The 221,339-nt window shown below is 29.0% G+C and overlaps 65 protein-coding genes across 65 annotated transcripts; 38 read left to right on the top strand and 27 right to left on the bottom strand.

Annotated features, from left to right (window-relative positions):
- Window positions 1-951: 951 nt before the first annotated feature.
- Window positions 952-2,124, top strand: GO595_008765 (tyrosine-protein phosphatase non-receptor type 4-like; the record flags this gene model as incomplete). Its single annotated transcript, XM_067922375.1, has 1 exon — window positions 952-2,124. One exon carries the CDS (start codon window positions 952-954, stop codon window positions 2,122-2,124), a length of 1,173 nt encoding a protein of 390 aa, XP_067771004.1.
- A 56-nt stretch (window positions 2,125-2,180) lies between these two features.
- On the top strand, window positions 2,181-13,731 carry GO595_008766 (uncharacterized protein; the record flags this gene model as incomplete). Its single annotated transcript, XM_067922376.1, has 2 exons — window positions 2,181-3,060; window positions 4,367-13,731. 2 exons carry the CDS (start codon window positions 2,181-2,183, stop codon window positions 13,729-13,731), a joined length of 10,245 nt encoding a protein of 3,414 aa, XP_067771005.1.
- A 103-nt stretch (window positions 13,732-13,834) lies between these two features.
- Window positions 13,835-15,253, top strand: GO595_008767 (uncharacterized protein; the record flags this gene model as incomplete). Its single annotated transcript, XM_067922377.1, has 1 exon — window positions 13,835-15,253. The coding sequence occupies one exon, from the start codon at window positions 13,835-13,837 to the stop codon at window positions 15,251-15,253; it is 1,419 nt and encodes a 472-aa protein (XP_067771006.1).
- Window positions 15,254-16,468: 1,215 nt separating this feature from the next.
- Window positions 16,469-17,674, top strand: GO595_008768 (Carbohydrate binding domain-containing protein; the record flags this gene model as incomplete). The annotated part of the gene is made up of 1 exon (XM_067922379.1): window positions 16,469-17,674. One exon carries the CDS (start codon window positions 16,469-16,471, stop codon window positions 17,672-17,674), a length of 1,206 nt encoding a protein of 401 aa, XP_067771007.1.
- A 4,797-nt stretch (window positions 17,675-22,471) lies between these two features.
- GO595_008769 (tetratricopeptide repeat protein) lies at window positions 22,472-23,614 on the bottom strand (the record flags this gene model as incomplete). Its single annotated transcript, XM_067922380.1, has 1 exon — window positions 22,472-23,614. The coding sequence occupies one exon, from the start codon at window positions 23,612-23,614 to the stop codon at window positions 22,472-22,474; it is 1,143 nt and encodes a 380-aa protein (XP_067771008.1).
- A 4,247-nt stretch (window positions 23,615-27,861) lies between these two features.
- GO595_008770 (NEDD8) lies at window positions 27,862-28,095 on the top strand (the record flags this gene model as incomplete). Its single annotated transcript, XM_067922381.1, has 1 exon — window positions 27,862-28,095. The coding sequence occupies one exon, from the start codon at window positions 27,862-27,864 to the stop codon at window positions 28,093-28,095; it is 234 nt and encodes a 77-aa protein (XP_067771009.1).
- A 310-nt stretch (window positions 28,096-28,405) lies between these two features.
- GO595_008771 (U2 small nuclear ribonucleoprotein B'') lies at window positions 28,406-28,972 on the top strand (the record flags this gene model as incomplete). Its single annotated transcript, XM_067922382.1, has 1 exon — window positions 28,406-28,972. One exon carries the CDS (start codon window positions 28,406-28,408, stop codon window positions 28,970-28,972), a length of 567 nt encoding a protein of 188 aa, XP_067771010.1.
- Window positions 28,973-29,543: 571 nt separating this feature from the next.
- Window positions 29,544-30,872, top strand: GO595_008772 (AGC family protein kinase; the record flags this gene model as incomplete). Its single annotated transcript, XM_067922383.1, has 1 exon — window positions 29,544-30,872. One exon carries the CDS (start codon window positions 29,544-29,546, stop codon window positions 30,870-30,872), a length of 1,329 nt encoding a protein of 442 aa, XP_067771011.1.
- Window positions 30,873-31,136: 264 nt separating this feature from the next.
- On the bottom strand, window positions 31,137-32,333 carry GO595_008773 (TRNA binding domain containing protein; the record flags this gene model as incomplete). The annotated part of the gene is made up of 1 exon (XM_067922384.1): window positions 31,137-32,333. The coding sequence occupies one exon, from the start codon at window positions 32,331-32,333 to the stop codon at window positions 31,137-31,139; it is 1,197 nt and encodes a 398-aa protein (XP_067771012.1).
- Window positions 32,334-35,919: 3,586 nt separating this feature from the next.
- Window positions 35,920-37,131, bottom strand: GO595_008774 (AGC family protein kinase; the record flags this gene model as incomplete). The annotated part of the gene is made up of 1 exon (XM_067922385.1): window positions 35,920-37,131. One exon carries the CDS (start codon window positions 37,129-37,131, stop codon window positions 35,920-35,922), a length of 1,212 nt encoding a protein of 403 aa, XP_067771013.1.
- Window positions 37,132-37,627: 496 nt separating this feature from the next.
- GO595_008775 (pecanex-like protein 1) lies at window positions 37,628-42,393 on the bottom strand (the record flags this gene model as incomplete). The annotated part of the gene is made up of 2 exons (XM_067922386.1): window positions 37,628-40,644; window positions 41,628-42,393. The coding sequence occupies 2 exons, from the start codon at window positions 42,391-42,393 to the stop codon at window positions 37,628-37,630; spliced, it is 3,783 nt and encodes a 1,260-aa protein (XP_067771014.1).
- A 343-nt stretch (window positions 42,394-42,736) lies between these two features.
- Window positions 42,737-43,246, bottom strand: GO595_008776 (uncharacterized protein; the record flags this gene model as incomplete). Its single annotated transcript, XM_067922387.1, has 1 exon — window positions 42,737-43,246. One exon carries the CDS (start codon window positions 43,244-43,246, stop codon window positions 42,737-42,739), a length of 510 nt encoding a protein of 169 aa, XP_067771015.1.
- A 457-nt stretch (window positions 43,247-43,703) lies between these two features.
- On the top strand, window positions 43,704-44,540 carry GO595_008777 (scamp-domain-containing protein; the record flags this gene model as incomplete). Its single annotated transcript, XM_067922388.1, has 1 exon — window positions 43,704-44,540. One exon carries the CDS (start codon window positions 43,704-43,706, stop codon window positions 44,538-44,540), a length of 837 nt encoding a protein of 278 aa, XP_067771016.1.
- A 255-nt stretch (window positions 44,541-44,795) lies between these two features.
- On the top strand, window positions 44,796-45,476 carry GO595_008778 (uncharacterized protein; the record flags this gene model as incomplete). The annotated part of the gene is made up of 1 exon (XM_067922390.1): window positions 44,796-45,476. One exon carries the CDS (start codon window positions 44,796-44,798, stop codon window positions 45,474-45,476), a length of 681 nt encoding a protein of 226 aa, XP_067771017.1.
- Window positions 45,477-46,251: 775 nt separating this feature from the next.
- GO595_008779 (uncharacterized protein) lies at window positions 46,252-47,316 on the top strand (the record flags this gene model as incomplete). The annotated part of the gene is made up of 1 exon (XM_067922391.1): window positions 46,252-47,316. One exon carries the CDS (start codon window positions 46,252-46,254, stop codon window positions 47,314-47,316), a length of 1,065 nt encoding a protein of 354 aa, XP_067771018.1.
- A 2,822-nt stretch (window positions 47,317-50,138) lies between these two features.
- On the bottom strand, window positions 50,139-51,734 carry GO595_008780 (uncharacterized protein; the record flags this gene model as incomplete). The annotated part of the gene is made up of 1 exon (XM_067922392.1): window positions 50,139-51,734. One exon carries the CDS (start codon window positions 51,732-51,734, stop codon window positions 50,139-50,141), a length of 1,596 nt encoding a protein of 531 aa, XP_067771019.1.
- Window positions 51,735-51,835: 101 nt separating this feature from the next.
- On the top strand, window positions 51,836-53,578 carry GO595_008781 (uncharacterized protein; the record flags this gene model as incomplete). The annotated part of the gene is made up of 1 exon (XM_067922393.1): window positions 51,836-53,578. One exon carries the CDS (start codon window positions 51,836-51,838, stop codon window positions 53,576-53,578), a length of 1,743 nt encoding a protein of 580 aa, XP_067771020.1.
- A 2,920-nt stretch (window positions 53,579-56,498) lies between these two features.
- Window positions 56,499-58,331, top strand: GO595_008782 (NACHT LRR and PYD domains-containing protein 12-like; the record flags this gene model as incomplete). Its single annotated transcript, XM_067922394.1, has 1 exon — window positions 56,499-58,331. One exon carries the CDS (start codon window positions 56,499-56,501, stop codon window positions 58,329-58,331), a length of 1,833 nt encoding a protein of 610 aa, XP_067771021.1.
- A 2,813-nt stretch (window positions 58,332-61,144) lies between these two features.
- On the bottom strand, window positions 61,145-62,245 carry GO595_008783 (branched-chain-amino-acid aminotransferase, cytosolic; the record flags this gene model as incomplete). Its single annotated transcript, XM_067922395.1, has 1 exon — window positions 61,145-62,245. One exon carries the CDS (start codon window positions 62,243-62,245, stop codon window positions 61,145-61,147), a length of 1,101 nt encoding a protein of 366 aa, XP_067771022.1.
- Window positions 62,246-62,595: 350 nt separating this feature from the next.
- GO595_008784 (transcriptional regulator, Sir2 family protein) lies at window positions 62,596-63,516 on the top strand (the record flags this gene model as incomplete). Its single annotated transcript, XM_067922396.1, has 1 exon — window positions 62,596-63,516. The coding sequence occupies one exon, from the start codon at window positions 62,596-62,598 to the stop codon at window positions 63,514-63,516; it is 921 nt and encodes a 306-aa protein (XP_067771023.1).
- A 2,424-nt stretch (window positions 63,517-65,940) lies between these two features.
- Window positions 65,941-66,483, top strand: GO595_008785 (sel1 repeat family protein; the record flags this gene model as incomplete). Its single annotated transcript, XM_067922397.1, has 1 exon — window positions 65,941-66,483. The coding sequence occupies one exon, from the start codon at window positions 65,941-65,943 to the stop codon at window positions 66,481-66,483; it is 543 nt and encodes a 180-aa protein (XP_067771024.1).
- A 5,894-nt stretch (window positions 66,484-72,377) lies between these two features.
- Window positions 72,378-72,734, bottom strand: GO595_008786 (Carbohydrate binding domain protein; the record flags this gene model as incomplete). Its single annotated transcript, XM_067922398.1, has 1 exon — window positions 72,378-72,734. One exon carries the CDS (start codon window positions 72,732-72,734, stop codon window positions 72,378-72,380), a length of 357 nt encoding a protein of 118 aa, XP_067771025.1.
- A 1,747-nt stretch (window positions 72,735-74,481) lies between these two features.
- Window positions 74,482-75,420, bottom strand: GO595_008787 (uncharacterized protein; the record flags this gene model as incomplete). Its single annotated transcript, XM_067922399.1, has 1 exon — window positions 74,482-75,420. One exon carries the CDS (start codon window positions 75,418-75,420, stop codon window positions 74,482-74,484), a length of 939 nt encoding a protein of 312 aa, XP_067771026.1.
- A 52-nt stretch (window positions 75,421-75,472) lies between these two features.
- Window positions 75,473-76,576, bottom strand: GO595_008788 (uncharacterized protein; the record flags this gene model as incomplete). Its single annotated transcript, XM_067922402.1, has 1 exon — window positions 75,473-76,576. One exon carries the CDS (start codon window positions 76,574-76,576, stop codon window positions 75,473-75,475), a length of 1,104 nt encoding a protein of 367 aa, XP_067771027.1.
- A 3,969-nt stretch (window positions 76,577-80,545) lies between these two features.
- On the top strand, window positions 80,546-81,124 carry GO595_008789 (Myb-like DNA-binding domain containing protein; the record flags this gene model as incomplete). Its single annotated transcript, XM_067922403.1, has 1 exon — window positions 80,546-81,124. One exon carries the CDS (start codon window positions 80,546-80,548, stop codon window positions 81,122-81,124), a length of 579 nt encoding a protein of 192 aa, XP_067771028.1.
- A 4,406-nt stretch (window positions 81,125-85,530) lies between these two features.
- On the bottom strand, window positions 85,531-87,228 carry GO595_008790 (uncharacterized protein; the record flags this gene model as incomplete). Its single annotated transcript, XM_067922404.1, has 1 exon — window positions 85,531-87,228. The coding sequence occupies one exon, from the start codon at window positions 87,226-87,228 to the stop codon at window positions 85,531-85,533; it is 1,698 nt and encodes a 565-aa protein (XP_067771029.1).
- A 1,917-nt stretch (window positions 87,229-89,145) lies between these two features.
- GO595_008791 (inositol polyphosphate kinase family protein) lies at window positions 89,146-89,814 on the top strand (the record flags this gene model as incomplete). Its single annotated transcript, XM_067922405.1, has 1 exon — window positions 89,146-89,814. The coding sequence occupies one exon, from the start codon at window positions 89,146-89,148 to the stop codon at window positions 89,812-89,814; it is 669 nt and encodes a 222-aa protein (XP_067771030.1).
- A 7,030-nt stretch (window positions 89,815-96,844) lies between these two features.
- On the bottom strand, window positions 96,845-97,204 carry GO595_008792 (ubiquitin-like protein; the record flags this gene model as incomplete). The annotated part of the gene is made up of 1 exon (XM_067922406.1): window positions 96,845-97,204. The coding sequence occupies one exon, from the start codon at window positions 97,202-97,204 to the stop codon at window positions 96,845-96,847; it is 360 nt and encodes a 119-aa protein (XP_067771031.1).
- A 231-nt stretch (window positions 97,205-97,435) lies between these two features.
- GO595_008793 (Flavodoxin-like fold family protein) lies at window positions 97,436-98,170 on the bottom strand (the record flags this gene model as incomplete). Its single annotated transcript, XM_067922407.1, has 1 exon — window positions 97,436-98,170. One exon carries the CDS (start codon window positions 98,168-98,170, stop codon window positions 97,436-97,438), a length of 735 nt encoding a protein of 244 aa, XP_067771032.1.
- Window positions 98,171-99,149: 979 nt separating this feature from the next.
- GO595_008794 (Vesicle transport v-SNARE protein) lies at window positions 99,150-99,782 on the top strand (the record flags this gene model as incomplete). Its single annotated transcript, XM_067922408.1, has 1 exon — window positions 99,150-99,782. One exon carries the CDS (start codon window positions 99,150-99,152, stop codon window positions 99,780-99,782), a length of 633 nt encoding a protein of 210 aa, XP_067771033.1.
- An 8,623-nt stretch (window positions 99,783-108,405) lies between these two features.
- GO595_008795 (uncharacterized protein) lies at window positions 108,406-109,122 on the bottom strand (the record flags this gene model as incomplete). The annotated part of the gene is made up of 1 exon (XM_067922409.1): window positions 108,406-109,122. One exon carries the CDS (start codon window positions 109,120-109,122, stop codon window positions 108,406-108,408), a length of 717 nt encoding a protein of 238 aa, XP_067771034.1.
- Window positions 109,123-111,952: 2,830 nt separating this feature from the next.
- On the bottom strand, window positions 111,953-112,735 carry GO595_008796 (SNARE domain containing protein; the record flags this gene model as incomplete). Its single annotated transcript, XM_067922410.1, has 1 exon — window positions 111,953-112,735. The coding sequence occupies one exon, from the start codon at window positions 112,733-112,735 to the stop codon at window positions 111,953-111,955; it is 783 nt and encodes a 260-aa protein (XP_067771035.1).
- A 3,873-nt stretch (window positions 112,736-116,608) lies between these two features.
- GO595_008797 (uncharacterized protein) lies at window positions 116,609-117,352 on the bottom strand (the record flags this gene model as incomplete). The annotated part of the gene is made up of 1 exon (XM_067922411.1): window positions 116,609-117,352. The coding sequence occupies one exon, from the start codon at window positions 117,350-117,352 to the stop codon at window positions 116,609-116,611; it is 744 nt and encodes a 247-aa protein (XP_067771036.1).
- A 970-nt stretch (window positions 117,353-118,322) lies between these two features.
- On the top strand, window positions 118,323-118,844 carry GO595_008798 (uncharacterized protein; the record flags this gene model as incomplete). The annotated part of the gene is made up of 1 exon (XM_067922413.1): window positions 118,323-118,844. The coding sequence occupies one exon, from the start codon at window positions 118,323-118,325 to the stop codon at window positions 118,842-118,844; it is 522 nt and encodes a 173-aa protein (XP_067771037.1).
- A 2,783-nt stretch (window positions 118,845-121,627) lies between these two features.
- GO595_008799 (Dynein light chain Tctex-type 1) lies at window positions 121,628-121,954 on the bottom strand (the record flags this gene model as incomplete). Its single annotated transcript, XM_067922414.1, has 1 exon — window positions 121,628-121,954. One exon carries the CDS (start codon window positions 121,952-121,954, stop codon window positions 121,628-121,630), a length of 327 nt encoding a protein of 108 aa, XP_067771038.1.
- A 258-nt stretch (window positions 121,955-122,212) lies between these two features.
- GO595_008800 (Rhodanese-like domain containing protein) lies at window positions 122,213-122,938 on the bottom strand (the record flags this gene model as incomplete). Its single annotated transcript, XM_067922415.1, has 1 exon — window positions 122,213-122,938. One exon carries the CDS (start codon window positions 122,936-122,938, stop codon window positions 122,213-122,215), a length of 726 nt encoding a protein of 241 aa, XP_067771039.1.
- A 529-nt stretch (window positions 122,939-123,467) lies between these two features.
- Window positions 123,468-123,953, top strand: GO595_008801 (centrin; the record flags this gene model as incomplete). Its single annotated transcript, XM_067922416.1, has 1 exon — window positions 123,468-123,953. One exon carries the CDS (start codon window positions 123,468-123,470, stop codon window positions 123,951-123,953), a length of 486 nt encoding a protein of 161 aa, XP_067771040.1.
- A 171-nt stretch (window positions 123,954-124,124) lies between these two features.
- GO595_008802 (PHD-finger family protein) lies at window positions 124,125-126,164 on the top strand (the record flags this gene model as incomplete). Its single annotated transcript, XM_067922417.1, has 1 exon — window positions 124,125-126,164. One exon carries the CDS (start codon window positions 124,125-124,127, stop codon window positions 126,162-126,164), a length of 2,040 nt encoding a protein of 679 aa, XP_067771041.1.
- A 575-nt stretch (window positions 126,165-126,739) lies between these two features.
- Window positions 126,740-132,171, top strand: GO595_008803 (protein arginine N-methyltransferase 5-like; the record flags this gene model as incomplete). Its single annotated transcript, XM_067922418.1, has 2 exons — window positions 126,740-128,085; window positions 130,563-132,171. The coding sequence occupies 2 exons, from the start codon at window positions 126,740-126,742 to the stop codon at window positions 132,169-132,171; spliced, it is 2,955 nt and encodes a 984-aa protein (XP_067771042.1).
- Window positions 132,172-132,611: 440 nt separating this feature from the next.
- On the top strand, window positions 132,612-133,034 carry GO595_008804 (XYPPX repeat family protein; the record flags this gene model as incomplete). Its single annotated transcript, XM_067922419.1, has 1 exon — window positions 132,612-133,034. The coding sequence occupies one exon, from the start codon at window positions 132,612-132,614 to the stop codon at window positions 133,032-133,034; it is 423 nt and encodes a 140-aa protein (XP_067771043.1).
- Window positions 133,035-133,647: 613 nt separating this feature from the next.
- Window positions 133,648-134,271, top strand: GO595_008805 (XYPPX repeat family protein; the record flags this gene model as incomplete). The annotated part of the gene is made up of 1 exon (XM_067922420.1): window positions 133,648-134,271. The coding sequence occupies one exon, from the start codon at window positions 133,648-133,650 to the stop codon at window positions 134,269-134,271; it is 624 nt and encodes a 207-aa protein (XP_067771044.1).
- Window positions 134,272-134,870: 599 nt separating this feature from the next.
- GO595_008806 (uncharacterized protein) lies at window positions 134,871-136,451 on the bottom strand (the record flags this gene model as incomplete). The annotated part of the gene is made up of 1 exon (XM_067922421.1): window positions 134,871-136,451. The coding sequence occupies one exon, from the start codon at window positions 136,449-136,451 to the stop codon at window positions 134,871-134,873; it is 1,581 nt and encodes a 526-aa protein (XP_067771045.1).
- A 120-nt stretch (window positions 136,452-136,571) lies between these two features.
- GO595_008807 (SPRY domain containing protein) lies at window positions 136,572-137,333 on the top strand (the record flags this gene model as incomplete). The annotated part of the gene is made up of 1 exon (XM_067922422.1): window positions 136,572-137,333. One exon carries the CDS (start codon window positions 136,572-136,574, stop codon window positions 137,331-137,333), a length of 762 nt encoding a protein of 253 aa, XP_067771046.1.
- Window positions 137,334-137,846: 513 nt separating this feature from the next.
- Window positions 137,847-139,607, top strand: GO595_008808 (Sec23/Sec24 trunk domain containing protein; the record flags this gene model as incomplete). Its single annotated transcript, XM_067922424.1, has 1 exon — window positions 137,847-139,607. One exon carries the CDS (start codon window positions 137,847-137,849, stop codon window positions 139,605-139,607), a length of 1,761 nt encoding a protein of 586 aa, XP_067771047.1.
- Window positions 139,608-140,599: 992 nt separating this feature from the next.
- On the top strand, window positions 140,600-142,528 carry GO595_008809 (Endonuclease/Exonuclease/phosphatase family protein; the record flags this gene model as incomplete). The annotated part of the gene is made up of 1 exon (XM_067922425.1): window positions 140,600-142,528. One exon carries the CDS (start codon window positions 140,600-140,602, stop codon window positions 142,526-142,528), a length of 1,929 nt encoding a protein of 642 aa, XP_067771048.1.
- Window positions 142,529-146,181: 3,653 nt separating this feature from the next.
- Window positions 146,182-147,408, top strand: GO595_008810 (WD40 domain containing protein; the record flags this gene model as incomplete). The annotated part of the gene is made up of 1 exon (XM_067922426.1): window positions 146,182-147,408. One exon carries the CDS (start codon window positions 146,182-146,184, stop codon window positions 147,406-147,408), a length of 1,227 nt encoding a protein of 408 aa, XP_067771049.1.
- Window positions 147,409-149,179: 1,771 nt separating this feature from the next.
- Window positions 149,180-149,833, top strand: GO595_008811 (Proteasome subunit beta type-6; the record flags this gene model as incomplete). The annotated part of the gene is made up of 1 exon (XM_067922427.1): window positions 149,180-149,833. The coding sequence occupies one exon, from the start codon at window positions 149,180-149,182 to the stop codon at window positions 149,831-149,833; it is 654 nt and encodes a 217-aa protein (XP_067771050.1).
- Window positions 149,834-150,795: 962 nt separating this feature from the next.
- Window positions 150,796-151,224, bottom strand: GO595_008812 (cofilin/tropomyosin-type actin-binding protein; the record flags this gene model as incomplete). The annotated part of the gene is made up of 1 exon (XM_067922428.1): window positions 150,796-151,224. The coding sequence occupies one exon, from the start codon at window positions 151,222-151,224 to the stop codon at window positions 150,796-150,798; it is 429 nt and encodes a 142-aa protein (XP_067771051.1).
- Window positions 151,225-151,782: 558 nt separating this feature from the next.
- GO595_008813 (protein YIF1A-like) lies at window positions 151,783-152,622 on the bottom strand (the record flags this gene model as incomplete). The annotated part of the gene is made up of 1 exon (XM_067922429.1): window positions 151,783-152,622. One exon carries the CDS (start codon window positions 152,620-152,622, stop codon window positions 151,783-151,785), a length of 840 nt encoding a protein of 279 aa, XP_067771052.1.
- A 361-nt stretch (window positions 152,623-152,983) lies between these two features.
- Window positions 152,984-153,664, top strand: GO595_008814 (uncharacterized protein; the record flags this gene model as incomplete). The annotated part of the gene is made up of 1 exon (XM_067922430.1): window positions 152,984-153,664. The coding sequence occupies one exon, from the start codon at window positions 152,984-152,986 to the stop codon at window positions 153,662-153,664; it is 681 nt and encodes a 226-aa protein (XP_067771053.1).
- A 180-nt stretch (window positions 153,665-153,844) lies between these two features.
- GO595_008815 (putative splicing factor 3A subunit 1) lies at window positions 153,845-154,996 on the bottom strand (the record flags this gene model as incomplete). The annotated part of the gene is made up of 1 exon (XM_067922431.1): window positions 153,845-154,996. One exon carries the CDS (start codon window positions 154,994-154,996, stop codon window positions 153,845-153,847), a length of 1,152 nt encoding a protein of 383 aa, XP_067771054.1.
- Window positions 154,997-156,472: 1,476 nt separating this feature from the next.
- Window positions 156,473-157,570, top strand: GO595_008816 (NAD-dependent epimerase/dehydratase family protein; the record flags this gene model as incomplete). The annotated part of the gene is made up of 1 exon (XM_067922432.1): window positions 156,473-157,570. The coding sequence occupies one exon, from the start codon at window positions 156,473-156,475 to the stop codon at window positions 157,568-157,570; it is 1,098 nt and encodes a 365-aa protein (XP_067771055.1).
- Window positions 157,571-159,057: 1,487 nt separating this feature from the next.
- On the bottom strand, window positions 159,058-160,443 carry GO595_008817 (uncharacterized protein; the record flags this gene model as incomplete). Its single annotated transcript, XM_067922433.1, has 1 exon — window positions 159,058-160,443. The coding sequence occupies one exon, from the start codon at window positions 160,441-160,443 to the stop codon at window positions 159,058-159,060; it is 1,386 nt and encodes a 461-aa protein (XP_067771056.1).
- A 2,906-nt stretch (window positions 160,444-163,349) lies between these two features.
- Window positions 163,350-165,171, top strand: GO595_008818 (CAMK family protein kinase; the record flags this gene model as incomplete). Its single annotated transcript, XM_067922435.1, has 2 exons — window positions 163,350-163,961; window positions 164,263-165,171. 2 exons carry the CDS (start codon window positions 163,350-163,352, stop codon window positions 165,169-165,171), a joined length of 1,521 nt encoding a protein of 506 aa, XP_067771057.1.
- A 543-nt stretch (window positions 165,172-165,714) lies between these two features.
- GO595_008819 (uncharacterized protein) lies at window positions 165,715-171,021 on the top strand (the record flags this gene model as incomplete). The annotated part of the gene is made up of 2 exons (XM_067922436.1): window positions 165,715-169,177; window positions 170,039-171,021. The coding sequence occupies 2 exons, from the start codon at window positions 165,715-165,717 to the stop codon at window positions 171,019-171,021; spliced, it is 4,446 nt and encodes a 1,481-aa protein (XP_067771058.1).
- A 2,767-nt stretch (window positions 171,022-173,788) lies between these two features.
- Window positions 173,789-174,037, top strand: GO595_008820 (60S ribosomal protein L37-B; the record flags this gene model as incomplete). The annotated part of the gene is made up of 1 exon (XM_067922437.1): window positions 173,789-174,037. The coding sequence occupies one exon, from the start codon at window positions 173,789-173,791 to the stop codon at window positions 174,035-174,037; it is 249 nt and encodes an 82-aa protein (XP_067771059.1).
- Window positions 174,038-175,148: 1,111 nt separating this feature from the next.
- Window positions 175,149-179,363, top strand: GO595_008821 (WD40-repeat containing protein; the record flags this gene model as incomplete). Its single annotated transcript, XM_067922438.1, has 2 exons — window positions 175,149-177,314; window positions 178,482-179,363. The coding sequence occupies 2 exons, from the start codon at window positions 175,149-175,151 to the stop codon at window positions 179,361-179,363; spliced, it is 3,048 nt and encodes a 1,015-aa protein (XP_067771060.1).
- Window positions 179,364-179,779: 416 nt separating this feature from the next.
- On the top strand, window positions 179,780-180,334 carry GO595_008822 (nitroreductase family protein; the record flags this gene model as incomplete). The annotated part of the gene is made up of 1 exon (XM_067922439.1): window positions 179,780-180,334. The coding sequence occupies one exon, from the start codon at window positions 179,780-179,782 to the stop codon at window positions 180,332-180,334; it is 555 nt and encodes a 184-aa protein (XP_067771061.1).
- A 768-nt stretch (window positions 180,335-181,102) lies between these two features.
- GO595_008823 (Rab family GTPase) lies at window positions 181,103-182,047 on the top strand (the record flags this gene model as incomplete). Its single annotated transcript, XM_067922440.1, has 1 exon — window positions 181,103-182,047. The coding sequence occupies one exon, from the start codon at window positions 181,103-181,105 to the stop codon at window positions 182,045-182,047; it is 945 nt and encodes a 314-aa protein (XP_067771062.1).
- Window positions 182,048-182,285: 238 nt separating this feature from the next.
- GO595_008824 (C2 domain containing protein) lies at window positions 182,286-192,188 on the bottom strand (the record flags this gene model as incomplete). Its single annotated transcript, XM_067922441.1, has 2 exons — window positions 182,286-189,391; window positions 189,509-192,188. The coding sequence occupies 2 exons, from the start codon at window positions 192,186-192,188 to the stop codon at window positions 182,286-182,288; spliced, it is 9,786 nt and encodes a 3,261-aa protein (XP_067771063.1).
- A 2,406-nt stretch (window positions 192,189-194,594) lies between these two features.
- Window positions 194,595-195,791, top strand: GO595_008825 (CAMK family protein kinase; the record flags this gene model as incomplete). The annotated part of the gene is made up of 1 exon (XM_067922442.1): window positions 194,595-195,791. The coding sequence occupies one exon, from the start codon at window positions 194,595-194,597 to the stop codon at window positions 195,789-195,791; it is 1,197 nt and encodes a 398-aa protein (XP_067771064.1).
- Window positions 195,792-196,747: 956 nt separating this feature from the next.
- GO595_008826 (rho-related GTP-binding protein RhoG-like) lies at window positions 196,748-197,236 on the bottom strand (the record flags this gene model as incomplete). Its single annotated transcript, XM_067922443.1, has 1 exon — window positions 196,748-197,236. One exon carries the CDS (start codon window positions 197,234-197,236, stop codon window positions 196,748-196,750), a length of 489 nt encoding a protein of 162 aa, XP_067771065.1.
- An 876-nt stretch (window positions 197,237-198,112) lies between these two features.
- GO595_008827 (Adaptin N terminal region family protein) lies at window positions 198,113-201,363 on the bottom strand (the record flags this gene model as incomplete). The annotated part of the gene is made up of 2 exons (XM_067922444.1): window positions 198,113-198,857; window positions 198,962-201,363. The coding sequence occupies 2 exons, from the start codon at window positions 201,361-201,363 to the stop codon at window positions 198,113-198,115; spliced, it is 3,147 nt and encodes a 1,048-aa protein (XP_067771066.1).
- Window positions 201,364-210,312: 8,949 nt separating this feature from the next.
- On the bottom strand, window positions 210,313-214,168 carry GO595_008828 (Sec23/Sec24 trunk domain containing protein; the record flags this gene model as incomplete). The annotated part of the gene is made up of 2 exons (XM_067922446.1): window positions 210,313-210,779; window positions 212,767-214,168. The coding sequence occupies 2 exons, from the start codon at window positions 214,166-214,168 to the stop codon at window positions 210,313-210,315; spliced, it is 1,869 nt and encodes a 622-aa protein (XP_067771067.1).
- A 311-nt stretch (window positions 214,169-214,479) lies between these two features.
- Window positions 214,480-216,543, top strand: GO595_008829 (uncharacterized protein; the record flags this gene model as incomplete). Its single annotated transcript, XM_067922447.1, has 1 exon — window positions 214,480-216,543. One exon carries the CDS (start codon window positions 214,480-214,482, stop codon window positions 216,541-216,543), a length of 2,064 nt encoding a protein of 687 aa, XP_067771068.1.
- Between the last annotated feature and the right edge of the window lie 4,796 nt (window positions 216,544-221,339).

The raw sequence follows: 221,339 nt of genomic DNA on the forward strand, positions 1-221,339 counted from the left end.
ACAAACGACCAATGAGAATCTTATTCACAGATGGTAGTACTAAAACATTATTATTAGATATTACTAAGAAAATTGAAGAAATTACACCAATACTTTTCGAAAAATTAGCATTACCTAATATTGCAGGTTATACACTTTATTCATTAGAAGATGAAAAGAATCCTCGACCATTAGATACAAGATTCTCTATCCCTGAACAATGTACAACTTATGATCAATTATTATTCAAACGTAGATTTTATATTTTATCTGGTGAAGTACTTCAAACTTCTAAAGCTATTTTTACTACACTTAATGATTGTCGAGAAAAATTAATAGATCCAAATGGACTTGTTAGAATTAGTGAAGAACAAGCAATTGAATTAGCAATTCTCTTTTTATATGGTACAGCTAAAGATCCAAATGAAATTAAACAAAGAAAAGTATTTGAATTTGATCAATTAATACCTCCATATATTAAAGTTGATAAGAAATTTGAAGCTAAATTTAAGAAATCATTTGAACAATATCCTCCAACAGAAAGAATTATTGCTGCTAAACTTTATTTAGGTATGGTACGTAAATTACCAGGTTTTGGTGAAGAAAGATTCCAAGGTTTAATGACAGAAGTTACACAAGGAGTAAATTCTCGAACTTATGGTGCAACATTAGCTATAGGTCCAATGACAATTTATATTATATTAGCAAATCAAAAAAGAACCACTTTATGCTATTACTTATAGATTTATTGTAGGGTTTTCAATCAATGGGTCATAAACTTGTATTAAAATTTGTTAATTCTAAGACATCAAAGATTATATCAATTGAATTCAAATTAAGAGAAATTGATACAGTATTAATGTTATTAAATTATAACATTAAAATTATTCGTGATTTAATGCTTGCTAAACAAAGAGAACAAAGAAAAGAACAAGAAGATACAATTAAAAAGATTACGTGGTGGATTTGTTGATGAAAACGGTATTGTTCGTCAAGCAATGCTTGATTTTTTATGTTTCTTCTGATTTAGAAAAGAGAGTTAATTTACCAAAGGTTTGGTTAGAAACTATTCGAACAGGTAAAGAAGTAGCAGATACACTTGTACCAATTATGAAACTTGATCCTAAGATTGAATATGCAATATTATTATGGATATTAAAGGAATCTTATAAATGGGTATTAAATGATCAAACTTTAGCATCTGCTAATCCTTATCGTGGTACAATATTATTTGTAATTGAAGCATTTCCAAGAATTAAAATTTATTTCTCAATGGGTAAAACTAAAGTAATGATATTACCAATTGTTAAAAAAGTTGAAGAACTTATTCCAATCGTAGCTAAAGGTAATGGTTTAGCACATTATTTAGGTTTTACCTTATATTTACCTTCTAAAGATGGACAACCACCTAAACCTTTAGATACAAATATCTCAATACCTGAACAAGCTACACGTTATTCTGAATTAGAATTTAGAAGAAGATTTTTCATTATTACAAAATCCGAACTTGAAGATCCAGTATCATTATATCAAGCATTTTGTGATGTTCGTGAATTAATATTATCAGGTAGATTAGCATTAAGTCAAGATAATGCATTAGAATTAATGTATTATGCTTTAGTAGCTGATGGTCCTACAGTATTAACACCTACAACTATACCAAATGAAAATAGTTTTCCAGCATATTTACCTGTTAATATGAAAGTTAATTATAAGACAGGTAAAAATAAGATCAATGAATTCTTAAATACTATACCAGTTGAAGGTAAAATTAATGCAATGATTAAATATATACAAAAGGCTCGTTCATTACCACAATTTGGTTGTGAAGAATTTCAAGTTATTCTTGTTGAAGAAAAGAATGGACATACTACAAGAACTAATGTTATCCTATTTTGTGGACCTTATAAAGTATTTGTTATGGATGAAAATAGAAAGAATGTATTAGTTAATGTGCCATATCAAAAATTCATTAAACTTGAAACATTTGGTATTGAATTATCAATTAAATATTGTACAGAAGAATTTACAGCAGGTTATTGTAACATTGAATCTGAACGAGCAGAAGAAATTGCTTCATTAATTTTAAGTTATTTGAATCTTCAAAAAAAAAATATTAATGCAAAAGATTCAAGATATCGATGAAAATCCAGGTGCACATGGAGGAGAAGTGATTACAGGCGTTTGTCAAGACTGTGATAATGCACAAAGACATCGTTATGATAAAAGAGATACAGGTAAAGAAGTTATACGTAAAAGCTTGTCAATTCTTAGGATTAGATCCAACAGGTCAATATTCAGCATTACTTAGAATTTCGGATGATGATTTCCGTTGGGTTACAGATGATGTAGTATTAGGTGCATTAAATCCATTTGATGGAGTTACAATTCATTTATATTATACTTATATGCCAGTTCAAATTCATACAGATACATTTGATCGTGAAATGTTAATTAATGTTGAGAAAACTGTATATCAATTAATTAATGAAATTGCTTTTAAGATGTATGTTGATTTCCCATTAGGTTATACATTATATGCTAGAGATGAAACTGGTGAATTCCCATTAGATTTAGCTTTAACAGTACCAGAACAAGTTTTAGATTTCGATAAGATGACATTTAGAAGAAGAGCTTTATTATTCACTAAAGATGATATTATTTCACCTTATACATCAGAACAATTATATCCTGATGTAGTTAGAAGTGTATTAAGTGGTATACCAGATGTTAATGATAATAATGCTATTGAATTAGCTGTTTATCATGCATTAACACTTTATCCTTCACCAGAAGAAGCTGCTAATATACAAATTGATAATATTGCTGAACTTTTACCATCAAATTATAAACTTAAACATAAAATATTTAATAAGATTAAAGAACTTATTACAAGTTATTCAGGTCAATTCTTACAACATCAAGCAATTATGAAATATATCTTTACTGCTCGAATGTTAAATCATTTTGGTTGTGAAATTTATTCTGGTAAACTTGAAGAAAAATCTGAGGTTGATTCAAAATCTGCTAAAAAACAAAAGAAATTATTACGTGTAAATATTGCAATAGGACCCTTTAGGTGTACATATTTATGATCCAAGTACTCAAACTGATTATGCTAAAATAGATTATAAGAATGTAGTTAGTGCAACACTAATTAAAAATAAATTATTCCTTCATGTTACTGAAGAAGGTGGTTCAACTCAAACATTAATAATTGAATCTCAAAGTTCAATTAAAATTAGTTAAATTATTAGATTCTTATAAGAAATTCTGGCTTCCAGGTTTAGAACGAACATGATATGATACAAAAAAATCTAGAAGTAGTGCAGAAATGTATAGTAGTATTAGAAAAAGAATCAAAATAATGCAATGCCAATTTATGTTGAAAGACAATTAGATCATCCATCTCCAAATATATATCAAATTTCTAAAGATTTAACTCCAGTTGAACTTGCTAAAAGTAGGTTTATATGATTTAACAATTCAACATAAGAAAGCTTATATATTAATGGTAGCAAATCAAAGAAAGAAATTTGAAAAAAGATAATGATTATAAATTTGATTGAACAGTGATCAAACATTAGCATCAGTTTCACCTGTAAATGAAGCACATTTATTTGTAGTAGAATATAGCACCAGTTGTTCAAGTAATTACTACAATTCATAGAGTAGCAGAACTTGAATTAGAAATTAAAGTTGATATCTTTACACAATGTCAAAGGTTAGCAAATTATTTCAATTTGGGTTCACATTTAGCTTATACATTATATGAAGTATGAAGAGGTGAAAGAAGACCATTAGATTTCAAATATAATATACTTTTAACTACACCAAATTATGTAGAAGTATTACTTAAACGTAGATTCTTATTATTCTCAATGAATTTATTACGTAATTATCAAACATTATTAAATGGTTATAAAGATGTTAAACAAATGGCTTTATCAGGTATAATGACAATGACTGAAGAACAAGCATTTGAATTAGCTATATTAAGTTTATATGCAGAATCTTCTCAACAATCAGAAGTATCAATTCAAGCAAATAAAATGACAATTGAAGAATTAACACAATTATTACCAAAGAATATTACATGTTCATGATGATACATTACGAAGATTTAAAGCAGCAGCAAATTCAGTTGTACCAATGTTACCAATTAATTCTATGGTTCGTTATATTATATTAGCTAATAATTTAGTAGGTTATGGATCAGAAACTTATAAATGTTATTATACTGATATTATTAATGTCAACAAGAAAGCTAGAAGAGAATGTACTATATCATTATCACCTTATAATATTACTATTAATGGAGTACAAAAACAAAAACAATATTGTATTATTTATTGGCCTAAATTAAATTCTTATCTTAGACATGAAGATACTGTTGAATTAACATTTAATGATGAAAATGGTATTTATTGTGATATTGAAATAGAATCAGAAGAACATTCACGAGAAATTTATTCATTTATTAATGATTTAATAGAATTACTTAATATGCCAGAATTTAGAGATTTCCCTAATTTCTTAGATATAGCATTAGATGATATTAATGAAGGTTATGATGATATATTAAATATGTTAGATCGTAATGCTTTATTAAATGATACTGATGTAAATCCAGCAGATTCATTTGATGACTTAAATACACAATATGATGATAAATTATTTAATAAGAAAGAAGATAATATTGATTGGAGATTACTTTCTGATGCTTTAATGTATAAACGTGGTGATGGTTTATTAGATGCTTTATTAGATCAATTAAATATTATGAGTGATGGATTAAATACTTCTGATCCTAATGATTTATATGGTCAACTTAACTTTTTACATGATCAATTAAAACAATATTTAGATGGTTGTGATGATGAAACTAAACAAATCTTCTTACCTTTATTAGATTCACTTGATTCATTACGTAAAAGATTCCAAGATATAGCAGGTAATGATTTAGATATTACTCCTTATATAGGTGAAATTAGAAGTAAAATTAATGAACTTAAAGCTGCTATTGAACCAGCTAAAAAGAAATTAGAATTAGCTTTATCTTCATTAGATATTAAACTTAGGAATTCATTTGTTTCTACTGATGCAGGTTCAGTAATACCAGTAAGAGTTTCACCTTTAAGAGAAGATCAATGTTTAGCTAATGCATTATTAAATATTTCTGATTTACAAGAAATTTTAGTGACACAATTACAAAAGAATTATCCATTATATGCTAAATTCCTTGATAATCCTAATCAATTAACAAAACAATTATTAATGTCTTCTTCTACATTAACACAAATAGCTTCTAATTTATTAAAAGCTAATGGTAATCCAGAAATGATGCGTAAACATTTAATTCCTCAATTAAATGATATCTTAAAACAATTAAATGCAGTTGGTAATGTTATTACTAAAGCTAAAGAAAAAGGTATTAATATTCCAGAAATAGAAAACTTATATCATGATTTAATTGGAAAAATTGAATCATTATTAAAATCAGATGTATTAAATAATTATAAACAAGATAGAACTACACAATTCTATCAATTTTATCCAGGTGATCATCGATTATTAGAAAAGGCAATACAAATACTTCAAAATAATGTAATAACTTCATCACAATTAATGAATGATCAACAAATAGCTTCTAATAAATCGATAACTTCTTATTTACGTCCTAAAGTAGAAGAATTAGATCATGATTCTCAATCATTACAAATAGCATTTGAAAACTTAAATATCGATGCATTAAATGATGGTAATCGTACACAAGCAATTGAAGCATTACAAAATACATTACAAAATTATCAATTATTAGAACAACAATTTTCTAAAATGTCTAATGTCCCATTAGGTTTAACAAGTTTCATCCAAAAACTTCAACAAGATGTACCTGAATTAACTAAAATCTTATATTCATTAAGTACAGTTAATATTACACCACAAAATGTTCAACGTGTATCCGATGATTTAACTACAATTTGGAATCGTTATGCTTCATTACCACCAGAAATTATATTAAAACTTACAGATAATCAACGTACTTCATTAGGTCATTCAGTAGGAAAAATTAAAGATGTCTTAAATACTATTGATAAAATATTACCAAACTTTATGAATAATCCTACAAGTGGTCAATGTGTATATAGTGCACAACAATCAATATTAAAAGTTCATGATTTATTACCTGAAATTCATAGTTTTGTTAATCAATTAAGTGATATAACTAATGATCCTACTTATCCTGTTTTATATGAACGTTTAATTACTAATGTTAAATCTACTTTAAGTGAACAACCTTTATCAGAAGAATTTTCACATCTAAATCATTTAAAGAAATTCCAACAACTTCAAGGAGAAACTGCACGTGTACTTAATTTAATGGCTATTAGTTCTGAGAATCCTTATATTAAAATTAATAAAGAATTACATGAAAAACTTGAATTCCAAGCTACACAATTAAAGACAAATTATTTAACTCAAGTTCAAACTAGAGATGAATTACATGAAAGACCTTTTGCTAATGAAAATATTTTAAGTGCTGTAAATGTAGTAAATAAACTTCAACAAATTGTTGAACGTATTCAACCTACATCACGTAAAGTATCTGATTTAACTAATAATTTACAACTTGAACAAATGACTAATCATTTATTAACTTCGGCTATCGATGCATTAAATGCTATAAGAAAAGCTAAATGTGAACCATTTAGAAGATTACCTACACAAAATATGGTAAATGCATTAGAAAAAGCTTTAGATGGATTCCAACAATCATTACAAGAATTAGAGAAATTACCAGAAATATCACAAAATGAAAATTTGAAGAGTATCTTTGGTAAATATATTACATTAAATGATGAAATAGATAAAGAATTACGTGCTATGGCTACTAAACCTAATATGAATTTATATAAACTTGCATCTAAACTTGAAAAAGAACTTATTCAAATCACACCAACATTATCACAAGTTCAAGCATTTAAAGCTAATAAGAAACATCAAGATCGACTTAATGAATTATCTAATGTATTAGGTGAAACATTACAAGAAATTATTCCTACATTTGAAGATTGTAAGAATTTAATACGTAATTATGTCCCAATATTAAATGAATGTTCAAATGTATTTAAAGGACATTTAAATAATCCTAAAGTTAAACAAAATCAAATAGCTTCAACTATACTAAATGATTGGGTAGATAATGCTATAACTTCATATAATGTATTAATGGAACATTTGAATGATCCTAAATATGGTATTCAACATGCTACAGAAGATAAAAACATAATGTTAAAGTTATTAGATAAATATGCACAAATTCCTCCAGATCTTAGACAATGTTTAACACCTAAAGAAATTGAAGATTTAGCTAAATTATTAGGTCGATTAGCAGAATCTGCTCATAATGCTATTAATGGTATTAGACAATTACCAGGATTAAAGAGACCTAAGAGTGATCCATCACAATTTGCTAAGATTGAAGCTATTGAAGAATTATCAGAATCAATACCTAAACTTGGTAAACAAATTGAATCATTACGTCAATTCTATAAAGAATTAGTTGATACTAATACATTATATGATAGACCTAATGCACTTAAACTTACAACAGAAATTGAACAACAATTAGGTTTAGTTAAAATAGATCAATTTAAACCAGATGCAGATGAAAATCAATTAATGAAAACTTTATCAGACTTAAAAGAAAAAATGAATTTTGTAATATCTTCATCAGAATTAATTTCACCTATTATTCATGATCCTTATATCGGACGTAATACACGTATAGTTAATGATAATATTAATACTATATTACATATATTAGAAAATCCACATCTTAATCTTAATACTTCTAAAGAATTTGTTGATACAGTATTACCAATGCTTAAGAAGATTCAACCTCAATCACATGAATTTATTAAACGTCAAGATGTTCTATCTAATCAAGCATTATTAGATTATTCTAAAACTTTAGATACTACAATTGATAAATCTATAGTTATATTACCAGAATCAATTGATAAACCTCGTAAATTACAAATGACACTTGATGAATTATATCAATCTACTTCATTATTAATACCATTATTACAAGAAAATCCAGATCATGAAAGTTATTTACAAGCTGTTAATAAATTATTTGATTTATTAAATGATTATACTTCATTACAGAAAGTAGAAATTAGATATTCTGATGCTATTAAACTTAAGAAACCAATATTATCTGATAAACAAGTTAAAGAATTAGCAGATCAAACATTTAGTGCATTTGAATCTAGAAATAATGAAGTTGAACCAGAATTATTTGAAAATCTTACTGATAATTTAGGATTTATTAATGATCATCAAGAACAAGTTCCAGTATATATTTCTCATGCTGCTTTATTAATTACTCCTTCAATGCAAACTCATGAATTAGTTCGATTATCTGATTCTTTAAGAACAGTAATTTCTTGTTCTTCTGAAGGTTTAGCTAATGATCTTTATGAGAAATTAGCTGTTAAAACTTCTGTTAGAGCAGCATTACAATTAATACAATTAGAAAAATCATTAGAATTCTTAGAACAAAGAGTTGAACAATTTTCGAATATGTTTGATGATGAAACTAAGTTTTATTTAGCTAAATTACAAAATGCTATTAAACGTTCAGATACTTCATTAATATTACAATGCCAATCATTACCTACAGCAGTCTTTAATTATCAACCATTACATAATATTGATGATTCATTACAATTATTATTAAAGAAAGTTTCAAATATTGCTGCTATTAAACCTATTGTACAACCTTTACAAGATTGTGGTAAAGATTTTAGTGATTGGGTATTCCAAACAGATTTATCTATGATGGCTTATTTCCAAAATCATATAGATGATATAGTATCTAAAACAGAAGATTTAATATCTAAAGATAAATCTCATAAATTACCTGCTGCTTTATCTGGTTTTGTACGTCAAGCAGTATCAAATCTTAAGTTTAAAGAAAGAGGTATTTCTTATGATATGCCTACAATTAAACAATTATCTAATTTAATAATTAATTATCAATCAGATTTATATCCACAAATATTAAAAGCTTTACCAGAATCAGATGATACTAAACAACTTCAAAATCATATTCAAGCATTAGAAAAGATTAAACCAATTATTAAATATTGGCAAAGTCCAATACAAAATCTTACTAATCAAGGATTACGTTCTAATGTAATTTCTTCATTATGTACTTCTATTAAATCTACAAATAATATTAAGAATACTAATGAAAATAATCCTGAAGAAATACCTTTAGATTTTGCTTTAGGTAGTGCTAAAATTTCTTCTTTATTACAAAACTTAACTGATGCTATAGATAAGAATATACCAGTTAAAGAAGTTCATGAAAAATCTATTAAATCTTCAGAATTAGCTAAAAGTATTATTGATAGTAAAAATCCATCACAAACTAAAATAGATATTGAATCATTAATAAATTGTTTAACACAATCAGAAGAATTAATAAATAAAGTTATACCAATCGATTATAATAGTATTGATGAAATCGATAAAATATCAGATTTAGAATCATTATTTAGTATGATTTCTGATAAAGAAGCATTAAACTTAGTTAAAGAAGCAGCTAAATATTTAGAGAAATTAATAGCTTCAATACCTAAATTAAGTAATGAACAACGTTCTTCAGATACTAATAAATTTAATACTAAATTAGATATTAAATTATCAAATGGTAAAACAATGCAATTACCTAAACATTCACTTCATTCAAGTAATATTGATCAATCATTAAATGATCCAATAATATCAGTTGATCCTAAAGAATATGATGAATTATTAAATAAATTAGAAGATTTAATATATTTAACAGATGAACCTACTACTGATAAACAAAATTCTACAATAGCACAAATAGAACGTACAATGTTATCACAACGTATATCACAATTACAACAACAACAAATCTCAGAATTCCCAGATGTAGTTAAAAATATTTCATCAATTAATTCTAAAGTATTACCAATTACTAATATTACTTCAGATCAAGCAAGTTCTTCTATTAATTCTATTCAACAACAATTTGAAGCATTACAATCATCATCAGAATTACATAAATTACAATCACGTTTATCACCAGATCAAATATTATCACAACAATTATTATTAACACATAATTTAACTCAAGCTATCGATCGTAATGTTGATTTACCAATTCAATCACATGTCGAACAAACTAATGCTATTCAACAACAATTATTTAAATCTATAATGGATAAACTTCAAACAGGTAATTTACCAAATACTTCAATTAAATCTGATGATTTATCTGCTTCAATTCAAAGAGGTTATTCACAATTAGCATTAATTAATGAATTAATTACTATTCAACAACAATTATCAGTTAATATTCCAGATTTATTTAAATTTGTACAATCACCAGAAGGTTTACAATTACTTAGTTCACCAATTACACCACATCAATTATTAGAACAACAACAAAATATTCTTAAACAAGTTAATTTAGTATCTTCACCAGAATTATTAAATGCATTCCAAAAGAATTTATTACCAGAACAAATTATTATTCAACAAAGGATTTTACAACATTCATTAAAGTTATTAACTGGTGAATTTGGTCAATCTTTAATGTCATCTGAATCTGGTAAAGATGATGTATCTAAAACAGCTATTTTTGCTTCATTAAATTCTTTACAACAAGAAATTATTAAAGAAAATCCAGAAGTCTTAAAGTTAAATTATTATGTTAATCCTTCTGATATATTAGAAGCACAACAATTTTCTTATGATTTACTTAATAGATTAACTTGTATGCAAAAGATTTCTGATATTCAACAAAAACAATTAACTACAAATAAGAATGCAGCTCAAATTATACCTAAATTAAATCAACCTACTAATAGTAATATATTAAATGCTAGACAAATATCTATGCAAAGTAAATCATTAATTACACAATTTAATGATCCAACTAAAATATTACAACTTACTCAACAACTTTCAGCTCAAGAATTATTAGAACAACAACAAATATTATCAGCAATTAAATCTATTTTAACTAATCCAGAATTACTTAATAAATATTGTCCAGGTATTAATAAATCAATTGACTTAAATAGTAAAATGAATCAATTATTTAATCAATTACAAGATCAACAAAATAATTTACTTAGAAAGACTACTAAACCTTTAGATGGTATTAAACCACTTATCGATTCACAAATTATGAATGGTTATGAAAAGACTAATTCTAAATTAACTAATCTTAATCGTATTGAACAAGTTAAAACTTTACTTAAAACATTTAATACTATAACACCTGATTTATCGAAACAAATATTAACAGCTAAACCTACATTTTCATCAGAACAACTTGAAACTACACGAGCAATTTTAGAAAGATTAATTGAATTATCTTCTAGTAATTTATCTAATGTTACAGATTTAATTAATAATTTAACTAAAGATGATCAAAAACGTGTATATTCATTATTAGTTAAAGAAGTTTCTAAATTAAATAAATTCGATCCTTATATAGCAGAATTATTACAAAAACAATCACGTATATTTGATATGGCTGCAATCATTCAACGTCAACCAGGTATAGGTATAGTATCTGTGTCTACAAAAGATTTACCACAAATCGAAAAAGCAGATCAAATTGAAAAGAAAGTTAAATCACTTCAAGAAAATATTATAGTTAAAGGTGTTCAAAATAAACTTATTAAATTAATGGAAGCACGTAATGACTTAAATCCAATGTTAGCATCAATTACAGATGAAGATAAGAATAATGCACTTAAGAATATTACAGCTAATGATGTACCTAAGTTTAGTTCTTCTTTAATTCAACAAGTTAAAGTCTTAAATGATAATTCTAAATTAAATAATATTTTAGAACATACTAATAAAGATCAATTAATAGTAGAACAAGTAATGTTACAACAAATAATTACTGATGAATCTAAAGAAAGTAAAGATGCTAAATTAAATGGTATTAAATTAGTTAATGTTACAAATTCATTACAAACTACAATTATTAAATCTACTGAACAAGCTATAGAACATCAAAAGCCTACATTAGTATCTTCAATTCAAGTATTAACACCTATTAAACCTTTAACTAATACTAAAATTAAAACAGCATCTAAATTATCAGATGAACAATTTGCTCGTACTTGTTTAACAGAGAAATTAGAAAATATTAAATTAAAACAACTTAAAGGTATTAAAGGTTTAGATGAATTTGTTCATAATACTTCTACATATGAAACAGCTACATCAGATCCATTTACACAAGATGAAGTTATTGATTATCAAGATATGCTTAAGTCATTAATTACAATTGATGCTAAAGCAGAAGATGTTTTACAAACTTATCAAAAACAAACTAAAGAAACGAATACTAGAGGACTTACAGTATTAACTAATTTAACAGATACTATTACACCTAAAGATATTAATATAGTTACAGAATTAGAAAAAGATAATTTAACAGATGAACTTAAATCATTCTTTGATAAATCAATTAATTATGATGATTTAATTATTGGACAAGTAATGGATGTTAAAATCCCAAGTGAGAAACAAAATGCTTCAAGAGTAGCATCAGCTTATCAAGGATTAATTACTATAGTCCCTACAATGTATAATATTCCATCAGAAGAAGTTAAATCTATTTTAATAGCAGAAAATAAAGAAGCATTAAATATTGTTAATCAAATTTATGATTCTAAATCTACTTCTTATTCTAATCAAATCCGTAAATTAGTAGAAATTGCTCCACAACTTGTAGCTTCTTATTCTAGAGTTTCTTCATCACTTAAACCTCAAGTTAAATCTCAACTTAAATTAAATCCATTAAACATTATGTCATCAATTGAAGCATTACAAAACGCTTCTTGTGTTAAATCTACACAAGAAACAGCTTCTAACTTTAGGAAATTATTAGCAGATTTATATTCTACATTCCAAAATATTGATTCAGCTATAGTTGAAAATAAAGATGAAAATCCAATATCTTCAACAGTAAATTGTTTTGCTTCAATGGCTAAAGCTATACAAAATCAAGATATTGATTTAATGAACAAAGAAATTATTCAATTCAAAGGATTAAATATTCATTCATTATCATTTGGTACTAATGATTCATATCTTAAAGCTATGGAACCTAAAATTAATAAGATATTACCATTAGTTGAAAAATCTTATGCAATTCATGGTAAGATTAGTCCTGAATTATTAAAGTCATTAACAGAACTTCGAACAGATTTAATTACAATCATTAATAAAGAAACTAAGAATCCTTATGAATTAATTGAAAAACTTAAGACAGCTACAGATGTCCAAAAAGTTATTTCTAATTCTATGCAAAAGATTGGTGTATCTACAAAGAATTTAATTGAATCAGTCCAAAATAGAAATAAATCATCTAAAACTCAAGCAATTGCAGAAATCATTGAATATGTCTCTAATTCTATAGCAGCTATATTCCAAGGATTAAATGTTACATCATGTGAAAATGATTCGATTTATAATGATTGTATTAGAATATTCGATTCTTCTTTAATATCAGTACGTTCAATGATTGATATCCTTAAGACTTCTGCAGTTTCTTCTACTTCTATTCGTAGATCTACACGTTCATTTAATAGAATGTTTGATTCGATGCTTGATATTATGGAAGATACTAATATCCCAATTTATAAACAAAAAGCCTACATCAGATATCGGTAAATCTAAATTAGAATTCATGAGAATTGCTTCTGATGTAATTAAATCATTATCTTCAACTATTACAGCTAGAGCAGAATCTAAAATCCCCGAAACATTTGAAATAATGTTCAATTCACAAGTCGAAAAATTAGAGAAATCTATGAAAGAATTAGAAACTAAATCAACTAAATTATTACAATTAAATACTGATAAACAAGCAGAGAAAGAATTTAATAATTTATTTGTTACTATTAAAGAACAATTTGGACAATTCAAAGCTAATGCTAAAAATCCAACATTAAACAAACAAGATTCGGCATTATTTGATTTAACTCATGACTTCATTAACTTAAGTGATTCATTTGGTGGGTTAACACGTGTTATTAATAAGTTAACTGATGCTGTACCTATAGTACCTGATTTAGAAAATGCCGAAAAACTTAAGAAACGTTATGTAATGCCATCAGTACCTAAAGACACTGCTAATTTGAAAGTTATTGATTCAGTTAAGAAGTTAAATGAATATATTAATATTTATCAACAAAAGTCTAAAGCATTTTATGGATTATTCCCTAATGCAAAGAATGCACAATTAGCAGATTCAATGAACGAAGTATATACAGCTATAGATAATGTCGTATTACAAACATTAAGAGTTTCAGCTATATCGATGAACTTAGAATTGCAAAGTGGTTTAGCAACTACTTGTAGTAACATTGCAGTAAATTATGATTCATTACTTAAGGAATTACGTAGTAGATTCATGTTAAGTGGTGATTGGGATGGACAATCACCGAAATATAGAGAAAACATTAAGAACGCAATTGAAGAGACACAGAAAATCGCGCAAAAGGCATTAGAAATAGCCGAAGAAGAAGCTAAAGCACAAAATGCAGTTAACGCTAAGTTCACTAATGTATTAAATCCATTAACACAAGTTAAATCATCATTAGAAACTTATAATGATAAAGTCAAGACAATGAAGTCAAGTATCTCACGTGAATATGCTACAAACATGTTAGGAATTGGTATCACTTTATGCGACTCTGTAAATCATGTTGTGTTACATGCGAAGGCACATCCAAGTAGTGAAGAAAGCGTCGATAGTTATCTTTCATTAACTGAAGAAGTAACTGAACAAATGAAATTATTACTCGACGCGTCAACTAAAATTACTTCACAAGAAAAGAAAGTCGAAGAACCCGAAACTTTAGTCATCGACAGAATGAAAGGATTAAATGGAATCGGAGAGAAATTCGCAAAGCCGCATAACAATGAGTCACCTGAAGCAAAGGCACTGAGAGAAGGCGTAGTGGTAATATGTAAAGGTGCAAACGCATTAGCAAACTCCGCAGAAACTGCTTTGAACAATAAGAGAGAACAAAGGAAGAAACAAGAAGAAGCTGCAAAGAAGGGCGGCGCTGTCGTGAGAGTTGGAACAACAAAGGAAAGTTTGCTCAAGAGATTGGAGCTCGAGTCAAGAGTCATTAGAGCACGTATCATACTCGAGAAGTCTGAGAAGAATCTCGCTGAACTTGGATGAAATGAGGAGAAAATTTAACTAAAAAATTAATTAAAATTACTGTGATGTTTTATACAGAAGAATATGGAAACATTTGAAAAGATCGAATGCGTCCTCATGTAATTACTTCTTTAATATAAACTTCGCAAGCAAATATATTATTCTGGACATGAGTTTCCAAATATTTGGTGTGAAACTTGTATAATTTACATGGAGAAAAACGACAAAAAGTGCAAACGTTGTACAGTTGTGTAATGCTTTGAAATGATGCTGTAAACAGCTGCCGATGGATTTTTCTATAGAACGATAATGAATTTTTGAGTGAAAAAGTTTTCTTGCATTGAATTACCTTATTTACAGTTTGGACAATCCTGGTGTTTCTGTTTTTCTTCCTTTCTCTAACTGAAATTACTCGTTTCAGTACTTGGTGTAATGGCATTTCAACAGGAGATTGCGAAACTGAACTCCAACAAACAGATAATGAATTTTCTTTTTCACATATTGGTGAAAAAGATTATTCTGTTACATCACCTCGTATCTCATGGCATCCTGGTGATGAAGTAACTGTTACTGGCGATGTTTTTTATATAAAAGGAGATGCTAAATTTCAAATCATTCCATACGATTTTAATAATGAACCAGATTGGTCATTTCAATCTTATCCAGTTGTTGATTCACCTGGCGAATATACTACATATACTAGAAAATGGATTATTCCAGGAAATTCACGTAATTTCACATTTCGTTTTGTCGGAAGTAATATTACCAATTTTAAGTTTAAATCTATAAAGTGGGATATAACTGGTCACTACGATGCACCCACAATTCGAAATGTCGAACTTGAAAATTCAAACATCAAATTAACATATGATACTCTTTTATTAAATATGACAATTTATGATAAAACCACTCAACGAACTTGACTCAACGTAGACAAACTATTGGTGGCACTACAATAAATTTAAAAACGACCAGTAGTTCAATTTCTATTGATACAATTACACCCAGATAATCTTATTCACTTTAATATTGAACTTTTTAGAGGATGGATTTCGATCTACAGTTGCTCTTGATAACAATGACTCCGAAATTCTTCCACCAGATTATCCGTTTCCATTTATCTCTTCACTTGGAGATCGTATTGTACTTCCATACTGTGAAGGCATCACACTTCCTGTTGATTTAACCGAACTTCTTGGACGTGATGAATTTTATTATAGTATTTATAGTTTATCAATGGGATTTGTTGGTCAAACAAATGATCAAAGTTCAATGATAATAATATTTGAAACGCCTTATGATAGTTCAGTAGCCGTTGTCCGTTATAATGAAGAATATTTATATATTAAACCACGATTTAGTCTTGAGAAAGGCCGTTTTTCATATCCTCGAAAACTTCGTTATGTCTTTTTAGAAGGAAATCATGTTTCTATAGCCAAAAGATATCGAAAATATGCGCAAGAAAAAGGATATTTAGTACCATTTACAGAGAAAATTAAAACTCGTCCAAACGTTGATAAATTAATTGGCGCAGTTAATGTATGGACTGTTGGTAGTTTTAATATTAATAAAATCAAATTATATACCGAAATGCAATCGTTAGGAATCGAACGAATATTATCATCAGGTGGAGGATCAATCAGTGAAGTTAATTATATGAATAATAATATGACTAATATCCTTTCAAGTCGATATGATATTTATCAAGATCAAATGGATCCCGAAAATATTATCAAAGGTTATGTAAGTAATTCGACAGCATATTTTTATGATGCATTTCCTGATGATGTTATTGTTGATGAAAATAATCAAATAATTACTTCATGGTCAGTAAATAATTTATCATGTCCAGCAGGTTCAACACTTGAAGAATGTCCACGAGTTGGTTGTCCAGTATTATGTGACTTAAGAGCGCCTGAATATGCAAAGAAGAAACTTGATAAAGAAATTTCTTCTGGTTATAACTTCACAACACGATTTATTGATACGACATTTGCATCACCTTATCGTGAATGTTATCATCCAGATCATCCTATGACTCGAACAATGTCATTAGAAGCACGAATCGAACTTTTAAAGGAATATACAAATCGTGGATTTGTTGTAGGAACAGAGAATGGTAAAGAACAAGCTATACCTAATTGCGATTTCTTTGAAGGAATGATGAGTCCTGGCGAATATAGAGTACCTAACTCTGGAAGAGATTTAGAAACAGTGTTTACTTATGTTCCTGAAGAAACTCAATATATGGTTGATGAAACTTTACGAATTCCTTTGTTCGAACTTGTTTATCATGATTGTGTTATAAGTTATTGGTATTGGGGAGATCATAATTCGAAAGTAATTCCTCAATGGGATAAAAGAGATTTGTTTAATCGATTATATGGAACTCCGCCAATGTTTTTGTTTAATCAAACAATTTGGGAAAGATATAAAAAATAGATTCGTTCAATCTTATAAAACTGCAGAAGAAATTTCTTATTTAACTGGATATTATGAAATGACTGATCATAAATATTTGTCTGATGATTGGAAAGTACAACAAACAGTGTTCGGTAATAATAGGGTTATTGTCACCGTAAATTTCGGTGATAAAAAATTCGGAGGTATTGAACCAATGAGTAGTACTGTCGTCGTTTATACAGATGCACCTCCTTGGGCAATTGCTGTAATTGTAATTGCTGCTGTGGTAATTGATGGAATAACTTTTCTTAAAAAAAGACTCCAATGAAGATTAAAAATAATGTGACTTAAATAAATATTAATATAAATGATGGAAATTTCTGTATTTAACAGATCACATTAATATAAAACATACTTTCCACTGGTTTTCTGGTGTCTTTATTCCTGTATTTTATAATCTTCTATGTGTTACATATTTTCCTTGATTTACCTCGTACGATTTCAAACATTGGTTGGGGCTATAGTCTTCTTTTTTTATTTTATTACCACATGTGTTTCCATTGGAACACTTACAAGTATTTGTGTTATTGCCACTAATGGAGAAATGAAAGAAGGCGGATGTTATTATTTATTATCACGTACACTTGGTCCCGAAATTGGGGCTGCCATTGGTATTACTATTGTTATAGCGCATTCTACCTCTGTATCTCTTCGATTACATTATGTTTCTCTTCTTATCACAAATTTTTTATACATCAAAACCACTTTTGTCGTCACTTTATTGGGATCGCGTTTTATGGCAATTTCTTTTAATTAGCCCCTTTTTCATTTAGTAATTTAACTATTTCTGTATGACCATTTGAAGATGCACAAATAAGTGCTGTATCAAATAATTTATATAATTTCCAAATATTATTTTGAAATATCAAATTATTAAAAATAAATATTAAATAAAACAAATAAATAGATTTAGCATTAATATCAATTCCTTCTTGTTCAAGAAGTAATTTAACTATTTCTGTATGACCATTTGAAGATGCACAAATAAGTGCTGTTCTAAATAATTTATATAATTTCCAAATATTATTTTGAAATATTAAATTATTAAAATAAATATTAAATAAAACAAATAAATATCCTGAGCATTAATATCAATTCCTTTTTGTTCAAGAAGTAACTTAACTATTTCTGTACGACCATTATAAGATGCATAAATAAGTGCTGTTCTAAATAATTTAAATAATTTCCAAATATTATTTGTAAATATAAAATTATTAAAATAAATATTAAATAAAACAAATAAATATTTTTAGCATTAATATCAATTCCTTTTTGTTCAAGAAGTAATTTAACTATTTCTGTATGACTATTCCAAGATGCAAAAATAAGTGCTGAACTATTTAATTTAAATAATTTCCAAATATTATTTTAAAATCGAAAATTATTAAAATAAATTTCAAATAAAATAAAAAAATATTTTTAGCATTAATATCATTTCCTTCTTGTTCAAGAAGTAATTTAACTATTTCGGCGTAACCAAATTCAGATGCACAAATAAGTGCTGTATAAATTAATTTACATAATTTCCAGATATTATTTTAAATTATCAAATTATTGAAATTAATATCAAACAAAATAAATAAATATCTTTAACATTAATATCAATTCCTTCTTGATTTAAAAGATATTCTACGAGTTCAATGTTCCCTAATTCGGGAGAGTATGCAAAAATATTTTTTGGAATTGGATTTTCTTTCAGAAAATACTTAATGAGATAAAGATTTCCAATTTTTACCATATTATTGAGAATATTTTCATTTATTTTCATTCCATTTTTCTGTAAAAACATAAAAACTTCAATGTTCCAAAACATAATACATAGAGAGCCTAATTTTTCTATATCATCAATTTCGATAATTTTATTTTCATAAAGATAATTAAAAATATCATTTCGATGAAATTTAATTGCTGTTTCATATGCATTTTTAAATGATGAATGATTTTGTTCACATAAATGAATAATTTCAATGTTTCCACCTGCAATTGCATATTTACCTGTGTTTTCTACATTTGCACCATTCATAAGTAAATGTTTAAAACATTTAATTGAAGAAAAAAATGCTGCATAATCAATTAATGAAACATTTTCTTCATTAATAAATGAACATCTTTCATAAACTGATGGTTCAATTATTTGATTAAAATCAAATTTTGGTTGTGATGTTATTTCTTGAAGTTTTTCTATTTCATCATTTCGAATTATTTTTGCAATTTCATTTGGATTATGTCCTTCTTTGATTAATTTCTTATGAAGTTCCCAATCATTCTTTGATAATTCTTCATAATTAGCAATGATTTGGTTAAAAGAGCTAAAATTTTTTTGTTTATAAATTTCTTCTTTAGACATATAATGGATAAAATATGGATTTTTCTCATCTTTCAATATTTTTTAGATCAAGAATATTATTTTCATACATTTTCAAAAGTGGATAATATAATTTTTGCTTGTAAATTCCTGTGTAATTTGGATCGAGGTCAATAAATTTTGCAAAAAGAAGGAAATTAGTAAAAACATCAAAAATTTTAGATTTGACTTTATTGGTTTCTTGAAATTTTTCAATTTCTTTCATAAAATTCAAATATATATCGAAATCATTCTTTTCAATAAAAACACAGATAATAACATAATGACTCATAACAATATTAAATGAATATGGATAACTATAATCAAATATGGAAATAATTGATTGAGCTGCTTGAGAAATATTTTCTTTATTTAAACCAAATATGATTTGTTGAATTGATTTAATGATTTTCATTTCTTTTGTTCCTGGTTTTTGATTGTTTTCTTGTAAGTTACTCTTTTTCTCCAACATGAAACAAAAAAAAATGTCAGTTTTAACTCCCCTCAAATCAATTTGCCACACATCATCTCATATAAATAGATTTTATCAAAGGGCTATGAAATGTAAAGGGAAATAGGCTGAGAAAAAAATTATTACGTTTACAAGCTATCATTTATTTATGGTAATCTTTAATTAAAAATTTCTTGAGTGTAAAAGAATAGATCTTTAATAAATAATAAAACTTTTATTGAGGAGTTACAAGATTTATAACAAAATAAATAATATTACGACAAAAATGTCACTCATAAAAAAAAGTAAATACAATAAGCGATGGTTTACATAGCAACATATTAAAAGTTAATTTATCTTCATAATTTTTTATATGTTACGCTGAAAGTTGTTTTTCTTTATCCTGAGGACAACTACAAAACGGACACAAAATAAGAATTACATCCAGTACAAATGAAATGACATATAAATAAAAGAACGCTTCGATGCTTGAGTGATATTTATTACATGTTTCTTTATCAAATCGCAATGCTTGTGTTTGGATATTTCTGATGCTTGAACACTTATTTGGTGCTGAATAAGCAAAACAGCATATATCTGATGATAAATTGAATAATAGAATTAAAAAATAATATAATTAAATAAATGTGGTATATCCTACCAGGGATTTTTTGACGGATTTTGATTGGAATAATCAAGAAAATTATAATAAAAAAGGCAAGAACAATTGGTGACACCCATGAAATAGTAGTCATAACATATAAAATATACAAGTTGTAACTAATGTTTTCAGAATCTATTGAGTAATCATATCTAATTTTACTCCAATGTATTCCAGACAAAAATAGTAAATGCAATGCAACAAATGATAATTACTAAAATAAGTATAAAAATAATAACAAAATATGAAAGAAAAATAGCGCTTTCAGTAGGTGAAAATGTAATACTCATTTCGAAAAAAAACTTTGAAAATATCTGAAGAAATCACTTTTCATGTCAAACAAACTTTATCAAAAAAAATTGATAGTAGGCTTATGTTAAGCAATGAACACAAATTCCAAGGATTTGTAAAACATGAGTCCTATTATGCTTTGTTGCAAAAAATTCTTATCAAAAGTATTTTTTTTTATCATAATATCCAATATGAATATCAAGAATAAATGTTTTAAAACAAAATAATTTTTAAATCTCATTTTGAAATACTGTCAATATTTTAAATTCACTAAGCAATTTTATATCAAGGAAAATGTTAGTGAATATTTATTTTGTCATGAACTCCAAGTGTGTTATTTTCATCCATATTCAAAGTAATTTTTTACAGATGCTAAGAAAGAAGAAAAAATTGATCTTTTATTAAAACTTACTTACATATGCAAGTGTATATTTCGTCACTAAAACATATTCAACAAAAAATCAGAAATTTTATTTACCAAATCGTGCATTCAGGGGTCATATTAAGTTTTTTCCTGATAGAAATTCATCTTTTCTTCGGAAGGTGCCACTCCAAAATCGCCGTCTGAATACACTCTTATTAATTCTATCAAAGCGAATCGATCATTCTGCTTTTGCGCCATTTTCCAAAAATTTCCAAAATTCGTTCATTATTTGGTGGGTTTTCTTCTTTTAACAATTTTATAGCGACATCTAAAAATTGGAAATTTTGGTTATCGAACATAAATTGACATAACTCCAAAGCTCTTTTTTGGATTTTTGGCAACATTTCCTTTCCCATTTGCGTAAATTTTAATTAAAGTATCAATAACTTTATAGTAATTCATTTTAATTAATTCTTCACATATATCGACAGCTTTTTTGTACATTTTGTTCTATTCCATTACCATTTAAATATATTAATGCCATGTTATGCATTGCCATTGTGTCCCCCTTTCTTTCTTGCCATTTCGAAATATTCTAAAGCTTTCGGAATATTTTTTCATTTCTTCATCTTGTGAATAAAGTACACCTAAATTATAAATTGCATTTAAATGTCTTTTTTAGCAGCAGCTTCATAATACTCGGATGCTTTATTTAAATCCTTTTCGACTCCTTTTCCATAATGATACATAACACCTAAATTAGTTAATGCTTGAACATGGTTATTACTTGCTGCTTTTTGATATAATTCTAAAGATTTCTTTTTATTTTTAGGTATTCCTTCACCTTTTTGATACATTAAAGCTAAGTTATAAGTACAATCATCATCACCTAATTCAGAACCTTTTTCATAATAATATAATGATTTATAAGGATCTTTTTCCCTATAAATTTCAGCTAATTTTTTCATCGAATTTAAATCACCTAATTCAGAAGCTTTCGTTAAAAGTTCGATTGATCTTTTCGGATTACGTGGCACAAAATGTCCTGGTGTATTAACTAGTAAATTTGCTAAGTTATACATTGAACGTGTATGATTTTTTAAGATTGCTTCTTCATAACATTCAACAGACCTTTGAATAAGACTCGTGTTCTTCCCAATATATTCATAATATTCTCCTAATGAACATAATGCATCAGGATTCTTAGTTTTGGCTGATTCAACTAAAATTCTTCCACATTTCCCTAAATCTGGTGGAATCTCTTTGTAACCATCGCGATAAAGCATCGCAAGTCTTATTGTGCAATTAAAATACCCTTTTTCTGATCCTGTTTCTAATAATTCAATTGCTTTTTGACAATCATAGGGAACATTTTCTCCACTTAAATATTGTAATGCAAGATTATATATAGAATGAACAAAACCCTTTTGTGCTGATGTTTCGAGTAACTCAATACCACGTGGAATATTTTTTGGAACCCCATTACCTACAATATAAATCATCGCTAAATTAAACATAGCTGTAAGATCGTCATTTAAGACACATTTCTCATATAAGTTGACGGCTTTTGGGATATCAATTGGATTACCTCCCAAACCGATATGATAAATTTGTGCAAGATTAAATGATGCATCATTTATTCCTGCATCAGACCCTTTTTGGAAATATTCAATCGCTTTATTGATATCATGTTCAATACCTTCTCCTCTTAAGAATAAATTACCAAGCTCAATATATATTTGTGGATTTTCTTTTGCTTGTTCTTCAATTTGGGATAAGTTCTCTTTAATTTTAGAAAAATCAGTCATAAAATTTTGTTTGGCAAATCTTTTTTTATTAAATAGTTTATATATAGGATTTCAGAATGTTGTGTGATGTGATGTGATGCTTGAACTGCTTCAAAATCTACTCAAACCGTTAAAAACAATGAAAAAGCCGATACATACCGTTAGTAAAGACGGACCATAAATAAAATAAAGAAGCAAAAACTATTAAATGATATCGAAATTCATCAATCAATCATGCAAACCCTCTTTAGGTTGGCTAAAACAAATATTATAGAATCAGCAAATTCAATAATTGACATTTTTGATGAAAATCATCCTATTTCATTCAATTTTATATTAGCCCAAACAATATACACAATTTCCATGTTTAGAATGAATGACTTTGATATTTATTCAAAATTTTTAAAACAAATTGAAATATTTGAAGAAAACAACAAAATTAATTCAAAAATTTTTGATGTATTTGAAGGTGTACTTCTTTCTAAATATTCAGAAGAATCAAAGTATATTCTTTATTATCTTTTTGAAAATAAATTTCTTCAGAGTCCAAAGGTTGATTATAAAAGAACCAATGAATGTCTTGCACATCACATGACGCAAGAAGAAATTAATGAATATTATTGCTATGGAATTAAACAGTATATAAAAAAACATTATGAAGAACTTTCAAAGAATGATTGGGAACTTCATAAGAAATATATTGAAGAAGGACATAATCCAAATGAAATAACAAAAATAATTCGAAACGATGAAATTGAAAAACTTCAAGAAATATCATCACAAAATGATTTTGATTTTAATCAAATAATTGAACCATCAGTTTATGAAAGATGTGATTTTATTAATCAATATCGGATTACATTAATTGAATATGCAGCATTTTTTTCTTCAATTAAATGTTTTAAATATTTACTTATGAATGGTGCAAAAGTGGAAAACACAGGTAAATATGCAATTGCAGGTGGAAACATTGAAATTATTCATTTATGTGAACAAAATCATTCATCATTTAAAAATGCATATGAAACAGCAATTAAATTTCATTGTAATGATATCTTTAAATATCTTTATGAAAACAAATTAGAAGATATCAAAAATTTGGAATTTTTAGGAAAGAAATGTATCAAATGGAACAACTATGAACTCTTTACATATTTGCAAAAAGAAGGAATGGAAATTAACGATGATATTATTAATGCAGCTGCAAGAATTGGAAATATATATCTCACAAAATATTTTATGAAAGAGCATCACACTCCAAAAGATATTTTAGGTTATTCATCTAAATCAGGAAATATTGAACTTGTAAAATACATTTTAGATCAAGAAGGAATTGATATTAATGCTAAAGATATTTATTTTAATAATTTAATATTTCAAAATAATATTTGGAAATTATTGAAATTATTTGATACAGCACTTATGTTAGCATCTTTTAATGGTTATACAGAAATAGTTAAATTACTTCTTGAACAAGAAGGAAATGATATTAATGCTAAAAATATTTTTTTATTTTATTTGAAATTCATTTTAATAATTTTCGATTTTAAAATAATATTTGGAAATTATTTAAATTAAATAGTTCAGCACTTATTTTTGCATCTTGGAATAGTCATACAGAAATAGTTAAATTACTTCTTGAACAAAAAGGAATTGATATTAATGCTAAAGATATTTATTTGTTTTATTTAAAATTTATTTTAATAATTTGATATTTCAAAATAATATTTGATAATTATTGAAATTATTTGAAACAGCACTTATGAAAGCATATTTAAATGGTCAATTAGAAATTAAATTACTTCTTGAACAAGAAGGAATTGATATTAATGTTAAAGATATTTATTTGTTTTATTTAAAATTTATTTTAATAATTTGATATTTCAAAATAATATTTGGAAATTATTTAAATTATTTTGGACAGCACTTATTTTAGCATCTTGGAAAGGTTATACAGAAATAGTTAAATTACTTCTTGAACAAGAAGGAATTGATATTAATGCTAAATCTATTTATTTGTTTTATTTAAAATTTATTTTAATAATTTGATATTTCAAAATAATATTTGGAAATTATATAAATTATTTTTTACAGCACTTATGATTGCATCTAGAAATGGTCATACAGAAATAGTTAAATTACTTCTTGAACAAGAAGGAATTGATATTAATGCCAGGGATATTTATTTGTTTTATTTAAAATTTATTTTAATAATTTTATATTTCAAAATAATATTTGGAAATTATTTAAATTATTTGATACAGCACTTATTTGTGCATCTTCAAATGGTCATACAGAAATAGTTAAATTACTAAATGAAAAAGGGGCTAATTAAAAGAAATTGCCATAAAGCGCGATCCCAATAAAGTGATGACAAAGTGGGCAATCTAATTAGATTTGTTCCAATCACACGAGGATAATTTAGATTTGAAGAAAAAGAAAATAATCATTAAATAAAAAATTTTGAAAAATATGTTTTATAGGAAATTTGTATCATCAATCAATAATGAAAATGAAGTCTTTTTATTACACTTTTTGATAATCAATTAAATTATTTACAAATGAATTTCATTAAATTCGTCAGTCCATCCTAAAGCATCAATTATTTGTTTGCATATTTCTTCGCAATCGCCCTGAAGGAAAATATCTCTTCGATTTGTAACATGACCGAACTTAAACAGTTCTTTATGACTATTCTCAGCTAAATCGACCAAAACATTTCGTCTTTCGTCGACGCTGACTTTTTCTTCATATGTCGCAACAGGTTCTTTATTAATCAAAACTCGAAGACAATCTTTTTCGACAATATCCAGGAAGTAATGAGCATGGAGTAACTTTCAGTGACGTACCAATAACAATAAGAAGGTCCGCAGATGCAAAGTCATTTGGATAAAGATGATAAAATCGCTTTGGAAGTGATTCACCAAATAATACGGAATCAGGTTTAACAACCCCTATCCCACATTTTTTGCAATAAACAACTTTGCCTGTCTTGAGCTCTTCGAGGTAATCTTCGTGTTTAGATTTATCGCCACAATTTCGACATGTATTGGTGGAATAAGTTCCATGACATTCAACTAATTAGTTTGTAAAAAAGTTGAAAATTATGATTAATTTAAAGAAGTCTGGAATTATAACTACACAGAAGAATCAATATCTCCTAGAAAAAGCACAAAAATGGAGATGGATAAACAAACAATTTTTTTTTTTTTTTTGCAAAATTTCAGAAAAAATTTGATGGTGAATTATTAATCAATTGATAATATAAATCCAAAATTTGAAATTAAACATTTAAAATTAATACAAAAGCAAATTATACAAAATGAAATAAATTTGATTTCTTTGTTTAGTAAAATAAAAAATGATTTATTTAATTCTTTTAATGTTATTAAGGAAATAATTGTTAAAACATTTGAAGAAATAAAAAATGAAAACGAAATAAAAATAAATTTTTGTGATTTTGTTCAAAGTATTTCACAAAATAAAAATTTTTGATTGTAAAAATGAAGTAAATTTAATGGATTTAGAAAATGAAAATGTTTTCGATGAATATATCGAAGTCATATTTAAAAAATTGGAAATGTTTTGTAACATTTCATTAAACGAAACCCGAAACGAAATAATTCAACAGTTTTCAAATCTTTTACAAAAATTTATACAAAAAGAATTTGAATTAAGATACGAACAATGTTTGGATAAAATGAAGCAAACTTATAAAAACCAAATACAAAATGACATCAATTAATTAATTTTTTAATTTTCAATTAAACAAATTATGTGATAGAAAATAGCATTTTAAATTCTAAAATGATATAAATTATATACAGTATAATATATTTAAGCCAATTATTGATGAAAATATTCAATATATTTCGAGAAGTTTTTATTTTTTTCTTTCAATTTAAGCATTTGAATAAAAAACCGTCATAACCACTTAATTAACAGAACTTTATGTTGACAATTTTGTATCATCTATCTAACAATCCACAACCATTGTTTGCCATGACTTTCAACTCCAAATAACAAAATCCAAGTTGATGATTCGTAAAAAAAGTTCATTTTATTAAGAAAAAATAAAAATTGGTACCTGTGGGGTTCGAACCCACGCACCTCTCGGTATTGGGGCTTAAATCCAACGCCTTAGACCACTCGGCCAAAGTACCAACAATTTTGTATAAAAATAATAATATCTAATGTGATTTGATTCAATGGTGAATCAACATTTTCAAATCACATGTCAAAGGCAATAAACAATACCACTTTTCAAAATGCTCATCCAAGTTCACACTGTATCTGGAAGAAAGCACCAAATTGATGTTGAACCAGGAATGACAATTGCTGCAATAAAAGAGGAGCTTCAACAACGCGAAGGTATTTCCGTTCAACAACAAAGACTTTTATTCCGTGGTCAAAATTTGAACGATCAAGCAACTATTGAATCATCACATATCAATGCAGGCGAAGTTCTCCATATGGTTCTTGCCCTTCGTGCAGGTTTTTAAACAATAAATTTTAATTTGATCAATTTTCATTTCTTTTTAAACCTAACGTTAAATGGCCTTTTTGGTAGCTCTCCTTTTTTTTCGTGTTGCTTACATGTGAATTTGATTTCATAAGGAAATTTAAAAAACTCAAAACTTTGGAAAATCAAATCATCTAAAATGACACAAGATTGCAGGGCCATTTGTTCTCTTTCATATCATTCTTTATAAGAAAGATTATTATTCAATAATACTGTATTATGTGTCAGTATTGCAAAAAAAACAAAGAGAAAAAGATCGATTAAAATAGGGGTATCCCAAATTTGGTTGGATGTCTCTCCCAATTGCTCCTAGCCAAACTCTCTATCTCAACAACTTGAATGACAAAATTTCAATTCCAGAGCTTAAGAGGGAAATATATTGCCTTTTCTCTTCAGTTGCCCCCGTTGTTGAAATTGAGGCTCGAAAAGGATCAAAAACAAGAGGCCAAGCATGGGTTTCTTTTTCTAGTGTTGAAATTGCTAATGTTGTCATGCAGCGACTTCAAGGATTTAATTTGCTTGGAAAAGATCTTCATATTGAATACGCCAAAAATAATTCTAAAGTAATTGCAGAATTTTACCAGCCAAGAGGTGAGACAGAGGAACAACAACCAGAGCCTGAACCAGAAACAAAGGAAACAAATAGAATTCTTAAGGTCACAGGATATCCACCAAAGGCTGATTCTCGTCTTTTATCCGTCATTTTCAGACAAACTCCTGGGTTCCAAAAGACCGAGATGATGGATGGCTTTGCTCATGTGTATTATAATGATGAAACACAAGCAGCCGATGCACTGAACAAATTTAACTCATTCAAAATTGTTGATGGATATAATCTTAAAATCGAATTCTTATAAAATATTTTTCACACAATTTTCATTGAAAATGCATTTAATGAAGAGATAAAATTATGAATCATTTTTACATAGGAATTTTTTAAATTTGAATTTGACTTGATTTTTTCCACAAATTCGATAGCACTATCAGAAAAAATAAATTGCAATTTGTTGGAATGAAATAACACTTTTAATTCAAAACAAACCTAAAGGAAATATTGTGTGTGAAATGATCGGTCAGCGTTAAAATATTCTGAGGATTTTACCTCAGAAATCGGTAATGAAAAGTGTTATACAACAATTCAAATTTCCCCTCGTTGTCAGTTTGTTTTTAACAAATTTTAAGTTTCTGCCGGTTTGAAATTGATGTTTTTTTCTGATGGATTTTTCCAAAAAATGACGCTGACGAAACGTTGATGAAAAATTTGAGTTGGGGTTGGTCATAATTAGAAACTTTGAAAAACCTCAAAGGATATCTCCATTGAGAAATAAAATCTGGACCAATTACTTAATTCAAACCTTTATCTAATTTTTGATAAGAATTTATTTTTTGAATAGAAAACAACATGTTGTTAAAAATCATTCTGATTTAATGGCGAACCAAGAATGCTTATCGAAGCAAGGCTTTGCATACAAGCCCGGCGGCATCTTCAAGACATGGCAAAAGCGATGGTTTGTACTTGATGGAAATGTTTTAAACTACAGTAAAAAACCAGGGCAGAAAAGCTTCAAGACAATCAATATGAAAGAAGCTGAAGAAATTACGCTTGATTTAAAGAACAAACGAAAAAATGTTGTCTTTATTCGTACTGATAAAAAGAAACTTTATCTTCAATTCAAGTCCGAGAAAGAAACTCAAGAATGGATGAAAGAATTAGCGCAAGCTAAACAAGGTAGAAAGAAAGTCACCATCCAAATCACTGACTTTACTGTTCTAAAAGTCATTGGGCGTGGTTCATATGGTAAAGTTCAATTAGTTAAACATAAAAGTGATGGTCAATTATATGCATTAAAATCATTATCCAAAAGGTTCTTAGCCGATTATAATCTCATCGGGAAGACCTTAACAGAAAGAAACGCATTACTCAAAGCTAATCATCCATTTCTGACATCAGCTCGTTATTCATTTCAATCACCAACAAAATTATTCTTAGCATTAGAGTATGTTCCTGGCGGAGAATTATTTACTCGTCTATGTAAAGAAAGGAAGTTTTCAGAAGATCGTGTAAAGTTATATGTTGCACAGTTAGTTCTCGCGCTTTGTTATCTTCACTCTATTGGAATTGTACATCGCGATCTTAAACTTGAAAACATATTAGTCGACGAAGATGGATATATTAAACTGACCGATTTCGGTCTCGCTAAAGAAAAAATGGATAATGAAGGTGACAGAGCATCAACGTTTTGCGGTACGCCAGATTATGTTGCTCCCGAAATGCTCTTGTCGAAACCATATGATAAAGCTGTAGATTGGTGGTCGCTCGGCATTTTAACATATGAAATGCTTTATGGTCGTTCGCCATTTTATAATTCTGATACAAATGTTATGTTTCGCTCAATAGTTTATGACCCTGTCGAGTTTCCTGTTGGAGGATCAAATGAAGTAATTGATTTCATATCAAAATTGTTGGAAAAAGATCCTGCAAAAAGACTTGGATCTGGTCCAAATGAAATCGATGATGTGCAAAATCATCCATTCTTTGAAGGCGTTGATTGGGAAGGCTTATTGTTAAAGACAGTGCCTATGGAGTGGAAGCCTAATTTATGTAGTGATACTGATACTTCCCAATTTGATAAGCAGTTCACAAATGAAAATCCTGTGTTTTCGTATGAAAACCCTGAACTAATAAGTGCTGAAACGCAAGAAATGCTTCAGGGATTCACCATGGAAAATGCTTGTTTCATAGATACACTTGTTTAACAAACTTATGATTTATAAATCACTTGTTATAATAACTTTTTCTTTTCATCAAAATCTTTGATATTCAAAAAGTTATATCGTTTTTTGCAGGCGCGTTTGGTCTTTCTCAAGCATTCAACTTATTCTCATCTTTTATCAATAGAAATACTTTAGTTTGCAATTAACATATGTCGTTCATTCAGTTTATTTAAAGAAATTTATTTATTATTTTTTTTTTCTTGGAATTAATGATATCATTAATCAAATTTTGTATTTTTGTTTTATTTAATGGAATTCACAGTTGGTAAGGGTGGCGACTGTAATGTTACCTTGTGGGACACGAAGCGGTACTCCTTTGTAACATGCTTGTCCATCAGCATTGATTGTCAATTGATTGTTTGCGCTCACAGCTTTCCACCACTTTCCTTTGCTATCAACTGATGGCTTAATTTCAGGATTTACGAAGTCTCCGCAGAGAACGCGAGTTCCAACCGGTGTATCGGCGGGAGGTGTCAAAAGTTCCACTTTCGAATGGTCAGCGTTCGAGCCGGCGAAAACCATAGCCTCTGACGGCTGGCCTCTTATCTTTCCAGGTTTGATGTTAGTGAAGACAACAACAAGGCGATTTTCCATTTCCTCAATTGGAATGTAATTACGAACACCTGTAATAACCCTCTTGATAACACCATCACCAATATCAATTTCTTCGCAGTAGAGAGTATCGGCATCGGGATGTGGCCAAATTTTTACAATTCGTGAAACACGAACATCAATCATTTGGAATGGATCACATTCTGGTTCTTTAGGAGCTGCTGGCTGCTTGGGCTTAGCTTGCTTCTTGGCTTTCCTGCCGCCTTGTGGTAATTGTTGGTCATTGTTATTATTTTTGTGAGATTGATTGTTGCCTTTTTGTTGAGAGGCTTTTGTACCCTTGTTCTTGGAATGGTATTCTCCCTTTTGAACTTCAATTGGTTGGAATGGATTTCCAAGTTGGGAATTAATAAAGAGCATCCAACGAACAACATCGGCAAAATCTGATTTCTTTTCCTGATCAGAAAGATCTTTGGCAGATGGGTAAAGAGCCAAAAACATGAGAATATCAGCCATTGTTAATGTATCAGAAACCAAATAAGTCATTGTCTTAATGTGTGACTGGATTTGACCAATAACAGCCTTTACATCTGATTTACTTGTTTCGTTAAATATTGAATCGGCAATTGATGTGAATTGTTCAATCAAAGCTGAATTTTGAGCATCGCCATCTGCAAGTAAACGCTTGCTCACAAGCTTCCCTCCAACCTTCGTAGTACGAGCCATTTCATTTGCAATTGAAACAAATCCGCAAATTTCTTTTTCTCCAACCTTAAGTGTTGGAATTGTAATTTCTGTATCTTCATTAAAATCTGCATTAAAACCAATGTACTTTGCCACAATTTCAAGGGAAGTTTTATATTGGTATCCAGCTGGAACCTTAATAGACATTCAAGTGGTCGGATCCATTGAACTGCAGGCCAATTTTGAATTCAATTTTTGTGAGCACAAACAAATCATTTTTAAATGGAAAATGACTTTGCCAGTAAATTTTGATCAAAACTACAATTTGACAAATAAAAAATTTTTGCTTGAGAACAATTCTTTTTTTAAATATTTTTACTTTTACACTTTGTTTCCTAGTGTAATAAAATTTTGCAAAATTGCAATAATATTAATATTTCACTGTTCAATGAAAATAGAAAATTTAATTACTTTCACTTTTAACACTATTCTGGATTTTATTGTTTTTTTAATTAATTTCAAAAAAATTTTTTTAAAATTAGCCCATTTGTTGTTTGGAAGGTTTGAAGTTTTAGTTCTGAATTTTGTCAAAATGATGTATTTAAAAAGTGGTATTTTGAAAGAAGGAGTTCTTCTACCTCCATCACTTCATTTCATGATAGTTCCAATAAATTCTCTTCCACAATACAAGGTTTCGCTTCTTCTTTCTTCAACTTCTTATCCGCCATTGTATGTTTCAGTTGAAGGATTTCGTTTTAATGAATCAATCAATACATATGAATACTTAATTGAAATAGGAATTTCAAACGGGAACACAGTAGATGTTAGATATTTCAATAAGAGATATTCCACGTTGTTTAAATTTGCCTCACTTGTAAAAAATTATGTTCTTACTTTTCAACCTAACTTGGAATTTTCCCAATAGAAAATATTTGGAAAGAATGACCGAAAATTTGTAACAGAGAGATGTCAAGGCCTTCAATTATATTTTGAGAATGATCAAAATTCCTGGGGTTTGCAATTTGACAATATTCAAAAATACTTTCTAAATTTATCCTAATATAAAATGCTTCACGTGATTGTTTTCATTAACACAGAATAGTTCACATATCACTTATGTTGAATTTTTTGGTTTTCATTAAAATTTATTTAAGCTTCGATTTTTTTGAATGATTGAATGAAAAGTGTTAATTTTTTTATGAGTCAAAATAAAAATTTGGAAATTAAACAACTTCAAAAAATCTATCAATATATTTACGAAGCAAAACTAGAAAATTTAAATTCAGTAGTTCAAACAATAATCAAATATTTTGATAAAAATTTTCCTTATTCCTTCAATTCTTTGCTTTGTAAATTTGTATATTCTTCTTTTATTTCACATGGAAAGGGAATTAATAAATATATTCAATTCCTTAAATTATTAGAAACCATTGAAGAACAAATTTTCACACAAAATCCACAAATTTTTCAAATTTTATATGAAATAATTGTTAATTATTGTACAAATGATTCTCACTACATTATTGCTCATTTACTTGAAGAGAATTTAATTTCTGCTGAACTTGTTAAAAAACATAAACATTATGATGATACAAATAATCCATATTTTATGCATTTAATTAGTTTAAATGATGATATAGAAAATTATGTTCATTTAAGAAACATCAAATTTCCTTTTCCCATTGAAGAACTTTCAAATAATGATTTTGCACTTCATAAGAAACTTGTTCATGAAGGACATAATCCGAATGAAATCTTAAAAATAATTCGAAATGATGAAGTAGAAAAACTTCAAGAAATAACATCACAAAATGATTTTGATTTTAATCAATACATTGAACCATCAATTTATGAGCGATATGATTTTATTAATGGTTATAATGTTACATTAATTGATTATGCAGCATTTTTTGGTTCGGTTAAATGTTTTAAATATTTACTTATGAATGGTTCCAATGTAAATGAAACAAGTAAATATGCTGTTGTAGGTGGAAATACAGAGATAATTCTTTTATGTAAACAAAATCATTCATCATTTGAAGGTGCATATGAAGCAGCAATTAAATTTCATCGAAATGATATCTTTAAATATTTATATGAGAATAAAATTGTTGAAAATATTAACTTAGAATATCTCGGAATTAAATGTATTTTATATCATAATTATGATATTTTTTTATATTTACAAGATGAAGGATTAGAAATTAATGATGAAATAATCAGTGAAGCAACAACTGATGGAAATTTATTTTTTATTATGTGCTTCCTTCATAATATTAAAGATATAAATAAAATATTTTTCAAATCTGTAAGATCAAATAACTTTGAGCTTGTTCAATTTCTTCTTAAACAAGGGGGAATTGATATTAATAGAAGAGATATTGATTTACATTATTGAACACTTGTTTTAATAATTTTTTGTATATTTTTTACTTTTGGAATTTTACGAAATTATTTGGAACAGCATTTATGAATGCAGTTGATAGTCGTAATATTGATATTGTTAAATTACTTCTTGAACAAAAAGATATTGATATCAATGCTAAAGATATTTTTTTGTATCGTAAAATGTTTTTTTGAAAGAATATCATGTTTAATAATTAAATTTGGCATTTATTTAACTTATTTTGGGCAGCACTTATTATATCTGTACAAAATAATGATTATGAAATGGTTAAATTACTTCTTGATCAAAATGGTATTGATATTAATTCACAAGATATATATTACTTTATAATGATGCTTATTATAGCAAATTGATGATTCATTCCAAAAGTTGGAACTTGTTTTAAGTTTTTATAACTCCACTTTTAGTTGCATGTGAACAAGGTCATAATACAATTTTGAAATTACTTCTTGAACAAAAAGGAATTATTATAAGTCAAAATATTTTTTTAAATTATTTAAATTTTTTTCTAATAATAACATATTCCAATATAATATTTGGTGTTTTTGTGCATGACTTTTTTCTCCGCTTATGGGTGCTGCATGCTATTCTAATACTGAAACTGTTAAAATACTTCTTGGACATGGAGAAATTGATATTAATGCTAAAGATATTTAATTGTTTTATTTGCAGTTCATATAAAAAATTTGATGTTCAAAAATATGATTTGGAAATTATTTAATTTATTTCAAACAGCATTAACATTAGCAATTATTAGTGGTAAAATAGATACAGTTAAATTACTTCTTGATCAAGAAGGAATCGACATCACTGTTGAGGATATTTCTTTATATATTTTAATGTTTGTTTTAGTAATTTGAAATTAAACAATTTTATTTGGAAATTATTCAAATTATTTAATACATTACTTATGTTGGCATCTAAATATGGTTTTAGTGATGTAGTTGAATTACTTGAAGAAAAATCTAATGCTAAGTCAATTTAATAATCATCTAAAGCTAAGATTTGTAAGGAAAAAGTTGTGTAAATTTTTATAATTTATAATTCTTTTATTCACTACTAGTATTTATAATATCTATATTTAAACATTAAATGATATTTTACTTAATTTTTCACAAACGATTTAGTATTCAAAATACCTTTTTTTTGCAGTTTCAATATATATTGGAACATTTTTTTTTTATTATTAATTTCTTTATTCATTATACAAATTTATAAAGAACTTCATAATATGAATCTAACTATGTAATTTCTTTTCGAATGTAAAATTTTATTAATTTGTATATTATGAAACCAAAAAAATATATTTTAAAGAATCTGATAAATGAATATTTCATAAAAAAAGTGAATTTAATTTCATTTATGTATAAATTTTTAATAAGATTTTTATGGTTTGATTGATTCCCTCATTATTGATGCTGCCCACATTCCGCCAGTTCCATCATTTGATCTAAATGTTTGCGTTTGGCCTTTTCCCCAAGTGATTGTCCATTCTTTCCCATCTTGTGCAACATTCACTTTGACTCCATTCGTTAATGCTATTGCCATCTTAAACTCGTGCGTTTTGTTGTTAAATAACAAAAGTCTCTTTTGATTAGTCAAAAATATCGAACGCTCTTTCCAACCAAATAATCGCTTTCTGTCGACAATACTATTCATTAGAATGGTCTCCCCTTCATTTAGCATGGAATCTGCAATGGTTGGTTGTTGTTCTTCTTCGAATTTGGTGAAAACAGGCATTTTGATATTTGACAAATTATTCCAATCAATGCCTTTGAAAAAGGCATGGTTACGAATGGAGGGATAGCCTTCTTTGGCTTCCCCGTATCCAATACGCTCGTGTGGATCAAGCTTAAGTAAGGATGTGATGAGATCTTTGGCGGTTTTCGGAAGTGTTTTAATGACTGGATTAAACTTAAGCTCAGTGATGTTGTTCATTAATTCAACTGTGTTTTGTCCACTAAAAGGTGCTGTGCCTGTAAGAAGATTGAATATGACACAACCAAATGACCACATATCAGAACTATAACAGATTTTTCCATCATTAAGGAGCTCTGGGGCAACAAAGGCTGGAGTTCCAACAATGGATGAACGATTTAATTCTTGACTATCAGATTTTTCAATTAGGGCTGTACCAAAATCTGAGAGAAGAACGTGGTTTTGCGAGTCGAGGAGAATGTTTTCTGGCTTGAGGTCACGATGGATAACATTTGCTTTATGACATACACAGATTGCTTCAAAAATTTGAGCAGAAAGAAGTTTAACTACATTAGTGTTAAGACTTCCAATATCCCCTACGGCTTCTGCAAGGTCACCATGTTCTGCTAATTCAAGTACAAAATACAAATTTGAATCATCCTTGAACGTTCCATATAAACGAACAACAAAAGTACTAGCACACTTAATTAGTGCATTTTTTTCTACAATTGGTAGGCTTTGTTTTTTCATCTTCATAAGACATCTTCTATTCATTGCTTTTAATGCATAAACTTTTCCAGTTCCAACTTCAACAGCTTTATAAATTTGACCGTATGCGCCTTGGCCTATTGGGGATTCAACAATAAAATCTTCAAGGCGAAATGCTGTCTGTTTCGACATTTTGCCTAATTTATATCCAAACGAACTCTTGTCAAATTTTTGTGTGGATACACAAAAGTGTACAATTTATTCTGTTCTGACATATTCAAATTTGAAAAGTTTATGCATTCAAAAAGTATTTTTCAAAAATTTTTGTGAAAAATCAGACCACCCCAATTCATCAGTTCCTTTTTATTTTCATATCGAAAATAAGATTAACAAAGTTTTTATATTAAAAAACCAAAGAAAAGAAACTATTTTATAAAAAAAAATATTTACCCAATTGAATATTCTTCTATTTTTTGCTATTATTCATCTTAAAAAATGGCAAACAAAGAATGCAACTACTACTTCAAGTTCTCCATCAACGAAAATTATCTTCAAAATCTTAATTTATATATTTCTAGCAATTGCAATTATTATAATATTTCTCATACTCTATTGTATTATCACACAAAACAAACATATCCATAAATAAATAAATAAATAAAATATTTTAAACGAAATAATTATTTATTTAAAAAAGATCGAAACATGTTGAATAAGAATTCAAAATCGGACTTACATACGCAGGATATCCCACTGGCAAATCACAAGATTGAATCACCAAATTATTCAATGCGCCTTGATTCGATTGTATTGAAGTTCTTTCCGACTCCGAATTCATATGATACATTAAGTCATGTTCTTCATATGCCCATAAACTTCTTACATGTTCGGAATTAATTTTGTACACAGACCATTCGAGTTTATCAGATACATTAAAGCGCAACAAAATTGGTTCATTATTCTGTTGTTTTGCCACTGTTAAAATTGTTCTTTCTTTTTCCAAAAATGCCTTTTGGAATTCTTCCGAATTTATAGGCACGACAACATAACTTTGTAAGAATTCATTCAAGAACGCAACAATTTCATCATGTGGATCTGTCGAACTATAACCTAAGCCATTTGAGTTCATATAATTTACGCCAACTCCTAAATATATTGCACGTAGTATAACATTATTTAATATTTTGTCCGAATTAAAGACCCAAGAGAATTGTTCATGTAAGACAACATCTCCTTTAAATACATTTGTAAGACTGATTTTGTTTAATGATCCGTCTTGATTATAGACAAGTTTACCAATGATATAGAACAAGATTAAATATTTGTGTAATGAATTGTCATCAAATTCGAATTGTGATTGCTCCAAAAATTGGCGCATTTTATTATCATATGCAAAATATGCTCGAGTTTCATGGTCTAAACTTTGAGGGATTTCTTGTATTTCATTTATATCAATATGTACTTTAGTTAATATATAACATAAACAATTTAAAAATCCCATTCGCATTTGTTCTTGATCAATACCTGAGAAAGAAGTACTTAAATCAGTTTTTGTCGTTTCATACATAGATATATTAAAACTTAAAAGTCTTAAATCAAATTGGAAAACAGAATCTACAAAAGCTGCATGGAAATTAGGTAATACTTCATAATCATCAATGATTCGTTTTAAGAAGTTAATCTCTGATTCATGACATGCAGTTTGTGCTGAATATTCTAAACCTCTCATTTGGATTTTAATACAATTTGGTTCGATAGAGATAACATGTACAATAGAAATAAAATTATTCGATATGAATATAAACATGTCACCAACATTAACATAACCTAATCGACCATTCCGTACATATTTAGCAAATGATTCTGTTAATCCATGTGACATTGAGAAATATACTGGCGTTTCAATTGGATGATCAATGATTTTCGTGGTAAATAATTCATTAATGTTCGGTTCAGTAGTTTTTGGATGATCATAAAAATAATATGGCCGTATTGGATGTGGTGTTAAGAAATATCCAATTCCTAAATATTTACCTGTGTTACCCCCTGTTATAAATGCCCAAATTAATGTTGGAACTTTCCAACAAAAATCAATTAATGGGAATATATCAATGAGTTTACCAATAACAAGAAATAGTGCTGTTAATATATTTTGTGTGTAATCAACAATTACTTCTGAAAATAACATAACTATATAACGACTCTTATATACATTTTCGACACTATGATAAAATGATTCAAGTTTCGTTGCAATGATTAATGATAAAAAGAAATTCGTTGAATGATCAGTCAAATCAAAATCATAATAAAACGTGACAATAGATAAGAAAATAGCTATTACTATGATATGTGGTTCTGTATATGATTTATAAACTGCATGTACTATTAAAAATGAAATATAAATCGGATCGAGTTTCGTATTAACTAATGTACATGAGATAAATATCGGGACAATAAATTGTGTAATTAATCCACGAATAAATCCAAAGATTTTAATATAGCGGAAAAAGATACAATGAAAGATAAAATATCGTTGACATGAGTCTAAAAATGGAAATACTATGTCGCTAGCAGCTAAAATACCAAAACAAACCCATTTAACAACAGAATATTTTGGTTTTGCAAAATGTGTAATAATATATGATATCAATAATGATATTGCTGCTGATATAAATGGTCCGAAGACTACTTTTTGCCAGATTTTCTTAAGCCCCTTATCAGGAATTGGTATTAAACTTAAAAATGTTGCTATCGCTATAGATGCTGCAATATGTAAATCATCAAGACTATCTTGTAACACTCCCCATACACATGCTACACTTATACATCCACGTACTAATTGAATAATCATATGTATTATACTTCCAACACCATTTTGACCAAACGCATAACGACAGACACTTTCAATGAACGATACAATAACCGAAATGGGGTGCCCCACCATTGGCGCTAAAACCCAAAATTGAAATAGAATCATTGCCCATTTAAAGACAATTGAAACGATTGGAGTAATAGTATTCCAATTAATTGTCATGTCATAAAATGGTAAAGTGCTGATACCGTAGTTTTCTTGAAGTTTTAAGAATGCAATCCAAAGTCCACAGATTATGGATATGGCTAATGCACGAGCTCCTCCACCCCAACAATCATTAATATTCATAAGAAAAGGATCATGTGACGGAGGATAAAATATCGTATAAACACTAGAACTAACTACAAAGGCCACCCACCATTTTTCACGATCTAGAAATTGATCTCGGACATATAAAGAAAGATATACACATGCAAATGTGACGATGAGTGTGAAAACAGTATAGCCAACTGTGTTATTCAAAGGAATAAAATTTTCAATGAATGACCTTTCAAATAAATTTCCAATTGGATGAAGTTTGCCGCAAAAATAAACCATATCTTCGGTTACAGTCTCTATCACAACAGGAGAAACTTGATTGTCTTTTAAGTAATCAACAAGATTAAAAATTTCATCACAATCATAACCATTTTGAATTAAATCATTAACAACTACATCAAGATTTGGTGATGGGTTTTTTAGTAAGTCTCTGACACTCCATACTTCTTCTGAAAATCCTTCGGGAATATCGCTCTGATTTGGTTCGTTTGTATTAGTAATTGTTGTTACAGAAGATAATAAAGAATTGATAACATGACCTGCGATTTTTGATAAAAAGAAAATTACTGCAAGAACTACGGCTAAACTAATAATTGCAACTTCCGTAATCCTATTTAAATAAAAATATAATTCAAATATAAGTAACAAGGCTAAGTAAAGAGCAATCCTGACAAAATTTGCGAGGCCAACAGAAGTAAATTTAATTCCAAAAAAAGATATGGGAAAGTTTACCCAATGAACCATCTGGGGAAATTTGTAAATCTATCAAAAACTGGGAGTTCGAACAAAACATTTTTTCAGTGTATTGAAACAAATTTTCATTGTTTTACAAAAAATTAACAGAATTTTCCTCAAACAAAAGAAAAGCTTTGAAAATTTTTATCATGATACGAAAATATTTAGCCAAGAGACAGGTTTGAGTTTTCAAGATGAAAACAAATTCATATTTTTAGTGAAGGATTCAATAGCTTCCTCTATGGCTTTTTGTTTAATGGGCGCACAGTTTTCTTGCCATTTTCCATGTGATCAAATAAAATTCCTTTGGCATAAATTTATGGCTTTCTTTTTGTTCTAAAATATATTTTATGAGCTGCTAATTTTTTAAAATTGCAGAAAAAAATGAAAAATATTTCCTAACAGTTTATTTCATAATATGATAATGTTAATTCCTTAATTTTCATTTTCCTAATGAAAAAATAAAATATTCATAATTTTGATGTTTAATACATTTTTCACATAAAACAAATCTAGATTTTACTGTTTATAATAAATTTTCTTTGCTTAAATCAAAAGAACATTGACTATAAATTCAAAAGGTATTTGTGTTTTTTATCCTTCTTTACGAGTGAAACGTTTTTGCACGCAGTAGGATACTTGTTGTGCAAAATGAAAACCGAAAAATCACCACAAAAAGTTACAAAAGAACGTTTGTGAACAACATAGCCGTTTAGTGTGGTTCAAGAAAACAACAAAACATTGTAGTACTAGCTTTATTATAGCTGTGCATCCCTATGATCATCATCCTCATTTTCTGAATCATCGGAGTTGCTTGAATCACTTGAAGATGAGCTATCACTAGAAGAACTATCGCTAGATGAGCTATCACTGGAATCATCAGAATCTTGGGTTTCTTTGAACTGTGAGTCTTCAACAAATATGCTCTCATTTGTTTCCAAACCATAATCCGAAATTATTTTATCGATGTCAGTTTTCTTCTTAAAGTCTTCAACGATTGTTTGAATCTCATCTTTTGACAAAAGATCAATAGATTTCTGGAGAACACCGTGGTTGAGGAGCTGTGTGTTATATTCAATAGGAAGTGTTTCATATACTTCTGCTTTTTCAGCGACTGCTGCAGCTGTGATTTCTTGGTTAGGTTGACCCCAGTTGTATTGTATAGATGTAATTGGTTCGGATATAACTGTTCGTGGATATTTGATATTAGTTGTCTTATAATAATAATAACTATTATTCCAACCGGAATTAGAATCATCATTTTCATTATCAACATCATCTGTTATCAAAGGTTTTGTTTGACGTAAAGGTGGATAAAAACCCATAACATACATATCTTCGTTAAAAGGAGTTGAAATTTCATGAATTAAGTTAGAAAGTTCCCACTTTTCGAGTTTATAAATTACTGGTGGAAAGAACTTTCTCTTTATCAACTCTTTTTGAAGAACTTCAATCGGAAGAGACATTAAATCATTGGCACCTTCTACCACCCCATTATCTATAGGTTCATTTTCTTCACCACTACCTTCTACTTCATATTCATCCTTCCCTGGTTTCTTTGGTTTCCTGCCACCGCTTCTGGTTCTCATAACTTGTGAAGTATGATTTGCTATTCATGTCACTTTTGCATATTTGGTGGGTGAGTAAAACATTGAAATTATCGGGCACCCCAATTCCAGTGTTGGTTTGTTATGTATGACACATGTTTTTTAAATTAAATTTCTCCATTTGTTTTTGTAAATTTAAACTAGTTTAAAAAAATGAAATATTTTGTGTACCTTAAAGGTTGTAGCCTTAGGTAGGTGGACGTTATAACGATAAATTTATTTTTGAATGAGATCTCTATCAAAATAATTTTTTTATTAAATTAAATAAAACAAGGATAAACACCAAAAGCAACCAAGCAGTGTAGGTAAGTGTATCAAAACATTTTTATTTTTGTTGATTTAAATCTGATATTTTCTTTCTATTGTCGTGATTAATAATAAGTTCTTTTTCATAGCAAGCAATAAGATGTGGCATTGACTTTCCAATGATTTGTTGGGTTTTAGCTTCCATTAATTCGATAGATTTTAAGAGAGATTCTCCTTGATCAGAAAAGAAGGATGAATATGCGTTAACCCTCGCTTTTGTTTCTTCTACCTCTTCATGGCTTAATGGTTGCCCATTATTAAGTTTTTCTAATCTTTTTTGAAGAGCATCAATTCTATTATTTGCTTGAATCATAAATTCAATTTGTGTAGGGTCAAAACATACATCAGTTTGAGTTGCTCTATAAAACTTTGAGATATCTTCTTTCATTTCTCTTTGGATTTTATTTCTTTCATCGATTTCTTCCAAAATCATTCTGTTTAAATATTCTTCAGTTTCAGTGCCTAACATTGGTATGTCGTTTGTAGGAAAGATTTCAGGAAGTGGTGCAAAATTTTTTTCTTCTTGCATTTGAAAACGGTTTTTTGCTTTGTGACAAATAACGTTCTCCTATTTAACGGTCTCATGAACCCATTTTTGAATACTTTAATCACAAAGTGACTTAATCAAATGCTATTACTTTATAATAAAAAGTGACATTGTTTGAAGAACGGTTTTCCTGGGTTTTTATTTCATATATACAAGAACTTCCGTATTACTTTGTTTGGATATAAAACTTGACTTTGCTGAAGTATTTGTGTAACAGAGATATAGCTAGGAAAAATAATTATAAATTTATTAATGCTTGAAATTTTGATTATACCTTTTTTATATAGCAGAAAATTGAATAAACAAATACTTTGGGAATGAGAAGTTAGCAAAGCTCATAAATTATTATCTTAATTAAGTTTCTTCCATTGGAAGAAAACTGTCCAACGAAAATCACCGGTAGTACCACTTTTTATGTACTTTACAAAACAAAATCGACATGAGCGAATACCTCGATAATTATTCACCATTCGAAGATAACGAAGAACCTTTAAAACCTGTGACAAACCCTGTTCCTCCAAGTCCAATAGCTACTCCAAAAATATCAAGCACAATAAACTCAAATGAAGTTACAGAAGAACAACTTGCACAATATGAGGAACAGTTAAATCTTTTAGAACACTCCCTTAACAAACAAGAACTTGAAATTACTCAAGCACGTCAAACCGGAAGTAATGATCCTGCTCCAAATTGGCCATATTGCTATCCAATTGTTCACTTTGATATCGAAGAAGTTGAACCTGCTAATCGTGGCATGGTTCATTCTGCATTTTTTTCATGGATTGTTATGGCAATATCATTTGCATTAAATTGGATTGGAACACTAACTTTACTTAGTGTCAAGGAAGGCGTCGATTCTCCAGGTTCAAAAATTGCACTTTCATCTCTTTATTTATTCATTGTTGTTCCATTAGCAATTGATTTGGATGCACTTTCTATTTACAAAGCACTTAGTACAAATGCAGGAACGTTTTCTTTCATTAAGATATTTTTATCTGTCGGTATAACATGCCTCTTTGAGACAATTTTAGCTATTGGATTAGATAGCAGTGGAAGTGTTGGCCTAATCACAACAATTAACCTGTTCACCAACAAAAATATTGGAACTGGCGTTTTTGGTGTCGCTGTTACCATATTTCTTGCTGCTTCAGCAATATTGCATTTCAGATTATTGACACAAATTTGGAACTACTATAGAGGAACCGAACAAGGAAACAATATGGAAACAGATGTTAAGCGCTCGGTTGCTAATTTTGTTGTCGAATCTCTAAAATGATTTAAATGAATGCTTTAATTTAGATAATTTTATGAAATGCTTAAACTTGTAAGTTCATTTATGTTATTAAAATTAAACCAATTTGAGACTTTGAGATCTAATTTGTTTTAGTTCCCAAAGATTAAAAAATACTTTTGCATTAAAGTATTTAATTTTAAATGAAAATTTTAAATAGTGAAAATGTGATGTGACTTAGCATTAAGCGATGACCGTTTATTTGGTATGCCGGTTATTTGAATACAAATTGTTTCATCAATGAACAACAACGAAATCCTTTCATATGTTGATTCACTAATTAACGAAGAAGAAAGCAAAAGCAAGAAGCTTCAAGTTCAACTAGATGCTTTGTCTCCATCTCAAAAAAGTGGGCAAAATGATGTTGTTTTTCGACAAGATATTAAATTCCATATTGGCGTTTCAAGATATGAACGTCACATTTCATCTAACTGTAACTACGAAGAGTTGTTCAAACAGGTTGCTGAAAAAGAAGGAAAAACGGCAGTCTTTGGATATGAAGATAAATCACGCTTCAAAATATGGATACGAAATGATCGTGATGTTATTTGTTGTTTCAGGGAATACTTTGGTAGTAATTTAGGTTCGATAAATTTCCTTATTCTTAAAAATGCAGAATTAAGTGGATTTACAAAACTTAATTTAATCGAAGAAATTCAAAAATCTGATGATACTTTTCAATTTAAACTTGCGCCTTATACACGCGACTATGCAATTTTCACATCACTACCAAAAGGAATTTCATACGAATCAGCAATTGAATATTTTAACAAACTTGCACCAAACTTCAAAAAGATCAGCGTTATGGACCTTGAGAATGACACAATTCAAATTACATCTGAGCTTGAATGGGGATACTTCCTCAATGAATGCGAAATGTTGTATCCAAAAGGAAAATATCCAATTTTATTGATTGAGTGAAATAAACATTTTTGAAAAAATATTTAAGAAGTATTTATAAATATTTGAGTAATGATAAATCAATTGAAAAAATAATGTAAAGTTCATTGAAGTTTCAGACAAAAAAAATTGAGTATCCTTTAAACCATATTATATTGTTTATCAATTTATTTGTATTTATTTTTAAGAGAGATGCTTAAACATATACAAATTTTTGTGCGACAAATTTGTTGAACATGCACTTAGAAATTTGCAAAAAAAATAAATCAAATACAACACTAAAAATCAAACACAAAGAAGGAAATTATGATTTCTAAAAAAAAATAATTCAATCAAATTTGATCGTTGCAAAACCGATATGCATGTCGGAATACAAAAATCATATGTAAAGTTTTTAAAATGAAGGTTCTAAACTATTATTGAATACTTTTCGATCGTTTTTGAGGGGGAAACATGCCGATAGATCCATATAAAAAATTAGGAATCCATGGATTTTAATTTCTCGCCAAAAAACTCAGTTAAAGTAATATCAAACTCAACAACATATTACCCATTGAACACACGAAATGAAGAAGGTTTGACACTTATTAATTCCAATGCTTTTCTTTTCCAAAATTTTGGCGAAAATGTAAATTCATTTCATGCTGGTGATAAATTGGTTGTTCTTAAGATGTGGAATGGGATTTTATTTTCTATTGTTTCAGAAGAAAATTATTCCGAAGAAGCTTTAGGTTTTCTTCTCAAGATAATTAAAGACACAGCTATTTTCCTTCTGGGCGCTCATTTCGAAAACTTCATGTCCAAAAACATTGTCGCTGCTTTTCGTGAGCTATATGCTCGTTACATTGAATTATTTTTCGAACTTTGTGTAAAAGATTACAAATTCCTATTAATGCTCCCTCCGTATTATAAAAACTTTCCAGACATAACTGATAAGATTCCAGTCCAACCATTATTTGAACCAATTCAAAGCGATCAAGGAAAATTAATTATTGAATTTATTGTATTTCGTGATCATCAAATAGTTGCTTGTTACACTAATCCCTCAGCATCACCACTCGAACCAGGGGATGTTTTCCAGATATCACTTTTTGAACGTATGGAAACTCGAACGACAACATTTGATGAAAACGCGCCCATAGAAGAGCCCACAGCTGACTCCATTGTTCACAGGGGTGGCAATGTTCACTTTGACCATAACGTTGAGCGATGTTTTCTTTCCAAGATACAATATGGCAAAAGTCCATATGTTCTTATTTTTGTGACCAAAGAAGAGAAACCAACACCTGAGCTTACGCATAAGATCCATACCGTATCTAAAGACTTTTGTGCCAAACTTAATCGATATCTATCAGATAAGCATAAGCCGAAGCCATCGATTTATATGACTGGCATAGTTCATTACATTCTCGTCAACCGTAGTAATGGTACATATCGTGAGCCGGAGAACATTGATCCACCGAAATCGAACAACGATATTGAAGCCAGGCAATATTACTTATGCGAAAAGATAAAGCGAAATATGGTTTCGTTTGGACTTAAAGCGTTCCAAAGTCGTTACATTGCAGCGCTTCGGAATGAAATACATTTCCAATATACATATGAAATTGTTGTGCGAAACACAAAAGGTCAAAACGTTGTTTTGGATAAAAGCGTTTTAAGTAAGTACAACAGTTCTGGCGAAACAGAGTCATACACAAAGTTCATAAAGTATTTACAGGGAAAGCTAAATGATAACGGAGTAGAAGTATACGAATTGTACACTGCTTACTTAGGTGTGATGCCGGCAAAGGATGTGATTAAGGCAAACGCAATGCTGTTGGATAAAATAATAGAAGGCAAACATAAAAATAAGCAGTAAAAATCTATTTAGAGATTCCACTATTAATTTTTGCATAAATTATAATGTTGTGATTTTTTTTATGAAACTTAATTGTAGCATTCGTCTGATTTAGATTTTTATTTAAGCAAGAATTTTAATTATTGAGAAAAAATTGAAAGTTTAACATGAAAATGCTTTTCATTCAAATGTTGCCTATAAATATGTTATTAATTTTATTTTAAGTTCAAAATATAATTTTTATAATTCTATGATAAATAATAATTAATTATGGTTTAAGTATTTGATCCAGCAAAAATTCTTCATATTGTTTTGATTACAATAACAATAAAAAAAGAAATACACAAAAATTATTTTCCTAATGCAATTTTATAGTATTAATAATTATGTAATGTAAGTTCATCTATTTTCTTTCTATTGCGTTTATTCAAACAAAAAATTGATAGTATGAAATGATTTAGTTTTTTGATGAAAATTTACTTTTTATATTTTTTAATTCTTACATGTTCAATAAAAATAATTGCAACAAATGACAATATGTTTTTAACTTTTATCAAATAAAAATATAAAAATTATATAACAACAAACATTACATTTATTTAGTAATTTACCCATTCGATTCGCAATCTAAGATGATTAGCAAAAAACAAAACGATCAATGAAATTATCAGAAGTAGTATTAATAGTAATAACTCTATCATTGATCTCTTCTTTTCTAAATTCTCATTTTTCGTTTTCTTTACTTTCTTTATATAAACAGTTTTCTTTTTCCTTTTCGTTTTCTTATTTTTCTTAAATTCCACAATATTTATTGGCGTTTTGTCTTTTATTATTTTTTCTTCTCTATCAAATTCCTCTTTAATTAATCCAATTTTTTCTGGATCAAACAGTTTTAAATATGGAAAAATTATATAAAAAATTTCTCGCGCTTGTCCCCAATACATATATTTATTTTTTTCTTGGTGTTTTGTTTCGAATGCTTTAATTAATGCATTTCCAAATTCCTTAACAAGTTCATCCGTCAACAACATCTTTTTATTCATTACCTTAAACATGCTTAAAACGGAATTATGTAAAAATGAATTTGTTGGGAAATGGAAAAAATCATTTGAAAGTTTAGAAACAACTGCAGGAAAACCATTAAAAAGTTTTTTATTAGTTCGAAGCATCCGACACAAAATAAGAAGAGAATAATTCACAGATTCATTAAACTTTTCTGAGTTTAAAATAATGGAAACAAATTTAGATTTTCGCCTTGAAATAGAAAGTCGAACATTCTTCCATTCGACTTTGTGATTTTTAGAATGTGATTTGGCATGGAAATTTTGTACTAGAGAAAGACATTGTCTATCACATGTGTCTGTGGCAAAATCTATAAATTTACATATGAAATTATCTTTTGTTAAGGATGATATTACGTTGGATTCAAGGCCATTACTAAGACAAACTTGTAAAATCTTTTGAGAATTTGTGCTAAGTTTGGAACTTCCAATGATATTTTTACAAATAGTGTCAAAGAAATTAATATCGTGAATTATCGAAAGAAAATTTTTATCTTGTTCTTCTATCAGAGAAATCAAATAATCAGCTACAGTATCTAAATCACATTTTGAAAGTAGTTCTATATAAAATTCGGATTTATTATCAAATAATAAATTTGAATCGTTTTTATCATTTGGTAAGACGAACTGGATAATGTCGAAAAAGATGTCTTGCTTCGGAGGAGAGTAGTTTTTAATATTTTTAGGAAAATTTTTATAAAAATCAATAAATTTGGAATTCTTGAAAATTTTTTCTTTTATGTTTTGCTTTAAACTCTGCATTATCAAATAAAACGAAGCATATGCAGATCTTGGTATAACTTTTGTTTCAAAAATATAAGTGTAAATTTCATCAAATTTATTGACCAAAAAATTTTGCAATTTTTTATCATTTAATTTTAACCTTGGAACAAACGAAGGGTTTGTTAATATCTTTTCTATTTGTGGATCATTTTGGTTTATTAGATCGTTTAAATTGTTATTTTTCATCTTTTTTGATAAACGTAAGCAGCCACTCGAACAGTTAACTTCATAAAAAATGTGACATTTTTCTTCGACCCGCTGTTAATAAAATTTTTGAGTGCATTTTAATCGTACAATAAAAAAATCAAACGTTCTCCACTTATTATTATTCGTGCTCGTTCACTAAGCTCAGTTCATATATTCACTTTCTAACATAATGCTTCTTATTATTATAAATTGAAGGAATTACTGAACGTTCGAATAATGATTATACATCATCAATAAGTAATGAATGGGGAAATATATATCAGGAATAACATAATGAAATTTCTTCATTTGGACTTACCAAAACGGAATAATTGAAAATAAAACGTGTAATGGATTGTATAATGTTAACATTGTGAAAGAAGACATGAAGTCATTGATGATTGGCAAATTATTTTTTTTTCACATAAACTCTAACTTTTGTTACTTATTACCATCATCAAACATATTCCAAATTATTAAAACATATTTCAAATTATTCAAATGAATATTTTTTGCATTAACATTAATTCCTTTTTGTTCTCAAACATATTTCACAAGTTCAATATTTCCTGATTCTGAAGCAAATGGCAAAATATTTTTGGAATTTGATTATTTTGAAGAATTAAATATTTAAGGAGATAAAAATTTCCATTTCTTGCTGATTCGTTTATATTATCAGCATTAACAATTCCTTTATCTTCCAAAAATGCTAAAATTTCATAATTATCTTTTTTAACACATTTTGAAAAAACCTTCAACAAAAAAGTGTAACAAAACAATTTATCATATCAAAAAAGGTTTTTAACAAAATAATCAAAATGTATATCTTTTTTTCACCACTTCTTTTTTCTCTTCGTCGTCTTTCTTTTTCTGTTTCATTCTTGTTGTCTTCACGAAGTTGTTTGCCTTAACGTTCTTTATCGGTAACGTTTCCGCTTTTGATGTTGCTCTAATGTTTGCCAACTTTCTCATTGTTCTTGGCGTTGACACTGCCGGTCTATCTTCCAATGGCAATCTCATTTGAGTTCTCGCGGTCATACAACGGGATCTCATTACTGCAGTTGCCGGTCTTTTTTGTGTTAATGTTTTCTTTTCCATCATTTCCAACTTTTTTATTGCCATTATATACGGCTGAAGTTCACTTTCTTTCTTTAACTCTGCTTGTAACTTCATCTTATGTGCTAATCTTTTATGTGCCTCTAATTCTCTTTGATGCTTTCGTTCTAAACATGCATAAGCTCTTCGCATTGAAGCTTCAGCTTTCGCTTGTGCTTCGCGCGTTTCTTTTTTCTCGAGTTCTTCGCCTCGTTTTTTCATAGCTTTCGCGCCTTTGAAGTCGCCTGTCAATGCCATATTCTTTTCGACGCTCCGAATCTGTATCAAAATCGGCGATGGCTTATTAAATTCGTTTAATGATTTCGGATCATTCCATTCATCAGTAAATGTTTTTATTTCATTTTCTTGTTTCTCTTTAAGTTCTTTCTCTTGGTCGTCCATTTTTTGTTGTAACTCTTTAAGTCGATGATCCCATTCATCTTCCATATGTGAATATTCTTCACGAACTTCTTGTAGACGCGCGCGAGTAATTTGTTGCTCGTTTTGCGCATCCGTTTGCATAGTATAACTTTGTAATGATTTACGGATGTTGATAAGAGCGGTGTTAAGTTGGTCGCCTTTGTCATAGTCTTGTTTCTCAATGGCTTCGACTTTGCGACGTGATAAATGCTGCAAAAGTGGACGTCGCATATCTCGTGGAATTTGTTCGGCCTTTTTGCCACGTTTGGGGTGAATGAATTTGTTAAGTTCTCTGTCTAATTCTTCAATTGAATAACGTGGTGGTGGAGGTGCACGACGAATCGGTATTGGAGGTACATTGTCAGATACAACTAAACCTTCCTCAGTGGTGGGATTGGCTTCATCACTAGATGCTTCTTCATTTCCATTATCAGATGAATGATCAGAATCAGATTTATTGTTTTGCATTGGTTTCGGTTGTTCACCTGTGGTATTAGCGTGGTTAATAGGCATGACATTTTCTTTGCTTGAAGATGAAGAAGAGGATATATCTTTGGGTTTATCTGTTGTTAAGTCTTTGGATTCATTTTCATTTTCCTTATCAGATGAAATAGATGAAGCCTTGTCTTTTTGTTTGTCACTTGGTGAATTACTTTTATTAGTTAATTCATTGTTGGAAGATGACTTGCTAAGTTGCGTATTTTTTTCAGGTTCTAGTTGGTCATCATCGCTAATAATGTTAGAGATATTTTCACTAGCAGGAATAATTTGAGGAATTGAAATTTTTTGTTCTTCTTGATTTTTTGAAGATTTTGAGGACTTGCTACTTTTAGAATTACTTGATGAATCTGATTTGTTTTCTTTTTCATTTGTTTCAGGATTGCTTTGAATCATTCTTTCTTCTGATTACGTAACGTGTTTTCTGTTATAAAAAATCGACCGTTTATTAGAACATTTGTTGAAAATACATTTTTAACGGTCTCTTCAAAAAAGTAATGGATGCAACTACAAAACAACGCAAGAGCCCATTAAGATATATTATTCCAGTAATAGTTTTAATTCTTGCCATCATTCTCTACTTTATCCTTAGGAAACCAAAATTTGTTCGTCAGACTGGAACTTTTCCATTCATTTGGAATAGAGATTTAAACATTTCTGTACATAACTATCTCTCACGAGATCCTGCAAATCATGTTCTTATTGTTACTGGTCCATATAAAACAGGTAAATCACGACTTTTAGACATTCTTTCCAAGAAAATCATCAGCAATAAAGGACTTCCAATTAGTGTTCATGTTGAAAATACTAACACTGTTGAAGAGGTTGTTGATTCCATCAAAATATCAGCTATAAAAAGTCTTTCTTTATTATCAGAAGTTTTATCTCCCAGTGAAGTACAAAATCTTGGATCTCTTTCTGTTATCCCTAAGCCCAATCGAACTCTTTTCACTGATTTAAGTCTTTCACGTGCTTATCATCTCATTGAAGATGCTGCTGATTCTCTTCTTACTCAACCAGAAGACTTTCTTAACCTCATTTCCCGTTTCAACCCAATAGTTAAACCATATATCTTTGTATACCATGCTGATAAACTTCCAAAACTTAAAACAATTGATGGACGCAAACTTGGTTCACACATTTTTAATGTAACATATCATCGCCTCCTTAATCGTGCGCAATATTCCGAGTTTGTTCCCTTTGTTGTGGAGCTTACAAACTCTCTTCACAGTCTTAAATCTAAAAGACTTGGCGAAATGTTTGAGTTTGCATTTACTGCTCCAATCCAAAACACTTTAGAAAAGGTCCATGTGACTAATCGCTTATTTACGTCACAAGAAGCAGCGGAGATCATCAAAAAGTTCGGCGGACATGGCGGATCACTTGCATATGTATATGAAGAAATGCAAACATATGAAAGCTTCGAAGACTCAATGAAAATAGTCAAGGAAAAAATAGACTATGAGATGAATAAGTTGATGATAAAACCTGATCATCCAGTTTGGTACCAATTTTGTGTGTCCAAAGGTGAAGTTCCCTGGGTAAACATATCAAAAGTTAGAAACAACGCAAAAATTGTGGGAAAAATGATCCGAAGTGGTTATTTGGCGGTTAACGCGTCAAAAGTTGTATCGGTGGCAAATCCTGCAGTATTGGAATACATATGCGCTCATTCAAAGAAAGTAAGGCATATTGAGACACCAAAGCCAAAGCCAATTAAGAAGAAGCCCGTAAAGAATGTTGAACAAGCGATTGTAAATATTTCTAATTATGTCGAAGAAAATATTACAGAAACAAAGCCTTTGATAATTATCAATGAGACAATAGAAGAAGTTAACGAAACGATTCCAGCTAATGTAACTCTTGATGTCAACGTAACAAATCAAACAATTCCAATAGTTGAAAATCAAACAGAAGTAATCAATGTAACAACTCACAATGATACAGTTATCGATAATCAAACAATTACTGTACCTAATGTCACAATTGATGCTAATATATCAAATCAAACAATTTCAAATGAAACAATTCTTCCTGAATCAAATGTTACAGAAACAATTAACCAAACTGTTGTTAAAGAAGAAGTCGTAAATCAAACGACAGAACTCAACCAAACAAATACTAATAAAACATTGGATACAAATATCACAACTGATGCAAACGTCACAAGTGTGAATCAAACACAAAGCAACGAAACAAGCAAACTGAAGAAGCGCTCTTGGTTCGGACGTGGTAAGTAAACGTAAACTTGTATAACATGAATAAACCATTTCAATCACTTTTAGTATATTTTCTTTTGTTTCTGTTCCAACAGTGTCAAATTCGTTGTTTGGAATTATTGTTATAGTAAATATGTTCAACAAATTGAATAACAATTTTATGAACATATTAATGCATAAATGAATTTGTATGTTTTGCTGTGTGGTCATTGCTGGTGCAAAATGCATTTTGATAATATAAATAAAATATTTTGTATTATCGACAAAAAGCAAAAAAATAACATAAATTACTCGGATTGTCTTGCATATAGTTAATGTATATCATATAAAATTACGATTTGATTTGCAAATTGTTTGAATAATTTTCAACATTTTAATAACGGCTATGAATGATACTTTGGTTGGTTAAGTGTTTGTAATTCGTTTAAATGTGTTCAGGAGGATTAAAATTTGTTTTATTGCCAATCAAAATAATTTGGTGAGGTAATTTGATTTTTTTGTCGAGAACCTACGGTTATAAACAGAATTATTCAGTGGGTAATAGGAGTTTTGATACAAATTTTGTTTGAAAATTTTATGAAATATTTGATGATAATTTTCGTTAAAATGCTCTTTGGCCGCATCTACCGTTACATTTAAGCTGCAATAATGCCAACAAAATAAAAATTTTTATTCAATCAAAATTTGATATCAGAAAATTTGAATAGGATAAATTCGTTTATGTATTGAATTTTTGCTTTTCCGTAAGTGTTGTTTTCGAGTGAAATCAGCTGTTCTTTTCGTTATAGTTACTTTCCTACGAATGATTTTTAACTGTTTTAGCTGTTTATTATATGATAAAACAAGAAAAAATATATAATTTAATTATTGATAAATATTTGAAAAGTATATATAATTACCCATCATCCTGATTAAAGAAGGTTACATTGAAGCCCATGTTATTTGTTTTTTTGGAAAAAACATATAACAATTGATATGATGATATATGAATTGAAAGATCTGACAGAAAGTCATCTAATAGAACAATTAATTTGTGTTTGTCCTAAACCTATCAATCATTTAATTAGACCTGTGCTATAATTACATTGATTCATGAATTTTTGACATCTTTGTTGAATAATATATTGTTTTTTTGTCAAGGATTTTGTTGGCTTTGACTTAACATTATTAGCGCCTTTTAGTAGCCCATTTCGTTTTTTGAGTAATTGCATACATCGTGACAACCTAGTAAAAGGAACTGCTTTATGAGACGATTCCTAATCTATCGAAATTTTAAAGCGAAATTTACGGTTTTGCACAATTCAAACACAAATTTTCAGTGTATTCAATCCAATTTGGGGTAAATTTGAACTGGTTTCTCATTGGTTATGAAGTGGGCCCAAACATTGCAAGAACTCCAAGCTTTTGTAACAAGGGATAGCGCAACAACAAGGACAAAATTTATTGTGAAAATTCTTGCAATTCTTAACTTCACCAAAGAACATCCTGAATTGATCAATAAAACAGGAGGATCATGGATGGCAGATGGTAAGCATTTCATCACCAACTCACGAATTTTAAGTGAGCTCATGAAGTTAAAAGTTAACTCTATTAACACAAATTTTCGAGATCATGGATTTAGTATATTCCCAAATGGAACTGCACAGATGCGAACACAATTTCCAGGAATCCCAGACATAAGCCACTGGAAAATCCGTGTTCATTTAACGTTAGATTTTTCTTCACAAACAACACTCGAATGTGCAAATATTTTACCGACATCATTATGCCCATTACCTGCACAAAAAATTTCCTTTCCTTTTCCCATACCAAAAGAACTGATTAAGTCCTTCTTAAACACAGGTATTAATTGTGCACAAATACAAAATTCGTTATGCAAAATCTATACTTCATTTAAATCACTTAATCAAATCCATTTAAACCAACAGTTGTTTTCTAACCTGGTTATCTCACTTGCTAACACATGGAAATCGGAAATATGTGCAATTCCCGAAACATCATTAAATCTTTTTATTTCCTATTTAATAAACAAACAAACGATGACCATTACGGAAGAAATCAAAGAGCAGCTTAAGCGTAACTTGGTATATATCTTAGGAAATCAAGAATCAGATATTTTAACATTTGATACCTTTGTTGAGTTTTTCATACGCTATGGGTACAAAAATGATTTCCTTCAAACAATTAAAGAGTTATCATATTTCGACCAAAATGTTAATCAATCGAAAGCTAATTTCGTAAGTTGGTTTTCACCTATTTATAAACAAATTATTAACGTCAACGATTGGATGTTAAACCCTTCAACAGAAGTAGTGAACGCTTTTTCATTATATTATAAAAATGAAAAAGGAATCGTTTACACATATATTTATCATAACCCTTTTGATGATGATCAATCGAAACGTTACTTCGTATTGTTCGAAGATGGAATTAAATACGCCCAATCATTAGTGGAAATGTTGAAGAATGTTTTGAATTTGAAATTCGAATCTCAAAAACAAATAAACGATGAAGAAAGCCCAACGTACATAAGATTTGCTGATAAAATCGCTTTGCGCGGACAAAAGAAAACGGTGAAAGTTGAAGATCATTTCTTAAATGAAAGTGAAATACAAAGATTTCAATGGATTGAACACTTGGAGGAAAATCCGCTAATGTTTTAATAATGTTCAATAAATTATAGTAGTACAAACCCTAGAATTTGTTTTCTTTGAATTTGAATAAAATTTCATAATATCAATTTGATGATTTGTTTTGGGTTCATTGATCAGAAATGCGTTTTATTGTTGAAAAACATTGGGAAATGAATGAGAAAAAGGGTTTAATTTTAGTTTTATGAAGAATGAAATAGTTTAATGAGCAAAATCGTTAACGTACTTATTAATTGTGTGCAGAATAAACGTTCTTTTATGGGCTGACAAAGTTTGTTCTATTCGGAAGAATGGAAATTACTTCCCAAGAATTTGATCTTTCAAACCAATCATTTTGGGCAGCAGTCACATTTGAGCGAATTCAAAAAAGCCTAAATCCGAATCTAGTTTTAATTAATCTTTCTACAAATCATGTTAATTATGAATCAGCAGAACTTTTATCAAACTTAATGATAGAGAGCAAGACTTTACTTTACTTAAATCTTACAGAAACCCATTTAGTTAGGCGCTCTTCTGATATAATTTTTGAAGCTCTTGGAGATTCATCAATTCTTGAATTTTATGCAGATGATAATATTTTTTACGACGAAAGTTGTCAAAAGCTTGGTGAGTCATTACAGAAAAATCCACCTCTTCAACTCTTAAGCTTGTGTGGATGCGACATTTCATCAAAAGGGTGCATTTCAATTGTAAAAGGAATTTCAAAGGATTCAAAAATAACCGATTTACGGTTAGAGTCAAATTCTTTATTTGATTATGGGGCAACAGAAGTTGCAAATATTATACCAGCATCAAACTTAACCTTACTCAGTATCGCTGACAATGAAATATGGAGTGAAGGGACAAATAATATCATTAAAGCTGTTCGAGGTAGTACTATCACTGCATTAGATTTAAGTTATAACGTGGTTGACTTAAAAAACCTCACTAGCTTGTTGGTAGATTTTGATAACATACAAGCCATTAGTATCAGTGGATGTAAAGTTTCTGAAAAAGATTTTCCAACTTTTATTTCGTCACTTCCAAAAACAAAATTAAGAACTCTTATCTTGGAAAGCCTTAATTTCCAACCTATTCCAATCTCTTGGCCCGAAGTTCCTGATACCTTATGGACAACATATTTTGATATCTTTTTATCATCTTTATCAGAATTCCAAACGATAGAAGATCTTCGACTTGGCTTTATGAATCTAGATCAACTTTATAAAGTCAAGTCAACTCTTGAAAGACTTCGCCAAGAACCTTTAACAATTAGTTTTAAAGATTTTGGTCGAACTAATGATTGTTGGATATATCATTTTCCTGAATCCACGTATGAAAGTCCAGATACCATTATGCAATGGCGCGATAGCATCACAGTGCACAACGCGTTCTTCATCGGCCACATCATCAATCACACCACCGCATCAAATAACCGTCAAATTGAAATTTTGAATTTGAGTCAGTGTCAAATTGACGATGAAATTTTATCCAAAATCATCAACAGCATCGACGGCCATAACCTTAAGAGCATCGATTTAAGTGATAATAATGGCATTACTGATGAATCCGTCGAATATCTTCTTCAATATATCTCTCAATCGCAACTTGAATCAATTAATCTTTATGAAACAAAAATCACAGATTCAGGCTATGACCGCATTTTCTCTCTTCCACTTCTCCCTCTTAAGAACATTTCTCTCTCATTTGAAACACATCAATTAAATGAAGATCAACATCATCAATTTTTTAGTAGCATCGCATCACTCTTACGAACGCAAGAATGTGTTCTCGAGGACTTACGGATGACGGGCTATATCACTCCAGTTGACGCCAAAGAAATTGTCGAATCGTTACACGAGAACACAAGTTTGAGGCATTTGGAAATCGACAGTTTGCACTGCGAGAAGTACGAAAACCCCGATCCAGTGATAGATCCGAACATACAGAGCCTCTACGACGACTTCACCGAAGCGCTTGCGGATGCAGTGATGGGCGAAGGCACTTCATGCAGACTATGCTCACTCGTGTACCCGCTGCTGACTGAGGTATATGTGTTCAGCGAACGAGGAATGAAAATATTCGCTGACATTGAGGATAAGCTGAAAGAAAATATGGAAATGTATGGGAAGGATAATGAGTGAGCGCGTTTTCTCTGTTTGGAATGGTATTTTTATTAATAAAAATCATTTTTTTATGCAGTGAATGAATCATTTCGGAATTGTAATTATTGTTTGGGTTTGAGAACAGTACAAAAGAAATCAAAAAAACATAAACATCTGAACGAAATACAGCATTTTTCAGGAGGTTAACGATTAGTAAAAGTGTGTAATACCTTTTTATTTATGTGTGGACAAATTCAACTAAACATCTGCTGAATGCGTCCTAGGCACTAAGTATGTATTATCAAAGCTGTTGGCAAGAACATCGCTAACAGGAGCGTATTTTGCATCTAATAACGACCAGCTCACCTCATGTTTGTAATATTTTCTATTATTTTTGAAAACTATAATTTTTACATGCATTTTTTTTTATAAAATATATTATTTTTCATTATTTTTTTTTTATTTTTTAAAAAATCATATCAATGATTATATCAAACTACACATGATCATTCGTTTCTTTAAAATAACAAAAAAAAATTGATAAATGATAATAAATTGGTAGCATAATAGAACACTTGAAGCAGGGAGCCTTCTCTTAAGTTATTCGATATATTTGAATTTTTAAATAATTAAATGATAAAGCTTATTAAACAATTCAAAAGAAAAATATCTTTACTAAAGACTGTTTAGTATAAATATAAACAAGATAAATAAATATCTTGAGCACTAATCTTAATTCCTTTTTGTTCAAGAAGTAATTTAGCTATTTCTGTATGACCATTTTGAGATGCTAAAATGAGTGCTGTTTTAAATAATTTAAATAATTTCCAAATATTATTTTGAAATATTAAATTATCAAAACAAATTCTAAATAAAACAAATAAATATCTTTAGCATTAATATCAATTCCTTCTTGTTCAAGAAGTAATTTAACTACTTCTAAATTACCACTTATAGATGCCTTCATAAGCGCTGTTTGAAATATTACACATGATCTAGAAATATTATTTTGAAACAAGAAATTATTAAAATAAATATCAAATAAAACAAATGAATATCTTTAGCATTAATATTGAGTCCTTCTTGTTCAAGAAGTAATTTAACTATTTCTATTTCACCATTTTCAGATGCGAAAATAAGTGCTGTATCATCTAATTAAAACAATTTCCAAATATTATGTTGAAATATCAAATGATTAGTTTAAATTTCAAACTAAACAAATGAATATCTTTAGCATTAATATCAATTCCATGTTTTAAAAAGTGTTTAAATAATTGTACATGATTATTCTTTGATGCCCAAAAAAATGTTTTTTCAAAAAATTCAGAAAAATTTCAAATAAATATTAATCACATACAATCATATAATTTAACATCTTCATTTTCAATCTTAATTCCTTTTTGTTTAATAAGCCATTTTACTACTATAGGGTTTCCATTATTAAGCAGATCAAAAAAAAGTTCGTTTTTGATAAGTTTTCCTTCAAAAAATAAATGTATAAATGGAAGATTATTAAAACTTATTACTGCAGCTTGAAGTGAAAGACTTAATTTTGATAAACCTTCTTTCGCTAGAAACGATAAAATTTCATAGTTGATGTATTTTAAACATTGTATTCCTAATTTATTTAAATCTTTATCAATGATGAAGTATTTTCTTTCTACAAATCTTTGGTTTCTTTCATCATAAAAATAATAAAAAACGTCATTTCGATGAAATTGAATTGCTGTTTCTAATACATTGCTAATTGTCGAATTATTTTGTATGCATAAATGGATAATTTCTAAATTTCCGCCTGCAATTGCATATTTTAATGTATTTTCAACATTTGATCCATTAATTAATAAAAACTTAAAACATTTAATTGATTTAAAAAATGCTGCATAATCAATTAATGAAACATTTTTATGATTAACAAATGAACTTTTTTCAGAAGGTGATGGTTCAATTGTTTGATTAAAATCAAATTTATTTTGTGCTGACATTTCTTGTAATTCTTCAATATTATCATTTCGAAGAATCTCCAATATATGATTTTCTTTTTGATTTTCTTGGTTTTCTTTATTTACAATTCTTTTCACATAATAAAAAAGATTTGAAGGTATCATTTTTTGTTTGTTCATTTCGTTAAGAAGACATTCTGATTCATTTGTCTTTATTTGGTAAAGATAAATAGTTAACACATTAAGCAATTTTGAAAAACTTAAATTTTTTGTGTTTGATAACAAATTTAAAAATAAAATGTATAGACTTGCATCTTTATTTTGTGTAGAATAAGACATATAAATACACTGTGTGATATAAAACTCATAAAGTAGAGAACATTTTGGCTGAACTTCTAATACTTTTGAAACTTTGTGAGAAATTATTTCGAGATTATTTTCATTTAATTCTAAAAACAACTTTTCAATTTTAATCGCTTCATCAGGAACAAGCTGTAAAACTAATGGGCTTGGTGGTGGTGGTGGCGGAGGAATATCCATAAAAAGTATTTTAGTGAATTCACTAAAAAGGCATTTTTGATTTCAGATAGAAATCTGGCATTTTTGATTTCAAATAGAAATGGCTTAGGTGAAGTAAAAAACTGACGCTTTAAACAAAAAATCCAAATTTCTTATCATTTGTCCTATAAAATTCGATATAAATATGAATATAACAATATGTAATGTATGTTGATGCAAATATTTTGTATAAACTCAAATAACATATTTGGAATAAAGATAAATTTGTTTTAAATATGGGGAACGTTAAGTCACTTCATGTTTTCAAAAACAATGAAACGATCATAAACAATTCAATTTTACAGTGCTCAAAACGAGTTTTACTCTTCTTATTCTAGTAAACTTAATTATTTAAATAAGCACAGACCATTTATGATTCACAACACCATATTGTATGTTGCGAAGTTTATCATAAATCATATGAGCAAATGGCCCAATTGTTGCATTTGGATTATCCAAATCCACTGGGATATCATAACATTTATCGTTATAGATAATCTTATTTACAGGTGAAATAATTGCAGCAGTTCCAGTACCAAATACTTCAAGTACTCTCTTTTCATTTAGCGCCTTAATTAAGTCACCTATTTTCCATTCTTCTTCGCTAACTTTTATGTCCTTTTCCATACGCGCCAACTCCAGAACTGAATCCCTTGTAACACCTGGAAGAATGAGATGTTTCGAAACCGGTGCTGTTACGAGTTCCTTTTCACCATTTTCGTTTATCCAAACTCCCATAATGTTCATCGATCCGACTTCTGTAATATATTCTTCTTTCCCATACAACCAAAGCACTTGCTGGCAATTCTTTTCATGCGCAATTTCTCCAGGCATAACAGTTATACCATAGTTTGGTGCGACTTTGAAGTTACCTGTACCTCCTGGCCAAGCGCGACAATACTCATTGCATGCCCAGAGCGAAATTGGCTTGAAACCTGTTGTGTAATAATGCCCGACAGGAGATAAGATGATGTACAGAAGGCATTGGTCGCATTTCTTCAGTCCAAGTGATGGCGTTGTCCCAATCATTGTTGGGCGAATGTAAAGCGAGTATCCTTCTTCATATGGAACCCAACGTTCATCAACGCGCACAAGTTCAATAATGCACTTCATTAATTCGTCAGGATCAGGCGCTGGAAGAGCCATTCGTTTCGCGCTGTTAGCAAAGCGAACGCAATTCATGTCAGGTCGGAAAAGACGGACTTTGCCTTGCAAATCACGAAACGCTTTTAGACCCTCAAAGATTCCAGTGCCATAGTGGAAAATTGAAGCTTGCGGAGGTAAAGAAATGTTTGAAAATGGTACTATTTTTATTGATTTCCACTCGTGGTCGTATGTGGCAATGAGCATATGATCAGTGAAAATTGAACCAAATGGAACACCGTGGAGATCGGGAATAGGCTTCTTTTCGTTGGTTATTTCTTTTTCGAGACGATTAAAAAGAAACGACATCAAAAAAAATGTTTCAGGTGAATAAAATATAATTTTTTGCCGTTGAAATAAAATTTTCTTTTTCGCTTTAGACATGTCTAATCAGATTGATTTAATTTAAATGTTCTGAATTATTATTATATCTTCTTATAGTCTAATGATATATTCAGAATTACATGAAGTTGTATTTTGCTAACAAATAAATAATATTTACTATCTTTATTACTTATTGTACATATAACACAAAATATTCATGAGTATTAAACACTTGTATACTTCTCATACACGAAATGATCAAAAGTTTAGAAACGCCGAATAATTTCCATACAAAATAACCGATTTTTATATCTTTGGTAACAAAGCAAACATTCATGTTTAATTACACCAAAGTCTCTCCAAAAATGACTCACCCAATGAAACCAAAACTTATCAAAGGGTTGAGTTCGTTAGATTTTGATGGTCTTATTTCTTATATCAAAAATGGATTTGCTCAAAATACTGTTTTTCTAACAGGCGCTGGTGCTTCTGTTGCCGCAGGAATCCCTGACTTTAGGTCACCTGGCACAGGCGTTTATTCAAATCTTGAAAAATATAATTTGCCATATCCCGAAGCACCATTCTCTATTGATTATTTTGACAATAATCCAGCACCGTTTTTTGAAATTAAGCAACCTTTTCTTAGTGGAGACTTTAAACCCGTTGCACCACATTACATGGCAACATTATTTGACAGGCATGATCTTCTTTTACGACTTTACACGCAAAATGTAGATGGCCTCGATCGGAAAGCAGGAGTTTCTGAAGATAAATTAGTTGAATGTCATGGAACTTATTCCACCAATACATGTCGAAATTGTGGCGATAAATCTAAACACGAAGATTACCTCGAAGAGTTCAAGACAGGCAAAGTTGTTTATTGCAAAAAATGTGGGATAGGGGTTGTTAAACCTGATTCCGTATTATTTGGTGAATCACTTCCAAAGCGATTTTATCATCTTTATCCAAATGACTTTGCATCTGCGGACCTTCTTATTGTTATTGGTACGTCACTGAAAGTTACTCCATGCTCATTACTTCCTGGATATTGTCGAAAAGATTGTCTTCGAGTTTTGATTAATAAAGAACCTGTTGCGACATATGAAGAAAAAGTCAGCGTCGACGAAAGACGAAATGTTTTGGTCGATTTAGCTGAGAATAGTCATAAAGAACTGTTTAAGTTCGGTCATGTTACAAATCGAAGAGATATTTTCCCTTCAGGGCGATTGCGAAGAAATATGCAAACAAATAATTGATGCTTTAGGATGGACTGACGAATTTAATGAAATTCATTTGTAAATAATTTAATTGATTATCAAAAAGTGTAATAAAAAGACTTCATTTTCATTATTGATTGATGATACAAATTTCCTATAAAACATATTTTTCAAAATTTTTTATTTGATGATTATTTTCTTTTTCTTCAAATCTAAATTATCCTCGTGTGTTTGAAACAAATCTAATTAGATTGCCCACTTTGTCATCACTTTATTGGGATCGCGTTTTATAGCAATTTCTTTTAATTATCTCCTTTTTCATTTAGTAATTTAACTATTTCTGTATAACCATTATAAGATGCTAATATAAGTGCTGTATCAAATAGTTTAAATGATTTCCAAATATTATTTTGAAATATTAAATTATTCAAAGAAATTCTAAATAAAACAAATAAATATCTTTAGCATTAATATCAATTCCTTCTTGTTCAAGAAGTAACTTAACTATTTCTGTATGACCATAATAAGATGCTAACATAAGTGCTGTCCAAAATAATTTAAATAATTTCCAAATATTATTTTGAAATTTTAAATTATTAAAATAAATTCTAAATAAAACAAATAAATACCTTTTGCATTAATATCAATTCCTTTTTGTTCAAGAAGTAATTTAACTATTTCTGTACAACCAGTTGAAGATGCCCAAATAAGTGCTGTATAAAATCATTATAATAATTTCCAAATATTATTTTGAAATTCCAAATTATCAAAACAAATATCAAACAAAACAGCTAAAGATTTTGAACATTAATATCAATTCCTTTTTGTTCAAGAAGTAATTTAACTATTTCTACATGACTATTCCAAGATGCAAAAATAAGTGCTGAACTATTTAATTTAAATAATTTCCAAATATTATTTTAAAATCGAAAATTATTAAAATAAATTTCAAATAAAATAAAAAAATATTTTTAGCATTAATATCAATTCCTTTTTGTTCAAGAAGATATTTAACTATTTCTGTATGACCTTTAACAGATGCTTTCATAAGTGCTGTTTCAAATATTTTAAATAATTTCCAAATAGTATTTTGAAATATCAAATTATTAAATTAAATTTCAATTAAAACAAATGAATATCTTCAGCATTAATATCAGTTCCTTCTTGATCTAAAATGTATTTTACAAGTTCAATATTTCCTGATTTAGATGAATAACCTAAAATATCTTTTGGCGTGTGATGCTCTTTCATAAAATATTTTGTGAGATATATATTTCCAATTCTTGCAGCTGCATTAATAATATCATCGTTAATCTCCATTCCTTCTTTTTGCAAATATGTAAAGAGTTCATAGTTGTTCCATTTGATACATTTCTTTCCTAAAAATCCCAAATTTTTGATATCTTCTAATTTGTTTTCATAAAGATATTTAAAGATATCATTTCGATGAAATTTAATTGCTGTTTCATATGCATTTTTAAATGATGAATGATTTTGTTCACATAAATGAATAATTTCAATGTTTCCACCTGCAATTGCATATTTACCTGTGTTTTCTACATTTGCACCATTCATAAGTAAATATTTAAAACATTTAATTGAAGAAAAAAATGCTGCATATTCAATTAATGTAATCCGATATTGATTAATAAAATCACATCTTTCATAAACTGATGGTTCAATTATTTGATTAAAATCAAAATCATTTTGTGATGATATTTCTTGAAGTTTTTCAATTTCATCGTTTCGAATTATTTTTGTTATTTCATTTGGATTATGTCCTTCTTCAATATATTTCTTATGAAGTTCCCAATCATTCTTTGAAAGTTCTTCATAATGTTTTTTTATATACTGTTTAATTCCATAGCAATAATATTCATTAATTTCTTCTTGCGTCATGTGGTGTGCAAAACATTCATTGGTTCTTTTATAATCAACCTTTGGACTCTGAAGAAATTTATTTTCAAAAAGATAATAAAGAATATACTTTGATTCTTCTGAATATTTAGAAAGAAGTATACCTTCAAATACATCAAAAATTTTTGATTTAATTTTGTTGTTTTCTTCAAATATTTCAATTTGTTTTAAAAAGTTTGAATAAATATCAAAGTCATTCATTCTGAACATGGAAATTGTATATATTGTTTGGACTAATATAAAATTGAATGAAATAGGATGATTTTCATCATAAATGTCAATTATTGAATTTGCTGATTCTATAATATTTGTTTTAGCCAACCTAAAGAGGGTTTGCATGATTGATTGATGAATTTCGATATCATTTAATTGTTTTTGCTTCTTCACTTTTTTATGGTTTGTCTTCACTCACGATATGTATCGGCTTTTTCATTGTTTTTAACGGTTTGGGTAAATTTTGAAGCAATTCAAACATCACATCACACAACATTCTGAAATCCTATATGTAAACTATTCAATAAAAAAAGATTTGCCAAACAAAATTTTATGACTGATTTTTCCAAAATTAAAGAGAACTTATCCCAAATTGAAGAACAAGCAAAAGAAAATCCACAAATATATATGGATCTTGGTAATTTGTTCTTAAGAGGAGAAGGTATTGAACATGATATCAATAAAGCGATTGAATATTTCCAAAAAGGGTCTGATGCAGGAATAAATGATGCATCATTTAATCTTGCACAAATTTATCATATCGGTTTGGGAGGTAATCCAATTGATATCCCAAAAGCCGTCAACTTATATGAGAAATGTGTCTTAAATGACGATCTTACAGCTATGTTTAATTTAGCGATGATTTATATTGTAGGTAAAAAAAAAAAAAAAAATATTCCACGTGGTATTGAGTTACTCGAAACATCAGCACAAAAGGGTTTTGCTCATTCTATATATAATCTTGCATTACAATATTTAAGTGGAGAAAATGTTCCCTATGATTGTCAAAAAGCAATTGAATTATTAGAAACAGGATCAGAAAAAGGGTATTTTAATTGCACAATAAGACTTGCGATGCTTTATCGCGATGGTTAAAGAGATTCCACCAGATTTAGGGAAATGTGGAAGAATTTTAGTTGAATCAGCCAAAACTAAGAATCCTGATGCATTATGTTCATTAGGAGAATATTATGAATATATTGGGAAGAACACGAGTCTTATTCAAAGGTCTGTTGAATGTTATGAAGAAGCAATCTTAAAAAAATCATACACGTTCAATGTATAACTTAGCAAATTTATTAGTTAATACACCAGGACATTTTGTGCCACGTAATCCGAAAAGATCAATCGAACTTTTAACGAAAGCTTCTGAATTAGGTGATTTAAATTCGATGAAAAAATTAGCTGAAATTTATAGGGAAAAAGATCCTTATAAATCATTATATTATTATGAAAAAAGGTTCTGAATTAGGTGATGATGATTGTACTTATAACTTAGCTTTAATGTATCAAAAAGGTGAAGGAATACCTAAAAATAAAAAGAAATCTTTAGAATTATATCAAAAAGCAGCAAGTAATAACCATGTTCAAGCATTAACTAATTTAGGTGTTATGTATCATTATGGAAAAGGAGTCGAAAAGGATTTAAATAAAGCATCCGAGTATTATGAAGCTGCTGCTAAAAAAGACATTTAAATGCAATTTATAATTTAGGTGTACTTTATTCACAAGATGAAGAAATGAAAAAATATTCCGAAAGCTTTAGAATATTTCGAAATGGCAAGAAAGAAAGGGGACACAATGGCAATGCATAACATGGCATTAATATATTTAAATGGTAATGGAATAGAACAAAATGTACAAAAAGCTGTCGATATATGTGAAGAATTAATTAAAATGAATTACTATAAAGTTATTGATACTTTAATTAAAATTTACGCAAATGGGAAAGGAAATGTTGCCAAAAATCCAAAAAGAGCTTTGGAGTTATGTCAATTTATGTTCGATAACCAAAATTTCCAATTTTTAGATGTCGCTATAAAATTGTTAAAAGAAGAAAACCCACCAAATAATGAACGAATTTTGGAAATTTTGGAAAATGGCGCAAAGCAGAATGATCGATTCGCTTTGATAGAATTAATAAGAGTGTATTCAGAAGGCGATTTTGGAGTGGCACCTTCCGAAGAAAAGATGAATTTCTATCAGGGAAAAACTTAATATGACCCCTGAATGCACGATTTGGTAAATAAAATTTCTGATTTTTTGTTGAATATGTTTTAGTGACGAAATATACACTTGCATATGTAAGTAAGTTTTAATAAAAGATCAATTTTTTCTTCTTTCTTAGCATCTGTAAAAAATTGCTTTGAAGTTTACTTGTCGGAAACACAAAAAATTACTTTTAACATGGATGAAAATAACACACTTGGAGTACATGACAAAATAAATGTTCACTAACATTTTCCTTGATATAAAATTGCTTAGTGAATTTAAAATATTGACAGTATTTCAAAATGAGATTTAAAAATTATTTTGTTTTAAAACATTTATTCTTGAAATTCATATTGGATATTATGATAAAAAAAAATACTTTTGATAAGAATTTTTTGCAACAAAGCATAATAGGACTCATGTTTTACAAATCCTTGGAATTTGTGTTCATTGCTTAACATAAGCCTACTATCAATTTTTTTGATAAAGTTTGTTTGACATGAAAAGTGATTTCTTCAGATATTTTCAAAGTTTTTTTTCGAAATGAGTATTACATTTTCACCTACTGAAAGCGCTATTTTTCTTTCATATTTTGTTATTATTTTTATACTTATTTTAGTAATTATCATTTGTTGCATTGCATTTACTATTTTGTCTGGAATACATTGGAGTAAAATTAGATATGATTACTCAATAGATTCTGAAAACATTAGTTACAACTTGTATATTTTATATGTTATGACTACTATTTCATGGGTGTCACCAATTGTTCTTGCCTTTTTTATTATAATTTTCTTGATTATTCCAATCAAAATCCGTCAAAAAATCCCTGGTAGGATATACCACATTTATTTATTTATATTATTTTTAATTCTATTATTCAATTTATCATCAGATATATGCTGTTTTGCTTATTCAGCACCAAATAAGTGTTCAAGCATCAGAAATATCCAAACACAAACATTGCGATTTGATAAAGAAACATGTAATAAATATCACTCAAGCATCGAAGCGTTCTTTTATTTATATGTCATTTCATTTGTACTGGATGTAATTCTTATTTTGTGTCCGTTTTGTAGTTGTCCTCAGGATAAAGAAAAACAACTTTCAGCGTAACATATAAAACATTATGAAGATAAATTAACTTTTAATATGTTGCTATGTAAACCATCGCTTATTGTATTTACTTTTTTTTATGAGTGACATTTTTGTCGTAATATTATTTATTTTGTTATAAATCTTGTAACTCCTCAATAAAAGTTTTATTATTTATTAAAGATCTATTATTGTTATAATACTTACATTTATGAGATTTTATATTTAAAAATTATTTTGAAAATTTATGTTTTTTTTTTAGTCTTCGCTTTAAAGATACAAGTATCAGGTTGGGGAGCACCTTATTTACATATGATGTGTAGGTTTAAGACTTTCAGTAGTTGTATTATTAATTCTAGAATGGAAAGAAATACTTGCATTTGCTCTATTAGCTTTACATTGTTATATTATATATTCCACACAAAGAATGAAAAAAAAAATAATTAAATTAATGCTTTATAATGTCTATAAAAAATTTTGCTTTTACACTCAAGAAATTTTTAATTAAAGATTACCATAAATAAATGATAGCTTGTAAACGTAATAATTTTTTTCTCAACCTATTTCCCTTTACATTTCATAGCCCTTTGATAAAATCTATTTATATGAGATGATGTGTGGCAAATTGATTTGAGGGGAGTTAAAACTGACATTATTTTTTGTTTCATGTTGGAGAAAAAGAGTAACTTACAAGAAAACAATCAAAAACCAGGAACAAAAGAAATGAAAATCATTAAATCAATTCAACAAATCATATTTGGTTTAAATAAAGAAAATATTTCTCAAGCAGCTCAATCAATTATTTCCATATTTGATTATAGTTATCCATATTCATTTAATATTGTTATGAGTCATTATGTTATTATCTGTGTTTTTTATTGAAAAGAATGATTTCGATATATATTTGAATTTTATGAAAGAAATTGAAAAATTTCAAGAAACCAATAAAGTCAAATCTAAAATTTTTGATGTTTTTACTAATTTCCTTCTTTTTGCAAAATTTATTGACCTCGATCCAAATTACACAGGAATTTACAAGCAAAAATTATATTATCCACTTTTGAAAATGTATGAAAATAATATTCTTGATCTAAAAATATTGTAAGATGAGAAAAATCCATATTTTATCCATTATATGTCTAAAGAAGAAATTTATAAACAAAAAAATTTTAGCTCTTTTAACCAAATCATTGCTAATTATGAAGAATTATCAAAGAATGATTGGGAACTTCATAAGAAATATATTGAAGAAGGACATAATCCAAATGAAATTGCAAAAATAATTCGAAATGATGAAATTGAAAAACTTCAAGAAATAACATCACAACCAAAATTTGATTTTAATCAAAAAATTAAACCATCACTTTATGAAAGATGTTCATTTATTAATGAAGAAAATGTTTCATTAATTGATTATGCAGCATTTTTTTCTTCAATTAAATGTTTTAAATATTTACTTATGAATGGTGCAGATGTGGAAAACACAGGTAAATATGCAATTGCAGGTGGAAACATTGAAATTGTTCATTTATGTGAACAAAATCATTCATCATTTAAAGATGCATATGAAACAGCAATTGAATTTCATCGAAATGATATTTTTAATTATCTTTATGAAAATAAAATTATCGAAATTGATGATATAGAAAAATTAGGCTCTCTATGTATTATGTTTTGGAACATTGAAGCTGTTATGGTTTTAGAGAAAAATGGAATGAAAATAAATGAAAATATTCTCAATAATATGGTAAAAATTGGAAATCTTTATCTCATTAAGTATTTTCTGAAAGAAAATCCAATTCCAAAAAATATTTTTGCATACTCTCCCGAATTAGGGAACATTGAACTCGTTGAATATCTTTTAAATCAAGAAGGAATTGATATTAATGTTAAAGATATTTATTTATTTTGTTTGATATTAATTTCAATAATTTGATAATTTAAAATAATATCTGGAAATTATGTAAATTAATTTATACAGCACTTATTTGTGCATCTGAATTTGGTTACGCCGAAATAGTTAAATTACTTCTTGAACAAGAAGGAATTGATATTAATGCTAAAAATATTTATTTGTTTTATTTAATATTTATTTTAATAATTTTATATTTACAAATAATATTTGGAAATTATTTAAATTATTTAGAACAGCACTTATTTATGCATCTTATAATGGTCGTACAGAAATAGTTAAGTTACTTCTTGAACAAAAAAGGAATTGATATTAATGCTCAGGATATTTATTTGTTTTATTTAATATTTATTTTTAATAATTTAATATTTCAAAATAATATTTGGAAATTATATAAATTATTTAGAACAGCACTTATTTGTGCATCTTCAAATGGTCATACAGAAATAGTTAAATTACTTCTTGAACAAGAAGGAATTGATATTAATGCTAAATCTATTTATTTGTTTTATTTAATATTTATTTTAATAATTTGATATTTCAAAATAATATTTGGAAATTATATAAATTATTTGATACAGCACTTATTTGTGCATCTTCAAATGGTCATACAGAAATAGTTAAATTACTAAATGAAAAAGGGGCTAATTAAAAGAAATTGCCATAAAACGCGATCCCAATAAAGTGACGACAAAAGTGGTTTTGATGAATAAAAATTTGTGATAAGAAGAGAAACATAATGTAATCGAAGAGATACAGAGGTAGAATGCGCTATAACAATAGTAATACCAATGGCAGCCCCAATTTCGGGACCAAGTGTACGTGATAATAAATAATAACATCCGCCTTCTTTCATTTCTCCATTAGTGGCAATAACACAAATACTTGTAAGTGTTCCAATGGAAACACATGTGGTAATAAAATAAAAAAGAAGACTATAGCCCCAACCAATGTTTGAAATCGTACGATGTAAATCAAGGAAATATGTAACACATAGAAGATTATAAAATACAGGAATAAAGACACCAGAAAACCAGTGGAAAGTATGTTTTATATTAATGTGATCTGTTAAATACAGAAATTTCCATCATTTATATTAATATTTATTTAAGTCACATTATTTTTAATCTTCATTGGAGTCTTTTTCTTCACCTTTTTTTTCTATTCATTATAAAAAGGACAAGAAAAGTTATTCCATCAATTACCACAGCAGCAATTACAATTACAGCAATTGCCCAAGGAGGTGCATCTGTATAAACGACGACAGTACTACTCATTGGTTCAATACCTCCGAATTTTTTATCACCGAAATTTACGGTGACAATAACCCTATTATTACCGAACACTGTTTGTTGTACTTTCCAATCATCAGACAAATATTTATGATCAGTCATTTCATAATATCCAGTTAAATAAGAAATTTCTTCTGCAGTTTTATAAGATTGAACGAATCTATTTTTATATCTTTCCCAAATTGTTTGATTAAACAAAAACATTGGCGGAGTTCCATATAATCGATTAAACAAATCTCTTTTATCCCATTGAGGAATTACTTTCGAATTATGATCTCCCCAATACCAATAACTTATAACACAATCATGATAAACAAGTTCGAACAAAGGGAATTCGTAAAGTTTCATCAACCATATATTGAGTTTCTTCAGGAACATAAGTAAACACTGTTTCTAAATCTCTTCCAGAGTTAGGTACTCTATATTCGCCAGGACTCATCATTCCTTCAAAGAAATCGCAATTAGGTATAGCTTGTTCTTTACCATTCTCTGTTCCTACAACAAATCCACGATTTGTATATTCCTTTAAAAAGTTCGATTCGTGCTTCTAATGACATTGTTCGAGTCATAGGATGATCTGGATGATAACATTCACGATAAGGTGATGCAAATGTCGTATCAATAAATCGTGTTGTGAAGTTATAACCAGAAGAAATTTCTTTATCAAGTTTCTTCTTTGCATATTCAGGCGCTCTTAAGTCACATAATACTGGACAACCAACTCGTGGACATTCTTCAAGTGTTGAACCTGCTGGACATGATAAATTATTTACTGACCATGAAGTAATTATTTGATTATTTTTCATCAACAATAACATCATCAGGAAATGCATCATAAAAAATATGCTGTCGAATTACTTACATAACCTTTGATAATATTTTCGGGATCCATTTGATCTTGATAAATATCATATCGACTTGAAAGGATATTAGTCATATTATTATTCATATAATTAACTTCACTGATTGATCCTCCACCTGATGATAATATTCGTTCGATTCCTAACGATTGCATTTCGGTATATAATTTGATTTTATTAATATTAAAACTACCAACAGTCCATACATTAACTGAGCCAATTAATTTATCAACGTTTGGACGAGTTTTAATTTTCTCTGTAAATGGTACTAAATATCCTTTTTCTTGCGCATATTTTCGATATCTTTTGGCTATAGAAACATGATTTCCTTCTAAAAAGACATAACGAAGTTTTCGAGGATATGAAAAACGGCCTTTCTCAAGACTAAATCGTGGTTTAATATATAAATATTCTTCATTATAACGGACAACGGCTACTGAACTATCATAAGGCGTTTCAAATATTATTATCATTGAACTTTGATCATTTGTTTGACCAACAAATCCCATTGATAAACTATAAATACTATAATAAAATTCATCACGTCCAAGAAGTTCGGTTAAATCAACAGGAAGTGTGATGCCTTCACAGTATGGAAGTACAATACGATCTCCAAGTGAAGAGATAAATGGAAACGGATAATCTGGTGGAAGAATTTCGGAGTCATTGTTATCAAGAGCAACTGTAGATCGAAATCCATCCTCTAAAAGTTCAATATTAAAGTGAATAAGATTATCTGGTGTAATTGTATCAATAGAAATTGAACTACTGGTCGTTTTTAAATTTATTGTAGTGCCACCAATAGTTTGTCTACGTTGAGTCAAGTTCGTTGAGTGGTTTTATCATAAATTGTCATATTTAATAAAAGAGTATCATATGTTAATTTGATGTTTGAATTTTCAAGTTCGACATTTCGAATTGTGGGTGCATCGTAGTGACCAGTTATATCCCACTTTATAGATTTAAACTTAAAATTGGTAATATTACTTCCGACAAAACGAAATGTGAAATTACGTGAATTTCCTGGAATAATCCATTTTCTAGTATATGTAGTATATTCGCCAGGTGAATCAACAACTGGATAAGATTGAAATGACCAATCTGGTTCATTATTAAAATCGTATGGAATGATTTGAAATTTAGCATCTCCTTTTATATAAAAAACATCGCCAGTAACAGTTACTTCATCACCAGGATGCCATGAGATACGAGGTGATGTAACAGAATAATCTTTTTCACCAATATGTGAAAAAGAAAATTCATTATCTGTTTGTTGGAGTTCAGTTTCGCAATCTCCTGTTGAAATGCCATTACACCAAGTACTGAAACGAGTAATTTCAGTTAGAGAAAGGAAGAAAAACAGAAACACCAGGATTGTCCAAACTGTAAATAAGGTAATTCAATGCAAGAAAACTTTTCACTCAAAATTCATTATCGTTCTATAGAAAAATCCATCGGCAGCTGTTTACAGCATCATTTCAAAGCATTACACAACTGTACAACGTTTGCACTTTTTGTCGTTTTTCTCCATGTAAATTATACAAGTTTCACACCAAATATTTGGAAACTCATGTCCAGAATAATATATTTGCTTGCGAAGTTTATATTAAAGAAGTAATTACATGAGGACGCATCTGATGACCTTTCCAAATGTTTCCATATTCTTCTGTATAAAACATCACAGTAATTTTAATTAATTTTTTAGTTAAATTTTCTCCTCATTTCATCCAAGTTCAGCGAGATTCTTCTCAGACTTCTCGAGTATGATACGTGCTCTAATGACTCTTGACTCGAGCTCCAATCTCTTGAGCAAACTTTCCTTTGTTGTTCCAACTCTCACGACAGCGCCGCCCTTCTTTGCAGCTTCTTCTTGTTTCTTCCTTTGTTCTCTCTTATTGTTCAAAGCAGTTTCTGCGGAGTTTGCTAATGCGTTTGCACCTTTACATATTACCACTACGCCTTCTCTCAGTGCCTTTGCTTCAGGTGACTCATTGTTATGCGGCTTTGCGAATTTCTCTCCGATTCCATTTAATCCTTTCATTCTGTCGATGACTAAAGTTTCGGGTTCTTCGACTTTCTTTTCTTGTGAAGTAATTTTAGTTGACGCGTCGAGTAATAATTTCATTTGTTCAGTTACTTCTTCAGTTAATGAAAGATAACTATCGACGCTTTCTTCACTACTTGGATGTGCCTTCGCATGTAACACAACATGATTTACAGAGTCGCATAAAGTGATACCAATTCCTAACATGTTTGTAGCATATTCACGTGAGATACTTGACTTCATTGTCTTGACTTTATCATTATAAGTTTCTAATGATGATTTAACTTGTGTTAATGGATTTAATACATTAGTGAACTTAGCGTTAACTGCATTTTGTGCTTTAGCTTCTTCTTCGGCTATTTCTAATGCCTTTTGCGCGATTTTCTGTGTCTCTTCAATTGCGTTCTTAATGTTTTCTCTATATTTCGGTGATTGTCCATCCCAATCACCACTTAACATGAATCTACTACGTAATTCCTTAAGTAATGAATCATAATTTACTGCAATGTTACTACAAGTAGTTGCTAAACCACTTTGCAATTCTAAGTTCATCGATATAGCTGAAACTCTTAATGTTTGTAATACGACATTATCTATAGCTGTATATACTTCGTTCATTGAATCTGCTAATTGTGCATTCTTTGCATTAGGGAATAATCCATAAAATGCTTTAGACTTTTTGTTGATAAATATTAATATATTCATTTAACTTCTTAACTGAATCAATAACTTTCAAATTAGCAGTGTCTTTAGGTACTGATGGCATTACATAACGTTTCTTAAGTTTTTCGGCATTTTCTAAATCAGGTACTATAGGTACAGCATCAGTTAACTTATTAATAACACGTGTTAACCCACCAAATGAATCACTTAAGTTAATGAAGTCATGAGTTAAATCAAATAATGCCGAATCTTGTTTGTTTAATGTTGGATTTTTAGCATTAGCTTTGAATTGTCCAAATTGTTCTTTAATAGTAACAAATAAATTATTAAATTCTTTCTCTGCTTGTTTATCAGTATTTAATTGTAATAATTTAGTTGATTTAGTTTCTAATTCTTTCATAGATTTCTCTAATTTTTCGACTTGTGAATTGAACATTATTTCAAATGTTTCGGGGATTTTAGATTCTGCTCTAGCTGTAATAGTTGAAGATAATGATTTAATTACATCAGAAGCAATTCTCATGAATTCTAATTTAGATTTACCGATATCTGATGTAGGCTTTTGTTTATAAATTGGGATATTAGTATCTTCCATAATATCAAGCATCGAATCAAACATTCTATTAAATGAACGTGTAGATCTACGAATAGAAGTAGAAGAAACTGCAGAAGTCTTAAGGATATCAATCATTGAACGTACTGATATTAAAGAAGAATCGAATATTCTAATACAATCATTATAAATCGAATCATTTTCACATGATGTAACATTTAATCCTTGGAATATAGCTGCTATAGAATTAGAGACATATTCAATGATTTCTGCAATTGCTTGAGTTTTAGATGATTTATTTCTATTTTGGACTGATTCAATTAAATTCTTTGTAGATACACCAATCTTTTGCATAGAATTAGAAATAACTTTTTGGACATCTGTAGCTGTCTTAAGTTTTTCAATTAATTCATAAGGATTCTTAGTTTCTTTATTAATGATTGTAATTAAATCTGTTCGAAGTTCTGTTAATGACTTTAATAATTCAGGACTAATCTTACCATGAATTGCATAAGATTTTTCAACTAATGGTAATATCTTAATAATTTTAGGTTCCATAGCTTTAAGATATGAATCATTAGTACCAAATGATAATGAATGAATATTTAATCCTTTAAATTGAATAATTTCTTTGTTCATTAAAATAAATATTTAATAATTTTTTATTTCTAAATAATATTTGAAAATTTATTTACACAGTCCAACTTAAAGTATTTTCGCCGTTACCTCTTATAAACATAAACGGGATGTCAATATCACTTATCATTTCCATCCACGACATGTAAATGTCGTTATCCAAATTTTCATTTGGGATTTCCAATGTCAAAGCGATGAAAGCTGCGTCAGAGCTATACTTCTTAATCAGATCAGTTAATATTAAACATTTATTATTCATTATATCCATTTCATTTATATTATTATAATTAATTTTTTTCATTAATTCATTCCATTTATCCAAAGTACACTTTGAAATATTTAAATCATTTTCATCGATTATAATAATTTCTGCATTAATACGAAATTTATATAATAGTTTAATGATTTCGTTTTCATTTTCTCCATTAATTTTCATAATTTTTATTACACGTAAATTCAAATTTTTCCATTTTTTATTCTTTAATAATAAATATGAAAGTAACAAAGTTAATCCTCCATCATCAAATAGCCACCAAACATCGATATTCTTTTTATTGTTATTAATTTCAGATATTAATTCGATGTTTCTTAAGATACAAATCGAATATTTCGTATTCATAGCATATTTAATAGCATCGATAAATTCATTATAATTATTATAATTAATTACATTTTCATTATCATACCAAAACTTTGGATAAATTAAACATAATGTATTAGGTCTCATCATTCCTATTCCCATTAATAATAATAAGTCTTGTAACCCCTCAACAAAAGTTTTAGATATAGTTATATCATAAAATGTATGATAATTATAATCATCTGTTAAATAAGTACCATCACGTTCTTCTATTAACTTATTAAAGTTATAATCATTTAAATAATTATTAGTTATAAATATACGGCCAACAGATACCATTCCATGGCCATTCAATAATTCATTAATAAAATCAATTGTGTTCCGTATTAAATCAGGATGTAATAATGTGATTAATATTAAATTCGGTCGATATGTTTTTACATGAGGTTTAATATGATATAAATTTAATTCTTCTTTATAAGTCGAATAAAAGATATGTGATTGAGTAACAGTACCCCAATTATCATTAAGTTTTAATCGCTTATATATGTACCAAATGATTATAAATATGATAATAAAAATTAATGAATATTCCCATTTTATTAAAAACATACGAATGATACAGATGATCGATAAAAACAATGAAACATATCGATTATAAAATGTAAAAGAAGGTCTAAATCCTGGATAATGTGCTGAATCAGCAATATATACTGTAAGATTGATAAATGAAAATGGTATCAAAAATATAATATTTGTAATTTGCGTTAATAACGTTGGATTATCTATAAACGAAAATAATAATGATATTATAGTAACTATTAAATGACAACTTAAAAATTCGTTCTTGATTTTTATCTTCTTTAAAAATTTGGGTAATAATTTATCATTTATTAATGTTATTAATATACGTGTGCCACCAGTGTTCATTGTAATTGATGAACAAATTGATGAACAAATAAAACCAATATAACCTAAAATTGGTACAGCTGAGTTATTAATAAACAAAAAACTTTCATCACTTGTTATATTAAATGATGATGATTGTAATAAAATTGTTATCAATATGATTAAAACTGATAAAAAAATAGCAGAAAAAGCTCCAATAGGTATAGATTTACCAGTGTTCCTTAAATTTCCACTAAAATTCGCACATGTCATTACTGCATTTGACGCAGGAAATAAAACACCTAAAAATTGTAATATTTGCCAAACATTATTTATCGAATGATTAAAATTTTTTATTAATGTTTCAGTAGATAACCCAGTAAAATATGTTGGATCACCAGGCTTACGAATAAAAAACCCTAAAAAATTACTAACAATAGAAATTAATAAAATTGGCGATAATGTCATCAGAAAAATTATGATAAATTTGATCGAAGGAAGGCCTAAAAATAAAACAATGATGTTTAAAAGAAATTGCCATAAAACGCGATCCCAATAAAGTGATGACAAAAGTGGTTTCGATGAATAAAAATTTGTGATAAGAAGAGAAACATAATGTAATCGAAGAGATACAGAGGTAGAATGCGCTATAACAATAGTAATACCAATGGCAGCCCCAATTTCGGGACCAAGTGTACGTGATAATAAATAATAACATCCGCCTTCTTTCATTTCTCCATTAGTGGCAATAACACAAATACTTGTAAGTGTTCCAATGGAAACACATGTGGTAATAAAATAAAAAAGAAGACTATAGCCCCAACCAATGTTTGAAATCGTACGATGTAAATCAAGGAAATATGTAACACATAGAAGATTATAAAATACAGGAATAAAGACACCAGAAAACCAGTGGAAAGTATGTTTTATATTAATGTGATCTGTTAAATGACTTGAATCTTTGATATTAATTTCGGATTTGGACGTCCATAGTTTTCGATCTGGTGAATTATATAAATTAGCATCTGTAATGAATTGAGGACTTGAAATGGGATTTTCACTTGATTCAGATTCTATTATATTAGGATTACCATCTTCACCATGACTAATTGAATCGGAAAGAGAGTATTCAGAATCAGTTGAATCAGAAAATTCGAATTTTTTTAGTTTTCCTCCTTTCCTTCTTAGCATTCAAGATTGGTGAACGTTTAAAAATTTATGCACCAAAAAACATTATAAAAGAAATTTAAAATAATATGACGATTTAAAAATATTATGTTTCATCTAAGTTTTTGGAGAATGATATGATTTATTATTATAGCTAATAAATATAATCAATTTTATTTAGAAATTAATCAATGAAACATAAATCGAATATTTTCATTTTTTAACATTTAAGAAAATAGGTGAACGCATTTAAAAGAAAAGACTTATAAAATAAAATCATGGAAATAGAAGTTTATTTTAACAAGAGAAAACCAAAACATTGATAAAAAAAGTACTTTTTTATTAATTATATAAAATAATCGTATCAAATTTAATTCCAATTGTTATATTCTTCATAAAGGAAATTCTAATGAAGATATTTCTGTTTTTAATAATGTTAAATCCCCTCAAAAATGCCACTTTTATAAATTTGATACCAGCTTAAAAAGAAAAATTTAAGTAAAGTGGCTTTGGTATTTGTTAATATGTTTTTCTAATTTAAGTATTACAAGTAAGAATAAATGTGTTGAGGGATAAAATTTACTTAATAAACAAGTTAAATTAATAACTTAGAAGATTTTCATCATATAAATCCTAGAGTTTTTTAGTCTTCTTAAATTCTTTTTTTTATCATAAAAAATTTATTTTTAAAAAAAGTTTGAAAAAATAATATATAGCAATGACTTCAAAACATATTTCCTCTGTTTATCCGTTAAAAATATTGATTGTAAACTGATTATCTAAATCAAAATTTTCAAGTTATTTTAATTTTCAAATATATGTATCTAAACAGGTTATCATAATGAACTGTCACATCGTGTGGAGTGTAATTGCACCAGCGCTTGAGTATTTGATAAATTTAATTTTAAATTTTAATGTTCAGGGGAATACGTTTATTTGATTGCACCTTCCCATTTTAATTATCGAATTTTGAATTGGAAAATTTAAGTAAATTTTACAACAACTGTGAACAATTGTGTTGAATTGAATTAGATTTCAGAAAATTATGGGGTCCGATACCATAGGTTGTGCGCTATCATCACAAATACCAAACCCCCTCAGAAAATTCTGTGAAGACCATTGAAAATCAACGTGTGATTCGAATTACAACGCATTCAAAAAACTGCTTTGGTTGTGTTCTCTTAAATAACTTGACTTTTTGAAACAGTTGAAGGTTTGGGGAATCGGAACTGAGTCAGTCGGTTAAATTCTTTTTAATGTCAGCCATGTTTAAAGAAAAAAGAAATCGCGAGCCACAGAAAGTAAGATGGACTGAAGAAGAAGACAACTTACTTCGGAAAAGTGTACAGAAGTATGGACCAACAAATTGGAAACGTATTGCAGAAGAACTCCCAAATCGAAATGGAAAACAATGTAGAGAAAGGTGGGTAAATCAAATAACTCCAGGTATCAACAAAAATGATTGGAATTTTCAAGAAGATTTATTGCTTGTTAAATTATCTAATATCTATGGACATAAGTGGTCCACAATATCAAAGTTCTTTGCTGGAAGGTCAGTTAATGCTATAAAGAATAGATGGACATGGATAAATAGGCATTCAGGTTATGTAATAAGTTTATATCATGCAATTAATTGCGGAAACGGTATTCACCCAGAAACACTCGTTACTGAGCCTATTAATACTGAAAACAGCTTTGCGTTAAAAGGAGTGCAGGAGTCAAATGAACAACAACCTGAACAGCCAAAGCCTCCACGAATTATATTCCCACAATTAGCAGATAAGATTGATTTCAAGTCAGATCAATTGCGAAAATTATTAGAAAATGTAAACTAGTTTTATTATTATTATTATTTATTCATTCAAGAAATATTAAACCATATACATATAAAAAATAAATAAACCAAGGTGCTTGATTTGTGTATCTTTTTATTCATTTCCAATCTGATGAAAGAGTCATGGGCTCTCGATGATTTTGTTTTTTTATCCACATCCATAATTCAATAAGAAATATCGTTTCCATTGAAAAACTTTTATCATTTCATTGAAAATTCTATTAGACGTTCCTTAATTTTTCAATGCTAAAATTTTACTCTGGGCCTCAGGCAGATAAGTTAAGAAAATTGAAATAAAAGTACAATTTCTGTTGTAAGCCCATAAATATAAAACCGTTAAAGAGCAAACAAAATTTGAGAGTTTATGTGCGTGTTTTGTAAGTTTTTCTGAGTTTATTTGGCTGCGGTACATTTTTTGTGCTGACTCTATTTCTTGGGTTTTTACAAGAAATGATTGATGTTACCAAATGTATAAAATTGTTATGATATTTAAATAACTTTGGATAAGTTTAAATTTCTATATATTAAAATTACAATCTTTAAATTTTTAATGCAGTCATTATCTTATCCGAAACTGTAATAAGTGTATCAAAATTTCAATATCCTCATCTTTTTATTGAATTCTCTTTGGTTGGAGTTATATGGAAAAACATTAGAGATATTTTTGATATTTACTATACTTTATTTGAAAATTGAAGAAATGACTATTTCCTTAAAATATAAAATTTTATCCATTTCTGATACAGATATTATTTACATGATTTTAAGTAAAGTTTATTGTTACATATCTATTATAATCATGAACAAAGCAAATTAGCAATTTAGTATTTACATGCATTATACAATTTAAAAAGAAACATAAGAAAACATTTCATATAATTTTTATTAAAACTTTTTAAATATATCTCCCCGCATTTTTATGATGTAAATAATTTCCTAGTAACCACATTATATTTTGCTGACAGTTTTACTTTTCTGTTTTTGAATTAAGCATCTTAACAACTTCAGTATCATGTTTAATCAAAGATGTTGTATTATACAATATTAATAATTTCCAAATATCTTTATGAAATACCAAATTATTAAAACATGTATTAGATAGAACAAATATGTATCTTTCGCATTAATATCAAATCCTTCTTGTTCACGAAGTAATTTAACGATTTCTGTGCGACCATTTTGAGATGCCCAAATAAGTGCTGTCTTAAATAATTCAAATAATTTCCAAATAGTATATTATAACACTAAATTATTTCAAGAAACATTATCTATAGCACTGATATCAATACTTTCTTGTTCAAGAAGTAATTTAACAATTTCTAAATAACCTTTTTCTGTTGCACTTATAAGTGCTGTTTTAAATATTTAAAATAATTTCCATATATAATAGTAAAATATTAAATTATTCCAAGAAATATTATCTCTCGCATTAATATCAATTCCTTTTTGTTTAAGAAGTAATTTGACTATTTCTATATGATTTTTTGATGTTGCTCTCATAAGTGCTGTATCAAATAATAATAATATATTCCATATTTTATAATGAAATATCATATTAAGTGAATAATTTTTATCTTTAATATTAGTATCAATACCTTCTTGTTTCAAAAGCAATTTAACAATTTCTATATGACCATTTTGTGCTGCAAAAATAAGTGCTGTTCGAAATTATTTAAAAAACTCCCAAAAAATATTATTAAATATATAATAAATAATATAAACTATGAATAAAACATTAAAATATTTTTAACATTAACATCAATTCCTTTTTGTTCAATAAGTAATTTAACTATTTCAATATTACCATTCATAGATGCTATAATGAGTAATGTATTAAATATTTTATTGAATTTTCAGATATAAATTGGAAACATAAAATTTCAAGAAAACAACATTTAATGAATTGAATAAATATTTATTATATATATATAAATCGAGTATTAATTCTTTCTGGTTCAAATAGTAACTTAGCAATTTCTGTATGACCATTTTCAATTGCAATCAAAAGAGCTTTTCCAAATAATTTAAATAATTTTTAAATATTATTTTTAAATATTAAACCAATTAACAAAATATCCCCACAATTAGCATCAACTCTTTTATGTTCAAGAAGTAATTTAACTATTTCTGTATAACCTTTTTCAGATGCTGACACAAGTGCATTGTTATATAATTTTAAAAATTACCATGTATTATTTTTAAATATCAAATTATTAAAATAAATTCTAAATAAAAATAACAAATATCTTCGGCATTAATGTCAATTCCTTCTTGTTCAAGAAAAAATTTAACTGTATCTATATATCCTTTTTCAGTTGCAATCATAAGTGCTTTTTCAAATAATTTAAATAATTTATAAATATTATTTTGAAATTCCAAATTAATAAAATAAATTTCAAATAAAACATATAAATGTCTATATTATTAACATCAATTTCTTTATGTTCAAGAAGTAATTTAACTATTTCTACGTGACCATTTTCAGATGCTTTAAAAAGTGCTGTCCAAAATATTTCAAATAGTTTCCAAATATTATTTTTAATTATTGAATCAATAAAATAAATTCCAAATATAACAAAATATCCATATGATTAACATCAATTCCTTTATATTCAAGAAGCAAACTGACTATTTCTGTATAACCTTTTTCAGATGCAAACACAAGCGCTGTTTTAAATATGTTAAATATTTTCCAAATATTATATTAAAATGTTAAATTAATAAAATACATTCTAAATATGACAAAATATCAATATGATTAACATCAATTCCTTCTTGTTCAAGAAGTAATTTAACTATTTCTTCTTTACCATTTGCAGATGCTAACATAAGTGCTGTATCGCATAATTTAAATATAATCCCAATATTATTTTGAAATATTATTTTAATAAAATAAATTTTAAATAAAGTATATATACATATTTAAAGTTGATATCAATTCCTTCCTGTTCAAGAAGCAATTTAACTATTTCTAAATGACCATTTTTAGATGTCAACATAAGTGCTGTTCTAAATAATTTAAATAATTTCCAAATATTATTTTAAAATAAAAAATTATTAAAACAAATTTTAAATAAAATAAATTAATGTTTACAGCATTGATATCAATTACTTTTTGCTTTAGAAGATATTCAAGAAGCAATTTCACTATTTCTAATTGACCTTTTTCAGATGCATGAATGAGTATTATTTCAAATAATATAAAGAATTACCAAATATTTAAAGTAAACATCTTTCTCATTTATGTCAATTCCTTCTAGTTCGAATATAAATTTAAGCAAGTTGATGTTAAATGCTTCATTATTTGAAAGTAAAAACATGCTAGTATGTACCTTATCATATTCTCCAATTTTGTTTTCATAAAGATAATAAAATATATCATTGCGATAAAATTCAATCGCTGTTTCATATGCATCTTTAAATGATGAATGATTTTGTTCACATAAATGAACAATTTCAATGTTTCCACCTGCAATTGCATATTTACCTGTGTTTTCCACATCTGCACCATTCATAAGCAAATATTTAAAACATTTGATAGCAGAAAAAAATGCTGCATAATCAATTAGTGTAACATTGTTTTTATTAATAAATGAACATCTTTCATAAAGTGATGGTTTAATTCTTTGATTAAAATTAAATTCATTTTGTGATGATATTTCTTGAAGTTTTTCAATTTCATCATTTCGAATTATTTTTGCAATTTCATTTGGATTATGTCCTTCTTCAATATATTTCTTATGAAGTTCCCAATCATTCTTTTTAAGTTATTTAAGAAATATTGATCTTTTTTTAGTAACATTTTAATTTTTGCTTCTAATGAATAATGTGCAAAATATAATGTTTCAGTATTTTTTAATAAATCCACAGATATTAAATTTGATTTGATCATCATCTCAAGAAGAAAAAAAGATTCATGAGAATACAAATTGAGAAGATAATGTGTAAATGTAATTATTATATTAAGTTCTTTGATTAAATTCAAACATAAATTCACATCTTTCATTTGTGAAAGAAATGCAGAATAAATAAATCTACTGAGACTGAGGTCTTCAAAATCTAAAAAATTATCTCCAAGGTAATTAGTTATTTCATGAATTGATTTAAAAAAGTTTTCTTCATTCAAGTTTAAAATAATTTCTTCAAGCATTTGTAAATTCTGCATCCACTTGCTTGAGAAAGGGTTAATTGGTAATGTTGTATCATGCTCATTTGGAACATTTGGTTTACTAGATCGATTTCCCATTAATAAAGATTTGACAACAAATTACTTAAAAAAGTTCGAAAGTGACATTAATTCAAAGATATTAATCTCATTAAAATTGTACCAAATATTTGGAAATAGGATTAAAGCTTATGCATAGAATGTAAATATTTTGAAATTTACTTAAAAACATGTTTAATGATTTAGCTTGTTTCAGTTTTAGTTGCCACATTGCGGTCTTTTGGCGGGTTCCTGAGGCACCTTGGCATCTTTGGCATTTCCTTATCCTCAAAGTTGTGATGTACACGAGCAGCGGACACTTTCGCTGGTGCTGATTCCTTCTTAATCGAAACCCATTCATCTTTGCCTTCATTTTGTTTATTTTCTAATTTGATTTTTGCATTATCATTAGAAATATTTTTAATCGAAACCCATTCATCCTTATCTTCATTCTGTTTATTTTCTAATTTGATTTTTGCATTATTATTAGAAATATTTTTAATCGAAACCCATTCATCCTTATCTTCATTCTGTTTACTTTCTAATTTGGCTTTTCCATTTGTGTTAGAGATATCATTGATTGATACCCATTCATCCTTATCTTCATTCTGTTTGTTTTCTTTTTCGGTCTTTCCATTATCATTAGAAATATTTTTAATCGAAACCCATTCATCCTTATCTTCATTCTGTTTGTTTTCTTTTTTGACTTTTCCATTAGTGTTAAAGATATCATTGATTGATACCCATTCATCCTTATCTTCATTCTGTTTACTTTCTAATTTGGCTTTTCCATTTGTATTAGAGTCATCTTTAATCGATACCCATTCATCTTTTCGTTCTGTTTTTGGTATTTTGTTTGTCTTTTGTTCATCTTTATCATTATTTTGTTTATTTTCTTTTTTGGCTTTTCCATTAGTGTTGGAGATATCTTTGATTGATACCCATTCATCTTTGTCTTCATTTTGTTTGCTTTCTTTTATTTTTTCTTTATTATTTTTTGTACCAATTTTAGCGATATCTTTCGTTGATACCCATTCATCTTTATCTTCATTCTGCTTGTTTTCTTTTTTGGTTTTTGCGTTATTATTAGAGATATCTTTAATCGATACCCATTCATCTTTATCATCATTTTGCTTATTTTCTTTTTTGATTTTTGAGTTATTATTAGAGATATCTTTGATTGTTGTCCATTCATCTTTTCGTTCTGTTTTTTGTTTATTTGTCTTTTGTTCATCTTTATTTAATTTTTCTTGTGTTTCCTTTTTTATTATTTGCGCTTTATCTTGTTTACTTGGCATTTCTTCTGCCTTTGCTTTTGTTGTTTTGTTAATTCTTTGTTCTTGTTTGTTCATTGTTTCTTCTGTTTCTTTCTTCATTGTTCGATTTGCGTTCACTTGTTTCGGTGAAAATTCTTCGAATTTCTTCCTAACAATTCTATTATTTGATGTCTCTTCTTTCTTTATCAATTTCTGACGTTCTTTTGTCGTGATAATTTTTGATTCATTTTCTTCATTTTGATTTATACTTTTTCTTAAATTATTTGTTGTTGAATTTTTATCCTCAATGTTCTTGCTCCTGAAGCTACTACGTACTGATCTGGCACCAGAACGAGCTGAACTTGATCTCCGTTCTGATGAAAGAACAGGAATTAATGTTTTATATGTTGAGTTATTGGTTGACTTCCTTGGAGAACTTGGTGGGGATTGGCAACGCGCTCGCTTGGTTTCGGAATCAACTTTTTTTAGAGTTTCCTTTGGTGGATCTTTGGATTTACGTGAAATTAGAGATGTACGTTGTCGAGATTTGGAAGTAGGCGTTTTGGGAATATTACTCTTTGGTGTAATTGTGTCAAAAGTTGAAACTTTTCCACGAGAATTTGAATTTGAAACTTTTGAATTCATACTTATTGATTTTGATTGTGGTGATGGAGAAGGGATGTGTGACCTTTTGCGTGGTTTTGGTGTTGTTTGTTTATTTTGTTCTGTTGAGGCTTTTGATTCTGCATTTAATCTTGAATTTTGTAAAATTAAATCAGCCTGTTTCATGCATGCATGAATTTCAGATAAAAAATCATCGTAATATTTTAAGCTTATTTTCCTGGCTTCAGATACGTTTTCCTCCATCTTTGTTGCCAAGAATACGTTAATTGCTCCAAAAAATGAAAATAAAACAAATAAATCATAATAATCATAAATACACCATAAACCTAGAAAAAATGAGTTCAATATCTACAAGAGCAAGAGAACGATTTGGAATGGATTCGCCAATTTTTGATAATTATTCTGAAGAAATTTTTTCCATGTTTTTAGATTTATGTCAATCACAGCCTCTCCACCTTACCAATAAATCTGCTGATCCAGCGCTAATTCAGATCATCGAAGAATGGCAATGTCCTGAAATCCTTTCAAAGCTAGAAATTCAAATTCTTCAAACTAATGATGTTTCTCTTCAAATTTCATTTTTATCAATGTCCATGTCTAAATTCCCTCAAATTCTTTCTGAAATTACAACAAATTTCACATCATATTCTCAACAATACCCTCAATTATTATCAATGAAGCCTCAACTTCTTTCGGCGATTTACAAATCAAATAAACAAAGTTACTCGGGCAAAGAAATCATTAGTCAACTTATAAGCATTCAAAATCGATTACAAGATATTAATGAAAAAAAGCAAAAAACAGATGCAAAAATCGAATCCCTTCAAAAAGATATTAGCGCTTGCAAAGAAAAGATGTTAATTTCTGAAAATCAAATCAAAAGGAAACAAAATGAACTAAAATTTTTATCGAAGAGAGAAGAGTTGAAAAAAGAAGACTCAAACAAAAAACTAAACGATGTTAAATATTTGTTACAGCAGCTTAATGCTGAATACGTACAAATTTCATCACTGGAGCAAGAAATACAAACGAAGAAAGAACATGTCGAAGAGTACAGAAAGCAAACACATGAAATTGAAGAAATGTTGGGTAAAAGTGAATGTTAAAAAATTTAAAAAAATGAAATTGTTTGTAAAAATATAATTGATGATTTTTTTTATTTTGTAGTGCTAATATGCTTGATATAAAATGGAGAAAAAAGTTTTTGATTTGAAAGATATCTCGAATACTCTTTTTTAATAATGACAACTCTCGAAGACACCAATTAACGCTCTTTCTTTGTGAAGATGGGGTTTCTTCTGAAATTTACTTTAAAAAAATAGAAAACAATGTTGGATTGAATTGTGTCAAATAAACATATGTTTGAATTGCTTTTGTGCAAGAAGAAGAGCTTGTTGGGGACAATGAGGTTTGTTAGTTCGTGATCAATAAATTGGTAGTTTTGGTCCAATGCAAGAAGTCCATAGTTAACGTACGGCTTTGTTGCTTTTTGCACTCAAATTTTCTGGGACATTCAAAATTTCAATTTAAGATAATTTTCGAATTTTTGGCAAATTTGAAAAAAAGCCAATTTTCAAAGAATAACATATATTATATTTGATGATACTTTGTATTTATATAGTACAATAAAAATTAATAAGATGTTTAAGCAAATTAATTTGAGTTGAACAATATGATAATGAAATAAAACTGTTCCATTTACATATCGTTTCATTTTTAAAACATTTTATGACTCTCAAATTTTGAGATAAGTTAGATGGTCAAGCATATTGAAAAAAAGTTGAACTCAAATTCCATTTTATGGATTGTGTTTCAACAACTTCGAGCCCTTTGAACAAAAGTAAAAGTATAAAACAAGATTACCAGTTTCAAGGTGTGTTGAATAACCAAGGAGGTGGGCATGGTAAATTTAAAAAAGTTTATGGCCCAATCGCCTCCATGGCAAAGCCACTCATACCTCGCGAAGAGTATTTTTACAAGAACATTAAGAACACCCCCCTCTGCCAATGTTTGCCTATCTTCTTGGGCTCAACTGTTTATGAGGATAAGAAATGGTTAATTCTCCAAGATTTAACCGCAAACATGAGTTCGCCTTGTATAGCAGATATTAAGCTTGGAACTCGATCATTTGAAGTCGATGTTTCTCAAGAAAAGGCAAATCGCCAATTCTCACATATATTTAATACAACAACAGCTTCTTATGCAATTAGGTGCATAGATATATGCATCCGACGTAATGGAGAAGTTGTACACCATTGGGATAGAAAAGAAGGAAGACAAATGACTGCCAAGAAATTTGCACATGTTTTGAAAACTTTTCTTAATGGAAAAAGAAGAACGCAATTCGTTCGCGCGATAAAGAACATTTCCAAAAAGCTGAAAGAAACTCAGGCAATTCTTCCTAATATGAGACTTTACTCAGCATCTGTCCTTGCTGTGTATGATGGTGATGATGACGAAGCTCCGATGAATGTGAAGCTTATTGATTTTGCACATGCTTATTTAGATGTTGAAGCTGAAGGAGGAAACTCAAAAGATACTTCTTATGATGATAATTCAATCAAAGGCCTTAAAAACTTGATTAATTTCGTCAACTCGGATAATTAGTTATAGAAATAAACAAGTACTATTGCGTAATTTATTGTCACTTTAAACCGATTTTGACTTTTTGAAAACAAAAGTGCTTTTGTTGAATTACTAAACAGTATTTAAATACTTGTAGAAGCTTTCACAAGTAAAGTAGTGAGCAAATTGAAATTTACTTTGACAAAGGCATCGTATTTATGTGTTAAACAAGGAGGATTACTTAAAAAAAAATACGATAATTTCAGTTTCAAATTTAGAAATATTTTGAATCTATTTTGATCGTATAAAATCTCCTCACTCATGACGTTGGTGCTTTGATACACATGAGATTTATATTTTATTATTTTGTTCCTCGTTATATCTACATCAATCTAATAATTTCAATTCTCATTTGATTAAATTTTAATGTAAAATGATGTATTCTTTGATCTTATTAGAATGTTATGACTCAAAATATTTCTAAAACTCAATGTCATTCATGTCGTAAATGAAAACCTTAATATGACATTTTCAGGGTTTCACAAAAACATGTGTTTTTTTATTGATTTTTTTGTTTCTTTTAATGATGTAACCGATGGGGAAAGTGACATTTAGGTTTGGCGTACGTTTAAATAATCACTTTTTTGACACATTGAAACATCGAATTATTGAATATTAATTCAAAGTTTTTACGTTCAATTATGGATACTTTACTCAAAATTGGTAATCCAAAAAATGAATTCAACCATTCCAATCCAAGTCAGCGATTTCGAAGAAATAGCTAAATGTTTCTATCAAAATACATTAGAATCTGAAAAATCACGCGAATTAATTCAATCCTTATCTGACCAGCCATATTCATTATACATTTTTCACACTTTATTTACGGATTCAACTTCTCAGGAAGCAAAATACCTCTGCCTTTCAGCTATTGCGTCTAAAATAAAATCACAATGGAATCTTTTTTCGGAACAACAAAAATCACAATTAAAAAGTTTTTACTTTGATTTGGTTCGAGAATGGCCAACAAAAGGGTTAAATATTCAAGTTCTTCGCCAACTAGATAGTGTATTGATTCAAATCCTATTTGAAGAATGGCCTGAAAACTGGCCTTCTTTTATTTCTGATATCATAGCTATTTCTAATGAAAATCCCATGACTATGCTCAACTGTGTTTACTTTTTTGGAAGTTTCTCAGAACAAATACGACATTCCAAATTAATTGCTTCAAAAAAGAGGCAATTGATTTTGGCCTTATATCAAAATTTTCAAATAATCTATAACTTTCTTAGATTTGCTTTTTTGCAAGAAAACAATATGGAAGAAATCAAAATTGAATCATTAATTACGTTATCCCAATATCTCGAATGGGTTGATCTTAAATTTGTAGAAGACGACAAGATATTTGATTTTTTCTTTAGTGATCTTATGCCATATCCACATTTTCGAATTCCAATTCTTAAATGTTTATCATCTATTGTTTCACGTGAAAGAGCTACAGCAAACCCATTAATTGTCACGCTATTTAACCAATTTATATGTCTACTTTCTAATGATTCAACCATGTTAATTGACAAAGAATTAGTTCCATCACTTGTAAACATTCTTATAAAGTTTGTAACGTTAGATCGATGTGCGTTGATGCCAAATGACACTGTAATTCAATGGATGATAGAATATACAAAAATTGTTGATGAAGAACTTTTTGCCCAAATTGTTGACATGTGGCATTACCTTGCCAAGGTATTTATTTGTGACACACAAATGCTTCCTTTCTCAAATTGTTTCTTGTTCCCACTGCAGCAGTCATTATGTGGTCGCATGTCAAAACCGCCCGAGTACGATGGTGACAAAGAACTCTTTGATAAGATGAGCGAAACTCTTTTAATTCTATTTCGGGTACATAAAGATGAAATTCTAGGTGCTATTGTCGAAAAAATTAATGGACCAAATTATGATGAACAAATGTTACCAATTATATATTCAATTGGCGCAATCTCAGGTGTGTGTGGAGAAAACGAAGAAAAGGCGTTTTTGTCTATTATCATTGAGTCATTATTACGATTTATGCAAAATAATGATGAATTTTCACCTCAAATAACTGCCGCATTTATGTATATAGTATCATTATATCCTCGGTATTTAGCAAATAACTTGCCTATTTTAGAAATAACATTATCAAAGCATTTTGAGTATTTTGTAAGCGGAAATCAATTTGCCCAATTTGTAGCCGTCAAAACGTTTATAAACTTAACAAAAAGTTGCGGGAAATTGATCGTTGATAACGGTTATTCGAATCAAATATTTGAGCAAATTGATGTTCTTTTACAAAAAATCCCTCCTTTTTTACATCAATCATTTTTTATAAGTTTAAAATATATTGTTAAAAATTGTCGAGATGAAGCCGAAAGACAAAAAATGATAGTCGTTTTATTAAATCATGCAAATCGAATTGACATCATAACAGAATTAATATCAATTGTTGGAAATGATTTTCAACAATCGATTGAACAAATTATTCAAAACATAATAAATGATTTTAAGAACACACAAAATGAGTTAGAAAGACATCAATTATATGAATTATTCCAAGAATTTCTAAAATCATTTCCACAATCATCTTGTATCCCCACATTAGTTAATGAAGTTTATTCTGATTTTGGTAAATTTCATTCTTTTGAAGCATTTGAATTTTTTTCAATATTAATCAAGGAAGGCAATGTCGATTTAGTCCCATATTTATTCAATAACTTTTTGGCGCCAACTTTTGAACACATTTCGAAGACGTTTACGGAGTACCCCGAAATACGTTTACCTTTTTATAAATTAATTCGATCCATTTTTGAATACTTCTTTCAGATACCTCGCGAAATGTTTAATTGCTTATTTCATTATTGTTTTTATGGGATGCTTCATCCACAAACGGACATATCTGAATTATCGTTCAATTGTGTTTCAACAGTTTTATTGCAATTAGATTCAAACAACGATTTAAATGTGATTAATGACTTTTATTCAACGTTTTATTTCGAACTAATATCACAATTCTTTGATGTGATGTTTGACGGATTACATTCTTTCTTGTTCTCGCAAGTCACGCAGTCATTGTATCATTTGCTCCAAATTGCAGCTGCCGGAAAATTAAATTTTTTGGACGTGACCAAAATATTTGATTTCGTCTTCCAGAAGTTGGTTTCAACATTCCCAAACCTTACCCAGGATGAACTAAGGTGTATCTCCGGAGAAATAATAAACGGGGCGCAAAGCTGCGAAAAGTTAAGACAAGTGATCAATGACTTCATAATAGTGTCAAGACAGATTAATTTGAGCGATGGAAACATATTGTCATTTGATATAGATGAAGAGCAAGCGGACTAAATGTGTGTGCTCGCATGGATATATGTATATATGTATAATAAATGTTTTGTTTTTTATAAATTATGAAATGAATGTCCATTTTATCTTACAACTCTATTAGTGTTCTGATATTTTCATAAGTGTAAATCACTTTCAACTTTATGAAATTCTAAGATACTAAATTTATTTCAATGCCATTTTGTACAAAAATAATTTCTATCCAAATATTTGAAGACAAGCATTCAAATACAACTTCTACAAAATGATATTAAAATTTTAAAATATGAGTTTCAAAGAAGTAAATTAATTGTTGTTGCTTTGTTTCTGTCGAAAATATAAGAGAATAGGACAATGATAAAACATGGACTATTCTTATTACATACTTGGAATAGCTTAAGAATTCCAAGATTAATTAGCGTTTGTTAAAATATTCGAATAGTTTATAAATTTAAATGAAAAAATCGTTTTTTTTTTTTTTGTTGTTCATTTATCTAGAAAATAAATTTGTTCTTTCTTTTTGAATAAATCGCTTTGTTTGGACATATGAGTCGCTTTTAAATCACTGCTGAATACAAGAAAGGAGCTATCATCATCAAAAAACAATAAAAAATTTTTTTAAAAATGTTCATTGCTTATGAAGATAATTTATGTGAAAATGTTTTTTAATGTATCAGATTTTAATTTGACTGTAAAAGGCAGTTGGATTTTAAAATAATTGAAATGACTATATAGAAAAGTTGATAATTTCATATGAAAGCTCAGTATTGAATTATTGTTGTATTGAGTGATTTTGATCGTTTTGTGTGTAAAATTGATATGATTACAAGAATATTTTGTATCAAGCTAAAAGCGAAAATGAGAAGAAAACATTATCATCTCACTTATCATTGTTTATGACTCATATTGATTAAATTTTTGATGACACTTGCAATTTCAGATGGAAAACAACCAATTTCATACATTTTTGATGAAAATTTGAAGGTTATTAGTTTGAGTCAAAATCAAGAATATATCTTGTAATTACGATCGTCAAATTGATGAAAAATAACGAAATATGTATATTAGTGATCTTCACCATTCATTTCATTGATCTTATATCCAACATATTTTTCGATGAAAAAATTTATCATAAAAATATAAAATATATAAATTTCAAAAACAAAAATGTAACAACAAATCAACTTCAACAGAACAAATATATTCATTATTTGTCAAATCATAACAAAAATCATTCAAATTACAAAATTTCATTTTTCTCATATATAAAGTACCATAAAATAAGTTGCAAATATTATCATTTATTAAGTCATTTATTTATAACACCATTTGATATTATGAAAAAATGTTTCGAATTAATTACTTTTTATAAATTTAAATATCACTTTATTTATACTTTGAAGAAAATTTCGATTTATTTTGATATTTATATAATGAATAAAGTAAAAATATTTTATTTTATATTGAGGAATTTCTTATATTACATATTTAAATCAACAATTAACAATTTATATATTATATCATTTTTAATTATATTTAATATTCTTTTTCAATTTATTAAATATTTTTATAAAAGTTATTTAATTTATGATAAAAATAAACAAAATTTCAAAATATTTTTGATTTTAATGATTATATTTTTTGTTAATACAAAGCAATCATGTGACGAAGAGACAAAAACACTCACAATATCTGATTCCAATGATTATTCAAATGATTATATGAATGTTACAGAACACATTATAATTATTGATGTTGGCGAGCTTGAAAGTAATGCATTCAGAGAATGGCCTTTATTAACAACAGTAATAATTGGAGAAACAGTTGAAAATATAAATAGTGGAGCATTTGCATCATGTACAAAATTAGAATATGTCCAATTTCCAGATAAATTAATGAGTGGAATTGGAGGTGGTGCATTTGCAGAATGTATTTCATTAAATAATATTACAATTCGTTGTAATTCCATTAGTGATAATGCATTTTATAAATGTACAGGACTTGAAACGATAACTTTATATGAAGGCGTACGAAATATTGGCGCTGATGCATTCAGAGGGTGTACAATCCTTGTGAATATTTATATACCAAGTTCTGTTACTTCAATTGGAAATGCATTTTTAGAATGTACAAATCTTCAATTTATTAATGTTTCAGATGAAAATATTGGATATTCGAGTTATGAAAATGATGGCGTTTTATATAATAAAGAAATTACACAAATCATTAGTTATCCGAATGGGAACAGTAAAACATTTTCAATTCCTAAATCAGTCATTTCTATTATGAATTATACATTTGCTTATTGTAATAATTTAGAAAGAATTTTTATTGATGAAAATGTTCAATATATTAATTCATGTGCATTTGTTAATTGTACATCACTTCAATGTATTTATTTTAATGGAGAAATTTCACCAAAAATACAAAATGATGCATTTGTTAATATAAATGCGGCAACAGTTATGACAATAGAAACATATCAAAATGAAACATTTGGAAATATGGAAATTACTAAGGGAACAACACTTGACGCATGTCTCCCGCCAACACGAACATTTACTGACTCAAATACATTTACAATTAGTAATACATTTATCAAATCAAATACATTTACGAAATCAAAAAATACTTTTGAGTCAAATACTTATGTTGATACATTTTCGATGAATTTTACTTTCGTTAACACTTATACTTTAACTTATTTTTTATCGTTTATAAAAACTTTATCAATTTATTATTATACGTTCTTAAAATCTTATTCAGTTACTTTCATTGAATCTGAAACTAAATATATTTATGTCGATTTTATATATTATAATTATACAATTATATATTATCCAGAATATTTTACTTATTATTCGAATTTCTTTTATATTTCTTATATCGAAGATGTAATAATAAACACTGATGATAATAATACATTAATTATCATTATAATTGTTGTTGTAATTGTAATAATTATTGTATTTGTATTGATAATCATAATATTTATGATTAAATATCAAAATATGAAGCGAAAACAAAATGAAGAAGAAATGAATTTTTCAGATGAAAATAATAATAAAATTAATGAAATAGATAATACATTTTCAGTTGGGAATAATAATTCAAATATTGAAGAAGATCCATTTGCAGTCGATTTCAAAGAAGAAAAATTTATCAGTCAGATATAAATAAACATATTTTAATAACAAAAAAATTTTTTTTATTTATTAAATACAAACATTTTTGTTATTTGGCATATCTTATGTTTTCTTTATTATATATTTTATGCTTATTATAGCAAATCCAATAGAAACATTAAATTTTATAAAATTGTTTTTTTTTTTTTCAAAATCTTTAGCAGCTTTGAATGTATAATATTGTAGAGGCTAACCTTGCAGCATATCATATTACTCATAAATATTTCAAATTGTGACGCACATATTTTTTGGGAGCCGCCAAAATCACTTTTATCGAAAACAAACGATAGGAGGCATCGATGCCGAAAATCTGATTAAAATCGATTCAAAAAATTCTATTTCTGATGTTTACAAATAATTGCGTGATTTGCTTATTTCTTTTTGAGAGAAAACCGTCCCCTTAGTTCCCTATTTTGAGCTTTTGATTTGGTGAACTTGTGGGAGGCAATAATTGCAGGGAAACAAATACTTATTTGTTAAAGGAATTGGAGTTTGACACTAAGTCGAAAAAAAGCAAATTAGACAATGCATGTTTAGGCAGTTGTTGGAACACCGATTTTGGCGGCAAGTTTAACAGGGAGACGATGCTTATCGAATTTATATCCGGATGGAACAACAACAACATCAATTCCATCTTTTAATTCAGAAAATTCTTTAAGTTGATGCCCAGATGGAGTGAAGAGTGCACGTACACCTTGACCACATCCACACTTTTGTGCTAAGTGTGTTAATAATTGTTCCCATTTTCTAAATAATGTTGGTTTGATTTGAACATTGACTCCATCGCAGTTCTTTTCACCAAGATTCCAGAAAAGACATGCAGGTGGACGTGATGCATCCATATCGAATGCTTTAGGACCTCCAGGACCAACTCTCTTTGGTGCGCAAGTCATGTGATATGGCAAATTCGAACCTTTCTTAGAAAAGTGATTTTTTTGAATAAAATCCTCTGAAAAGTCTTTAAATTGACAACTGATGATATATCAGAAAAAGTTACTTCATTCAAATAAAAATTTGTTCGTTACTTTAAATGCGCAAACGCTGATGATGCTACAACAATGAGTTAAAAAGATCTCATGTTTCACCATTTTGTTTATTCAGATGGAAAAATCTGAAGCTCAACCTCAAAGAAGGTCATCAACAAGTAATGGCTCAAGTTGTGCAAAAATTTCTGGTTCATTCTTTTCACCTTCTTGTGGCTTTCCGTGGAGGATTGGAAGAAGTGGCCATGAATCAAGTTTGACGATTGCCTTCTTTAATTTCTCAATATATTCACCTTCCTTTTCGACAACTTCAGGACTGTTAGCAGAAGGATAAAGTAATGTACGTGTTGCTGTGAAACCGCAATAACGGAATTGATAAGTTGATGAATATAATATTGACTCAAGTGGAGCATATCCTCTTGAGGCAAAATGAGCTAATGTACCACCAGCTGTAATTATAATTGATGCCTTCTTGCCTTTGAGTGGGCCTTTCTCCATTGTTTCCTTGCCAAATGCGAACCCAATTGTGAAGCAACGTTCGAACCATGCATAAAGACAAGCTGGTAAACGGAAGAAGTACATTGGTGCAATGACGACGACGTGGTCACACCATCCAATGAGTTCTTGTTGTTTCCTGATGGTTTCACATAAGTTGTCAGCTGGTAACTGGTTTCCGATGTAGTTGAATTTGTTTGGATCAGCAATCTTCTTAAAGTCATCAGGTGTAGCAGTCCGATCGAAACCTTCATGAACAAGATCAGTGATTTTAACTTCATTCTTTGCTGCTTCTAAGGCTTCTTTGCAGGCATTAGCAAACCTGTATGCTGTTGCATTCTTGTTTGGATCGCAGTGAGCAATAACAATAAGAACCTTCATATTAAAGAGTGAAATGATTTTTGCGTTGGATCATCCTCTCAAATTTTATCGTAAGTAGCTACAATAAGTGGTCTTGCGGTTTTTTGTATATTATTATCTCAATATTATGACTTTTTCATAGTTCAACTTGTGTTGTAGTTATTTTAACGGTTCCATTTACATAGCCGTTGGAATTTTTCTTTGCTTATTTGGTTATATTACTTTTTGGTGTAAATTTTCCAAAAAAATCATGTTTAATGGGCGTAATTAGTAGTGGATATACTCTAGAATGTTAACATGCAAGAGATATATCTAATTTACACTTTAAAATAATAATGCGTATTGATTATTTATATATTTTCTTTCCAATTATGAATTATTTTCATTCACTCATTATAATGTGAGATTTAAGGAGCTTTTGTTTTATCTTTTAGACAAATTTAAAATTTATCAATGAATTTATTGAAATTAAAATAATGGAAACTCATTATTATACAAATTTGCTATTATTCATTAATTGCTCATAAGAATTATGCTGTTGATAATACTTTCATTATTTTAGAAAAAATATCATCAAATCCACATAGGAAAATGTGAAAAAAATCTCATCATTAATTAAATAATATCTGCAAAACATTCAATATTCTGTAGATTCATTTTCCATTACAAAACATATTAAAAATTTTTGAACGCACGATCGTGCGTTGTTATGACAAAATTGCTTCATGCGCTAAAAAGAATCGATCTTTGTATTAAAAGTATTTTTATTTTACGAATTTTTGAATTATAAAAAGCATTATTTGCATTATTAAAAAATTTATTACAATGGAAATTAAAATTATAAATAATCCAAAACTTTTCAGATAAATATGTATAAATGATGCAAATTGTATTTGCAAAGCGGTAATTTGGTTTTTCTTTAGGAGAAGGCTTTTTTGTAAAGTGCCCAAATAAACCGCCATCCTCGGTCAAAAAATTTCAGAAAAAATCATTGCCCAAAATGACACAGTTCTCGCTATTTGAAAGAAGCATCAATGATCTTATGGTCCAACTTGACGGTGAAATTTCCAACTATTCTTCACAAGGAGGAAATTCTGATAATCAGAGAAAAATTGAAAATTTATTAAATGAATTAAATTCCAACATGGAAGAGCTCGATAGAGAATCTATTTTAATGGATGCAGATGATAACCTGCGTGCAGTCAAGTTCTTAAAAGAAATTAGACAAAAAAAGAATACAATGGAAAATAGATACAACATGGCTAAAAATCGAAATGAATTATTAGGATCACCTCGAAATCTGGATGGCTCTTCTCAAAGTCAACGTGACCAACTTGTATCGCAAAGAGATAAACTTAATCAAGGCTCAGCACTCCTTCAAGAAATGCACGAAACAGTCAACGGAATTAAGGGCACTGGTTTTGGTATTATCGATGAGTTAGGTATTCAAGCCGAAAAAGAAAATAAGATTATGAATGGATTATATGAAGTTGAGAGTGGAGCTGACCAAGGTTATGAGAAAGCCGAAAAGATGTTGTGCCGCCAAAAGAGGAGAACTGCCATTTTATGGATAGTCATCGTAATTATTCTTGTAATTTTATTAGTTGTCTTCTTATATTTCGTCTTCAAATGAAGCACAAACCAATAAAAACAATATCTTTTATGACCATTTTCTTTCTATGTATTTATTAAAATTTATTCTTTTGATTTCTTTTAGAAGAAATTTTTTTCCTTGATTTTCAATGCTTATATGGTCACATGTCTGTCACATTTTGGGATGTTTTTGCTTGGGTTTTCATTTTTTTGTTCTTTAATCATATTTATTACATGTATATTATTACGCTGGATCCTAATCGAAATAATCAAAAAAACAATGAACAAAATATTTAGTAATGAAAGCAAAGTAATTCCAAGCATTAACTTTTTCTCATTTTGTGAAATCAGTGGTTCTTCTCCATCAAAAAAACTTGTGGTAGAAGACATTGATATTTCTTTTCATTTCTTTAAAACAAATACGTCTAATAAAGTACACATTGTTGATATTGAAATTACTAAATTTCATTTTGCTCAAATTTCCAAAAATGAAGAAAACAAAGAGAAGCAACACAAGGCCACACCTTTTGGTAGGTGGATTCTTGAACATTTATTTTACATATTTTTTGTACTTTTTATTAAATCAGCTAAAATCACCATCAAAGACATCGAATTTCAGGTTAAAAATTCCACAACATCTATTCATTCCATTATTTTTGACTGGATAATTATTCCCGAAATCAAAACACTCAAAGCTGATTTACAAATCACTGAACTTTATCTTTCCAAAGGCCCATTATCTATTCGTATTCCGGAAATCCAAGTTAAGACCACCAGTTCCATGAATTCTCTTAAGTATCTTCTTGGCAGTCAACTTTCAGTTTTTGTTGATACAATTTCTAAAGTTAATCTTAATTATGATGACGGCCTTATAACTACTGAACAATTTACGATGTCATGTGTTGTCCCACAAGAACAAGAAGCTGTTTCTAATGTTCAAATTTCTCCATTAAAAATACATTTAACCAAATTAGACTTACACACTAAGCAAATAAACTTCGAAATAAATGACATACAATATACCAATGGAAGGATTTCCACCGGCGTAATCAATTCCACACGAAATTCGTCGCATTTATTTTCAGTTAAATCATTAGAATTAGAAAACAAACATTTGATATTAGAAGATTTCGAATTAACAGTTTGTTCGACATTACTAATTGACAAATCATTATTAACGCGATTTTTAAATCACTCAAAGAGTTCACCAAAGAAAACATCAACAACAACAACAACAAAACAAAGTGATAATTCATTTATAGTTACATCGAAACAAATCTCGAAGATTAAATATTGTTTACATGATATGCATCAATATGAATTCTTATTTAAATCATTCCAATTAAAGAACAAAATCATTTCGTCGAAACATTTAATAGTGAATCAAATATCGCCACCAGTTATACATCGATTCTTTGAAGGCTCACGAGTTAGAATTAATTTTGCAAAGCCAAATTTCGGAATCATTTGTACAAATTGCGAAATGTTTTTAACTAATTCATTCCCACAACAATCGATGATCTTCGAATTCTTTGGAATGAATTCATTTATGAGTAAACAAAGAAGAGGTCCACCATTAGCAAATCGTAAAGAACTTCCTCCGACATCGAAAATATTTTCACTTGAATCAGAAGCATTTAAAGTATCATTAAAAGAGAATGAATTATGTCAATCAATATCAAAAGCATTCGAAGCGAAAAGATCTGCAATGGAAGGATTAATGATGAGACAAAATAGAGCAATACAAATAATATCTGCGAAGAAAAGAATTAAATTTAATCAAAACATTTTCGAGCAGAAAAGCAACGAATTATTATTTAATTTATATAAAGAATGTTTTAATCAAATGCCGAAAAATAATGAAAAAGAAGATTTAATAGCGATTAATACTAAGAACTTTAAGTTTATAATGGATGGACCTGCGATAAAGAACTTTAATGAAGGATTAAACAAAATCAAAGAAATTTTACCCGAAGTTAATGAAGAAGAAATTGGTAAAATTTCAGGTGGAAAAATCACATTAAATTCTTCTTTATTCGAAATATCAATGGGTAAAGTTACTAAGTTATTAACTTTCGTAGACTTTAATAACACTGGCTATTTCTTAAAAGGAGGTCCTATTGGTAAATTACGCGAAGACTTTAAACATGTCAGAATCACTTGTGATAACGGCAAAACGGTATTTAACGTTCCCTCTTTAGCGACAAAGTCGGTTTCTTTTATCGAGCTTCATTCAAATTCAAAAGAGATCGTATTCAAAAAGTCGCCCGCTTTTAAGGAGGCCGATCAAAACCGTAAAATTGGAATGAAGAGATTTCAACTTAAGAAATATGTATTCCAAAGATTACGTCTATTTGATAATTATCGAATTAATTATAGGTTCAAATTTGATTTACATGCTAATAATTTCGAAGTTGGATATTTAACAAATGAGAATGTATATACTAATTTTCCACCATTAAAATTCCAATTAATTAATTTAAATACTATATATAATGGGAAAGATTTTAACATCACAAGTGACATGATAAACATTAAGATTTTACATAATCTTGACTACAAATTCATTGGAAGTTTACCATATCCAAACATTTATATGAACATTAAATCATTTAATCCAAACCAAACTAAACCTCGGCCTGTTTTTATAAAATATAACTCATATAGAATGCCAGATCCGACGTATGATCCATATTATGAATATAGAACGCATACATACTCAATACAATTTAATGTTACATTTCCCGAAGCAAATAATTATGCAATTTTCAATCTCGATTATTTGAATGATTTACTTAACACATTTTCAAAGAAGCCGATAATGAACGGTTATGTAAACCCCGTTCAATTCTTTGTTAATAAGAATTTGAATCCTAAATTATATGGAATAGAAGCAAATATTACATTTCCACATTTTAATATCTTACTTAACCAAGGGTCATTTTTAGTCAGAACTAAAGGGGAACCTATTAACTTTCGATTAACATCTAAAAATCAATTAAAATTATCAGCGAAATCATCGAAATTCAAAATATTAACAACATTTAATGAACAAGCATTATTAAAATTAAAACTTATAAATCTTAAATTCGATTTAAATGAAGGTTATATCATAGTTATAGTTTCAGATTTAATTTCCGAAATTCATTCACGAATATTTAAATGTATTAATAACATTAACATTAAATTACCTGAAACAAATACACCAAAAGTAACAAAAGAAACATATTTATCAAGTCAAATCAACAATGAAATTGATTTACAAATACAATTCTATAAGAATTCATTTGCTTTTGCGATCGAGACAATGATATTACGGATTTGTTTCGATGATGAAAATCGAATCATTCAATCAAATTCACGTACAGTTAGTTACCAACAAAAACTTGATGACAACAACAACAAATTACATTCAGTAATGATATCATCGATTAACTTCATTACATCGAATAGTGTTCCATTATTTTCATTAGAGTTATTTGAATATCAATTTGCTAAAGCAAGTAATTATCAAATCCAAATAATTAACAACAAAATTATATCAATAAATCCGACGGAAGAAGACTTTTGTATATTCATTCCGACAATAAAACATTATTACTTCAAATTCCAAGAGAACAAAAAACTCAAAATACCAAACAAAATGAAAAACTTAATAAAAACATTAAACATCAAATTAGAAAAAATTAATTTGCGATTATTAATGGAAGATAAAACAGTAATTGCATCATTAAACGCAAATAAAATAATAATCGACTTAATCCAAAAACAAGATAAAAGTGAAACAATGTCAATCATCATTAATCAAATAATTGCTCGAGATGAACAATCATCTGATGTCTTCTCAATGATCTTTGAGACGCAAAAAGAGAAGTTCTTAACAGTAAACTTAAACAAAGCTTATTCCATAATGAAATGTCCCGTCTTCCAAAAAATAGATATAAACGTAACGCCTTTTGTCATAAGAATTAATATGCCGTTCTTTAAACGATTAATAAAATATTTCCCTTCGTCAGACGAATTAAGAATGTTGGACATATTGGACGAAGAAGATGAAATGGATGAACAAAACGATTTGGAAGACGAAATGATTAACGCATTGAACGAAACTGCAGCGGATATACAGACGCAGAATAACCAAAACATATTCTTCTGCCAGAATTTCCAGTTTCACCCTTTCAGGGCTGGCATTTGCGTAAGAAGAAAGGACCAGGGATTGCTGTCAGAGTTCTTGGACAGAGGATTCTCGTATCCGGGATTCCATTACTATGACTTGTTCGGAACAAAGGAAAGATTGACAAGAATAGTGAAGAAGAATTTGAAATGGGCAATAGTGAAGTCTTTGTCTTCTTTGTTGTTCAAGAAGAAAAAAAGAACCCAGAAAATTACAAATAATAATGCAACAATGGATGAGAAAAAACAATAAAATTTTGTTGAAATTAAATCTTAAATTTGTCATGAAATGTGATTTGAATTTTTGACGCGAACAGACTTCGTCAATTTTGACTCGATGAGCGATGAATTGATGTGGTACTATAGTAATAGTTCGATAGGAAAGTGGCAAAATAAATGTTCATAAATTCGATAAAAATTTACAAATACTCCAATATCTTAAAAAAATTATATTCGACTTAAACAATGAAAATATCGATAAATCTGTTGAATTAACTCTGAATTATTTTGATTAAGAATTTTCATATTCATTTAATTTTATTATTTGTACAATTTTCATTCAATCAAATTTATTGATGAATTTTTTAATAATTACGAAGAACTTTCAAAGAATGATTGGGAACTTCATAAGAAATATATTGAAGAAGGACATAATCCAAATGAAATTGCAAAAATAATTCGAAATGATGAAATAGAAAAACTTCAAGAAATATCATCACAAAGCGATTTTGATTTTAATCAAACAATTGAACCATCAGTTTATGAAAGATGTTCATTTATTAATAAAAACAATGTTTCATTAATTGATTATGCAGCATTTTTTTCTGCTATCAAATGTTTTAAATATTTACTTATGAATGGTGCAAATGTAGAAAACACAGGCAAATATGCAATTGCAGGTGGAAACATTGAAAATGTTCATTTATGTGAACAAAATCATTCATCATTTAAAGATGCATATAAAGCTGCAATTGAATTTCATCGAAATGATATTTTTAAATATATTTATGATAATAAAATTGAAGAAATTAGTAATTTAGAAAAATTAGGAAGTGAGTGCGTTTTGCATAATAATTATGAAATTCTTTCATTTCTGAAAAAGTAGGAATGAAAGTTAATGAATTATTAATTATTGAGTCATTAGAAGTAGGTAATTTCTATATTTTACAATATTTTCATGAAAAAAATCCGATTTCAATACATTTTTTGAAAATTTCTACTGTTTCTGAAAATAAAGAACTTTTTGATTATTTAATTGACAATTCATATATTGAAGATAAAATTACCAAACTAGTTTTTAATTTTTTTTTTTAATATTCCAATATAATATTTTTAATTTATAATATATATTTAATGCAGCTTTTATTTTTTCATTTCAGAGAAGTAGTTTGGAATTAGTTGAATTACTTATTGAGAATAAGGGAGTAGATATTAATACTAATATATATACTTACATGCTATATATTATTTAATATTTACTTAAATTTCTTGAAACACCACTTATGAAAGCATCTGAAAATGGTCATATAGAAATCGTTAAATTACTTCTTGAACATGAAGGAATTGATGTTAATGCGAAAAATAATATTTTCATTAATATATTAGGACTTCATAATAATATTTGGAAATTCTTTAAATTTCTTGAAACAGCACTTCTGGAAGCATTTAAATATTGTCATATAGAAATCGTTAAATTACTTCTTAAACAAGAAGGAATTGATGTTAAAGCTAAAGACATTTTTAATTTTCATTTAAAATCTATTTTCAAAATTTTATATTTCAAAATAATATTTGGAAATTATTTAAATTATTTAAAACAGCACTTAAGTATGCATATAAAAAAAATTATCCAGAAATTGTACAACTCCTTAAAAAGAAATAAATTTTTATCATAACCATATGAAACATAAATAAACAAATTTGTTTTAAATCTATTCTTTTTAAAATATATAATTATTCACCTCAAATATTAAAGAATTAATAAACGATAAATTTTTAATACCATCAAAACGAATAATATTTTATTTTTTACTTATTTCTCTATCAAAGGATTATCATTTACATAATTCTTATTATCCTTTGAATATTTTTTAACATAAAACACAATGAAAACGACAATCAAAATCACAACAATTGGTATACAAACACCCAAAACAATTGCCAAAGTATTATCTTTTTTCGGTTCTGGTTCAATATCATTACACTCAACCAAAACATTCAACGAAACATTAAAAGTTCCGAATTTATCACATTTATAATCGGAATTTACCATTACAAAACTCAATTTCACATCAACGAAAGCGTTTTCTTTAATAATTGGCTCATTTTCGCCATAAAAATAAAAACATTTAAGCCGAATACATTGATAAAATGAGAAATTTCCAATAGTTTTTAAGTTTTTACCGATTTTAATTGATTTCAAATTAAAACATTTATAAAATGTATATTCATTAATTGCATTAACATAATCAGTAAATATAAAACTCATTAAATTAATACATTGATAAAACGAATGTTTCCCAATTTCTCTTAAGTTAACACTAAAATTACTTACATTTAACATCAAACAATCAACAAATGAATATTCGCCAATTGTTGTCAATGAATTTGGAAATGTAATTTCTTTTAAGAAGTAACATTCATAAAATGCATAATTTCCAATAACTTTTAAGTTATTATTATTTATATTAATATAATTTATGTTCCTACATTTATAAAACGAATTATCTCCAATTACAGTAATGGAATTTGGTAAATTATATGTATCTTCTTTCTCGATTGGATAACTTATTAACTTTGTCATTTCGTTATTGTAAAGAATTCCATCATCATTATAATTAGTGAAATATTTGTTTTCTTTATCGACTTTTATGTTTTTAAGTTTTTTACAATTGAAAATCGAATTAGATGAAATTTCTTTAACATTTTCTCCAATTGTTAATGATTCCAAAACTTCGCAATTATGAAACGCAAATACTTCAATTATCTCAACGGAAGTTGGTATATTAAATGTTTGTAATGTATTACCTTCTGAGAAATAAATAATTTTTGTTAAATTCTTATCGTATATAATTCCGTCATCATTATAATTACTGTAATATTTGTTGTCTTTCGATATTGTAATTGTTTGTAGTCTTGTACATGTTTCAAATGCATTTTGTCCGATCTCTTTAACATTACTTCCTATATGAAATGTTTTGATATAATGACATGCAAAAAATGCCTTTTCGCCAATTGTGACAACAGAATTAGGAATTTCGATGGTTAATAAAAGAGAACATTTATATAAGAAATAACTTCCAATTGTTTGAACATTCTTTCCAATGCTAATCGTCTCTAAGTAATAACAGTAACTAAATGAAGAATCGCCAATTGTAATGACTGAGTCGGGAATTATTATATTTTTGAGAGATCGACAATTATTAAAAGCTGAATTTCCAATGGTTGTGACCGAATCCCCAACGTTTGTTAGCTCTAAAAAGAAACAATCAGCAAATGCAGAATCTCCAATTGAGATGACCGAATCTGGAATTGTACAATTTTGAAGGCTGTTCCCACCAGCAAACGCTTTGGCTCCAATGGTTTTGGTGTTGTTTCCGATGATGACTGATTCTAATTCATTACAAAAGAAAAATGCATGATCTCCAATTGTTGTGACTGAATTTGGAATTGTCAGATTTTTCAAAGAAGAACATTCATAAAATGATGAATTTCCTATAATTGTTACACTATTTCCTATGTTAATTGATATTATTTCAAAACAATAATGAAACGCAGAAGTTCCAATTTCTTGAACTGGGCTTAAAATATCAACAAATAACAGCTTGTCCCAATTGTAAAAAGATCGATTTGGAATTATTGTTATGTTACCACCAATTATAACACGCGACGTTACTTCTTTAAATTCTGTTGTAAATTCACTTGTTTCATTAATTTCAAGTGTTCCATCTGAAAAATATTCAACTGTTATTGCAAAGAGAAGAGCAAAAATAGATAGAACGTTCATAAATTTATTTGATTTGAGATCATTTTAGTTGATAATTGATAAGTTTACAAAAAATCGATTGACGTGAACTGATGTCATCGGCTTTTTGGCGATTTTTCCAAATTGAATGGTTTTAAAATATTTTGAATGTACAAACCGTCGTTATAAAATGAATTTTTTTGGGTGAAGGAGTCATCGGAATTTATTCCAAAATTGTGAGTACCTTATGTTTATTTTCGAAGGGTTCAGCAGAAAAGGCCGAAGGCCCCTATACACATTGGAAGGAGGTTATTTCTGCAACGACAAAATCAGGGCACCCCACATCCTGGCGGTTTTTTGAATGCTAACTCAAAACGATCAATTTCAACACAATTTAGCTAACTGTTGGCAGATGACAACGATAAGCATTCAATTTGGGAAATCGTTCACATGTTTTATAAAACCGCTCGACCACATAAAAGAGGTTTAAAATTGGTGAGGTTAATTACCGTTTAATTAATTCAGCTTAAGGCCTTGGGTATACAGCTCTAACTGGTGCTTGTTGATATTGAGGAACTGAATTGGGTTGTGGGACAACTTGAACATATTGTGGTGGTGTAGGAACAACTTGAACATATTGACGTGGAGCTTGTTGTTGAACTGGTTGTTGAACAGGTGGGATATATTGTGGAAGAGATGGGGTTTGAACAACATAATATACTGGTTGTGGTTGTGGAACTTGTTGGTATTGTGGTTGTAGTTGTGGAACTTGTTGATATTGTGGTTGTGCGCGTGGAACTTGTTGGTACTGTGGTTGAGACTGTGGTTGCTGTTGTGGAACTTGTTGATATTGTGGTTGTGGAGTTCTTTGAGATCTTCTTTGTGAGCGACCATGCCTCCTGCGTGTTCTCTCAGGTCTTTCATTGTTGTAAACCATTGGGATATTTTCATTTTCGTTGTTACGAGAACTAGAGCAAGCTGAAAATATGCAATAAATAATTCCTGTGAGAATAGCGATAAAACCAAGGTAGAAAGCAACCATTACAATGCTAGGAAGAATGCTTGATGCTTTACCATAACATGGAGTCTTCTTATTATCATTATAATTTCTTGTCCAGTAAGGTTTTGTTGTGGAAGTTGGTTTCTTAGAGACGGTAGGCTTGTAAGTAGATGAGGGCTTCCTCTTACCATATGTTCGATGAGGGTAATGAGCGCACCCTAAAGAAAAGAGTAAAAAAAGCATTTGTTTGAATGTCAAATAACCGTTGAATTAAAATGACCAAATTCAACCGCCGGAGTTTTTGAATGTTTTACATGTAGAATTATGGTTAATTTATCGTCAGATGTTAAGTAAACTATTCAAATTCACTATATCTATTGGAGAATTATGTCTCATCAAAATTTTGTAATGATATTTTCTTATTAAAGCATTCTTCACATGATTTATCAGTATAGTAATGACATAATATCATATTTGATTATTTCTTTTGAAGTTTAATATCAAATAACTTATCATTTCAATAATGTTAAAAATTGATTTTGTTTAAAAAAATTATATATTCTTTAATATTTAAATTTACTTAAACACTAAAGATTTAGTGACTTCATTTTTTGATTTTTTTGAAAAATAATCCTTCATAAAATTTAACAAAACCATAACAAAAAATGAGAAATTCATTTCGCGATTTTATTATCGAAATTTCACGACAACCAAAGCTTGAGGAGAGAAAGGAAATGATGGGACAAGAACTGTCTCGAATCAGAAATCGATTAAAAATGAAAGAAAAATCACGACACTTAAGGATAATTGCAAAATTAATTTTTTTAAATCATGCAGGTTATGACGTTTCTTTCTCTCTTGTAGAAATCGCAAATGTTATGGCAAGCACTAGATTTTCGACAAAATTTATTGGGTACATTGCTGCAGGTATTTTATTTGATCCCAAAAGTGAAACATATCTTCTAATAAATCAAACAGTTTTAAATGACTTAAAATTTTATGAAGAAAGAGTTCAATGTTTGGCTTTATCACTGATAGCAAATTACAAAGGAAGTGATTTAATAGCAAATGCATTTTCATCTATTGAAAATATTATTATGAAATCAAGAAGTTTTAGAGTTTTAAAATGTGCAGGTGCTGCATTAATTTCATGTATAAGAGAAAATCCTGATTATATAGAATCGGTAAAAAAATGTATTCCTTCTCTTCTTGGGAATCAATCTCATGCCGTGAAAATTGTTGGTTTAAAAATTGTAAGTGAAATACTTAAAAATATTGAAAATAAAACAAGGTTTCAATCAATGATAAGTACATGCATTGAACTTATTAGAACTTTAAGAAATATATATCCAACTAGAGCACATGGATTTGTTGGAGAAAATGATCCATTTGCACAAATATTTGCTATAAAAACTCTTGGAATGATTGGAAAACCATCTGATGAAATAGATTCTTTATTACAAAGTATAATTACTACTTTAGATCCATCAACAAATATAGGGAAATCAATTCTTTTAGAAGCAGTTGAAACAATTGTTAAAACATGCAAGAATCAATCATTGAAAACTCTTGCAATTAATCAAATCGGAAGATTATTAAATCCTAATAATCCAGGAACATGTTATTCAATTCTTTCTGCATTAACAAGAATTCTTTATTCAGATAAAAACATGATTAATAGAGGAAGTGCTGATAATCTTTCAACTCAAAGATATAGGGATCAAATAGTTCAATGCTTAGAACAAGATGATGTATCAATTAAAAGAAGAGCTCTTGTGGTTATTACAGCAATTGTTAATGAACAAAATGTAAAGAAACTTGTTCCTGATATAATGGAGCACATGAAAAGTGTTGATAAAGATTTTCTCGCAGATATTGTTCCAAAGTTATTCACATGCATTGAGAGATTTGCACCTTCTCCTCAATGGAAAATAGATATTTTGATTAGATTGGTCAAAGAAAATCCTTCATATATAAACAAAGAGATATTAAATTCTTTCTGTAGTTTTGTTTCAAATAGTAATGAAATATGTAGTTTTGCTTTAAATAGAATAGAAGAAGAACTCCCAAATAATAAAAACAATCAGCCTTTCATTCAAATGGCTTCTTTTTGTATTGGTGAATATGGTGAAAAAGCTGATTATTATCTTAACATATTTCAAAGTATAATTTTTTCACCTGGGATTTCTGGAACAACAATTTGTTATCTTTTATCATCAATTGCAAAAATTGCCATTAAATTTGATTTAATTAATAAAATTATTAACGTTATTGGAAAATTTTGTGGTGATCATCGTATAGAAGTTCAACAAAGAGCAGGAGAAATAATTAGAATTTTAAAATCAGGAAATTCATTAAATATTTATTGTCCAATGAAACAAATTGGAACAAGTTCACCTTCTAGAATTAGGTCTAAGTCATATACACAAAACACAAATGATAATGCTAAACTCGTTGATTTTGAAAGAGAGAATGATCAAATTAGAAAAAGAAATATTACACAGCCTGTAACATATCAAAGTAAAACTGACATAGATATCAATATTACTCCACCTCGTGGATCTATTGAAGTCATTCAAACATCAGATTTTATATTATTTTTTGAAATCCAGAAAAATGAAAATGATAATAGACAAATTGCTATTAGAACATCTTTCTTTAGTAAATCCAAGATTTCATTACCAGAATTTAGTGCAAAATATGCTGTTCCAAATGGGTGGAATTTAAAAGCACAAGCTCCATCAAGTAATATACTTCTGCCTTATGGAGAATCTCCAATTCAGCAAGTTCTTCTTTTAATGAATCAAGGCGTTGAAAATTTAACAATGAAAGTTTGGATTTCTTTTATGTTTCATGGACAAACAATCACTTCTATTTATGATATAAATAAAATTATTGATTAAAAACATCAAAATATTTTCTGTATTATATTTGTTTCCTTGAGAAACTTTAACATTTTAGTCTAAATCTTCTTGATTTTAATATAATATTTAATAAAAAAATTTTTTTTTAAACATTTATTATTATGCGATCACTCTCAAAACAAATATTTATTTTTTAACAAAAATTTACTTTAAATAATTAATATAAACACTAATGAGAAAACTATTAACACTGCAAAAATTTTCAGCATCAAACACTTGTTTCCTTTTATCTTTTCATAATACTTTACAAGCTGGTTCTGGCCTTCCCGGATGTTACTGAGCGCTTCTTCTGTGTTTTGGTCGATTCGAAACACTTCATAATCTTGTGATGCGATAATCTCAGATAACCTCACAAACATCTGAGATATCTCATTTATCGCTTGCTCAACATTCCTGACCATATCATAACGCTCTCGTTGCTGTTTCTCCATCATTGTGCTTTGCATAGGAATTTCAACTTCATCATTATCAACAGAATATGTAGTGGAATATGATTTTGGTGATGTAGAAACTCCAAAGTTTTGTCTTCTTTGTTTGATTTTCTGGATAGCTTCGCTTCTTTCTTGAATAGCTGCTTTAAAATCTTCAGTGATTGTGGCAAGAACACGCCGAAGACTTTGTGCTATGTTATAGGCATATTGTGGCTGTGGTTTTATTTGTTCTAACTCTTGAATTTTTTGATTAATTGTTCGAATGTCCTCATTCAAATTAAAAATTAATTCCTGTATTTGCGTTTCATCTTGGTTAAGTACGTTACCATTTTTCATTAAAGAACGAAGTGTTTCTATTGAATCAGTTGCATATAAAAGTCGAGATTTAATATCACGAGCAGAAATTGAAAATTTAGATGGCTTACTAGATGGGGGTGAACGGACATCGTTTCTAGGTGGGATTTGCTTTAAATAACTAAAGAATTCAGATGTCCTGTTCATTAATATTAATTGATAATGTTTGTTCGAATTCTTTTACGATTAAAATTACCAGAAAAATTTAAACGGCCGTTTCCTCTTAATTATGATGAGAGCAAATATACATGTCACTTTAAAAACACTCAATTTTTACAAAATTTTATTTTCTCTCAATTACCTGGACATAAAACAACTTTTTGATGGGCGATCTACCACCGATAAACACAAAAAGTAAGTTTCGCCTTCAACACAAATACCTTTGGTACTAACAGAAAAAAAAGGGTGAAAGAAAAGATTATTTTATTCACACTACATAGTTTGAAAAAAAAATGTATTAACAACACTGCAAAGTGAATCTTCTTGAAGAGATCAATTCAATTGATCGGAAATAAAAGTTTTGGACCTGTTTCATCAGCACGTGAGTAAAAAGATGCATCTTTATATACATCTGCTATTATTCTTTTTCTTTTTTCGATCCAGGCCTTATGATCTTCTTGAAACTTTTTTCTTTCATTTAAGATTGATTCTATGCTAGTTTGTATTTCTGATATTTCTGAAAATAGTCTGTCTTCCTTTTTTGTTGGATGATCTTGTGCTATTGATTTGATTTTATTATACTTATTGTTAAGTTCTTCATCGGATTTTGATAATGTCTGTGAGGAAGGTCGTTGAGCTTGTAAAAAAGATGGAAAACTTATTTGTTCACGTGATATTTTTTTTGTTCGTGTTAAACCAATATGCTTTCTTGTTGGGTGTTCATTGATCGGAGTAAAGGGCGTCTGCTGGAGGAAGGTATCAAATGAATAATTTCTAAATTTGCTTAGTTTGATGCCGTGGGAGATCTCTTTTTTGTCGTGCATTTCTAAAATTTAACCAGAAACAAAAACCGATTTTTATGAACTCAAAAATTGGTCTTTCAATTTTGTTTGTGTTATATTGAATTGAACAAAAATAATTGAGTATGGTTCTTTTAAAAAGTAACCTCTCAAAATGCTTGTGATCACCTTATTACAGGAACTGACTTCATGAAGAAACTACTTTTTTTTGATAAAATTCTTCACAATACAATTTAATGCAAGACGTTTTTAAAAAAATTTCCCTTGTTACATAATTTGATAATCATAATTTTTGACCTCAAGAGAAGAAAAACAAAAAACAGATTGAATAGTTGTTTTCCAACATTTTGAGAGACTTTAAACTGTAATCATAAAACAAACATTTTCGTTTCTAGCAAATTTGTTCCATTATGATGAGCACCTTATGTGCAATTTAGGTGAGTTTGACAGAAGGCTTTCAGATTATAATTATTTTCGCACATGGAATATGCTCATTTTGCAATAATAAAATCGGAGCTCCAATCCCTGACAAATTTTGACAGAAATAAAGCTTTTATGGAAAAAACGTTCATAGTGAAATTTGTGTGATTTACAAATTCAAAGCTTTATTTTTATTAAAAGAAAGCTTTACTGCTTTTTCTCACAAACGATGAATTAAATATCAAATATTAATATCCCATCAACTCTTTCGAAAAGCATTAATTCCTTAAAATGACGATAATACGTTCACAAGTTATGAATATTCGATGATTGTTTTGAAAAAATTAAATCTAAAATACTTAAAAAATTATTTATGCATAAATATTTTATTCGGTGTGAAGAATACCATTTGTTAGCCCAAATTATTTTTTATTATAAAATGGAACTTTTCTCCATTTTAACGTCCTCCTTTTATCACACCACATTTTGAATTTATTTTGATCATGTCAAATATAAAGTTCACAAAAGTTTGAATTTGTTTTTATAACATCAAACCAGCGCATCAAACGAAAGTGCCATTTTCTTTATGTTGCCGAAAACAATCGAAGACCTAAGGAAGACAGTCGCGACAGCAAGGAACAAAATGCCGTTTAAAAGGAAAATGGAAATTTTATTAGAATTTGTAAAAAATCATAATTATGATTTTCAACAAATTGGTATTCGGTGTTATCAAGAACCAGATATAATCTTAGTTAATTCATTTATGTTAGGATCTTTCTTACGGATCAAGCCAAATTCCATTAACAAAAATTTAACTGCAATAGGATATCAAGTCTCAAAAGAAGAAACATCAGCATTTCAAAACAACAAAGAAATTCAACTTTCAGATAAGAGGCGGTGGAATATTCGTCATAAGATATGTGCTGATAATTATCAACCATATAATATCATCAAAGAAATCAATGAAACAACAATATTAGCCAAAAGCATACCAATTTCATCTTTAAACATAAATATATATTCATTAACTCTCAAACAAACGAATGAATGGAAGAAGATTTTCTTTAATAAAGTCCAAACTGAATGGGAAACAAATTTTAATTCATCTAAAGGAATTACATATGATGAAGTTGTCACTAATATATTCAAAACGGATGAAGATATTACGAATGAGACCAAAAATATCTTCAAATTAATGAGCGGCGATGACAAAAGTGAATTCTTTGGCATTGATAACTATTATCGGTTTTGTTCGTACTTTGGATTTATTGAAAATTCGGCACAAAACATTCAAGAAATCAATTCCATCAACTTCCGATTAAGTTATGGCGAAAGTCCATCAAAAGCATTATTGAAGACTATGGATGTTGGGGATTACATAGTTTGTTTGTCATTAGTTCCCGGCGAATTTATTGTTCTGATCAAAAATCAATATGAAATCGGAACATATTTAATGAGTTATAATGCGCTGACGAACAAATATTCATTCGATGATTTGTTTATTGGTAATTTTATGTTCGTGTTTGATAACGTTTTAAAGAGGTTTTTAAACGTAGAAAAAGAAAATTTTTTTCAGATTAATTCATATTTCATCGATGAAGAGGATACTTTCGTGCTCGAGAATAACAAAAACGAAACATATGAATTCGAAGCATCCGAATTCGAAAGCATTTTTTAGGTGTGTTAACATTTGATTATTGGCAACGTGCTGAAACATTCAGTGGTCCAAAGGAACATTGAAGAAGCAGATAATAATAATATGTTCACCGATTTGTGTGAAAAGTCGAATATGAATTAAACACTTTCGTAAATTTTGTTTTTGTTTTTGTTGCAGATAAACGAATTTGATAATTTGCGTCGTTTCGGATGTCGTCGGCGGATGAGTTACATTTCGCGGATTGTGTACAGTTTATAATTATAAATTGCAGTGCTTCATGAAGATAGACAGAACAAGCTCACAGCGAGGAATGAGTGCTACAATTCACAGAGAGGAATGAGTGCTACAATTCACAGAGAGGAATGAGTGCTACAATTCACAGAGAGGAATGAGTGCTACAATTCACAGAGAGGAATGAGTGCTACAATTCACAGAGAGGAATGAGTGCTACAATTCACAGAGAGGAATGAGTGCTACAATTCACAGAGAGGAATGAGTGCTACAATTCACAGAGAGGAATGAGTGCTACAATTCACAGAGAGGAATGAGTGCTACAATTCACAGAGAGGAATGTGTGCTACAATTCACAGCGAGATTAAGCTTGGCGATGTTGAAACAAATTTATGAGATGATAAACTGATTATCTATATAGATAAAAAACACAAGAAAAAGCTAAGTAATACAATTTAGGTTGGTGTTTTTATCAAGCTTTTGGAGATTTTTTGTATTTTATTTATCCAATGCAGATACATGATTTTTATGTTCTCTGAAACAGTTATAAAATGATAATTTCTTTGTTCTTTCTAATGATATATTAATGTAATGGAATAAATCTTCTTTGCGTTCACTTCTGCTATATATAATTCTTTCTCATAGATGTATATTTGTAATTGCAGCATTGTAGAAGGAACTATAGAAACGTTTAAAAAGTGATTTTTGATGAGATTAATTAGTTGAAAAAAAAATTAAAAATTAATATCACCTTTAGAATGATGACAAAGAATTACAATATGGACAGTGATGAAGCTTGGCTTGCCTTGACTCCAGGCAATCATCACAGAGGACATTATGGCCACAAGGTGCGATTGCAACAGTCGCATCATTTTTCAGACATATGCAACATTTCCCTGTTACATCACTATTTTCCACTCTGCACCGTTTCCCAACTGTTATGTTGTATATTTGCTGGTTGGCGATAAGTTGTTGCTGGGCAAAGTTGAAACACATTTCATCTTCATCATTTAATAATCTGAAATTAAGAATATGTTTTGAAACAATAGCAAACCCGGGTTTGGATTGGACACTTTTAAGATTTGGTGTAATTTCAACATCAAAACTTGAATATTCAGGGATCGGAATTGAAAACTCAGTACGATCTAAAACTGGTATTCGAAAAGAATTTATATGCCCATTTGCAACAACAACAATTTTGCAAGGAGCTTCAGTTTTGATTCCGAAGCAAAGGAAATCATTTCCATTAAAGTTTTTGATATATGGATCTGGACTAGAAACAGAAATTACTGTTTTAAGTTGTGTGCTTCTTTGTGGTGGAGGGTTAGTATTTTTATTGTTGTATTTCCTCATTCTTTCAACTTGAAGTTGTTGAATTGCTGCTGCTATTTCATTAGCATCCATATCATCAAAGTTCCCATTGTCTCCAAAGTAAGAAGAGTTACTTCGAATCTTGTCATCTGACTCTTGTTCATTAAATGATTGAGAATTTCCCATTTTAACAAAACCGTCAAATTGGGGCGCTCCATATCAACGATGTTAACATAAAAGTGCTTTTTGTAAATTTTTCAAAAAGTTTTTACTATGCCTTTTTTTATCAAGAACTCAAGAAAATAAAACCAAAAGCCATTTAATAATAAAAAGAATATTTATATCATTGTTTTAAATAACTTTGTTATATTTATTATTATTATTGTATTGAAAATAAATACTGAATTATAGTAATGCTATTGGGAATTACCAGAATGGAATTAATTTTGATTGATTTAATAAATTTTTTGATTTACAATTACCTTTATAAGAGGCTATATGAAAAAACACAGAGAAATGAAACCATGATGAATCTGATGATAAACTCAAGACAAATGTATATTTATTTTTTTTTTTAGTTTGATTTTAAATAATCATATAAGATATATTGGGTGGTGTTTCTGAAGTGAAGGAATTTATGAAGAAAAAAATAAATGATATTATATTTTTGCGAGACTGATATGAAGATATTACATTTACAATTGTGTTGTGATCATGAATTTGAATTAATTGATTAATTTCGAGATATTTGTAATTTATTCTCAAACTTACTGAATTTTAATTTAAAATAATAAAATAATAATAATAAAGTTGATTAGGCCATATTTTATTTGTTGGTTATAATTTTCCTCCAAGATATTTATGTTTAATTAAATTCAGTTACCGATCAAAATCATTCAAAAAGCCATCATTTTCTCCTGACGATAGTATGTAAAGCAAGCAAAAGTGAACGTCTGGACATTTCCCACTTTTTCTGCCAAAAACCTCCTCGATAGAGATTTTAGTGAATAATTTTTGGAGAATCGCTTAATAACACGCGACTTTTTCTGAGGAAATTTGAATGCTTTATTCCCACTTTTGGGTACATCCATGAGAAAAGAGAAAAATAACACCCCACTTTTTGTGTGATTTATCATGTTTCATCCAAATCAGTGCAATGGAGACTCCTCCTGAGCTCATAGAAGCATTTACTCGTCTTGACAATGCATTCTTTGAAGATGTACATGCTCTTGTTCAACGGGTGCGCGAGATTTCTGATCAATATAAGTGCCGATATGTTCCTAGATCAACAGGTGAATCAAGATCAATGCAACTTTTCTGCTGTAGACAGTATCGAACAATCTATAACTGCAATGCATGCCTTAGGATTCTTTACAACCCCGAAACACAATTAGCACAATTCGATTCTTGCGATTTAAACCACACACATGAAATTTCTGCATCATACAACGGAAAAGAAAGAAATCAACTAAGCGAAACACAAAAAACGAAAATCAGAGATTCAACATTACAAGGATTATCGGCTTATAACATTCGCATCAAACAAGGATTGGTTTGTTCGAAAGATGTATTATACAATACAGAAAGAAAAATCTTAAAAAACATTCGAGACCATGAAATGGATGAATTGCTTGATCAAATGAAAAATGGAAATAATTGGTCGAACAAAAATAGATGAAAATAAGCGTTTTAATGGATGTTATGTATTTCACGAACCTATTATGTCTGAAAAATATGCTAATGATCTGTGCATTATTGACGATACAAGTTGTACAAATTACTATCACCTCCCTTATTTATTAATGATTAGTGAAGATCAAAATGGTCGAAACCAAGTATTATCTTTTGCAATAATATGCTCACGAACAAAAAATGAATTTATAAATTATTTTGTAGAAATCAAACAAAAAATAGGTGATATCAGGCTCTTTATCTGCGATCGAAACAAAACACAGGTCAAAGCACTGAAATTTGTCTTTCCATTTTGCAAAATTATATTTTGCAGTGTTCACATTTCTCGTAATCTTCGACAAAAGGCAGGGCAAGAAATGTGTGATTTATTTCATAAGCTACAAATCCAAGAAATTTCTGAAGAAGAATTTATCAATGCATGTAATAATTATGTAAATGAACATCCAAAAACAAAAGGATCGCGTTTGTTACAAAACTTATTAGAGGATCAGGATAAGTGGCTACCAAGTATAATTTCAAAATATATACATTGCGATAATACAACATCAAATCGAGTTGAAGGTTTTTTTGGAAGTCTCAAGAATTTACTAGAACATATGATTGTAACATTAGGATATCTTGTATATGCAATTTATTTAAGAGGTGAAAAATATAGAATATTATCTAAAAGTGATAAACCAACAATTATCTTACAAGAATTAATGAGCAAAGAAGATTCGAAAAAACTCGGTACATTTGCTTCAGCAATGATATTCTCTGAATATATGGACCTCAAACTAAATGGTGTATTGTCTATTCCATACTCTGAGACCTGCTGCAAAAATCATACATTATACAATCTCCCTTGTAAACACCTTATTCTAATGAGAATTAAAGAAGATAAGAACCCACTCTTAACAATCAATGACATACCTTGTAGATTGATAATCACTAACGAAAATAAAACAGATAATCCCAATACCATTGAAAGATATTTACGGCCAAAAAACAAAGAAAACAATTGGAGTTACAGTAATTGCATTGATAAATTTGAACGTTTTTTCTCCCTCGCGAATCGATCTTCTGAAATTAGAAATATTCTAGACAAAGCCTTAAATGATTTATGCTCGCTTGAACATGAAACAGGAGAAGATGGAGATATTCTTCCACCAGAACACATACAGATTTCTGGAGCGCCTTCAAGATATCCAAGAAACAATGTGGATAAAGCAAACGCTCCAAAAGTGAAGAAGAAATATCGTTGCAGTATATGTGGAGGTGATACTCATACTGCACCTAGATGTCCAAAAAATGTTTTAGCTACTTAATAAAAACTTAATATATTATACTCATAATATCAAAAATGTGAATATACAGTTTAACAGTTCATGAGAAAAGAACATCATAAATCATGTGAGAATAAGCATATTCGAGAATCCTTCGTAAACTGTTGGAATTCCAAATTCTCCTTTTTAAAAAGTCGCCGTTGCGTTCACAAATGAATGTTTCACCATGTTTTCATTTGAAAATGCTACGAGATGACTTGCTTTAATGCCAAAATAAATCACACAAAAAGTGGCGTGTTATTTTTCCTTTTCTCATGGATGTACCCAAAAGTGGGAATAAAGCATTCAAATTTCCTCAGAAAAAGTCGCGTGTTATTAAGCGATTGCCCATAATTTTTTGTGAGGAAATTTACTGTAAATGTTACATTAACATTAATTTACACATGTAAAGTATTAAGAAATTCTATGAGGTACGTCAAACCCAAACAGAAACATACCAGCGAATTGACATCGGTGTTATTTTTCATGGTGTCATTTTTAATTTTTAATGACTTACCACATTAGTTCATTTTTATTTATTTATGTCCAAAATACCATATCGAACAGGTATGCCTAAATTTCATATTCGAGCTAAATATATATCATACGATGACGAAAAAAGATTTTCCAAAGGTTAATCAAACCTGATCAAAATCAACCTTTGAATGCTATTCATAAGCAAAGCTTTATTACACCATTAAAGATCCAAGATCCTAAACCTTCGATTACAGAAAAGCCAATAGATCCTTCTATATGTGATGATTATAGAGATCCTTTTTGTGCTCTGGAAATATTTCCAGAAGACTCCTTTCCTGCTATAGAGCAAGGCTTTGATGACTTTATAAATAAAAATGAAATATTTCTAACCATCAAAAAGTGTTATCGGTTAAAATCTTAGAGTGCCCTGTTGTATGAATCGTTCTAAAAGTTGGGTGGGGGAGGTTTTTGTATTAGCTCATATAATAAATTCAATAAGACCATTTCAAAAAGTGAGAAAGGTGAAGTCGTACGTATTTCATCTTAGCACAAAGTCATTGGTTGGATAAGTTAATTTTGTAATGAAATATTTAAATTTTTTTGAGAAAGGTGCAACACACGATGTCGTTTGAAAGGTAAAATGAATTCGCGAATAAATAATTACTTACCTTTAGCAAGTGAAGCTTCGATTCGATTCGATTAACTCCAGCATATTTTAAACGTGCAAATATTTATGGCGGGTGATCATTTGATTTGAAATGATTTTGATCGGTTTCTAATACAAATTTCTGTTAAAGTTTGCAAGAAAATCAAATTTTTTTTTTGCTTTTTGATTTCACAATAGTTTTTATTCGCAGGTTTTGTTTTTTTCTAAATTACTTAATGCATATTCCTTCCACTTTAGCAGATTTTTGAAGATATTCAATGCAAAAACACATTAAAACAATGAAAAGAATATTATGATTCCAAAAAAAAAAATGTCAACTTTTTATTGAACTGCAAGTCCATAAATGGATACGATGCAGTGCATTGATTCATTTTCCCAACGAACTGTTACCATTCCATCACTATTGCTATCCCAATAGCATGATGAAGAAACATGAAGACCACCACCAGCTTTTTGCAAAATAAGGCATTGAGAGACAAATTTGTAAGATTGGAAACGCTCGCAAAGAGCACGAAGTGTATTTTCCAATATATCACTCGACCACTTGTTTACAGCAGAGTGATCGTAAACTTGATTCTTAAGGCATTCCTGGATAGCTTGTTCTGTAATTGTACGAACTGCGTCGTTTTCAAATTTTGGTTGCTGCATAGGAAATAGCACTTTTTATCAGGTCAAAGTATGTTCCCGATGTATGGCAATAAAATTATAGAAAACGCTGTCGACCGATAAAATTATAAACGTCCAAAGCCCATCAAAAATGCCATAACCGCCAAATCACTTCACATCCAATACAACCGTTTTTTCAATAACAAACAAATTTCGAATAATTTCATTAGCTCAAAAGTATTTAATTGTGTTTAAATTGGAAGCTAATTAAAAAAATTTATTGAAACTAGCTTCATTAATTCAAACCGGTTGGCTTGAAATCATTCCAGAACAAGAATTAAACTCGTTCGGATCTAAGGGAAAATCAAGAAAGAAAGGGCTCTGACTCATTATTGCGGATTTGGACCTTTTGACATAATTTTGTTCTTGTAACATATATTTCCTGAAATATGAATAACATCTTTGAATGTCTTTGTTTTCAACGTGTTCTCGTTGATGCATTGGTACGTAATCACCCCGACATAAATCTGGATGATTTTCCCAAAATGTTTTATATCCGCCTTGGAGTAAAAATATGTATGGGTATGTCTTATTGGGGTAAACCTGAAGATTCTGATTACGGTCATGCTCAAGGAATATTGAAAAAACTTTTGGTCCTCTTTCTTGTGAATATTCGCAATGTATTATAACTGCTGTTTCATTTGCTACGTCCTTAAAAGAATTGTAAAGGCTGATGAGTTCAGACCTATTTCTTATATGTCTTGCACCTAGAATATGCCCTCCTTCATATTCATAAAAAAATCTAACATCTAAAATTAAGTAACGCTTGAAAGCTCTGTGTAAGCTTGTGTCCTTCATTATCTCAGCAAGCTGGTCATGGGTCATAATACGCTCAGCATCATTAATAGAACCATACCTTGGGCAGTACATGTCATGGATAGAGCAATCATTTTCGTCCATGAATTCATCGGGAGTAGGAATCCCATGAATCCAGTCCTTATTCAATGAATTGCTTGTCGAGACCATGTTAGCTTTTGCTAAACGCACAGATTTATTTCAATTTTCGTATGAATTTTGGCTATTTTACTTCGATCTTTGCCAGACCTCAGTTCAAATTGTTGATAGAACGTAAACTATAAAGTATTTAAATGCCGATATGCTCAAACAAAAGTCAATAAAGCCAAAAGCTGAATCACTTTTTCAATATAAATACTGCTTGCGAAAGGCCAAAATTCAATTGAAAATTATGGGCCCTTTTATGGTGCCTTGTTATCTTTTGCCAAAAGCACCAAAAACATTTTCAAACACTTTAACGAAGGAAAATAAAACACAAATAGAAGGACGTTCCTCTTACATATTACTACACTAAATGTTTGAAAATTAAAGAATAATATGAATTATGATTTTAAAATTTTGTAGCGTTAAACAAATTATAACAAAATACTGTTTGACTGCTTAAATGATTCTCAGAGTTATGGGCTATTATCATTATCTCTGTGATTTATAAGGATTTTTTGTGCAAGAAAAATTGTGGGTGTACGTTTATTTTATTAAAATGGCACAAACAAAAACTGATGTGAAAGCAAGGGAAGAACTTTCAGAGGAACACCGCCAAGAAATACGTGAGGCATTTGATCTTTTCGACACAGATGGAAGTGGATCAATTGATGCTAAAGAATTAAAAGTTGCAATGAAAGCTCTTGGCTTTGATCCAACAAAAGAAGAAATCCGTCGTATGATCAATGATGTTGATACTGAAAAAACTGGATCAATTAGCTTTGCACAATTTTTACAAATGATGACAAAGAAAATGCAAGAAAGAAATCCAGAAGATGAAATTCGGAAAGCATTCAGGCTTTTTGATGATGACAACACTGGGAAAATTACATTCAAGAATTTAAAGCGTGTTAGTATTGAACTTGGTGAAAATCTTACCGATGAAGAACTCAGAGAAATGATACAAGAAGCAGACCGCGATGGTGACGGTGAAGTTTCATATGAAGAATTTGTTCATATTATGAAGAAAACATCGCTCTTTTAAAATAAACCATAAACATACCATTTCCCTTAATTCTTTCCAGATTATTCATGGCTATGTCTTAAATCACGTAAAAGTATTTATCATTCAGTTTTGCACAACTTTTTTGTTGTTATTTTTAAACGTTCACATACCCACAAAGAAACAGTTTATGTCACTTTTTAAGTGGTTTAAATGTCTGGTGCTCCACCTGGGACAGACAACCCACAAATCTCACTTGTAGAAGAAGATGAGCATCAAGTATGGAGCCAAAATATTGATTTAGGTTCTGGCCCTAAACTTCCACCAGTTGATTTTAAAGATCTTTTTACTCATAAAACTTCTCAATATTTCAATATTAAGCGCCTTCTGACTAGTAATCCAAGTTCTAGCAAAAATAAAATTGTTACAACACGACGACCAAAAATTCCAAAATTTAATACAAAATTTCAATGTCCACTTCCACAAGTATTAGTACAACAAGGTGGCGATTCTGAACCATGGAATCTACGGTGTTTTTGTAATATTCGAAATGAACATGGTTTTATGATTCAATGTGAAAAATGTTTAAATTGGCAACATGCAGCATGTGTTAACATCAACCAAAACACCATGCCTAACAAATACATCTGTCCTATTTGTTCTAACAAACACATTCGATGTTCGTGTGAAGATAATCTTAATTACCGTTATCCTCTTATTCAATGTTCCAAATGTGGTTATTGGGTTCATAAGAAATGTGAAGGTCTTGATTCTGGTCCATATTATACCAAAAATCATGTTTGTTATAAATGTGGCGGAACACCATCACAACCACCAGATGTTCATTTACCATTTGCACTCCCCATTGATAATCCTGTTGTTCATATTTCACAGAAAGTTATCAACGAAATGCACCCGTCGATTTTAACGGTTCCCTACATCAACATCTTAACGGTCGACTTCTTAGATCATGACATTAGTTTATTCCAATTTGTTGAAACCATATATAACAGGATGCGTTCATTTTTTTATCTTACGCATCCATTAATCATATTTAATTCGTTAAAGAAACGTCGTGGAGATGTTTCATTTTCATTCTTTCGATCCGTTTTTTATATTTTACAATTTTTATATGGGATTAACCAAGAGACTTCTGTTTATCTCTTTGATTTATTAGCCAAATATGATATCTATCATCCGTATGAATTACCGACAACACTTTATACATGTACAATGTCACCATTTGATTGTAGTGATCCGGCGAAAATCGAACTTGAAAAACTTAAACATATTACAGAGATTCTACAAGTTACATTACCATCAGATGTGCAAGTTCGAAATGGTAAATTATATTGTCAATCGCCATTACAAGGCGAACAACTTATAGCAGTTGTTGAAGGATTTGTTGGCACCATTGATGAATTTTGTTATGATAATGGCGTTGATCATCGTATATATTCCATATGCGGCACAAACTTAGTCATTGACACAAGTAAAAACAATCCGCAATTCATACATAACTTTCGACGTAGTTTATGCCCAAATTGCGTTGTGAAGTTGTTCAAATGCGATGGAGTTACATACGTTGGAGTATTCGCAGGAATATCAGATGTAAATGGTATATCGAAGCGGACAAGAAGAGAAAAGTTTTCGATACTTCCAAACACCGAATTATTACTTCCAATCGATTTCGCGCCGGCAACAATTGAAGAGCCGCAACAATTTATGAATTGGCGATTTAATGAAATTGATATTCAAGAGCCTGAAGTCATGCCAAATAATAACGAGAAAAAAGAAGAAAAGTCTTCGCCTCAAAAACATACAAGACCTTCGCGAGAAGAAAGAGATGAAACTGCAGCTATAAGACAAGTGGAAAGAAATAACAAGAAAAAGAAGAAAAAAATGGAAAGTGAAGTGAAAATTAAGAAAAAACCGGGAAAACCGGCGAAGCCGTTAAGGGGCGTAAAGCAACAACAAAATAATAATGTGTTGGAATGCTCTTTGTTTTCCATGTTACAAAGTGAAACACCGAGAACAGATTTGTTTGAAATCCCTAACGAAGAATTTAAACAAGATGATATGGAAGATGTGGAAGAATTTGATTTGGAAACAAAAGAACCTTTGGATGAAAACGTCGATTATAGTTTCTTGAATTCTTTAAACGAGGCACAGATAATCCCATTCACTCCAATGGAGATTTGTGACCCGGTGAAGGAGATGTTGTCGATTATAGATATGAAATACTTTAATTAATATTTGTATAAAAGTTTATGAAATAATTTATTGAATTAACGGTGGCGGTTTTGATCGGTTTTAATGGTTCAAAAAAATGAACATAAAATGTCGGTTTGCTTTCAGACAGTTATTTTGACTTTGAATGGCTGTCAAAATGATTTGTGTTGGTATTTTTTGAATTGAAATTCTGAATGGTCTATTGAAAATTAAAAAAATCAAAAAAAATGTATTTTTCTCGATTATGAATTGATCAATGAAAATATATTTATAATTACTGATTTGACTATCAATTATATATTTAATATTATTCGATCAAATGTTATAATTTATACAGATTTCGTTATTAGATTGAATTAAAAATGTTCATTGTTTTGACAAAACTGTAAAAAAATGGATAATACATTATTTAAAATATAAATACTGCGATAATAATTCAACAAAATAGAAAAAAATTCTATTAAATTTTTCAAATTTATAAATTATATATATTTTCATGCACTATGGATGAAATAAAAGATAAATATGTGTTTTTCAATATGTTTCTTGCAAGAAAATATTAAGAACTTTATTTTCTATAATTTAGACACCCCCAAATGTCAACTCATACCAAAAAACCCAATGTTCCATCTGAAGAAGAATTAAACCTCGCAGATTTAAAAATAGTTCCAGAAACAGGTGCAACTATACTTCATCATTGGGCGTCAACAAATGATCTTGACCCATTAATTATTGTATTGGCAAAAGCAGGGGAAAAAGCAATGTTAATCACTGATTACTTCGGGAACACTGTTCTACATTATGCAGCATGGGCTTCTGCTAGAGAAGTTACTCAATTTGTTGTAAATCATTTTCCAAAAACTCATTTCCAAAACATAAAAAAAATCACACCAGCTCATATTGCAGCTCAACGAGGTGATGTTAATCTTCTTCGTCTTTATCAAACATCATTAAAAATATTTCATGATTATTCTACACAAGGATGGAGTGCGCTTCACTTTGCAATTTATTATGGACAAATTGATGCGGTTCGTTTTCTTTTGGAAAACAAGATCAACTCCGTTGATGATTTAATTCTTGGTGCAGAATCTAATGTTTTTCTTAACCACAGAAGACTTAAATTTACTTCTCCATATGATCTTGCTATTATTTCAGGTCATAATGAAATTGCTGAATTACTAGTACAATATGGAGCATTGCCTTCATTACATTCAGCTGTTTTATCACAAAACCTATTAGCTGTTACATACCTTGTTGAATCTCATCAATCCACTGCCTCCAAAAATTTAAATCTTACTGCTGGTCCAAAAAATTATACTGCACTTCATGTAGCAGCATCTAAAGGTTATTACTCTATTTGTCATTACTTAATTCTTTCTGGTTTATCTACAAATGCTCTTGATTCTGATGGACTTTCTCCACTTGAAGTTGCAGTCACATCAAAATCCGCAAAAACCGTTGAAACGATACAAACGTTCGCCTCTGAAGAGCAAACAACAAAAGCTGCTTTTTTAGCAGCAGATTTAGGGAATAACCAAATAACCTTTAATCTTGTTAAGCGTGTCACATCGCCATCATATAGTGATGAAGATGGTGACAATTTATTGATTCATTTAATTAAGCGAAATATGTTTGAAGAAGCATTGTTATTAGTACAATCCCAAAAATGTGATATTAAACATAAGGATTCACGTGGTGCAACAGCATTACATTATTCAGCAGCAAGTGGACATATTTTATTACTTAAAGAAGTACTTTCACAATCCAAATTATTAATCAATGAAAAAGATAATAATGGAATGATACCACTTATGTATGCAGTATTATCAGGAAATACAGAATCAATTAATATCCTTAAACATTCAGATAATGATCTTGCATGTAATTGTGGGTTTACACCATTTTCATTAAGTTATTCTATTAATCCTGAAGAAAATGTTATGTTAATAAAACATTCGAAACATTTATTAACAATTGATTTCAAAATTGCTAAAAATTTATTTAAAGAACATAATTTACCAAATAAAGAAATTCCATTTTTGAAAACAAATTGTCCAATATTAAATCTTATAAATCCGAAATTTGATAAATTTATTGAATCATTACAATATTTCGATGATGAAAAAGTTGAAAATATTACAGTATTACATTTAGCAGCTATCGGAAGTTCATCATTAATTACAAAAATAATTGAACAAAATCATGATTTCTTAAGTTCGAAAGATTCATTAGGTCGAACGCCATTACATTATTCCGCAATTTCAAATAATTATAATACAGCTGAATATTTGATTACTGATAATTTCGTAATAAGTCAAAAAGATAATAAAGGTAATACAGTATTACATTATATGATTAATGATTCAATGATTTCAATTATAGAGAAAATCATAAAGAATTCAAATGTTTCATTAATCGATGTAAACGAAGAAGGTAATAATCCATTTCATTTAATCTGTAAAGAAGGATCAATACAAATATTAACATTATATTTAAAAACATTAGATCCCACATATAAAGATATATTAAATGCTAAAAATAAATATGATAGAACACCAATAAGTTATGCAATAGAAAATAATCATCAAAATTGTATATCACAATTACATTCATATGGAATCGAGAATTCTTTAATAACATATGTAAATGAAAACAATTTAACTGAAATTAAAAAACTTATTAAAAATGGATATATAATAAATTCGAGTGATAAGAATGGATTAACACCATTACATTATGCAGCAATTAAAGGTAATACTTCGATAATAAAATATTTATTAAAACATAACGCTAATGTTAATTTACAAGATGCACAAGGATTATATCCATTACATTATGCTGCTAAATCAAATAACATTAATGCTATTAAAACATTATTAAAAGTGCCATTTAATTTGGTCGACTTTAAACCTAAAGATCAACCATTTGCTTTATCAACTGATAACGAATGTAAAGAATTTTTATTTAACTTTTGGAAAAGACAATTCTTCTTTAAATGTATATTGGAAATTACTGCGAAATCGAAAGAATCATTAAACATATTAAAAGGTCTTTGTACTATTAAAGCGCCTTTTTCATGGGATTTTGTGTTAAATGTGGTTAATCGAATATTATTTATTAATGAAACTTTAACAAAGAAATCATTAAATGAATTAAACTTTGCAAATTCTTTACATCATTTGTTACATATATTTAATACAATTGATTATAGTGAATATGTCGATTTTATACAAGCAAAAATAATTGATATAATTGAACATACTTTAAATAAAGAAGTAACACAATATTTAATGTCAAATAACAATAATTCAATTTCTTCTGTGGTACCTTTGTTAAATAATTTGCTTTTAGTATTTTATCCTATTCATTGGTTAAATTATTGTTCATTTTTCTTAAACGAACTCTGCAAGTATTCAAATAAAGATTTGGATGATTTACGTATAATTAGTTCAATTAAGGTGAACGTTAACGACCAATTCATAAAAGCCGATCAAGTCCTCAGAAAAATAAACGTCCTCCTTGTAAACTCTATCGTCAACTTAACCGAAACCAAAATCATTACACAAATATTAAATCAAAATACTAGTAGTGTATTATATATTACAACAGTTAAAGTTAAAAGTGTTCGATCATTTACGAAACATATATTTCAATCAAACTTTTTGCAAGTTTATAAACGATTTTATGGAAATGATTATTATTTACCTCGATTAATACCATTTGCGCGTGACCAAATCCTTAAATTAATATTAACAAATGATTATATTATATTAACATCATGTGAAAAGAGTTATGAAGCGAACACAATTTATTTTCCTTACTCATGTGTATATGTAGTCGAATATAAAATGGGTAAAAGATTCGATTATCGGTTCTTAACACCTGTTGGCAAGTTCGAAATTAATCTCGAAATTGAAGATAAAACAATGTATAATATTATCACAACAATAACACTGAAAAATGGCGGAATAAATTCGGGTAAAAGTCAATTCAGAAAAGAGAAGAATAGAATATATCAATGTTTGGTGAACTATGCAATCTCGAGAAATTATTTGTCGACCAAAATGATCATTGTTGAAGCGGGTTGCGAAGCCGAGTGCGAAGATATTTGTAGAAATCATTTGGAAGAAACTTTGGGTCAGCCAATTGCATTTTACTCTGTACAAACAAGAGATATAACTGCGGATGAAGATTTGATTATTATTTAATATCGGATTGAGTAAAAATATATTATTATTTTTCGTTGAAATGTTTTTACACACTTGTATAATGACGAGTAAAGTGATTGATTACATTTGTTCATTTCGACGCAGAATTGAATAATTTACGATGAAAAATTGATCAGTTTATTGATCGTTTTTATTGTGGGCAATGACACTTTTTGTAAAATCTTTTTATGTCACTTTTAACCGGTTGCAGCACAAGACACCCTAAAATCTACATGTTGACACTCCCAAAAGTATATGTAATATATGATGATATAAATGATTACATTCAAAACTATAGTATATTTCAACATAAAAAAATTTTTTTCGGACCAGTTTTTAAATATCAGAATATTCTAAAAAATTTAAATTGCGAATTTTTAAGATATTGTAGCAGACTTGAAGGATCAGCAATAATCGTTGACTTGAATAATAAAGAATCAATCCAACTTAGTGATTATTTAAGATTTTCAATTCGCTTATTTACTTTAGATAAATTTAATGTCAACAAATTTGCCGACATCCTTAAGCCACGTTTAAGTGACAAAGAGATTATTTATTGTGCAATTTGTGATGACTATTCACTTTATATCGAACTAGCAAATTTATGCGACAACGTAACAAATTTAGGTATTTGCCCTTCCACATTCAATCCAATTTGGCGTACTGTCAACTCACCATATTTTGTGATTAATTCCAAAAATGTTTTTTCATCTGATTTATCCATTAAACTATCATGTGAATATGAACTATTATCACATATGTACCTTAACACTTCTTTTATTTTTACATTTCAATTTCCAATTAGTAATGAAGATCTTCAACTTTATCATCATTTCTGTGATCTTTTTCTTAAGAACCCACCCAACCCATATCTTACTAAACTTCAATGTTTTCTTCAACCACTTCAACAACAATTAACATCCACTCATTACGAATCTTTCGAATCTGATAAAATCAAATATTCACTTTACAAAACCGCCATATCGAAGTCACTTCACAAATTCGATCATTCACCACTTATAGCTATTGTAGGAGCAGGTCGTGGTCCAATTGTTGATTCTGCATTATCAGCAGGTGCTAAACATATCATAGCTATTGAAAAGAATCCAATTGCTGCGCGATTACTCCAATTAAGGAAAGAACAAGAATGGCCTGAAACAGTTGAAGTCATAGAAGGCGATATGCGAACTGTTAACGTTGATAAGAAAGTCGAGATATTGGTGAGTGAATTATTGGGCGGGTTTGGAGATAATGAATTATCACCTGAATGTTTAATCGGCTGCGAACGATTTTTAAGTCCAAATGCGATATCAATACCAATGAAATATACATCATTCTTAGTACCTTTAATGTCGAATTTTATGTGGAGTTATGCGAAATCAGAAAAAATGTTCGATCAAATGTGTATTATACCTTTATCGAAATGTATTTTTTTATCTGAATGTAAAAAATGTTTTGAGTTTCATCATCCAAATTGTGGTGAGTTATATATGAAAAAAGTTATCGAGTTTTGTGTAAATTATGAGGGAATGTTGTGCGGATTCGGTGGTTGGTTTGAAGCAGAATTATTCGATGATGTGAAAATATCAATTTCGCCACTCGAAGATGAAGCAAATGGTTTTAGTAGTTGGTACCCAATATATTTGCCGCTTCATGAGCAAATTAAAGTTTTTCCAGATGATGTAATAAAATTGGAAATTGAAAGAAAGGGAAATGAGGATTATGTGTGGTATGAGTGGAAATTATTGGAACCGAAAGAACTTGAGATACAAAATAAAGATGGAAGTACATTTAAAATGGGCTTACATGTTGAAGAATAAAAATTATTTTCGGTTAAACAATTTCATACTCTCTTCAATAATAACGACCTTTCTTCCTTAAAAGAAATTCATGATTTCCAATTTCTATAAATGCATCAAAAACATAAATCACATTCGCATTTCTAATTGTACTTCAATTCAACCTCAATTTCATATTAAAATATTAAAAAAGCAAAATCAAAAAGTTAATAAAATATATTTTTATAATACAAATGGATATTAGGCATTGTTTGATATTTGAATATGAACAAAAAATCCTTTATCGTATTGTCATTCGCTTCATTAATTATTGCATTTTCTTCATTTTTATGTTTGTTTCGTTTATAAATAATAAATATAGCAAGAAATATTAATATTGCAATAATAACTATTATTACAATAATTATAATAATAACAATACCATTCAAATTAGTTGTATTCAAAAACATTTGTCTGATCAAATGTATAAAGCATCGATACCTCTTGAACAGCAACATGCTTACCTGCAACCGCACCCACCTCAGGATTATCCACCTCAAGCTTATATTCATCCAAGCATGCAAGCCACTCCACAATATGTTCCACCATATCCTTCATATCAGCCACAAGCATACATTGATCCAAAACAATACCAACAAGGGTATTATCAACCTAATTCATACAATTATCAACCACAAACAGCAAACTATCACTATGATCCTAACCACATCCAATATCACGAAATGCAAGTTGAGCAATGGGCCACAATTCCATGTGATCAAACAGCTTATTCATGTTATTGGGAAAACCAACAAGCCTTTGAGCCACAAAATTACTCACAAAATGTTAAGAAAGAAACCAAATGCAACGATCTATTCTTTGTGATATTATTCGTCCTCAATTGAGTCTTGTTGCCACTTTTGCTTACTTTTATTATATTCTTATCGCCAAGAACGAATATGGATCTACTGAAAGTATATCCAGAATATTTGAATCATTCTTTGATATAGATGAGATCAAAGTTTTATTCATCGGAATTGCGATTGGTGTTGTCATTAACATTGCCCATCTTCTTTATATGACCTTCCAAGCGTTTATATTCGTTTTGGTTTCTTTATCTGTATTGTTATTTCAGTTGTTGTCATTCTAGTTCCATCATTTCTCTTTTGCTTTTATGTTCTGTTTTTATATCCCGCAATAATTTTTTTATTGATTTGTTTATGTTGCACACGTGACCGCATTGAGTTTTCTATTGCCGTATTAAAGCAAACGTGTCTAATTTTGCTTCGTAACCCATCCATCTTCTTATACATCTTCATTGTAGTCATTTTCGACATTATTATCACTTGCATTTTTTCGATGATGATCTTCTCCATCCATTACAAGTATCTTAACAATGTGTTATATATTTACTTAGTCTTATCTTACTATTGGATTTCATATACATTCGCATACGTCATCTACGCAACTGCATCTGGTGTAGCAGGAACGTGGTACTTCCTGAACGACACGGAATACATGCCCGAGTCCCCCGTATGGGAATCCTTCAAGCGCGCAATGACCACTTCATTCGGCAGCGAAGCGTGCGCCGCATTTTGGCTTGCAATTGCTCAAGCATGTCGCGCAGTTATCAATCTGAATGACAACAACAACCAATACCTCGCTATCCTTCGGCTCATTGCGTTATGTATCTTATGCATTATTGAATGTTGTCTTCAGTGGATCAATCGTTATGCATTAATATATTGCTCATTGTTCGGCGTGCCATTTAGAGAAGGTTGCAGACGTTTTATGGAATTGTCTTGTAACAAATTCGCTGATGTGTTATTCGAAGGTTCAATAATCTCATTAAGTAAGACGTTGCATTTGATCGTATTCACATTAGCAGGTTTAGCCGTAGGTTTCGGTATCGGATATGCGATGGATGATGTATATGATTGGGTGTTCGCAACCTCATGCATGTTCGCGCTGTTCTTTACATTTTCAATATTTTTGATAGTCGACTTCCCATTCGAAGGTATGACTGACACTTTGTTCATTTGTTTTGTTGAAGCACCTGAAAAATTGAAGACATCGGCGTCAGAGTTATACGAAAGAATGAAGAACTCTTTCTCTGATTCAATGTATAAGAAACTTCATTAAGTGGAAAAAAACATTTTTAATGGTTTCTCTCATAAACGTGATTTTGACGTGAATATCTCATTTTCCCCATTTTTTTCTTACAACTCGATTCCTATCATATTGTTTCAGTTTTGTCTATAAGCTTTAATTTGAAAATGAATTTTTTATCAAGCACAATAATGCCTGCAATTTATACATGTATACATGCTTTTACATGATTGTGGTGAAAAAAGTTTATTTATCTTCATAAAATAATAACATATATTAAATTCAAACTTTGATCATGAATTTTTAATAAAATATAAAAAAGTTCACTAAAATAAGATTCTATTGAAGATTCTTTTTTTTCAATCTTCTTTTGTATCTTTGGTTCATCTTTTTGCTTGTTTTTGCTGTTTAGATAATATTTGATATTACATAAAATAAATATTAATTAGCTCTTGATTAAAACTTTATATATGGTTCTGAAGCCTCAAGTAAAAATTTTAATTATTTCTTCAACTAATAAAACCCAAAAATCTTTTTTCGATATTTTAATTGAATGAGAAGAATTTTCAAAATCATTACAAAATTACAACTGAATCACTCTTCTATAAATTTTACTAATTATGAAATGAACACTATTTATTTGGTTGATTCTGCTCACGTATGAACTCTTGAAGAGACATTACAACAGGTTTTGCCTTTTTGCGCGGTCCATTATGCGACTTAAGTTTTCCATCTGTTGAATTCATTTTCGATTTATTTCCTTTTGCGCGCTTTTCTTCAGCTGCGAGCATTTGTGAGAACGAAGTATTCTTCTGATTATTGTTCGTAGCTTTGTTAACTTTTGTGCGTTTTTCTTCTGCTTCGAGCATTTGAGCGAATGAATTTTTATTTGGTTGAGTGTTAACTTTTGTTTCTGTTTGATGATTTTTTGCGCGCTTTTCTTCAGCTTCAAGAATTTGTGCAAATGAATTTGTTAAGTGTTTACTGCTGTAACTATCAGTTGGCGTTTTGTTAACTTTTGCGCGTTTTTCTTCTTCTTCGAACATTTGTGCAAATGAAGTTTTTGTTAGTCCATTATTAACATCTTTTTGTTCTTCATTTTCTTCTTCAAGAACTTGTGGAAATAAATCATTATTAACTTTTAGCTTTGAACTTTTATGATTTTTCTCTTCAGTAACAATAATTTTGGGAAATGATTTCTTTTTTTGTGAGCTATTCACAAGTGCTCTATACTCACTAATAGATGCAAATCCGTCAGGCGAAGGAGGCCCTGTTCTATGTGATATATTTTTGCTGTCTGCACTAACAAAATTATGAATTGGTGTCTTTACTATTTGCTTTGGTGTTGGTATTGTTTTATGACCGGGTTTAATCTTTTGTGGAACTTCTTCTATTTCTTCCTCTTCTTCATATTCTTCTTCTATTTCTTCTTCTTCTTCAACTTTTTTGGCTGTTTGCTTCGTTTCTTCTTCATTTAACGGTTCTGGTTTAAACTCAAACTCAAATACTGGCGCTTGTGTTACGGTTTGTAATGGCGCTGTAGCAACTGGAACACCAATGAGCGGATATTGGAATTGAGGGGCTTCAATTGGCGCTATAACAGTTGGTAAAAAATTGATGACTGGCTCTGGATAAAAACCAGGTGGATATCCCATGATTTGGATGCTTTGTGGAATTTCAAATCCTGGTGGATGATGGTCATTGGTAGTTGACGAAGGAAATGAGTTTTTGGGTAACTCTACTGGTTGATAATTATTGTTAATTGCTGAAGGAAATGAATTTTCGTGAGTGTCCTGCGATTGATAGTCATCGTTGGTGGTTGAAGAAAATGATTTTTCTTGGGTATTTTGAAAATGATCATTATGTAACGTTGAAGGAAAAACATATTCAGGAACTTCTTGAGAGTCGTATTCATCTTGTACAATTTGTGGAAATGATTCTTCTTGAAAATCTTCTTGAGGAACAAATTGGGGAATAAAATTTTCGTTTTCAAGATTTTCATTTTGATAATTTTTTGCCCGATTTGGATATCGTGGCCTTTGCTTTATAGGTCTTTGATAAAATGTACATATTTTTTGTTTAAAATTTGATAAATCTATTGGTGTTTGCAATTCATCTGAATAAGCAGGACCAAATAGTTTTTTATCTACAAGTGGTTCGCAAGGTTTAAAAAAACTTTTTATTTCGTCATGTGAAAATTGTACTTTGGCCATTTTGAGAGGATCGGACATGTTTGCTGAAAATTCTGGGGTTTAAGTTCTCAAAAATTCAGAGAAAGAACGTTTAGAAAACGAAAAATGGAACAAAGCGACGAACCACCAGAAAAACTTTATATGCAAAATCTACATTTCGAAGATCTAGGTGTGCATCGTCGCGCGGCTCTTCAATTAATTCCTTATGTTAGTGATCCAGAACTTAATCATCAAATGAAGTTTTCTAAATTAAAATCATCTCGTTCTTTCCACTTCATATCAAAAGACAAAATAACACTTTCCGGTGGATATAGGATATGTCGTACCACTCGTTTTATTCCTTTTGATGGTAATAATTATTACTTTGAATTGACTTTCGAACGTACTAATGATAATAGCCATGTTAGATTTGGAATTTCAACACTTAGTGCCGAAATTGAAAGTTCCGTAGGATATGATGAATATGGCTATTGTGTTCGTGATAAAGGAGGTGCATTTCACTGTGGAAAGGAATACCCTTCTCCTCCATTTTCACCTGGAGATGTCATTGGAATTGGTCTATTTCCTGATAATGATTCTTTTGCATTCAAATTATTTATTAATGGTGAAGACAAAGGAGTCATCTTTGATTCTATAAATCCAACAGAGTTTTGGTTTCCAACTGTTTCCATATATGAAGAGGCTGTTGTAACTGCTGATTTTGTGCGACCATTCCAATATGATCCCGGAGATTCTTGGAAATCTGCAAACGATCTTCCGCGCTATCAGACGTCAGACCTGTTCACATCAAGGTACCTCGTAAATGTGATGAAAGGAGAAATACCAGTACCAAAAGAACATGAAAAAGAAATAATGGATGCGATGGACGTGGCCTTAATTCCAAGCCACATAATGCCAATATAATTTTTATTTGTTTTCAAATAGAAATAAAAAATATTGTTTTATTATTCGAATACACGAAATGTTTTTGATTTATACCATTATAGATTTTTTGAAAAAGAAAATCATTTTTTAAGATACATTTAATTTTCTTGCGCAACACCATGAAATTCACAAAAAAAAAAAAAAAAAAAAAATAAATTTGTTACATTCTAAAATAGTTTGCCGTTAGGCATTATTTGGATCTAGAAAGTTTATTTTGAAATAATTTTACATTTTACCATATTTATTTTTAATTTATTTTATCTTATTTGTCTTTGTAATAATTGTTTAATTATGAATAAAATTTTCCAGGTAAATATTCCAAAATTTGCATTTTATTTATGTTTACATAAAGCACCCAAATTTTTGGGATTTACAATTGATTTTGATCGTGTTTATCACTTTTTCCATACCATTTTTTGTGAAACAATGTCACTTTTATTGTCATAACCACCGTTATTGCGGTTGTTTTAATTTCGCCCAAATAATTAAAAAATGAGGAGATATTTCCTTCCAGAAAATATAGATAATCAACCACAGCGCCAAGAACAAGTTCAAGATATGCCACAACTTCCACCATATTTTTCTATTTCAACCACTTCATTTCCAAGTTCAAAAAATGTAACAAATATACCGATTGGTATATCTATATCACCAAACGGTCCTCCTAACATACCCGTTATCGATTATACAAATCGCTACCATGTAAGATGTAATTTTTGCCATGGTTATTTATCTTATCTTTGCAAAATCCATAATTCCAAAGTTTGGAGGTGTCCTCTTTGTGGCACTGATTCATCACTACCTCATGGTTTTACACCTGATTCACCAGAAATACATTATCCAGTTTATGATGTTATTCTTCCAAAATATAACAAAACCGAAGCACCATTTAAGAAAATATTCACGATTGCTATTGACACTTCTAATTATGATCATGCAAAAGTTTTTGTTAATTCACTTAAAAATATAATTCAAAAAATGAGTGATGATACATGTCTATATTTAATTACATATAACCAAAGTATCACATTATATGATCCCTCCAAGAAACGTAAAATAGTTTTTAGTGAACTCGAAAATTTACCTATTCCACCAATTAACGTTCCTCCGTTAAGGGAAACGCGACCATTTTACAATTCAATTTTTGAATCATTCACTTCACAACCGCAACCGCCAACATCAAAAGCATCAAAAATTAAATTACTTTTTACATTTGTTAATGAGTTAATTGGCGATAATGGCTGTGTTCTATGTGCTTTTGTTGATGGTTGTCCCACAGATATACTTCAAAGACAACAACCGACATTTTCATATCCTGATAATGAGGATGAATTTCGTGATTTATGTTTCAAGTTAAATTTAAACAACATTTCTGTTCATATCTTTACTAATGCTAGTAATGAACGAAATAATGAATCCTCAATCACATCGATCTCATCAGGACTTACATCTGGAACATTTCATATTATTGCTAATTTAAATATATTTAATATTGAACTCGAAAATGTTCTTACACAAAAATATTATTGGAAGAGTTGCGGTAAACTTAGATGTAGTCATAAAATTGAAGTCACAGAACATTTAGGAAATTGTGTCATCCATAATTCAGGCGCTTCATCATTTGGAGCGTTTCCACAAAACGGCGGAATCACGTACATATTAAAATTACCGGATAAATCAATTCAAGATCAATATGTATATTTCCAATTTGCGATGTTATATCGGAATGATGAAGGTACTGAACTTGTACGCATATTTACATATCCTGTCAAAGTTAGTAATGACATTTCAACAAGTAATTCGATATGGACAATTGGCCTAAAGAAAGCTGCAAATATATTATTAACTAATGACATCAAAAACTCTAAAAGATATGTCAATAGTTTAATACCAAATTTAACAAACATTAATAACATTCGAATGTTCGGAAACGATATTTCATTCGATCAAAAAATATCGGACATAGTGTTCATTAGAGGCGCGCGGCCAATAGACATAATACTGTACATATTCCCGAGAGAAGAAACTTCTGAAATTTGCAAATTCTGCCAAAATTACGAAGCGGTGTTCATTATAACGGATAACGAAGAAAACGAAAACAAAGTAATCGAATCAATTTACGGAGGAGAAGTAATGGAAAAAGTGCCGAAACTGCAGAATGAGTACAACGAAAGTTTTCATAAGTTTTACGATGCGGCAAAGTCAATTTCCGGGGTGGGCCTGATTCCTGTTGTATTTGTAAGTAACAAATAAATGTCATATCTTTGTTTGCGTTTTGTAATGAACGTTAAAGTCATAACAATGTTTTCTGATATTTGGATATACAGTTTGTGCTCTGGTTTGGAATTAATTAATTAAATTGATTTCTTTGAAGGAATATAAGATACGAAATATATTTATATGTCATTTAATTTGAGATTTTCATTATTTAGTACACAAATAATATGTGTTTTTTATGCTTTCTAAACAAATTGTTGTATATGAGGGAATATGATGAAATTTATACTTTTGTTGTGTTACTCGTTTTATTATTAATTCGTAATGAAAAATAAATTAGTTGTAATCTTGAAATGAAGAAAAAGAAAATGAAACAATTTCAACATTTTCATCCGAAATTCATATGAATAATATATAATAAAATAAATAACTTGCGAGAGATTTTAGAGATGGTAACTTTTTTAAAAAAATTCAATTCTGATAAATAAAAAAGTTCGGTCTAATTTTTTTATTGATTTTATCTAAAAGATGATTGTGCTAAGATAAAATGTAAAAAAGAAAAAATATGCTCTTTCATAATTAACATTAATATTCTCAAAAATATCTTCCATGGATTCCATATTTCATGCTGAAAAATTGAATATGGATACATCTTTTAAGGTATAAATTCGCTTTCTTAACTGATACATATTTTCAAATCAAATATTAAGATATTTTTTAAATCATAGATGATAAATCTCTTTGCATTTTAATAATAATTTTTAAGGCTTATTACAAATATTGAATACGGGGAATCGGTTATTCAGAAATATGAAAAATCGTAATTTAGCATGAAATAATAATAACATCAATAAAAATGAGATATCATTTCATTCAAAAATATTGAGTATATAAAGTAAAACTTAATACAAAGCATAATATTGAGACTATAATAAAAACAAAGATGAATTTTTAGAACATTGGCACTTTTGAACAGACGTTAAAATTCTAACGTTTCCAATCTAAGGAATCTAATTGCTTCTACAGCGATGCTCCAAGCAGTTCAAGCAACAAAAGTATGGTTTAAAGCAGATGCTACTCTTGCGCATGACGATAAGCCTGTTTGTCTTAGTGTACATCTACTAAATTGTTCCATTGCTTCTTCATTTTTATACATTGAAGACTCATCCAATTCTTTTTGTTTCATACCAATTACATCTGAACTTATTCCTTCATTTTCATATGTCAACAAAACATTTACACTTCAATTTGCACGCTATGGAAACATCACATTAACATTCAAATTCCGCAAGCTAGTAGATGTTGAACAAATGGTATCACATTTTGGCAAAACCTCACTTCTTATGAACACAACAGATGATCAATTTGTTTCTGAAAATCTTTCATATCTACGAAAGTTACGCGGATCCTCAGAAATTCCCAATCCACCCAATGCCGAACCACTTGGCGATAGTACAGCATATAGTCCTATCCCATTTAGTTCGTCATGTCGTGACATCTGGGAGAAGCGGGTCATTTCGCAAAACACTCAATTTTACATCGATGAAGTTCCCCTTACATTCAATTTTCTGACGTGGAACGTTGCAAGTAACGAAGCCAACGATAGTGTTTTAGATGATCTGACCAAAGTATTTCATTCGCCCACTTTGCCATCCGATGTTGTCATTATTGCGTTAGAAGAAATCGACATGTCATTTAAGTCTGTTGTCACAGGAAATAGTGATAACACTGAGTTATGGACTAAATATATCTTAAAAGCGCAACATATTGCAAGTAATGATTCATATGAAGTTGTAGCACATGATTCTATGGGTGGCGTTTATTGTTGCGCATTAGTGCGTAAAGGATTAAATCCTCCAGTTAAAGAATCATCGATACAAACCAAAAAACTTGGCGCGAATGGAATGTTAGCCAACAAAGCTGCAGTCTTTTTCCGCATGAACATTGGCGAGATGTCATTAGTTGCAATTTGTTGTCATTTAGCACCACATGATCAAAATTGGGAACAACGTAACACTCAATGGCATGAAATTGTTTCATATGAAACTAATTCCGATTACATCATATTCATGGGCGATTTAAATTATCGAATTTCCATGACGTATGAAGAAGTCATTGATAAGATCAATAGTAAAAGTTTAAGTGATTTATATGAGAAAGATCAATTACATATCACTCAACAAAACGACAAAATCATTAATGCATTTAAAGAGCCGAAAATATTATTTAATCCAACATTTAAATATGACTTAAATAGTAATATCTATGATACATCACCAAAACATCGTGTTCCATCTTGGACTGATCGAATATTAATACGTACGTCACCGAAACGTATTAAAATCGGATTAGAAGATAAGTTAATCTTTGAAACAGATGCTGCGCATCATTTCATGAATGAAACGAAACTTTTCATTACTGATAATTATGCGCCAATGTCATTTAATGATAAAAATAATTATCCGAGTGAACCGCATTGTATCTTTTATCGAAGTTTGAAATCAACATTTAGTGATCATAGACCTGTTCAAGCATGTTATAAGTTTACAATCCCTGTCATTAACGACGAAAGGAAAAAAGAACTTTCGAATATCATCGAAGAGAAATTTGATGAAATGCGTTTGTTAAATGTGCCAATATTTGAATTAGATAAATATTCTATTGATAGTTCTGATAAAGTACAACAAGAAATTGTAATAAAGAATAAATCTTTGGTGTGGGTCAAATGGAAAATTAGAAAAGATACAATACCAAAGGATTTGTATATTACACCTATAGAAGGGTTGTTGAAAGTGAACGAAACAGATAAAATTAAAATAAGATTCGATAAGCCTTTGAAGGAAGTCAAAAGATTGGTGATAAAGGCACAAAGAGGAAAAACATTGTCAGTGCAATTGTTGCCTGAAAGATGGATAGATGTGGAACAGGAAAAGTTGAAGAGCCCATTCACAAAATAATTGTTTTGTAAATTGTTTTGAATAAATTGAAATCGTTGGTATATTTGTAAAATGAGAACTTTTCGTTTCATTAAAATTTTGAAATATGTGAAAAAACAAAAATAACAAGCAAAGAATAGGAAACGTATGAACATTAGATGTGGAATATTTTGAAGAAGATACTCTTAAAAATCGATAAAATGACTTTTTGCATGCTTTACATATTTGTATCGATTCGTTTATTTATTCAAAATGAACAACAAAAGAGAAAGAGGTGAAACAAATCAATCTCAAAATGAATGGGAATCATTTGTAATGCTCAAAAATACAATCTTTGGTTTGAATACAGAGAATTTTATTCAATCATCGAATTTTATAATCAGCAAATTTTGTAAAGAGTATTCAATATCTTATAATATAAGTATAAGCCGAATGATATATAATTCCCTTTTGATCAAAAGTAACAATTTCGATATATATTTGAGATTATTACAAGAAATTGAAAAATTTGAAGAAAATAATAAAATCACTTCAAAAATAATAGACTCATTTTCTCAATTTCTTCTTAGAATAAATACACAAGAATCATTTTACTTTCTTAATTACATGATTAATTATAATTTACTTGAAGCAAAAGTCATTCAAAATAAATGCGAATTTCCATTTTTCGCTCACATTAATCAAGATAAATTTGATAAATATAAATATTCATTTGATCAAGAAAATATTGCTTGTGAAGAACTTTCGAAGAATGATTTTGCACTTCATAAGAAATATATTAAAGAGGGACATAATCCAAAAGAAATTGCTAAAATAATTCGAAATGACGAAATTGAAAAACTTCAAGAAATATCATCACAAAATAATTTTAATTTTAATCAAACAATTCCAAAATCAATTTATGAAAGATGTTCATTTATTAACAATTGGAATGTTACATTAATTGATTATGCAGCATTTTTTTCTTCAGTTAAATGTTTTAAATATTTACTTATGAATGGTGCAAAAACAAATAACACAGGTAAATATGCAGTTGCAGGTGGAAACATTGAAATTGTTCATTTGTGTGAACAAAATCATTCATCAGTTGAAGATGCATATGAAACAGCAATTAAGTTTCATCGAAATGATATCTTTAAATATATTTATGAAAACAAACTCGAAAAATTTAAAAAATTAGAAGAATTAGGAGTAATATGTGTTTCATATTTTAATTATGAAATTTTTACATATCTAGAAAATGAAGGAATGAAAATTAATGTAAATATCATTAATGAAGCAGCAAAAATCGGAAATATTTTTCTTGTAAAATATTTCCTTAAAAATAATCAACTTCCAGAAAATATTTTAGTTTTTGCTTCATCTTCAGGAAATATTGAACTTGTTACATACATTCTAAATCAAAAAGGATTTTATATTAATGCTAAAAATATTTTTTTTGTTTTATTTAATATTTATTTTAATGATTTGATATTTCAAAATAATATTTGGAAATTATTTAGATTATTTTATACAGCACTTATAATTGCATCTGCTCGAGGTCATATAGAAATCGTTAAATTACTTCTTAAACAAGAGGGAATTGATATTAATGCTAAAAATATTTCAATGTTATATTCAAAATTTATTTTTATATTATTATATTTCAAAATAATTTTTGGAAATAATTTAAATTATTTCAATCAGCACTTATTTGGGCATCTCAAAAAGGTTACATAGAAATAGTTAAATTACTTCTTGAACAAGAAGGAATTGATATTGATGCTAAAGATATTTATTTGTTTTATATAGAATTTATTTTAATATTTTGATATTTCAAAATAATATTTGGAAATTATTTAAATTATTTGGAACAGCACTTATTTTGGCATCTAGAGAAGGTCATACAGAAATAGTTAAATTACTTCTTGAACAAGAGGGAATTGATGTTAATGAAAAAAGTATTTTTTTGTTTTATTTAAGATTTATTTTTATTGTTTTATATTTCAAAATAATATTTGGAAATTATTTGAATCATTTTATACAGCATTTATTAAAGCATCTGAGAATGGTCATACAGAAATAGTTAAATTACTTCTTGAACAAGAGGGAATTGATGTTAATGCAAAAAGTATTTTTTTATTTTATTTGAAATTTTTTTTGATAATTTGATATTTCAAAATAAAATTCGGAATTTATTTAAATTATTTGATACAGCACTTATGCTTGCATCTTGGAACGGTCGTATAGAAATAGTTAAATTACTTCTTGAGCAAAGAGGAATTGATGTTAATGCTAAAGATATTTATTTGTTTTATTTAATATTTATCCCAACAATTTTTTATTTCAAAATAATATTTGAAAATTATTTAAATTATTTTGGACAGCACTTATTAGAGCATCTGGGAATGGCCAAACAGAAATAGTAAAATTACTTCTTGAACAAGAGAGTATTGACATTAATGCTAAAAATGTTTCAATGTTATATCCAAAATTTATTTTAATAATTTAATATTTCAAAATAAAATTCGGAATTTATTTAAATTATTTTATACAGCACTTATATGGGCGTCTTATAATGGTCAAACAGAAATTTTTAAATTACTTCTTGAACAAAAAGGAATTGATGTTAATGCTGAAGATATTTATTTGTTTTATTTGAAATTTATTTTAATAATATTTTATTTCAAAATAATATTTGGAAATTATTTATTTTATTTATAACAGCACTTATATGGGCATCTTATAATGGTCAAACAGAAATTGTTAAATTACTTCTTGAACAAAAAGGAATTGATGTTAATGCTAAAAATATTTATTTGTTTTATTTAAAATTTATTTTAATAATTTAATATGTCAAAATAATATTTGGAAATTATTTATTTTATTTATAACAGCACTTATATGGGCATCTTCTGAAGGTCATACAGAAATAGTTAAATTACTTCTTGAACAAGAAGGAATTGATATTAATGCTAAAGATATTTATTTGTTTTATTTGATATTTATTTTAATAATTTAATATTTCAAAATAATATTTGGAAATTGTTCAAATTTTTTAGAACAGCACTTATGATAGCATCTTCTGAAGGTCATACAGAAATAGTTAAATTACTTCTTGAACAAGAAGGAATTGATATTAATGCTAAAGATATTTATTTGTTTTATATAGAATTTATTTTAAAATTTCAAAGTGGTATATAAAAATTATTCGAATAATTGAATGAAGTGAACATGGGCACAATTTTGTAATTCATTGACTAATTGTTATATTCAAAGGTTTTGTGGTAATATCAAAAAAGCCATATAGTACACATCGAAGACCTACATTTTTGAGGATATTTTATTTAATACAAATTCTTTGCATATATGTAATAATTCTAAAAGTGTAACTTACTTTCGTAATATCACTAAAATTTATATTGTTGCTTAATTCATTGTGATTTACATTAATGTGACTTGAAATTTCTGACAGTACAATATCCTAAGTTTTCTTTGTAACTCATGATTTTGGAATACGTATATGTATTTTATTGATAAACTCAGAATAGCTTTGGGATTAATCACACACAATTTTTTTGGCCAAAACAACTTGATTGATAACTTTTTGAATCTATTTTGATCCTATCAAATATAAATTTCTCAAAAAGTGGATATGTTTAAAACGTTCGAATTTCTTCTTCAACACTTTTGCAATGAAACCAAAAATTTTAAAAGCATTTAACGTAAGGAATGGAGAACTAACTTGTGCCATTCCATTCACAAATAGGTATATAGCTGGAGGAACCACTGGTAAGAGCATTATTTTATTTCCACTTAACAAACAAGATACATGCCAAAGACTTGTTGGACATCATGATACTATTACATGTATTGATGCATCAAATTCACAAAGTCTTATTATTACTGGAAGCAAAGATGAAGAAATCCGTTTTTGGAAAGTTATTGATAATAATGATTCATGTATAAAAAAATTATCTCCACATTTCGGTTCCATAAAATCTCTATCTATTACACAAGATGCTGATCAGGTTCTCATTTTAGGTGGATCATCTTCTCTTTCTCTTTTTGATATAAATACTCAACAAATAATACAAAAATTTCCAATCACAGATAAAGAGCTTAGTTCAACGGCTATTAGCTTATATAGTTCTTTAGTTGCCACAGGTTCAATTGATGGAAAGTGCCGACTTTATGATATTCGAAGTTGTAATATTCTTCATACTTTTGATACATATTCTAATATTCTTTCCCTTTCCTTCTCAGGCGGTGGTGATAACCTCGCTGCTGGAACTTCAAATGGCTCACTTTTCTTATGCGAATCTAAATTTGGAAGTATCCTTCATTCATCGAAAATACATAGCGACTCCATCAATTCTGTTGCCATACAGCCAAATGGCAATATAATTGTCACCGGGTCGTCTGATAATTCTGTAATTATTACTGATACAAATAACTTCGAGTCTATATTTACTCTCTCAGCACATGAGAAAGATGTTATAGATGTTAAGTTTTCGAGTGATGGTAAATATTTTACAACTTGTGGAAGAGACCGCAAAGTGATTTATTGGTTATCACCAGATCTTTCTGTTTCGCCAGAAGAAGAGGAAATTAGTACAGAGGAACCAAGTTTGGATTTTCAGGAGCCAAAAGTAGGAAAAATTAGCCATGAAAACACATTTTTATCCCAAGATTCTGTTTTTCGAAATACTCAAACAAAAACGAAAAAACGCAAAAAACCAAAGCGAAATTGCTTGGTTAGAGTTGTAAAATGCGAGGAAAGAGTCAATGATCCTTATCAAAATTTCCTTTCAGATATAGCAAATGAACTGGATAAACTTTCTGTTAGACTAGGCAAGATTACAAAGCGCGTAAAACACAACGATGAAAGAATCAAAATGATTGAATTGAAATCAAAATAATAATAATTTTTTTTAAGTGAACTATTTTAAATTTCCAAACATACACTGCGCTTGTACATTATGAAGCCATTGGTCTCTTCATGTAGTTTGACTTTTTTCATTTTGTTGAAATTAACTTATGAATTATGTTTTTGTACAAAACTAAAATCACATAGAAATATCGTATCACATTGCAAGGGTTACTTTGAATTTAAAATCTCGCCCACGTAACACGCCTTACATCATTTTTGGGCAAAATTTGGATGGGGTGCCCTAATTTCCCAACTTTTTGAATGCAGATTCAATGTGAACGATCAAAATAGCGTGTGAGGATAGAAAATGGTCATTGAAAACATTATGGGAAGGAAAAGATATGGCTGGAGACAAATCAAGGCAATAGTCATCAGTATTGATGATGTTACTGTGTATATTCCGCTTGTCGAAGAGAAGATCTTAAAAAAAGATTTGGAAGTTCTCGATGAAGTTCTTAAAGATATTAGGGAAAAAATCAATTCTAGAACTAATGTACAAATTCCACAATCACAACCAGAACAACCACATTTTAATCCAGATCGAATGGATGAATCTTACGATAGTGAAGATTTCGATAGATTTTTTTAAGTTGTGTTTAATATAATATGAAAAAATTTATTATGGATACTAAAAATATAATTTTTTAATAAAAAATTAAAAAATGAAAATTTCTCGAAGATAGTTTGTTATAAAACAAATTCATTTATATTTAATTTTCAACATATTATGTTATCACCAAATTGAAAAAATATTCGAAAAAAAAAACATAAAAATATATCTGATCATTTTTATTGAAATATAAAAATAAAAATTCATTATTTTTTAAAATATAATCCGATGACATAAAAGAATTTGATTGTGTTGGTTATTATGTTTTAATTTTTATTATTTATTGCAAAAAATGAATATTTTGGAAATTACAGCACTTTTACGATTATAAAATATTTTTATTTTTATATTTCAATAAAATTTATTGGTATAATTTTTAAAACAACGATTCTAAGTTATGCTAAAAATAAATATCTAAAATAAACCAGGTCACCACTTTATATAATTTTATTCATCAATTTTTAAAAAAATGGGAGAAAAAAATGAAAAATTTGAATGAATTTTTTTTTCCTGGTGGGTTTCAGGTCCTAAAATCAATACAATATAAAATATATCATAAATTAATCATGAATGACTGGAAAAAATAAATTTTTTAAAAAAATCGATTAAAAAATATATCATGAGTTTATAAAATTTTATGATCTAAAATATAAATTATTGCATAGTTCATGGAATGCTTACATATGGAATGAAAAAAGAAGAAAAAAAATCTGTTTTTTGGGAGTTGAAGTACCTCTAGTATATAAAAAAAAATTATTCATGAAGTAATTATAACGATGTCAAAATATGTAAATATCGATAAAATATTTGGGATTTACATAAAAAAATTTTAAAAAATTCTTGTGCTTGAATTTTTTGTAATTACACTAAAATTTGTTAATTTACTAAGCAATGATGTCATTATGCAAAAAAATGTGAAAAATTTTTATATGTGCATTTCTTTAACAAATGTTCTTATTAACTTAATTGAGATAAAAACTGAACAACGACGTTACTAGCTCAAATGAGAGGGAGAATATAATTAGTAAACAATACATTGGCTATTTAGTAAATTAAAACTGTTTTGATCATTTCACATCACATATCATTCCATTTGATAGTTGGTCAAACAAAGTTAATCAAAATTTCACATAGTTAAGTATTATTCGCAATGTTTGGGCCCGATTCATCAATGACTGAGCATACAGGAACAACAATCTTAGCAATCCAATGTACTGATGGAGTTGTTATGGCAGCTGATTCACGTTCAACTATGGGACAATATGTTTCTTCACGCGCTTCTAACAAAATTACACCACTTTCACCAACAGTATACATTGCCAGAACCGGAACTACAGCTCACACTCAAACACTTGGTAAGTATGCAAAATATGCATTAAATATAGTTAAAATGAACACAGAAAGAGATGTTAATCATCAAGTTTCTATTGCCGCTCATCACCTCTCAAGGTTAATTCAAAATAACAAAGAAATGCTTAGTGCAGGATTTATTTGTGCTGGATGTGATTCTGATGGTCCTGCAGTTTGGGAAATTTCTGTTAGTGGAATGGCTTTGAAGCGTAAATTTGCTGCTAACGGTAGTGGTAGCGCATACATTACAGCTTATTGCGATGATAATTGTCAAGAAGATTTCACAATGGAACAAGCAACAGAATTTGCAATTTCGGCCGTCAACAATGCAATCGTCCGTGATGGAGCCTCTGGCGGATTCATCAATGTTGTTCAAATCAATTCAGAAGGTGCAAAAAGATTACTTGTTATGCCGAAAGACCAACCATTTGATTACAGGATAGTTAAAACATAAAAATTTTCAGTAAATCATTTTTTGGCATAATATTTATGCTAATTTTTAAAATTTTTGAAATATCTGATTTCAATTTTATGATTTTTACCCAATAAACTTAAATAAAAGTTAATAGTGCAAATCAATTGTAAGCACTGGGACTCAAATTAAATAATCAATTGATACTTAAGAGACATATCCAGATTGGATAATAATCTTTATATACTTTAAGATTTTCTTTTTCTAAGACAAACAAACAACTGAAGTATTTAAACCAATTCCATTTGTTTATGAAAAACTTTATTACTTCATAAAGACATGTTTTAATAATTTTTGATGAACTCCAAAATTTAAGGTTAAATTTCAATGAAAAACAAATTTATCATTGATATTACATTTTCCGTGTATATTATTTGATAAATGAAGCAAATTCCCACGTGATACAGGCCTTTATGTTCATAAAGTGATATAAACGATAGATTGCATTTTTTGTTGTCACTTTTTCCAATATGAAAAGTGTTGTTTGTTGTCTTTTGTGATCCAAATGATTATATTCCTCACATGAAATTTTGTATTTCTATGACATTCATTGATTAATAGATTCTAAATTTCATCAAAATAATAATGTTAACTATTTTCGACAACATTATTTTTATATGACAAAGGAAGCTGAGACAGATGTTTTTGAGCATAATCCCAATAAAGAGCGCATATGTATTTACGAGTTTTAACAAGTAACCCATCATCATGAAAATGTATTTTAATGATCCGTAAGGTTTTCATTGTTATACTCAAAGATATGTCTGTTAGCCACCAATATTTCTTGATTCATGATTAGATAGTTCTCTTTTATAGCAATTTTTAATTCATTTTCATGTTATTGTGGCCGAGCAAAGACAAAAGTGACAGATAAATCAGATGATTTTTTGTGATCATAAAAAAGAATAAATATACAAAAATTAAAATTCTCTTCAATGTGTGTTTTAGTTGTAGTGTGCTCCACCAGCCTTGAAGAGACGAGCGTTGATTTCATCTTCGTCTAATTCGTCAAGGGAATCTGCATCGAATGAAATTGAGATTTGGTTGATGACCTTTTCAACATCACCTCTATGGATGTTCATCTTGGCCTTGATGTTCATGCGTGTGCCTTTGGCGATGTATTTGATGAAGACGAATTTGGAACGAACGGACATATCATCACCAGTTGTAACACGGAGGTAACCATAGCCGATGAACTTGTCATCGATGTTAGACTTGAGTTCTTGGAAACCACCTTCACCCTTGCCAACAAGAGTCCAAACTGTTTGGTTAGTTCCTTCTTTGTATGTGATAAGCATCCAGTTGATTGGGGATTTGTCACTGCGGACTTCTTCGTAGGCTTGAAGGATTTCTGGATCAGAGCAATCAGACATGATTGAAAAGTGAACTGTTCGACCGGCTTTGCGGTTTTGATAACACTGAACGGACAAATGATATTGGACAATTGTGTACTATGTTCTGTCAACTTCTGAAAAAGTGGAATCACGATACACAAAAGTTGTGTAAACTATTGAAGTGGAAGTAAAGTTACTAAAATAAAAAAGAACCATTTATTGAGCGAAGATTATTATCATTTTATGATTATGAGGAAAATTAAGGAAGAAATATGTTCAATGAATATTTCAAAACCCATTTTATTAAAAAATTAATTGATATGTTCGTTTTTTTGGAATTTTAGATCGAAAAAGAAGAATTATTCACCTTGTCAATTGTCTTTTCTATCAATATTTTGTGCCATGTCTAATTTTGAATGCTTTTTATATTATTTATTTCGTTTTTTCTTTTCGTTTTTTTCCCTGTTAAAAATTAAAATAAGCTTTTTATTCATGAGAATTATTTCAAGAAATTCATTTTATTAATGTCAAAAATATAAAAAGATGTTAAAATTAAACATTTTCATAATAACAACGATTTGTTAAAGTTATTAAAATTTACTGAGTAACTGGTGTTTCAATCTGAATTGGAGCTTCTATTGGTTGCTTACCTCCATAAGACCTAATAAACAATAAAGGAACTAATCCTTGAATTAATCCGACAAAGAGAATGCTGTATGTTTGCCCTGTTTTAGGTTTTGTTTGTATACCGGACTGTGAATTAAGAGTCTTTATTGTCCAATAAAAAGCTGCTACGACCGAATATGCTGTTATTATGTAAAGAACAACTTTATTCCAACAAAACAAGGTACAGAGGGAGATGTGAACAGAAACAGAGCAGAGATCTGCAAAAAGCGAGAAAATTGTGAAAGTTCCTTGGAATCCAACAATGTAAAATAGGAATTTTGATAAAACAACTTGAAGTACAACAATAATAAAGAACTTACAGAAGGTGTATGTAACGCGCTCAAACGAGAATGTATCTTGAATAATATTTGCCAATGAAATTATAAGAATGAAAAAGAAAGCAAAAACAAGTGGTGTATATAGATCTGGTGCATTAGGGTTAGAAGTTGGAGTAGCTTGTCCTCCTTCATGCCCAGAACGACTCCAGTTTTTAACAATAAATGGGCATAGAAGTGATTTCAACTTTTGAAGAACTGATTTCGTGTTTACAGCAAATAACGGACGTATTTTAGATTGTGTTTGTGCAATATTTTCTCTCATTTCTTTTCCATACTTTCCAATTTCAGAATTGATAATTGCAGCTGCTGGATTTTGTGCCATACTTAAGTAGTTTTGAGGGTTAAGAAGTGTAAAATTACCAAGTTCGGATGGAGGGCTTTGTGGTTCGGATGAATTAGGATCATTGTCATATTGCTCTGGATCAGATATCATTGGTAATTTTGGGCTGTTGATGAAAAGTGGCAATGAAATGTTACATAAAAAACTTTTTCATCAAATCAACCACATCTTATCCAATGATATCAATTTTATTAACGAATTAAAATTCTTGCAATAAATCAATAAAAGAAATTTGTTTTGATTTTTACTTAAAAGTGAATTCTATTTTAAAATTAATTATTAATCATAATTTTTTATCATAAAATTCACCTTAAAAAAACTCTATAGTATTTGCACCCAATTCCTAAAAAGTCAATATCTCTGTTTTAGAATGTACTTAGTTGGAAGACAGGGATTTTGATTTAAGATTTCGTAAACGGCCGTTTTCATATTTCGGTTTCTGATCGGATTATTTATGGATACAACTTCAGTAAACGTTGGTTGTGGGCTAATCGCTACAGCACCTGTTGTTGCTGTTCATTGCGTCCTTATCTCGAAATATCGGTTTATTTTAATTGGTTGGTTTTCATCATTTATTTCTACAATTCTTCTGATTTTTTGTTCTTTATCAGCACTGTTTACAAATAACCCGTGGTATATCTTATTGTTTTCAATTCCTATTGACAATATTGGGAAACCAATTCTGAAGTATTTTGGATATAAACAACAATTTTTAGCTTCACCAAATGATCACTCATCTCTAGGACTAGCAATGGGAATGGGATATGCATTAGCGCATGTTCTTATATTATATCTTCCAATGGTTTTCAACCAACCATTTTCTTTAGAGTTTGATGTTGATCATCCAAAATATCTTCCTAATTCTCTCGACTTAGCACTTTCCAATCATGCTATGTCAATCTTTCATATGGCTACAGGTATTTTATATTTCAGATTTTCAGAATGGAACATCTTCTTAATGTACGGCATTTGCACTGTTGCACAGTTTGTCATTGCCGCAGTGACACAAATCAGAATTCTTTGGCTTAAGTTTATTCTTTTATTTGGAGCTAGTTACGGTTTATTCTTTTTCGCCATTTATTCACTCAGATCAATGAAATATACAAAACTTGAAGAAAAAGATCACGATGAATAATTATAAATAAATTTATTTTTGTTTAATTTTTTTAAATTATCAAATTACTTCATAAATCAAAAAGTATTTCCAATACCAAAGACATTTACTTTTATTATTTTGCTTTGTAAATTTAGTGTTTTAAGATAAAAATCGGAAATTGCTCTGATTATTTAGTTGATAAAAACAAAATTTAATGTATCATTTCTGAATTGGTTTTCTCTTAGGCAAGTTGACTTGCCCAAGCACAGGCGGCTTTTTCAAATCCGGTCTCTGAACATCTTGTTGTTCTACTTCTGGATTATCAAGCGAATAAACGGCCGCTGAGACCGTTTTTTCTATCGTCTCTTCTCTGCCGTCCCAAATAACCGTATTTTTCGCAGGCTCTGGGGTGCCCCTAGCAAATTGTGCTAAGTTTCTTGCGATTTCATCGCCTTGTGCCAAAGAAGAATTCTGATTCTGTTTTCTCTCTTTCATTGTTGCTAGTTCCTTTTGATACTGTGGGTGCTGTAGTTCAAACCTTAAATGATCTCCAAACTCTTCGACACTAACTTTTTGTCCTGTGATTGGAGAAATCTGTTCAATTTTTCCTTGCTTACGAAGAGTTCTTTGAACAACGGGGCCCTCTGGAACTTCTTGCTTTTGTGGTTGGTCATCATCGTAGTTTATTGTGCCTAAAACGTGAAATTCATCCCAATCAAATGCATCAGCAGATTCATCTTTTTTAGCTTCAAGCGCTTCTTTCTTTTTCTGTTCAATTGTCATTTTTTGGTGTTCAGTTTCAGCATCGATATTTGACTTTACATTGAGAAATGAAGCTGATTCTTGATCTAATCTTCGTCGAATTTGATTTGATGGGTCAATAGCAAGTTTATATTGCTCATAGAGCCCAGTAAAGAATCTAAAGTATGGCTGATTTGGCTTGAGAAAATTAAATAAAGGTGATTCTGATTCTCTCATTGCAATCGCTTGGAGAAAATCTTGTCCATAAAGTGCCGAATATTGAGCAACAAGATGAATTACGTCGAGTTGTAAACCGCCTATTTCAGTCGGTTGTTTATAAGTAAAAGATGGCTGTATTATTTTTGGAATTGGTTTTGGTGCTTGAGCGATTGGAGTAATTGGTTCCATTGCTGATGCTGCGGCTTTTTTGGCACCACTTTTAGCTTCTTCTAATTTCATCTGAAAGTATGGATAAAATGGATCTTCTGGAATAAGGAAAGAAAACTTTGGATTCCCTTTTTTCTCCTCACGAAGTCTTGTCTCAAGTTTTTCTCCAAACTTTGCGATATAGTCTGCTATTTTTTCGATTGTTTTACATACAGCTTTTGGTGGGATGATTAGGTCGCTCATGCCTGAATAGACGAGTCACTTTTTTATAATACACCTATCGTCCTGTTTCGAACAATTATAATCGAAATTGCTGGTTTGACTGTTGGTTATTTAAATTATTATTGTAACAATTATATTGGAAATTATTGGGTCTGCATCTAATTTTATTATATTCTCATTTATTAAAAAGTAATTATAAATGTGAGAGATAAAGTGATAATTTATATTTGATCATTTTCTTATTACCATTTATGATCAAATCTGAATCAATAATTATTAATAATTCAAACGATATGAATTTTTTTCCTTATCTATAACGAAATTAACCGTTAATACCAATCAATAAATTGTTAACTAAGTTAACTTAACTTATAATTACAGGAAAATATTTAATGACTCAAGGAATACTTAAAAATTATTTCATAATTAAAGATATTCACAAAGACATTAGTTATATGAATGCTTTATATATAAAATAATATTTATTGCATTTATCTAGAGCAGACCTTATTATAGCTGATAAATGTAAAATATTATATATATATATATATATTATTAAAGTTCAATCAACAAAGATCGCTGAAATTTTTTTTTACATTAAGTAATAAAAAAATTTAATATTTGATAACAATGAATACCAAGCTAAATATAACTTTAATTGAGAAACCAATTCGCATTTTCAGAGAAAGCATATGTCCTTATATCCCATTTTTGGGAGGTTACATAATAATTTCTCATCATTGATGAGGAAAATGTTTTTTGATAAAAAGGTACCACCAGGTAACTGAGAAAGCCTCCTTAAATAGAATTTTTAAAACAAAAAATTCAAACATTAAATAAAAACCAAGGTAGCACACTTTGATTCAGAGTATTTAAATGACAGTATTCTATAATAATATCATTTCAACATTAATGTTTTATAGAACAAAAATATTTTTTGAATGCTTGCATTGTATCAGATGTACTATTGATAGGAAATGAACATTAATATACGGACGATATCTCATACGATATCTTCAAAGAAATTTGACTGTTTTATACAATAAAACGGAAAGTGCCAATGAATATCATTAATCTCACAAAATATTCTATGAGATTTATCATTTACAAAATTTAAATCAAAATTCAAACACTTTTATGTAACACACAGAAAATTTGGTGTAAAACATCACATCACCAAAATTTTCACCGCTTTTCAATGTTGCCAACGGCTCCCAAATTGTTTGCTATATTTAACCGTTTTCTCCAGGAGATAATGGATAATTTTCTTGATTCGCTTTTCACTTTAATTTTCCACTTAATGAATTTCAAAATGCGATCTCTTTATGAAAGCTAACCAAGCGGTACAGTTTTGCAATCGGTCAACAAAAAATTTGAAGAGGAGAGAAGAAGAGTACATTTTATGTTGGTCCAATTATTTTTTCAAAATTCATTTCAAAAATTGAACGCTTGCACTTTTTGAATTGACAAAACTTTTTTCTTATCGTCACTTTCTTTATGTCAAGCAAACCAAAGGTTATCATCCTTGGTGGTACTGGATTTGTCGGCCGTCACATGGTTCGCTATCTTATTGAGAATGACCTCGCTTCCTTGATCAGGGTTTGCGATAAAAATCGTCCTGAAATGTCCTGGTTTACTGAACCAGACTTCCAACTCTTTAAGAACCCTATTGTTGAATACAAGATGTCAAACTTAGTAAATGAGCAATCTGTTGAGAAAGCATTCGCTTTAGACAACAACCAACAATTTGATATTGTCATCAACCTCGCAACAACAGGAGGCTATGGTAAGGACGCTGAATTCTATGAACAAAAGATCCTCAGGGTTGCCACTGTTTGCGGTGCTGAAGCCAAGAAACGTAACATTCCAAAATGGATTGAAGTTTCAACAGGTCAAGTTTACGCCAGCTCAAGCAAGCCATCAACAGAAACTTCTCATCTTAAGCCATGGACAGCCCTTGCAGCCTCCAAACTCCAAGCAGAAAAAGTATTATTAGATATGGGATTCCCATGCTGTATTATTCTCCGTCCAGCAACCATCTACGGCCCTGGTGATATCACTGGCCTCATGCCACGTATAGTTATTGGCGCTGTTTACAAACATGCGAATAAGAAGATGAAGCTTTTGTGGACTTCTTCCTTAGAAGTCAACACTGTTCATGTTGTTGATGTTTGCGCCGCCATTTGGTTCCTTGTTGAACATGGAAAGCCTGGTGAAATCTACAACATTGTTGATAAAAACAAGACTGATCAAGGTAAGATCAATGAGCTTGTTGGAAAGATATTTGGAATCAAGACTGGATTTGTTGGCTCTGTCATGAGCAACTTTGCTAAGGTTAACTTCAAATCAATCATCGAACAAGTCAATGATGACCACATGCAACCATGGGGTGAAATAACCCAAAAGAACAACATCGACAGGACACCATTGTCTCCATTCCTTGACCCCGAATTGCTCACCAACTCGCCGCTCTCGATTGATGGATCCAAATTGGAAAGTTTGGGTTATCAAATAAAAGTGCCAGCTCCAACCGTCGAAAATCTCCGCGAATCAATTGATTACTGGATTGCCCAAAAGGCATTCCCACCTCTTTAAGTAAACATACTTGAGTGGGACTTTTTTTGGAAAAATTAATGAAATGTTTGAGAAATGTGTAATACATTAAGTAGTTGTAATTATTTAAATAGAAGCGAGAATTGAAACACTTAAATCCAGCATTTTATTAACATATGATCTTTAACTTTATTATGCAATTTTAAATTTTTTGTTATTATTTACAGACTATTATATATAATCAATGATTAAGTATTTAGCTATTAATTAAATAAATAATTTTATTTCATAATTATTAATCTTGGTTTATTTTTTCTGTGGTTTATCAATATAATCTCTTGTGGAATATAACCTTACAGAGGTAGTTGTAAGTCAAAAAATCATTGAAATTATCATCAAAAATTCATCTTTATTTTGGTAATTCTAACAGCAATATATGCTTCATTTCCATTTCTTATTGAAAATGAAGATTTAATGTTTATTGAAGAAGACAATTAGAATTTTCTTTTGAACTTTTTTCTCTAAGTAAATTTACAATTTCTTTGTAACCTTTTTGTTGTGTAATTTGAATTGTTGCATCAAATTATTAAAACATATATAAAATTATTCAAATGAATAGTTTTTGCATTAACATCAATTCCTTTATCTAAAAGTAATTTTACTATTTCTATATTATTATTCTTCACTGCTATATGAAGTGCTGTTTCAAATTATTAAAACATATTCTAAATTATTAAAACATATTACAAATTATTAAAACATATTTCAAATTATTTAAACATATTCTAAATTATTAAAACATATTTCAAATTATTTAAACATATTCTAAATTGTTAAAACATATTCTATTTGTTAGTCATAATTCAATCACATCTATTAAATAAATGCTTTTTCTCGCAGTTATAACTTGGAATCTATTATCATCGGAGAAAATGTTACGTTCATTGAAATGAGTGCGTTTAGTGGTTGTAATTCTCTTAAATGTGTTTGTTTTAATGGGAAAATTTGCCGAATGTTGAGGCAACTGCATTTACTGGTGCTGCAGTAGTTATGACAACTGTAACATAGCAATGCACAAAATTTGGAAAATTAAATGTTTCTAAAGGAATAAAAATCGAAGGCTGTCTTCCATTTAGCAAGTCAAATCTATTTACATGTAGTAACAAATTTGCTCGATCAAATACATTTTCAAAGTCAAATCCATTCACACGTAGTAACAAATTTACTCTATCAAATTTTCTAATTTCTAATTTTCACATTTACTTAGTCAAATCCTTATGTCCAAAGCAATATTTTCATGATTTCACGCATATGTACGAATTCGATAATTTATATGAAATCAAATACAAATATTGATTTTAGTTCAAAAACATTGAACTTGAGAATGTTCAAAAGTTGTTTATATGAAAATGTTATTAAATTTTTTTGATATCAATAAAATTAAATAATTGTTTCATATGTTTTCATCTTTTTCTGCTCAATAAATGTTTTAAATTCATGGAAAATATAATATATATAAAACAAGTTCTTTACTCTATTTCATACAATTGTCTAATGTATTCACCCGCATTCAGATATTCCATTTCGTGATATTCTTCCGCTTGAATTCCATCTGATTTGAAAACGGTATCAAACCATTGATTGGTTTGATTTGAATCTGATATATCGAAAAGTGGCCCAATGACACTGCCCAAGTATTGTTGCGCACTGGAAAGCATCGGATCCTCTTCTGGAGGTTTTGGTTGGATATTCTGCATATTCTGTCTTTGGACAAATTTCAAATGATTTAAATTGATTTCGGCTCCGCACGTTGGGCATGTACAGGAACCACTATTGAAGAAATCCAATATGATATCCTTGACCAAGAACAAGCAATTTTTGCATTTTTCAGTTTTAGCAAACAAAGTATGTTCATTAAATTTTGTTCCTTGCTTGGACTTTGGTGTAATTTCGCGGATTATCAATGATATCTGTTTCTTTTCTACTAGTTGAATCACAAACCATGTCAAATAGTTGATTGCATTAATTGAAGGTTGAAAGCTAATTCGAATATTTGTATTTTTGCTTAAATCTGTTATAAGAACGAAGTATTTTTCATTTGATCCGAAATTAGTAGTAAAGATTTCCTTTCCGTTTAAAATTATGGAATTGACTGGGGTCTGTTTGTTTATATATGGACAAATGAAACTTCCAATGCACATCAGATTTGGGTTGTAGAAAGGAGGATGATAATCAATACCACCAACACTAAATGGAACTAAGTGGTATGAAATGCTTCCAGCAACCACTTTTAAGCTATTAAATAATATGGGAACATATGGTTCTCTCAGTTTTTTAATTTCACTGGGCTTGGAATGAGTGAACAGGTAAAAAAGCTTTTGAATTTGGGGAGATGGAGTGCTAGGAAGAATCGTGGTGATAAAATATTTTTCTTTTTCAATTCGTGTTGGAGCAGTACAGCCAATAATTTGAAACAAAAAATCCGCAGTTTCATCATTTAGAGTGCTCAACAATTGAATAGCTTGAGCTTCATGATTTACTGGTGGATTTTGTGGAAAATCAATAATATTTGGTTGAGGCGGAGGTTGTGGAATATTAGGTGAAACAGTTGGAGTTTTTGGCATAGTATGATTATATCCCCTCTTTTTCCCTGTTGTTTGTTGTGAATACATTTGTAAAATTTGGTTTTGTTGGGATTTTGGAATTTTAGCAGTTCTTGTTCTTTGGTTTTGCACATACTTCATTTGCATAGGATGTTGTGGAGGAATCATTTGCTGTGGAAATTGAAGTGGATATCCTTGATTAATTGGATATGTTTGATTGTACATCATTTGTCTGTTTTGCAAAAATCCAGGTTGCTGGCCTTGAGGGATTTGATATTGGTAAGGAGGATCTGGAGGTATTTGCTTTTGCATCTAAAATTTTAGCTCCGAATTTATTCATAACCGTTTAGATGTGATGTGATGTGTGAATGCGGACAGACTTTGTTAAGTTTCGAAAATATCAAATATAAGGATTTTTTTGATTGTATTTTAATTTTAAACAGAATTACATTCTATGTTTTCAATATATTTTTATCCCATTCACATTAAAAAATATTTTTATCAACCCAATCCAAAAACTCAGCATTTATAAAAGGCCATTATCGATCATTCGATCATTTTCACTGCCTCATCTATTAAATCCAGCTTAGACAAATCAATTTGTTCATCCGTTACGAATTCTTGTTCCAAATTTGGATAATTACATTCACCGCAAATCGAGCAAAACATTTCATTCTTACTATCACTACCCACATAACCTTCTCTAGTATGAAACATATGACCACACATGAATCCAACATAAGGTGGACCAGTGATATCATTTTTACATCTGTCACATTTCATTGGCTTGAACTCGATATCAATTTCTTCAATACATTCTATTTCACCAGTTGTGTAAACATCCCAAAAAGTTTACAATGGAAATTAACGGATTCTTCGTTGAAACGTTTCAACGATAGCGGCAAGTGGTATTGCTTTTGATGAGTTTTCGATGAGCTTTTTAAGGAAGGGTTGCGGCGGGGAAGATTTCCATCCGGCTTTGCTTACAACAACAAACTTAAAGATTTCAAGCCAGTTTTTATTGTTGAGATCGGGGTTAGCTTTGCAGAATTAATACAAATACAATTTCTTTATCACATTCATTTGTTACTTCATATGTTTTATCATATAATAAATTAAAAATCATAATTACCTTTTATTAAAGAATAAAGTATAATATCATTAAGTATGTAATATACTTTAAAAATAATGCATTCTAAATGTTTGAAACCAATTTAAATGCATTCTATAAATTGAATGTGTAAAACAGTGTTATACAAATTAAATTAAAAAGAAAAGGAAAAAGGAAATATTTTTTAAATAGGTTTCTTAAAGTTCTTAAAGAATTTTCTCAGGACTTCTCTTACTTTGCTCTTTTTTCCGTTTGGTGTTTCAAATCGATGATTAAATATTGATGGGCATTCCTCAAATGTATTTTCCTTCAAAATTTCCATTCTACCAAATCTTGTACTTTTATACGACTTTGTTACTATAACCTTTGATGCATTGATATTGATAAAGGAATCGATGCTAATAATTGGTTCTTTCTTTCCAAAATAATATATACATTTAAGTGATTTACAGCCAGCAAATGCTTTTGATTCAATTTCACTTACTCTTCTTCCAATAGACACCATTTTTAGGTTTATACAATAAGAAAATGCTCCATGTTCAATTTTTTTAACTAAGTTTGGAATATTAATTTCCGTTAAGTTAGTGCATCCTTTAAAAGCATTATAACAAATTTCAATTAAACCTTGGTTTAAATTCACTCTTTTAAGATTAACGCATTCAAGAAACGCACCACTAAATATAAACCCAATGTTTGATGGAAATGTAAATTCATCAATATTTTTTCCTTCTGGAAAACGAATTATTTTATGAATTGCTTTATCATATAAAATTCCATCATCATTATTATTAGAATAATATGAATTATTGGGGTTAACTTCTATACATTCCAATGACTTACACCCAACAAATGAATTAGAAATAATTTTCTCAACTGAATCTCCAATAAATATCTTTTTCATTTTTTTGCAATTTTCAAATGCTAAATATCCTATTGATAGAATTGAATTTGGAATTTTAAGTTCCAATAAATTTATGCATTCGGAAAAAACAAACCCCTTAATCGACTTAACATTTTCTCCAATAATAATCATATATAAATTTATGCAATTAGAGAATACTGAACTTCCAATATGATAAACTTTATTTGGAATTATTATCTTTTCAATTAATATGCAATATGAAAATGCACCTTTTTCAATTATTTTTAGATTTTCATTAAGATAAACATCTTTTAATGATAAACATGAACGAAAAGCTGTTATACCAATATCACTAAGTGCTTTTGGCAAATGTATTGATTTTAAGCAAATACACTTTGAAAATGAATTATCTCCAATTGTTTTTATATTTGGACCGAATTCAATGACTTCCAAATTTTTACATCCATAAAATGCTCCATCATTAATAAATATTGTTGAATTCATAATTGTAACATTAACCAATGAAGCCCATAATTCAAATGCGAAATCACCAATTGTATCAACTCCTTCAGAAATAATAAGTTTATGTATACTATGATTCCGTAATACATCTCCAAATTTGATAATTGGAATATTTGAAATAATTAGTTCATTACCTAAGAATTTCTGCAGAGACAGAATATGATTCATCAGTGCAAATAATATAAAAATAATAGATAAGTTATTGATCATCAATAATAAAAATGATATATTTTATCACATAAATAATATGCATAATCTAATTTATTAAATTATAAGAAAAGTTTATACAAAATCTACTTAGTGAAAATGTTTTTGATGAAAAAACCATTATATTTTCATTCTCTCAAAAATAATTTTAAAAAGTATTCACAAAAATGATGATACATCAAATTATAGGTTGTATACAAATTATTATAAATGAAAACAACTTAAAATTTTACTTTTAAATATTCAGATGCACCATATATCACAAAATAAAATTACTGAAATAAAAATCCATATCCAATGACAAAATAAAAATGTGCCTACCTAGAATGCATATATATAATTGATTAAAAAAGAACAACAGAAATCAAAAAGAATTATTTTTATGACTTCCAAAAAATATTTTACTCTTGCTTCCACACATTGCACTTTTTAAGAAAGCAGTCTGAATAAAAATTGAATTGACCAGAGTAAAATGGCACTTTTATATAAAAGTTAAGGAGAAATTTACACAAAAAAATGAACGAACGCATTCAAGAGATCGGTGAATATAGACTTGGACGTACTCTAGGTTCCGGAACAACAGGAAAGGTAAAGCTCGCAGTTCATAAAGATACAAACGCACAATATGCCATCAAAATTATCAAAAAATCAATGTTTGCAGTAAAACCCGATCTTGAACGTAAAATACACAGAGAAATAGCACTTATGCGATTATTAGAACATCCACATCTCTTAAAATTATATGAAGTATTTGAGTCACCTCATCATCTTTATATCGTTATAGAATATGCTTCTAACAGTGAACTGTTTGATTATCTTATCCAGCAAAAATTTCTTCCACAAGAAGAAGCTATGATGTTTTTCCGAGAAATAATATATGGACTTGATTTTCTTCATTCACATGGAATTTGTCATAGAGACCTTAAGCCAGAGAATATCCTTCTTGACGAAAACATGCATATAAAAATTGCAGACTTTGGTTTTGCAAGATGGATGAGATCAAATATTGCAGAAACTTCTTGTGGATCACCACATTATGCAGCCCCAGAAGTAATATACGGACTTCCATATGATGGTCGATGTGCTGACATATGGAGTTGTGGCGTAATTTTATATGCTCTCTTATCAGTATGTTTTTTATGCGGATTTCCTTCCATTGAATTATAATATGGGATTAGGTCAAGAATTTTTGCTGTTAAGCTGAGATGTTTGACGCAAACTTGGAAGAGATTGTTCTCTTGATTTCAAAGACAAAAATTTGTCAATACAAAAGTGCTTAATTCAGTAGAAAGTAATCGTCTACTTTCAAAAATCAACACTTTTGAGATAAAGTGCAGAAACATCCACAGTTTTAACGTTCTTCTTACTTGGTTCCAATTTTTTATTCAATAATAGGAAATTCGCATTTATATTATTAACTAACACACAGGGTCGTTTGCCATTTGATGATGAATCAATTCGAAGTCTCATGAACAAAATCAAAAGTGGTCAATATAAGATGCCACCCTTTCAACCCGAAGTTCAAGATTTAATTTCCCGTATGCTATGTGTAGATGTTAAATCTCGTATTACCATTTCACAAATCAAGTCACATCCAGCATTTCTAATGGGTCTACCCAAAGGATATCAAGTACCAACACCATTACCAAATCCGACAGTATCCACACCAATTGAACTTACGCCAAACGACTTACCATTTATGCATTTATTACGATCCATTGGTTATAATTCCGATGATGAGATCATCGAAGAATTAACCTCAAATGAGTACACCAGTGCGAAAATGTTCTATCAAATGTATAACCACAACACTCTTCTTGATTCATTACCATGGTATGATGAATCAGATGGAACAATGATAGTTGGTCCATCCGAAATAGAACAAGCATTAATGATGCCGCCGAGGCAATTTGCGGCCATTGGAAACATTTACGATCCATTCGCCAAGAAGAAAGTTCTTGTCGAATCGATTGGTAGTGTCCATACACCACAGTCATTTGTCCAAAGACCCGATTGGGACACAACTGCTCTTCCTAAGATGTCGACTGACATTGAACAAATGTTAATTGGCATCCAATTACCTTTGGAAGAGTTAATGCTCTTCTTGCAAAAGCAACTGACATCGTGCAGAATCAAATGGTTCCACTTTAGTGACACAGAAATGGTCGCGAAAAGGCTGGAAACAGACATGTTGTTAACTCTGACGGCATCGTACGAATCGCCCGAAGTTTTGACATTGTGTGTGCTGTTGCTGCATGGACAGAAAGAAGAGTTCGAGGTGCTGATAAAGATGTTGGAAAGAGGACTCAACGAGGTGTTGAACGAGGCTATGATTTGATTAAAGAAATAAATGTAAACAAAAAGAAGCATTTGTCAACTTGTGCTCAGTTTAGATGTGTTTATTAGAACTTTTTTTGATAAAAATGTGATTTAATTATTGAAATTGTGAAGAAAAACAAATTGTTTCAAATAGCCAAGGTACTTTTAGGTATTGTATCTCGTTCTTTTCTCTGTAGTGCGAATCTTAATGTTTGAATAAAGATTAATAATAATGATAATTTTCAATATTTTTCTTGTACTTTCCTCAAATAAATTGCGCCTCTCTTACAAGATGTAATTCGATAAATTATTGAAGGATGTTTTCAAGAAATGACTGTCTGGTTCCGAAACTTCGCGGTTTTCAGACAGTGGAAATTGTTTCAAAATTGTGAAAAAATTTTATATATTCAAAAATTGATACAATTATCCGATCTTTAATTGCGGTTTGATCGGGAAAATTTTTTTCTTAAATGTGAATCACATGTGATCCCCCAGAAAATAAATGACAATTTGCCGGTAAAATTTATCAAAAAGTTATTCACTCAAATCATTTCACTTTTTTATGTCTCTCTTCGAAATTCAATTTAGAGCAAAAGCATTTCGAAATTGTTTCAATGGAGGAAGTGTGGGTCCTGCAAACGATCATATCAGGGTTCTTAGAGAACAAATGGATAAATATCGTGATAGTAATAAACCAAATTTTGAAGCTGCAGAATGGAAATTAGGAGAAGAAACACTTCGTTTTTATGAAGAAGTTAAAGATCTTATGGATTTAATCGCACCATTCAAGTCATATACATCAGTGATTTCTTTTGTTAAAAGTGAAAGATTAGGGGAAAAAATGAAAAACGTCAAGGAAAGGTCCATACCAAACAGTTTTCTTCGCGACTATAAAGGGAGGTGTGAAAATGCTGTTGAAAAATGGAATCCAAATTTTGTCAAGCTTACTTCTGCTGACAATTACAAAGAAACCATTGAAGCTCATGAAATCTGCGAACAATTTCTTGAACATTATGATGAATATGTAATGTATGATCAAGTTGAAGATTTTGCACGTAACATCGGATCAACACTTGATAAGCAACTTAGAGAACTTGAAGACTGGACAAAACGTAATGCTCAAGTTCGAATCATGGATACTTGGGCAGATCTCAAATCAACAATGGAGAAAATCACCAGTCATCCTCATTCTGACTTACTTCTTGAAAAGCCTCGCATCAAAGCTCTTTTACCCAAATACAAGTCATTTCATGAAACACTTGAAGGTGGTGCAATTGAAGATATGCAAGTTAATCAAGAAGCCCAAACAATGGTTCATTGGATCTCAGCTCCTTTAGATAAGTATCGCCTATATGTCAAGGCAAAACATAGTGATTGTGATTCGTTCCGTGATGTTGTTGCAGAACAAATTGAAAACATCCGTCAAAAGAATCCAAAAGTGCTTGAAACCCCAACGATCAAAACCGTCATTGAAGAATTTGAGAAATTAAAAGAAGAACAATTCAACAATGATTTAATTATCTGGAAGACAAATAAAATATCATACTTCCAAAACAAGATGGAAGAATTTATTCGTGAATATCGTGATGCTCAATCAAATTCAGATACGTCATTTCTAATTGATGGAATTCTTAGAAATGGCGAAGAATTCATGGAAAAATATGGTGGCAGATCAAAGATTTATTGGGAGAAGTATCCAGATATATTTTTAGATTTCGCAAATGATCCAGATACAGGATGTAAAGAACTTGTTGATGAATGGAATCAAATCATTGACTCACATAGTGGTTATGTTGATGAAGTTAACGAAAGAAAGAGAAGAGAGAAACTTAGTATAGAAGAAGCTGATGCAATTAGTGACCTTAAAAAAGCTATTGATGCATCAGTCGATATTCGTTCTGATATTGGATTCCCAAGAATCGAAAATGCATTAAGATATGCAAAAGAGAAAAATTATGAATTAGCTAGTGACGAACTTGATAACTTAATTAGGAAATGTGAAGATGAAGTTATACCAATTATAAGAGATAGAATTAGATACGTCGAAATGGAAAGAGAAATGAATGACGGATTCAATAGCATTAATCAATATATTTCGACTGGCAACATAGGCATGGCACGTGATTTGTTGGAAAAAGTAAGATATATTGTCGATGACATTTCATTCTTGAAAAACGAAGAAGCTAAAGACACTTATGAAATGGCTTCAAGTAAACTCCAAGATCTTGATGATAGGATCAGTGAAATAACGCATCAAAGCGAAGCACAAGTGAATGAATCACTTGAAAACTTAAAGTCCTCAATCCCATCAACAAGTTCACCTTCTCCAGAACCAACGCCAGCACCTACACCAGCACCAATGCCAACATCTACTCCAGCACCAGCACCTGCTCCACAACCTGCAGCAGCTCCAACTCCACAGCCAGAAACACCTCCTCCTGCAGCATCGTCACCACAACAACCACAGCAACAAATTCCAGCCGCTTCAGTACAAGCTGCTGGCGAATCATGGAGGCCATGCACCGAATTCACATTGCCAAGAGAAGTTATGAACAGCTTGAGCAAGCAAGGGCAATGGGCAGTCAATGAGTGGCTGAAATATGTCAAAATCTTCAACAACATGGCAAACCAAGTTGATATATTCATTGATTCGATATATAATAATCGTCTTAAATCTGAACTTAGTCCAAGTAATATTGTACAATGGAAACAAAGCATTGAAAGCAACAGGTATTACTTACCAAAAGAAATTCTTCCACGTATTTCAGATGAAGAAACAAAAGAAATCTTAACAAAGGCAGGAGTTTATGATATTATGATTGAAGAGCTTAAGTTAAAATTCGGCCTTAGACTTAATCAATTATTAAGTGATGCTCAAGATCTATATCAATATATGAGCGATTTCATGGATCGTGATAAGTACACAAAACTTATTAAGGTATTTCCAACTGTCATCAGTATATTCACACAATATTTAAGAAACGTTGAAGATGTAATTAGATCATATGATATATTTGACGTACCACCAGTGCCTCATCTTGAGTCAGATATACGAAAAATGGCTACATCCACTCAACAAATTCTGAGGCAAGCAGGTTATAGTAATTCTGTTTATCGTTATACTGTTGATGAAACTTCAATTAATGGATTTAATGCTTATAATTTCGCTTATGCTCTTGATCAAGTATTAAGTAACATTCGAAAAGATACAAGAAAGTTTTCAATGTTTCCAAAAATGAAGCCTTACTTCGATGATCTGCATCAAAAAGTTGAAGAGTTACAAAAGCAAATCTTCAAAGTTTGGTTCGATGCATTTGAAAGATATGCGCCACTTAAACCAGAACGTGGTACATTAAATAGCTTATTATCATACACTCGTTTAATCAAAGGTTTCGAACCACAATATACTGAACGTGCATTAGCATTAGAGAAATTAATCAAAGAAAACGCAGCAGCAAATAATGCTAAAATTGATCAATTGATTAAAGAATGGAATGAAGCACGTGAGAATGAGCATCAAGAAAGAGTTAAAGTTGTTATGGATCAAATCATTAAACCAATTGCATCAGGAGGTAAAGTTACAATTAATGGAAAAGAATTTACTTATGACTTATCTGGTAGAACAACAATTATCTTTAGAGCAGTTTCAGGACCTGACTTATATAAGGTCGAATTTAAAGATACAGCTGATGCTAAATGTGAGAAATGGGGATTCTTCTGCTCAAGTAACGCTGATGAAAATCATTATGCAACACGTTTATGTCCACTCGGATTTTACTCCATTTTCATCGATAAGAAGCCATTGATATTGGACAGACCACAAGATTGGGAAAAGGATATAATTTACCAAAGCGCCGACTTAGTCAATGAAGTTAAAGTCAATGTCGACGAAGTGAATTATAATAATGTACAAGACCCAAGTGGTAAACTTAATAAAGTAATTAGGGCATTGGTGTCTTTCCATGAATCAAACAGAGATAAAATAATGAGAATGTCGGCAAACGCTTTGGATGCAAAGGAAAAGCGTGAATACGAAGAAAGACAAAACGAACAAAGGAGACAAGAACAACAAAGATTAATGGACTTCATCAAGTATGGAACCACATTCAATTAGACATTTAAATGTGTCCATAACTTAATAAAAAGTTGAGTTGATTCAAGAAAAATAAAATTCTTTGTGACTTTTAATTGTTATTAAAAACATAACAACTATAAATTTTAAGAGTTTTTACAATTAAAATATTATGAAGCTAAAAAGATATTTATATTTTGTATAAAAAGTCTGCTTGTTAAATCGATTTTTTGAAAGCTTATTTTTCATTTTATTTTCCCGTATAGGACTTGATCTTGAGTTTAGGACTTATTCAGAACATCTACTAAGGGAAAAAAATCAATAAATACGAACTGATTGCTGTGATTTCAAAATTGAAATATATATGATCAACTCATAGAAAGTTTCCGATAGATAATTGAACACTTTACATATTTGGGAATTGAATTAGAACGATGTGTGATAGGAATAAACGTTTCTTAGAGGATGGAATGTAAGGTTGCATTGTTTTCACCTAAAGAAAAGGCAGTCATCGTTAATTTCGCTTTGACTTTCGATGGTTCTGATGTTATAATAAATTTTACAAAAGTTAATCAAAATTTATTTGCAAAATACTCAATCTTCGCTTTTAATACATTTTCTGTAAATGAAGACGACAAAAAATGCATACTGCAGACAGATTCTTCGCGTTTAGTATTCTCATTTAATGATGATACAAGATGTTTAAAATTTATTTCACTCTTATCAGAAAAAGGAATACTTTCTCCAATACCAGGTAAACAATGCTCTTTTAATATTTCAAGGCCTAAATCTTTTCCCAATTTATCTGGAATAGTTAACAATTTATTTAACATAAAAAATAATTCAGCAACACAGCCAAATGGCCTTGAAACTGGTGTCATCGAGGCTTCCCTTCCATTTGCTGAATTAGCTCCTTTGAAAAAAGAGGATACCATCAATGTCAAATACTCCACTCTTCATTTTGCTCTTCTTAACATTTCAATGAATCTTTATCCAGACATTATAGCTGGTATATTTCCTCCTACTAATACTACTCAACCTTTTGAAGATTATCTCAAAATTAAGAGTCAATGGCAACTTATCACTAAATCTGAATGGCAGCACAACTGCAACATGCGTATTTTTGTTCATGATCTTGAGCATTGGCTTGGTGTTCGCTCAAAACAGCACACCGAAGAGTATAACCGTCTTTTCTTTAACGTTTCTCTGACACTTTTCTTCAGTTGTTTTTGTGAACTCAAATTCTCTGAAATATTTGCCACTTTTCTTGAAATTCTGTGCTTTACTTTCATCCGAAAGAAGCAAGACAAAACTGCTTTCTATGATTCCAGTGGTAAACTTCTTACTAGTGATGAAGCTGAGAACTGGGTCTTTTGGAGGATAAAAGGTTTGTGGAGAAAAATAACCAATATTCAAACATCTGAGTTAAATGATTCATTAGCCATTCGTTCTATTCTTCTTAACATATCACCACCAACACTAGAGATGCTTAATGAAAGGAACATAACATCGTTGAGCTTCGCGACTCGAAATTGCGTTTATCAAATGTTTGTAAAAGGAAGACCAAAACAAGATGCACTGCTTCTCGTGACTGCTGCTTTAGCATCAGAAGATTTGGTTAAGTTTAGACAGTACGCAATTGCTGTTGCGTTGGTTCTTCTACAAGGAAAACTTGAAGATTTGCCAAATGGAGACTTTGAATTGTTTTCACAAATGTATACAACCGAAGTACAAAAAATTAATCCGAGAGTACTGTTGTATAATGTGGAAAAAATGTTTGCTTCATTTAGTGAATAATTTATTAGTAAATTTGTTTCATGTTTAATTAATTAATTTGTTTTCTTCATAACAATAAAAAACTGCGTATAGTGCTGTAATAAAAAATCCAATATGCGTAATTTTGTGTTATCATAAAAAATGTTTTTACGATTTCAAAATTTTAGAAAAAAAAAATAATTTCATGCATAATCCTTTGAGTTTCATATGTATAAGTACTGTAATTGGCAATTTAAAAATAAATATATATAAAAAGTGACTATTTGTAATGTATTCAATTCTGATTTAGTAAATCGAATATTGTTTTTCTGCTGGGTATATAATGGGAAGCACCCAAAGCCAGGGAAAAGGTCCTTCAAAATATAGCGAAAATCTTCAAACATTAAAATGTATTGAACAAATAATTTATGACTTAAATGCAAATAATGTCAATGAATCAGTAGAATCAGCATTAAAATATTTCAATGAAGAATTATTATATTCATTTAATTTTATTATTTGCTCGATTGTATTTTCATATTTTGTATCAAAAGGTTTTTATCATTTATGTTTTGACTATTTAAAAGTACTTGAAAAAAAAGAAAAAGAGACTTATAAAATTTTACATGATAATATCACAAATATTTGTGCTTTTATATTTTTGAATTCTTCACAAGAATCAAATTATCTTTATGAAAAAATGATTGAACATGATATTATTCATCCTAAAATTTTGGCAACAAAAAGAAGTCCATATTTCGCACATTATCTTTCAGAAGAAGAATATAATAAATTTCATGGCTTTAAAATTTATAATTATTTTTATGAAAACATTGATGAACTAAAAAAGAATGATTGGGAACTTCATAAGAAATTAATTAAAGAGGGACATAATCCGAATGAAATTGCGAAAATAATTCGAAATGATGAAATCGAAAAACTTCAAGAAATATCATCACAAAATAATTTTGATTTTAATCAAACAATTGAGCCATCACTTTATGAAAGATGCTCATTTGTTAATCAAGAAAATGTTTCATTAATTGATTATGCAGCATTTTTTTCATCTATTAAATGTTTTAAATATTTACTTATGAATGGAGCAAATGTAAATAACACAGGTAAATATGCAGTTGCAGGTGGAAATGAAGAAATTATTCATTTATGTGAGCAGAATCATTCATCATTTGAAGGAGCATATGAAACAGCAATTTTGTTTCATAGAAATGATATCTTTAATTATCTTTATGAAAACAAAATCGAAAAAATTAGGAATCTAGAAGATTTAGGAATTAAATGTCTTTTATATCAAAATTATGAGATTTTATTATTTCTTGAAAATGAAGGATTACAGGTTAATAAAGCTCTTGTAATTAAATCTATTGAAACAGGGAATACATTTATGGTACAGTATTTCCATGAAAAAAATCCAATTTCTATAAGTTTTTTTGAAACTTCAATAATTTTTGTTAATAAAGAACTATTTAACTACTTAATTAAAGAAAATATTATGAATATTTTCGATAAGAGTGATTTTATAATTAATTGAATGTTTGTTTGAGTGTTAATATGCTTTTAAATTTTTGGAAAATATCCAAATTATTTCAAACAGCACTTATGTATGCATCTGTAAAAGGTCATATAGATATTGTTAAACTAATTCTTGAACAAAAAGGAAATGATATTAATGCCAAAGACATTTATTTATTCAATTTAATATTTACTTTAATAATTTTTTCATATATCAAATTAATATTTGGGGTTTAATCAAAACATTTAATACAGTACTAATTTGGGCAGCTGAATTTGGTAAAATAGAAATATTTAACTTACTTCTTAAACAAGAAGAAATTGATATCAATACTCAAAATATTTGTGTCTTTTACTTAAAATATGTTTTATGTACTTTATATTTCATAATTATATTTGGAAATTATTTTAAAAATTTCAAACAGCTTTAATGATGCAGCATCAAATGGTTATATAGAAATGGTTAAATTACTTCTTGAACATAAAGGAATTGATGTTAATGCTAAAGATATTTATTCATTTTGTTTAATATTTATTGTAATAATTTTGGATTTCATTCTAATAATTGGAAAATATTCAAATTGTTTAGAACATCACTTATGTATTCAGTTGAAAATGGAGATATAGAATTTGTTAAATTACTTCTTGCTTATAAAGGAATTGATGTTAATGCTAAAAATATTTATTTGTTTGATTTATTATTTATTTTAATAAAATTATGCTTGAAAACATTATTTGGAAATTATTTATACTGTTTCAAACAGCACTAATATGGGCATCTAAAAATTGTCGATGTATAGATGTAATTAAATTACTTGTTGAACATGAATGCATTGAAATCGATCAAGATATTTATTTGTTTGAATTAAAGTTAGTTAATAACTTACAATCCAACAAAATAATGATTTAAATTTATTAAAAATAGAAGTGTAGTATTTCAGGATTCTTAATACTGTTTTTCATAAATTATGAGAAGGAAAATTTTCATTTTTTCATAAAAATTTATCCCAAGGGAAATTGCGATCACATTCGTAAAAATCAAATTACAACCAAAAAGTACAGTCACCAAAACATCAAAGACGATGTATAACAATAATAACCTTGTTGTTCCAAATTTTTTTTAGGAAACCAAAAACAACAAAAACGATAACATATGTTATCGGTACTAACGGTTGTCGTTTAGTTCAATGTGACATATGATTTTTGAGAATTTTTTTTTGACACACCTTTTTTCATTGAAATCAGAACATTAGGCGGTTATGGTCTTTCCTTTTATATAATGGGTGCTGGCACTCCATCATTCGGTAAACGTCATAACAAATCACACACAATATGCCGTCGTTGCGGAAGCCGTTCATATCACATTCAGAAGGGAAGGTGCGCTAAGTGCGGATATCCAGAAGCATCAATGCGTCATTACAATTGGGCCAAGAAAGCACATGCAAAGCGCACACAAGGAACTGGCCGCATGAGCCACCTCAAGAAGTGCATGAAGAAACTCCAAGCAATCTATGCTCCTAAGAAATAAACATATTTTTGAGCAAATCATTTATGCAATGCTTTTTTTTGTTAAGACGACAACATTTACAGTTTGATTAATTTTGTTTATTTTAATAAAAACAAGTAACAACGCATCAGTAATTACAATAATTATTACTAGCACTTTCATTAGTTTTAATCAATTGATTTGAAATATTAAAAATGCTGCTGAAAATGGTGATTGATCTTTGTGGTTCATAATTGATGTATTTAAAAAACCTAATTTTGTAGTTTTTTACCAATTTGGAGTACCCCTAATTTAATCGGCGAGGGATGGTACCATTTTTTAAAAAATTTGACAAATTATTAATTTGGATCCAAATTATTAGTTATTACAAACCCAATTATGCTCATTGATAAGAGTACATTTTAATTATGTTCAATGTTATTTGAATTTTAATATGAAACATTAAAATGCCAAATATAGTTACCTCAATTAAAAAATTCTCATTTCAAAATTGTGGTAATTTCACATTGTGCTTATATCATATGTTGTGGATCCACATTCATAAACTTTATCATATTCCATAATTGCTTATAATTTCTCACTAATTAGTTATCACACGTACATAATCTTAATAAAATAAAAATAAACTGATCCTAAGGTCTTGAATTAAATTTCAATACTTATTTTTTTCTCCAATTAATTTTTCATTTTTGAATGATAATATCTCAAAATTAATAGACTTTTGCATGCATTTAAGATTCATCATCAACTCTTTATTTAGAAGTTTCACATGATCAAATTAATCGTTTCATAGCTCTGATGCACATTAACAAATGAACTGCAGTGGAGCAATTGGAAAAAACCGAAAACACGATTGTAATATATTCAATTTCTCACTTCGACAGGAAAAAAATGCCAGGATAATGATATCGAAAAAAAATGCCAGGGGAAGCCAGTACTGGAAAACAAAGATAAGACGCATAGCAACAAAATATAAAATTTTATATTACAAGGCACAATCTCCATGTAAATTGGTAATCTATAATAAAAATCATTAATTTCTCAAGAAAATTATTTTATTTCAGTAATAATTCTAATTTACGACAAAATAATTTGTTGCCAATATGGCATTTATTTTTATTTCGATTTAAGCATGCAGTCTTACAATGACACACCGTTTCAATTAAAAAGGGATCACCCAAAAAGGCAACATTTATGTACAGGTGCTCTCAAGGATGAAAGAGGGAAATACACCATTGAATATCGACCTGACTTCGCTTTATTCCATGAAGCAATAATGGAAGCAAAAGGCAAGCCCACGATTTTTGTTACATTTTTCGGATCATATCAAACAGGGAAATCGTCAGCAATCAAAATGCTCACAGGTGATGGGGAAGTACAAATTGATATTGGTGACGGAATGCGAGAAACAACTTATGGTGCTTTTGTGTATGGCCCATATTCATACAACAAAATCCGGCAAAGATTTGGAGTTGAGATTATTCCAGAAGATGACACACAAATATTTTTTGTTGATACCGAAGGATGTAATGGTTTTAAAGCAGGTAGACCTGAATCAGCTGTTTATCTCTTGAGTCAACTCATTGCACCATATGCATCAATATCAAACGTCGTTATATCAACTATTAAAGCAGGAGTTACAGCACCCGAAGTTGATTCGATGGAAACAATGTTTGAAATTATTAATATTATTCGCCAAGGTGTTGGTGTGGAAAGTGCACATTTGTTAGGACTTGTTCCAAATGTCACCAATTATTTTCCCGAAAATTTTGTGGAAAAACAAAAACAAATTACAGAAACAATGCAAGAGAAATTCGATGACTTCCAATTCGGATCATTTAAATTTGATGAATTTATTCCACTTCCTATATTTGACACAGATCATGACATTTTAGAACAGAATGAAAGGTTTAACAATGCATTTTGTATATTTGCACAACGACTTATATATCATATTGACACTTCTCGTCAAAGTATGTTACTTGAAGCTGAAGGAATATTTGAAATGTTCAAGGTTTTAGCAGCGAGAACTGAAGAACAAAAACTTAGTGAAGTTGCATATGAAGCATTGAAAGAAACAAAAAAGAGTTCTGCATGGAAACTTTCCAAGAGAACTGTTGATAAAATTATTTCTGGAAAAAATGAGGAAATCAAGAAAATTGTTGCAGAATTCAAAGAAAAACTTAAAAATGATCAAATATTTGCAACTCCAATATTAGATAAAGATAAAATCATTAATGAAGCTCTCCAAGAACTTGATGAGAAATTACCCGAGTCTACGAAATCAGAGAAAGAAGTATATGATGAGTTTAAGTCAAGAATCCAAAGAGAAATTTCAACTGAATATAAGAAATTCGGTCGACTTATTAAAAAAATTAAAGCTAAACAATACACATTCATTAAAGATAAAATAGCTACATATATAAATAATGCAAAACCTGTCATCTATACTAATATTCGAAACAATAAGTCAACATATGAAGATCACATCTTGAACATAGTTCAAAACGAAGCATTTACATTTATTAAAAATCAATTCTTAAGAGAGAGTAATGAAATATGTAAAGATGTTCAACAAAGAAATGCTGATATTGTAGATGATTTAATTGCAATATTTGAACCATTAAAACTTGAAGAAGATATCAAAACAAAAGTTAAAGAACATATTATGAAAATTAAGTCACAAATTCGAAATGATTTTTTTCTTCAAGTTAAAGCAATAGTTGAAAACAACAAACAATCACAAATCAGAGAATTTAGTAATTATGCGCTAAATTTTATTAATTCGAAAACAAGTAACTTAAGAAGTAAGTTGGAAAATGGAAATCTTGAAGTAGCAGAAATAAATATTCATAGTGATTTTAGACAAATTGAAAATGAATGCAAGAGGTCACTTTTACGAATGTACACAGATAACACTAATCAAGAAATTATTGGCCAAGTCGAAGCAAACATTAGTACATATCTAATGAAATCATTAAATAATTTCAAAGAATGTATTCAAGAAGCTAAAAGAGTCGAAATGCAAAAACAACTTCTCAAACAAACTTTGGCTAAAACAATGTCCAATCGAATAAATGAATTAAAGCAAAAAGTTAAATCAAGTTCAGCAACAGATCCGAATGATATTATTCCTAAGAATTCATTTGAAAACATAGAGAAAGAATGTTATCAAGAAATCAATAAAGCATTTCCTGATGGAAAAGAGAACAAAGAACTTATGAAATATTTAAATAATGAAATAATTTCAAAGAATAAAAATGAAATGGAAGCAATTGAGAATTTAAAGCAAACAACTGTCCAACAAAACATTAAAAATATTGTTAATAATCTCCAAAACAAAGCCAAATATTTGGTTGATCATATATATTATGAACTTACATCATCATGTAGAAATGATAAAAATTGCGTTGATATAACTTGTATAAAGTTTAATAATAAGTTTACAGGTTCAATTGAAACATTTAACTTTGAAACAACTGATAATAAATTTAAAGATTATATCATAAGAAGATGGAACAGAAAGATTAATAAAGTTTCAATTCCTAACGAAAGTAAGGCATCAGTTAATAGTTATTTCAAGGATTATCTTAAAAGAAAACTAAATGAAGCACAAGATACAATTAAAAACATAATTTCCATAAATGAATACAATATAATTAAAAAGAATAAAATTGAAATTGATGAAGAAATGGAACAAATAAAACGACAATGTACTTCAATAATTTGTAACAGTGATTCAGCAGATGCTTCAGAAATTGTCAATGGATTTAGCAATGAATTTAAACGCGAATGCAATAATATTAAAGAAAAAATTAATTCCATTCCAAGCGAAAATATAAAGAATCAGTTAAATGATTATTTGGCTGGTCAAATTCAAAAATGTTCGAATCAGCTAATGAAAGAAGCTGAAGAAAAAGCTAAAAACGCAAGCTGGTGGAGAAAGGCTGTCAATATTTTAGGAAAAATTTGGGATAAAATAAAAGGATTCTTCGGGTTTTAAGTCAATAATCACTAAAAACCAAATGAAATTTTTGATTTTTTTTAAAAAAGACATCGTTTGTGTTATCAGTAAAGAAATTTTAAATTGTAAAATTATTGTGAAAAATGGGATTATCATTTAAAGCAATTGAAATCTTTTTTGTTTCAGTAAGAAGGATATACATCTTATTCCTGTGCTAGTTACGAAAAATTGATAATAAGAAATTGTTTACTTATTAAATTGGAGGCAATAAAAAATGACAAATCATTTAAAAAAAAACTTTATGAGTTTTATTATTGCAATAATGAAGCAAACTCCATCATGGAGTGCGAAGATAAACAGTTACAATGTCAAAAGCCATTTTTCAACAGCTGTTAATAAAATAAAGTTTTGCAAATATAAAAGTGGCATTTTCAATTGATCTGCGATATAACATCTTTAAGGTTATCTGAAAATGCAGCAAGCATTGCAATTTCATTAAAGCACTCATTTAACATATATTCCACGCAGCCTCTTCAAAGGAGGTATCTAAAAGATTTTGTTAATTACAAAATAACAAATGTTTCGCCACTTTCAGATGGGACTACAGTTGCCTTTTCTACAACTCAAATTTCTGGTGGCCTTGATCAAAAGGTCTATATTTGCAATAATCAATTTGGGGAAAATACCCAAATAAAAGCGCTAAATTTCAATGAAGAAATTCTTTCACTATATCTTACATCACGTTATCTTTTGACAATACAGCATAGTTCTGTCTTAATATATGACATTGAAAATCGAATTGTTGTTCTTGATCAATCGACTTACAATAATCCCAATGGAGCTGGCGACATTGTTACTCAAGGTGACAATTACACCGTTGCCATCTGTGGCTCTGATCCATGCACTGTTTACATTTCGGAGCTTACAAATAATTCAACGCCAATAATTTTCAAAGCACATGAACATCCAATATTTTCCATGAAATTTTCACCAGATGGTTCTCTTATATCCACGGTAAGTGAGAAAGGGACTTTGATTCGTATATTTGATACAATTTGTGGAACACAATTAAGTGTTTTTCGTAGAGGATCTATGCCATCCAAAGTCATGTCAATGTGTTTTTCACCCGATAATCGTTCACTTGTTGTTGTTAGCGAAAGTGGAACTGTTCATTTATTTGAAGCAGATGTACGAAATGGTTCACAACAAGATCCTCCGCGTGCAGTGGCAAAGCTAAAAATAGAAAAAGCGGATATGATTGATTCCGCTTTTATAAGTGATACAGAAATGATAATTGTTGCATCATCTGGCTATATGTACAATTTGGAAATAAGAGAAAAAACCATCAAACAAAAAAACAGAGTTTTTATTTTATTACATTAAATGTTTTTTTTTTTTTCAAAAAGCTCTTCTGTTAAGAAAAGCAAATTATAAATAAAATGACCAAAAATTAGTTAAATTTAATAAAATTTTTGTAAAACAAAATATTTTTTTATATAACTCAAAAATAACAGACAATGTTCAGAAGATACTTCTTAAAATGAAAATAAAATAAGTTAAAACAACATAAAATGTTGTATTTGATCAGGTGAAGTGAGATTTATCGTAAATTCATAACTCATGTAAAATTCTGATTTTCCACTTTTTCGGAGGAGAAAAGGCCTTTTCCTGAATACAACAAGTTTACAACCCAATAAATTTCAATTCAAAAAAGCGTAACATTTGTAAAGTTAGCACTTTTTTACCTGCGCTTGTAGCATAAACTTATCAAAAATTGAATGGGCATTTTATTCATTCCGATGGCGTTGAATGCTTTGATCACACGACGAACAATACGTCAGTACCAACCAGACTACATAATTCCGGAAGCTGAATTGAAAGCAATTTGTAATGCAGCAATTCTTTCACCAACAGGATTTGATTCACAAGATATTGATCTTCTTGCTGTTACTGATAGAAAAAAAATAGACGAAATTTCCAAAATAACATTGGACACAATTGGTAAAGAGGGTCGCGATAGTTTTATGAAGAGGGTTGATTCAATGAAGATTAAAAATCCTGTTACAGGTGATGCAGGATGTCTAATTTGTCTTTTGAAGAATGAGCGATCCTCTCCTATGCATACACCAGTTCATGAAGGTATTGTTGAAATGTCAATAATGATAGCTGCTCGCGAATTTGGCTTGCAATCAATGGTTCTTGGCTGTCTCAAAGGCGCTGACATGAGAGCAATGGAAAAAGTTCTTGGCATTGAATCAGGCCGCTTACTTGTTGGCGTTGTTATTGGTAAACCAATCGACAAACCTGTCTTCATTCCAAAGAAGCTTAAAGCTAAAATTTCATATCTAAGCTAAACATCAAATCATGATTTAATTTTTATGATAGAAGTGAATTTAATAACTTGCCCCATTGATCTGGTGCAACATATTAATGAAAAATAAAACGATCAAATATATGTTCAAAAAGTTATAAATGACCATAAGGAACGATTAATATTGGTTGAAAATGTTAAAATAATCAAAATAACCATCGATCAAAATAAATTCAAAAATCGGGTATTTGGCAAAATATAAAGTGAGTAAAATTTTGGCATATTTATTTATCCATTAATGGAGAATTACGAAATTACCAAAACATTAGGAAATGGGGGTAATGGCACCGTCTATCTTGCAAAGCATAAAGGTACTATTTGCGCAATTAAAAAAATTGACGCATCACCAGAGCTTCTAAACATGCTCAAGAAAGAACCCAATATCCTAAGAATTTTAAATCACCCATTTATTATTAAGTATATTGATTGTTTTGAAAAAAAAGATAACATTGGATTAACTACAATTTGGATTGTAATGGAGTATGCAGATGGAGGGGATTTAGCTGAAAAAATAAAAAGCTTCAAGGAATCAAAAAAGATAATGTCAGAAGATAGCATTTTGGATTATTTTGTCCAAATAGCACTTGCAATTAAATATCTTCATGACAGAAAAATTATTCATCGTGACCTAAAACCCAAGAACATTTTTTTAACTAAGGATAATACTATTAAGTTAGGAGATTTTGGGATCGTTCAAATTCTTGAAAATACAAATCAATTATGTCAAACATTTGCCGGCACTATTAATTATATGTCACCAGAAATTGTCAGCAAAGGGAGCTATAGTTTTAAGACCGATATATGGTCACTTGGTTGCATTCTTTATGAAATGTGCACATTACAATCTGTGTTTCCATCGGAGTCCCCAAGAATTTTTGATCGAATCAATGAAGGCAAATATGTTCCAATTCCACCAGATCGATATAGCCCAGAAATATATGATCTTGTTAAAAAAATGCTTTCGGTAGATCCAACCCAACGACCAACGATTTATGATATACTTTCGAAACCATTTATCCAACAAAGAATTCATTCCCTTCTCAAGCGAGGCATTATTGACCCAGAATTTTTGAAATCGGAAATGGACCATACAATTTTCCATGGGTTTACACCTATGCTAGACCCTCCAAATGATAAATTTCATATGAGGATTTTATTTGTTGGATATCATTGCGTAGGTAAAACGGCATTAATCGAACGTTTCATCTCTGGTGAGTTTAATGCTAAAACATTAGCGACAATTGCACCGACATATTATCGAAAGAAAATGAAAGTTGATTCATATTTATTCGATTTTGAAGTTTGTGATACATCTTCACAAAATACTTATCCGAACTTTAAAAATATGCAAATTAATGGCGTAAATGCTTATGTTATAATTTTCTCTGTTTGTGATCGAGGTTCATTTAATGATATCAAAAAATGTTATCAAGAAATAATTGAAATGGATAAAAACGCAATAGTTTTCTTATGCGGTAATCAATGCGATCTTAAGGAGAAAAGAACAATTTCAATCAATGAAGGAAAAAATTTGGCAAAAGCTCTTAACATTGAACATGAATACTTCGAAACAAGTGCATTGACTGGGGAAAAAGTTGACACTATGTTCGACGCAATTGCAAGGAAATATTTAATGCAACTGAAGAAAAATTATGATATGAAAGAAGAAGAACCTTCATTATGCACAGTATATTAATCGAATGGACGTTATAATAAAAAAAATTTAAAAAAAATTAATTTAATTTTAAAAATAGACGTTAACAGATTACAATGATTTTAGTCTATTTTTACAAAATCTTGTTGGAACTCCACAAGAATAAAATAAGGATTCGCATAAAAAAAAATACATAAAATCATAAGATATTTGATACTTTTTATGCATATATATGACATCAAGTTAAACTTAATAGGAAAAATTACAATGAATTTATTCTTTACTTAAGAAGTTCTTCTGGGATAGAATCATATGTTAAGCTGTCTGGATTGACTGGTGGCGTGCCATATGTTTGGATAAGGATTGCTACGTTCAAAACGCCGCCCTTCTTGAATCCAGAGAGTGGCGTTGTTCTGTACCATCCGATTAATGGTCTTCCGATTTGGAGGTCCTTTAGTGGGAGCTTGAGTTCAGCGAAAACTTTATCGAATTTAGGATTCTTGTCTGCAAGTCTCAACACAAGGACATCCTTTGATTGATCTGTTAAGTAAAGATTGAAACTTTCGAACCATTGAGGTGATTGTGTATCTCCCTTAGTTCTTGTAGTTTGATACCTTATATCATTTTCAAGTTGTATTCTGCAATATGTATCATTCTTTGATAATTTATCTACACGTGGACAGTTAACGGCCTCCACAACGATAACTTGTAAACTTAACGGTTCGAACGGTTGTGGCACAAACGGTTTCTGCATTGGGAATGTCAAATGCGAAATAATGTGAATTTCACCCTTGTTACCTGAGAATTGATATCTTTCATCAGAAACGGCTCCGAATTTGATGTTAATTAATGGTATCATTGCTTTAGCAACATTCTTATCTTCTTTATCAGGTACATGTTCCATTAATTGGATCTTCACTTCATCGGTATTCAAACTGATAACGTTCAACGACATCATATCGTTAAATTGACCGTTTGAGGCAATTCTTGTCATGAATTTCTTTGAATTCTTTTGTTTTCTGAGTTTTACAATGCAATATGACATTCTATTGTTCTCCATTATAATTCTTGATCCTTCAAGTATATGTAAATGAACTTGCATTTCTGGTGCTTCTGTAGGCATTAATGGTATAGCATTAAATGCTTGAGCTCCAACAGTAGTAATTTGATATTGTAATTTAACAGAACCATAAACACCAAAACTAACATCATTATCATAAACATTATTAAATTCCATTCCATTTAAGTCGATTAAAATCGGCTCTGTAACTTTTGTATCTTTCTTTTTCATTGAATGATTCATTAAACATAATTGTAATTTGTTTTCGATTGGTGCCATTAAGAAGTGGAAGTCATCAGCTATTTGATTTCTAATTGAAGAACATTGTGGAATTATGTCTCCTTTAACTTGCATCATTATATAAGGCTCGTCAAGTTCTTTAATTGGTTGTTGTGTAATTGCTCTAACATTAAGCATAAGAGGAACAAATGGATCATTAACAAATGACATCTTTCCTGGCGCTGCCAAATGTGTAATAAGATGAATTTGACCTGCTTTAGAGAATCCTTTAGCAGGAGTTAATATATAAGTTTTATCTTCTGGTACACCACATGCTAAAATATTAATTGGTAATTCGATATAACCAATTAAATCATCTTTAGAAGCTGTGTCATGATCATAAACAGATATTTTAACTGAATCTGTTGCATATCCATTGATTTCGATATTAAAGTATTGATTCCATTTAGGATTCTTTGAGTTATCAATTGTTCGTGTCTTGAATTTCTTACCTGATAATGTTTCGATTGTACAATATGCATCTGATGCATTACCACCTGAATCTTTACTTGCAATATTAATTCCTTCGATAACTTTAATGTATAATGTTAAATTAGGATTCATCATTTGGATAACTTCTTCTCTAAAGTCTAAGAATGGTTCTGTTCCATATGGTACTACTTGTAAACGAATATTAATTTTATCTTTGTTATTATCCATTGTATACCAATCAGAATAAGTTTTACCAATTTGGAATTCACTAAGTTTAAAGCTTTTCTCTGATATAAGTCGTGTTGTAGGTGGTGCATAATCTCTAAGTTCTAATGTTAATAAATCTAATTGTGGATCATTTAATAAAACAGTAAATGTTTCATACCATTGTGGTGCTGAAGTATCTGATAAATATCGTGTTTTAACAGATGTTAATGTAATACCATTTAATTTAGCATGAACTAATGGATCATATTTAGACACTACATCTGATGCACGTTTCTCTAAAATAGCTTCATTAATCTTAAGATGTAATTGATATAATTGTAATGGATGTGGTACAAATGGTACCATTCCTGGTCCTGTTATATGAGATCTAATATGAACTTTACCTTGTTTAAGATTATACCATTTATCTTCGATTTGTCCATTAGATAATGATTTGGTTGGTATTATAATTTCACCAATTTTTTCATCTTTTGTAACAACATCATAATCTCGAATTGTGATCTTAGCAACATCATCATCAAGACATTGAATTGGGATATGTGAAACATAATTCCATTGTGGATTTAATGTTTTACGTATTACTGGTGAATAAAGTTTAGTGTTCTTACGATGTCTAAGTTTAATTTCACAATATGGATCAGATGAACGATTTACATCACAGACTGGTAAATTAACAGCTTCGATTAAATGCAAATGTAACATTAATTTCTCAAATACTTGTGGTGGTGGTGGTTGTCCAAATTGATAATCAATAAATGCTTCTTGACCCATATTTAATATTTGACCGAAACATTTAACTTTATCATTAGATAAATCAGTGATTTGACCAAATTGCATTTTATCGATTGGAATAATTGTATCGAATACTTTCTTAGGCTCTTTCTTTTCTTTTAATGGACGAGGGATTTCATAAGCAGTTAATAAAAGTTTATCCTTTGAAGTATCTGTAAGGAAAATCGGGAAGTTCTCTTCCCAAATTTGTATTGGTTGATTAATTGTAGAAACACCATAAATATCTTTCTTAAGTTGTACATGGAAGAACATATCGTTTTCTGTTTCTTTAGGATCTACCATACTTGATAAATGGAAATGTAACATTAATGGTTTGAATAATTTCTCAATAAATGGTGTTTCATTTGCTGCTGTTAATTGATATCTAATTTGAACTTCGCCTCTTTTATCTGCATGACCAGGTTTATAATGATATAAGTCGACCCATTTAGAATAAACTTTACCAAATTCTAATGACTTTAATGGGATTAAACATTCGGAATTATATTTACTCTTTTTAGTTATATTTAATTCATATAACCTTAAAGCAAATGTATCTGTATTAAGACTTCGAGGCTTAAACTTAAAGTATTGATTGAAATATGGATGATTATCACCATTGATAACTCTTGACTTTTGTTTTGTCTTTTGATGATGTCCAATGAATTCCATCTTAAATAATGAACTAACATAAGATGAATTAACTTGAGGATCTAATACTTTAGCATCAATTAAATGAACATTAAACATAAGTTGAGGTTCAGGTGGTAAATATTTAATCTTTAATGGTGCATTGAATGACTTCTTACCAACTGTATCAATATGAATCTTCAAATGCATTTTTCCTTTAGTAGTACCATCTTTTCTTATTAAATCAAAGTAATCATCATAAACAAAATCTGGTTCAAATTGTGAAAGTGGTACTTCACATTGAGAATATAATTTATTACCTACTTCATTACAATAAATTTGTGTAACTAAAATATCTTCTCTTTCATTATTAAGAGTAAATCTATTAACAAGTTCAATTTTAGGTGTATCTGTTGAATCTAATTTCCTTGAAGAAGATTTAGCAATATCTCCTTTAAGGAAACATTTGAATGATACCTTTGGAAGGAGTTTATCAGCAATATCATAAGCATCATGTGCATTTACAGATACATAATGTACTTTAAATTGTTGACTCAAAAATGCTGGTTGATTAAAATCAGTAATTTGTGAAATAATATGTAATTCTCCTCCTCCTTTAACACTCTTCCATTCATCTTTAACTACACCGAAGCCCATTTCAGTAGCTTTATAATAGAAAGTAGAAAGTTTATCATCTTTTGTAACTTTATCATGATCATAAATATCAATTTCAAAGATATCTGTATTAATGCTTTGAACTGGGATATGGAATACTTGATTAAATATTGGATTAGATGCATTAGGAATAACACGTGTCATTCCGAGATATCTCTTATTCTTATTAATTTTCTTTCCTTTGATTCCAGACTTCATTGTATTAAGTGGGAATACTTTACAATAAGCATCAGTATATTTCTTCTTATTAACATCTTCAATTGGTAAATTACGTGCTTCTTTAATGTAAAAGTGTGCATATCTTTGTGTTGAATTAACAAATGGTACAACTGTTGGTAAATTAAATGTAAACTTAGTATTAATTGGTAATATATTAACTAATACTTTAACTTTAGCATTGATTTCTCCTGTTAAATCAATTTCTTTTTCTAATGGTTGACCTGGTTGGAATTCACATAATGAAACATAACCTGTTGATACTTGTTTAGCCATTATAACTTTTTCATTCTTATAATGTTCATTTAATACTATTTTAATTTTATCTAATCTTGGATCAACTAATACGAATTTAGATTCGAAGTTAAATACACCTGATTCACCTACATTTGATGTAATTGGTTTGTTATCATATTCATGAGAAATTTCACAATAATATTCTCCTTGTTTTGAAATAGATGTAATATGTGATAATCTGAAATGTGCTTCAAATGGTATAAACGGATTTTGTACATATGGAACATCACCAGTATTAGCTAAATGATATAATATATGTAATCTTCCACCTTTATGACCTTTAAATGGTTGCATATCAATCCAACGGTCATTTACTATACCAGGTTCAATAGTTCGTAATAATATATTAGTAGAAGATATTGGATCATCTTTCGACATTTTATCTTTATCCATTATTGTAATCTTAAATTCATCAGAATTCAAACTTAAAACTTTAAATCGAAAGTCTTGATTCCATCTTGGATTAATTGTATTATCAATAATACGAGTCTTTTGTATTGTATCTTTCTTACCAATAAATTCCATAATACAATAAGCATCACTACCAGTAGCATCTAATGCAGGAATATCTTTAGCTTCTAATACTTTAACATATAATTCCATTGATTGACATGGAGGTGGTGCAGGTTTAGGTATAGGAACTCCAGTAAATGGTTGAACTGCTTGATCATCAATATGAACAATTAATCGAATCTTACCTCCATTCTTATACGATTTCTCTGGTACTAAATCATACCATTCATCATATACATAACCAAATTGAAAATTAGATAAAGGTAATTCTAATGAAGCAAATGTTACATCTTTAACACTACCTTCATCTTTCATTAATAATTTAAATGAATCTCTCATATCAGTAATTAATAACTTATAATTAGCAAACCATTGTGGTGTTAAAGTATTATCTAAGACATTAGTTTTAACTGGAGTAATATCATTAGATAAATTAAATAAGCAATATGGATCTGTTTTGCTGACATCTGTCTTAGGAATATCCATAGCTTCAGCAATACAAACATTCATTACATATGGCTTAAATGGATTATCAACAAATTTAGGTGTATTAGGTGCAGCCAAATGTACAACTAAATGAACCATAGCTTGTGAACCTCTAATATTCATCTTAAGTGGATAATATTTATCTTCTGGTGTTCCAGAAGGTAAACTCTTAATAGGTAATTCAAGTTTACCAATTTTATCATCTTTACCAAATTTATCATGATCATATAAGTTCAAAACAAATACATCAGTAGAATAACTCTTAATTATAAATTCGAATTCTTGATTCCAATTTGGAGTTAAAGTCTTATATTTAATCTCAGTCTTCTTTTCATTCTTTCTCTTCTTAAGCTTAATTTTACAATATGGATCACACATTCCACTATTATCCATTCCTGGTAAACCTTTAGCATCCAATAATTTAACATATAATGTCATTTGATCATTAACAGGTGGTGGTAAACCAATATCAGAGAATGGCATTAAGTTTGGTGCATTTAATTGTGCATAGAATATTAAACTTCCTTTGTTAGATAAAGTAATAACTTGAGAAATTGTTTGTCCATATTGAAGTGATTTTAATGGGAATTCTCCAGTACCAATAACTGAAAGCTTATTATTATAAGCATTCTTATGTTCAAATACTAAAACATCTTCTTTAGGATCAGTAACTAAGAAATGGAAATCTTGATTAAACTTAGCATTAAGAGTTTTATCTTTAATTGAACTATTTTGTGAATTTGTATCATTCTTAAGTTTCATTGAGAACATTGAATCAACATTCTTATCTTTACATGTAGCATCTTTAACTTCAACAAGACGAACATTTAATTGATAAGGCATAAATGGTTGATCAGTATAAGGTACTTGACCAGGTGCAGTAATTTGATATTTCATTTCAAGAGTACCTCCTGTACTATGACCATGTAATGGAGTTAAATCAAAATTACCATATTGTGTAATACCTGGTGTAATTGAAGCTAATGGAATATCTATGAATGAAATTCGATCATCTTTACCAGCTTTATCATAATCATAAAGTTCTACACGTAATACATCTGATCCATAACTAATTACATTCATTCTAAGTTTTTCATCCCACTTAGGATTAAGTGTATTATCAATTCTACGACTTAATACGAAATTCTTTTCTCTTCCTACAAATGAGACTTTACAATATGGATCTGCTTTACCATTAGCATCTACTGATGGGATATTAGTTGCACGAATTAAATGTACTTGAATTTCTAGTTTATCGCCTGGTGGTAATGGTGGAGGTGGTACTTCAATACCTTTCCAAGGAGGTGCTCCATAAGGTGCTACATGAACTTTCAAATGAATTTGTCCTCCTTTCTTAACACCTTTAGAAGGTGTAATATTAAACCATTTATCATAAATATAACCAACTTTAAATTCTGTTAATGGAACTAAAAGTGTACCCATATCATCATCTTTTAATTTATCATGATCACGCATTAAAATCTTTAAATAATCTTTTTGATATGATGTAATAAGCATTGAATACATTTCTTCCCAAGTTGGAGATAATGTATTATCCTTTGTTTTAGTCTTAATTGGGACTTCATCATCATTAGTACTAATTAAACAATATGGATCACTTGCTGAACCAATATCCATAGCTGGTAAATCTTTAGCATCTGATACAAAGAGATTTAAGACATAAGGAACAAATGGATTTTGTTGAAATGCTACTTGACCTGCATCAGCAAGATGAATCATTAAATGTACAAGTCCTCCTTTTTTAACACCTTTATACGGATGGAAATTAAACCATTGCTCTGTTACAATTCCAGGTTGTAAAGTTGCAACAGGTAAATCTAAATAACCAATTTTATCATCTTTACCAATATCATCATGATCAATTAAAGATATTTTTATAGTATCTGTACGAATACTTTTAATTTCTAAATGGAAATCTTGATACCAAACAGGATTTAATGTCTTCTTAATAGTCCTAGTTTTAAGTGGTTTTTGTTTCGGACGATTTAAGAACTTAATTTTACAATATGGATCACTTTTACCATTTGTATCCATGGCTGGTATATCAGTAGCTTCAATAATTCTAATATTTAATGTTACTTTATCACTTACTTGTTCAATTGGTTGTAAACGTGGTAAACCTGGGAATGGTTGCTTTCCAAATTCCATTATATTAAATGTCATATTAATTTTAGATTTAGTCTTTGGTAAATCAATACATTTCTCAACATTAGAACCAACTGGGAAATCAGTTGGAATTAAAATTGATGAAACTTCTTTTTCATTCTTCTTAAGTGAAAACAATGATACTTTAAATTTAAGTCCTTGTTGAGTCATTGGGAAATGGAATTCTTCATTCCATTTGTTTTCAGATCTAACACAAGTCGCTTGAAATGCAGAATCATTTTCAAATTGTAATCTAAAGTATGATTCTTCACCAACACTTTTACCATCTTTAACACGAACATGTAAAACTGGATAAGTATATAAACTTTCGACAAATGGTTGATCTTGTTTTCTTGCAAGATGTAACATAACATTTAATTTACCGTTCATTTGACTTGAAGAACCGACAATACAAAATTCGAATTCTCTTGATTGACCTGGAATTAAAGTTCTAATTGGAACTTCAACAAATCCAATTTTATCATCTCGTGATCCAATATCATGATCTTTAACAACAATTGATAAAATATCTGATGATAAACTCAAAACATTTAATGCAAAGAATTCATTCCAAAATGGATATAAATCACTTTCTACAACTGTTGTTCTTTTTTCACCTTTTTGTCCTTTGATTGATAAAATACAATATGCATCACAATAACCATTTGTATCCATTGGTGGTAAATCAACAGCATTCATTATACCAACATAAAGTGTATAACCTTTATCAAATGGCTTTAATTGTTCTTGTGGCTTTTGTGAACCTGCTTTTTGATTCTTTGGCTTCCTCTTATACATATAATATTTAGATGGATGAAGTGGATTAAATGTCATTCCTGTAAATGGTTGTTGTCCAAATGGAAGTGCTTGAAGGAAAATATGAACTTTTCCTGCATAATCTAATCCTTTAGCTGGCGTCATATCGATCCAATATTCTTTTGGTAATCCATCAACTAATGGTTGTAAGTTAAGTTCTGTTGTCCCAATTAATTTCTCTGTTGCAACATCTTTATCAAGTAATTCAATTTGAAGTTTCTCCTTTGCTAAATCAAAGCCAATGAAAGTCATTCGTTCATTCCAAAATGGCCAAAATGTGTTTTCAATAACAGATGTCTTTTGCCAACGATGACTATGATTTAATTTTAATTTACAAAAAGGATCTGACTTTCCGAATGTATCCATTTTTTCAATATCAGCACCTTCAACAACTTGCGCAAATAAGTTAAACATAGAAAATGGTGAATGTGTAAATGGAATTGCTCCTGGATATGTGATATGATAAATAACACGAATTGAACCCGTTTCTTTCCCATCTTTCTTAATTGGAATCCAACCATCCATAACTTGTCCATATCCCATAGATGTTGCGATTAAACTTGCCTTTCCTATTAAATCATCTTTTCCTAATGCATCATGATCATAAACATCAAATACAAATTGTGATTCACCTATGTTTTGGATGTCAAATACAAATAATTGATCCCATCGTGGATCATTGCAATGTGGCTTAACTCGAGTTTTTTGCTTGTTGCTTTCGTTTGAACGATCATAAATAACACAATATGGGTCAGACGTACCTGAAATGTCAAGTCCCTTCAGACCACGGCCAGAAATAACACGAATGTATGCCTGAAGACATGGTGCAGGTGGAAGTGGATCATATTGTTCACCAGTGAATGGTACTGTTTGTGGTGTTGTGAAATGAATTGCAAGACGTATTTTGCCAACTTTACTACCTTTGGATGTTACAAGATCAAACCATGTTTTGGTAACTTGGTTAAATTGAATATCTTTTAACTTTATAAGAGTTTGTGGAGAATCACTAACTCCATTTAATGTAAGTGATAATTCTGAGTTTAATGTGTTTGTAACAAAACAAAACTCTTCTTCCCAAACCACTTTGTTTGAAGGCTTAACAGATGACGTTTTTTGGGTGCCTTTGTTGCCGGCTGAAAGAGTACAAAAAAGTTTAGAGGATGGCTTTTGGTCAAGAGTTGCTTCAATGACACGAACGTATGACAGGTATACATTAAATAGTCTAGGAACAAAAGGTTGATCAACTTCTTCTGCAAGATGTGTAATAATGTGAATCTTTGGAACTTTGGATGTAACCATTGTCTTGCAGAGATCATACCACTGTTCTAACACTTGACCAGGTGTCAAAAATTTGGGTGCAATTTGTAGATATCCAATTTTATCATCCCTGCCAACTTTGTCATGATCGAACAAATCTATGATCAGAAGATCTGTTTCGAAATTATTGATATAGAAATGGAAATCATTTCTCCATTTTGGAGTTAATGAATTTTCGATAGTTCTTGTTTTTCCCTTTTGATCCCCCATCCTTAGAGCACAGTATCCATCACATGTCGTAACTGCGTCTACAACAGGAAGATCTTTTGCCTCAATTATCTTTACATGGAGCAGCATGCTGCTAAATGACCTGACAACAACCGCCCCAACGTGCTTTCAAAGTGAAAAAATTCAAAGTCAATTTTTGAACAATACATTCAAAAATACTGACTTTTTCAGTATAATTTTTTCAGAGAAAGTAGTCAAACAAGAAAAATCGGCTATCAAAAAGCCAGGTTTATAACGGGCGTAAAATCAAACGACCAAAATAAATCATCTTGGCTATCAATTTCATATTATCATATTAAAAACTATCCTATATGAAATTTTATTCATGAGCCTTCACAAAAACAATAAATTTCTCTTAATAACTTTGATTTGCTTATTCGCAATATGAAGCCAATTAAAGACATCAAGAAATATGGTAAAAATCGACTCATTATCAAATGTATTTTTTTTAGAAAGTAGTTAACCAAAAACATTTCAAGTTTCTCTAATAAAAATATTTATTTAAAACAATTGTTTGAGAATTACTCTTCAAAAGGCAGCACTTTAATTTGATCTGGATACAAATAATCATCTGAAAAGTCATAATTTTCTTCGTTTACCAGCAAATCATCAGGTGTCAGTATGACTTCTTCACTTTCATTATCGTTTTCATCATCAGAAATTTCATCGAATTCGTCTTCTCTTTCATAATAAACTTCATTAAACCGCATTAACTTATCTTCGGGAACACTTTCCATCATTCTAAAGCGAATTGAAGTTGCCCATTTGTAAATCGAATCTTTACATCTTGCGAAAACGACAGGTTGCAAAGGATGGAACATTAAATGAAATATAGGCTGATTTAATCCATGAAAAACGTTTGTTATAATTCCCGTAAAAACGTTATAAGCAACAAATGACTGTGGTGTATATATTCTTGATGCAAGTAAAACATGTTCATCATTTCGATCAAATGCTGCTGTCGAATATTTTATGTTATTAACTCTGTCTGAAAACGTAAAACAAATTATACCAGTCTCTGTGTTTAAAAGTCGACCTGTTCCAGATTTATCTAGAATAATAAGAAACTTATCGTTGTGTGACAGACCGATAGAGGTTATCGTACGGCACTTTTCATCGGTGGGTTCGAACGATTGAATTTCATTGAAACCTTTTGGATTGAATACTTTGATGTTTAGGTATAATGTTGAAGAGAAGAAAAGAACTGATTTGTTTGTCCATGTTGCAGATGTAAAGTCCCCTGGAACTTGTACCAAACTTGAATTTTGCTGGTCATATAAATATAAAGAATTATTATCAAGAAGAATTAATATTAAGGGTAATGCTTTAGGACTGTATTGAATATATGTTATTGGGTGATCAAACTTGTATTGATATACGATCGTTTTTGTGATGATAGAATGTACGATAAAATCTCCATTTTTATCACCAGATGCAATAAATTGTGTATCTCTGGAAAATGAGAGAGAAGTTACCTCCTTAGAGTGTACCTTAAAATACCTCTTGTTGTCAAAAGATCTGGAATCACAAACAAGTATTTTCCCAGTATAATAACCAATCCCAAAAATATTCCCATGGAAGCTCAAACACGATGATGTTACGCGCTTATTAAATTGGTGTACTATTTCTGCGGAGCGATCAGGAAGATCTGTGAACTTATCATCAAGGAGTGACTTGAGCGCCATTATTTCATATAGTATGTCCGCAAAAGTGTCATGAGAGCGTTTAGGATGTAAACATTTCAAAATCTGCAAAATCATTTTTATGAATCATTGGTAACTGATTATTAGTGAGAATAGCAATATAAAAATGATCATATTTGATTAGATAATAATGTGAATATGTTCAATGCATAATATAAGCATTTTTTTGTTTGTAAGCGCAGAACGTTCTTTAACCACCAACAACGCTGTTTCTGACCATATTCAATTTATGCTTTTTGAGAACTTAAAATGCGATCATTCCATTCAATTTGAATGATAATGGAATAACCGTTAAATCGTGTGGCAAAAATTATTGGTAAAAGTTCATTTGATACATCATTAAAATCATGTCAAGCCTTAAATTTTTTAGATTTTTTTATATATATTAATTAGTGGTCGAATTGTTATTTGAACGTATCTATAAATACTTTAATTTTCCACTAAATTATAAGCAATTTTTAATCTATACCCAACTTTAACTCATTTGAAACATGCTCCATCGTATATCACTTTTTGATGTTATTGAGAAGGTAAATGATTTCCTCTTCATACACAAAATATTATATGAATATTCACAATTTCATGATTTGACTGAGTTTTAACACGGCTGTTTTATTGTTTTCAATCATCCACAATTGAATACCAACGCCTCCTTTTCTTTGAAAACCTTCTTTTTTTCTGTGGTTTACATTACAACAAACTTTATTGAGCCATTCACCAATTCAAACTTTGAGCCGAAAAAAACGTTAAATCTTAAAATCCCAAACTGTATATGTCCAACGATTCCATCCCGAAAGCCATTCGGCAATACCAAATGCAAGAAATATTGGGAAAGGGCTCGTTTTCGGTCGTTTGCAAAGTTCTAAACGTCTTAAATCAGAAACAATATGCTTGCAAGATATTTTCAAGAGATAGAATTACAGAGAAAAGTGATCTAGACAGATTCCAGCGTGAGATTAATGCAATGGCATTCATTCGTCATGAAAACATAGTTACATTACATGATTTTTTCTGGGACGACCACAATTTTTATTTAATTATGGATCTTTGTCCTGGCGGCGAACTTTATCAATATATGGTCACCCACGGAAAATTTTCTGAACCTGATGCAGCTCTTATATTCCGACAATTTGCATCTGCCATTGCATGTTGTCATGCATATGGAGTTGCACACAGAGATCTCAAACCAGAGAACATCCTTATCGATGTCTTTCCACGGGTTAAAGTGAGTGACTTTGGTTTATGCGGCTATATAGCCAAAGAAATCAATATGCAAACCTTTTGTGGTTCACCATGTTATTGTAGTCCTGAGTGTCTTTGTAAAGTTTCATATGATGGCCGACTCGCAGATGTGTGGAGTCTTGGTGTCATTTTATATACAATGGTTACTGGAAATAATCCATGGAACATATCAAACACATCGATTATGATCCATCAGATCCTTAAAGGTTCATATACTATCCCTCGTTACGTCTCAGAGCAGTGCTCAAACCTCATCAAAATGATGCTGCAGGTTAACCCCCAAAACCGTTTTACGATGGCGCAAGTTTTGGAGCACCCCTGGATCCGACTTGGTGATCAATCAGAATATGCAGCCCAGGAGCATCCACCCGAATCTCCTGGTAGTAGTGAATGTTGCACTGAACCAATTCCACTTTCAATTATCTCACAGCTTTCGAAGAAACAAAGTCAAGTTTCACATGACGGAATATTTTCACCATTTGAAGATGAAGGAATTGGAAACAATGAAATACCAAAGTTGGCAGTACCGAAGTTATGCTTAAAGGATGGGACACTTGGGAAAGTTCGATCGGAAAATATGCAAAGAAGAGTTGTCATACAAAACCCAAAAAAAAGAAGCACAAGAAGTACACAGTCAAGACAAAACGTTGTGCAATTGCTGATGCCAAAGGGATATGTGGCGCCAAGGAAAAATAGTTTGCCAAAAATATTACATACGTTCGCATAGAATTAGAAATTTTTGTTTTGTAAATAAACGTAGAATGAAACGGAAATTGAACTCACTTGTGATCGATGTTTTATATGGAAGATAAACATAAAATGTGAATGATCACCAATTTGGATAAACATAAAATGTGAATGATCACCAATTTGGATAAACATAAAATGTGAATGATCACCAATTTGGATAAACATAAAATGTGAATGATCACCAATTTGGATAAACATAAAATGTGAATGATCACCAATTTGGATAAACATAAAATGTGATTGATCACCATTTGGATAAACATAAAATGTGAATGATCACCAATTTGGATAAACATAAAATGTGAATGATCACCAATTTGGATAAACATTAAATGTGATTGATCACCATTTGGATAAACATAAAATGTGAATGATCACCAATTTGGATAAACATAAAATGTGAATGATCACCAATTTGGATAAACATAAAATGTGAATGATCACCAATTTGGATAAACATAAAAATGTGATTGATCACCAATTTGGATAAACATAAAATGTGATCTAATTGTGTCGATAGTATATTATATGTTGATTGTTTGTGGAAATGCTGCTCGCTTTCACATATATGGATATACAGAATAGAAAAAGCATGTCAAATTTTATGTTAATGATGAATCATTGAAAATAAATTACTTAATAATAGAGTTTTTGGTGAATAGGTAACAAATTCATGATGAATGTTAAAATCTTTTTGATAAATCAAAAAGACATTTTAAAATGCTATTGTTTTGCCAAGTAAAAAAATTCATTATGTAATTTTTGTAAACAAAATTTTTTACTCATTAAATATCATTAAAAAAAAGAAAAAATAATGATACAATTTTAAATGGGCAGATATTGTTGTATTGGTTCTCTTATTTATTTATTTTCACATGAATTTTTTTAAACTTTAAAAATATTTTCATGTATAAAATTTGTTCAATCGAAGATTTATTGAATCACACAAATTTCTTTTTGTGGTTTAGTATCACTAACATTAGTACTATTAAACATTAGGTTGGTAAGAATTTCGTAGCCTTTGTTGAATATGCTATCAATGGTGTCGGGATTTGTGGCTGTGCATTCCATATAATCAATTGCGCCAATTTTTTCCGCTAAAGCCCTTCCTTGTTCTTGAGTAATTGGCTTCTGTCCATTTCCTGCAAGTTCATTAAGGGTATGTTCATCTTTGCGAAGATCTGTTTTGGTACCAACAAGGATAATTATTGGATTATTATCCTCCTCTATAAGTTCAGGAAACCAAATATTTTCTACATTTGCAAAAGAAGTTTGGTCAACAACACTAAAACAAATGAAGCGAACTGTATTTGATTTAGATTCATATATATGATAAGCATATTTTCGGCAATTGTCGCAACCACAAATTTCTCCTATAAAAATCGATACAACATTGTTATCGAGCGATACATTTTCCGCCATGTTATTACCAAGAAAAATGGTTTCGGGAACTGAACTCAAATCGCGGGTTACTCTTGGTTGATCAAAATGTATGTGACAAAGTGTAGTCTTCCCGATTGACTTATCACCTATAAAATAAAATCCTGCTGTTTTCGTTTGGTTAGCTTCGATCGAGTGGAAAAAATTTATTGAAACAATTTTGTGAGAAATAAACCGTCGTCATAAATTAATTTTCTGTTGTATCCAATTTTGGTTAATTGCCGGTTTCAAAATCTCTTGTCAATATAACAACGATCATTTTTCATATCACAATTCCTTCAGGAATACAAAAGTGCTACTTTTTAAAAACAAACATCTAATCGTTTTGACTAAGTTTGTTGCCATACTTGCGAGCTATCGGTCTATATTTGAATGAAGCCGATCATCCTCAGTACATGTACTGTGATATGGCAACGATAGCCCACAAATATGGCAACAAACCCAGTGAAATATATTTCAGAACACATTCAAATATGGCAACAGACTTAGTGAAATATATTTCAATGTCTATTCAAATATGGCAACAAACTTAGTCAAATATCAATATCCATTGGGGAACGATGAATTTAATTTCATTACAAATTATAAAAAATATAAATAATCATTGCGGTGGCAGAAAAGGCTTTCAAAAATCAAATGAAACATGAATTTAATAATGTATTCACTTATGCAAAAAAGTCACTTTTGTATGAAAACGACTTTTTGTGATTACGATAATAACCGCTCCGATAGGTTTTTTTAGTCACTTTTTAAAAAAATGTGTTGCCATTTTTTGCATAAGTGCTTGCCACATTTTCTGAATTTCAGGTGGCAATGAAAGAGTTTACTTTAAGGAAATACATTAATTATATGAAATATTTAATGAAGTCCATTTATAAACTTGGTGACTTTTTCGAGTGCAAACACGCCAACAACAAAGCATGCACAATTGATTGCGAGCTTCTTAATGTTAGCTTTAACTTGGTCTTCGCCAGCTTCTTCAACAAGTTTCTTGTACCAACTCTTTGCCTTTTCTTTTGGGGTTTGTGTTTCATTCACTTGATTTGTGCGATTTACTCGATTTGCAGTAAGGTTATTAAATGTCTCTATGGTAGGCTCGTTGTCAGCTGGTCTTTCGTAGTAATCAGTTGGTGGTTGTTGGTATGTATTAATTTCTCCTTCATCAAAAATTTCTTGTATTTCTTCTTCGCTTTCCTTTTCTATTTCTTCCTCAGCTTCATCTTCGTTGTCTAGCTTTTCTTCGTGTTTATCTTCAAGATTTATTTGTGTTTCATCTTTAACTTCTTCCTTGATTTTATCTTTTTCATCTAGACTTTCTTCATGTGTGTCGAGATTTGTTTGAGTTTCTTCTTTATTTTCTTCAACAATTTCTTCTTTGTTTTCTTTGCACTTATCTGCAGTATCTTTTTGTACTTCACCATTATCCAACTTTTCTACACTATTGTCTTCGTTGTCAGAACTCGAAGAATCAGAAGAATGTTTTGAACTATCAGATTCAGATGATTCACCAGAACTTTTACTTTTTTCCTCTTCATTTGTCTTTTCCGTAACTAAGTTTTCTTGTTCATCTGACTTTGTTTGGTCGTTTATTACTTCTTGTTCGCTCATTTAATTGGTCCAACAAGGCAAAAACCGTTTAAATCCAAAAAAAAATCGAAAACAACTTTTTATGAAGAAAACATTTCTCTTGCGTTTTCCCTTATTAACGGGAATAACTTTGATTCATTAGCCCTTAATACTACCTGAATATTATTACCATTTTGTCTTAAAGTAGCAAAATATGCACTATTTGGCAAAGGTAAATTAAACACCACACATAAAATTCCGTTTTTATCTTCTGCAATTCTAATATTTATATTTTCTAAATAAGATTTATCTGCAATTTTTGCGTCATTAATTTGGAATTTATCTTCATTCCTTAACTTATCCCATTCCATATGGAAATAATCTTCATTAAACCATAAATAATCAACATGTGAAATCAAACAGACTAAGTCAAATGGCGCATCAAACATTTTGATGCCATTTGATGTCTTAAGTGCAATTTGTATTTTTGTGTTATCAACATTACCAACGAAGTCTTCCTGGAACTTTACTGGTAATGATATCTCGAATGATTCACCGAATTCTAATTGTTGAGGGAAGGAAGGTAATTTATCGAGATTACAACCCATGATATTTTTATTAAACGCTATAGCGAAGTCGCCTATATTTTGTAATGATTTATTTATAACTCTTAAACAAAAATTGAAACTTGTCCAACCAGAAAACACGTCAATAACATCATCAGAGTATACTCTATTCCATTGATTATCTTTAACATCTTCGACATTATTAATATTATCATCTTCAGGAGTATATAATTGATTTTTAACAAAATCTTCAGGTACAATATGTAAAACCCCTGAAACTTTACCTGTATTTTTTAATATTATATCCAACACTTTATTATCCGAAATTTTTTCATTATTAACAATTTCTTCTTTCTTAAAAACGATTATATCTTTTGCTATATTTATATCCATAGTTAATAATCTCCAATAAATCAAAGCTCTATTTCTTACGTCGGGTAATATATAAGGTTTTATTGCCTCGTTTAATACAAATTGTAATTGATCTTTAATAATATTTTGATTTTCGATATACATTTTAACAATTGCTGATAACAATTGAATTTGTACATCAATATTTTCATCTTTAAAAGTATCCAAAAAAGGATCAATTAATACGTCAACTTTCTCTATCATATAATTATATTCCCCTAATATCCATATCAAACAAGATTTAGCTTCCGGGTCTTTAATTATTTCGATGTTATTACAAACTTTCGCTATAATTGATTCGAATTCTCCTGGATAATTACGTAACAAATTACTTATAACAACAATCGATTGCTCAATTGCATAATCAGCTTTGTTATCAACAAGTTTCATTAATATGTCAATGCATTTACGTGAACTCGCAGGAATTTTAATTGCGATTTTCCCAATGATTCGAATTGTCTTCTTTACAAACTGTACATCAACTGAATTACAATACTCTTCAAGTTCTTCTAGTATTAACCCAACATTACGTGCTGTACATATTATTAATATAATTTCTAATTTCTCCATGCGAATAAATGATGGATCATTATATTTGCAAAAAAATGTCCGAACTTCATTCGCTAAAATATGCGGATATTTGGTTACAAATGTTGTTAATGTACGTAATACTACAAATTGTATCTCTACAGATTCACTACTAATTAATGTGATAAACGGCGGAATGATTTGTTGGAATAATTCGTTGACGTTTCGTTTGCTGATCTCTAAATAACTATAAATACATCGAAACGAACCAATGACTACTGACGAATTCGAATGTTTCAGAAACGGAATTAATCGATCAATAAGAAAATTGGCTTCTTCACTTGTGGTCGGAACATATTTGGACATCGCGTCAAGAAGAAGCGCCGTCATCCATTCGCTGCATTGTGTGGTGGCAGATATGATCGGAGATATCGTCTCTTCAGTAAACTGGAATATTGGAGTGCTCCGCTTCTCGTTGATCTCGAGGAGCGCCACACTTGTGTTTGCGACGACCATTGGGTTCTCGTCGTATAACAATTTTTGTAATAGTGATAACAGCTCTGAATTCTCAACGGATTCGGGAATGACGTCGTACAGCTTGGCGACGGCAATGGCCGCGGTCTTGCGTACATACGCGTTTTTGTCCTCGAGACATTTCTTTAACGGAATTATCATATACTCCGCAACGGAATCGACTTTGATGCGACACATGGAACGGACTGCTAACGCGCGGATTATCGGGTTGTTGTCCTCGGAGTCTTTGATGAATGTATTCACAACCATAATCGACTGCTCTGGTTCACTCCCGGAATACGTGACTAAGTATAAGTACACAAGCTTCTTGAGCTGGATGTCATCCGTTTGCACACACCGAAGCATCGATGAAAACAAACAACTGACATTTTCGCCGCTGCGCATTAGATTCACAACTCGGCGCGCTGCGTTCTTCCGCGATGTTGGATCATTAGAGTCGAGGTTGTCACGGAGAGTGATGATTTCGCCTTTGGCTTTGCCCTCAAAATACTTTGATGATTTCATTTCTAGCAACCGCTGGAAATTACCAAAAATTGCCCTTTGGAATGTACGTTAAGAGTGTGTAGACTGAAACCGCTCACTTCATATTTTGATGAAAAACTTTTTCCTTATTCGAAAATTTTCTACGCAATAGACAACACACAATATATTTAGTAACTTTTAATTATTTTGTATCTCAACGAATTTATTTTGAAATTTCTTTTTGTATGTGAAACAAAATGAAGCACATTATTGTGAATGTTATTTAATTTCTTCCAAACATTAATTTCCTATGAAAAGCTTTATAGAATTCGATAAATTCCATAAGTGAATATACACTGTTATGTTGACACAAGCACTCTTTTATTCATAGAAACAGCTAACACTGTAATTCGAGAATATCTCCAAAAAGGCTACGGATTTTGCTGATGCAAAACTCAAAGTAACCTTCAATACATAAGAAAATGAAATCAAAAATTTAATCAATGGAAATGTATATATTCATGTTGATAAATAAAATATAGGAGCTACAGAACATTTATTCATAAAAGAGGAACCAACAAACACGTTCTCTCAGTCGAATACATATAGTCAATCCAATCCTTATTAACTTTATTAATTTGAAAAATCTAATGTTGATCTGATTTCAAGATCTAAGGATTTTGTTAGAAATTATTTAAATATGGATATGTGTTCTTTATAAAATTTATAATGTTGAAAATTGTTATTTCAACGGAGATATGTACAAAATATATAATGCTGTGAGTTATAACTTTATAATCTTTTATTCATAATCAATGAATATATTTTCATATCTGATATTGGTTCTTCTAGAAAATATAACAAAAAAATTCTGCTTTCAAAAATATGAAATTTTTCATTTTCCTTATGCAATTCATCATTAAAATTTCGATAAAATAAATATTTAATAATACAAACAAATTTTTATTCTATAAAAAATTATTTCATCCAATTTTCTCTTACACAACATTCCATTAATTCCAATGATTCGAACTTATCTTCTGGTGATTTCAAAGTAGCGAAAGCCAAATAGATGCACAACAAAAACGAATATAATTGAACGACAGCTTGTTTTGCAATTATTAAATGTTTCAAATTCATTAAATATTTTCGAATTTCATCCAAAATTGTTTTCAAAGACAAATTTTCAGGTTGTAATTCGAATTGTGAATTTAGAAATGTTAATACTTCATCCATTTTATACTTAATTTTATTCCATTGTTCAGATATAACATTTAAAAGTTCAATATCGAAATCTTTTTTTTTTTATTAAAACTATACAGTAAAGAAGACAATTGAAACTTTTTAACAAATTCTTTTAAAGAAATTTCATTTTTATTTTTAGATTTCGATGCAAAAATTTTTACAAATTTATTTATTTGTTCATATGTAATATTATTAAAAAACATTTTCTCATTAGAAATTTTAGATTTAATTTTATACACATTTAACATATTCTCAAACCTATTTAAAAAGTCATTATAATAATACTCAACACATTTTCTTAATATATTATGCATTGCGATATCGCAGGTCTTGAAATAGTCATTTCGAAAATCGAATTCAAAAAAATTTTATCATAAAAAGGCAAAATATTTTCGATTTGATTTTAGTATGCGTAACACAGAATAACCATTAATTATACATTTCGCTCTCAATTTGATAAAAAACGCAATTTGTTCCTCATTTAAAATCTCAAACAAAAACTCAATAAAAAAATCAATTTCGGAAGTTCTTTCCATATGGAAGTTTCATACAAGTATTATATAAATCCCAACAATATTGTTCTGCTTGGAAAGGAATTTTAAATTCCTTTTGTGAATAACTGATAATAAATTCCGGAAATTTCATAATTTTCGATTTGTTTATCAAAATTTGATTTCGAATCATAAATTTCATTCATTTCATATAATATCCACGTAAAACTTTTGGGTAAACGTTGTTAATAATTTGAAGAAATTAAATTCAAAAAACGAATTTCATTTTCATTATTATTATTTATATCTATTTCATTATATTTAAAGTTTGTGCATAATTATCATTTAAAGAAGGTTTAATTGCATTTTTAATACAATTTTTAACTAAAAACGAAGTAAATAACTTAAAAAATTGTTATCTTTTTCAGTAAGTAAAAAATTTCCTTTTAATATTAAATTAACTTTATTTATGTCCGCTCGAAACTCATTTTCATATTTCATTAAAGATGTTTTAAATAATGCAAAATCTTCATAAGAATTAATTTCAATTGTTTTATATAACGTTGAAATAGAACTTTTTACATATTCGTTTTTAACTAATTCATATAAATCTTTACTTATATTATTTGCTTTATTATTCGAATACCAAAATATGTTTTCAACATGACAATCTCGGCGTGAAATAATTTCATTGACCTCTGTTTTAATATCATTAATTTGGGAAATTAAATGGTTTTGTTGATCATTTAATTCTTTGAGATGCGTTTTTAATTGTAAAATTGATGATTTATGATTATCGATTTTATTATTAATGGATGAAACTATGGAGTCATAATGAGATTTGATAGATGGATAGAACCCTTTGTTTCAACAAAGAAGCTTCGGCAATTTTAAATGAAATCACTTCATCTGTACTCTCGATAAAATATTGTCGAACTACTTCAGAAAATATTTCATTGTACGATTTCTCAATATTGGAGTTTGAGTCTTTTTGAGCTTGAGAAATGAGTCAATCTAATATTTCGCTTAAAATTTGAATCTGTCGGTGGATCATATGGACCCAAATATTTAAAATAAAACCCATTAGGGGCTTCATGTGGCTGTCTGCTTTTAATCTCAACTTTAATGTTTGGTTGTATTATTTCATTTTTTTCAGATTTTGTAATAGAATAGGATGTTTTGGGACGAATTTTCTGGGTTCTAACATAAGATTTGAAACGTGTGGTTGACGGGGTCGGTTGTATTTCATTTGGTATTGGAGGCTTTGAATAAATAATTGTATGTTGAGATGGTGTTTTTCCTAACAAACCTGATCTAACAAGTGCTGGTTCAATTTCTTTGTTGTGGGATTAGGTTGTATAGTTTTATTTCGAAAGACACCCCAAGTAAAGTGGAGTGTTGCATCCCAGATTCTAACGGATTTTTTTCAATTTGATTTAATCGTTGACAATAAACTGTCAGTTTTCTTTTTCTTATAGGGTAATGGAAGAAAATAAATTTTTCCATTTGTTAAAAGCAATTCAAAATATCACTTTAAATATAAACGAAGATAACATATTATTTGATGTTCAAGTAATTCTTTCTCTTTTTGATGATAATTTTTCATATTCTTTTAACCTCATTATTTGCAAATCGTTATATTCATCTTTTGCTTCACGAATAACAGATTTTAATTTATGTTTTGAATTCTTGAAAGCAATTGAAAAAAATGAAAAAGAATTAACTAAAAGTAATTATAAAATTTTAGATATTTTTGCACAATTTCTTTTAACAAAATCAACTCAAGAATCCGATTATCTTCTAGAAAAATTACTTGAACAAAACATAATTAGTTCGGAAATTGTTAAAAATAAGTCAACATTATATTTTGCGCAATATAAAACTTTAGAAGAAATCAAAAATTCGGATTACTTAGAATATGAAACACCTTTTTGGAATGATTTTTTTGATAACTATGAGCAAATTTCGAAAGATAATTTTAAACTTCATAAACAATTAACTTATGAAGGGGTTAATCCATTAAAATTAGCTATAATAATCCGAAATGACGAAATAGAAAAGCTTCAAAAATTATCATCTTCACAAAATGAATTTGATTATAATCAAAAAATTAAACCATCACTTTATGAAAGATATACTTTTATTAACAATGATACTATTTCACTTATTGATTATGCAGCATTTTTTGGATCAATAAAATGTTTTAAATTCTTATTTTTGAATGGTTCTAATACAACAAATACAGGTAAATATGCAATTGCTGGAGGAAATTTAGAAATAATTCATATTTGTGAAGGGAATAAAGTAATATTTAAAGATGCATGTGATGCAGCAATTGAATATCATCGCAATGATATTTTTAAATATATTTATGAAAACAAAATTTTCGATATAAAATATTTAAATGATTTAGTACGAAAATGTATTTTATATAATAATTATGAACTTTTAAAATATTTTATTGATAAAGGAATTGAAATCGATGATTCTATTATCAATGAAGCAGCAAAGAATGGAAATTTGTTTCTTGTTAAATATTTTTTTGAAGAAAATTATATTCCAAATGATATTTTGGTTTCAATAACAAAATCAGGAAACATCGAATTATTTAAATATATTCTTGAGCAAAGAAAAGTTAACATCAATATCAAAGATATTTAATATTTTTTTATAGCATTTATTTCGAAAAAATTGGATATATTTAAATTTATTGGAGTTTCTTATCGCCATTTAATACAGCTCTTATGATTGCCTCTGAATATGGATATACAGAAATTGTTAAAATACTTCTTGAACAGGAAGGAATTCTCATTAATAGTAGAAATATAATTTTATATCATTTAAAATTTCTTTTTAAAAAATGATATATGAAAATAATTTTCGGAGTTAAAGTAGATTATTTAAAACAGCAATTTTTTTGACATCACAATATGAAATAGTTAAATTGCTTTTCTACCGTAAAGAAATTGATATTAATCCCAAGGCTGTAAATTTTTTCAATTTAAAATTTATTTTAATATTTTAATATTTTGAAATAATGTTTGGAAATTATTTAATATATTTTGGAAAGCATTAATTTATGCATCACAAAAAGGTTATACCGAAATAGTAAAATTACTTCTTGATCAAAAAGAAATTGATATTAATGCCAAAACTATTTATTTTTTGCATTTAAAATCTCAATTTATAAATTCAGATTTCAAAAATATATTTGGAAATTGTTCAAAACATTTGATACAGCACTTATTTTAGCTTCTCAAAATGGACACACAGAAATAGTTAAATTACTTCTTGAACAAGAAGAAATTAAAGTTAATATTAGAACTATTTGTTTATATTATTTAAAATTTATTGTAATAATTTGATATTTTAAAACTATATTTAGAAGTTATTTAAATTATTTGAGACAGTACTTATTTTAGCTTCTCAAAATGGGCATACAAAAATAGTCAAATTACTTCTTGAACAAAAAAAAATTTATATTAATGCTAAAAATATTTGTTTTATTTATATGACATTTTTTTTGATGATAAAATATTTCAAAATAATATTTGGAAATTATTTAAATTATTTGAAACAGCACTTATGAAAGCATCTTATAATGGTCATATAGAAATAGTTAAATTACTTCTTGAACAAGAAGAAATATATATCAATGCTAAAAATATTTATTTGTTTTATTTGAAATTTATTTTAATAATTTTTTATTTCAAAATAATATTTGGAAATTATTTAAATTATTTTCGACAGCACTTATTTTGGCGTCTGCTCGAGGTCATATAGAAATAGTTAAATTACTTCTTGAACAAGAAGGAATTGATATTAATGCTAAAAATATTTATTTGTTTTATATAGAATTTATTTTAATAATTTAAAAATTCAAAACAATTTTTGGAACTTATATAAAATATTTTATACAGCACTTATATGTGCATCTTGGAATGGTCATACAGAAATAGTTAAATTACTACTTGAGCAAAAGGAAATTGATATTAATGCTAAAAATATATGTTTATTATGTTCAAAATTTATTTTATTAATTTTATGTTTCAAAAGAACATTTGGAAATAATTTCAAATGTATGAAACAGCGCTTATTATAGCTTCACAAAAAGGGTACAAAGAAATAGTTAAAATACTTCTTGAACAAGAAGGAATTGATGTTAATGCTAAAACTATTTATTTGCTTTATTTTGTGTTTACTTTAATCATGTGGTATTTATAAATAATATTTGGAAATTAATTAAATTATTTTGGACAGCATTAATAACTGCACGTAGAAGCAAACATAAAGAAATAGTTAAATTGCTTTTCGAATTAAAAGGTGATGAAGTAATTGATGAATTTAATATTTGTTCCATTAATTGTTCACTTCAATCACTAGTTATTGACCAACAATATTTCTTATATTGCAAAATAAATAAAAATAATAGTCATATAGATGGAAGAATTCCATTACAGAAACAATACCTGAACGGTAAATTTTCAGTAATAAAATAGGTATTTTGTGTTTTTTGTAATGATTTCCGGAAGAAGAACATTATTCCTTATAAGACATAAAAGATTTTGATTTCCAGGTGAGGTGGCGATAAATATTTGAAATGTTTACTTCTATGTAAAGCACACAACATTGGCGTTTTTTTTCTGAGCTGGAAAATGAGGTCACTTAATCAACATTGCCATCTTTTTACCCACAAAAAACCTCTCTAAATTATTTCCAATGTTTGACAACTCTGGTATGGTCCATACAACATATAATTCAAAAATAGAAAATGATTCAAATAATCAATCAATATATTTTCAAATATAAAATTTACTCATGCAAATAATTTCAGATCTCAGCCAAGAAAATCTTGATTTATCAATTAAACAAACTATGGATTTATTTGATTCAAAATATCCATTTACATTTAATCATGTAATTTGTGGTTTAATTTACTCTACTTTCAAATCAATGCGAGATAATAGTGATATATATATAATGTATTTGAAGGCAGTTCAAACCAAAGAAGAAGGATTAACACATAACATCCCTAAGCTCCTTGATCAATTTGGTAAGTATATTGTTCGCTTTAAAGAAGGGGAATCATACTATCTTTTTAATGAAATGATAGAACAACAATTAATTGATGTAAAAATTCTTAAGAATATTCAATCATATTATTTTTTGCATCTTAAAACAAACATTTTTGATGACGATCCACTTAGTAAAATAGTGATAAATAATTATGATAAACTTTCGGAAAATAATTGGGAGCTTCATAAGAAATTAATTAAAGAAGGAATTAATCCAAATGAAATTGCAAAAATAATTCGAAATGACGAAATCGAAAAACTTCAAGAAATATCATCACAAGATGATTTTAATTTTAACCAAACAATTAAACCATCACTTTATGAAAGATATTCATTTATTAATCAAGAAAATATTTCATTAATTGATTACGCAGCATTTTTTTGTTCAATACAATGTTTTAAATATTTGCTTATGAATGGTGCAAATGTATTTAATGCAGGTAAATATGCAATTACAGGAGGAAACATTGAAATCATTCATTTATCGAACAAAATAATTCATCATTTCAAGATGCTTTTGAAACAGCAATTAAATTTCAAAAAAATGATATCTTATCATAAATGACTTCAAATATTTGAAATTTCAACACAATTTATGGAATTTTTTTAATTTGTTTTTAACAATTTTTATGATTGTAGTTATCAATGGTTATACTGAAATTGTCAGATATCTTCTTAAATATCAAGTTATTGATAGTCATGTTAAGGATAATATATAATTCAACAATATAAAATTTCTTTGTATTATTTGGAATTTATATATAATGTTTAGTACTGCTTTAATGCATGCAGCATTAAGCGGTCATATAGAAATAGTAAAATTATTACTTGAACAAGAAGGAATTGTTATCAATATTGATGATATCTATTTAAACAATTTTGTAACTTATTATAACATTTGATGTTTTTTCTGATTATTTAAAACACTTTTTATATTAGGCTTATTAAATGGGTATAAAGAAGTTTTTGTATTATATATTAAACGAAAAGGAATTGATGTAAATATTCTTTAAAATATTTTGAAAATTCATTGTAATATTTAGAAATTACTTATCAAATTTAATACAGCACTTCTTCTAGCAACATTAAATGGTCGAATTGAAATTGTTAAATTACTTCTTAAGCTTGATGGTATAAACATTAATACTAATACTATATATTTAATTCATTTTCATTTTATTTTATCATAATAAAGTCTCAAAATAATATTTGGAAAATATTTAAATTATTTTATACAGCACTTATGATTGCATGTGAATTAGATTATATTGAGATTGTTAAATTGCTCCTTGAACAAGAAGGAATTGATGTTAATGCTAAAGATATTTATTTGTTCTATTTGAAATTTATTTTAATAATTTGATATTTCAAAATAATATTTGGAAATTATTTAAATTATTTGAAACAGCACTTATTTTAGCATCTTATTATGGTCATACAGAAATAGCTAAATTACTTCTTGAACAAGAAGAAATATATATCAATGCTAAAGATATTTATTTGTTCTATTTGAAATTTATTTTAATAATTTTTTATTTCAAAATAATATTTGGAAATTATTTAAATTATTTGAAACAGCACTTATTTTAGCATCTTCAAATGGTTATACAGAAATAGTTAAATTACTACTTGAACAAGAAGGAATTGATATAAATGCTAAAGATATTAATGTTTATAATTTATTTTTGGAATTTATTATTACGACTTGAAAGTGAATTGATGAAAGCAAAACATAAAGATAATAATGATATTGTTGGATTAATACTTGAGCAAAATAAGTTTATTCTACAACAAGAAAAATTAGACATCAACGATAATGTTTCAACTGATCGTAGAGATAATTTCATACCAAGACATTGTACTTTTGAACAAACTGGATATAAACAAGTACAACATAATAAGTGTTATAGGTGTAAAACATGTATGTGCAATTACTCAATTTGTGAGGAATGCGCAAAGGTTTGTCATAAGGGACACCAAGTAATTTCAGTGGGTAGTGAAAAAATGTTTTGCGGATGCGGAGCAGGTAATTTCGCGTCCCCATGTAAACTAATTTCAAAATGTAAAACTCAAAATAATAAATAAAGATTACATTAATAAGAAAAAATAAAACAAAAATTTTACTTTTCTTCGTTTCATTATTATTTTTAATTGAAATAAAAAAGTAAATTTATTTGTTTTTACCAACCATACATAATAGCAGGATTAGATTGCTTAGTGTCGTAGCTTTGGAAGCCATCGCTTCTCTTTTCGCAGCAAACGCGTTTGAACGCAAAGACAATTCCAACAATCAAGAAAATCGAACATATGATTAATATGATAGCAATGATTTTCTGTGCCTTAGAGAAAGTTGCTTCATACGCTTCCTTACATGTTCTTTCAGAAAGTGCTGGTTCATCCCAATACTTGCAATCAAAATATTGTTCAAATGAAGAAGCAAAGTCTGGATTATCATTAAACTCACGAGAGACAAATTCTGTAAGGGAAGATGTTATTGCAAAAAGAACAATGATATTTAAAACAATATAAATCGTAAAAAATATATAGATTGTTGCAAGAAAACATTTGAGGGATCTATTTGAGGAGAATCCTGCAAACGTTGAAAACACGAAAATAACAATAAATATGACCAAAGTAATGATTAAACCTGTTCTAAGTGAATTATAAGAAATGGTTTCTGAAGAATGGTCAAAAATATATAATAACATTGAAATTAGTGCAATCATAGATCCCATTGTAATAAGATTTAGTATTGTATAACCAACACCACCAATGTACTTAGAGCAATTCACCATGTGCACGTGTACGTTATTTGCCAAATAACCGTCCGGATGGTATTTTAACGGTCATTTCATGAACGGTGACAATTGTCAAATTTGCAAATTTTTGAAAATGATGTTGAATGCAACGATACGAATTAATTCAATTTACTTGTTATAATATTAAGAATTTTAAAAGCATTCAAATTTTTGTTGTATCGCATGCGTTATTTTTTATTTCCATAGAATATTTATAAAAAAGATATTTGTTTATTTGATATTTCAAATTTATATATGAAATTTATTTGCATTTTTTCAAACAGCACTTATTATTGCATGTTCAAAAGGATATGAAGAAATTGAACTTTTTCTTAAATAAAAAGGAATTCCTTTTTATCTATCGATGGATATTAATGCTAAAGATAACAATGGCAATAAAGCAATAGATTTGGCAGGTAAAAATTTTAATAATAAAATTGTGTCATGTATAGAGGCAATTAAATCATCTTTAGGGGAACAAAACATATACTCAAACCCCATCGGAAGGAGTTTTCCTACAAAAAACAGTAGTAAAAAACAGAATCCGATTTCGTGTAGTGAGTACTAATAAATGTGTTTCTTTAATGTAAAACAAAATTCTAGTTTTATATAACTCATACGCAAGTGAGTAAACTTTTATCACATCGTACATTCCACCAATTTTATATAAATAAAGAATCTGATGTATTAAAAACATCGAATCATTTTGTTTCTTTTGTATATGTTTAGTGGATAATATCAATGCTTCTTTCCATTTTCCCTCTAAAACTACTTAAATGATAACATTGTCTTCGTAAATATGTATATCAGATTCTGGTGACCTAATACCTTTAAATGTAGTTTATAAAAAAGACATCCATAACAATTTAATTGGTATAACATGAACTTGATCATAATTAATTTGCTAAAATTCTAATACTAACATTACATCATGCTCATAAAGGGAATTTGTAAAATGTTATGTCAATGGATATTTTTTGCTGTCCTGTAGTGTATGAATTCTAAATTGAAACCATCAAAAATATTTTCAAGGAAATTTTAATTAAAAAATTTGAAAAATATTTTTATAATATAAATTTTATTCTACAAATAATATTTATATCGACTTAATTGCCTTTATCCATTTTTCCAATTGGGGTCCACCACCCAAATCTTCATCTTTAAGTAATTCGCTAAATATTTCTTCGCGTTTATCGCCTTGTAGTATAATTTCCACCTGCAAATATTTTGCGCTTAAATTCCAACAATCGTTTATCAAATTCCTTAAATTTCTATTTTCATTTGTATCCAAATTTGGAATTTCCATTTTAACTTTCGAAATTTCATTTACATCGAAAGTATTCTCCAAGAAGTCAATATTTACATTATTACTTATCCATATATAAATTCTATCAAACGTATGAACTAAGAAACAATTTCCTTCGGCAAATGATTGTTTCGTTAATGGCACAATCATAAACCCATCGATTTTATCCACGACAAACATTCGCGGATATAAATATAATAACAAATCAATTATATTAATCGAACGTAATCTAATTAATTCCGACATTCGTCCGTCGGAACCGAATTTATGTTTTAATGAACGCATTGATGTACTATATAACAATGAATGAACCAAATGATATAATGAAACAAATGTTTTATCATTTGTGGAGAATATTTGTGAAATATCAATGTTTAATTGTGACGTATTAATACCTTTCGATAATGTTAAACTTATGAATCGTTTCGTAATCAAATTAATTAATGATGATTCATTAATATATCGATATACGTCATATAAATTAGTCGTCGTTATACAATTAAATGTAAATACACGAATCATTCGTCGACTATTAATGTCTGTATATATCATCCCAACTTGAAAAGTAATGTTCTTCGGTAAATTTCCTTGGATTTCAATCTCAAATGTGATCGAGTCTTCTTTCGAAATGATCGGAAATGATATTAATGTGTTTCGTAAGATACAATTCGTATGTTGACGAAAAACTTTGAGACCATTCGTACAGCGTAATCGTAATGTACAATCATATAAATATTTGTTGGTTAACGTGTGATATATTTCCGAATTCATTTTCTGGCGTTGGAATTCATTAAAGTCTTCGTAATGATGAATTTGACCGCATGTTAGTCCAGAAGGAATCGCTAAAGTGGAAATATCAGAGTATTCAGCACCCGCTGTGAAGACATGAACAGATACATTCGCATTGTTAAGTGATATCGCAACGTCTCTATAAAATTTACCACTTCCATCCGGTGGTGATTTAAGTAATGAACTTTCATCAGTCGCTGCACGTGGTCGTAACAAATGAATTCCATATTGAGGCATACGTGTGAATCCGGAAATGATTATGCCGCCGTTACCATTGAGTAATTTATTTGCCAATAAATATGCCGACCCTAAACAATGCCCATGAACACTCTCAGAGGGAACAGTGTTTAGTAATGAGTCGATTATGCTCAAGAATGACTCCGAACAGTTGGGTTTGAGCGGAAATAGATTTGTAAATTTGATTGAAAATGGTGGATCAGTGACATCAGGAATAACATATTCGGTACAAGTTTGAAGATCAAAGATGGATACATGCGTGCTCATGGTCATTAGACCTATATGATATTTATCTGGAATTGATGGAAATGCTGCCTTGATTGAACTAAGAAATTGGGACGTAAAACCTATAGAATAAGTAGGGTAAGACATGTCGATTAAAAATAAGAAAAGTGGTTCTGATCGAATTTTGATATAATTTTGGGGAGCAATAACATCATAAACTGATAATGAAAATTCTGGTTGCGAACCAAATGGTATATGAGTTTTGTCTGTTATTTCATTAGGTTTACCACAAATGCCACAATTCCAAGTTTTACCATCATTTGATACTTTGCAATTTGGACAAAGGTATCCATGACAATTAAAACACCTAGGAACTTTGTCTTGTGAGTGATCAATTTCTTCAACACTTTCAACAAGAGCTGGGCGTAAAACCAATCCAAACGGAAATTTGCATTGTTTAGTAGTATCACGATTTGCAGGAAAAGCTTGTGTTACTGTTCTGAAATAAGGTGGTTGTGGTGATACTCCAGGAGGTGTTGCAGAATCCAGTATTTTTGGATTTGCCCATGGAAATGTAATTCCTACTGCTTGAGTTTGAACTGCATTTTCGTAGTTAGGTGATTGGGGAACTGTTGGTGGCTGTGTTGCCTCCATCTCAGGATTTCTATATCTCCTTGCCATTTGAAATGTACCCAAAGTCAAAAACCGTATTTTTATTCGAATGCAAAAAAATTGTCCAAATCAGAGAATGAATGATTCCTTTCTTCTAGCAAATAAATTACCAAAAATTTTTGATTTCTTTCTTCCTTTTTCGTTTTGCTTTAGTTATGGAATCAAATTAAATTAATGAGATCTAATTTAAAAAAAATTGTAGTTAAATATTGCGTTTTTCAAAACATCGTCAATGTATTAAAGACATGAAACTTCGAAATCAAATACAGATTGGAAAGAGCTTGAATGTTTTTTTTTTGGAGCAATTTTGTCACTTTTTTATGTATGGGTTCGAAGACGTAACACTCGAATTTATTGATAAGTTACGCAATGTTCAAAACTACCTTAAATGTGATTCTGCATTTTCTGAATTGGAAGACTTTTACATCCAAGAAAATAGTTTAGTAACAGAATCATTTTATGATGAAAGAAAATACGAGCTCAAATATTTTTATACCATGATATTTTTCTTATTCCAGTTTCCAGAGCAATCTAGTGATCCAAATTTTGTTTCACTTTATAAATCATTTTATATTAATAAAGCAAAAGGTAAAGGTATCCAACTACCAGATATCTATGAGCTCACAAATGATTGCTTATCACAAACCAATCAATATAGTTCTAGTATAAGGGATATATTAACATTCAGTTTTATCCCATCATTTGTCGATTTTTTTCTTACAGATTATGGGTGCAAACTTTATATAGATATTCTTAAACGGTATAAGAATGATACAAAGAAGTTTAATTGTTTAGCTCGTGGTGTTTTTTTCTCACCATTCTTTTTGAATTTTGTATCTAATGTCTTTTTACCAATTCTATCTCCGATTCTCGATCAACGTGAGCCTCCGGATCAAGAAAGTATCATAAGCGCCCTTAAACGTCGATGGAATTCTCATCTTCATCTTCTTCATCCAATAATTCGTGATGTACTTAATGAATCAAAGAATCCTGCAAGAACTTTATCCGAAAGTTTCTTTGAAATTGCTTTGACTATTCCAACAAATTCGAGATTTTCGTATACATTTGCAAATGTTTCTTTACTTATTGATTTCTTTCAAAAACCAACGGAAAGCTTTCTTCAGTTCCTTCGTAATTTTCTTACATATAAGTCAAAAGATTGTGTTCTCGGCGATTTTTTATTTAACGAAAGATTAAACGTAAAATTTGATTTTGAGCCGATAACCGCCGACCTCACAAAAATATTTTTAAACGTGCAAAAAACCGTTCTATCGGCAGTCGACTTTTCCGTTATAAACGTTCGTCTTTGTAACAGTACTTTTGTGTTTCAGCCACAATTTTTCCTTGCTGAAGATGTAAAACGTTGTGAGAACAAGGATAATGACCCTAATAATGCAACTGTTAATGCTGAAAGTAAAAAGATGGAAAATGCTCTGGGACATCTTCTTTTCTTATCTGATAAAATACCAGTCTTTAAAGAAGCCCCAAGCCTTGACATTGAATCCTTTATTTTAGAGTATCTTGTTAATCGAGGTCCATTAGAAACATATTCTAATCGCTGCTCATGTAATGAAGCCTTAAGCATCACCAATTTTGATCGAATTGGTGATCTTTTGGATAAACTAGAAGCAGTTTGTATTCAGCACAAGAACAAAACGCGATTTCCAAATCTTAATTTTTTACAAGAAATAAATACCCAAATACAAATCATCACCTCAACCTTAAAGCCAATGAGCAAACAATTGTATTCATTATTGTTATACAATGAACTCAAACATATGCTTCCGAGTACAGTATCTGATCTTCAAATCCAAAATCAAGTCGAACTTAATGCACAATTCGACAACTTTTATGGCTCATTAGCCCCCAAATTCAAAGGCCGTCAAACCTATTTGCCAAAAGTTCTATATTCGATACTCACCGAAAATATTCGATTTGATGAATACACTAACCAACATCCAGAACTTACTGAAGTTGATCGAAAGATCAAAGGATACTATAGAGAGCATTTATCTGAGGTTCTTCAAGACAAATACTATGGTCTAGCGAAAGATATCAAAGATAACGAAGAAATAATGGAGCTGATAAAGTACGCAGTGAGCGAAAACAGCCCATTGCGCATGCACAACGCGCTTATTGAGATCATAAATAAAGCAAATATTTTATTGCACGAAATTGATACAGGCGCAGGTGAAGATCAAAGGCTACCATTTAACATAGCAATGTTCGCACAGGCTGCGGTGTATATGGACAACATTCGACTGGGTTCATGCTACACGTTCTTGAATGAGTTTTGTGACAATGAGATGTCAAAAAAGGTCTTCCCACAAATAAATTCTTTGATGTCACCACTGAAAGTGGTTATGAACTCTGCTAGCAAATGATTATTAAATACTTTGATTCGTTTTGGCTGGAAAATTTTATGAAATTTTGGGGAGAATTTTGTTAAAATTTTTATTGCATTACTCACATCGGTTTTAATTAATTGTGTAAGAAGGTTAAAAATATGATATTTTATGTTTATCTCAAACCATTTTGTTGCAGGAGTTATTCAATTATTTTGGTGTCACCCAATTGAATATTTCATTTCCAAATACATTAGTTACTATTAATGTTTATGCTTTTGGTTCATGTTCGAACTTAACATCTATTATTATTCCAAATTCAGTAACACAAGTCGGTGATTATGCATTCGTTTCATGTTCCTCTTTACATTCTGTTGTAATTGGGGAAAATGTCGAAAATATTGATAAAACTTCCTTTGAAAAATGTTCTGCTTTGCAAAATATTACAATTCTTTGTCCATATATAAAAACAATTGTAACTAATCTAAAAAATATTGAAAATGTAATCATAGGTGATGGAATACCAAAAATTGAAATGAATATCTTTAAAATCCTTCAAAATTTAAAAACTGTTATTGTTGGAAATAGGACAACATTACTAGACATCGAAGCATTTAAAGAATGTGGATCTTTGAAAAGTATCATACTTCCTGATACATTGACGACAATAATGTGTTCGATTGTTGTTATTCTTTAGAATCAGTTATTTTTGGGAATAATGTAACTACAATTGGCGATTATGCATTTTATATATGTATAAATGTTTACAGTAATAATTATTCCAGATAAAGTTACTTATATTTGCGATCATACCTTTAGTTATTGCTATAATATAACAAATTTAATTATTCCAAATTCAGTAAACTCAATTGGTGAATATGCTTTCATGTTTTGTCCTTTAGTAACACTTACGATTGGAAGTAGTGTACAAGAAATTGGTTCAAATGCATTTTATCATAATAATATTTTAAACATTACTATTCTTACTCCATATATGTCAATGAAACAGATAGTGGAATATTGTGGTAAGAAAACATTAGAAAATGTTATAATTGGAAATGATGTTACAGTAATAGATGATTCTGCATTTGATTCATTTCAGAATATAAAAATGCTTATCATTGGAAATAAAGTAGAAAAAATTGGTTATTATGCATTTCGTAACTGTGAAAATCTGAAATGTATTACAATTCCAAATTCAGTTATCAAAATTGGTGATTATGCTATTCAAAGATGTTATTCATTAGAAACATTAACTATCGGATGTAATGTTAGTATGATTGGTGAAAGATCATTGGAATCAAATTCCAATTTAACAAATATTGCAATCCTTAGTCCATATATATCAATAAAACTAGTAGTTTCCTCATATAAAAAGACATTGACAACTGTTATCATTGGTAATAATGTAACAACAATCGATGATGATGCATTTTCTGGGTTTTATACCTTAAAAGAAATTAATATTGGAAATAAAGTAGAAATAATTGGCGAAAATGTAAAATCAATTGATAATTATGCATTTATGCTCTGTACAAATTTGCATTGTATTAATTATTATGGTGAAGTTGAACCTCGTTATAAAGATAATGCTTTCTATCAAACAAACATTTATAAGCCTTTAATGCAAATATTAACTGTTAGATTTCCAACTGAGGTTAATCCTATCAAACGATCTATGGGTCCACTTGCTATAATTATTTGTCCAACACGCGAACTTTGTCTTCAAACATATTCAGTCATTCATAAGATGAATTCAATTATTAATTTTATTGTTGCCGGTATTTTTAATTGGTGGTGAAAAAGTTAATACAGAAAAGAAACGTATTCGAAAAGGTATTAATATTTTAATTACTACACCATCACGCTTTTTATATCATCTTCATAACACGCAAAATTTCAAATCTTTTCCAAATTTACAATTTTTAGTTTTAGATGAAGCCGATCGTTTATTAGATTTAGGATTTTTCAAACCCATTACAGAAATTATTGAATCGTTACCACCACGACAAACTATTCTTATCTCAGCCACATTAACAGAAGACCTTAAAGCGTTAACAAATTTATCATTAAACGATCCCATTACAATTGGAGTTCATACAGAAAACCAAAAGATTTTTCAATTCCACCACAACTACAACAAAGATATCTTCTTGTTGATATTCGCCAACGATTAGTAATGTTAGCATTATTATTACGATTAGAAATAACGAATGCACGAAGACGACATACTGGGATGAAAAGTATAGTATTTATTAATACATGTGATTCAGTTGATTTCCATTATCACTTTTTTAGTTTCTTTGATTTTAAAACAGATGCAGAACGTGGACATGTTCCACGATTACAATATAATGAAATGCAGAAACGAAACAAACAAGAAGCCACGATTATTGATATCCATTCCAGCACAGATAATGATGAAATTGGTTCATATTCTCCATATTTAAAATGTCCAATATTTCGAATTCATGGGAATGTTGAACAAATTGAACGATCTAAAACGATAAGTAAATTTACATCAGAAGAATTTGGAGTATTATTTTGTACTGATGTCGCATCACGAGGTTTAGATATACCAAATGTAACTACTATTATCCAATATGATTCACCACTTGATAAAGAAGAATATGTTCATCGAATAGCGCGAACAGCACGTATAGGTATTGAAGGAATATCACACATTTTTTAAGTGAAAATGAATTAAGTTTTATTCAATCACTTCAAAACAGTAAAAGTTAATATTAAAGAATATAAATGTAAAGAACTTATTAAAAAAGGAGTTTCAGCAATGAAAGGAAATAATGAACAAAAAGCAATTAATGGAATGAAACAAGAAACAATGTCAACAGTTGAAGAGAATGATTTAAGTGAAATGGCAAAAAATGCATGGCAAAAAACTATCAATGCTTACGCAACACATAAAGGAGAATTAAGAAATTATTTCCAAAAAGATAAATTGGATAAAGGTGCGTTACTTGATTCGTTTTGTATTAAGGAAACACCAAGTGAAATATCAAATGAAAGAAAAGAAATGAGAAAATTAATGAAAAGATTAAAAACGCCAAGACAAATCATTGACGAAACAATGTTATTATTACCTGAAAATGCTTATGAAAATAAAGTGTCCGAATTTATATAAAAAAATGATTTTTAGTAAAATAATAAAAAAGAATATTTTTGACACTTTTATTTATTTAATTAAGAAAAATAATTTTTATAAATTTATGTCATTTTATAATTTATTAGTAGGTCGGTAAATATATTGTTATAATAATTAATTAAATGAATTAAGTTTAAAAAGTTTTGCATAGTATTCATATAGTAATTTGCAGATTGTTATATATGTTAAGGGAAAATTTTTATGATATATTTTTTTAATAAAAAGAGTGATCACTAAAGAATAAACCAAAAAATATTTATATAATTAATTGTATAATAATATTTAATCACAAATATATATAAAATGAAAGTTATAATATCGTTGTAATTAATGTAACATTTCTTATTAATTAATATAAAAACATATTCCATAAAGCAATGGTTTTATTGTTTGGTTAAAATCAAAATCATTTTGTGATGATATTTCTCAATAAAATTCTATAAAAAATATAAATTATATTTCTTTCTTTCAAATATTTATGATAATCTTAACGTTCGTCGCATTTCTTAATTTTACAAATTTATAAAAACGGTTAAATCGCATCAAATGATTTTGATGTTCTAATTAAATTTTTTTAAATTCCTTTAAAATGCATCATATTCTTACAGCTCCTTATGAAATCATCTTTGATTTAAATGATGATAACATAGAATATTCAGTTCAGCAAACAATCAAATTATTAAATACTGATTATCAATATTCGTTTAATTATATTATAATTCAATAGATTTATTCTGCATATCACTTGCGGATGAATAAATTAAATCTATATTTAAATTATTTAAAGTTGTTACAAAAAGAAGAAGAAGAAATTAACAAAAATTTCACAAATATCTTAGAAATATTTATTAATTATGTAATAAAAAATAAATCAAAAGAATCAAATTATATTATTAATAAAATTATTACAAAAAATTTAATCGATCAAAAATTAGTTCATAAATTTAATTTAACAAATTTCAAATTTAACCAAACAAAAAAATCAACAAATTCAAATGAAATTTTAAAAATAATTCGAAATGATGAAATAGAAAAACTTCAAGAAATATCAACTCAAACGAAATTTGACTTTGATCAAAAGATTCAATTATCATTTTATACAAAATATTCATTCACTAATCAAAGAGATGTTTCATTGATTAATTATGCAGCATTTTCTGGGTCAGTTAAATGTTTTAAATATTTACTTCTGAATAATGCGAATGTATTTGATACAGGCAAATACGCAGTTGCAGGTGGAAATATCGAAATTATTCATTTATGTGAACAAAATCATTCATCATTTGAAGGAGCTTATGAAGCAGCAATTGAATTCCATCGAAATGATATCTTTAGATATCTTTACGAAAATAATTTGGAAAAGTCAGACCAAAACAAACAAACTGATTTTGATCGAAATTATTTATCGTTGGTTTGTGTAGAAAATAATAATTTCCCACTTTTAGTATATTTTATAGAAAGTGGGTTACAATTCGATGATTCCTTATTAAACTTATCAGCGAAATATGGGAGTTTGCTTTTTATTATTAATAAAAATTCCCATATCCCAAAAAACATATTGCCTTATGCTGCAAAAGCAAATAATTGTGAAATTATTAAATATATTCTTCAACAAAAAGGAATTGATATCAATGCTAAAGGTAATGCTTATTTTAATAATTTTATGTTTCAG

The sequence above is a fragment of the Histomonas meleagridis genome, assembly GCF_020186115.1.
Source record: "Histomonas meleagridis strain 2922-C6/04-10x chromosome Unknown contig_72, whole genome shotgun sequence".
NCBI lineage: Eukaryota > Parabasalia > Tritrichomonadida > Dientamoebidae > Histomonas > Histomonas meleagridis.